The following is a 209,239-nucleotide window of genomic DNA, read 5'->3' as shown; positions in this document are numbered from 1 at the left end:
TGAAGTAACTTAAGTGGTTCTCTAGAAGGCCCAAACTGCTGGGGTAACTCAGCAGTTCAGGCAGCATTCTGGAGAACATGGATAGAAGACATTTTGGGTCAGGTCCCTTCTTCAGTGGTATTCTAGTTCCAAATCAAATTTGTGTTATAACCAATTAGGCCTGCATAAAACAAATAGTGTTCCCTAATTCACCGATCGCATTATATCTGATTCGGGTTGTGGAAACATACATTATAGCAGAACTACCTGTATCATAAATTATCAGTCAATATAAGCATATTCGACCAGGATAGTGTAAAAATCAAAGCAGTTGAACAACCAGAGTAGTGCAAAGTCTATTGATTCAGCAAAGTTGAGGTTGTGTGTTATGGTTGGGTAGTGGTTCAAGAACTTGATACTTGTTGGGAAGAAGCGTTATTGAACCTGGACGTCATGTTTCTCAGGCTGCTGCACCACCTCCCCAAAGGTAGCAGCGAGAAGAATGTGGCCAGAGTGGTGTGGGTCTTTCGATATTAGCTGCCTTCTTGAGGCAAACGTCAACCACTCTTCAGATTTCTTTGTTATTGAGCATTCAAATTTTTTAACCAGGCTGTGATGCAACCCAGTCAGTATGCCCTCCACCGTGCGCACCAGTAGAGGATTGATAGAGTATTTGACAACATGCCAAAGCGTGCCCAGGGTCTTAAAGCAGTTGACTCTCTCTGCTGCCCACCCATTGATGAAGACTGGTTCATGGTCCCTCGGCTTTCCCTTCCTCCTCGGCTCCTTGGTCTTGCTGATATTGAGAGTAAGATTATGATTGTGGCACTGTTTAATCAGATTACCGATCTCCATCCAGTACCCTGACTCATCATTACCCGTTATTTGTCAAATAGCAGTGGTATTGTCTGCAAATTTACGGATGGCTTTAGAGCTATATCTGGTTGCACGGCAATGTGTACAGAGAGTCGAGCAGGGAACTGAGCCCACAGCCCTGGGGTGCCCCTGATGATCAGCGAAGAGATGATGTGGTTGCCAATCTGTATTGATTGAGGTCTGCTGATAAGGAAGGAGAGGTTCAGTTGCGTGGAGAAAAGCAGAGACACAATTCCCTGAGTTTGATGGTGAGTTTAGAGGGGTTGCTGGTGTTGAATGCCAAGCTATAGTCAATGGGCAACAGTCTGACGTACGACTTCCTGCGGTTCACGTGATCCAGCACAGAGTGGTGAGTCAGTGAGATCACATCTGCTGTTGATCTGTTATGTTAGTAGTGAATTGAAGTGGGTCCAGGTCATTACTGAAGCAAGAATTGATTTGCGTTTTAACCAACCTCTCAAAGTACTTCATCACAGTGGACATCAGAGCCAGTGGTCAGGAATTGTTCAGGTGTGTCACTGCTCCTCTTGGGCATCGGTCTTATGGAAGTCTTCCTGTTCTGTGGTCTCAAAATGTAAGTTCTGAAATGCAGTATGTTTTATCAAGGAGAGAAGACGAGGAAAGTACCAATAATTTTGACTCGTTATTCTATGTGTGTAATAATTTTGTGTAACATTTTTAATCAAGCAAAGGTTTTGATTGACAGATGCCACATAGAAACAGCCCTTCGGCCCACTGACTTTATACTAACCATCGAAGGTATCACAAAATGCTGGAATAACTCAGCAGGTCAGGCAGCATCTAGGAGAGAGGGAATGGGTGACGTTTCAGGTCGAGACCCTTCAGGTCTGAAGAAGGGTCTCGACCCGAAACGTCACCCATTCCCCTCTCTCCTAGATGCTGCCTGACCTGCTGAGTTACTCCAGCATTTTGTGATACCTTCGATTTGTACCAGCATCTGCAGTTATTTTTCTATACTATTATACTAACCATCGATCATCTGTTCACACTCGTAGTATGTTATACCACTTTTGCATCCATTCCCTGCACACTTTTGCATCCACTCCCTGCACATTTTGTGATAATGTCCAGTGTCTTTTTTTTCTGCCTTGAAATTCTTAAGAAAAATATGATTACAGCAGGTGAGCAATGAGGCTGTTAAATATTGTTTAAATACCAGGAACGGCAGGTACTGGTTTGCAGAAAAAGGTGCAATGTGCTGGAGTCATTTCAGCAGGTCAAGCAACACTCTGGAGAATGTTTTGGGTTGGGACACCTTCTTCGATACAAAGATGCTGACTTGAAATGTTGTCAATCCATGGTCTCCACAGATGCTGCATTACTCCAGCACTTTGCGTCTTTTCCTGTAAAACATGTTACCAGACTCGCATTGTCTGAAATATGCTGCCAAACGTCACACCTGGAACATCGTCTGTCCATTCCCTCCACAGATCCTGCCTGATCTGCTGAATGTTTTGTGTTTTGCTCAAGATTCCAGCATCTGCAGTTCGTCTCTCTATACTTGTCCTTCTGCTTTAACAGAAGGTGGCGCTGCTGCTCCTCCAGACTCATGAAAATTTTATCCAATTATTTATATTTTCCTCTACACCCCATGTTTCCTCAAGATAAGTTCAGTCGATTTTTTCCCCCTAGTTTTCTAATTTTTATCACTTTCTCATCTATCCAATTTTTGTGTCCTTGTTTATTGTAACTTGGTATAGTATTTTACTGCTGAAAAGATATCAAAGATTTGATGCATGCTCATTAATAGTTGTGGATCTAAGTTTCCATAGTTTCAGCCACGACCACTGCGGTCTGAAAAATCCAGATCTCATCAGGTTGGCCTTGGCTGTTCCCAAATCTATTCAATGATTATTGAGATAACCCGGTAACAATCGGGTTAGTGTGACTGGAATCAGCTCAAAGTCAATGTTTTTTTAATCAAAACAGATCAGGAAATACCAGGTGCTTGTGGGACAATACATTCTGATTATGCTGTAACTTTAATGGTGTTGCAGTAAATCATAGCTGGAGCCACAGCTATTTAGTGGTCAATGAGACTGAAAATTAGAGTCGGGTTTTATTGCTGTGAAGTTAAAGCACTTTTACATTTAGAAGATGATTAATATAGGACATAGATTAGTACAGCACAGGAACAGGTCCTTCAGGTGACCCATTGTGCCAAAGTAAACTAATCCCATCTACCTGCACATGGTCAACATGGTGGGTCGGCACCATGGAGGCGTGAACTGGGGTGGCAGTAGCGGCGAAGCCTCGTGATGATGGGGCCTTGGCGGTGGTGTAGCCTCGCGACGACAGCGATGCCTCGCGGGTTGACCCGTGGCCGACGGTCGATGAGAGTGGAGGAATCGCTGTGAGGGGGGAGGGGAAGAACAATGGAGGACCTGGCATGGGGGAACCGCCTGGAGGGGAGGTGGTGGGGTGAGAACAATGGACAATAGTGGGGGGGGGGGGGAGGAAGGACAATGGGGACTGTTGGGGGTGGGGGGCACAAAAGGGGAGCCGGCGTGCCTTGCAACTCAGCGCCGTAGGTGGCCGCTATTTGTATACATTGTGTATGCAAGCAAACAATCTCAGTGCCTCGTCACATGTGACAAAGTATTCCTATTCCTATAGTCACGGCCTGCTAATTGTCTAAATGCCTCTTGAATATTGCTCCCATATCTGCACTCTCCAGGCATCTACCACACTCTGAGTAGGGAAAATTACATTTCTCACACCTCCTTTAAACTTTCATCTCTCACCTTAAACAAATGTCATCTAATACATTTATAGCCTAGAAAAAAGACACTATCCTATCTATGCCACCTATCATTTCATATTCTAGCATGAGGTTTTTATAACTTATTGCCTCCAATTTTCCAGAGAAAACAATCCAGGTTTGTCCAACCTCTCCTTAGAGCTAACACCCTCTAATCCTGTCAAAATCCTGTAAACCTCTTCTGCACCCTCTCCAAAACCTCCACATCTTTACAATTCTTTGGCAATCAGACCTGCACGCAACATTCCAAATATGGCTTAAATAAAGTTTTGTACAGCTGGAGCATGACTTCCTGACTTTTTGACTCAATGCCCTGATATTTGAAAGCAAGCATACCATAAATCTTCATTATTACCCTCTCTCCTTGTAATGCCACTTTCAGAATGCTATGGATGTTCACCCTAAAATCTCTCTCATCTCGATGGTGTTAAGCCCCCAAGAATCCTTGTCAAATGCTTTACCAAATATGTGGAGACAACATTCACAGCTTTACCCTCATCAATCATCAGGATATTGATGTACATTATCCCCCTTATATTTGACCTCCCAAAATGCAAAACCACACACCTATCAGGAATAAACGTGATCTGGATTTCTCTGACAAATTAAAATCGGATCAATATCCTGTCATTTGACCACCTTCCTCACTCTCCTCAGCTCCACCATTTTTTAACGTTGGCAAACTTCCCAAACACGCCACCTAGATTTATCCAAATCATTAACAACATGTCAGTGGAGGTCCCAGCATCAATCCTTGCACAACTGTTCTGGACTTAGTCTAACAATCAGAGAGACAACCCTTCACCAGTACCCTCGGTCCTCTTTGACCAAGCCAATTTTGGATCCAGTTCACCAAACTTCCCTGGATCCTATGTGAGTCAATCCACTAAGCCAGCTTACCACAAGAATCCTTGTCAAATGCTTTACCAAATATATGGAGACAACATTCACAGCTTTATCCCCATCAATCATCTTTGGATGAAGGGATTAAAAGTACCATTAGCAAATTTGCAGATGATACAAAGCTGGGTATCACCTCTTCCCACCCGGTTTCCTGCAAAAAAACGGATGCATGGCAGATGCAGTTTAATGTGGATAAGTGTGAGGTTATCCACTTTGGTGGTAAGAATAGGAAGGCAGATTATTATCTGAATGGTGTCAAGTTAGGAAAAGGGGACGTACAACGAGATCTGGGTGTCCTAGTGCATCAGTCACTGAAAGGAAGCATGCAGGTACAGCAGGCAGTGAAGAAAGCCAATGGAATGTTGGCCTTCATAACAAGAGGAGTTGAGTATAGGAGCAAAGAGGTCCTTCTGCAGTTGTACAGGGGCCTAGTGAGACTGCACCAGGAGTACTGTGTGCAGTTTTGGTCTCCAAATTTGAGGAAGGATATTCTTGCTATTGAGGGTGTGCAACGTAGGTTTACTAGGTTAATTCCCGGAATGGCGGGACTGTCATATGTTGAAAGACTGGAGCGACTAGGCTTGTATTCACTGGAATTTAGAAGTATGAGAGGGGATCTTTTCGAAACATATAAGATTATTAAAGGGTTGGACACGTTAGAGGCAGGAAACATGTTCCCAATGTTGGGGGAGTTCAGAACCAGGGGCCACAGTTTAAGAATAAGAGGTAGGCCATTTAGAACGGAGATGAGGAAACACTTTTTCAGTCAGAGAGTTGTAAATCTGTGGAATTCTCTGCCTCAGAAGGCAGTGGAGGCCAATTCTTTGAATGCATTCAAGAGAGAGCTCGATAGAGCTCTTAAGGATAGCGGAGTCAGGTGGTATGGGGAGAAGGCAGGAACGGGGTACTGATTGAGAATGATCAGCCATGATCACTTTGAATGGTGGTGCTGGCTCGAAGAGCCGAATGGCCTACTGCTGTACCTATTGTCTATTGGCACTTCCTCAAAGTCTATCAAATTTGAGAGCGGGCTTTCTACACAAAACCATGCCAAGTTTTGCAAATTAATTTTTTTCAAATGTAAGGTGGTCCTGTCCCGAAGAATTTCCTCCTATAATTTTCATACCACTGATTTAAGGTTCACTATCCTAAAATGTCCTTGTTTTTCCTGCACAAAGTAACAATATTAGCTATTCACCATTTGATGCTACCTCATTTGTTAAAGAGGATATAAAAGTGGTACAATGGTGAACCGGTAGAGCTGCTGCCTCGTGGCAGAGACGTTTAATACTAACCCCAGATGCTGTCTTTGTGGAGATTGCACATTCTCCCTGTGACCACATGAGTTTCGTCCCACATTCCAAAGGCATCAGGTTTGTAGGTTAATGGCCTCTCTAACTTTCCCTTGTAGAGGGAGTAGATGAGAAAATGGAATAACAGAACTAATGTAAAGAGATGATTATTGGTCGGCAGGGTCTTGCTGGGCCGAAGGGCCTGTTTCTGTGCTGCATCTCCAAAATCGATGTCTGTCAAAGCCCCAACAATCTTTTCCCTTGCCCCATTGAATCCTGGGATAGATTCCATAGATTGTAACATTTCTCAATACACATTATTCCTCCTCCTCAATATTGGCATACTCTAGAATATCAACAGACCCCTCCCTTATCTCACCTTCATCCATAAACTCCCTCACTTGTCCTTAAGAGGACCTACCCTTTCCCTACCTACCCCCTTGCACGTAATATTAAATGCTGTGGGTTCTCCTTAATTTGACTTGCCTGTTTTAGCCATCCCAATTCTTTGTTTAAGTTCTTTCCTGCTTCCTTTATATTCCTCAACTTCATAAACTTTGCAAATGCTTCTTTTTCTATTTGATTCAACTTGCAATATCTCTTGTCAAGCAAGGTTCTTGAACTTTGCCAGCCTTGTCTTTCATTCTCGCGGGAATATGCTGGGCCCGAACTCTTAATCAACTGGCCTTTAAAGGATTCGCACCAGTCAGTAATGAATTTGCACTCAATCAGCTGCACCTAATCTATTTACCCCAATTCTCATGTAATACTGTTAAACAGAGAATGTGGATCAGGACCCAAGGTAGACCTTAACTACTTCCTCTGGCAGCTTGTTCCATACACCCAACACCTAAACCAGCATCTGCAGTTCCTTCCTACACACACCATCTGAGTGAAATCTTTCTCCTCTCGCCTGAAACCTATGCCCTCTAGTTCTTCAGTTCTTCATACTCTTAACCTCTGAAAAAGAATCTGTTCATGCATCCTCTCCATTCTCCTCATCACTCCAAAGACGTACAGGTATGTAGGTTAATTGGCTGGGTAAATGTAAAAAAAAAATTGTCCCTAGTGGGTGTAGGATAGTGTTAATGTACGGGGATCACTGGGCGGCACGGACTTGGAGGGCCGAAAAGGCCTGTTTCCGGCTGTATATATATGATATGATATGATATGATTTTATATAGGTCCAAGAGTGCTGATTATTTCCTTGCATGGCTCACAAAGGGGGATTTCACAGCATGCAGAAACCACCCAACATGACGGAACATTGTTCTTGGCCCCTGCTGCATCTACTACCTAGCGTTTGTTAATTTAACATGTTCACGATTGGAATCTGCTGCAAATTCTGAAACTCCACATGAAATACATTTTAAATAGAATGTGACAAAGTAAACTAGACAGAACAGGGAACAAGGGGAAATCACCTGTCATGCTAATATTGCAACAAGTCCCTTTAAATCTGCACCTGGAAATGAAGGAAGAAACGACTGCTGATGTCGACTTATGGAAATTTTATCACTGACAGCTGCAGCAGGGGAATGTTTGGGGCAATTTCTCTGCTGCTAATATTTACAAATGCCCGATTATGTTTATTACCATCAGCCTTGTAATAATTTTCACCTTAAAAAAAAATGCTTCATTTGACTATCGCCTTGCATCATCAGTGCATGAAAATTCATATGTAATCATCAGTCTGAAAGAAGAATTAAAATGTGCGAGATTAGGAAATGTGCTAAATGTGCTATATCACCTTGTGTGAGAGAGAATGTTTATTTGTCATCCGTTCTGACAATAGAATAATGACATTCTTGCATGCAGCAGTTTTGTAGGCCTGTAAACATAATATACACATTTTTAAAAATCCAATAAATTAGTAACTAATGTGAGTGCGAAATCAACGTCTTTAGTTCAACCAAGGACCGTCCACAGAAGTTCATAGTTATTGAAGTTAGTATTATGTAGTGTTCAATAGCCTAATGGTTACTGGGAATAAGCTGTTCTTGAACCTGGAGGTCATGGTTTTCAGACTACTGTACCTTTTTCCTGATGGTGGTAATGAAATGAGAGCAAAGCCAGAGTGGTGTAGGTCTGTGATATAGGTTGCCTTTTTGCCTCCTTTCAATGGTGGAGTGGTCCGGACGTGATGGATGGGGCAGTCAACCATTGAGATGATAACGATGAGACTTAACATTTCATTTATACTATGGATTTTGTGATGCAAGTGCTTGCTTAGATTCGGAAGCAGCTTGTTGCTCAGACTTGATCTGAATAACGCTGAACTTTTTTCCTCAGTCTGAAGAAAGATCCCAACCTGAAAAGATACCTGTTCATTCCCTCCATCGATGCCACCTGATCCAGCACTTTATGTTTTGCTCAAGATTCCAGCATCTGCAGTTTCTTGTCTGTCTCAGCCTTTTGTACATTAGTTTGATAATAGGAGGAAGACACAAAATGCTGGAGTAACTCAGTGGGACAGGCAGTATCTCTGGAGAGAAGGAATGGGTGACGTTTTGGTCGAGACCCTTCTTCAGTTTAATAATAGGTTGTGTCTATTGCAATAATAACAATAGCAAATTATTAAATTAAAGGTGTTTGTGTGTTTTAAGCAACAGGATTCATAAGGTCTCTCATGAAGTTCCTTAATGTAGTGCCATGTATTGAATGGAGTCAATTGTAATACTTAATTTAGTTTTTAATGTATTTTGTGCTAATGCATAATTAGGATGTGATGGATATCCTTTGGCCATTGGTACAATAGAGTGAATTATATGTATTTAACACTGAGCACTGCAGATAAATTTATTCATTCAAACAATTTCATGTTTCCAGATTATCGTCTGGTGAGCCTTACACCGGTGGTGGGAAAGTTATTTGAAGTAATTCTGAGGATCAGCAGTTAGTTTTGTTATTTGTTTAGTTTAATTTATTATTGTCACATGTACTGAGGTACAATGACAAGCGTTGTTATGTACTATCCAGTCAGCAAAAAGACTGTACATGATTACAATAAAGCTGTCCACAGTGTACAGATACAGGATAAAGGGAATAATGTTTAGTGAAAAGAGTTGGGACCTAATGTTACCATTGTATTAAACATAAGTTAGGCCACATTGTATGCAGTTCTAGTTGCCTTACCACAGGAAAGATATGATAAACCGGAGAGAGTGCAGAAAAGATTCCCAAGGATGTTGCCTGGATTAAAGGGGTTGAGTATTCAGCAGAGTTTGGATAAGATCGGTCTGTTTTAGTCATAGAGTCAAACAGCACAGGACAAGGCCCTCCAACCCAATTGGTCCATGCTGACCAAGAAGCCCCATCTAAGCATTTGAATCATATCCCTTGTACCTGTCTAAGTGTCTTTTAAATGCTGCTAAACTATCAGCTCTATGGAATAATGGCGTTTGAGGGGTGGCATGATAGAAATGTATACAATTAAGAAAGATATTGAAAGGTTAGCTAGCCAAAGTCTGTTTCCCGTTGGGGTATATAAAACTAAAGGGCATAGATTTAGATGAGAGGAAGGGCGGTTATGAAGGATATCTGAGGGATAAATTATTCACATAAGGAACACTTAACAGAATAGAAAAGCACAGGAAAAGGCCTTTCGGCCCACAATGTCTGTGCCTGCACATAATCCATACCCTTCCCTGCATATCCACAAGCCTATTTAAAAGCCTCTTGGTATCTGGAAGTTGTTATCTGGTGTAAACTGTCAGAGGAGATGGCAAAGGCAGGAGCAGTACCAACATTTAAGAGGCATCTGGCTAGGTACTGAATGAGTAAGGCATGCATGGATATGGAATTAATACAGGCACATGGGATTAGAATAAATAGCATGATGCTTAGCATTTATGTGGTGGGGTAAAGGGCCTATTTCGATCCTGTAGAACTTTGACTCAATGACTAGCCTTGAGTGCATTGTTCTGAAGATATGATTGTATTTATTCAATTGTCTAAACCTGCTTTTTGTTGTTTTTATTTTATGGAAAAATATTGAATAAATGGGGAGATCATGGAATGCGATGCCTCATCAAAGGCAAGCTTCCAAACAAAGAAATACAATTTTCCCACAATCTCCTTCAAGTTCAAACAGAAGAAACCAGGGCCCAAACAAAGATGCAATTAGTTCAATGGCTGAACATGGGAAAAGTAACAGATAAAACTGAGCAATAAACTTCATTGTTATAAAATGCACAAATTTTATACTTGCATGTTTCAATACTACACCACTGACAGTTATTTTAGGCATGGTAGAGTGTAAACAGACAAAAGTGCTGTTGCCAGGAAGATGTGAGTATTCCCCAGCCTGCTGAGAGACTCATGGTCCCTGCATTTGGCTAAGATTTGAAGAAAATGAGCAGATGGTTGCTGCAAACTCAGAGGTCATGGGTGATGACCCCAACTAGAATCGCACACTGCAGCAGAAACAGAACCCACATTAAACCCAACTCATTATCCAGCATGCTAGAGAGATGGGAGAAGCAATAATTTTTGATTGTCTTGCAGGAAAGATGCTTGTTCCAAAATGGCTTAATGATCATTGCAAAATTTACCGTAAAAATGAGTGGAGGTAATGATGGAAAATGTACATCACATGGCGGGTCATAAAGTCATACAGCATGGAAACAGACCCTTCAGCCCAACTTGTCCATGCTGACCAAGATGCCCCATCTAGGTTTGTCCCACTTGCCTGTGTTTGACCAGTATCCCTCTATAACTTTCGTATCCATATACCTGCCCAAACGTCTCTTAAATGCTGTTACTGTGCCTGTCTCAATTATCTCCTTTGGCGGCTTGCTCCATATACCCATCACCCTCTGAGTGAAAAAGCTGCCCATCCTGTTCTGATCAAACCTTTCCCTTCTCACCTTAAAGATGACATACAAGAACAAAATTTTATGAAATCCTGCAAATGAACAACATGCTGAAAAATCCCAGCATATTAAGATCAATGTAGTTATTTTTCTGCCTGTTCCCAATGTCACCGATTAATATTTCCAAGATGCCACCAGGAAATGCTGGCATAGTTCAATCAAAAATAATTTACTACTGTTTACATAGCAAATTAGCTCTGGTCTCGCCATCTGTGCTCCCTCTTGGTGACTCCCATTGCTATCTGTAAAAACACTTTGTGGCCACAACTGTTTTCTAGTGTGGGAGGTGGTGGATAGTTGATGTGATTTTATAGAGTGGTCATAACCTTCAGTCGATGAGCCGGGGGAGGGGGGGAGGAGAGGAGGGGGGAGGAGAGGAGGGGGGAGGTGGAGGGGGGAGGGGGAGGGGGGAGGGAGGTGGAGGGGGGAGGGGGGAGGGGGAGGGGGGGGGGGAGGGGGGAGGGGCAACAAGAGGCGTTTCCTTCATCCGTTTTAATAATTCTTTGCACCATGGTGACTAATCCAAGTAGCATTTACCAGAATGGTGTGTGGATTAGAGGGTATTAACTATAAGGAGATGTTAACCAAACATGGATTGTTTTTTCTGATGTGTCGGAGGTTGAGGGGAGACTTGATAAAAGTATATAAAATTATGAGGAGCATAGATAGGTAAACGGTCAGATTCCTTTCCCCATGGTGGAATGGTCAAAGCCGTTAGGGCATAGCTTTAAGGTGAGAGGGGCAAAGTTTGAAGGAAATGTGCAGGTCAGGTGTTTCTTGCATGGAATGTGCTGGGTGCCTGGAACGCACTGGGTCATGGAGGCAGATAAGGTAGTGGGGTTTAATGAGTTTTTACCGAGGCACATGGACATGCAGGGATTAGAGGGGTATGGATCATGTGCAAGTAGAGGAGATCAGTTTGCCTTGGCATTATGATCGGCACAAATGTGGGCCAAAGAGCCTGTTCTTGTGCTGTACTTTTCTCTGTTCCATGTTTTTCCCAGGGTAGGGGAATCTAGAAGAGGGGATCAGTTTAAGGTGACAGGGGAAAGGTTTAAAAGTAACCTGAGGGGCAACTTTTTCCACACAGCGGGTGATGGGTGTATGGAACAAGCAGCCAGAGAGGTAGTTGAGGCAGGTACAATAACAAAATTTAAAAGACTTTTGGACAGTAAGTGGAATGGAAAGGTTTGGAAAGATATGGGACAAACACGGGCAAATAAGACTTGCCGAGAAGGGGCATCTTTGTCGGCATGGACGAGTTCGGCTGAAGGGGCTTTATGACTCCACTATATTGTAATTTGAAAAAAAAGTGAAGGGACGGAACAAGCAAACATTAAGGACCACCGGATCAGACCAGTTCACCTTCGCCACGCTATTCCACGCTCGTTTTATCCTCTTGCAGTTTTGCGTATGTGCAACCAGGCTCCAGGCTCCAGGCTCCGCCAAGCGTCTCTGATTGGAGATCCGAACTCAGACCACAGATCTTGAGAGCCCAACTCCTTGACGTTATAAACCTTTCTAATTGCTTCTAACGGTTTCTGATGCAATTACAGATGTAACATATTAAACAGAGAAAGAAGGAACTGCAAATGCCGGAATCTTGAATAAACCACAAAGTGCTGGAGTTTTATGTGATCAAAAGTCCATAAGTGAGAGGAGCAAAATGAGGCTATTCAGCCCATCAAGTCTCCTCCGCCATTCAATCATGGCTGATCTATCTCCCCCTTCTAACCCCATAACCTCTGACACCTGTATAATATATTTAACTTTAATATATATTTTTAACACATTTATTGTGTAAGTTACAACAAGCCTTTTTAAAATGCAAGCAAAATAAAGAAGGGAATGAAGTGGGAGAGCCCATGCGATTGAATGGGGCGTCTTGCATCTACCAGCCTTGATTAGCAGCTGCCAAACACACCTCCACCTGCTCCAGTCCCGCCACTCTGCGCGAGCGCTGGAGCGAGGAAGATGCTGACCGGCGGGGAGTTCTCCAGGCGACCAGTGGCGGGAAGGCATCAGCAAAGATAATAGAGGAGCAAGATAGACCACTCCTGGCCAAATCACGTATACTGACGTGTAGTACGCAACAGAGCAGAACATCCACCATTTTAGGAAGCAAAACCGGCCACTCGTTATGCCTCTCGCAGTGTAATCAGCGGTGTGGGGGAATAGTATGTGATGATACCATAAAAATGCAGAATATATCTCAGCTATCAATTCACAGTTTTTTGTTTAAAAAAAAAAAAGATTTCCCCCTGATTTTATTCTGATTTCCTTCTTACTGTTTCTACCCATTTCCCTCCCATCCTTCCTCCCCAGCCCCCTCTTTTGAGCAGTTTCCCTTGTATTGCTCTAACACACACTCTGCACAAATTATATATATATATATATATATGAATGTGTGTTTGTATGCCTGTGTGTGAGAGGCAAGATAGAGATAAATAGATCAAAGTTCCTTCTCATGGATCAGAAGCAACTTTGATTTAAAGCAGCTATTTCTGTCTTATCTTATTTTTCACATGATATGCATAAACTATAAAGGCGATTCGACCTTTATGATTTATGCTTATGGTTTAATTTTATATATATATATATACACACACACACACACACACCCCTCTCCCCCTCTCTCTCTCCCCCTCTCTCTCTCCCCCTCTCTCTCTCCCCCTCTCTCTCTCACCCTCTCTCTCTCACCCCCTTCTCTCCCTCCCCCCCCCCCCCCCCCACCTCTCTCCCCCTACACTGATACAGAAATGATAGCTTTAGACATGAATAATGTACATTGCTACCATAGTTTAGTTTTGAATTTAACATATAATTGAGGGGGTCAGTGCAATATAGTGCTAACCCTCACTTTTGTGAAAAATGAGTTACATGCATTAACACAATCCTTACCCACTACCCTACAACCTGTAAAAATGTCAACCGATAAGTTGGTCAAATAGTATAGGCACATTTTTTTTGTGATTTATGGATTTTTCAAATGTGAATATCTCATAAAGACACATTTGTGGGTTAGCAGTATATTGCACCAACACCCTCAATTTTAAATCATTCAAAATTGAACTTCATAAACAAGGATAACACTTTTTATTTCTGTCATTCATGGTAAGATTTACATCATTTTGTGTGCAAGATATACAGGGTTGCACAGTTTCGCATTTCAGCTAACCAATGAAAAGATCAGGTCCTGATTTATACCAGCTATTCACCTTCAGGTCTTGATTTATACCAGCTCTTCACAACCCCCTGTCACCCCCTGTCTGAAGAAGGGTCCCAACCTGAAACATCACCCATCTTTTTTCTCCTGAGATGCTGCCTGACCCGGTGATTTACTCCACCACTGTGTCTATTTGAATTGGATTCATGCTTCTGTACCATGTCAGGCAGCATTGGTCATTTTAGTGGCTGTCAAGGGTTTTTAACTCATCAATTCACCATTTCAAATTTTCTTGGCTCTAAGTATAAAGTTAAATGTCTTTTCAATTATATTGTGGAGTATTCTACAGTATTCTATTGTTTGCAAATGCCTTATCTCTGCTTCCATGACTTTTTTAAATGTAGGACAAACAGAAAGAGATACAGCTCATGGAGGAAAAATTAAAATTAACAGAGATAACAAAGAAGACAGGTAAAACAAAAAAGAACAGTTCATTAAATATGATGAAAGAACCAATATTGGAAGGATGTAACACTTGCTAAGGCAGTGGTGCAGCTTTGCATTTGCTTCTTGCGATTGGAGATGCAGGCGTCGATAAATCAATTGGCCTGATACAGACAAAGAAGATCTTTAGTGCAAATATTCAATCAGTAACATCCAAAGTTTAAAGATCAAGAAGCAGCAACTCTTCAAGAAATAGTTATAAATGTCAACTGTCAACTTATCCAGGAAGTTGAACAAAAATAATTGTTTGCAAACATTTTATCTACGAAGAAATCGCAGAGAGTTGTGAACACTGCCCAGTCACGCACACAGAATCTGCTCACTAAAATGGCGCTGAAATTTACCCATGTCCTACTACGGTTTTTAGGGTCGAGTGGTCTATCTTGCTTCTCTATTATCTTTGGGCATCAGCGACTAATGCGCCTGGAGACGATTATTTGGCATTTCTCGCTGGGCTCTGACTTGAAAGTAAGCATCTCTGTTTATGAATGGAAAACCCAAATAATGAATCCAGAGCCTGCAGAGACCCATCATTCCTTTCAATTACTTTTTTGACCTGGGTCTTCGGCCTGCGAATCTGAAGCTGCTCTTCTATGCTATTCCGAGCAGTGCAGGGAGAGCAAAATACCTGCGTAGCAATGAACTGCATATGCTGGTTTACACCGAAGATAGACACAAAATGCTGGAGTAACTCAGCGTTGTGATGTTTCGGGTCAAAGCCCTTCTTCACACCCAAAACATCACCCATTCCTTGTCTTCAGAGATGTTGCCTGTCCTGCCCAGTTACTCCAGCATTTTGTGTCTATCTTCGGAGGGATAATCCGTTCACTTCATCCTTCCCTCTGGGGAAATAACCCTCCTCCAGCTTTCTATAATCCATCTTGGCATCATTAAGTTTATTATTTCACGGGGTACAATTAAAAGCTTTGTTTTGCATGCTACCCAACCAAATCAGATATCACTGCACATGAATGCAATCAAGCCAAATTCATGTACAATAGGGAGAGCGAAGAGGAAAATACGTGAGTGCAGAATATGGTTCTCAGCATTGTAACGACCAGTTCCAGAGGAAAAGTCCCAAGTCCTCAATGAGGTAAGTAGGAGAATTGGGACTGTATACAAACTTATGGAACGATGCTTCAAAAGCCTGATTAAATTTAACAACTAAAATAAACATGGTGCAAAATGAAAAAAAATAATGATGAATTAAAGAGTAAGGGGAAATAATAAGGAGGAACAAACATTTGAGTTGTTATGAAAATTTTTGCAATTATTGTAACTCATATTTATGGCTTCTATCCCAGCCTATGTGGCCAGAGAGCAGTGCAATCTCTGCTGCTCTGAAGCTTCACTCAACTAGAGCAAACCATGTGATAGTTTCTCATTTCCCTGATTCATGTCTTGCTTCTATTTTAGTACTGCTTTGTATGATTGAAACCCTGCCCACAGATCAAAACCATTGGAAGCACAATCGTGCTTTTCTTCTCAGTTTTTAAAGCTCCATGAGATTAATTCACACTAAGTCTACATAGCTTCATCCAAAGATGAAGTGACATAATGCAACTAACTGAGGCTAACCAATAACTCTGGGTCATACCAGAAAGTGTTGGGGGATCTCATCAGGTCAGGCAGCATCTTGGAAGGAAATGGACAGTCTGAAGAAGGATTCTGACCCATAATTTCATCTGTCTATTCCCTCCACAAATGCTGCCTGATTTGCTGAGTTCCTCCAGCACTTTGTGTTTTTCTCAAGATTCTAGCATCTGTAGTTCCTTGTGACTCGAACTCTTGGACATGGAGGAATTTCATTGAGGACAGCATTATAAACTTTAGTTTAGTTTAAAGATACAACATGGAAAAAAAAATCTTTCAGCCCACGCCAATCATCGATCACCTGTTCACGCTTGTTCTATGTTATCCCACTTTCTCATCCACTTCCACCGCACCAGGAGCATTTTTTTTACAGAGACCATTTAACCTAGAAATCCACACATTTTTGGGATGTGGGAGGAAATTTGAGCACCTGGAGGAAACCCATGCAGTCACAGGGAGAAGGTACAAACTTCGCACAGACAGTTCCCAAGTACAAGATCAAACCCAGATCTTTGTCATGAGGTAACAACTCTACCAGCTGTGCTGCTGTGCTGCCCCTTGTTAAATAGCCAAAAGTCTCTCAGTGAGTATAATTCACGAAATTTAATTATTTGATTGGCATTGAGGAAAAAATTGCAAAGGAAACCTCACTGACAATTTGCACAGATGGTTTCCATGTGGAATGTGAATTATGATGATAACACATTGCAATATTATCAGTACTTGCAAACATTTGAAAAAACTTCCAAAAATGCATTAATTGTTCTTATTTGTGGTAATTGCATCAATTCTTGTCCTGCAGTCTGTTATTTCGTCCATGTTCAATGATGAGTAGCAGAGTGATTTGTGGTTGGCTGGGTGTTTGGTGTTGGCTGATGCTGTTACATTTTTCATCTGTTTTGGATTTTAAAGTTGCAAATGTACCATTACAGTCAGGTTACAAAGGGAAAAGCCTTTGAGTCTGGTTCCCTTATGGGTAATTGAAAAATGTTTCAAATTATTTCTTTAATTATTTTTTTAATCATTGAGAATTTTACATTATTTTGGTGGTTTAAAAGAGGGACTCCTGACAGTCATTCTTTTATACCATTAAAATAATGCTAGCCACAACTGAAATAAATAAAAAATGCTGGAAATAGTCAGCATATATCGTAGCGCCAGTAAAGAAATATAAAGTTAACATTTTAAATTCTGATGACCTTTCTGTAGATCAGCCATCTTGACATCAGTAATGGGAAAAGTAATCCTGACTGCAAACGAAAGTAAACATATAATAAATGAAAATAGATTTCACGTCTCTCGCTTGATCAATCTCATAAAATTCTTTGAAGAGGTAAAAGGGAGAGAGTCATTAAAAGTAATATAGTATATACAAGGTGTATGAATCTTGCGGAGAACACAAAGTGCTGGAGTAACTCTGCAGGTCAGGCCACATCTCTGGATGACAGGGATTTGTGATGTTTTGGGTCGGGACCCTTCTTCAGAGTAATATAGTAGATAGCTTTTCTGACCAGATTTCTGATGGGGCTTTGATTATATGTTGATTAAAGAGCATGTGGAGAGAGGGGATTAATCGTAGAATGGATTGCCATCTGGTTACAAAACAAATGCGGTCGGTAAATAAAGAGTTGCTTTTCAGGGTTTCAAAGGGAGGAAGCGTGATCTCATCAGAATTATTGCTGTGACCATGTTTTTCATAATTTAGATTTAGATTTTGCAGTCGAAAACAACTTTTCTATATCTGTGCATGGCACCGCATTCGGCGGGTGTCAATAGTGACGAGGTTTGCAACATCAGGCATATTATTGACAAATTCATTTCAATGCATTCAATTTTGATGAGAACTTGAAAGGAACCTAAAAGGATTTCTGACTATAAGGCCACAAATAACCAAACATTGTAACACTGTTCTTTTGCACCACAAAGGCAAAGCAAACACAAAATTATTTCCAGAGGGGAATAAACGTTTGCTGCACTGATATTGGAGTAATTAATTTGTACAGTCTGATTGCTGTAAGTGCAAGTTTATCCCTGTCATAACAAAAACACAAGGCATATTCTTCCAATTTTTTCTCCAATTGCTTTTTCTGGAGTGCCAGAGGCTGAGGTGAGATGTGCTGGAAGGTGACAAAACTATGAGAGGCAGTCGGGTCGACAGTCAGAACCTTTTTGCAGGGTGGAAATGTCAAAGACTGGAGGGCACAGCTTTAAGGTGAGAGGGGACAAAGTTTAAAACAGATGTGTGGAGCAAGTTTTTTTTACAAAATCTGGAAGATGCCTGGAACATACTGCAAGGGGTGTTGTGGAGGCAGATATGATAGTGGTAATTAAAAGGCTTTTAGATAGGCACATGTATATGCAGGGAATGAAGGAATATGGAACACATGCAGGCAGAGGAGATTAGTTTAATTTGGCATCATGTTCAGCACGGATATTGAGGGCCGAAGAGCCTGTTCATGTGCTGTACTGTTCCATGAATTAGTGTGGTTCAGCTGTCATCTGATGAGCATCTCTAGAACCCAAAGAAGTTTTGATAAAGAGGCCACAAAAAGTATTCTTCCAATTGTGGCAGAGGCCATCAATATAAGAAATCTAATCGGAGACTTTATTTTACTAAGATAGTGCTGGGAAGGTGGCATTGTACAAATGTATTTAAGATTAGCAGAATAGATATGTGAGTGCAAAAGGAATGAGTGGATATTATGCAGATAGAATAAAATGAGTCAAGAACTGAACAAACTCAAGCGGAGTATTAATATCTTCATGCAAGGTTGGGGTAAACAGCTGTGCCATTTATTCAATGTCATTCTAAGCAATTCTGCACATGAATGTAATCTCTAACCTAATGCTAAGTGTTACACAACAGTAACATTGTTCAAATGTGAAATGTAAGTTTTAATACTTTTACTATAAAAGAGTGACCAGTGTTTGGTGTGGACCCGGTGGGCCGACAGGCCTGTTTTCTGCTGCTAAAATAAAGCATGAATTGTACTACAGTTTAAATGGTTTAAATCTGTAGCTACTAATAATCCTGATTAGAATGAAACTTGCATAATGCGTAACACATAATAATATATAACATAAATGTATAATGGTCAAGAGTCGAGAGTGTTTAATTGTCATATGTACTGGCAACGGAACAGTGAAATTCTTTCTGCAACTTTACAGGCCTGTTAATGCAATTACGCAGATAATTATTTTTAAATGAATAATACAACAAATTAATGACAATTATACCATGAAAGACTGTCGTGCAACAAAAGACGTGGTCCATAGGAAATCATTGTTGCTGAGGTTAGTGTTGCGAAGTGTTCAAGAGCTGTTCTTGGGAAGAAGCGGTTCTTGAACCTGGATATGCGTAGGATACTCTATGATCTGTAGTCAAGAGTGTTTAATTGCCATATGTGCCGTAAATGATATTCTTAATTGCTGTAGATTTACAGGTACATTAATGCAATAATACATAGATAAATATATAATAAATAATGCAATAAATTAATAACCAATAATATTTGGTAATCAAATCCTTAAAGTGCAAAAACTAGGTCCATAGTGCAACCAAAGAGTCCATAGTAGGTTTGTTGCTGTCGTAGGGTTGTGGTTGGAGTTGTTCTACGTGATTTACGAACCTGATGGTTGCTGGGAAGATGCTGCTCTTGAACCTGGAGACTTCAAATACTAGAAAATAGAAGTTCATGGTTAATGAAATCCAATATATAAATAACTGTCTGAGTCGCCCTAAATTGAAAGAAAGCAATGGTTTAACACATTTAAACCCCATCCGAAACCACATCTGGTGATAGCACTCAATATAATCCAAGCATTATTGCGGATGATACGAAAATAGAAAATACGCTTATACGAAAATAGGCGGAGGGGCAGGTAGTGTAGAGAAAGCAGGGACTCTACAAGCCAACAAATACTTTAATAATTTACTACATCTCATTTGAGAAAATGAGAGCTACTTCAAAGGTTTACAACTACATGCAGAGTTGATTAGCAAGTGAACAAAATGTCCAGCTGATGTTCCTTCTTGAACTAAAGCAAAACTGGTGAAAAATTTCCTGGAGCAAGCAGTTTATTTAATCTGGAACGTGGCAGTTAAGGTCATTTGTATTTATTGGGTACCGTAACATAAGGAAATGTCCCTGTACACTTTATAAGTGCTATCAAGCACAATTTAACACACAAGATGATATTAAGACAGAATATTGGTTATGGAGTTTCTTGAAGTGAGACTGAAAGTTAAGGGAAATGGAAAGGTCATGTGAGAAAATTCGAGAGCTTTGGACCTTCCCAACAGAAGGCTCAGCTGCCAATGACAGAGAACTAAATGTGTGATGATCAGAAAGCTGGATGATCGAGGCACTGGATGATGACCAACAGGTTATTAAGGGCAGCAAAGTGGTGCAGCTGTCAGCGCCAGAGACCTGGTTTCAATATTGATATGGGTGCTGTCTGGTGTGGAGTTTGCATGTTCTCCCTATGACTACATGGGTTTTCCAATGATGGCTGGTGTCAAATAAGGCTGTGCATTCTTCCGTGCATCCTGCACTTTCTCAATCTTGGCAGGACATTGCATCTCACTTGCAACAAATTTTCCACAGGAGTGGGGCAAATGGCCAGAATTAATAGGAAGCCAGAACTAAGTTTAGCCCTAGCCTTTGCAGTTGTGAAAGAGTTTTAGAACTGCAGAGGAATGACTCAGGCAAGAAATATGTGGAAACAAGATAAAATGCTGTGATTAGCTGAAATTGCGATGTTGTGCATGACAAAAGATTCAAGATTCAAGATAGCTTTATTGTCATCCAAATTGGACGAAATTCAGTCACCCACAGTCCAACAACAAAAGCATCAAAATAGGCATTAAAATTACACAACCCCCAAAACACACAAAAGAAACGTCCATCAAGAAAACATCCATCACAGTGTCTCCTCCAGTCCTCTCCTCACTGTGATGGAAGGCCACAATGTATTTTCCCTTCTCCTGCCGTCCTCTCCCGCGGTCAGGTTGTTGTGGTTGCAGGGCGAGCCGGACGGTCCGCAGTGGGCCGAGCCTAAGGCGAGTCGCAGCCGCTCCTGCAGCCTCCGAAGACGGCCGGCTCCGCCGATTATAAGTCCGATCCGGGGCGGGCGAACACGCTGCTGCTGCCGCTGTTGCTGCACGTCGGGGCGGTCGTGGCTCCCGACATTGAAGCCCCCGCCCAGCAGAGAAATATCCCGCGGCCTATCTTAGGCCGTGCCGGACGGTGAAATGTCCGCGACCCAAGCCCCGCGATCCGGGGCGGGCGAACACGCTACCGCTGCCGGAGCTCCCGATGTCGGCATCCACGCGGCCCGAGCCTAAGGCGAGTCGCAGCCGCTCCCGCAGCCTCCGAAGACGGCCGGCTCCGCTGATGGTAAGTCCGATCCGCGGGCTCTGCGAACCAGAGCCCTGGAGGCCGACAGCTCCAGGAGTTGGGCCGATGGTTGGGCCACAGCAGGAACGGAGACAACACCCAGAAAACAAAAGTCGGGTCTCCGTTCGGAAGGGACACCTATTTACAATTTTACAATTCCCCCCCTCCCCCCCACATACACACATAGTACACAAACACAAAAACACGACATCACAACTACAATTAAGACAAAAAACAACAAAAACACAAAGACAAATGGACCGCAGGTAAGCCGCAGCTGCTATGGCAGCGCCGCCATTTTGGATCCAAGATGTGACAAAAAAAAGAGTGCCCGATTGTTAAGTAAAACCACACTGGAAGGCAAGCCTGACCCAGACAAGTACTGGTGCCAGAAAGGATTAAGAGTATAAGTGCAGAGGAGCATGTTCTAACACGAGGGGCTTTGTTTCAAGAGTGTTGATGATGAAAGAGGTATGTGACCTCCCGCCTTGTATAAATAAGCAGGGATTTGGATCGGACCTTTGTGTGGGACCATGAGGGACAGAGAGTATGTTGCCATACTCGAGATGCTCACCCACACCCGCATGCATGAATAAAAAGGCATTGTTTCATTCTTAAGGTGTCCAATGTGGTTTGTTGTCGGAAAGAGCAGATTGGATTTTAACTGTTGGGCTACAATATGCTGATGATGCTTGCATTTATGGGTATTTATTGGAAACATATCTCCTATGCTGTCTCTGCAATGCCTTTCAAATTCAATGAAAGGATAACCAAACTAATGTCAATTCCTTCTCCGAGACCAACATCCTTACTATTGAGGCTCAAGTTGCATTGAGTTAGCCTGGCTGGGTGGCCATATTATTTGCAATCCCCAATGAAGCAGGCATTCTACTCCGAGCTCTGTCATGTGAAATTCCAAGGTGGACAAAGGAAAAACAATCCAGGGCTGATCTCAAAGCCTTTTAAAACAAATACAATTATAACTCAAGCCCACATGGTAACACCCTGGTGAATCTTTTCTGCATGCTTTCCACCGTTGTGATTACATCTCCTGCAAAGGTTTGGGATAAAATTCCTTATTGGAAGATGGGGAGTATAATGATCAAACTCACCTAGCTGAGATTCTAGTCTATATTTTTGATTCATGTAGATTTGATGATTATGATGGTCTGGGAAATATGGCTCTTTAGGTTTCCTGGTGGGGCAGGACTATTAAGGGTGTTATTGAGAACCTCAAGAGCACATTGAGGCCGGGTGTGATAGGCAGAAGGAGTAGATCACCTCACAATCTGTTGGCTCGCCCTGTTGGCCAGGAATAGGCCCATCTGCCTCATGAGCAACAAAGAACCCACAGAATTCTCGTGGAAGTTTGCCATCCTTGCCACAAGGTTATGCTCAAGATGTAAGAAGGTGAATAAATGAAACTTGCTCCAAGTTAGGATAGAGATGTCAAAGTTTGAATGGTCTTGAGTGTATTATGTGCACAAGGCAGGATGCTGGACAAGAGAGAATTGTAATCATCAAATCTACATGAATCAAAGGTATGGACTAAAATCTCAGGAAAATTAGTTTGATCATTATACTCCCCTTCTTCTAATAAGGAATTTTATGACAAACCTTTACAGAAGAAGTGATTACACCGGTTGGAAAGGGTGTAGAAGAGATTCACCAGGATATTACCTGGGCTTGTGGGCTTGAGACTGGGAGCTTAAGAGGCTTAGTTGTGACCTTATTGAGCTGCAAAGATCAGGAGAGGTATAGAAAAAGTATTTTGCCCAGGATAGATGATCTAACACTAGAGGGCATAGGTTTAAGGTGAAAGGGGAGAGGTTTAAGAGGGACAGATTTTTCACAAAGAGGGGAATCCAAATCTGGAACTAGATGCCAGAGGAAGCTCTAGAAGCTTGACTTTGAAAATTATTACTTTGAAAAGACATTAACATAAATATATACATTTCATTTTAATGTTTAGAAACATCTAAGATTTTTTTTTAAAATCATTGATTTTTTTTGTAACAGGTTTGAATGTTTCTGACATGTAAAAGCATTCAAACTCTTCGTAGGTTTGACAGGTGACTAAGTCGTGGAACATGACTTTTGTGAGCTGCCAAAGTTTTGTTTTCTGCTGTTTCATTTGCATAGCGAGTTGTGAGCCTTGACGGCGCTGACAAAGTTACAAAGCATGCCGGCTCCCTCTTTTGTGTGTCCCCCCCCCCCCGAACAGATCTCCCACGCCGGGTTCCCATTGTCCTTTGTCCTCTCCCCCCACCCCCCAATGTCCATTGTTCTCCCCCTCCCCCCTCACAGTGGTCCTCCAGGCCGGGTCCATTGTTCTCCCCCTCCCCCTTCACGGTGGTCCTCCAGGCCGGGTCCTCCATTGTTCTCCCCCTCCCCCCTCACAGTGGTCCTCCAGGCCGGGTCCTCCATTGTTCTCCCCCTCCCCCCTCACGGTGATCCTCCAGGCTCTCATCGACCGTGGGTCGAGCCGTGAGGGATCACGCCGCCAAGGCCCCATCGTTGCGATACATAATACAGTATGAAGATGAATCGGTGTGAATAACCTGACTTTTAAAACGTGGGCGATCTAATAAATAATACCATCGACCTTTCATACTTTGAAGGTTGCCAAAAAGGATGATTTGTCCACATGTAATATACAAAATAGCACACATGGTTGCCGGCCAAGTTTAGATTGCGACAACAGACATGCTAGGAAAATGCAGCTGACTTCTCTTGTCCCTTATTTTCAATCATGATGTAACAGAGTGCGTTTTGGAAAGACTGTAAAGGACTGTGAAACTAAATCTTATATGTTTACAATATATATATATATATTAAAAAACATTGTCTTTCAATTAATCTCCTTTTTCCAGTAATTTGGCAACTTGATTTGGCTCAGGTCCACACTGCATTTACCTTCAGACTGGTTTTGAATTTCTTTTTGGCCATTAAGCTAAATTGAAGATGTGTCCTGAAGCAACCAACTCATTTTGCTCAGTCAGATGATGCCTTATGTTTTTTGTGATTGCTTTCACTCCGTAACACAATCAATCTGCTATTTTTATGTTGCTGCCAGCAGGTGAAGTTGTTGAAAGATATCTCCAGATTTTGAGATCTATGGAGATGGGAGCTAAAAAGTGTAGTTGACGTCTATTGTTTATTTTGAAACTGTCAAACATCATTGATTTTGGTGATGAATCGGGCTTAGGTTACCTAAAATACTTTAGAATATTCCTTTCCTGCCTGAAATGATTGCAAACATTATTGTTTCCCCTGAATGGATCACACACCATGGAAATTAGTGATGCTCTTCCCATGTAGTGAAACCCAGAACAAAATAGACTGTCTTTGAAATTAAAGTGGTGCAGCTGGTAGAGCTGCTGCCCCACAGAGTTCGATCCTGACTTCAGGAGCTGTCTATGTGGACTTTGCACCCTGTGACGGAGGGGTTTCCTCTGGGTGCTCCGGTTTCCTCCCACATCCCAAAGATGTGCTAAAAGATAAAATCGCTCCTGTGAAACGGACAAAGGAAACCGGATGAAGCCATGTATTTAATTTAGTTTAGTTAGTTCAAAAATGCAGCATGGAAACAGGCCTTTTGGCCCACTGAGTCCACAATGACCATCAAACACCTGTTCACTGTTCAATGTTATCCCACTTTTGCATTCACTCCCTTCACACTAGGCGCAATTCACAGAGGCCAATTAACCTCCGGTTTTCTCCCACATATTTGGGATGTGGGTGGAAACCAGAGCACCTGGAGGAAACTCCTTCCAGTCACAGGGTGAACGTGTAAACTCCACACAGACAGCACCCTTGGTCAGGATCGAACCTGGGTCTCTGGCGCTGTGCACCACTGTGCCATGAGTGGAGCTAAAAAAAACTTCTTGTGGGAGGACTAGCAGTTGAATGTGGAAATTGAATGATCAGGAATCGACCATCTAATCTGTTGAGTTTGTGTGAAAGGAACTTATCAACCCTCATTCCTTGATAAAGTAACATACGCCAGTGTACATTCTCCATAAACGAGGATCCAGTCTGATTCTCCTCGACCTCATTGCGGACAATGGACTTTGTCTCTGAAACTGTTACGCTACAATGCTAAGAACAATATTCTGCACTCTGTGTCTTTCGCTTCACTCTACCTATTGTACTTGAGTTTGCCTTGACTATTTATATACATTATCTGATTTGATTAGATAGGATGCAAACACAGCTTTTTATGGTACCTCGGCACATGTGACAATATTAAGCCTAACCCACAAGCCTAAACATTTTTTTCACCTTCAATTTTGCTGTTGTCATTTTTCTGCATTGTTCCAATATTCAACATGCAACTATGAATTGGATTCTTTTTAAATAGAACCAATCTTGATATTTGTAGACACAGGGAACTGCAGATGCTGGAGTAACAGCGGGCTAGGCAGCATCTCTGGAGAGCATGGATCGGTGATGTTTCAGGTCAGGACCCTGTTTCAGACTGATTATGGGGGGGGGGAGTGCAGAACAAAGCCTGGCAAGCAAGCAAGTGAGCGGGGGTTTTGATAGGCAGAGGGTCATACAAAGGCCGGAACTGAAGAGACAAACAGTATGAGATTAGAATGGAAGAGGTGAAAATTGTGACGCTAAAGGAAGGAATATAGGTGGAAGGAGACAGGGAGAGGGGAGGGGAGAAATGGGTGCAAATCCAGAAGGGGCACAGAAAAGTGAAGGGGGATTTGATATTTTATGGTTAAGCATACAATATGATGTATGCTGTGCACTTAATGTAAAGTGAGTATCACAGATACCATTCACAAGGTCCCTTGTGGCCAACGTGATCATGTTGCTGAGCACCCCTCTGATATCCAATACAATTGAAACAACTATCCTGGTATAGAAAAAAAACATGCAACATACTTCATTGTAGATTCAGTCGAGAGAGCGTCGAGTATTTAATTGTCATATGTGCCGACAATGGGACAATTAAATTCTTTCTTGCTGCAGCTTAACAGGCCTGTAAATGCAACAACACATGAATAAATATATAATAATCAGTAATGCAATAAATTAATAACAATAAGCACTTTGGCCTTCATCAGTAGGAGTAGAGTATAGAAGTTGGGAAGTCATATTGCAGTTGTATAAGATGTTGGTGAGAACGCATTTAGAACATTGTGTTCAGTTCTGGACACCATGTTATAGGAAAGATATTGTCAAGCTTGAAAGGTTTCAGAAAAGATTCACGAGGATGTTGCCAGGACTAGAGGGTGTGAGCTATAGGGAGAGGTTGAGCAGGCTGGGTCTCTATTCCATGGAGTGCAGGAGGACCCAAACCTCTCCTGCATTGGTGCAGCACCCTCTCATCCCCCTCCTTCAGCCCTCCCCCTCCCCCCTGCCAACACCTCCCCCTTCCCTCTTCCCCTCCCCCACTCAATCCCCCTCAACCCCCCCTTATCCTCCCTCCTCCCCCCTCCACCCCCTCCTTCCCTCCCGCCTCCCTCCCTGGGAGATAGATTTAAACTTTTAAATGTGGATAACTTTAAAAATATAACACCGATTTCAATGAAACTTCTTCCATTAGCACTAAAGGGGCGACAGTGAGTAAGGTGGGCCTAAAATTGTTGCGCTATCGTGTACCGTTTTGGCTGTAGTTCAGGAACAAACAAACAAAAGTTTTAGTATATAGATGTATTAAAATGAACCAATGAAATTCTTACTTGCAACAGCACAACAGGTTTGGAAACACAGTACTCAATAGATTATATAATAAACAAAGAAGAAAAAAAAAACATTAAAAAAACCCGATATAATGTAAAGCAAAGCCTTAAGTCCCCAATGCAACCAAGGCAGTTTAGTTGGATTTCGTGATGTTCAATAGCCTGATGGTTGTTGGGAGGAAGATGTTCCTGAACCTGGATGTTACAGTTTTCAGACTCCCAAACCTTCTTCCCGAGGGCAGGAGTGAAATGAGAGCCTGGCCAGGGTGGTGTGTGTCCTTGGTGATGTTGGCTGCCTTTTGAGATAACAGCTCATATAGATCCCTTTAATGGTGGGGGGAGGTCAGTACCCGAGATGGACCAGGCAGTGTTCACCTCTTTTCAATATAAAATCCCAATCGGAGATGTTGTGGGAAATTATTTTCCGTATGCTACGTAGTGGGAGTACATGGCACCTCATTGGACAAATCACTGTGACAATATTAATTAAATCGAGCAATGTGGAACATAAAGATTGCTGCTGCTTTTTACTTCCAGCATGAGCAGATGTCAGCAACACATTTGAGAAGCAATGTTAAACAATGCTGCTTCCCTGGCACATTATTACCCACCTGGCACTCGAGGATCCTGACATTCTGAAGTCCCGATAAAGTGAGAACTCTTGTTGTGGTTAGCTCACTGCACTTAGCCGTTTACATATTACACAGTTATCTCATGTAAATCTGCCAACTCAAAGGAGATTAACTGAGTTTCTCCTGATAGTTGGATTAACCTGATTTTGTTTGTTCACATTGCATCAAAATTAATTGATTGAAAAAGACAGCATGGAATCAGAAGCTTTGGCTCATTGATGCCATGCCAAGCACCGACCACCCATTCATACTAGTTCTATATGATGTTACTTTCGCATCCACTCCCTACATATTAGGGGCAATTTACAGAAACTAATTAGCCCACAAACCCGCATGTCCTTGGTGTGTGGGAGGAAACCAGAGCACCTGGAGAAAACCCACACAGTCATAGGGAGAACGTGCAGACTTCACACAAATAGTCCCCAAGATCGTGATTGAATCCACGTCTCTGCCTACTGTGACCCAAGATATTATTGTAAGTTAGCTCAATGTATATGAATAAACGGGTCCCCTTCTGTTGAGGGGTTGATAGGTTGATAGGAAACAGTATAGGTATCAATTCACTGTGTAATATCACATGTCAACAGTCTGCTGTCACAATTAGAACAACATGTACTAATTGGCAGGAAAACAACATTCTTGGATTCCAAAAAGAAAGAACAGCAAAGGAATTGTACGATAATGGTGTGTTTATCGGTTATGCAACATTCAATTCAGTATTTTTCAGATTCAAGAACGTCTAATTGTCATATGTACTGGCAACGGAACAGTAAAATTTCACTTGCTGCAGATTAACAGGCCCATAAATACAATAACTCATGGATAATATATAATATTCAATAATTCCAAACATTAATAACAGTAGAACTATGTAACTATAATAGTGCAAAGGTCAAAGCCCACAGTGCAATCATACATACAATCCATAGAAGGTCATAGTTTGCTGAGGTTAGTGTTGTGCAGTGTTCAAACGCCTGATAATTGCTGGCAAGAAGCTGTTCTTCAACGAGATGGTCATTATTTACAGGCCCATACACATTCCTGATGGTAGTAGTGAGATGAGAGTATGGCCATGGTGGTGTGGGTCTTTGACAATGTTAACTGCCTTTTTGGGGCAGTATCTCTTATTTCGATGGTGGGGAGGTCAGTCCCTGTGATGGACCCGGCAGTGTCTATCAAACTCTGACCTCACCATGTGATCTCTACTGGTAAAATCAAAAACAGATTGGGTGGCAGCTTTGTAAACCACCCTCACTGAGTCTACAAAGTTAATCCTAAGCTTCCAATTGCCTTTAATACTCTCATTCCAGCCTTCTTCTCTTTGGCTTCTTGCATCTTTCTAACAAAGTCTTGCATAAGCTTAAGTAACAGGTGATATATCCTAACTGTCACATTAGACTTCTTACGACAGAACAATTAATTTATTACTTTCAGGCAATCATCTTTTGTCTTTTAACTCTCCGCAAATATTTTCTGACCTGCTGAGTATTTCTAGTATTCTTTCATATACCAGATCTCTAGTAACGACTAGAATTTCTGGTATTTTGTGTCTTACAGGTCTAGCATTGCATTTATTTTCTCTCCTCTGCTCTCATTGATCCCAAGTTAATGTCTTATCTAAAATAGTTGAGTAGTGATTAATGATCCCTCAACTGCTCTCTCAACCAGCACAATTACTTCCATTACATTCATTTGCTTTATTCTCTGTCATTTTTTTTACATAAAACATTTGATTTCCAGATTGATATCCATTCTGAAAAAGGGGCCCAAACCCAAAATGTTGCCTCTCCATGGCCTCCAGAGACGCTGCCTGACCTACTGAATTACTCCAGCACTTAGTGGAGTAATTCCTAGTTCTGATGAAACATCATCCTTCTCACACCATTGTTCTCTTCACAGATGCTGCCTGACTGCCTGAGTATTTCCCATACTTTTCTGCTTTTATTTCAGTTTTCCAGTATCTGCAGAATTTTTAATTTTCAAATGTCCTCCTTTAAATCTCCAAGTAGCAAGTATTAGTGGACTGCAGGAATGGCAAGGGAGAGCAGATGCACGAATTTGTGACAATGTTCTTGCCATTGCATTCTATTGTGTATTGAAGGAGGAGAACTTCACTTGGTCTGGTGGATATATATAGATTCTTCACTTGCACTGGAGGGAAATGTTAGCACAGTTCTTAGATAAAGAAAAACTATGGGAATTTCGCAGAGGCGAGGATATTTTTCTTGTCTGCCTACTGTTGCAAAGTTGTAGGTAATCTAATATTGTTGCAAAAAACGATGCTAAATGAGAAACATATCCAATTTGGTGGCAGAAACAAGGAGGCAGATTATTATCTCAATGGAGTTAGGTTAGGTAAGGGGGAGGTGCAGCGAGACCTGGGTGTCCTTGTGCACCAGTCACTGAAAGTTGGCGTGCAGGTACAGCAGGCAGTGAAGAAAGCTAATGGAATGTTGGCCTTCATAGCAAGAGGATTTCAGTACAGGAGTAAGAGGTTCTTCTGCAGTTGTATAGGGCCCTGGTAAGACCACATCTGGAGTATTGTGTACAGTTTTGGTCTCCTAATTTGAGGAAGGACATCCTTGTAATTGAGGCAGTGCAGCGTAGGTTCACGAGATTGATCCCTGGGATGGGGGGACTGACATATGAGGAAAGATTGAAAAGACTAGGCTTGTATTCACGGGAGTTTAGAAGGATGAGAGGGGATCTTATAGAAACATATAAAATTATAAAAGGTCTGAACAAGCTAGATGCAGGAAAAATGTTCCCAATGTTGGGCGAGTCTAGAACCAGGGGCCACAGTCTTAGAATAAAGGGAGGCCATTTAAAACTGAGGTGAGAAAAAACTTTTTCACCTAGAGAATTGTGAATTTGTGGAATTCTCTGCCACAGAGGGCAGTGGAAGCCAAATCACTGGATGGATTTAAGAGAGAGTTAGATAGAGCTCTAAGGGCTAGTGGAATCAAGGGATATGGGGAGAAGGCAGGCACGGGGTATTGATTGGGGACGATCAGCCGTGATCACAATGAATGGCGGTGCTGGTTCAAAGGGCCGAATGGCCTCCTCTTGTACCTATTTTCTATGTTTCTATGCCTATGTTTTTATGTTAATACCCATAATGATTCTGACAGATCAGAAATGTGAAAATAGAATGGTAGATGACAAAAGAAAGTCTGAAGAAGGATCTCAATGCTAAATGTCACATTCGTTTTCTCCAGAGATGCTTTCTGACCCACTGAGTTACTTCAGCTTTTTGTGTCTACCTTCTGTTTAAACCACCATCTGCAGTTCCTTCCTACACAAATCCCTGGGGGACATGGATAGGTGACGTTTCAGGTCAGGACTCTTCTTCAGACTCGAATGAAGTTTTGTCGGATAGCACCGAGTCCTCTGTTGTTTACACTGTGTGTAAATAGTGTGCCAGAGAATGTTTCCGATGATATTGTGAAACCTAATGACTTGAAGCTCAGGTAATAAATGAGAGAGCAGCGTTTGCTAAAGACGATGACAGTGCAAAATATTGTGTTTTGTTGGAGATAGCAGATGTGACAACCATCTGGATTTTTCCTTTTCAGTGCATTTCTATTTCTCCCTTCAGGTAAATTTACCTATTTCAGCTAATTGTATTTTCAAGACATTGTACTCATTAACTATTTGGCATGGTGCCAAATGAATCAGGAAATGGGGTAATTTGGCCTAGGGAGTGCAGTTAGGCATCAGCACCAGGACAGGAGGAAGCTTGATGATTTGAGATTGGAGCCATTGATTGGAACAATGTTCATACAAGAAAGATAAATAGGACCGTATAAAGAATGAAATTAATAATTGCAAATTTATATTTTTCAGATTAAAGGAGGCATAAGAGCAGATTACAGATTACTAACAGTAATAGAACATGGAACAGTATCGCATAAGAAAAGGCCCTTCAGCCCACAATGTCTGTGCCTCACATGATGACAAGATAATCTAATCTCCTCTGCCAGCAAATGATCCATATTCCTCCCTGCCCTACACATCCAGGTGCCTATCTAAAAGCCCCTTAAATGCCACTCTCATACCTCCCTCCACCATCACCCCTGGCAGCATGTTCCAGGCACTCATCACTCTGCAAAAAAAACTTGCTCTATATTGAACTTTGCCTCTCATTTTAAAGCTATGCCCTCTAGTCTTTCACATTTCCATCCTGGGAAAAAAAGTTCTGACTGTCTCCTCTCTATGGTTTTCACAATGTTATGTACTTTGATGATCCAGGTGAAGGTATAGACAAGAAATAATAGTTGCAACTTGAAGTTAAACAGAGGAAGAAGGATGTCAGGACTGAGGGACAAATAAAACATGTATTGGTAGCACATAGTGAATGTAACAGTTTAATTTATTAATTAGAGGTTCAAATCCATTTTAGAGAAAGCAACATCGTACCCATTAGAGAGACGTAGCAGCAAGTATTGTAGATTATAAAGCCTTTTCAAAGGACAGAAAACTGGAGGAGTTCTGGATTCCTTGAGTAAAGATATTACCATAGTTTTTACACAGTTACGATGGAGAAATTTACAGTGTTTGCCATCATTACCCTGAAAAACTGACATCAACTTTGTGATCTTCAGTCATACATAAGCGAAGATGGAAGTCTGCGTATTGCTTGCAGCTAGGAGCCACTTGGCAGCAGGCTGTAACCTGACACAGGATTCCCTGTGGAGTCGGGGAGGGAAATGAGCATCGATCAAAATGCCCAATACTTCCGTCATAAACATAGAATTCCAAAGAAAACCTGTGAAATGCAAAGACTAGGAAAGCCTCAAGTAAACCTTGGGCAATTCCAAGGAACTTCTGGGGATGTCAATTATTATAGTCTCTTAAATATTCTGAAATAATTTCATAGAAGCCTCTGATACTTGGATAATGCATCCAGTAACTTTGAAAATCTGTCATCCAGTGACTCAGAAATCCTAACAATTCACCATCTGACTCACCAGATGAAGTATGCCAGACACTCTTCCCACTCTCTGAGGTTCCCATGTGCTCCCTTTAAATATAACTGCTTCACTGGGAAATTTATTGTAATATCGTGCAACATCTTTAAAAAAAAAGCAAATGTAATCTGCTGAAAAAAAGACACAAAGTTCAGAAGTAACTCGGCAGGTCAGGCAGCATCTTTGGAGAACATGAATAGATGATGTTTTGGGTCGGGACCCTTCTTCAGACAGACTCACCAAATTGTAGTCTGAAGAAAGGTCCTGACCTGAAACGTTACTTATTCATGTTCTCCAACGATGCTACCTGACCCGCTGAGTTACTCCAGCAGTTTGTGTCTTTTTTTGTAAACTAGCATCTGCAGTTCCTCGTGTCTCCAATGTAATTTGTTCATCCAGCAGAGCTAAAGTCCCACATGTTCAGGGGGGGGGGGGGGGGGGGGAGGGGGGAGGGGGGGAGGGGAGGGGAGGGGAGGGGGAGAGAGAGGGGGGGGAGTGTGTGTGCCTTGAGGGTACAAAGATCTGATGGGATGGGAAAGTGAAAATGAGTTACAGAAATTCCATTACATTTCCTACTACTAGAAAGTCTAGGAAAAGTTAAGATGAGCCTGAAAGGATGCTCTTACTATAATATAATATCCCCATCATTTTGCTGATGAACAAAGTTTAAAACTCAAAATTAATCTCACTTTAGTATAACTGGATACATTTTGCATATTTTAATCACTGGATCCTGCTGCCCCTGATGGAATTAATGCTGTGATTTAGTATTAATTTAATTAAATCTGGAAGGATTCCGGTTAAAACATTTTGTGCATTAAAATAATGACAGCTAAATGTATTTTAACTGCATTCTCTAGTTTCACATCTTTAAATAATTATTTAAATACATATTTGTATAATTTTAAAAAACGTTCTTAAGTGCTGTATATAATCTTACTGTATGAAATATCCGTTCTAATTCATTCTTTAAAGCAGACAGCATCTGGATAAGGTGATTTTATCATGTTGTTTTCACTAGTTATTGGGTCATGGAATCAAACAGTGTGGAAAGAAGCCCTTCGGCCAAACTCATCCATGCCGATCAAGATGCCTCATCTAAGCTGGCCCATTTGCCCAGCTAACCATGTTTCCACTGCAATTCTCGATAATCATCTTCACTGTTTACGATACTACCTATTTTAGTGTCAATCTGCAAAATTATCTGCAATCATTGCCTTGCACATTCACATTCAAGTTATTGATTTGGATGACAGACAGCAATGGGCCCAGCACTGATCCCAGAGGCACAGAATTATAACTTGGGGAAAGATTTCATAAGAACTTGGGGGGCAACTTTTTCACACAGAAGATGGTGGGTATATGCAATAAGCTGCCAGAGGAATGAATTCTAAATTATTTTTGATGCTTATAGTTTTATTAGCTTGCCCGTTTAGTTTTAGTTTTAGAGATACAACGCAGAAACAGGCCCTTCGGCCCACCAAGTCCACACCGATCAGCGATCCCCACACATTAACACTATCCTACACACACTAGGGACAATTTACACATACATCAAGCCAATTAACCTACATATCTGTATGTCTTTGGAGTGCAAGGAGGAAACCGAAGATCTCGGAGAAAACCCTCGCGGGGAGAACGTACAAACTCCGTACAAACAGCATCCGTATTCGGGATCGAACCCAGGTCTCTGGCGCTGCAAGCCAGCAACCCCACTGTTGTGCCACCGTGGAACGAAAAGTTGCTTTGATCCTCCTGGGTGATTGCACAGCCAATACTATGTCACTCCTTGGCTGATAATGATATCACAAAGCGTAATATTCATATGCATATCGAACAAGAGACTCAGTTCATCATTTATTTTGAAAGAATGTAGGTCTCTTGTTATAATCTATAATTATTGTCCTATCAGTCCAAAGAGGGATAACCCCACCCCCCATCTGCTGGAACAGAGCTGAGAATACAGCTATAGAGTCTTGCATGATACACACAAAGGATATAATATGGCTTATTTTTGGATTTTACTACTTGGACTTTAAAGCTTTCCAGTCTAAAACGTTATATTTAATAATTGTGGTGATATTCATTGATGAGTCTATTTCTCTGAAATTTCTTTTGCTCAATGATTTTCTTCATCATGTATGGTGGATATGCAGGGAATGGAGGGATATGAATTATGTGCAAACAGGTGAGAATTGGTCCTGGCATGATGTTCGGCATAGACTTTGTGGGCTGAAGGGCTTGTTCCTGTCCTATGCTGCGCTATGTTTTATGTATCTCTAACTATGTACAAACGTAGAAGAAATCGTGAAGCCGATATTTAGAGAAAACTAGACAAAGTGGACCCGTTGGAACCAAACCTCTCCTGCATTGGTGCAGCACCCCCCCCTCCCCTCTCTCCTCAACACCCCCTTCCCTCTCCCTTCTCCTCCACTCCCCCCTTCCCCCTCCCTCCTCTCCTCCCCCTCCCCTCCTTTTAAACTTAAAAATGTGAATAACTTAAAAAATATAACACCGATTTCAATTAAACTACTTACATTATCACTAAAGTGACAATGGTGAGTAAGGTGGACCTAAAATTGTTGTGCTATCATTTTGGCTGAAGTTCAGTCATAAACAAGATAACAAACGAGAGTTTTAGTATATAGATGACAAATGAGTGAGCATTTTCATTCTGTGATTGCACATGATGGAATTGAGTGTTGTCGTAAGTAAAAGCTGTTTTCAAATGTTGCCAATTGCCACGTCATGCATGAAGGAAGAGAGAGGGGGGCGAGGGGAGAATCTAGCAATCAAATTTAGCAACCAAGACCAATAGCCTGCAATCTTTGTCACAACCATCTGCATACAGCAGATGGAATGCGAGGTACACCAGGTTATGGAAAGTGTGCCTGTTACATCTACAGTGTAGTTGAATGTCTGAGGACCACATCTTGGGCTATTTTTGGACTGATAGCTTCTTTAACACTGTCACTTTTTTGCAGCTTTTGGCCAGCTTTCCTTTAGCCCAGATTTGCACGTACTTTCCCTTCTCCTTAAAGCTACCTTTCAATACTGCCAAAAAAAAGATTATTGGCATGACAGAGCAATTAAACAGATCTTAGGGCCTTACTCGGTCTTTGTGCACAGTAGGAAAATGTCAACATTGCTTATCTCCCTTTGGACTGAAATGTTGCTTTATTAAGACAATATTCTTATTGTAATGTTGTAAAGAATTATATATTTTGTTGCTGTAGTTATTTTAAGAAACTGACCTACTTTTGACATTGTAATCGTGTTGAAGGGGTTCTAGTGCCGTTACTTTCTGAGAAGTTTGAAGAGATTCAGTACCTCACCAGCCCGTCCCTCCATTGAAAGCATCTACATGAGGCACTACCTCAAGAAGGAATCATCTATCATCAAACATCCCCACCATCTGGGCCATGCCCTCATCTTGTTTCTGCCATTGGGCAGGAGGTACATAAGCCTGAAGTCCCACACCACCAGGTTCAGGAACAACTACACTCCTATCAGGTATTTGAACCAAGCTGCACATCCCTATCCCTATCTTAGCAAATGGACCGCCTCTTGCACCATCAATAATTGGGTTTTCGCACTAATATCTTAATTTTTTCTTTTTCTTTTCATTGTTATATATAATGTATGTATTTGTGTTATCTGAGTCGATGAAAGTTGTGGGTACCTGGAACGTGTTGCCAGGGGTGGTAATGGAGGCAGCTATGATGGTGGCATTTAAGAGACTTTCAAATAGGCATGTGGATCTGCAGGGAATGGAAGGATATGGATCATGTGCAGGCAGAGGAGATTAGTTCAACTTGGCAGCATGTTCAATACAAACATTGTGCACCAAAGGACCTGTTCCTGTGTTGCATTGTTCCATGTTCTATGTGCCTGTGATGTTGCTTCAGCAAGACTTTCTTGCCGAACTCGTGCAGCTGACGATAAATTTTATTTGACTCGATTTCTCATGGTCATTTGAGGGAGAATATCACTTTATTCTGGGTAATAGATAACTAAATATATATTGTAACAGAGACACAAAGAACTGCAGATGCTGGAATTTTATGAGGAACTCAAAGTGATACCTCCATGGATCTGGCAGCATCTCTGGGGAACACGGATTGGGGACTCTGAAGAGGGGTCACAATCCAAAACATTAGTTTCATCTCCATCTCCAGTACTTTGTATATTATAATATGGAGCAAGTTTAAATTTGATCATTAAACTCATACATATTGGAATGTTTGAGAGATGGTTTTCTAAACCAACATGTCGAGGAACCAACAAGAGAACAGGCCATTCTAGACTGGGTATTGAGTAATGAGGAAGGGTTAGTTAGCAGTCTTGTTGTGCGAGGCCCCTTGGGCAAGAGTGATCATAATATGGTAGAGTTCTTCATTAGGATGGAGAGTGACAAAGTCGATACAGAAACAAGTGTTCTGAACTTAAAGAAAGGTAACTTTGAGGGTATGAGGCGTGAATTGTCCAAGATAGACTGGCAATTGATGCTGAAAGGGTTGACGGTGGACATGCAATGGAAGGCATTTAAAGGTCGCATGGATGAACTACAACAAGTGTTCATCCCAGTTTGGCAAAAGAACAAACCAGGAAAGGTAGTGCATCCGTGGCTAACAAGGGAAATCAAGGATAGTATTAAAATAAAAGATGAAGCATACAGATTAGCCAGAAAAAGTAACATACCAGAGGACTGGGAGAAATTCAGAGTCCAGCAGAGGAGGACAAAGGGCTTAATTAGGAAAGGGAAAATAGATTATGAGGGAAAACTGGCAAGGAACATAAAAACAGACTGCAAAAGCTTTTATAGATATGTCAAGAGAAAAAGATTAATTAAGGCAAATGTAGGTCCCTTGCAGTCGGAAACAGGTGAATTGATCATAGGGAACAAGGAGATGGCAGACCAATTGAACAAATACTTTGGTTCTGTCTTCACTAAGGAAGACATAAACCGCCGGAAATAGCGGGGGACCGGTGGTCTAATGAGATGGAGGAAATCCAGGTTAGTCGGGAAGTGGTGTTAGGTAAATTAAATGGATTAAAGGCAGATAAATCCCCAGGGCCAGATAGGCTGCATCCCAGAGTGCTTAAGGAAGTAGCCTCAGAAATAGTGGATGCATTAGTGATAATTTTTCAAAACTCTTTAGATTCTGGAGTAGTTCCTGAGGACTGGAGGGTAGCTAATGTAACCCCACTTTTTAAAAAGGGAGGGAGAGAGAAAACGGGGAATTATAGACCAGTTAGCCTAACATCGGTAGTGGGGAAAATGCTAGAGTCAGTTATTAAAGATGCGATAGCATCACATTTGGAAAGTGGTGAAATCATCGGACAAAGTCAGCATGGATTTACTAAAGGCAAATCATGTCTGATGAATCTTATAGAATTTTTCGAGGATGTAACTAGTAGAGTGGATAAGGGAGAACCAGTCGATGTGTTATATCTGGACTTTCAGAAGGCCTCCGACAAGGTCCTACATAGGAGATTGGTGTACAAACTTAAAGCACACGGTATTGAGGGTTCAGTTTTGAGGTGGATAGAAAATTGGTTGGCGGACAGGAAGCAAAGAGTAGGAATAAACGGGTCCTTTTCGGAATGGCAGGCAGTGACTAGTGGAGTACCGCAAGGCTCAGTGCTGGGACCCCAGTTATTTACAGTGTATATTAATGATTTGGACGAGGGAATTGAATGCAACATCTCTAAGTTTGCGGATGACACGAAGCTGGGTGGCAGTGTTAGCTGCGAGGAGGATGCTAGGAGGCTGCAGAATGACTTGGATAGATTAGGCGAGTGGGCAAATGCATGGCAGATGCAATATAATGTGGATAAATGTGAGGTTATCCACTTTGGCGGCAAGAACAGGAAAGCAGAGTATTACCTGAATGGTGACCGATTGGGAGAAGGGGAGATGCAACGTGACCTTGGTGTCATGGTGCACCAGTCATTGAAAGCAAGCATGCAGGTGCAGTAGACAGTGAAGAAAGCGAATGGTATGTTGGCATTCATAGCAAGAGGATTTGAGTTTAGGAGCAGGGAGGTTCTGCTGCAGTTGTACAGGGCCTTGGTGAGACTGCACCTGGAGTATTGTGTTCAGTTTTGGTCTCCTAACCTGAGGAAAGACGTTCTTGCCTTAGAGGGAGTACAGAGAAGGTTCACCAGATTAATCCCTGGGATGGCGGGACTTGCATATGAGGAAAGACTGGATAGACTGGGCTTGTACTCGCTGGAATTTAGAAGACTGAGGGGGGATCTTATAGAAACATATAAAATTCTTCAGGGGTTGGAGAGGCTAGATGCGGGAAGATTGTTCCCGATGTTGGGGGAGTCCAGAACCAGGGGTCACAGCTTAAGGATAAGGGGGAAGTCTTTTAGGACCGAGATGAGAAAACATTTCTTCACACAGAGAGTGGTGAGTCTGTGGAATTCTCTGCCATAGAAGGTAGTTGAGGTCAGTTAATTGGCTATATTTAAGAAGGAGTTAGATGTGGCCCTTTTTGCTAAAGGGATCAGGGGGTATGGAGAGAAGGCAGGTACAGGCTACTGAGCTGGATGATCAGCCATGATCATATTGAATGGCGGTGCAGGCTCGAAGGGCCGAATGGCCTACTCCTGCACCTATTTTCTATGTTTCTATGTTTCTATATTTCCTGAATAAAATAATAAGTTGTAACATCTTGCAAAGTTTCCTAATATAAAGCTTGAAATACGAGCCGTACAATGATGTGAAGATTCATCAGTCAGAGGTCTCTATATCAATTGTCTTGAATGATTGGATGTACTGGAAAGAGTCTGTCTTATTGCTCCGGTATCTGAATGATTTGTCTTCACTTGGTCAGCCACGGTTCGATTTAGCAACCCACCTCCATTAACTTCACTGTGAAGATTGTACAAAGAGAATTAAAAAATGTTTTGCATAAATTGATAGAACTGTCTCTTAAAGATAACAGGCTGGTTTTCCAGAGCAAATCTCTAACCAAGCATAATGCCAAGTTGTCAGACTGCCAGATTCAATAGATTGATAACTGCAGGATACTTATTTAGACAAGCGTCTGGTAGGCTTGGCCATAATGGATTTGTAATTAAAAAGTATTAACATATTAAAGTCATCTGGAATCATTGCTGTAATCTGTAACCACTTCACCTCTGGGACCAGCTTTCTCAATATTGTGATTTCTAGACATGCTTAAGTAACGTTGATTCTACCGAATCCAGTCTCAATAAGCAGAAAGTCAAAACAGTTAGTCGAAACTGAAAATGCAACAGTTTAGACGTTGATATTAATAACTGTTTGCAACAACAGCTTATCTTTTAAAGGTTGATGTTAATGTATTAGGGGGTTTCCATGCTGTGGACAAATAGATTTGGAGATGAATGTATGTAAAGACAAAGGATTAGGACGAATGATCAGTAATGGCCAAGGGAAGGGATTTTAATGAAAGTACGAGGGAAAGGCAGAGGAGTATATGGAGGGGATTCCAGAATTTAACATCTAGACAACTGAAATTACCAATCTCAACAGAAGAATAAATGACGAAGGCTACAGCATAAAAGCAAAGAGTTAACAACTTTGACGTGCAGAGCATCTGGGAGTCCAGGACCACAGTTCCCTGAAAATGGCAATACTAGTAGATAGAGTGGTAAGAAGATGGTGTGTTTGCCTTCATCAGTAGGGGCATTGAGTACAAGAGTTAGGAAGTCATGATGTAGCTCCATAAGACTTTGGTTAGGCTTCATCTGGAATATTGCTTAAAGTTCAGGTCACTCCATTACAAAAGGATGTGGAGACTTTGGAGAGGGTGTAGAAGAGGTTTACCAGAATGCTGCCTGGATAAGGTGATATTAACTCTAAGGAGCATTCAGACAAACTTGGATTGTTTTCTGCCGTAGGTTGAGGAGAGACCCGATAAAAGTAAGTAAAATTATGAGAGGTATAGATAGGATAGACGGTAAGAACCTTTTTCCCAGGGTGGAAATGTCAAAGACTAGAGGGCATAGCTTTAAGGTGAGAGGGGCAAAGTTAAAGGGGGGCAAGATTTTTACAGAGAGTGGTCAGTGCCTGGACCGTGGTGTCAGGGATGGTGGTGGAGGCAGATACGATAATGGCATTTAAGAGGCTTTTAGATGGGCACATTGATGTGCTGGGAATGGAGGGATATGGATCATATGCAGGCAGAGGAGATTAGTTCAGTTTGGCACAGACTTTGTTGGGCTGAAAGGCCTGTTCGTGTGCTGTTCTATGTTAAAAGAGCAAAGATTCTAAACAGTTAGTAAGACAGTAGGAAACAATGTAGGATAGGCAAATGCAGAAATCGATTCAAACAAAGACTTCAAATTTGAGTTGGGAGTCAGTGTAAGCTGTGTGGAAGAGGAAGAAAGACAATGAATGACACCAAATCAGGAGCCTTGTTATAAAAACGCTGTGATGGAGGGTGATCAGGCACCGGGCAGACGGCTTTCACCCGGAATACATAAAAAACCAAGGTAAGAAGGCAACCGGCTGGCTGTGCTCCTTCCTCTCCACGTGTTTCCGCTACTTGAAGCTGCCAAAGATCTGGCGCCGTGCCAAGGTGATCGCTCTGCCGAAGCCAAACAAGCCCAGCGATGACCCCAAGGAATACCGACCCATCTCATTGCTGTGTGTCCCATATAAGCTCCTGGAACGTCTCCTTCACACACATCTCAACCCAGTGATCGATCCCCAGCTGCCCAGAGAACAGGCTAGTTTCCGAAGCGGTAGGTCAACGATGGACCAGGTGACCCTCCTGTGCCAAGACATAGAGGACAGCTTCCAGGCAGGGGAGAAGGCTGGCGCTGTCTTCTTGGACCTCACAGCTGTGTACGATACTGTCTGGCCGCGTGGACTACATATGAAGCTTCTGGAAACCATCACAGATAAGCACATGGTGAGCTTCATCATGGAGATGCTGAGCAACCGCAGCTTCCGGCTACACACCAGCAACGGCCAATGCAGCAGGGTGAGGAAACTCAAGAACGGTGTCCCACAGGGCTCTGTGCTGGCACCAATGCTGTTCAACATCTACATCCATGACCTGCCTGCAACCCAGTCAAAGAAGTATGGCTATGCTGATGACCTGGCCATTCTACTCAGTAAGCCATCCTGGGAAGCAGCAGAAGAGGGCCTCTCTGAAGACATGAACATCTTGTCTTCATATTTGAGGAACTGGCGACTTAAACTCAGCACGGGTAAGACAACATCCTCAATGTTCCATCTTAACAACAGGGAAGGGACTCGCGAGATGAATGTCATGGTGGATAACGCCCGGTTACAGTCCCAGCCCGCCCCCACATACCTCGGAGTGAAGCTCGACAGAACGCAGTCATTCAAACAACACCTGGAAGGTGCCACGGTAAAGATAAACGCCCGTGCCGCACTGATAGGCCGCCTAGCCGGCACCACATGGGGAGCCATGACGAAGACACTGCGCATGTCCACAGTGGCCCTGGTGTTCTCAGCTGCCGAGTACTGCGCCCCGGTCTGGTGCCGTAGCCCTCACGCTAAGAAGCTGGATGCTGCCCTCAACAGCACCCTACGGACTGTCTCCGGATGCCTACGAACTATCCCAGTAAACCAACTGCCCGTCCTTGCCGGCATCGCCCCGGCCAACATCAGACGAGAAGCAGCCACGCTGGCCCTTTCACGAAAGGCACAGACTAGTTTCCATTCGAATGTCTCTTTCCTTTTTTGCTAAACGGTTTCCATTAACCATATATTAAGCACTGTACTCTACCAAAATCATGTCACAACACGAAGAAATGAGAATGTACTAAAGCCCAACTCTCCTTAAAAGCCCTTTCCCAAATGACACAAAAGTTCTTCTGTTACTGTTCGAGCTTCCAAAATAAGTAGCAACAGCTTAAGCATTTTCAGAGCATATAAAAAACTTTCAAAAATGTTTACTTATAAACAGTATAAAGCATTCCTTCATTGCAAGACTGTTCACTAAATATAACGGTGTGATAACGGTGTTGCAGGGCACATAACGTTTATTTATTCCAGATGTGTTATGGAAAATTTCTTCATGGGAATGAATTGAGAATATTTTTATTATATTTGGAAGATTTCTGCATCATTTGCAGTTTGCAAATTTTCCAATTAGCCTCACCTATGAAACGGTAGGATATTTTATGTTGGTCCACCATAACACACAGTGCAATGTATTTTGAAACTCCGATTTTTTACATTTTGCCCCACATTTCCCTTGGTAAATTAATTAGTGAACTTCCACATGAGTATTAATGACATTCAGCAACATCTCTCCATCACATCCCTCGACACCACATTGCCTTTACCATGTCAGTCTTTCCCGTCCCTCCTGTCCTCTCTCCCTGATCTCCCTAGGTCTTTCTTGACAACCTGTCATTTCCTAAGTTGGTTTTCCAATCATCTATCCTCTTTGAACTTCGTGTTTTCAATGATTATTGTCACTGCTCTTTCTTCAATCCATTCTCTCCTGAAACCCTGAATACCACTGGACTCAACCCCTTCAGTGCTCAGCTTGCCAAACTTCATCACCCTCTTCCTCTTCTTCTGTCGTATGTCTTTTAGACCTGCAGCTCTGTTGAGGCGAGCCAGGCCAATGTGTCATCGTCCAGGTCAATCAGACCTCGTTCACCATTCGGTGGCCGGTATTTGGGGCAACTGGTGACTATGTGCTCCACTGTCTGTGTTGGGTCCCCACACTCGCAGAAGGCACTGTCCACGAGACCCCACCTCTTCATCGCTACTCCACAGCGTTCGACGCCTGTCCTCAAGCAGTTGAGGGTTATCCACTGCTTTCGGGGCAGGTCCTGGCCAGGGACGTCCATGGATTAACCGATGTAGCAGTGTAGCCTAGATGGTTCCGCTGACTTCCACTGGTCTCTCCATCTCGTCTTGACCCAGGTGGCCTTGGAAGTGTCAACTGGTGTTGTACAGAGCAGCTCGTGGGCTTGAGTGAAGTTTTGTGCTGCTCACAGAACGAAGACGCCTGTGCATGGGTTTGTTTAACGTGTACTTGATGAAGGCTGCAACAGATCTATCAGCTTCAATCGTCTTGGTTCACTTGCCATTGGAATTAGTTGATTGATTTGTGAAGGACCGTGTGCTTCTTGGAGTGCAACATCAAGTACACGTTAAACAAACCCACGCACAGGCGTCTTCATTCTGTGAGCAGCACAAAACTTCACTCAAGACTTTCGGCGATGGGGGAAGGGCGACGGGAGCAGGCTAAGTGATGGCTGGAAGCTCCTAGTCAAGAACCGGCATGGAAGGGTGAATACTTGATTCAATCGCTCAACTTTGGACTCATAAGCCACCTGAGAGTTTATAAAATCAACGGAATGTAGACCATCATCCTCGACCTCGAGGGATAGCCACGACGATATACATATATCTTTCTCTATATACACACACACATATATACATATATATATATATATACATTTGAGAGAGATATGTGTGTACAGTGCATTCAGAAAGTATTCAGACCTCTTCACTTTTTCCACATTTTGTTATGTTACAGCATTTTAAAATGGATTAAATTCATTTTTTTTATCATCAATCTACACACAATACCCCAAAATAAAAAAGTGAATAAAGGTGATTAGAGATTTTTGCAAAGTAATTAAAAAGAAATGACTGAAATATCACATTTACATAAGTATTCAGAACCTTTGCTATGACACTCAAAATTGAGCTTAGGTTAATCCTGTTTCCATTGATTATCCTTGAGATGTTTCTACAACTTGATTGGAGTCCACCAGTGGTAAATTAAATTGATTGGACATGATTTGGAAAGGCCCACACCTGTCTATATAAGGTCCCACAGTTGACAGTGCATGTCAGAGCCATCTCAAGCCATGAAGATAAAGGAATTGTCCGTAGACCTCCGAAACAGGATTGTGTCGAGACACAGATCTGGGGAAGGGTATAAAACAATTTCTGCAGCATTGCAGGTCCCGAAGAGCACAGTGGCCTCCATCATTCTTAAATGGAAGAACTTTAGAACCACCAGGACTCTTCATAAAGCTGGCCGCCTGGCCAAACTGAGCAATCGGCGGAGAAGGGCCTTGGTCAGGGAGGTGACCAAGAACCCAATGATCACTCTGACAGAGCTCCAGAGTTCCTCTGTGAAGATGGGAGAACCTTCCAGAAGGACAACTATATCTGCAGCACTCCACCAATCAGGCCTTTATGGTAGAGTGGCCAGACGAAGCCACTCCTCAGTAAAAGGCACATGACAGCCTGCTTGAAGTTTGCCAAAAGGCACCTAAAGGACTCTCAGACCATGAGAAACAAGATTCTCTAGTCTGATGAAACCAAGATTGAACCCTTTGGCCAGAATGTCAAGTGTCACGTCTGGAGGAAACCAGGCACCGGTCATCACCTGGCCAATACCATACCTACGTTGAAGCATGGTGGTGGCAGCATCATGCTGTGGGGATGTTTTTCTGTGGCAGGAATTGGGAGACTAGTCAGGATCGAGGGAAAGATGAACGGAGCAAAGTACAGAGAGATCCTTGATGAAAACCTGCTCCAGAGTGTTCTGGACCTCAGACTGGGGTGGAGGTTCACCTTCCAACAGGACAATAACCCTAAGCACACAGCCAAGAAAACGCAGGAGTGGCTTCGTGACAAGTCTGGGAATGTCCTTGAGTGGCCCAGCCAGAGCGTGGACTTGAACCCGATCAAACATCTCTGGACCTGAAAACAGCTGTGCTTCGACGCTCCCCATCCAACCTGACAGAGCTTGGGAGGACCTGCAGAGAAGAATGGGAGAAATTACCCAAATACATGTGTGCCAAGCTTGTGGTGTCATACCCAAGAAGACTTGAGGCTGTAATCACTGCCAAAGGTGCCTCAACAAAGTAATGAGTAAAGGGTCTGAATACTTATGTAAATGTGATATTTCGGTTATTTCATTTTAATTACTTTGCAAAAATTTCGAAACACCTTTTTTCACTTTTTTATTTTGGGGTATTGTGTGTAGATTGATGATTAAAATTTTTTTTAAATCCATTTTAAAATAAAGCTGTAACATAACAAAATGTGGAAAAAGTGAAGGGGTCTGAATACTTTCTGAATGCACTGTATATAGTGTACGAGACCAAATGGATCCATTGGGCCCATCCAAATCTCCCCTGCGGGCCTCTCCTGGGGCAACCCTCCCCCAACTGAAGATCCTGCGGACGCGGCAACCCTTTCCAACTAACGAAATTGCGGAGCATTTGGATCGCAGTAACAGGATCGTTCCGAGTCAGCATGGATTTACGAAGGGGAAATCATGCTTGACTAATCTACTGGAATTTTTTGAGGATGTAACTAGGAAAATTGACAGGGGAGAGCCGGTGGATGTGGTGTACCTCGACTTTCAGAAAGCCTTCGACAAGGTCCCACATAGGAGATTGGTGGGCAAAATTAGAGCACATGGTATTGGAGGTAGGGTACTGACATGGATAGAAAGTTGGTTGACAGACAGAAAGCAAAGAGTGGGGATAAATGGGTCCCTTTCAGAATGGCAGGCAGTGACTGGTGGGGTACCGCAAGGCTCGGTGTTGGGACCGCAGCTATTTACAATATACATCAATGACTTGGATGAAGGGATTAAAAGTACCATTAGCAAATTTGCCGATGATACAAAGCTAGGTGGCAGTGTGAACTGTGAGGAAGATGCTATGAGGTTGCAGGGTGACTTGGACAGGTTGTGTGAGTGGGCGGATGCATGGCAGATGCAGTTTAATGTAGATAAGTGTGAGGTTATCCACTTTGGTGGTAAGAATAGGAAGGCAGATTATTATCTGAATGGTGTCAAGTTAGGAAAAGGGGACGTACAACACGATCTGGGTGTCTTAGTGCATCAGTCACTGAAAGGCAGCATGCAGATACAGCAGGCAGTGAAGAAAGCCAATGGAATGTTGGCCTTCATAACAAGAGGAGTTGAGTATAGGAGCAAAGAGGTCCTTCTGCAGTTGTACAGGGCCCTAGTGAGACCGCACCTGGAGTACTGTGTGCAGTTTTGGTCTCCAAATTTGAGGAAGGATATTCTTGCTATTGAGGGCGTGCAGCGTAGGTTTACTAGGTTAATTCCCGGAATGGCGGGACTGTCATATGTTGAAAGACTGGAGCGACTAGGTTTGTATACACTGGAATTTAGAAGGATGAGAGGGGATCTTATCGAAACATATAAAATTATTAAGGGGTTGGACACGTTAGAGGCAGGAAACATGTTCCCAATGTTGGGGGAGTCCAGAACCAGGGGCCACAGTTTAAGAATAAGGGGTAGGCCATTTAGAACAGAGATGAGGAAAAACTTTTTTAGTCAGAGAGTTGTGAATCTGTGGAATTCTCTGCCTCAGAGGTGCAGTGGAGGCCAATTCTCTGAATACATTCAAGAGAGAGCTAGATAGAGCTCTTAAGGATAGCGGAGTCAGGGGGTATGGGGAGAAGGCAGGAACGGGGTACTGATTGAGAATGATCAGCCATGATCACATTGAATGGCGGTGCTGGCTCGAAGAGCCAAATGGCCTTCTCCTGCACCTATTTTCTATTGCCCACCCCATCTCCCCTCCCTTCCACCCCCACTTCCCCCTCCCAGCTCTACTCCCCCCTCCCCTCACCCCCCCCTACCCCCCACCCTGCCCCTCCCCTTCCCCCTCCACTCTCCCCTCCACCCCCACTCATCCCCCTCCCCCTCACACTCCCCCCTCCCACTCACCCACCCCATCCCCTCTCAAAATCAAGGGCACCAACTGTGGAGGCGTGGACCCATTGGGCTCGTGCCCATCAATCCTACCGATCCGTGCACCTTTTTGCGGGCGGGGTGCACAGCAACACTACCGATCTGTGGACCCGTTGGCAGCAAAAGCCACTTACCTGTGCCCCGGGCGTGCAGTGCTGATTGGCGGTGACGGCCATTTTGTTAGACCCTCTGGTGCCCTGTTGGAGGAAGGTCAGGCACGAGGCATGCTGGGATGGGTGGTGATCCTCCCTCTGGGGGGGGGGGGGAGAGCACATTTGTTAAAGTCAGCCCCCCCCCCTTTGGCCGCGACTCCCTGCCCCCCCTTCCTCATTGGCTGGCATCTGACTGGTTGCATCGCGGTGTAGTTTGATAACTAATGCCCAGGAGTGAAGGAGGCTGCTGAAAGTGGTAGTCATTGCCCAGTCCAACACCAACTGTGTTCCCCACCATCAAAGGGGTTTACAGTAGGCTCTACCTCAAAAAGGCAGCCAATATCATCAAAGACCACACCACCCTGGCAATGCTGTAACCATCAGGAAGAAAGTTCAGGAGCCTGAAAACTGTGACCACCAGGTTCAAGTACAGCTTCTTCCCAACAACTACAACACTAACCTCAGCAACTATGATAGAGCTCTTAAGGATAGCGGAGTCAGGGGGTATGGGAAGAAGGCAGGAACGGGTACTGATTGAGAATGATCAGCCATGATCACATTGAATGGCAGTGCTGGCTCGAAGGGCCGAATGGCGTCCTCCTGCACCTATTGTCTATGGCCTACTGTCGTTGTACCATGGACGAGATTTTGTGCTATTATTGTTACCTAATCTGTTATTAATTTATTGCATGTTTTGATTATTGCATATTATCTGCTTTTTTATCACGTTAGTGGGCCAGAAATCTGCAGGAAATAAGAATTTAATTGTTCCCCTGTCGGGACAAATAACAATTAAACACTCTTGACTTTATCGATAGAGTATATTCCGTGATGGCTGCGAGTTGCGTGTGTGATACGATACAAGACACTTCTCTTAAATAGTTTAAGTTTAGAGAAGATAGACACAAAGTGCTCGAGTAACTCAGCGGGTCAGGCAGCATCTCTGGTGAAAAAGGATGGGTGACGTTTCGGGTTGGGACCCTTCTTCAGACTGAAAGTAGAGGGAGGGGAGAGAACTTGAGGTAAAAGGCCAGAACAAAGAGCTAGGCCGGCCACAGATGACCAAGGGAGGGTGGAGCCCATTGTTGGCTGGGTAAGTGATAACGGAGCATGGGACCACCGTGTCCGCACAGAAAGACCCATTCACACTGGTTCTTTGGTATCGCACGTGTAAATAGTTGTGCAACAGCGGCCTTCTTTATTAAATGTCGTGTGTGTGTATTCTCTTTGTATCCACAGTGCGGACGCGGCCTCGATGTTTCTGTCAGGAAAACGCTAAATAATCCCTGGAACAAGAGTTTAAACCAAAGAGGCGAAGTTACAGCGGTCCTGGGTATCACGACAAGGATTCATTTGTCGCCAGTTGCGAGCCGCGGACCGACACCTCGCCGGCAGCAACTTTCCCTCCGCGGCACCAAATGCTTCAGCTGCCCGGCAGATAATGAAACGGGTTGTGTTTCCGCCCCAGAGCCTGAAGCCAGCGAGTCAGCCGTGGGTGGGAGGGAGGGAGGGAGGTCCTAATCAGTGGTGATCAGGCATCCTGGTGTGCAGTGGAGGGGAGTGGGAGGAGAGTAGGAGGGGAGTGGAGTAGAGGAGGAGGAGGAGAGGGGACTGCTCTGGCTGCTCCATCAGTTTCCAGTCGGGTTTAGTGCCGCCTATTCCACGATCGTCGCTGGCCAGAAGCTGCCAACTTCCCCACAGAGGGCCTCCCTCTCACCCAAAGGTTCGCCTTTGGTCTGCAGAACAGCGTAATTCAGCCCGACAGAACTTGCCCGAGCTCACTCACTCACCACGCCTCTCTGACTCTGTAAGTACAGACAGTTCCGAACACTCACTCACTGAGCTGAACTCCAATCAGATGATCAGTTCTTGTTTAAAAAAAAAAAAGAAACTTTGCTGTGTTTTTAGTTCCGTTGTTTTTGTCCGTGTGCCTTATCGCTCGTCTCCGTGGGACCAGGCACCACTTTAGCCTGGACCTGGTGGTGATGTTGTTGGCTTGTGTTGCTGCAGTGTTATCAAAGAATGCAATTTGCTCACAGCGGCGGCCCTGTAAAGAAGAGAAGTGCGGTCACGGTGGGAGAGGTTCCACGTTTATTTAATGTGGATTTGTAAACTAGCCCAACTGCGTCGCACCAGGAAATCAGAGGCCATTAAAGGCACGGTAAATATACCGGTATGTTGTTAACACAAGATTCGCACGGTTAGTTTGTGTGGATTTGTAAACTAACTCAACTGCGTCGCAGTAGGAAATCGGGGACTATTAAAGGAGCAAAATATACCGATATGTCGCAACGTTGTTTGCAAAGCAAGTCGCGACAATAACGGTATCACGGAAGGCAATAACCTTTTTTTTGTGAGCAGGGATCTAATATTGACACAATAATATTAGGTGTAAAAGTTGATTTAGTATTCCAACAAACACAGTAGATTGGTGGGGGGATGGGGGCGATGACGATGACGATTCCCGTAAGTTACTTTGTTTCCTCCACAGTATCGAAAGGAAGCTGCGCGTTTCCCTGCCTACGACCCACATTTCCTCTCTGTCCTTCCTGAGGTCTCGGCCTCGGGCGTGAGCCCGGTCTGGGGGAGTGTTCCCAAGGGATACCGCCACAGACTGCATGCATCACACCAGATGCAAGCTTCGTTTCGCCTCCCTTCTCTGTAACTGAACCTAATACATAGACACTAATTGTCTAATTTGTGCTCTGGCCGAAGTTACCTGTGCTCCCCGGTGGGAATTTCAAATAGTAAAAGTAATATTTTCTGTTACACATCCAGCCTTTAAAAAATTAATCCCGGGTTTCTTGCGCACAAGAGTCCATTCAGCCCACCAGGACCATGCCAGCCTCTGGCAGAGCAATCCTATGAGTTCTGCTTGTTTCGGTGGAACTTATTATTTGACCCCTTCTTCGTTTTTCTCGGCAACTGTAAATAACTCGATGTTATTTACAGTTGCCGATTAAGGTACCAACACATTCTGTGTAAAAAAATGCCCCCGCGTCCTTTGAGTCCACACCAAATAAAGCACCCACTTTATGCTAATCTCATGCGCCCAATAATTTAATACAACCCATATTGCCATGACCTCATTTTTTCCCCTTCATCTCTTCCCTTCACTTCCTGCCCCCAAGCTCAGATATGGTATAGAGCTGTGTCGCATGAAAAAAGCCTTTGAGTCCATCTTGTTCATGCTGACCTAGTTGGCACACACTGGTTCCATTTGTCTACATTTTTCCTAAATCTCTCTAAACCTTTCCTATCCATATGCTTTTAAATGCCTGACATTTGAAAAGATCCACACCTGTTAAATGTAGCAGTGAGCTTTAAAAATCTTAGATTTTTCTAAACTTTTAAATGAAATGTATCCCTATATCAGTCCAAGTGTCTTTGAAAGTCTTATTTGTATCCACTTCCGTAGCGAGGAAGCTCATTCTAGATACGGACTAGCTTGTGCGTGAAAGAGTTGCTCCTGAAGTCCCTCTTGATTCTCTCCATTCACTTTATGCCTATTCTAGTTTTAGAATCCCGTATCTTGGGTGAGATTCTACAATTTATCTGTACATTTGGTGCAATTCATAACAGCCAATTAACCTACCACCCCATTGGTAAGTGTCAGAAAGCCAGAGCACCCTGAGGATACACACTCATTCACAGTATCTCCATCTGGAGGTTAACATTGAACCCTGGCCACTGGAGCAAAGAGACAATATCTCTATATTGTGCCGCACATCTCTGGGATGTGGGGGGGAGATCGATGTACCCAGGATAACATACCTGGTCACGGGAATGTGCAAATACCACACAATAGCACCAGAAGCCAGGGTCCCACCCAGCACCCTGGAGCTGTGAGGCGCAGTGTTGCCCAACATAGATATGTTGAATGCACAAATCTTTTACCTAGGGTTGGGGAATCAAGAATTAGAGTGCATAGATTTAAGGTGAGCGAGGCAAGATTTAATAGGAACCCAAAGGGCAACATTTCCACAGAGGGTGAAGGGTATATGAAACAAGCTGCCAGAGGCGGTGGTCGAAGGCAGGTACAATAATCTATTTACTAAAACTCTTGTTTGTTTGTTCCTGAACTACAGCCAAAACGGTACACGATAGCACGACAGTTTTAGGCCCACCTTACTCACTGTGGTCCCATTGGTGCTAATGGAAGAAGTTTAATTGAAATCGGTGTTATATTTTAAAAGTTATTTACATTTAAAAGTTTAAATCTATCTCTTTGGGAGGGGGGAGGAGGGAGGTGGGGAGGGGTGGAGAGGGGAGAATGCTGCACCAATGCAGGAGAGATTTGGGCCCAACGGGTCCACTTGGTCTAGTAACACTTAAAAGTTATTTGGACATGTACATGGATGAGAGGTTTTGAGGGATATGGGCCAAATGTGACTAGCCTAGATGGGTCATCTTGTTCAGCATGGATGATTTGGGCCAAAGGGACTGTTTCGGTGTTGTATATGACTTGCATTGTTCACAATAAGGATTGTGCCTGAGATTATCAGCACATTGGGTTGACATCAATATTGACATGGCATTATTGCCAACTACCATTTTTTAGTTGTAACAGATGCATTTTTTAATAGATAATTTGTCGATGTACCAGTTTGGTGGGTACTTTTCTGGTCATTTACTGCTTAGATTTTACTTTGACCTCCACTCTCATTCTGTACTGCTCAGCATGACAGAATGAGCAGATAGTCGGCATGATGCCTCTGGCAATGTCACTTAGTAACTTGGTGTTAAGATGCTCAATGGATTGGTTCTTTTACACAGTTTTCATGTTAATGATTTTTTTGAAGTCGTGATGGTAACAGATCAGATGATACTCAAAAACATTTGGATTGTGAATTGCAGGAAGATGACTAGCCCAGCAGTAGCAGTTCATCAGTCTTCCACTCCATGAGTACATGCATACACAGGCTTTCAAGAGCAGAGCAGTTACATACCCAACTGAGAAGCATCCCACCAGAATACTTTTTATAGTGCATCAAGAGTTGAGAGTCAAAAGTATGTTATTGTCATATGTACCAAAAGGGTACAATGATATTTTTTCTTGCAGCAGCAGCACAACAGGTTTCTAAATACAGTATCCAATAGATAATGTAATAAATAAACAAAAAAAGTTCAATAAATTAGATTCAATATAGTGCAAAAACAAAGCAACGCCCAAAGTCCCGAGTGCAACCCAGGCAGTTCGTATTTCGGAGTTTAGTTGGAGTTCGTAGTGTTCAATAGCCTGATGGTTGTTGGGTGGAAGCTGTTCCTAAACTTGGATGTTACAGTTTTCAGATTCCTATGCCTTCTCCATAATGGTAAGAGTGAAATGGGACTGTGGCCAGGGTTGTGTGGGTCCTTGATGATGTTGGCTGCCTTTTTGAGACGGCATCTCTTTTTGATCCCTTGGAAGGTTTCTTTGTTGTCAGTTTCTTTGTTGAACTAAATTAAGGCACATGTTGCAATCAAAAGTGCTTGAACAATTGGTTGGGCAGAAAGACAAACTGTAAGAAAGAGGACTGCGCCTCCTTTTCAAGAGCAGCCTGCTCTTGAGCCAGAACCTGTGATGGACCGCCTGCTCTTGAGCCAGCACCTGTGATGGACCAGGCAGTCATCAACGCTTTTTGGAATCACCTTCATTCCTGGGGGTTCGAGTTGTCAAACCAGGTTGTGATGCAACCAATCAATATGCTCCTTACCATGCACCAGTAGAGGTTCAAGGGGATATTCATCGACATACTGAATCTCCTCCATCTTGTAAGAAAGTAGAGGTGTTGATGGGCTTTTGTTTGTGATTGCATCAATGTGCTCTATCCAGGACAGATCTTTTAGAGATATGCATGCCTAGGAACTTGAAATTGTTCCTTCACCATCGACCCTGTCGATTAAAAACAAGTTTGAGGATCCTCGGCCTTCCTCTTCTAAAGTCAACAAACAGTTCCGTGGTTTTACTGACGTTGAGAACAAGTTTTTTTTTCTGGCACCATTCAATCAAACAATCAATCTCCCTCCTATTCTCATCATTATCAGTGATTTGTCCAATAACATGTAAACATGCAGATGGAACTGTGTCTGGCTACACAGTGATGGGTATAGAGTGAGTTAGTCGAGCAGGGTATTGAGCACAGCTTTGATGTGTCCCTGTGCTAATGGTTATCGAGGAGGAAGTGTTGTTGCCGATTTGTACCGAATTGAGGAGAATTTTGTTGTAAAGGGATGCACAGAGATCTAGTTCCCTGAGCTTGGTAACAGGTTTGGAGGAGATGATGGTGTTGAATGTTGAGTTGTAGTCCATGAACAACAGCCTGACACGTGTGTTTTTAGAGGTCCAGTGTAGAGTGGCGAGCCAGCTTGATCGCATCTCCCATTGATATATATTTTGGCGATAGGCAAATTGTAGTTTGTCCAGGTTCTTGCTGAGGTAGGAGTTGATATGCACAATAGCCAACCTCTCAAACCACTCCATCACCATTGATGATAGTCGGATGGTAATCATTGAGGCACGTCATATACTCTTGGGCCTATTATTGATGCTCTTTTAAAGCAGGTGGGAACCTTGGTAATGAGAGGCTGAAGATGTCTGTAAAAACTCCAGCCAGTTGATCCGTGCAGGTTTTGACAATGCAATCAAGTTTCCCATCAGGTCCAGGCACTTTCCGAGGGTTTACCTATTGGCTCAGTGCAAAGTGGCAGAGCACAAGGATCAGACATGGCCTGCAGTGCCACAGAGCGACAGAGGAGAGATAAAGGACTTTGACATCATCGCCTGGTCAGGCCATCCTCTGAAACCTCAACCCAGTGTCACTGCCAGGACAATGAGCCTACTATGTTACTCTCTTGTACTTGTATGTGATTGTGCCTACGTACAGTAAGATTTTTACCAACCTGTATATACAAAAGGAATTTTGCAGTACCTAGGTACAAGTGACAATAAAATACCATTGAATGTAAATGCGGTGATGTTTTTTTCTTGATCAACGTGTCCGTCCATGTGAAGGGAGCAGGTTAGGTTGCTGAGAAACCTGAAACTGTTGACCATCTCTACAGCAGTTCTGTTGATGAGAATGCAGTTGTGTTCACCCTCTTGCTACATGGACCATAGAACAGTCCAGCACAGGAACTTCAGCCCACAATGTTTGTGCCAGTCCTGCCCAGCTGAACAAATCTATATCCCTCTATTCCCTGCACTTCCATGTGCCTATCCAAAAGCCTCTTAAACGCTGCCATCATATCTACCACAACCCCTAGCAATGCATTCCAGGCTCCCACCACCCTCTGTGTAAAATAAAAACCCAACTTGCCCTGCACGTCTCCTTTAAACATTTCTCCCACTCGCCTTATAGCTATGCCTCCAGTGTTGGACATTTTGACACTGGGGAAAAAGGTTCTGACTCTCTGCACCATCTATGCCTCTCATAATTTTATACACTTCTATCAAGTCTCTCCTCGACCTCTAAACAAGCCAAGTCTATCCATCCTTTTCCTGTAGCTGAAACATTCTAATCCAGGTAGCATTCTGGTAAATCTCCTCTGCACCCTCTCCAAAGCTTCCACATCTTTCCTGTCATGATACTACCAGAACTGGATGCAATGCTCCTAATGTGGCCTAAACATTTTCTTTCCTACTCGCTTTATATTCCTCAGAAGTTGTCTGATGCCACCTTCTTAAATCTGATATATGTTTCCTTTTTCTTTCTGACCAAGTTTACAACCAAGTTCCCAACAATGGAGGACTGTGTTCCAACAAAAATCTTCCAAGTGTTTCCTAACCAGAAGCCTTGGATGAATCAGGGGATCTGCATTCTTCTGAGGTCCAGATCCTGGGCATTCAGGTCTGGTGATGCAGAGGTTTATAAGTCCAGATTCTACCTTGACCAGGCCATCAAAAGGGACTTCTGCTCAAAGCTGGAAGATGGGGTGGATGTTCGGCAACTGTGGCAGGGTTTGAATGCCATCACCTCCTGCAGGGTGAGACCAGGGGGTAGCTTAAGCGACGAGCTCAATGCGTTCTACCCACTCTTTCTTAGGGAGGACATTGATGGGGTTTTTGCGGACATTTTCAACCTATCACTACTGAGGTCTGAGGTTCCCACCTTCTTTAAGAGGGCATCAATAATACCGGTGCCCATGAAGAGTAAGGTGACATGCCTCAACGACTGTCGACCAGTGGCACTAACGTCTGTGTTGATTAAATACTTTGAGAGGTTGGTTATGATGGATATCAACTCCTACCTCAACAAGAACCTCGACCCACTACAGTTTGCCTACCGTCACAACAGGTCAACGGAGGATGCGATCTCACTGGCTCTCCACTCTGCACTGGACCACTTGGACAATAAAAACACTGACATGTTTGTAGACTCCAGCTCGACATTCAATACCATCATCCCCTCTGGTGGAACTGGGTCTGTTCGAATTGGCATAAATACTTCCTCATTAACAATCTGTATGGAAGCACCTCAAGGCTGCGTGCTCAGCCACATGCTCTACTCACTCTATACTCATGACTTTGTAGCTTGACATAGTGCAAACTCCATCTGCAAGTTCATCGATGACACCACCATTGTTGGGCAAATTACAGATGGTGATGAGACAGGATAGAAGTGAGATCGACCGATTGACCAAATGGTGCCAGCACAACAACCTGGCTCTCAATATCAGTAAAACCAATGAACTGATTGTGGACTTTAGAAGAGGAAAGATGAGGACCCACAATCCTGTTTATATCAACGGGACGATAGTGGAGTCAAAACTTAATTCCTGGGCGTGCAAATTTCTGAAGATCTTTCCTGGACCCTACACACTGATGCAATTATAAATAAAGCACATCAACGCCTCTACTTCCTGAGACTATTAAGGAGATTCGGTATGACAAAGAGCATTCTCTTGAACTTCTACAGGTGAACAGTAGAGAGCATATTGACTGGTTGCATCATGGCCTGGTTCGGCAACTTGAACATCCAGGAGCGGAAAAAACAAAAAATTATGAACACTTCCCAGTCTATCACCGACTCTGACCTCCCCACCATCGAAGTGATTTATCGGAGTTGCTGCCTCAAAAAGGTAGAGAGACCTACACCATCCTGGCCACACAATCATTTCACCATTGCCAGCGGGAAGAAGGTACAGAAGCCTGAAAACTGTAACGTCCAGGTTCAGGAACAGCTTCTTCCCTACAGCCATCAGGCTATTAAACACTACAACCTCAAATAAGCTCTGAGCTACAATAGACTTATTATTATTATTGCTCTACTATTGTTTGTTTTTTGAGTATGTGTGTGTGTGTATATATATATATATATATGTACATGTATGTACATTTATATGTAAATGTATATATACACGTATATATGTGTTTATATGTATGCATATATCTATATGTATGCATATATATATATGTATGCATATATCTATATGTATGCATATATATATATGTATGCATATATATATATGTATGCATATATATGAGAGAAAAAAGTTCCATGTATATGTAAATATACACATGGAACTTTTTTATGTCGTTTATTATATTGTTTGCAGTGTGCTATGTTTACATATTCTGTTGTGCTGCAGCAAGTAAGAATTTCATTGTTCTATCTTGGACATATGACAATAAAACTCTCTTGACTTGAATTCTTTCTTATGGTGATGTTAAGGTTAATTTGTTGTCATGCCACCAAATTCTCAATCTCTTTTCTGTACTTTGTCTCACAGTTGTTGATCGTGGCACTCAAGCAAATGGAGCTGATATTATTTGGGTTTCAAACTCCTGTGGGCAGTGAGCATAAAACGACCTATGTTGAGAAAATTCTCTGCCTTTCAAATGTTAATCAGTTTGCTGATGAATGCTGGAAAGTTGCAAACCTGCGTGTGAGCAGGAAGTCACTTTGCTTCTGGACATTAGCCTTTCACAGCACAAGTGTGTGTTGCAGCAGTTACTGTCAGTTCCCTCGCTTAATGACAACAAATGCTGACAGCTTTGCTCTCAAAACAACGGCAGAATCCGGGTCAAAGTAACCCCTTGGGTGGTTCAATACGTCATTGTACCAACTTGGCTGCTCTTTTTTACCGACATGGTTTTCACATTTAAAACAAAACAGGTGCGTGCAAAGATAGTAACTATCCACTGGGTGCATGCATGCAACTCCTTTATTAAACTTTGGAGGTAAGCAGGGTCACGGTGTGACTTACTATAAGATAAACACATTGCTATGAAAACAACATGTAGCTGAGCTTGTTACAGTAAAAAACACCCGTCAAGGGATCTTGGGTGGAAAATATGAGACCATTCCAAAACCCTTTTTCTTTAGGTTTATTATTGCGTGTGCAGAGGTATAGTGAAAAACTTTTTTTAAGTGCTATCAAATCAAGTCAGATAAAGCTATAAGTGAATGCAATCAAGCCAAATTCAAGTACAATAGGTAGAGCAAAGAGGTAGCGACAGAGTGCAGCATAGAGTTTCTCAGCATTGAAACGTCATGGTTCCAGAGGAAAAGTCCAATGTCCACAATTGGGGAGGTTGGAGAATCGGGACTGTACCCTTATGGAAGGAACGTTCAGAAGCCTTAAAAAGCTGTTCCAGTGTCTGGTGGTGTGTGTTTTAAAAAGTCTGTATATTTGCCTGACAGGGGCAGAGAGAAGAAGGAATGATCAGAATGTCTGATTATGTTGGCTGCTTTTTTTGAGGGACTGTGGTGTAGATGGAGTCAATGGTCAAGTCTGGTCTGTGTCATTTGTTTACTTGTTTGGTGGAAATATGTTAAAAAGAAATCTTTCTCTATTGTGACGACATCATTAATAAGTTCATGTGCAGCGATGAGCTCAACTCAATCCATCGCAGACTTGTCATGTTCTTACCTTTCATATAGAGTCTGGTCTTGTAACTAAATTAATTTTCAACAGTCGTTTATTTATTTATCTGCTTCCATGCATTTTTGACTTGATCTATAAAAATATAGAAAATTGATGAAATATGATAAAGTAATTCATCAAGTTAAAATTGCCAATGAAATGAGGAAGAGGGTGCAACAAAAAATTCTTCACAATGGCACAGACGTGTAGAATCAAATTGCTTCTTTTATAGTAAGAACTGTTCGTGAATAAGAGAGGAAAGAAGTAATTTCATAGAAAAAAGCATCCTAACCAAATTTAATCCCATTGTGCTATAATCTCAAATTTAATGTTGATTTGCTGTACAAATGTCAAAAAGACAAATAGATATTGGACATTTTCATTGTTTGTTCTTATCTATCAGACATCATAAGATCTCTGTGGTATGTTTAGTTTGGAGATGCAGCGTTAAAAACAGGCCCCTCGGCCCACTGTCTACGCCATCCTACAATCACCCATTCACACTCGTTCTATGATATCCCACTTTCTCATCCATTCCCTACACACGACAGGCAATTTACAGAGGCCCATTAACCTACAAGCCAGCATGTCTTTGGGATTTTGGAGGAAACCGGAGCACCCAGAGGAAACCAATGTGGATATGGACAGTTAGTTTATCACACTTTGCAAAAGATTGGCACAACGTTTTTATTAATCATCAGCAAATCATGAATGCCCGAAACTAAATGTACAGCGACAGATTTTTCCGCAACATATCTTTAAAGACCAACGAATGAAAGTGGTTAAACATTCAACTTACTCAAATTTCTTTATAAAATGATTTCCTCCAGCCAGCAATATTCTTTAATTTTTTTTTATCTTGCTCATGAAATGACTCGAATCCAATAGGAACACATTATGCGTTATCTCCCAGGGCCTAATCTGTATCAAAAGCCGACATCTGTGCTCCCTGTGCGACTGAATTCTTCCTCACTCGTTAACCCCCTGCATTGTTTTCACATCCACCACCTACTCTGAATGCATTAATATATTCTTGTTTAAACATTAATGGATTAGTGGTTGAAGCAGAAACTCTTACTAACATTCAAGATTAAATTAGGTAATTGAGGAAGTCATAATAAGGGAAAGAGTAAAGTGAGAGAGTAAAGGGGATCTAGTAACAGGAGTGATAAATATGATCAGATTTGTTTGTTTTGTGCAATGTAAGTGGCATCATTAATTGATTGGGCTGGGCAGCACACTTTGCAATTTCTATTGACCAGGAACTGGATCACATTGAGCTGTTTTTCCCACTACTTAATTAAAACATAATTTAACGTGGGGTAGACCATATTTATAATCATTTCAATCACACAAATTGCATAATTCAATTTTGCCCTAGAGACCTGAATGTGATGCCATTTCTTATGAAATGCATCTTCTGGATCTCAGTTTTGATGCAGCGGGACTGAGAGCAAAATGTTGCATGTTTCACTGCATTGGTGGCAATCTCGCACAGCCTTCAGGGTACAATGGAATTTCTTGACATGTGTATTTCCACGACAGAAGAAATCATAGAATTTATAGAAAAATTACATCGGAGGAGGTGCCCAGTTGCTGATTCCATCGGGCAGAAGATACAGAAGCTAGAAAGCAAGCACCACCAGATTTGGGAGCAGCTTGTTCCTTTCTGTTATCAGGCTTCTGAACGGTCCCCCCACAAGCTAGGGTATAGTCTCAATCTTCCAACCAACCTCATTGAGACATTGTACATAACAGCTCCAGAGAGAAAGAACAATGTTGAAAAAGTATATGTTCAGCATGCTGATATTTTTCTCTTCGCTGTGCCTGGTGTACTTGTGTTTGGCTTGATTGGATTAATATACAGTATTATCTGATTTGACAGGAGAGCACACAAACAAAAGATTTTCACTGTCTCTTTTTGTGACAATAATACAGATGACAATATATACCAATACCAATCTTCAGGTCTATGGTGCTATAGGCCGCGGGTCTTTGGTGTACATCCAAATCCTGGTTGAATATGGTAAGGATTCCTGTCATTATCCCCATCTTAGCCAGAGTTCCAGATCCCAGCCACCCTCTGAATAAGAAAGATTCTTCCTCATTTCCCCTATAATCTTTCTGCCAATACTTTATGTCTATGCTACAGAGAGCTGTACAGCACGGAAACAGTCCCTTTGGCCCAACTTTTTCATGCTGACTATGTTGACATATTGGGCTAGTATGCCTGCATTTAATCTATATCCCTCTAAACCCATCCTATCCATATCTGTTCAAATGTCTTTTAAAAGTCAAAATTGTATCTGCTTCTACAGCTTCTTGCAGCTTATTCCAGATACAGATTACCTTCTGAGTGAAAATGTTATACCTGAGGTCCCTCTTAAATTTCTCCCCTCCTACTTTAAGCCTATGTCCTCTAGTTTTGGAATCCTCTATCCTGGGAAAAAGACAGTGAGTGTTCACTATATCCATGCCCCTCACGATCTTGTACACCTTAAACCTCCACTCCACCTATGCTCCAGGTGAAGAGTTCCAGCCCATCCAAACACTCCCTATAACTCGAGCCCCTGTAAAATCCTGGTGAATCTCTTACACACCCTATCTAACTTAATGACATCCTTCCTGTGGCTTGGCGACCAGAACTGCACACACTACTTCAACAATGGTCTCATCAATGATGTACACTGCATCATGTTGTGCCAACTTTTGTACTCCATACTCTTCGGCAAACATGCCAAATGCCTTCTTCACCATGTTATCTGCCCGACTTGCTACTTTTAGGAAACCATGTGCCTGTACTCCCAAATCACTCTGTTCTCCTTGTTGTCTAGTTTTTTGGTCCTTCTGCCAAGGAAATAGGTATTTTCTATTTGCTGCACATTGGCCTCTCATAATGCTATACAATTCAATTAAGTCTTCCCTTGGCAACCTTACCCTATACAATATTTCCTCACTGCTATATTCTTCCAGTCCAGTGCACCCTCTTCAGTACAATCACATTTTGCCAGTCACATAATGATCAGAATTCTGCGGTGTCGTCTGTTTAATCTTGTATATAGTTTTAGTAAGACCTCTTGTATTTCATGTCTTGACTCACTGTGCCAAAATACATTCTTATTAAACATATGACCATTTGCTTATATGACCTCCGTGGTTGCATATTACAAAACCTTTCTCGAATACTAACTTCTAAAGAGAGAGGCATATTTATTGCCCTCCCACGATATGCCGAGCCAGACGCATTCTCCTCTCAACAGATAACTTCAGGGAAATGAAATATTGACCAATGCATCTGGCAACTCTCTTCCATGCCCAGTACTGCCATGCTCTTTCCATTTAGTTCCATGTGCATCCCCATCTGAGCAAATGCCATAATTTTTTAAGCTACTATTCAGGGTTGATTGCAGGAAACCATTTCCACCTGTGGAGATTTCTAAAAACAAAGGGCACAGGTTTAGGATAAGGCCCATGGGGGAATCCTGGAAGGATTTTGTTTTCACTCAGAGGGTGGTTGGAATCTAAAATGCATTTCCCGAGGAAGTGATGGAGGCAAATTAGCAGAGGCAGCACATTGGCATAGCTGGTAGAGCTGCTACCTCACAGCACCAGAGATCCAGGTTTCGATGCTGATCTCGGATGCTGTCTGTGTGAAGTGTGCTCATTCTCCCTGTGACTGCCTGGGTTTCCTCCGAGTGTGCCAGTTTCAAAGGTCTTTTATTGTCATGTGTACCAATTAAGGTACAGTGATATGCGAAAAACCATACAGCCATACTAAAAAAGCAACAAGACACACGACTATATACAAGTTAACATAAACATCCACCACAGCAGATTCCCCACTGTGATGGAAGGCAATAAAGTCTAATCTTCCCTCTTTATTCTCCCGCGGTTGGGGCAGTCGAATCATCCGTCAGGGCAATCGAAGCTCCCACCTCGAGGTGGTCAAAGCTCCTATGGCTTGGAGTTTCCGAAGTCGGTCCCTGACCAGAGACCACGAGCTCTGCGATATTAAAGTCCGCAGGCTCCCATGGTGGGGCTCAGAGGTCAATCCCTGGCAAGGGGATTGCAAGCTCCGCGATGTTAATGTCCCGCAGGCTCCTGCACTGGAGCTCCCGAAGTCAGTCTCAAGCAAAGGCCGCCAACTCCTCAATGTTAGGCCGCAGTGCGGACGGAGATTTGATATGGAAAAAAAAATCGCATCTCCGTCGAGGTAAGAGATTGGAAAAAGTTTTCTCCAACCCCACCCCGCACATAAAACAAGCTAAAGAACACTAAAAAACATACATTTAACACATACTAAAAAAAGAAAAAAAAAAAAGGGACAGACAGACTTCCCACAATGCAAAGATGTGCAGGTTTGTGGATTAATTGGCCTCTGTAAATTACCCTTAATGTGTAGGGAATGATGAGAAAGTGGGATAACATAGAACTAATGTGAAAAGGAGATCGATGGTCATCATGGACCCGATGGACCAAAGGGTCTGTTTCCATGCTGCATCTTTCCTTTCATTTCAATTCAAATAATCTCACAACATTTAAGAAGTCTCCAGATGAGCGCCTGAATTGCCAAGGATAAAAGTTAGCGATCAAGCGTTGATAAATGGATTTACTGTACAGGGGTGTATGATTGTCGGAAAGGATATCGTGTGCTGAATGGCCTGATTCTGTGCTGCATGACAATGGCCAATGGCTAATGTCCTTCACATCTTTATCTCCCACTTGATGGTAGATCACAGATAGCAGTCAGCAGACTGTAACATGCAAATTTCTTGCCTACAAAAATTACGGCTTCACTGAAAGGTTGGATATGGATGCTGGATCTGAATCAGCAACTGAATCTGAAATGTTTCCATGCAACTTACAGATAAGAAAGAAAAGACAGGAAATATCAAACAGATGTCTGTAGATGATGTAACAAAAGTTTTTTTTACCATATGTCACAACGTACCAGTGTGCAGTACTGATACACCCATCATTTTCTTGTTGTAAAACTTGCATGGTGATATTTTGCATGATGAAAATCCTCTGTGTAAAAAATCTATGAGTGGTTGGTAAGTTTTTTGAGTGTAATATGAAATACAAGCTTCCCAGCATAAGGTTTAAGTGAGATCTATGCCCGGATTTCATAGTGGTTTATAAGGATTTGAACAGTCTGAAGAAGGGTCTCAACCCGAAACATCACTCATTCCTTCTCTCCAGAGATGCTGCCTGTCCCGCTGAGTTACTCCAGCTTTTTGTGATTATATCTTTGGTTTTTGTATAAACCAGGTTCTAGATTTATTTCCAGCAAACAGATTTTACATTGAGAAAGTGTATTCTCCAAATTAGGCAGTCTTTGGTGAGGCAAAGTCAATTGGGGTGTGAAAATCAACCATGACAGTGGATGGGTAAAACTAGCCAGTGTGTCACATGTTTTGTATCTGAGATGCTTACCTAAGATGTATCTAAGTGCTTATGTATGGTGATACTTGGACTGAATTGTATACAAAAATGAAATTCCCTGTATCTCCGGTAAATGTTACAATATTGTACCATTGGTTGTTGATTTATTGAATTTAAAAAATATTATATTATCTGGGAGCATTGTGTTTATGGGTCTGTTATGCTGCTGCAAGTAAGATTTTCGTTGTACCATTGTTGGTATTCAATGACTTGAGACTCTTGATTCTTCATGTAATGGCAGTTTCTATACCATCTCGAAATCCCACTTCGATAGCCATTATGAAATGTTGGTTATGAAATGTTGGGGATGAAATGTAGTTATAGCTTACGCACACGTCGCACCCTGATATGACAAAACAAATCTTCCAAACTTCTTTTCTTCATTAATTGGTTTTATTAAAATAGCACAAATCATAGAGTAATTCATCAGTTTCCGTACTTTATCAACTGTTTCTTCTTCAAACAATATCTAGAGTTCTTGCAGTTATTACCGTATGGTTCTTACAAATATAGATGATACAAGTGTGTGGTACGAGCGCGTGTGGTAAAGAACTGTATGCTCACCATCCTCCGAGTATAAACTGACCCACAATCTCTGTCGACACGCTAGCCTCCTCCCATCTAGACACTCCCCATTACGCATTAAGTCACACCCACAAGCAGGCAAAAAGACATAAACTAGAAACATTAAAACATAGCCATAACAATAATTCTGTCCACCATGTAAATTTGATTACTTTCCAAGCATCAAAGACTTTCTGGGGCTCTCTATTGTAGCTTAATTGCAGCTGTTTGTATGTTGAAAGTTGTAATGTAAAAAATAACTCTCACATATTTCACACAAAGATTAAGAAGTTATTATGTGTTGAATGAATGAATAAGTTTATTGGCCAAGTATGTACACATACAAGGAATGAGCCTTGGTGCTCTGCTCGCAAATAACAACACGAACATACAGCAAACAATTAAGAATAAAGCATGAAACATTAAAACATTAAGAATACAACATTACAGTTTAAACATGTGAGTGAAATAAACCCGAGCAAAAAGAGACTACAGACTTTTGGTTATTGAGTAGAGCTACTCCTCGCGGGGAAAAAAGCTATTTTTATGTCTGGCTGTGGTGGCTTTGACAGTCCGGAGTCGCCTTCCAGAGGGAAGTGCTTCAAAGAGTTTGTGGCCAGGGTGAGAGGGGTCAGAGATGATCTTGCCTGCTCGCTTCCTGGCCCTTGCAGTGTACAGTTCATCAATGGGGAGGGAAGGTTGCAGCCAACAACCTTTTATTTCATATTGTTAATTTGTGATTCTTTTTATTTCATGCACGGGGAAATAGGAACAAATGTTTCCCCATCAGAAATACCGCAGCCATGACTTTTACCACAAAGACTTAATTCCATGAAAATAATCCCTTTATAAATGTTTGACAAAAGTTGGCTTGTCCTCTTATCTTCTGACTCTTCCATTCAATTTAGACTTTGGAGATACAGCGTGGAAACAGGCCCTTAGGCCCTCCGAGTCCATGCTGACTAGCAATCACCCCATACACTAGCACTATCCTACATACAAGGGACAAATTACAATTTTACCAAAGCCTATTAACCTACAAACCTGTCTTTGTAGTGTGGGAGGAAACCGGACCACCCAGAAAAATCCCACATGGTCACATGGAGAAGGTACAAACTCTGTACAGACCGCACTCATGGTCAGGATTGAACCCGAGTCTCTGGCACCATAAGGCAGCAACTCTGTTACTACGCCACTGTACCTGTTGGTATTGTCTAAATGATAGTGGTGGTGCCCCAGAATTTCACTGCATGTCCCATTGGGTAGTTTCCACTGTTCTCTCAATGAGGATTTTTGTTATCATTTTATCAGGAATTTGAGACCTTTCTGCATAAAGTTTTGCAACTTATTGTGAACAGTTGTAAACTCATGAGATGCACTACAGCAACTGACCAAGGCTTGGAGTAGTACTGTGTTCAGTTTTGGTCACTCTGCTGTAGAAAAGATGCCATTAAGCTGGAATGGATGCAGAGAGGATTTATGAATATACTGCCAGGACTCGAAGGGCTGAGCTATGGGGAGAGAATGGGCAGACTAGGATTTTATTCCGTGGAGTGCGAGAGGCTGAGGGGTGATCGAATGGAGGTGCATAAAATCATGATGGATATAGATAGGGTGAACACAGTCTTTTACCCAGATTAGTAGAACCAGAGGACATCGGTTTAAGGTGAGAGAGGAAAGATTTGATAGGAACCTGTGGGACAACGTTTTCACACAGAGTATATGGAATGAGCTGCAAGAGGAAGTAGTTTGGGGAAGGTACTATAACAGTATTTTATAAAAAGTGTACGGGTATATGGGGAGGTACAGTTTTTGGATGTTTGGTCAAAAGTCAGGAAAATGGAACTTGCTTGGATGGGGCACCTCAAGAACAGTAGTAGTTCAAGAAAGCAGCTCAAAACCACCACCTCAGGGGGAAGTAGGGAGGGACAATTGAATGTTGGCTTAGCCTGTGAAGCCCATATTCCTTCTGTGAATGAGTATATAAAAAAGAAACATGCACAGAAAATTATGAAAAATTCTCTGGAGCAAAGCAGCAGGGAATGAACAAGAGGATTGAAGGGATTAAAGGACAAAAGGAATGATGGCGCAGGGAAGATGTTGACAACATAATATTGTGCATGTTGCTGCCTGCAGACAACATCACAGCCTAAAGGGCCTGTCCCACTTAGGCGGCTGCCGGCGACTAGGCTGTCGCCGACAGTTCGTCGGGGTGTCGTGGGCATAATCGTGAGGAGTCTTCCAAAGATTATATTGGATCGTAATGGATCTTGGCGTGTCGCCGAGAAATCAAACGGTTTGAAATCTCTCGGCGACAGCGGGCTTGTCGCCAGGCATCGTAGCTTATTGCGGGCGCTGTCGCATGCTGTCCCCAAGTTTGATAGATTCTCTTAAGATGCATTTAGAAGCACGTAATATTAAAATAAATAAAGTCATTTCAAAATACCATTAAATGCTTGTGTTTAACCAATTTATTTACCGTCAGGACATTTGACAGGTAGATTGGAGGTGACAGTTTGACGGTCAGGTAAGTGTGGGAATTTTGCGATGTTTTTGGCCTCAGCCATTACATTTAAAGTGGGCTCCAAACCCAGATATTCAACCCAGAAACCAGATATGCATCTCCCGTACATTTTTTTTAATACAGCTATTAGTAAACTGGAAGTAAATCCGGTTTATTCCTTGTTACTGTGAAGCTTGGTTTTTAAGTACCCGTACCAGGTGTTATAGTTCAAAACTCTCAAGTACTTACCGACTTGTCAGTGATTTCAGCGAAAATCAGGACTCCGGAGAAGCATTGACAGCGTGGGGATTTTCGCGATGTTTCAGAAGACGGTGTAATCTCGACCTGACTCGGCATTGTCGTGGTCATTGTCATCGGGTAAAAGAAAGGTTCGGCGAACTGCTACGACTTTGACAGTCGTCGGCAGTCGCCAAAAAAATCGCCTAAAGTGGGACAGGCCCTTAAGGCACAGAAGGCTTGCGGTATCTCAGATGACTGAATTCCGCAACCCAAGATTTGATTAATCGATCTAACTTTGCAAGTGCATAACATAACATAACATAACATAACAACACTTTATTGTCACTCGGCACAACACCGAGCGAAATTTCAGCAGTCACACAAAATACAGCAAAAAGAAAAGAACACAGGACACCCGACCCCAACACAAACATCCATCACAGTGACTCCAAACACCCCCTCACTGTGATGGAGGCAACAAAACTTCCCCTCTCTTCCCCCCGCACCCACGGACAGGCAGCTCGACCCCTACCGAGGCAAACGACACGCACAGCCCCCGCAAGGGGATGGAAGGCCCCCCGGCCGAGCCGCCCCGGGCACCGAAACGTCCCGCGGCCACACCGGGCGATGTTAAGTCCAACGGCCGAGCCGCACCGGGCACTGAAACGTCCCGCGGCCGAACAGCGCTGACGATGTTAAGTCCAGCGGCCAAGCCGCACCGGGCACTGAAACGTCCTGCGGCCACACCGGGCGATGTTAAGTCCAGCGGCCGAGCCGCACCGGGCACTGAAACGTCCCGCGGCCACACCGGGCACTGAAACGTCCCGCGGCCACACCGGGCGATGTTAAGTCCAGTGGCCGAGCCGCACCGGGCACTGAAACGTCCCGCGGCCGCACCGGGCGATGTTAAGTCCAGCGGCTGAGCCGCACCGGGCACTGAAACGTCCCGCGGCCAATGTATCGTGATTGGATAGTTCAGAAGCTGCGTGGTTGTTGTAGGCTATTTTCACTTCAAACTATCGAGCTATTTCCTGTCATGGACTTAGATGACCACCTGGAGACTTTGAGTCCTTTTGTTCTGATTGTTCACACGGATTTCCTATTTGGTCAGGATCATTTCCCATTGTTTTCATATCTCACTTGCGCACGTGTTCATCGTGATGTTTGGATATCCTCTGGAGGTTTGTTGCAGCAGGTGGTGGAACTGCTTCCTCACAGCACCAGAGACCCGAGTTCATCCTGACCTTGGGTGCTGTCTGTGTGGACTTTGCACATTCCCCCAGGTACTGTAGTTTCCCCCCACATCCCAAAGGCATGCGGGTTTGTAGGTTAATTGGTCTTAATAAATTTCCTCCAGTGTGTGGGGGATTGGATGTGAAAGTGGGACAACATAGAACTCGTGACGCACAAAGTTCTGGAGTAATTCAGTGGGTCAGGCAGCATCTCTGCCCAAGATAGACACAAAATGCTGGAGTGATTCAGCAGGTCAGGCAGCATCTCTGGAGAAATTAGAAAGGTGATGTTTCAGGACGGGGCCCTTTTTCATATTCCAGACCTGAAACATCACATCCATTTTCTCCAGAGATGCTGCCTGATCTGTGGACTTACTCCAACATTTTGTGTCTATCTTTGGTATAAACTAGCATCTACAGTTCCTTTTTAATAGCACCTCTGCCTGACCTGCTATGTTAGTCCAGCACTTCGTCCTTTTCTGTAAACCAGCAATTACCGTTCCTGTGTCTATAGAACTAGTGTGACTGAGTGTCCAATGGTGGGCTGAAGGTCTGTTTTCATGCTCTATCTTAAAACTAAACATCCTGCTGCTGTTCTTTCCTCCATTAGCTTCCTACATATCAGATATACCATACATAGAATCAATTGGTTCAAACTCAAGTACGATAAAACAAAAGGGAAGGTGCAGAATATGGTTCTCAGGATTCTAGCACATCAGTTCTTTAGACAAAGTCTATTGTCCACAATGGGGTAGAGGTGAATTGAACAGTACACCAGTTTATGGAAGGAGTGAAGGTCTATCTGATCGATGGCCTTATTGGATTAGAAAGAAATCACCTGATAAAATATGGACAGCAGCATAGAGATGGGGTGAAAGCAGTTGTAAACTAACAGGCAGTGGGATAGGGGTGGTGTGTAGCATGGAAAAACGACAAACAGTCGGTACTATGCCCAGGATGAAAGCATTATAAAACTAGGGTGAGCCCATGGATGTGGATGGTTTTAATATGGATCTCAGCACTGTAGCACATCAGTTCCATAGACAAAGTCCATAAGGTGAATCAGATGGTATCCTCGTTTGTGGAATGACTATTCAGAAGCCTGATAACAGAGGGGAATAAGCTGTTACTGAGTCTGGTGGTGCAAGCTTTCAAGCTTCTGTTCCTTCTGCCGTACGGGAACAGGGAAAGGAATAATGGAGTAGGACAAGTCTTTGATATATAGGCTGATTTTCTGAGGCAGTGTGGTGTAGATGGGGGTCAATCACCATTCTCCTGTCTCTGTACCTCTGTTCAGAATATCCCTCTAATCTCCTTGGTGGGATATTGCCAACAGCAGGCTGGCCTGTCATCAGTGAATAGAAATGCAAACTTTTGTCTGACGTGCTGAGGGACACTCTGAAGCTCGGTGCAGGCAACACGAGACCTTTGTGGAGGAGGACCACAGTATAGTGTCCTTTAGCTGCTAGACATTGAGGGCAATGGTGGTTTGTGTAAAGAAAAAGGAAGGTGCTAACACCACTGGGTATAACACTAGCAATATTGAATGTAAAGAGACACTAAGAACCTATTGAAAGTTTTTTATACTTCTTTTGTCATGTGGCACAGAAACAGGCCCTTTGGCCCACCAAGTCTGCGCCATTCATCAACCAGCTGTCTGCACTAATCCTACATTGATATTCTCCCCACGTCCTCAACAACTCCCCTCAGATTCTTCCCCTTACCCACTCGCTGGGGACAATTTTACAGAGGCTCATTAACCTAAAAAAACCTGCACGTCCATGGGATGTGGGAGGAAACCCAAGTGGTCACAGGGAAAATATGCAAACTCCACACAACTAGTGGTTGAGGTCAGGATAGAACCCGGGTGTCTGGCACTGTGAGTCAGCAGCTGAGCTACTGTGCCATTTTAAATATATGTTTTATTACAAATACAATTTATTTGGGGGAAAAAAAATATTGTACCTGTGAGAGGGCACCAGTGCACCAACTGCATTATCTGGTCTTGAATGTTCTGAATTAACAGGTAAACGTGAGGAACTAGGGATGCCAGTTTACAAAAAAAGGTGCAATGTCCTGGAGTAATTCAGCGGGTCAGGCAGCATCTCTGGAGGACATGGATAGGCGACGTTTCGGGTTGCAACCTTTCTTCAGATTGATTGTAGTAGTGGGGAGAAAGCTGGAAAAGAGGTGGGGGGAGAGCACAAAGCCTGCCAACTGAGGTATATGAGTGGAATTTTGATTGATACAAGATTGGACAAAGACCAGAGATGAAAAGACAAAAAGGGTTAGAGAAGGATAGAAGATGCACAAAATGTGAAACTAGAGGAAGTAATAAAGGTGAAAGGGGACAAGGAGAAGGGGAGAAATAAGTGTGCATCCTGGTGGGGCACAGGGAAGAGTGGGGGAATAAAAGAGGCAGTGGAAAGGAGGGGTTGTTGCTTTTTAGAATGGGGAGGAGTTGAGAAATGTCCTTTTCTGCCAACTCAAATTCCAGCTGCTAGATATCTTGTGCCTTGGCTAATGACTAAGTCGTTAAACTAATTTATTTTTCCTGGTTTTGAGGCAGTTGTAGGTCGGTGCAAATAATTTATAGTTCATTGATTTATTGCTATTGTTGATGTAAGTCACTGGGTAACAGAATATTCTCTCCCTCTCCCCTTTCCCCTCCCCTCCCCCTCTGCGTTTCCAGCTCACAGAACCTCAGAGAGGATATCCCTGTGGCACTTTGTGCTTCCCTTTTTGTTCCAGCCATTCACTGGACCTGACTGAATGAGACCAGCTATTCAATTTGCGCTTTGTGGATAGTTATTGCATTAGGGGCGTGCCCTCTGGGAAATCAGTGGAGAGTTCACGAAGGGCCTTTGCGACCAACACAGATGCAAGACTTTGAGCCTATTGGCCTGATTTAGCACCAGAGCAGGTCAAATGGGTGAAAGGGCTAAGTCATTAAGTCATTCCTCATCCTGAAGGAGCTTTATTTAACAGCAAAACAAAACATTCTCGATGAAAGTGTAGAGTTGTGATTACACCGCTGTCTGGAAACCTTAACTCCACCAATGCTTTATGTTTAGCTTTATTATTGTCACGTGTACCCAGATAATTCGAGTTTGCGTGCGATTCAGTCAAATCATACAATACTATCCAAGTTGTATTTGATAATGGGACAATTGAGGTTATTTTACTCGGAAGTGATTTTTGTTGTTGTCTGGTTCCTTTGTGCTGTCAGGTTAATGAGTACAATGAAGCCAAATGCAAGTACAACACGTAGAGCAAAGAGAAAAATACCAGAATGTAGAATATAATGCTCAGCATTTTAGCATTACAGTTATAGAGGAAAATATCCAATGTCTGCAATGAGGTAGATTGGAAAAGTATCGGGAATGTTTTAGAGAAAGGAGCTGGAATTGTGTTGAGAAATGCACATTAAATGCAGGAGAGATTATTTCTTGAATAGGGACCAAGCTGTATTAGATAATGTCACAATGGATGTTATTTAACTGAGAAGTGATTTTTTTTTGTCGGTTCCTTTGTGCTGACAGGTTAACCAGCTGATATCATGTTACACTGTATTGACCTTTCTGGGTGGCAGCAGGGAAACATATGGTAGTGGAAAGGATCACTTAAGTGACAGTGATGTGAAAGTGGAGAAAGCAAAGATTGCCTCTGTTCTCACTTAAGTCTGTGATTGATTCTATATCTTACTGAGCAAAGGGAAATCCAATAACTAGTCCAATAGAACTATGTGGCTGAGAGACATGAGAGACATGAAAAAGCATGCGCATGTACACTTGCAAACAGTTTGAGCCCTCCAAATAATTTATGGTACAGTGAGGATTTTTTTTTACAAGGTTAGATGCGTGTTGTGTTCTTTCCTGTGAACACAAGGAAAAAAAGTTTTGCATATATTTCTAGCATGAACACTACCTCATCCTTCTTTGTAAATGCTTTGGTGAATTATAAAGTGCTTATAGAACAGAAATGAACCATTGGAACCATTAGGGGCTATGCTACACCTGTGCAACTTTATCCTACTTTGTCTCAGATTGTCGATACATATGTTATTTACACTAACCATTCCATGGAACAGCAATTTCCACATTCAAACCAACTGCCTTGAGTGCAAAACTTTCTTTTGAATTACTTTTGGTCTTCGAGTGACTTGTATTTATAGCTCCTAGTTTCGACTTTCTGTGCTTATATTTTTCCCTATAATCAGTCTTACCATATTTTTAAAGATCTCTGCCGGATCTTCAGTACATTTAGCCTTTCCTGACAGCAATACCTTGTTTGTTGTGTTACCTCCCTTACAAATCCTTTTTGTATGTTCGCTGATGGTTTTTTAACAATATGGAAACCAGAAAAAGTAATCAGTACTTTAAGTGTCGTGCAAGTAATTTCTGAAGATTCTTGACTGCACATGATTCTATATCATCTTTTGTACATTTGTAGTTTTCCAAAGCAGATGAGAAAAAAATCAACACAATTTAACTATCACCGACTCCCACTACTTCTGCTCTTTTCTCCTCTTCCGTACTCGCATCTCGCAACTCTCACATCCCGGAGTCCCCGATTTCCCTTTTACCCCTCTTTTTCTTTCCACCTCGCCCCTTTCATCCATATCCCTCCCTATAGCTTTACACTTCATTCCTTATCTGACACCCTTGAATCTCCTTTTCACCTCTAACCTTTGTCACTTTCGCATCTGTTAATCGCTGCACCCCCTCCCCCATTCCTCACCTGTGTCCATCTATCACTTGCCTGGCCTTTCCCCACCCACTTCCCTTTTCCAGCTTTCCCCTTCCCACTCAATCAATCTGAAGGAGGGACCTGATTCAAGGCGTTGTCAGTCCATTCACTCCATAGATGCTGCCCTGGGTTTCTCCAGCAGTTTTTGCTCAAGCTTCCAGCATCTGCAGTCTCTTGTGTCCCTGTTTTAATTTTTAACGTACTGAAATCTATTATAAAGACGTCTGTTAAATCGAGGGTATACTGTACCTATGGCTGTAAGGCATTTTAGAACATTCTTAAAGCATGGGTGCTATATAAATGCAAAACTTCCTTTCTTTAAACTGCTTGTGTACTGAAGCACTGTATCACAGATACTTCGACCATAAATATTTCTCTTCATTGCCTCGAATGTCTCGTATTTGTTTTATTCACTTCTATTATTGTTCCCGACTCCCTTTCTTTGATAAAAGCGCTTACACCCAAAACTGTTCCTCCTGCGGGAATTAAGAGGTTCATGAGGGCAGAGCACAAGATGATCCTTATGTTCTTTTCCCACCTCCCCCTGAATGATTCGTAGCTGGAACTGAGCACACAATGCAGTCAGCTGTTCGGTTGAGTCTGCTTTTTTTCACCAAATTGTTAACCTCATTTTGTTGCTGAATATAAACAACGAATGAGAAGATGCATTGAAATTGAGGAATGTTTGGATAGATGTATCAACGGTTATTGTTAAGGCAGTACTTGACAAAATGGGCTGGAAATGGACACAGGAGAGAGATTAAGTTTGCACTGGAGTCATAGTTCCATATCGCAGCCATAACTGAGAGAACCAGCAAATAGAAGTCATGGATTACTTTGCCACCAAAAAGGCAAACAAGGTTCAAGGATAAATAATCATAAGCTGCCCTTGCATACAACACTGCACTTCATAAACTGACTGGCAAGATTATATAATATCCCAAGCTGGAGAGAGGGAAATAAATGGGTTAAAGATAGGTTACAAAAATTGAAATGCAAAAGCTAGACCTCTAATAACGCAATGTAGTGACATGAGAAACTCTATATATACAGTGTCTTCTATAATGTTTGGGACAAAGACCCATCATTTATTTATTGCCTCTGTACTCCACAATTTGAGATTTGTAATAGAAAAAAGTCACGTGGTTAAAGTGCACATTGTCAGATTTTAATAAAGGCAATTTTTACACATTTTGGTTTCACCATGTAGAAATTACAGCAATGTTTATACGTAGTGCCCCCATTTCAGGGCACCATAATGTTTGGGACACTGCAATGTCATGTAAATGAAAGTAGTCATGTTTAGTATTTTGTTGCATATCCTTTGCATGCAATGACTGCTTGAAGTCTGCGATTCATGGAATCACCAGTTGCTGGGTGTCTTCTCTGGTGATGTTCTGCCAGGCCTGAATCGTAGTCATCTTTAGACCTATGCTTGTTTTGGGGGCTAGTCCCCTTTAGTTTTCTCTTCAGCACCTAAAAGGCATGCTCAATTGGGTTCAGATCGGGTGATTGACTTGGCCACTTAAGAATTGACCATTTTTTAGGTTTGAAAAACTCCTTTGTTGCTTTAGCAGTATGTTTGGGATCATTGTCTTGCTGTAGAATGAACCGCCGGCCAATGAGTTTTGAGGCATTTGAACTTTAGATAGGATGTGTCAATACACTTCAGAATTCATTATGCTGCTACCATCAGCAGTTGTATCATCAATGACGATAAGTAAGCCAGTACCTTCAGCAGTCATACATGCCCAGGCCATAATACCTCCACCACCGTGTTTCACAGATGAGGTGGTATGCTTTGGATCTTGGGCAGTTCCTTCTCTCCTCCATACTTTGCTCGTCCCATCACTCTGATATGTTAATCTTCGTCTCATTTTATTCTTGTTTCTCAATCTCATAATGGCTTCTTTGACTTTCATTGGCACAGCGTTCGTCCTCATGTTGATAAACAGCAATAAAAGTTTCCAAAGGTGATTGAAAGGCTGGAGGAACGACTAGGTGCCGAGAGCTCTCTCATACCTGCATTAACGAGGCATTTAAACACACCTGAACAATTACAAACACCTGTGAAGCCATGTGTCCCAAACATTATGGTGCCCTGAAATGGGGGGACTATGTATAAACACAACTGTAATTTCTACATTGTGAAACCAAAATGTATAAAAATGGCCTGACAATGTGCACTTTAACCACATGTGATTTTTTCTATTACAAATCTCAAATTGTGGAGTACAGAAGCAAATAAATAAATGATGGATCTTTGTCCCAAACATTATGGAGGGCACTGTATTTCATGCATTAATATTTCATCAATACTGGGGGTAACTGTCTGTGTCCAAATCTGTAAATGTATTTAGAATCAGAACCTCAAGTGTGTGTGTTAGACTCCCACTGCGGAAGCATACAATAATTGGGTCCACTGAACACTAGAATAGTTATATATGTGTTGTATATATATGTGTGTGTGTGTGTATATATATATATATATATATATATATATATATATATATAAATAAAACATTTCTGCTAAAACATGGATCAGTTAATGCTGCTTTACAAAATCTTAACATTTGCGTTTAAAAAGATAGTTCACATGTATAAAATGGCTCCTGTGTTTGCCTTTTACATTTGTCCAGTGATACTTTTCTAATGAAGTTGCTAACATTGGCACAATTCCCGTATACATCAGTAATCGATTTTTAGAAAAATCAGCGACTCGTATATTGGGATGCTCAAACGGACAAATTCCTACTGTTCCTTCTTGAATTAGGAGAAATCCTTAACAGTTTCAGATCAGTCCTTAAAAGCTGTATCTTGATGGTTATTTTCACAAAGCTGGTAGGAATATAAGAAAATAACTGCAGATGCTGGTACAAATCGAAGGTATTTATTCACAAAATGCTGGAGTAACTCAGCAGGTCAGGCAGCATCTCGGGAGAGAAGGAATGGGTGACGTTTCGGGTCGAGACCCTTCTTCAGACTGATGTCAGGGGGGCGGGACCAAGGAAGGATCTAGGTGGTGACAGGAAGATAGAGGGAGATCTGTGAAGGAGGAGGGGAAGAGAGGGACAGAGGAACTACCTAAAGTTGGTGAAGTCGATGTTCATAGTACTGGGCTGCAAGCTGCCCAGGCGAAATATGAGATGCTGTTCCTCCAATTTCCGGTGGGCCTCACTATGGCACTGGAGGAGGCCCATGACAGAAAGGTCAGACTGGGAATGGGAGGGGGAATTAAAGTGCTCGGCCACCGGGAGATCAGTTTGGTAGTAAGCTGGTAGGAATATGTCAATATTACATGCAAGCGTCTTTGTTGTTCTTTTGTTATGTTGTATTAGTATATCTATTAACAATTGAATATATTGCATCACATAATGAAATGTAACTAAGTATTCCTATATTTGAAAGATGTTGCGTATCAATGAAAATATGAGCCCAATTAATTTCTAATGAAAATCTGCACGTGTTCACTTTCTGGTGGCTTCCTCTTTTGACTCTACTTAATTTAACTAATGTGTAGTAATTTAGTGTAATTTTTGTCCACATTTAAAAAAAATATAGCTCTAAACTTCCAGTGTGGAGTGGAGTCAAGTTGCAATAATTTCACTGTGGGAAGTTGAGAGGTGGTTTTGAAAATGCTGGGAATTTGACGCAAATCACAATAAAAAGATCTTTTGGTTAGATCAGAATAGCTTTTCTGTATCACTGCATCAGCTTTGGATCTGTCGTACAAACGTTTCACAGTGTAAAAGCCACACTTGGCAGTCTTGTACTTGATTGAACTCTTTCCTTTTTCATGTAAACATTTGGCAAGGATTGCTTACTTTCAGATGTGCAATATTAAAGTATTGTAGGTTGATCATACCATGTCACATTGTTGATGTTCCAAACTCAATGTACTTTGGTCACAAATCTCATTCTTGTTTTGATCATTTTGTGGGGAATTGGAATAAAAGATATACTTGCAGTTCTGCAGCTTAAAGAGTCAACCTAAAGTAACCAAAGGAGCCTTCCATGGAGACACAAGAGACTGAGGATGTTCGATGAACTCAGCGGGTCAGTCAGCGTCTGTGGAGGGAATAGACAGTTGACGTTTTGGGTTGGGATCTTTCCTCAGACTGAATCGAGTAGGGTGGAGAAAGCTGGAAAAGAGGTGGGGGCATGACAAAGCCTGGCAAGTGATGGATGGGTATGGATGAGATGGGATTGACTGGCAGCTGAGTGGCAAATGGATGGGATATTGCTGGCTCTCTATTAGGTTGGACCTCTTGAACAATAAAAACACATACGTCATGACTAAAGCTCGGATTCAACACCTTCATCCCCTCCAAACTTGTTACTAAGCTTGGGGATTTGGGTCTCTATGCATCCCTTTGTAACTGGATCTTCGATTTCCTCATCAACAGACCACAATCTGTAGAATTGGCAACAACACCTCCTCCTTGAGGATGCAATGAAGGAGTTTCCATCATCACAAGGGGGCATCTCAAAGCTGTGTGCTCAGTCCCCTGCTCCATTCACTCTATACCTCTGTGTGTCATGGACACTGGACACAGTTCCAACTCTACCTTTAAATTCGATGACTATACCACCATTGTGGTTGAATTACGGGTAATGATGAGTCAGAGTATAGGAGGGAGACCGATTGTCTGATCGAACGGTGCCAAAACAAACACCTCATCAAGGATTGTTGACTTGGTCCAAGGATCAATGAACCTGTCATCATCCTGTCGTCGTCACCGTCTCCATCCAGCTGAGTTTCTTTAACACTTTTGTTTTGCTCTGCTTTTTAGTTTCTTGAATCTCCAATGCAGTCAGGCACAGGTTCCTTTCGATAAACACCATATAAAGCTTCCTCTTCCCTCCCTCCGCCCCCTACACCCGAATAATAGTCATGCATTCCTGGATAGAGGATGGCAGAGATGTCCCTATAAAGACATGAGTGCAGTCCATGAATGGTTGCAATGCAGCCGAATGCCCAAGTTCTATCTGCCTGATCCTGTGGGCTGAATATAAGACGGACTAAGTCTTCTGAGAATGGACTGGGTGACCTGCTGAATGCAGCAGAGAACAGTAAATTGGCAACAAATCCCAAGGCGAGAGACCTGAGAGTGACTGTGACGCAGACCTCCATGGGCATAGTAGGCAAGACACAGGGGTTATGGGGAGAAGGCAGGAGAATGGGGTTGAGAGGGAAAGATAGATCAGCCATGGTTGAACAGCAGAGTAGACTTGAAGGGCCGAATGGCCTAATTCTGCTCCTATACCTTATGAACGTATCCACCTACCATTTGTCCCACCCCCACCTCTCTTTTCTATTTTTCTCCCCCCTGCTGCAATTAGTTTGAAGAAGGGTCCTGATCCGAATAGTTTCCAGTCCATTCCCTCCCCAGATGCTGCCTGACCCGCTGAGTTAATCCAAATTTTTTGAGTTTGCTCACTCAGTTTTTGGTTGTCAGAAACTTTGTGGTTCTGTAGATACACTGTATTTGGTTAATGTCAGTGAAGATTTATTTATCAAATCAAGCTATTGGGTGCCATTAAAATGATATTGTTAATAACCCTTGAAAATACATGTATTTTTATTCACAGTGGCACTGTAGCACTGCTGATAGAATTGCTGCCACACAGATCCAGCGACCCTGGTTCGATACTGACCTCTGCTGATGGATGGCTGCACAGAGCTTCTCCCTGTGACTGTCCTGAGGACGTGGGTTTGTGGGTTCATTGCCCTCTGTAAATTGCTCTTAGTGAGCAAAGAGTAGATGAGTAAGTGGGATAGCATAGAACAAGTGTGAATGGATGATCGATGGTTGATGTGGCCTCAGTAGGCCAAAGGGCCTGTTTCCATGCTGTTTCTCTCTAAATCACTAACAAGATTTCTGCAGTGACATTTAGACTCTGTGAGTTGCCCACTTTCATCACAGAGCCTCTGTTGACAACTCCGTGTCAGTCAACATTTTGGATGCAGTTCGGGTATAAGCCTTGGCTTGTAGTAAAGAGTTGATTGTATGGCGAACAGCAACAATTTGCACAAGAAAAGTCTATTTAGTAATCAGAGCGAACAGCACTTCTCCCAACTCAAGCCAAGTATTTTTGTGAGAAATTCAGTGGGTGGAGGGTAGATGCATATGAATTATGGACTTCAGTGCAAATGCAGTCACTTTTGTTTAGAGATACAATGTGGAAACAGGCTCAGTCCACTGAGTCCACATTGATCAGCGATCCCCGCACATTAATACTACACACACTAGGGACAATTTACATTTATACCAAGCCAATTAACCTAGAAACTTACCCAATAAAATTAACCTGTATGTCTTTGGAGTGTGGAGGAAAGCAAAGATCTCGAAGAACTCACACAGGTCACGGGGAGAACGTCCAAACTCCATACAGACAAGCACCCGAAGTCAGGATCGAACCCGGGTCTCTGGCACTGTAAGGTAGTAGCTCTACTGCTGCGATAACAATCTACCTCAATATGTTTTGTTCTGACTCAAGAACATGCTCATCAATTCTAATTGGAATAGGAAATGCATAGTTTTAAAAAAATCAACTTCCTCAATGTACAACTTGTGCTACGTTATTTAAACAATCATGTAAATGGCTGGTACCAGGCCTTTAATGGAGCAGAGTGGCACAGCTGGTAGAGCTGCTGCCTCATAGCTTCAGAAACCCAGCTGTGATCCTGACCTCGGGTGCTATCTGTGTGGTGATGATTCGTTCTCTCTGTAACCGTGTGGGTTTCGTACTGGTGCTCTGGGTTCCCCCCACATCGCAAAGACGTGTGGATTTGTAGATTAGTTGGCCTTTGAGGTTGCCCCTAGTGAATAGCGAGTGGATGTGAAAGTGGGATAATCTAGAATAGTGTCAATGGTTGGCATGGCCTCAGTGGGTTGAAGGACCTGCTTCCGTGCTGTACCTTTCAGTCAATCAATTCAATACCATTAAATATTACCTATGTTAACTGTCAAATTCCCTGAGGAATATTCTTCACGTGTTATTTCCAGCATTCTTTGAGAATAAAATGTAATTTTTGCTCATTTTCGCAGTTGAACATCAGAGAAGACAAATGTAGGTAATTTAAACCAGGGAAATGCCTGAGAGTCCATTTGCTTTGAACACATGGTTATCATTACAATCAAAGGCTTTTAACTGTCTTCGGTGATTATTTCTTACGTTGTCCATACTTGGTGGAGACTGAAAAAACAATGGCGTGTGATCAGTTTGAAAATAGATCAATCACACTGACCCCTGTAGTCCCTTCCCCCTAGAATTGCCTTCTTTTATTTACTAAGTCATGAACTTTTGCTCACCCGGTAATTTCAGTTGAGAAAAGAGATCAGTTTTCATTTTGGAGAAACTAAATTTCCCTTTTATTGATCCCTTTGGGTTTTTGGATTCTTGAATCAAAGTAGAACTTTGTAGTTCACATTTTTGTTATCTTGATAAATTGTGGTTGCAGATGTTTGAAAACATACCACTGTGAATATAAAGTTCACACAGTGCTTCTCTCGTAATATACAGGCCTTTGCAATCTGACGTGATGCCTCTGCAATCCAATAGTTAACCTCTTCTTTGTCAAATGCAATTAAATGATAAACAAGAATGGGTTTCTGATTTGAAATTGCCAAAAGTAAACCCAAATGTTGCAGCATGTTGATGGATCTCCTTATGGGGAGTGTGTTTGCCATCAATGTTTGCCTCTTTCATCTTCTCTTGCATTTACTATGCAAATCCTTGTTAATTCCTTTTTTCTCTGTTTCACAATATACTTGGGTTGTCATGCCTGTTCTGAGGTCAGTCCGGACACAGTTACACAATGGACGTGTTCTCCAAAATAAAATTTGAGGAGGAAGTCTGCACTTGGATATGACTGATTAACACAGACATTATTAGGCCCCTCAGGCAACTTTTTCCCACGGAGGGTGGTGTATATATGGAATCAGCTGCCAGAAGAAGTAGTTGAGGCAGGTTCTATAAGAAGATTTTAAAGACATTTGGACAAGCAGATTGATAGGAATGATTTTGAGGGATATGGGCCAAACATGGGCAAATGTAACTGTTAGTTGGGTCAAAAGGCCTGGACTGTGCTGTATGTCTCTATCGATACCCCTGTTCAAAGGATAGGAAATGGCAAGAGTCCTGATCAAAGCTGGATTAGGGCAAGACTGCCAATTTTCCTTTAGTTTAATTTAGAGATACAATGCTGAAACAGGCCCTTCGGCCCACCGCGTCCGCGCTGACCAGCGATCCCCACATATTAACACTATCCTACGCGCACTAGGGACAATTTTTACATCTGTAAGGCAGCAACTCTCCCGCTGCACCACCGTGCTGTGCTGTCCATGTTTCTCCCGCCTTGTTTACGTGTAATATAAAGTCTCTTGTTGAATCCATCAGGAAAGATGTCGGTGTAAGAGAGGAGGCACTAGGGCCATTGTATTTTACTCAAAAGCAGTGACTGCTGGTTGAGGAGAGTCTGTGACCATTTCAAACTGGCCTCGGGGTTGGAGTTAACAGCAAAAAAAGCTTTAAAAAAATGTTTTCTTTGTCACTTCCCATCTCCTTTTATCTGTGATTAAGAAAAAACTGTTACAAGGTTGAAATCGGTGGGGCTAAGAAAGGATTGCTCATGATGGTGCAATGTGCATGATCATTTATGGTCAGTCGTACAGCATGGAAACAGGCCCTTTCACCCAATTTGACCAAATTGTCTACCTGACTTGGTCCCATTTGCCTGCATTTGGCCCATACATCTCTAAACATTTCCAATCCATATACCTGTCCAAATATCTTTTAAATGCTGTCATTGGATCCACCTCTTGTGGTTTTATTCAATGGAGAATTCCACTGTCGAAGTACTCGTTTGCTTAAATTATATAGCTCTATTATTACAACCTCCATTTTTCTAAAAGAGAAATTCTATTTCTCCAAAGCAAATACTGAGAGTCAGAAATTGCTGTCCTAGCTCTCCTCTATGTCCCTAATACACAATTATACTGCCACCTTTCTCTGATACAGTTTTACTCATCAAAATAATTATGCACTTTTTATTTTAAACTTTGTTTATTCACAAAGCAGCTCATTGGTTTCTAAATGAAAAACGATTGACCAAAGCTTCATAATGCTGCTCTTTGGTACAACAATGTGACTAAGGTTCCACAGAGATGAACATGAATGAACAAGTGGCTTGTGTGTATACAGTCTGCATAATGCCCATTATCTTGCCTTTATGAACATGCAATTTAATCAATAGCTGCATTTTGGTTGATTTAAATTGTGCAGTCAATCAGAACCACAGGTCAAAAGTTCCATTTAAGTACGGCCTCAGTTTATGGGAGCTTTATCGTTGGGGTTTTTTGGGTAGCATAACAGGATGCAGCTGTGATAGTCATGACAAATCTGTCACCCCATGATAGTCAATTAAGACAGAATAAAGTTTCTGCAGATTAGCTAATTCCGATCACGTTGTTCTTGTGTTCCCACTATTTTGAAAGCTTGTTCTTTTCCTCAAAATGATCCTCTTTAATTTTAACCAATTTTTGAACTATTCAAATTCCTGCAAAGAACATAAATATCCTTTTCAATACAAGAATTATGAATTTATCATAAATATTGATTTTTATTTAATCCACTGATCATATCTCTAAACTAAACTAAACAAAATGTCTGGTTATAGATCAAATTCCAAAGTACCCCATTCAAGTCGATATTTAAATTGTATTGGATTGGAGCAACTCTACTAGAGTCATTGAGTCATAGAGTGATACAGTGTGGAAACAGGCCCTTCGGCCCAACTTGCCCACACTGGCCAATAATGTCCCAGCTACACTAATCCCACTTGCCTGCACTTGGTCCACATCCCTCCAAACCTGTCTTATCCATGTACCTGTCTAATTGTTTCTTAAACAATGGGATAGTCCCAGCCTCAACTACTTCCTCTGGCAGCTTGTTCCATGCACCCACCATCCTTTGTGTGAAAATGTTACCCCCTCGGATTCCTATTAAATCTTTTCCCCTTCACCCTCCCCTTCCCTACTCTTCTCAATAGTTTAATTATACAACCCGGTGGTGTCTTGTACATGCATTCACCAGCACCTTCCAGCACCCACCATTTTCTGTGTAAAAACATGTGTCTCACGCACCTTTAAACCTTGCCCCTCTCGCTTAAAGCTATTTGATACATTTGTTTTAGGTTATGGATTTGGTTAAAAATATAGGCCAGGGTTTGTTCAGTTCTCAAACTCTCAAACCAAGTGCAATTCGTTGAAACCTATCAGGCACCTCCAATGTTTGGTAAAATTGAGCTGCAGAACATGCAGAGGCAACCACATTTTTTGTTCCAGGAAGACCAATTTTTGCAAGTCCATTAAATATTGCATCAGTAAACCATACAGATCAAGATCCATTCTGCAATATCCCCAGTTTAAATTGGTTAACCCAAACAAGATGTGGGGTTTTGACTGTGAAATATGATTCTGTTTGTGGAGTACCGAGTGATCTTATTTCAACAGGTTTAATTCACATTGTTCCATCTGTCAGACATCAAAGTTCAGCATGCTGCACAGGAACGTGTAAAACTGCTCCAAAACATTCTGTGATCCTACATTACCCCATTACCGGCGAGTTGGAATTTCTTCTCTAAATCACTCCTGTCTCTCCTGCCTTCTTTCTTAAACGCTTTGACAAGTTTTTAGTAGCTTGACAATCCTCGTGCTTTGGCTCGGTCTAATTTTGACCAAGTGTATTTTGCTGTAGACTCTTGATACGTTGTTCTACACTGAAGGGACTACACTAATGTGAGTTCCTTGCTGATGTTTATGGTACGTTTTTTTTACACAGAGAGTGGTGAGTGCCTGGAATGTGCTGCTGGGGGTGGTGGTGGAGGTAGATATGATAGTGGCATTTAAGAGTCTTTTGGATTGACATATGGATATAGAGAATATGAATTATGTGCATGCAGATAAGAGTTGATCTTGGCACCATGTGTGGCACAGAAATTGTGGGCCGAGGGGCTTGTTCTTGTGATTTATTGTATGTTCTAAAATCAGGAATGGAAGAATGGTCTTTCTTAATCAGTAACTGAAGAGAATTTCCTGCGAACCTCTAAAAATAATGATTCAATAGATTGAAGAAGTTTGGGTGCAACTGATGGGTTTTTTTTTAAACCAATTTCTAAGTTTGGTTTGAATAATCTAGCATTGAAACCCCTCACCATAAATGAATATTGTGTCTGCAACTGTTACAAGAGTAGATTCATGTTGATTCTTAATGGGTGTAAATTTCCTTGTCTGCTGTGTGGTAATTTTTTTCAAGAACATAGAACACATGTCTGTGATATACTTAGAGACACAAGGAACTGCAGATGCTGGAATCTGGAGCAAAATACAAAGTGTTGGAGGAACTCAAATGGGTCAGGCAGCATCCGGGAGAGAATTGACAGATGATGTTTTGGGTCAGGTCCTTCTTCAGACTGATAGGACTTCCAACATATTTTAAATGTATCTGCATGGCATCAGTGTAAGAAAATAACTGCAGATGCTGGTACAAATCGAAGGTATTTATTCACAAAATGCTGGAGTAACTCAGCAGGTCAGGCAGCATCTCAGGAGAGAAGGAATGGGTGACGTTTCGAGTCGAGACCCTTCTTCAGACTGATGTCAGGGGGGCGGGACAAAGGAAGGATATAGGTGGAGACAGGAAGATAGAGGGAGAACTGGGAAGGGGGAGGGGAAGAGAGGGACAGAGGAACTATCTAAAGTTGGAGAAGTCAATGTTCATACCGCTGGGCTGCAAGCTGCCCAAGCGAAATATGAGGCGCTGTTCCTCCAATTTCCGGTGGGCCTCACTATGGCACTGGAGGAGGCCCATGACAGAAAGGTCAGACTGGGAGGGGGAGTTGAAGTGCTCAGCCACCGGGAGATCAGGTTGGTTAAGGCGGACTGAGCGAAGGTGTTGAGCGAAACGATCGCCGAGCCTGCGTTTGGTTTCGCCGATGTAAAGAAGTTGACATCTAGAGCAGCGGATACAATAGATGAGGTTGGAGGAGGTGCAGGTGAACCTCTGTTTCACCTGGAAAGACTGTTTGGGTCCTCCGATGGAGTTGAGGGGGGAGGTAAAGGGACAGGGGTTGCATCTCCTGCGGTTGCTGGGGAAAGTGCCTGGGATGGGGTGGTTTGGGTAGGAAGGGACGAGTGGACCAGGGAGTTACGGAGGGAACGGTCTCTGCGGAACGCAGAAAGGGGAGGGGATGGGAAGATGTGGCCAGTAGTGGGGTCCCGTTGTAGGTGACGGAAATGTTGGAGGATGATTTGTTGGATACGCTGGCTGATGGGATGGAAGGTGAGAACGAGGGGGATTCTGTCCTTGTTACGAATGGGGGGAAGGGGGAGCAAGAGCGGAGCTGCGGGATATAGAGGAGGCCCTAGTGAGAGCCTCATCTATAATGGAAGAGGTGAAGCCCCGTTTCCTGAAGAATGAGGACATCTCTGATGCCCTAGTGTGAAACACCTCATCCCGGGCGCAGATGCGGTATAGACGGAGGAATTGGGAGTAGGGAATAGACATTTTGCAGGAGACACGGTGGGAAGAAGTGTAGTCCAGATAGCTGTGGGAGTCAGTGGGTTTATAGTAGATGTCAGTCACTAGTCTGTCTCCTGTGATGGAGGTCCAGAAACGGGAGATGTCGGAGATAGTCCAAGTATATTTAAGGGCAGGATGGAAATTGGAAGTGAAGTGTATGAAGTCAGTGAGTTCTGCATGGGAACAAGAGATAGCACCAATGCAGTCGTCGATGTAGCGGAGGTAGAGTTTGGGGATAGGGCCAGTGTACGTCCGGAACAGGGATTGTTCGACGTACCCGACAAAAAGGCAGGCATAGCTGGGGCCCATGCGAGTGCCCATAGCTACGCCTCTGGTTTGGAGGAAGTCGGAGGAGTCAAAGTAGAGGTTGTTAAGGGTAAGAACCAGCTCTGCTAGGCGGAGGAGAGTGTTAGTAGATGGGGATTGGCTGGTTCTACGGTCGAGGAAGAAATGGAGGGCTTCAAGACCATCCTTGTGGGGGATGGAAGTGTAGAGTGACTGGACATCCATGGTAAAGATGAGGGAGTGGGGGCCTGGAAACCGGAAATTATCGAGGAGATGGAGAGCATGTGAGGTGTCTTGGACGTAGGTGGGGAGGGATTTGACCAGGAGGGGTAGGATGGAGTCGAGGTAGTTGGAAATAAGTTCGGTGGGACATGAGCAGGCAGAGACAATGGGTCTGCCGGGACAGTTCTGTTTATGGATTTTAGGTAGGGGGTAAAATCGAGCTGTGCGGGGTTGGGGAACGATAAGTTTGGATGCATTAGAGGCATCGGAATGATTTGCAATAAATATTTAAAAACTTGCATATTTGCAATATCTAAAACAGACATTGTTCAACAAAGTATGTGATAATGGATCACAGCCTAATTCGTCTCCCCCTGTTTTTATTTATATCAGTTTCAATGGAAATAAAAGTCTGAAGAGAGTTACATTGTCAATTTGCATCACTCATTTTTCCAGATTATTTTACAAAGTCTCAACGTACCCTATTGTATTGGAATAGCACAATTAATAGTTTCAATGTTGAAACAAGCATTAACAGGCCTTCAACACTTTCAGAACTGCAGATGCTGGTTTAAATTGAAGGTAGACACAAAATGCTGGAGTAACTCAGTGGGACAGGCAGCATCTCTGGAGAGAAGGGAATGGGTGATGTTTCGGGTCGAGACGAGTCTGAAGAAGGGTCTCGACCAAAACGTCACCCATTCCTTCTCTCCAGAGATGCTGCCTGACCTGCTGAGTTCCTCCAGCATTTTATGTCTACCTTCAGCACTTTGATTGTACTGTTATTTTACATTGATTTCCATTTCCTTAGCATGCAATATACAAACTATTTTAACCACAGTGTCCAAAATAGGCTATATGCAAATCTTCCAGGTGTGTTCGGCTTTTAATATTTAAAATGCTTCCGGTAGGCTAGTAAAATCAGGAGTACACCTCTAGTTCCCCCAAAGGTGTCTTGGACCTCCCCTCCATGAAGCTTTCATCTGTCACAATTATACACTTTCCTGCAATCTGTTCCTGATTGACTTGTTGGGGGCATTTTCCAGGGGGATTAATAGCAGTTTTGTTTAGTTTTGTAGATACAGAATGGAAACGGGCTCTTCGGCCCACCGAGTACTCGCCAACTATTGATCACCTGTTCACACGTTCTATGTTCTCCTACTTTTGCATCCAATTCCTACACACTAGGGGAAATGTGAGTGGATACGAAAGTAGGATTTTATCTACAAACTAGGAAAAATTTATTGAGGACAACTGTCTTTGGGATATGCTAGGAAACTCTAGCACCTGGAGGAAACCCATGTGGTCACAGAGAGAACATGTTAACTCAACACTGACTGCAGCTGAGGTCAGAATCAAACATGTGACTCTGGCGCCGTGAGGCAGTCGCTCTACCAGCTGCGTCACTGTGCCTCCCCTTGCTCCACTCCACAAATTTCTGTTGGTCTCAACAGTGGGTATAAATGAGAATTAGGAAACAAAATCGGGAAGGGATGGGACAGCCGGATAACTCTTGCGACTTCCTGTACCATCAATTCCCATGGAGATTTAAAAGCAGGATATCAGGATGTTAGTATTTGTGGAATCTAACAAAACATGACTTGTTTCCATCTCCGCTTTTACATTCATGTTCATTCAATTAGACATTGCGGGATTATACACAGGGTACACTTGATGATCACAAAGGATTATCCATAAATTTTTAATGCTGAATCTTGCATCAGTGAAAACAAGTTCTACGTTCTGCATTTATATTGGACAGTCACTTTTTATTTAGCCTGGTGTAATTAGTCATGAGTGCGGCCCACACTTTCTAACTTAGTGATTGAAAAATATCAATGGAAGAATACTATGCCTTTATACCCACTCTCCCCCCCCCCCCAATCACCCACAAAATCCTTAACTCTTAAAATTAGTATGCTTCCTTTCTAACCTTGCACTTACATGTTAAAAGGGCTCTCTGAGTTTTTCGTCATGGCAGTGAGAATAGAGTAGCACTTTTCATTGTAATGGTGAAAAACTGTTAGAGGCATTCTTGTACATGAAACCTAGAAAATTAACATCAGGTACAGCAAACAATTAGAAGGTGAATTTGATGTGTCCTCATGACAATGAGGTTGGAATACAGAAGTAAGTCTTAATGCAATTACAAAAAGTCTCAGTGAGATACACAGGAGACTGCATGCATTTTTGATCTTCAAATGCAATTGTGGACATCAATTACATCCAAGATGAATTTGGCTTAGACCTTGACTTTCCTTCCACTTCGATACCTAGTATTATTCACTCTGTCTTAATCAGGTTTACTTTTGGGAAGTAGTTTGTAAAAATAATTAATATGTTAATTGAACCACTGTTTACTCGTAAGAACATAATTGTCTATTATTTTTTAATTTATTACAATTGCAAGCCAATCCAATGCAAGCTGTTCAGAGGCATCTGACCACACTTAGTTAATGATATGATTATGAGTGAGGATTGTGATTAGTTTTCTCTTCCCGAGTCTCCCAACTGTCCCTCAGCAGAGATCAGATAAATTAAGGCCAACTTGCAGCTTTGCTTATTCTGTGAAGTTACTTTCTGTCTTCATTTACTGGGATTGGACGCCGGTGGAGTATCAAAAGCTTCAAATTACTGAGCGTGTATATCTCTGAAGATCTGTCTTGGGCCCAGCGCATTGATGCAATCATAAAGAAAGCTTGTCAGTGCCTCTACTTCCTCATAAGGTCAAGGAGATTTAGTATGCTGCCGAATATTCTATTGAACTTCTACATGAGTTGAGAGCATCCATATGGTTGCATCATGTCCTAGTTTGTTATCTTGAACCCCCAGAAATGAAGGAGGTAGCAGAAAGAGGTAGACACTGCCCGGTGTCTACAGATACAGACTCCCCACCATTGAAGGGATCTACAGGAAACTGCCTCAAAAAGGCAGGAGACCCATACCACCCAGGCCATGCTATCATATTGCTGCTGCTGCTGAGATACAGGTTCCTGAGAACTATGACTTGTAGGTTCAAGAACAGCTTCTTCCCAGCAATCATCAGGCTCTGAAGCCACACTGCGCAATGTTAACCACAACGCTATCTCGACAACTATGATCGTCTATGGACTTTGTTTTGGTTGAACTATTATGGTCTGATTACTTAGTATTATGAATGATTAGTTTATTGTATTTTTGATTATTGCATATTTATTGTTTGTGTTCTTGTAATAATGGGCCTGTAAAGCTGTAAGAATTTCATTATTCTGTTCCCATTATGTATGGCAATTAACCACTTTTGGTTCTCTCTTGGTTTCATGTACAGGAGCACTTAAATGGACATTTGAAGCTTGTTTCATTTCAAACTAATATTGAGGCAGTAAGTAGTACAAAAAATGTCTGAGCTCAATTTTTAATGTACAGTTACCATTATAGTAATAGTAACTGAATAGCATTACAAATGTGTTTTGGTGATTGATATATTATAGTTTATAAGTGAGCCATAATTTTAAATAAAACATTGCGAGGGTTTCCCTGGATCTGTTGGTTCTGTAAGATGGGAAACAACTTATTTTCCGTGAAGAATAATGTCAAGAATATTTCTTGTCTTTACAGAGATGTACATTAAATTGTAAGATAAAACCAGGTGCCACTTTAGGCCAGATTCGCCAGATGAATATTCTAGTGGCTACCTAGAGTATCTTATTGAAAGATAAGATTAATGCTTTTTAGCTTCTATTGAATAATGACATGGAGATTCTAGGTCAGATTTTAAAACAAATGTGCATTCCATCTTTTAAGCCAAAAAAATCCAATATCACTAATCATGGAACTAAGAGGAATTAATAAATTGAATTATAATGACTGCAGAGAGAATGTGTGATATGCTCTACAGACTGGTTTCATTCCAGCACCTGGCTGCAGTCTGAGGAGTATTGTTTTGTAGCATGAATGTAAGAAAGCTTGACATGACAGGATCAGAAAAAGCTTTGTATATTCAGACACGTCCAATGGTGAACTAATGAGGTTTGTGTTCACTGCCCAAGCCTGGTGGCTGGCTCTGCTTGCTACCATCTGCATTTGAATTCAGTGTTAATGATTGTTCTGCCTGGAATGAATGGTACAAGATTGAACAGAGCCACGGAGATAGTTCAATACTGTAATGTATCGCCTTGATGGGGTGTTTACAGAAACTATAAGATGTTTAATTTAAAGTCCAAAGCTCACATTGTGAAAATGGAAATGACAGAAACACATGTGGCCCTAACGTGGTGAGAGACCACTGTTTAAGTAGAATGCTTTTAATAAAAAACATCGTGGTGGAGAAAACAATTGGCACTTATTCAACCGTGCAAATCCAAAGATCTTGTGTTAAATAGAAATGCAGGTTAAAACTGAAGATAGTTGGACCTATATGATACCTAACATACTTATATGTTATCATCAGGTGAATGTTATCATCAGGTGATATGTTATCATCAGGTGAATAATTGCTTTTGCAGTTTTGTCTAAGTGGGGCAGTTAAAATTAACTTCCTGTTATTCACAGAAGTGTGACAAACTCAAAAAATATTTTGAAAACCTTTATAATGCTTTACGATAAAGACACTTCAATCTTGAAAGTGTTACCACTGTTGCACCTTATGCAAACTTTTACTTCAATTCTATTGTTCATGTTGAAAGTTGTCCTTTTAACTACCAAACCACACTTTGTATCCACCTCTACATACAATGCAAGTTTTGTAGATAAGAAGGTGGCAGTGGCATATCATTTCTTGCTGTTGGTGTCTTTGGCTGATCATCGGCTGATCAACATATAATATGTTGTACCAGCGCTTACGGTCGCAAATAAAACACTGTCTAATTGTATTTTTGTGCTTTAAAGTTGCACTTCTAGCTCCTTAACATCTAGCGCAGAGAACATCCTTTGTCTCCATAAACCTAGTTCTCTGTTTGCCAAGCTGAATCAAATTGTCTATTTAATAATATTATTCTCTGTCCTGATGGGTGGTGAATCTGGATCAGAGAAATATTTAGAACCTAGAACAGTACAGCACTGGCCCACAATGTCTGTGTTGAACATGCTACCAAGTTAAACTAATCTCCTCTGCTTACACATGATGTGTAATTCCTCCATTCCTTGCATATCCATGTACCTATCTAAAAGCCTTTTAAATGCCATAGCGTAACTGCCTCCACCACCATTCCTGGTAGTGCATCCCAGGCCCCACCACTTTCTGTGTGTAAAAAAAAACTTCTGTGAATAACAGGAAGTTAATTTTAACTGCCCCACTTAGACAAAACTGCAAAAGCAATTATTCACCTGATGATAACATACAGAGGCAAATAAATAAATGATGGGTCTATGTCCCAAACATTATGGAGGGCACTGTATATTGTACACGCCACACAATGTTCCTAAAAAGCACACAATATTTGTTTGATTGTTCATTTTACATCCTCCATGATTTTTATTCAAACAGGGAATCAGGCCAATTTTCAAAATTGATCTGATAACGCTATTTTTATGACCATGACAAAGTGTCCAGAGTGCAGAATATAGTTTCTCAGCATTGTAGCGTGACAGTTCCAGAGAAAGAGACCACGGTCTGTAACGAGGTAGGTTGGAGAATCGGGATAGTATCCTAGCCACACAGGAGCCAAAATTGGTGAAAAGTATGTTTTAACTTTAAAAATTGAAAGGGATTACGTAAGGAGCTTATCAGAATCCCAGTTGGAAACTGGAACAAATTTTGTGCCCCAAACCTTATATCCAATGTTAGAGTCTGGAATCACCTGGGTTGTCCCCCTTAATGGGAAGAAATATAAAAGTAAATGTGATAAATCTTTAAATTTGTGAAGGGCTTAGATAAATTAAGAAAAGAAGAAATGTTTCTTATCGCTGATATATTGGTAAACAATAGGTATACATTTGGAGTGACAATGAGGATAAATGTTTGAGTGCAACAAATCCTTAAGATTTGCAGTGCAAGTCCTTGAGGTAATGGATACAAGTTTACTTCTAGTCTTGAAAGGGGAATTGAATGAATACAGTACTTGATTATTCAAACTATCAAATTGCAGGATTTCAGGTTGCATGAATGAGATGATCCTACTGCAGTTGATGGAGGGGAGATGGGAATTCAAAACAGAATCCAGAAGTCTTTCTTTTTTTTCCCCTGTTGGAAATCTCAGTTGGAGGGAGGGAGCATAATTACTGCCAAGCTGACCGCTCCTACAGCCTAGCGACAGCTCAATGATGTTTAAATAATAATCCGAGACCTCACCAGGAAATTGATGCAAAACATTGCCGTCTCCCATCAGGCTCTGTGAGAACTCTGCTTTCGTAGCACCATGATTCCCAAAGTGGACAAGAAACAAAGGTCACAGAACCTGGCACACCCCGTTTCTATGGAACCATTTGTTTGTGTACATTTGTCACTTTAATTGGTGAAGAATTGTGGCTCACTTGCCGGAAAGATATGTGCACTGCATTGCCTTTTTTGTTTGGAGGTACAGCATGGAAGCAGGCCCTTCAGCCCATCAAATCCACACCAGCCGTCGATCACCCGTTCACACTACAGTCAATAGTCAATTTATTTGTCACATACACGTAAATGTGCAGTGAAATGAAAAATTACCCGCAGTTCAACAATAAGACCAATAAAAATAAGCAATAAAAATATGCAATAACACATACAATCATAAACCAACACCAAACAAAAGAAACATCCATCACAGTGAGTCTCCTCCAGTCACCTTCTCACTGTGATGGAAGGCCAGAATGTATTTTTCTCTTCCCCTGCCGTCTTCTCCCGCGGTCAGGCTGTTGGAGTTGCGGGGCGGTCGGGGCTCCCGACATTGAAGCGCCCCGCCGGACGGTGAAAGGTCCGCGGTGGGCCGACCCAAGCCCCGCGATTCGGGGCGGGCAAAGACGCTGTCGCTGCCGCTGCTGGAGCTCCCGATGTCGGCCCCCACCCAGGGCCCGCGCCGAAGCCTCCGGAGATGAGTCGCAGCCGCTCCCGCAGCATCCGAAGGCAGCCAGCGCCGCAGGTGGTGAGTCTGGGCCGCGGGCTCTGCGAACCAGAGCCCAGGTGGTCCCAGCCGGAGGCCGCCAGCTCCAGGTGCATGGCCGATGGTAGGCCACAGCGGGAACGGAGACACGACCCAGAAAACAAAGGTCGCGTCTCCGTTCGGGAGAGACACTTCTACAGTTCCCCCCCCCCCCGCATAACACACAACCACAAACACTACATCATATCTAAACTACAATTAAGACAAAAACAACAAAAAACACAAAAGACAAACGGACTGCAGGCAAGCTGCATCTGCAAGGGCAGCGCTGGCTTCTATGTTATGATAGAACCACTAGTTCTATGTTATTCTACTTTCTCATCGACTCCTTAAACAGTAGAGACAATTTATGGAGGCCAATTAACCTAGAAACCCACACATCTTTTGGATGTGGGAGGAAACCGGAGCATCCAGGGGAAACCCATGCAGTCACAGGGACAATGTACAAACTGCACATGCACACAGCACCTGAGGTCAGGATTGAACAAGGGTCCCTGTGCTGTGAGGCAGCAACTCTGCCAGTTGATGGTAACTCTGGGCAGACAGGGTGCCACTACCGTCTCGGGTGCTGTTCAGGATGATCCCAATGAGTCATGCCCTCAGTCCAGGAACAAGCAAATGTTTAACATTACAGAACTTTGTTTCATTTTATGATTTTAAAACATAATAAGTATGAAACAAAAATAATTTTTAAGAATGTAGACACAAGGAACTCCAGATGCTGGTTTAAATAAAAAGACACAAGTGTGGTCGTGACTCAGAGGGACAGGCAGCATCTCTGGATAACATGGATAGGCAACGTTTTGGGTTGTGATCCTTATTTGTGTTTTCCATTTGCTGACTACTCCTGTTCCCTTGACCCTCCACCCACAAAGCTGACCCAAAACATTGCCTATCCATGTATTTTTCTCAATTTGAACCACTCTGATTAACGTGGAACAGCATTGCAGTATGTTGCATGAATTGACGCGAGTTCCTGGTTCTTAGGCAATGAAAAGTAAGAAATAAACATAATGACTTTTATTGTTGTGACTATTTAATACCCGCTTTATTCAGCACAAAGGAGTGTAGTAGAATCGTTAATTAATTTTATTCTTTTAGCACGTTATGAGGTGCATGAAATTCACATGACGTGAAATGTGTTTAATGTACATTACCTGTCCGTCAGTGACAGCTGACAACCAGTGCCTGGAAACAGTGGATTAGTGGCAGATTTGCTTTGTGTCAGCTTTGCTGCAACAGCTGTGGCTCCCACAAACGCCAGTGAATGTGTGTCGGGGTTCTTTTGGTCAGCTGCCAGAGCTTCTTCATAATAGCCACGGAAATCTGTGCTTAAAAATGACATAAATGGTGCTTGTGTTCCCTTGCTGGTATTTCCATGACTTGTTCCTCCTAGTTTTAGCCGATGAGGTGAGAAATCTTGTGTACACTTTCTCTCTATAATGTACAGTCCTGCTAACATGCAAAACACACACACACAAACACACACACACACACTCTCTCTCTCTCTTTCAAAGGACACATATACACTGGCATAAGAGCTAGAAGCAGGCTATGTGGTTCCCCTTCTGCCTGCAGTGCCATTTAGTAAGATCATGACTGATTATTTATCATATCATATCATATATATACAGCGCGGAAACAGGCCTTTTCGGCCCACCAAGTCTGCGCCGCCCAGTGTCCTCAGCATAATTTTTTTGTGCTAACCCCTTATCCTTAAATTCCCTTAATAACTATTCTTCCCCTCTGTTATCAGGCTTCTAATGGTCTTTCCATAAGCTAAGGGTGTATCCGATTCACGTCCACCCTATTGTGGACATTGGACTTTGTCAATGGAATTGGTGCGCTACAATGTTGAAAACTAATTTTCTGCAAATTGCATCTTCCCCGTTGCTCTACGTCTTGTACTTGAGTTTAACATGATTGTATTTCGTGTTATCTAATCTGACCAGAGGACATAGGTTTAAGGTAAGAAGGGAAAGATTTAATAGGAATCTGAGGGGCAACTTGTTACACAGAGGGTGGTGGTCATATGGAATGAGGTGCCAGAGGAGGCACTTTCCCAAGTGCCCAGCCCCTTACTTGGAGACTGTCTGGTTCTCGAAACCTCAGCTCGTGAAAAGATCAACTCCACATCTATTCTGTTTAGCCTCACCTGAATTTTTCATGTTTCAAAGACCCCATCTCCCGTCTCCAACATGCCTCTTCCCCATGGACTCCCCTTCCTGGTCTTCTACCCTCTCTGGACCTTCTTATTTCCAACTGCTGGCGTGATATCAACCGTCTTAATCTCCACTCCCCTACCAATTCCAATCTCACCCCCTTCTGAACACACTGCCCTCCACTCACTCAGTATTAATCAAACATTGTTATCAAACCCACTGACAGGGGAGGTGCGTTCATAGTCTGGCAGGCTAACATCTAATCAAGGGTTAGCTCCCCCATCTGCCACTGGATCCTCAAATTTCTGATCTCAATCACTGAGGATAGGTGACAATATCTCCTCCACAATACCTTTCAACACCGGTGCCCCACAAGCATGCGCTCTCAGTCCCCTACTGTACACTTACTACACTTACGGCTCTAATTTCATCCCCAAGTTTGCAGATGAAACCACTGTGGGGGGCCGATTCACAAACAGTGATGAAATGGAGTAGAGGAGGGAGACAGAGCATATGCTGGGACAATAATTTCTCCCTGAATGGCATCAAGATGAAGGAGCTAGTTATGACTTCAAAAAGCATGGTGGAGTACCTGCCCCAATCAGCATCAATTGTGCAGATGTGGAAATGGTTGAGAGCTTGCGTTAATATTACCAATGATCTGTCGTGGACCAACCACATTGATGTCACAGCCAAGAAGGAAAATCAATGCCTCAACCTCCTGAGGGGACTGAGGAAACTCAGTATGTCTCCAGTGACTCTAACAAACTTTGACATATGCACCATAGAAAGCATACTGTTGGGTTGCATCGCAGCTTGCTCTGCCCCAAGACTGCAAGAAATTTCCGAGAGTTGTCGATGTAGCCCAGTACACCACACTAACCAGACTTCCCACCATTGACTCCATCTACACTTCATGCTTCCTTGGAAAAGTAGCTAACATAATTTCTTGATTTAAAAAAATTATTTTTTACATTCTCATTGCAAAGACATCTTCTCCCCCCAACACACCCACCAACATAATTGCTCTCTTACACATAAATTCTGTGCACAAATACATATTCGTATGAGGAACTTAAATACACATATAAATCGAGAGTTAAGAGAGTTTGATTGTCAGGTATAGGAAAAAACTGCAGATGCTGGTTTAAATCGAATGTAGGCACAAAATGCTGGAGGAATGGGCTTCTCTCCAGAGAAGCTGCCTGTCCCGCTGAGTTACTCCAGCATTTTGTGTCTACCTTCGAGTTTGATTGTCATATGTATTGCCAACAGAATAATGAAATTATTAATTGCTGCAATTTAGCAGGCCCATTAACACAATACAAGCTTCCATATGAATATATTCATGCAATTTCACAAATGTTCTCTGGATTTCTGCAACTTTTCATTAAATTATTTAATTCAGGAATTTTATCAAAAATGTTCTGCAATCCCATGAACTGTACATCAGCAAATTATATTACCTATTTTCACTAACATCAAAAAATCATCAATGCTTTCTTGATCAGAGGAATCCTAGTGACATTCATTCTGAGTATTAGTGTTTTTATATTTCTATTTAGGTAACTTTTTACTTTGTTGCTTCATTTCATGAATGGTTTGGAAAGCTAAATTCAACATAAATAATCCGTGCAGTAAAGCTGCCTAATGGCAATCCGTTATCCGATTATTCAGAAATCCCAACAGTTTGGCATCTGCTCACTCTGTGCTATTTCCCACTCTCCCTTTTGACTCTTGTGGTTCCGTTTCCAGGCTGCTTTAAACACTGAGGCCATGTTTCCCATACTTGCTTCAATCTGACCAGGTCCTGTTTCTCATGCTCTATTAAAACTCCCTGGGGCTCTGTTTCCTGTAGTTAGTTTAGTTTAGTTTATTATTAGTTCATTATCGTGTGTATGGAGGTACAGTGAAAAGCTTTTGTTTGCATGCTATCCAGTCAGAGAAAAGACTATACATGAATACAATCAAGCCTTTCACAGTGCACAGATAAAGGATGAAGGGTAGAACATGTAATGCAAGATAAAGTCCGATTAAATATAGTTCAAAGGTTTCCAATGAGGTAGATGGGAAGTCAGGACTGCACTCTAGCTGATGAGAGGACTGTTCAGTTGCCTGATAACAGCAGAGGAGACATTCCCAGAATCTGGAGGTATAGGCTTTCAGACTTCTGTACCTCTTGCTTCCTTGATTGGAATAATATCCAGTAGTGTAGAAAACCTGTCTGGGCACCGAGGGAGCAGAATTAACAATGTTTTGAAATGTTTCACTGCCATTCTTAACTCTTCTCTAAAGAGGCATGGCTCTGTGATCCCAGCCTAAAATGCCAAAACTGTCCTAAAGCACTTCATTGTGCTGTTCAGGGTCTGTGTAGTAGACACTGTATCCATCGTAGGTGTCCGGATCAATGGAGAAAGTGCGAGTGAATACAGAAAATATCATACACATTTCTTACACTATACAGCTCTATGACTCTGCTGCAAGAGTGTAGTATAGCAATGGATGTGTTCCCGGTGGTTTTCTCCTACATAGATGCCTGGGTTTGCAGGTTAATTGGCCTCTGTAAATTGCCCTTAGTGTGTTGGGAGTGGATGAGACTAGGATAACATAGAACGAGTGTGAACGGTTGCCCTTGTTCTCTGTGGGCCAAAGAGCCTGCTTCCATGCTGTATCATTCATTCAATCTATTTGATCAATCTTATGGACAAAGAATCACAAAATCAGTTTAGTTTAGTTTAGAGATACAGCGCGGAAACAGGCCCTTCAGCCAACCGGGTCTGCACTGACCAACAATCCCTGCACATTAACACTATCCTACACACACTAGGGACAATTTACAATTATACCAAGCCAATTAACCAACCAACCTGTACATCTTTGAAGTGTGGGAGGAAACCGGAGAAAACCCACGCAGGTTACGGGGAGAACGTAAAAACTCCATACAGACAGCACCCTTAGTCGGGATCGAACCGGGGTCTCTGGCGCTGTAAGGCAGCAACTCTGCCATTGCGCCACCGTGCCACCCAATTGGTTTGCAATTGGTTTTGAAGTTTAAGGGTTTGGGGACATACAGATTAATGGATGTTCAATTGTGGAGGAATGGTACTGTTTCAATTTGATTGTTCATGTGCTGCAGTGTAATCCTAGAGGCGATGGCTATGGGGAATCAGCAGTGCTGGATTTCAAATTAGTCATGTCATTGCCAGATATAATGATGGATGATGAGACCACATTTTGCAGTTCTTGTTGCGAATGAATAAAATTAAGGCACATATTTGAAATGTCAACCATCGTTCTGCCTCCCACAGATGCTGCCTGACCCGCTGAGTATTTGAGTTTGACAACAGACTTGCTATTGTAACCAGAAGAAAGATGTAGAAATTTGAGAATGAATTGATGAAAGAACAGTTAAAGAAATACTTTCTTTATGAAACTATGGATGTCTGTTGTGTGCAACGGAAACAAACATTTGTTTTGTTTTATTTATTGTCTAGAGATTTGGGAGATATTGGTGATAAATAAGTCTTCATCCAAGAAAACACATCAGTCCAAGCACTGATCCTTATCGAACACCACTAGTTGTAGACCTTCAGTCGTAGAAACTGTCCTCCACCACTACCCTCTGTTATCTATGACCAATCCAATTTTGTATCCAATCCACCAACTCACCATGGATACCATCTAACTAAATCTTCTGGACCAGCTTATCATATCATATCATATCATATCATATCATATCATATATATACAGCCGGAAACAGGCCTTTTCGGCCCTCCAAGTCCGTGCCGCCCAGTGGTCCCCGTACATTAACACTATCCTACACCCACTAGGGACAATTTTTACATTTACCCAGCCAATTAACCTACATACCTGTACGTCTTTGGAGTGTGGGAGGAAACCGAAGATCTCGGAGAAAACCCACGCAGGTCACGGGGAGAACGTACAAACTCCTTACAGTGCAGCACCCGTAGTCAGGATCGAACCTGAGTCTCCGGCGCTGCATTCGCTGTAAAGCAGCAACTCTACCGCTGCGCTACCGTGCCGCCCTTATCATGAGTGATCTTGTAAAATCTTTATTAAAGACCATGTAGATCCCATCTATTGCCCTACCCCCATCAATCACCTTCATCCCTTCCTCAAAAACCAATTAAATGACAGGACTTCTCCGGCATAACCTAACAGATTAGGGAGAAATTCCCTAACAAGTTCACGCTTTTCCAAATATGTGTAAATGCTGTCCGAAGAATCTACTTCAATAACTTTCCCTGATGTACGGCTTATTGACTTATAATTAGCTGGGGTGTCCCTGTTGCTCCTCTTAAACAAAAGAACAACACTGGCTTTTCTCCAGTCAACTGGGACTTTGCCTATAGCTAAAAAGAATACAAAAATCTCTGTCACGACCATAGCAATCTCCTCATTTGCCTCCCTCGGGATTCTGGGATAGATTCCAAACAAACCCAGGACTAACTGGTTTTCATTTCATAGGTATTTATTCACAAAATGCTGGAGTAACTCAGCAGGTCAGGCAGCATCTCAGGAGAGAAGGAATGGGTGACGTTTCAGGTCGAGACCCTTCTTCAGACTGATGTCGTTGTCGTTTCATGGACTAACGTGTGCAAAACTGGCTGCCTCGGTAATAATGTAAAGTATTTAATTGTTTATGAAGTACTTTGGAACACTTCTTAGAATTAGAATATGTCACCGTAAACATGTCAATGTTACTTTGTATATGTTAATTACTTTTTCTTGTTTTGATCATCTTTAGTCCTGGGTTATATTCCCTTTGAAGAGTCAAATCAAGAGTGTTTAATTGTCATATAAACCGACAAATGAAATTTGTAAAATGAAATTTGTAAAATGAAATTCTTCCTGCACCTTTACAGGCCGATAAACCGAATAACACAGATAACATATAATACACAAAAATACAATAAATTAATAACCGTAATGGTTATTAATAACCGTAATGGTTATTTGGTAACCATTAAAGTGCAAAAACCAAAATCCATAGTGCAACCAAAGACACGGTCCATAGAAATCAGTTGCTGAGGTTATGTAGTGTTATGTAGTGTTCAAGAGCCTGATGGTTGTGAAATGGTTCCTGTTTAAGTAGGCTACACTCTCTGTTTTTGTCACAGTGTTGCAGCTGGTAGAGCTGTTGCCTTACCGCACCAGAGTCCTGGGATCAACCCGACCTTGGGTGCCGTGTGTTTGCATGTTTGGACATGCAACGATCTCCTTGTGACGATGTGGTTTTCCTCTAGATCCTCCAGTTTCCTCCCACATCCCAAAGACGTGTTGGTTTGAAGGTTAATTGCCTCAAGTGTGTAGGGTGTGGATGCGAAGGTGGGATAGCATAGAACTAGTGTAATCAGGTGATCGATGGTCGGCATGGACTTAGTGGACCAAATGGCCTATTTTCTATGCTGTATCATTCAATCAATTAAATAATCAACTGGTACTTTTTAAACTCTAAAGCTATGATTGTCTTCTTTTCACATATCCAGTTGTGTGGTTTTACACAAATATCTGCACGGAGTGTATGAAATGTCTTTGAATAACTTGTATTCTCACATGAATTTACAAAAAGAGCCTTGTTTTGGAGCTTTTGAATACTAATTGTATGGGGTGAACTCTTTGGAAGAGGTAGTATTAACAATCCTATAGCAGTTTAACCATTCGATTCAGATTGCAATACCATTACAATAGTCTTTAGGTTGCTGAGGTTGTGGCAGCAGAAATCCCCCTCAGAAAAGAACTTACAGCTTTTCGTGTAGGAAAGAAAACTGCAGATGCTGGTTTAAATCGAAGGTCGACACAAAATGCTGGAGTAACTCAGCAGGTCAGGCAGCATCTCTGGAGAGAAGGAATGGGTGAAATGTGCATTTCACTGCACAATTATGTGTATGTGACAAATAAACTTGACTATTGACTGTTTCGGGTCGAGACCCTTCTTCAGACTGATGTCAGGGGATGGGGCGGGACAAGCCTTTCATCTGCCTGCTGAACTTGAAAATGTGGCAATAATTTGTCCAAAGTCTTCAGATGGACATTAATGTTTAGTTTTAGTTTAGTTCAGAGATACAGCGCGGAAACAGGCCTTTCGGCCCACTGAAAGAAGGGTCTCGACCCGAAACGTCACCCATTCCTTCTCTCCAGAGATGCTGCCTGCCTCGCTGAGTTACTCCAGCCTTTTGTGTCTACCATCAATTTAAAGCAGCATTTCGGCCCATCGAGTCCGCGCTGACCAGCGATCCCCATACACTAGCATTATCCAAAACACACTGTGGACAATAAACAACTTTACCAAGGCCTGCAAACCTGTACATTTTTGGACTGTGGGAGCACCCGGAGAAAACCTACGCAGGTCACAGGGAGAACGCACAAACTCCATACAGACAGCGCCCGTAGTCAGGATAGAGTCTGGATCTCTGGCGTTGTAAGGCAGCAACTCTACGCTGTGCCATTGCGCCATAGTGCCGCCCAATGTCACAGAAGCCAACGATTATAATACTCTCTTTTAAATTGGCTCTTGCTATATGATTCCCTGGGTTATTAGTAAATTGTTACCCGTCTCCCCTGCTACTACTTTATAGTATTTTCTGACCTCATTCCATTGTACAAAGGGAGCAGAAAAGATTTACGACAAAGTTACCAGGACTCAAGTGGCTGAGCTATAGGCAGAGGTTGCTCAGGCTTGGTCTTTATTGCTTGGGGTGATTTTATAGAGATTTATAAAATCATGAGGGGAATAGATAGGATGGATGCACTGTCTTTGTAGGATTCATTTATGTTTAGGCTAGCTACTGTTGGCATATTATATTATTTTATCAAGATATATCTTGCCGTATTATTTTGGACACTGGTATGTTCATCTCTTTGTTTGTACAACTACTTCAATAAACAACTAATTAAACTGGAAAAAAAAACGACTGGAAGATCTGTTCTGTTGGGTTTGAGTAAGTTCACTCCAACTCCCTGTGTAGTAATGGCAATTAGAAAATAATTTATTGGAAAAGTCTGGAAGTTGCCATTACATTTTAAGTAAGAACTGCTCTATGAGTGATACTGGAGCTTGCGAATCAACTGGACGGAACAAGGATTGTTTTATTTCACAAGCCTGATGCCGAATCTCACAGACTGGAGAAGGTTGCTACCTGTGCTAATCTGACTAACGGAGATTGTAAACTGAAAGCCAACGCGCACGGAAAGTGAGTACGTACAGCATTAAGCTTTATTGGAGAAGCTACGTGATAAGCTGTATTGGAAAATGGCTGCTGTAATGGGGAATTGAGAACAAAGAATTGACCTTGAGAATCGCATGATATCAGTTGTTTTGAATACTTGTGCTGCTACGACTTTACGTCAAGGGATAGTGTACAAGTATGTCTGTGGTTAGATCTGATACTCAGTCTCAAGGTGGCGATATCAGAAAGGATTATGTAAAGGAAAAAAATTTCATCATGTACAGCTTCAACACTCTCTACTCATTAAAGCTCAGGCAGATAAGGCAGCTCTCATGAAATGGGCTGCCACCCTGAAAGGCAAGCATGAGATTGAGACACAAGAAGAACAATTGGAAATAGAGGAAGAACAGAAGAGAAGACAATTGGAAACAGAGGAAGAACAGAAGAGACAAAAAGAACAGCTGAGAAGAAAGAACGACCAACTGGAACTAGATGCTAAACTGGCAGCAACCAATGCAAGAATCAATGTGCTTGAGGCCATGGGATCAAGAAGCATCTCTAGAGTATCTGATGGGATGAACTCTTATTTGAGAAAAAGAACGGCTCAAAAACATGGACATCGAGCTAGATTTTCTGACCTGGTGACTTTGTAGAGAAACAAGTGCAGATTCTATCAGATCCACTTTTTGGAAACATTCCAGGATGCTAAGTCAGTTGCAACTGTCAAAAGCTTTACTTTTGCTAAGACAAAAGGCAGCAACTAAGAGGAAACAGTTTTTGCAACAACTGTAATACCTGTAGAAACACAGGTGCAAGAAAATCTGACAACAAATGGAATGAAAAGAAATGTATCTACCACCAAGCCACAAGGTTCTTGTTTGTTCTGTAACAAAACTGGTCACGCACAGATTAAGAAGAAGGGGCACAAAGAAAAGATAGACTTCTTAAAGGAGAACGGAGTCTGTTTTGGATGTTTGAAAATAGGTCACATGAGCCAAGACTGCAAGAGTCGTTTGACTTGTGATGTGTGCAACCAAAATCATCCTGAAATACTTCACATTGAACAAAGGGACAAAGAAAAGAAGCCAGAGCATACAGAACACAATGAGAAACCAATTGCGAGTAATGCTGTTCTCTCACCTCACATGTGTGGACATATTGGGGCCGGTGATGAAACCTGCATCTTCTCCATTGTACCAGTACAAGAGCCAGAAGGGGAGCACAGTGTTGCAAACATATGCATATTTGGATCATGGAAGTTCATCTACCTTTCGCACAGAAAGCTTGATGAGAAGGCTGAACATTACAGGATGATAAGACCAAAATGAACCAAGTGAAGCCTGTGATCAGTCGTCATATCTCAGGTTTGGAAATATCTAGTCTGGACAAAGATGATTTTATTCAACTATCTGATGTGTTCACACATAAGACCTTGCCTGTTTCTCAACTAAACATTCCCAGACAAGAAGACCTGACACAATGGCCTTTCTTGAAGGATATCAAGATTCCTGAAATAGACTCTGGCATTGACCTATTCATCGGGCAAATGCTTCAAATGTATTGGAAACTTGGGAGCTGGTCAACAGCCATGGGGATGGACCATATGCTGTGAAAACCCTACAGGGGTAGGTCATCTATGGTCCCCTGAGAAGAGACTACGACAGCAGGGATATAAATGGTTGCCCAGCTGCTGCAATCAATCAAATATCCATTGCAAACCAAGAGGAGCTACTGGTCAAACAATACAATCACGACTTCAGTGAGGGAACCAGCAAGGAAACAGAAGAAATGTCCAGAGAAGATGTAAAGTGCTTGGATATTGTGAATCGCTCAGCGGGGATGACAGATGGACACTATTCTCTAGACTTCTCTTTCAAACAAGAAAATGCCAGCATGCCAAATAACCGTTGCATTGCTGAGCAGCACATCCAGAGCCTGAAATGCAAGTTTGGCAAGAATGAGAAGTTTCACGATGAATATACATCTTTCCTCACAGAAATGATTGACAATGGTTATGCTGAAAGGGTGCAAGTAGACCAGCTGAATCGAAGTGATGGAGAACTCTGGTACATCCCTCACCACGGGGTGCATCATTCAAAGAAAGGAACTTTAAGGGTGGTCTTTGACTGGTGCAGTCTTCAAAGGAACATCACTTAACTGCCAATTGCTGCAGGGTAGGACTTTACCAACTCACTCATTGGAGTTCTCATCAGATTTAGACAAGAACCGGTTGCTTTGATGGCTGACATCAAAGCAATGTTTCATCAGGTCAAGGTATCAGAAAAGCATATTGACTATCTGCAATTTCTGTGGTGGCCCGATGGTGATGTGCAGCAAGATCTTGTTGAATACTGGATGAAGGTACATCTTTTTGTAGCCGTGTCATCACCAAGTTGTGCAAACTTTGCATTAAGGAAAACTGCTGAGGACAACAAAGCTCACTGTCCAGCAGAGGTGACAAACACAGTAAAGAACAACTTCTACATAGATGATTGTTTAAAATCCATGCCTTCGGAACAGGAAGCAGTTCAGATGGTAAAAGACCTGACTGGCATCTGCCAAATGGGAAGATTCATGATGTCAAAATGGATCAGCAACAGCCGTGCTGTATTGGCATCCATTCCACAGAAAACAGAACCAAGGAGATCAAGGAGTTGGACATGGATAAAGACAATCTGCCAATGGAAAGAGTACTGGGATTGCGCTGGTGCGTTGAAACAGATGTGTTCATGTTCAGAATTGCTAGACGTGGCATCTTGCCCTTGGTCGACTCGATGTACAACTCTTTAGGATTTCTAGCACCATTTACTCTGCCAGCCAAGCTGATTATGCAGGGGCTCTGCAAGGAAAAGCCTGGATGGGATGATAATATAACCCAAACCTTCTCTCAGCGATGGACAGGATGGCTAGCAGATCTCAACAAGATTGCAGAGTTTAAAGTGGACCAGTGCATGAAGCCCACAAGCTTTGGTCAAGTCAGTTATGCACAGCTGCACCACTTTTCAGACGCCAGCGAAAGTGGCTACGGTACTGTTTCATAGATAAGACTGGAAAACAATACCAAAGAAGTGCATGTTGCATTCATAATGGGGAAAATCCAGAGTGGCACCATTAAAACAAATGACGATTCCCAGAATGGAGCTTACAGCTGCAGTCCTAGCTGTCAGAGTTGACACAATGCTGCGAAAAGAATTACTGCTTCAACTGGACAAATCCATCTTCTGGACCGATAGCACAACAGTGCTTAAGTACATCAACAACGAAACCAAACGCTTTTAAACATTTGTAGCAAACAGGATCTCTTTTGTAAGGGATGCTACTGATGTATCACAATGGAGATATGTTAGTACAAAGGAAAATCCTGCAGATGAAGCATCCGGAGGACTGATAGCAGACCACTTCTTAAACTGTAAAAGATGGATCAAAGGACCAGAGTTTCTCTGTGAGCCAGACAGAATGGCCAAAACCTCACCAGGAATCTGCAATCTCTGCTAATGATCCAGAAATCAAGCAAGACATCACAATGAACGTCATTGTCAAAAATCCATTGAACCCCACAAGCTCTTTGATCACCTATTTCTCATCATTGGAGGATTCTGAAGACTGCTTTAGCTTGGCTTCTTAAAGTAAAGACAACACTCTTGCAGTTGACTGGAAGGAGAAAGGAAATTCAGACTGCTGTGAGTAGCTTTGAAAAAGATCCTGGCAAATTAAAGGAAAAGGTTGAAAAGGAGATGCAAGTCTTTAAAGCAACACTCCACGGACAATGTTTATGTCTTGAAGATCTTTTCCAAGCAGAAAGCACAATCATCTCTTTCAGTCACAGACAAAGATTCAAAGAAGAATTATCAGTACAAGAAGCTGGTAGAAATGATGTCAAAAGAAGCAGTCATTTGAACAAACTGGATCCGATGCTAGATGATGAATGTCTGAGAGTAGGTGGTCACCGGAATAGACTAGCAATGCCTGAAGAGGCCAAACATCCTATTATTCTCTCGAAGTACCTCAACACTATTGTTACGCCATATCCATGTACAGCTCGGACATGGAGGAAGAAATCATATGCTGTCTCGCCACCGTAAAATATACTGGATTATCAAGGCTAACTCCGCTGCAAGAAAAATCATACCAGACTGTGTTGTGTGTAAATTACAACGGGGGGAAGATTGAAGAATCCCTAAAATAGATTAGATGCCAACACATAGTACATACCTTTTTTTTGATTATGTATAAAGTTTTTATAGCTCCTTTGAATGTTTATTGGTAACTGGTTCGTTATATACATAGAACAATTAGGGGCTGGTGTGTCGGGGCCATTTATGTTTAGGCTAGCTACTGTTATATTATATTATTTTGTCTAGATATATCTTGCTGTATTATTTTGGACACTTGGGGGCGGTCGTTAGATGAACAGGGTGGTATAGATATATATAAGTTGCAATTTTAATAAATATTTGGTACACATTCTTGATTTCTCTTCACATTCTTTACATGCATTCTCTTTATTACTTATCACTTGGGAACAAGATAAGTTACCTGTTATTGGTTAATTCCAAGATACAAGTACATGCTGGAAAAATTCATTTAATTTTCCTTCTTTCAAAAAAGTCGTTGAAATATTTTCTGGCCTACATATGAAGATTGCTTGAGATGAAGTGAATAATATTATTCTACATCATCAAACACTGGTGTTATTGCAAATATATCACATTGATGCAATCACAAAGAAAGCTCATCACTGCCTCCTAACTTCCTTCGAAGATTGAGGAAATTTGGAATGTTGCTGAATACCATGATGAATTTCTACAGACATATGGCAGCAAGCATACTGACTAGTTACAGCAGGGCCTGGTTTGGTAATTTGAATGCCCAGGAATGAGGAAGGCTATAGAGTGTGCTAGAAATTGTCTGGTCAATCACAAGTACTTACCTCAACTGTCGACGTGTTCTACAGGAGACGTTGCCACAAAAAGGTAGCTAATATCATCAAAGACCCACGCCATCCTGGTCACACTCTCATCTCACAACTATCACCGGGAAGATTTATTATTCTCTGGTCACCTAACGTTACTAATTATTAATTTATTATATTACTGATCATTGTGTATTTATTTGTGTGTTGCGTGAATAGGCCTGTTAGGCTGTCAGCATGTAATGATTTCATTATTCAGTTCCCGGTACATGTGATAATTAAACACTCTTGACTTGACTCTTGAGTATTCTATATGTGCTGCTGGTAATGTCTTTATGTGGAATAAAGAAGCAGGAGTAGCATACTGATCCTAGTGTCATTCGATTAATTTAGAGAAAAAAAGCAGCTTATTTCCACTTACCTGCCTGGTCCTGTTTCTATTGCTAATCTCACCAAAAAAATGTAAGGTGACTTTGAATCATCATCTCTCAGACCTGTATCAGTGGAAAACATCTAGGATACAGCACCTGTCAGTAACAACACCAGAGAAATTAGAATAGAAAATGCTGTGCGTACCCTCTCAATGTAGCATTTTAAATAAACTTCAAAAAACAGAGGAGAACATAAACAACTTTACTTTCTAATTCAAAAAGTTGAAACATCACAGAATGCCAAGTTTATCGTTTATTGAAGAAGCTGATTTTTTGGCATGTTTTGGAAATGGAAAAGCCAGGAAATCGTACCTGGACTTCTTGTGTAGAGATGGAAAAGGGATATCAAATGACTGTCAATGATGAGGCCGGCGAGAAAGTAAATCAAAGCAAGACTTCCATAAATTAATGGATTCCATTGCCCCAGGTCATCTCATGAGCAGTGTGTTAATGAACTCCCGGACAGGCAGGGAACGTGAAAGTCATTTACTTTTAGGAGGGTGAATAATGTTGATGTTTTTTACAAAATGTTCCCCAATGCTGTTTTTGTTTAAGATATATTTCTTTGACAGGGTGGTGATATGTGACTTTTCTTGAAACTTGTTCTCTGGAACTCTCCACTAGAAAGGAAGGTAGAGCAGATCAACTTGACATCCAATATCTTTTAGATGCAAGGAACTGTGAAGCTGCTTTACATTAAAAGGACACAAAGTGCTGGCTTGAAATGCAGAATCTCCTGAAGGCTAGAGCATTTAGGACCGGTGATCCAGACCCACACAGGAAGTCCAGGTATGATTTCCTGAGGGCCATCCTGAACGCGAAGAGACTATTCTGGACTAAGGTGGAGCCACAAATGGATGCTCGACAGCTGTGGCAGGGTTTGCACGCTATCACCTCCTGCAAGGCAAACTGAGTAGAGTAAGGGCAGTGACGCATCACTTAAGATGAGCTCAATGCCTTTAATGCACGCTAGGAAAAGGAGAACAATTACACACCTACATGAACCCCGGCAGCCTTTGACAACCCTGTGATCTCAGTCTCTGAAGTTGACGTCAGAACATCATTCAAGAAGGTGAATCCATGTGAAGTGTCAACCCAGATGGTGTGATGAGTCGGTGTACAGGAGATAGTACGGCTGGTTGAGTGGTACCGCAACAACAACCTCTTGCTCAATGTCAACAACACCAAGGAACTAATCATTGAATTCAGAACGGGGAAGTCAGAAGACCACTTGCCAGTTTTCATTGTGCATTGGCAGTGGGGAGAGTTAATATCTTCAAATTCCTGGTGTTAATATCTTGGATGATCTGTTGTGGACCCGGCATATAGATGTAGTCACAATAGGTACACTGTGTGCCGCTACTCTCTTAGAAGTATAAAAGAATATGGCAATGACACACCTACAAGACCTCTACAGCCTCCAACAAACTGCAGACGCACTGTGGAAAGTACCGTGACTGGTTGTATCATACTCGTGTTTGGTAATTCCAATGCACAGTAATGCAAGAGGCTGCAGAGAGTAATGGACTCAGCCAGTTCATCACAGCCCTCCCCACCGTCAAAAAACATCTCTATGAGGTGCTGTCTCAAGAAGATGGCATCTGTTATCAAAGTTCTCCACCACCAAACTGGGCCCTCTTCTCACTGCCATCGGGCAGAAGCCTGAAGTCACACACAACTAAGTTCAGGAACAGCTCCTTTCCTACAACCATCAGGGTCTTGAACTGACCTGAGCAAACCTAATCCAGCCTCTGCAACGGAACACTATGAAACATCTCTTTGTACAAATGTCTTATTTTAACGTCTTTTTCTTTACATTGTCTTGTATAATTTATGTTTTGTGTGTTGTCTGAGTCCATGCGAACAGTGATGCTACTGCAACCAAGATTTTCATTGTACCTAGACCTAGGGTTGTTTTTGTAGACAATAAGGTCCTGCTACGCTCCTTTAATAAACATATGTAACATGTGGCCAGAAAACAAAATAATGTCATTTTACTTTTTACAGTAATGCCATACCAGTGCGTACCATCACTAAAAACGCACTCTCCGTATCTTAACAGGACAGACAAAGTTTCAGGTCAGGACTCTTCTTCACACTGATTGTTGTAGTTGGGAGAAAGCTGGAAAAGATTTAGGGGGTGGTAGGGAAGGACAAATCCTGCTATCAGTCTGAACAAGGTTCCCCACTCGAAACAGCACCTTCCCTCCAGTACTTTGTGTTTTGCTCAAGATTCCAGCATCTGCATTTACCTGTGTCTCTATTGTACTGCCTGTACATAATTGTACTTATGCATATGGCAATAAACTTGACTTGCTGTGACTTGACCCAATTATGTAAACATTTTAGAGGAATCAGTGGGCCATGGAAACAGACCCTTTGGTGTATGGCGTGCATGCTGACAATTGATCACCTGTTCACACTAGTTTTATGTTACCCCCACTTTCAAATCCACTCCCTACACATGAAGGGGAATTTATAGAGGCCAAATAACATGGAAACATGCACATCTTTGTGAATTGGGAAGGAACCGGAGCACCCGGAGCTCCCTGCACCGTCACAGGGAGAACGTGAAAACTCCAACGGTGTGTCAGTGGAAGTTTGTGAGTCATTGGAGACTTGCCGAATTTCCTCAGTTGCATAAGGAAGCAGAGGCATTGATGAGCCTTCATGGCTGTTGCATCAATATGCTTGGTTCACGGCAGATTGTTGGTAATATTAATGCCAAGAAACTTGAAGCTCTGAGGGAATTACTTATAAAAAGAGGTTGGACAAATTAGCATTGTTTTTTTCTGGAGCTTCGGAGGCTGAGAGAAGACCTGAATGAAGTATGTAAAATTATGAGAGGCATAATTAGGGTAGACCGTCAGAACCTTTTTCCCAGGGAAGAAATGTCAAGGATCAGAGGGCATAACTAAGGTGAGAGGAACAAAGTTTAAAGGAGTTGCGCAGGGCAAGTTTTTTTTTAACCTGGAAAGTGTTATCAGGGGTTAAGGTAGAGGATACAATTGTAGCATTTAAGAGGCTTTTAGACAGGCACATGGATGTGGAGGGATATAGATCATGTGCAGGAAGAGGAGATTAGTTTAACTTGGCATCATATTCTACATGAATATTGTGGGCCGTAGGGGATATTCCTTTGTTGTACTGTTCTAAATTCCATGAAACATTCACTGCGCATTTCAGCTTCCAGCGAAAGAGAAGTTTTAATAATTATTTCTTTTCTAACACATTCAAAATGAAGTTAAAAAAATTATTTGCCCAGAATTATGATTTCTGTTTCATTCCTACTGTATTATGGATGAATACAGAAATTTCCATCCAGTTACAATTTCATCCATTGAGTCACGGCTTGTACTTCAGATCTTGTTACAGTCTTATAAGAAAATAACTGCAGATGCTGGTACAAATCGATTTATTCACAAAATGCTGGAGTAACTCAGCAGGTCAGGCAGCATCTCGGGAGAGAAGGAATGGGTGACGTTTCGGGTCGAGACCCTTCTTCAGACTTACAGTCTTGTTTGCCTTGTTCACACTTTAAGACTAGCCTTTTTAATTATGAAATTATATTAGTTTGAAAGCAAAAAAGAAAAAAAATCAAAACTGAGATTTTTGGTTTTTGGATTAACTATCTCATTGCAAACATCAAGTAATATATAATGGTAGGACAGCAATAATCCTGTCCAGTAAAGTTCTTCTGACTTCACTTTTCATATTTAATTTGATGAAGGCATTTAAAATCCTATAATGAGCTCCAAAATAAAAGTCTCTGCTTACAAAGCCTTAATATTGCCTAATGTTTGCTTAGTCGCAAAGCACATAAAACTTAATGGAGTATGTAGAAAAATTATCACCTTTGTGAAACGCTGAACCAACAGTTAAGAAGCATGTGTGCTTTTCTTTGGAAAAGGGGTCATTAATTTCACCATTTTACGTTCTGTGTAAGTGGAAGGCCATTTAACAAGGTTTGGTTTTGTTTGTACAGCTGATTGCAATTAAGTCATCAATTTTATTTTTGGTGAGAAACATTAGCTGTTAAGTGAATTTGAGGAAGGATAAAGTATTATGGGGGAAATGTTTTGCTGCATTGTTTGCACTTTATCTAATAAATAGAATGCTATAGGATTATTTTTAGACTTACTGAAACATTTGTTCAGTTATAAGGCTTTTGTTCATCATCTGGCAAGATCCATTGAAATAATTGGTAACGTTTATTCTATTCTTGGTTAGCGCAATATTTACGCGTTAGCGCAATGGTAAACCAGGCTCTGAAAGAGAATCCTGTTATAAGCAGACAGGGGCTGACTTAATCGAAGGTAGACCCAAAATGCTGGAGTAACTCAGCGGGTCAGGCAGCATCTCGAGAGCGAAGGAATGGGTGACGTTTCGGGTCGAGATCCTTCTACAGACTGACAATATATGAACGTGATCCACAGATTATTGTATTCGCATTACTAGGGGAGACACATAATGCTCGTTGCCTGATATAGCACAGAGGTTAAATCATTTGTGACTGCCTCCATTAATTCTGCAATATAAAGCTAACTTGTGTTTTTTTTTCTAAACACAGAAAGTGCTGAGGGGACTCAGCCCTGGCAGGCAGCATCTGTGGAGAGTATGGACAACCCTCTTCTACAGCTATGAGATTTGGGGACCTACTGAAATGTCAGCAATAGCTCTTTTCAAGGTTAATGTGGCAGGGAATGGGCAGAGACACAGTTGGCTACTCTTGCTTTATTTCCAAAGTTCTAATTTGAAATGTCAATGAACTCACAGAGGATAATGTTTTTGTGCTGACGGCCTGATTACCCTGTATCATTTGAGGTGGAGCTGTTGCTGTGTGTCGCTGTGTAAACACTGGACTTGCTACTGGAGAAAGGAAAGAAGGAAGACAATGAAGATGGCATTGTTACAGAAAGAGGAGAGTTTTCCTTCATGTCTTGAGGTCAATATTTATCCATTTAATCAAGGCACAGTTGAGCTGTCTGGAGGTTGTGTGGTGAGTTTTTTTACCGTGATATTGGAAACCTATTTGATATTGGTTGCTCAGCTTTCTACTGATGTAACTGCATTTATTCAAAAAAAACCTCATGCACAGTAAAGTGCTTTTGGTATGTTCGGTTACTAGGAGGCGTGTGTATATATATATATATATATATATACTCAGCCGGTCAGGCAGCATCTCTGGAGAAAAGGATTAGGTGACATTTTGGGTCGAGATCCTTCCTCAGACCTTGGTAGAAGGAATAAGGAACCAAATTAGTATGCAGTTATTCACTTAACATGTACTTTTCAGGAATGACACAATGCAACCCATGATACCAATCCACTACTAGGAGTCGGTAGCTCAGAATGAAGCGCTCTGTTGATAAGGAAAAATGTTTTGCCCCCGTTAAGAGTAACACCATGAAAGAAAGGGTGAGCAATTAATGCCTTCTGTCATGTCTGCCAATGTGGATTAAGAATTGGAAGCAGTCCCACGGCTGCTGCTGATCGTACCAAATGGCATGGAGTTCCTCTTCCACCCCCTGCAGCACCTCTACTTCAGCAGACATGGAACTGAGCTGGTTGCAGGGTTGCTTTACCTTCCTATATTGATTGAAAGATACAGCATGGAAACAGGTCTTTTGGTCCATTGAGTCCACGATGATCATTGATCATCAATTCATACAAGCTCTCTGTTATGCCACTGTCTTTATTCATTTCCTACATACTAGTGCCAATTACACAGGCCAATTAACCTAAATAACCAGCACATCTCTGGAATGTGGGAGGAAACTGGAACACCCAGAGGAAACCCACACGGTCGCAGGGACAATGTGTAAACTCCATGCAGACAGCACCCGAGGTCAAGATCAAAACCGGGTCTCTGGCAATAATTATTCTAGAAAACAGGCAATGCCAAAACCCTTAATTTCCTTCGATCTTTCCTCCCTCCTTTGAAATCCAATAGCTTTTAATGTCACTTAATCCCCAATACTAAATTTCCTTGAGCACAAAACAAACTTCCTCTTTTACTCATTTCAATGTTGGTATCACAGTTTAAAAGAAAGTCTGCATTTGGCAGAAATTACAAGATCGTGTATTTAATATCTGACATTACGTCTTTGTAGTGTGACGAATTTCTTTGAAATTCGCCCTCAAAATGCTTTGCGTTAAAAGGATCATTTAATGATTGGCAGCGGAGCACTTAAAGGTCTAGCGTTGGACTCACTTAACTGATGTAGTGAGCAGATTTGCGTGTGTGTGGTTTGGACCTTGGAATATAAAGTGTGTACACTGTTTAACGTCAATGGGGCTTCTTTTAGTCGCTGTTATATTTCAATGCATGGTTAACGTTGGTATATTACGAGTCCTTTTGAAATGATGAGCCCTGAAAAGATTTATTGTATTATCTGTGCAATTGTTCCAAAGCTATTAATCTGCATTGTGTGTGCAGGATGCTTTTAACTAATCCCAAATCCCCCTAATGTTAAAATTAAATAAGGGTGAATGGAGTTTCGGTGCCACAGCTGGTTTCTCTGGCTTCACTGATATGCCTTGTTGGGGGAGTACAGACTTGCAAACAGCCCATCCCTTGTTCTCTCTGGGTCTTGCAGTGTCAACATTGCTCCGGGGCCCTACTGCCATCGTCTTCACCAAGAACTTATAAATCTCTGCTCCTTTTAACCCCCGGCGACAGCAGCGGGCGGTGTGAGGAAGGCGCCGACAGCTGCCGCCGCTTTTGTGCTCGGAGTCCCCGAAGGCCCTCGGCCTCCCGCTGACCAGCGCCCGGGCTCCCGCTGAACAGCGCCCGGGCCCCCGGCCTCCCGCTGACCAGCGCCCGCGTCCGCGACCTCCCGCTGACCAGCGCCCGGGATCGCATGAGCACGTGAGGCCGGCGCTATTGTCTCTCCCTGCCGCTGGCTCACCAATCGCGGCCCGCTACAGCCAAGCGCTCTCCCTTCACGCTGCGGGCCCGTCTGTTGTGTTTACATAACATCCATAGACTGGGACCCGGGAACGGGGGGGGGGGGGGGGGGTGGGGAACAGAGACAGAATAGATCGCACGCTCTTCATTTTTTCCCTGCTCTTCAGAATTAGTTCCGACAAAGCTGGTCGTATGAAACCGATTTAGGTGGATTTTCTTTAGCTAAACGGCAATGTGGGAGACTATTTGTGTGTCCGGACACTGCAGAAGTTGGTTGGGTTTGGCCCGCCCCCTCCTTACCTCAACTCTGCCCTTCCCCCAACTCCGCCCTTCCCCTCGCAACCCCGCCCCTCCTGTGCTCAGCCCCCCACCCACCGCGCGCCCCTCCTGTGCCCCGCCCCCACGCGCGCTCCTCCCCTCGTGTGCTCCGCCCCGCGCGCTCCTCCTGTGCTCCGCGCCCCTCCTCTCCTGTGCTCCGCCCCCCCACCACCCGCGCGCCCTCCTCCTGTGCTCTGCCCCCCCCACCACCCGCGCGCCCTCCTCCTCTTCTCCGCCCCGCCCCCCCAGCTGGCCGGCCTGACGGTTGACGATTTGTTTCCTCCTCGATGCAGGAGGCGCTCGGCCGCCAGGCACCGACGATCTGCGTGTGGATCCCGCGCCTGCCTGCCTCTCTCCTTCCCTCGCAGAAAGCGTGGAGAAGTCGTGCGAGTACAACACCAACTACAAAAAAACTCCACTGCGAAGCAGCCGACGGACACCAAACTCATGGTGCAGACGGCGGCGGGTGGCGGGAAGCAGTGAGCCCGGGCCGGGTCAACAGCGTCGAGCGCCACTCATGTTCTCCTCAAGCCCGGAGGATCAGAGCGCTCCCACCAAGGATCCCGTCAAGTACGGAGAACTCGTCGTGCTGGGGTGAGCGATGGCTCTGACCTCCCCCTCCCCCCCCCCTGCACTCATCCAGTGGTGACTGTTCATGCCCCCCCCCTTCATCACTCTCCCCACTGCTCACCCCCCTCCACCCGCTCACCCCCCTCCACCCGCTCACCTCCCTCCCCTCCGCTCACCTCCCTCCCCTCCGCTCACCTCCCTCCCCTCCGCTCACCTCCCTCCCCTCCGCTCACCCCCCTCCCCTCCGCTCGCCCCCTGCCCTCCTCGCCCCCTGCCCTCCTCGCCCCCTGCCCTCCTCGCCCCCTGCCCTCCTCGCCCCCTGCCCTCCTCGCCCCCTGCCCTCCCCACCACTCGCCCCCTCCCCGTCCCTCGCCCCCCTTCCCCCAGCTCATCCCCCCAATTCGCCCCCAACTCCGCTCGCCCCCTTCTCTTCCCCCCCAACTCAGCCCCTCCCCTCCGCTCAGGCTCCCCCAGCTCACGCCCCCCACCCGTCCCCTCAGCTCATCCCCTCCGATCTCCCTTCTGCCCAACCCCCTCCTCACTGCTGCTGCCCTCCCCTCTGCTCATCCCCTCCTCCCCTCGCCCTCCCTCACGCCCCCTCCCCCCAGCTCCCCCTTCTGCTCATCCCCTCAACCCCTCTCTCCCTTGAAATTGAAGATATATTAGCTTTGGAGATTTCTTTGTTCTCATCCAGAATAAACTTGCTTTTGAGGTTCAAATTATGATAATTATCTTTTCTAATTAGCATACCATCATATTCCTTTAATGTCATTTTATTCACAGTACAGAGGGGTTACTATTGACAGTTTAATGGAAGAAAATTTGTGCCGTTGATTATGCACTAATAAGTTTTGATGATTTAAAAAAATATTTTGAAGAAGGCCACAGTTAAAAGCTAGTGAAATTAATTTGATCCCCTCAATGTGATTTTAGATTTTCTTTAAAGTAAAATGATCTACAGTGCAATTGCTGCAAAATTCCTGTAAGGCAAAATAATTACTGTTAGTTGTATTGTGTGCATAAACATACATGCTATGAAACTTGGTTCTTCAATTACAACTTTTTTTCCAGACTAAAATATTTTTATGTTCAAACCCTAGTGATTAGCATTCTATGATGTGGAGATTACTAAATGTCATAAATTGTGTATATTAGTTATGAGCTTGTTAAAGCTTTTGTTTGTCGTTTACAATATTGCTGTAGTGAATTATCACATTAATGCTGAGATAGAACAGTGCGACACAAGAATAGACCCTTCAGCCTGCAATGTTTGTGGTGAACATGATGCCAATTTAAACTAATTCCTTCTCCCTTCACATGATTCATAAACACTCCATTGCAAATTCATGTACCTATCTAAAAGCTGCTTAAATGCTACTATCACGCCTGCTTTCACCACTACCCTTTGTGCGAGTGTGTTCTTGTCCTACACATCTCCTTTAAAAACTTCCCCCTCTCACGTACTATGGCCTCTAGTATTTGACATTTTCACCGTGGAAAAAAGATTCTGACTGTCTATCTATTTCTTTTTGATGATTTATAAACTCCTGCCAGGTCTTACCTCAGCCTCCGATGCTCCAGAGAAAACATCCAAGTTTATGCAACTTCTCCTGATAGCTGTTAGCGTCTAATCTCGGCAGCATCCTAATAAACCTCTTCTGGACTCTCCAAAGCCTCCACATCTTTCCTGCAATGGGGCGACCAAAAATGCACACGATACTCTAAATGCTGCCTAACCAAAGTTTTATAAAGCTGAGCCATGCCTTCTTGACTCTTATACTCAATGTCTCGGCTAAGGAAGGCGAGCATATTGTACATTTTCTTTGCCCTCTGCACTGTATCTACTTATGTTGTTACTTTCAGGGAACTATGTACTTGGACCCCAAGATGCTCTGTAGGTCAATGCTGTTATAGAGTATTACTGCCATTAACTGTTTTAATACCTTGCATACCCATTGTCACGCAGCACAAAAACAGGCCCTTTGGCCCGCTAAGTCCATCATTACCATTGTACCCATCTAATCAAATCCCATTTACACCCATTAGGTCCGTGACCTTCTATAGCTTTGCCATTCAATTGCTAGATTCTTCTTAAATGTTGTGAGAGTATCTGCTCCACCATCTCCCCTGACAGCGCATTTGGATTTCAACGATTTCACTGTGATTAAATTCCCTATCAGATCACCTCTAAATCTGCTATTTTCACTTTAAAAACTGATACACTTATCTTGGACACCCTCATAATAGGAAAGGGATTCTTAACATTTACCGTAATAATTCTGTGCATTTTTCTCAGCCCCACCAATTGTTTCTTAAACTGAAATCCTATAATCTAGGCAATGTCTTGGTGAATCTTCTTTGTGCCCTCCCCAGCGTAATCACATCCTTACTGCAGTGTGACATCCAGCACTGCACACAGTACTCCAAATGTGACCTAATCAATGTTTTATAAAGTTGTAACATGACAGTTCAGCTATTATTTTCTCTGCCACAGTTGATGAAGGTAAACATCTCGTATGCCTTCTTCACCACTCCCCATCTGTCTTGCCAATTTCAGGGATTTATGACGTATCTCAGGGTGTTTCCATTCATCAAAACCCCTTGGGGCCCTTTCATTCATTGTGTATGTCTTACCCGTCCAAAATATATCCCCTTGGTCTTTTTAGGATTAAATTCTATCTAGTCTTGCTTTACCCAACTTTTCAACTGGCCAATATCATACTGTAGAGTAAGGCAAGCATACTCGCTCTCTATGACACCAATAATTTTAGTCATCTGCAAATTTACTAATTATATTTCTTACATTTGCATCGAAGTTGTTAATGTACATCACAAATATCAAGAGTCCCAGGACTGACCATTGTGGTACACAACTGGTCACAAACTTCTAACAAGAAAAATGTTTACACCACTACCCTTTGCCTCCTTTTGCTAAGCCAACTTTGCCACCTTGTCCCAGATCCCAAGGGTTCTAACCTTCTAGATCAGCCTATGATGCAGGGTGTTGAGGTTTAATCATATTAGTGAGACAAAATTTCCCATGAACAAAACCAAGTGGACTATCTCCAATCTGCTTGGGCACAGCAGTGGAGTTGCGGCCTTACAGCGCCAGAGACCCGGTTTGATCCTGACTATGGGTGCTTTCTTTGCAGAGTTTGTACTTTCTCCCGGTGACCTTGTGGATTTCCCACAAATGCTCAGGTTTCCTCCCACACTCTAAAGACGTACAAATTTGTAGGTTGCTTGGCTTTGGTAAAAATAAAAATTGTAAATTGTCCCTGGTGTGTAGGATAGTGCTAGTGTATGGGGATTGCTGGTCGGTGTGAACGTGGTGGCTGAAGGGCCTGTTTCTGCTCTGTATCTCTAAACTAAGCTAAACTAAACGATAATCTATCTCTGCCTTTCCAAACACTGATAAATCCTGTCCCTTTGAAGTTTTTTTCCATACCACTGTTGAAAGACTTGCTAGTTTCTATTACCTGGTTTATCCCTGGTGTTCTTCTAGAACAAAGGTTCAATATTTGCTATATTCCCATCATCAGGCACGTTACCTGTGGCGAACAGAGATTCAAAAACTCTCTAGATAGACACAAAATGCTGCGGTAACTCAGCGGGTCAGGCAATATCTCTGGAGAAAAGGAATAGGTGATGTGTTGGGTTGAACCCCTTCTTCAGACTGCGAGTCAGGCAGGAGGGAAACTAGAGGTAGAAAAGGTTCAGGACAAATCAGAGACAAATCATCATCACTGTTGACCAAGGAAAGGTAGATCCCACTATGGTCCATTATTAGCTGTGGAAAAGGTGATAAAGAACGGATATATGGATGCGAAAAGTGGAACTGGCAGGGCGACAAGATTGGGGGAGAGGTGGAGAGCGAGGGAATGCAGGGCATATTGATTTCTCTAATTTCAAGTAACCCCTGAATTTTTTTTACCATGATTTACAACTAAGGACATTTGTTTCCTGCTACGATATATTCAATAAAATGACAACCTTTCAATGCAATATTCATGATAAATAATCATTGGGGAAATTATAAAAGAATGTATTTATCTGTAAAACAGATTTTAAGTTTTCAATATGGCTGTAACTTTCTGCATCAACATGTGCAAAATTAAACGAACAAATCCAAAATGTTGCATTGCTATGAGATGTTCCCAAAGGTGTGATCTTATTACATGATTCAGCATCTCTGAACTTATAGCATCAAACAGACAGAATTTGTCAAAAAAGTTAAGTTTTTGTATCTATTCAACAGTGCAGTATACAGTGCCCTCCATAATGTTTGGGACAAAGACCCATTTATTTATTTGCCTCTGTACTCCACAATTTGAGATTTGTAATCGAAAAAAATCACATGTGGTTAAAGTGCACATTGTCGGATTTTATTAAAGGCCATTTTTATACATTTTGGTTTCACCATGTAGAAATTACAGCTGTGTTTATACATAGTCCTCCCACTTCAGGGCACCATAATGTTTGGGACATGGTGTTCATAATTGCTCAGGTATTACAAATCTCAAATTGTGGAGTACAAAGGCAAATAAATAAATGATGGATTGTATTAAGAAAGTTACTAATATACAGTGCCCTCCATAAATTATGGAGGGCACTGTATATTAGTAACTTTCTTAATACATCCTGTTTGGCACTAAAAAATAATTTCTACAAATGTAGAGTTTTATTCCTTTTAGTTGATTTAGTTATTGTTATACATGTTTCCTTTCTGTCACTTTATTATTCTTGAGTTTTCTTTCTCTAGTTTTTTTCTGTACCTGATTTGAATTGAATTTTGTGTTCTAACCGCACTTCCTATTTCACAATCTGCATTGCTATTTAATGATTGTTCAATTTGATAGGTGCAGGAAATGTGCAGTTCATTGCTAGTTGGCACTGTCCTATTGAGAATGGGGAGGATTGGGATGATTCTTTGACAGGAACACATTGTGCAAAACTCCATAGAAAGTGCAGGTCTGCTAGGATCCTTGATGTTTGTGGTTCAGAACAAAGTCCAGAAAATTGCAACTCTTAAAGACAAATTAAATTGGTAAATGACAAAACTTTTGAGTTCTCTGATAGTATTGGCAAATTATCCATTGAATAAAGTTAAAAATCCATTAATCAATTGATATATAATAGACAATAGGTGCAGGAGTAGGCCATTCGCCCCTTTGAGCCAGCACCGCCATTCAATGTGATCATGGCTGATCATTTACAATCAGTACCCCGTTCCTGCCTTCTCCCCATACCCTCTGACTCTGCTATCTTTAAGAGCTATATCTAGCTCTCTCTTGAAAGCATCTAGAGAATTGGCCTTCACTGCCTTCTGAGGCAGAGAATTCGACAGATTTACAACTCTCTGACTGAAAAAGTTTTTCCTCATCTCCATTCTAAATGGCCTAATTCTTAAACTGTGCCCTGGTTCTGGACTCACCCAACATTAGGAACATGTTTCCTGCCTCTAATGTGTCCAATCCCTTAATAATCTTATATGTTTCAATAAGATCCCCTCTCATCCTTCTAAATTCCAGCATAGATGGGTGGTCAGGACTGCTCTCTGGTTCTGGTAGGATGGTTCAGTTGCCTGATAATGGCTGGAAAGAAACTGTTCCAGAATCTTTGACTGGAGTTGTGTTGATATACTATTGCTATCTCATCATTGCTTGGTTGCTGCGTTAATGTTCCTTTAATAAATTTTTGTGCCTTCAACTATTCTATGTAATATTTATTTTCAATAAATTGGGAGCTTAGTTTTATAGTAATTTCATTTTCTCCACCTTTGATTACTTCACCAACCTCTTTCTTCTCTTCTAAAGTCAGCATTGCACTATCTCACATCTTTGGGGAACCAGGTTTAATCCTGACCTTGGTGTGTTGTCTTTGTGGAGTTTGCAGGTTCTCTCTCTCATCATGCAAATTCCTCCAGGTGCTTTGGTTTTCTTCCACACCCAAAAGTTAAGCATACAACGTACTCCCACAGTACTCTTGGGTTGACAGTTCCAGGGTTTAGACACGGACATTAGCTGTATGGCAATACATTGTCTTCCACATTGACACGAAGGGGATCCTGGACTACTGCCTGTCCTTTCAGGTAGATAACCCATTTTTATGAAGCCTTGTTAGGGTAATCTGGGCAAGTATCTACAGCTAAGTGAAAATACAAAATAAAAATACAGATGTTGGAGATCTGAAATAAAATAGAAAATACTGGAAATACTCAGCAGGTCAAGCTGCATCTGTGGGAAGAGAAACGGAGCTATCATTTCAGGTTGACCCTTCATTCAGACTGCAGTTAATCTTGTAGATTCTAAAGAACAAATTAGTTAGGAGCAGTGAATCAGAATCTTGAATTTGATCTGCCATTCAAAAAAGATCAAAGCTAATTTGATTGTAATTTAAAATCCTACCTACTTTCACCCCGTTGTTATCGTATAGCTTGGAGACTTTATCTTAACTTTTATGGAAATATAAATTGGTTGTCAAGGTTGGTTATAATTTGATTGGATAGATGTTACCTATTGGAGTTGTCATCAGTGAATTGTAGGTAAATGATTTTTAACATTTCCTCATCTGCTCATTCACAGAACATTGGGGATTTCTTTTTTTTGCCACTCAGGAGACACTTATTTTTGAGGTTCAGATTATGAAAATGTTTCATCCTCTCCCATTCATTAGAATTTGGACACCGTTGGTTGGGGGCAGGAGTTTTGTTGGGGAGCCCTGGAGATGCACCGGGCTTGGCATGGCGGATTTTCAGATATCTAGGGGTTTCGCATTGACGTTGATAACATTTATTGTGATCTACAATATAATGAAAGAATTGGAAAAGTTATGAAATATCAGAAACATTCTCGAGCATAGAACTGCTTCACTGGTTGGAGATACATCTCAGAGTGGCAGTGGAACAAGCTGTCAACGTGTGCAAAGAACGCACATTTGCCGTGAAGATTCAAAAGGGAGCTTAAAGAAATACAGAAAGTTGTCAACAAAACTGAATATTGAAGGTGAATAGTTCATTTATTTAGCGCACAGACATAAAATAAATCGGCATTTCTTCCAGACTATACTTCCAGACTGGGGGGGGGGGGGGGGGAAGAGAAAGTGGAAAATAGATGGGGCAGAACAAAGCCTGGCAAGTAATAGGTTGATATAGGTGAAGAAGGTTTGGACAAAGGCCAGAGAGGAAAAGACTGAAGATGTGGGACATATGATTGAAGAGTTACGATTTGTGAAACTAGAGGAAGGAAGGGAGGGGAGAAATAGGTGCGATTCCAGGTGGGGCACAGCTGAGAAAGGGGAGGGAAAGAAACAGGGAGACGTTGATAGATATCTTCAATTGGAGAATTCAGTGGTCATACCGTTGGGTTGTAAACTGTCCAAGTGGTATATGAAGTGCTGTTCCTCCAGTTTGCATGTGCCCTCACTCGGGTACTTTCCCCTGCAATCACATGAGAAGTAACTTTCCGCCATCACCTCCATCAGGGGCCTAGCACTCTTTCCAGATGAGACAGAGGTTCACGTGCACCTTCTCTAACGTCATCTACTGCAACAGGTGTTCCCAATGTGGCATGCTGTGCATTGGTGAGACTAAGCGTAACCGAGTTGAACACTTGCGCTCCGTCCACCAAGGCCACCTGGAACTTCCGGTTGTTAAACATCTAAATTCCTCTTTCCATTCGCAAACTGACCTTCTTGTCCAGGGCTTTCCCTATTGCAAGGAATGGAACAATGCCTCATATTCCGCTTGGGTGGTTTGCCTCCAAGAATGAACATTGAATTCTTTAAATTTAGGTAACTGCCAAACCCCCACCCCACTTCTCCCGCTATCTTTTCTTTTTCCCCTCTTTCTCCCCTGTGCCCCACCTAAACTAACATTTATCTTTCTCATTGCTTCCTCTAGCATCACAATTCACAGCTCCGCCAATCTTTTTGTCTCCCACCTTCTGTCATTTCACCTCTGGCTTTTGTCCAACCATCTACCTATCAAAACCCCCCTCAACCGTATCCACCTTTTACTTGCCAGTCTTTTTCCTGCCCTGCATCTCTTCTAGCACTCTTCAATCCCACACCGCACCACAATCAGTCTGAAGAAGGGTCCCTGACCCAAATATCACCTGTCCATATTCTCCAAAGATGCTGCCTGACACGCTGAGTCACTCCGGCACTTTATTTCTTTTCTCATCTATCCTTACTGTCAAAGTAAATAAATTTATTAATCTATTTACTTTTTCTTAGATTATATGCCAGTTGCAGCTGCCTTGATCATTCACTTAACTTGATTTATTTTCCTTTGCCTCCTCGCCTTCCTACTTAGCTATTATTGTCAGAAAACATAGATTATGTACAGCTGTGAGCCTGATCCTCTGAGCATTCCATTCAGAACAGCCTAGCAGTCTCAAAAAGCCTATTTATTCCCATTTTTAATGCTCTTTAGACAATCTTCTCTACATGCTGATATGTCTACAAGTCAGTCTGTTTGGTTTTAGAAGCATACCTGTTGTCTACAACCCTTTCCTCACATTTTGCACTGGACAGCTGCTAATGAAGATTTTCAGTGACTTCCTGGGTGCCTCTCCAAAATATTGTGTGGTTATATACCAAGTGTTAGGGAAGAATTTTCAAAGAACTAATAGAACTAATCTCTGCATCAGTTATGTTGTCATATTGATTGGGTTATCTGAGGTAGGTGTAAACCATATGAAGAAGTGTTCAATATGGATTGAATATACATTGATGCAAGAGTAACCTACTGATCCAAACAATTGGACTTTATTGAACCGTCTACACTACAGCAAAGAGTAAGCTTACAGATTACGGAGTTCTTTATGAACCAAAAAATCGTATTCAACAAGTTCTGATACAATTTTTATGGCAGAATATAATGAGCAGGGTTAAATTAGGCATATTTTCAATCCACATTCAGGCCACTGATAGGAGCTAAAAAATAAATAGTATGGAGCTAAAAAATAAAAACAACATAAGGGCGGCACGGTGGCGCAGCGGTAGAGTTGCTGCCTTACAGCGAATGCAGCGCCGGAGACTCTGGTTCGATCCTGACTATGGGCGCCGTCTATGGAGTTTGTACGTTCTCCCCGTGACCTGCGTGGGTTTTCTCCGAGGTCTTCGGTTTCCTCCCACACTCCAAAGACGTGCAGGTTTGTAGGTTAATTGACTGGGTAAATGTAAAAATTGTCCCTGGTGTGTGTAGGATAGTGTTAATGTGCGGGGATCACTGGGCGGCGCGGACTTGGTGGGCCGAAAGGGCCTGTTTCCGCGCTGTAGAATCTAAATCTAAAAAAAACAACATATTTTCACCATTATATTCATCTCTATAGCCAATTAAGTATATATTTCAATTGCAGTCAGCATAATATTGTGAGATATTGGGAGACCCTACAGGTAAATACCAGTTTGTCATTTTTTAGGTGGACTGACTAAAGTGAAGTTTGCAGAATTTGTTCATGTGATTTCCTGTTCCAATACTGGTCTTGGCCTGAATGTGAAATACTTTTGGATAGAAGAACAGCCTGTCTTTTGTGGTCATCGACATGGCAAGAATGCTTACTGCAGATTTCATTTTAAAAACTGGACACTTATCTCCAGTGAGTTTCTGTGAATGAACTAGACAGTCATCGGGAGACAACGTGCTGGATAAAGATAACAGCAAGGTATTTGACATTGTAGATCATGGACCATTACAAGTAGGTTTATGTAGGACGGTCAATGCCAACCCCATTCTCAAAATTTCCAAAAAAACCCCAGTAATCGAACAACCTTTAAACCCACCAACCAGCTCCATACACCGATGAGTCAAAACATTATGACCACTGATAGGTGAAGTGAATAACATTGAGTATCCTGTTACAATGGCACCTGTCAAGGGGTGGGATATATTAGGCAGCATGTGAACAGTCAGTTCTTGAAGTTGATGTGTGGGATGCAGGAGAAATGGGCAGGAGTAAAGACCTGAGCGACTTTGACAAGGGCCACATTTTTATGGCCAGATAACTGGGTAAGACGATCTCTGAAATGGCAAGGCTTGTGGGGTGCTCCCAGTCAGCCGTGGTGAGTAACTACCGACAGTGGTCCGAGGAGGGACAAACCACAAACGGGACAGAGTGTTGGGCGCCCAAGGCTCATCGATGCGCGAGGGCAGTGATGGCACCAGGATGCACTGGGAAGACGACAAGCCGGTGGAGGGAGTGTGATGCTCTGGGCAATGTTCTGCTGGGAAACCTTGGGTCCGGCCATTCATGTGGACGTCAATTTGACACGTGTCTCCTACCTAAACATCGTTGCAGACCAGGTACACCCCTTCATGGCAATGCTATTCCCTGATAGCAGTGGCTTCTTTCAGCAGGATAATGTGCCCTGCCACACTGCACACATTGTTCTGGAATGGTTTGAGGAACATGATGAAGTGTTCATGGTGTTGCCCTAGCCTCCAAATTCTCCAGATCTCAATCCGATTGAGCATCTGTGGGATGTGCTGGATCGACAAGTCCGATCCACGGCGGCTCCATCTTGCAACTTACAGGACTTAAAGGATCTGTTGCTAGTGTTTTGGTGCCAGATACCACAGGACACCTTCAGGGGTCTTGTAGAGTCCATGCCTCGCTGGGTCGGCACTGTTTTGGCGGCACACGGAGAACCAACAGCATATTAGGCAGGTGGTCATAATGTTTTGGCTGATCGGTGTACATGCACATGTTCTACTTCTGGGAGTTGATGTTTAACCACATATAGTTTTTTTGTCAGTTATATGGTGATTTGATTGCTAGTTCGAGTAATCTTGCTGTTATTAGAAACACAAAATCCAGATAAATGTTCCAACTGACCTGCTTAAAGTTTAAGCTTTTAGAAACATTAAGGAGATTGAAAATTCTAATATTAAAGATGTTAAAATTGGGAGGAATAAAATGTTTATTATAATATAATTTAAATGATGGAGGCAGAAGGCTTTGGATGAGAACAGATCTTTGAAGGTGGCAGGGCAAATTAATGAGGTGGTTAGTTAAGTGCTTGGAATATTAGCCTTGCAAAGAGTCTCATTAAATAAAAAAAGTATCGGGCTAAATTTTTATAAATTGCTGTTTACACCTCAGTTGGAGCATTGATCTGGATTTTATGTTTGTAATAACAGCAAAACTATTAGGACTAACATTCAAATCACCATTCATTAAAACTGATATTGGCAATCCCCTTTATTTCTTCCATTTATTAGACATGAATATGAGATCAGAGAAACTGTGCCAAAGAAGTTTACAACACCAGTTATATCGCCAACAGCTTCAATATTGTGTCAATTTCTGGTCATCTTTGTGTAGGGGAAATGTGAGATGATGTAGAAGTACTTCTTAGCAAACTGTAACCTGGTCATCCTATTTTTGCGGCTAACCAGTGGTTTGCATCTTGCATTGTAACCTCTGTATTTCTGTTCATGAAGTCTTCTGTGGCTAGTGGTCATTGACAAATCCACACCTGACTCCTGAAGAGTGTTTCTGATCTGTTGGACAGGTGTTTGGGGATTTTTCTTTATTATAGAGAGAATTCTTCTGTCATCAGCTGTGGAGGACTTCCTTGGCCTGCCAGATCCTTTGCAAGCTCACCAGTGCTCTCTTTCTTCTTAATGATGTTCCAAACAGTTGATTTAAGGTTAAGCTTAAGGTTTGGCTGATGTCTCTAACAGTTTTATTCTTGTTTCTCAGTCTCATAATGGCTTCTTTGACTTTCATTGGCACAACTTTGGTCCTCGTGTTGATAAACAGCAATAAATGTTTCCAACGGTACTAGAAAGACTGGAGGAAAGACTAGGTGCTGAGAGCTCTGAGACCTGCATTAAGGAGGCAATTAAACACACCTGAGCAATTACAAACACCTGTGAAGCCGTGTGTCCCGAACATTATGGTGCCCTGACATGGGGGGGACTATGTATAAACACAGCTGTAATTTCTACATGGTGAAACCAAAATGTATAAAAATGGCCTTTAATAAAATCTGACAATGTGCCCTTTAACCACATGTGATTTCTTCTATTACAAATCTAAAATTGCGGAGTACAGAGGCAAATAAATAAATGATGAGTCTTTGTCCCAAACATTATGGAGGGCACTGTAGATCAGCTGTGATTGAATGGCGGAGTAGGCTTGATGGGCCAAATGGTCTAATTCTGCTCGTTGAACTTATGACTTCACTGCATTGTCATTGGAAATTTGTTTTCCCTTATCTAGACCCAAACTTAGGTGACATAATCATTAACTTCTGAGAAAATGTGGTCTGGCCTTGTCTTGATATCAGGAACACAAACTGTTACTTTGAGTTCTAAGACCATATATGGAAGCTTACGAGAAACATTGATTCATCATTCTTCCATTCCTTGTAGATTATAATTTCCTCTCGGAGTACAATATCTTGACGATTATTAAAACATCATGGAGTTAATATGTTTGTGTCGTGACTACCTGGTTCTGTGTAACTATTGGCTTACTAATTAACTCATAACAATCAACATGCTAATCATCCAAAACTCTGACCTGAACGCCTTAATGTTTGTTTGAAAAGTCTGTTGTATAAGATTGCCATTAAACTGAATGCGGATAGGACCACTGGAAGTTGGAAAGAGAGTATGGTGGAGGAAGGCAATGTCAAATTTCATTGGTCCCATTATCCTCCCGGCTTGTGTCTTATAGATGGTGAAGGGCCCTTGGGGTGTTAGGAGGTGAGGTCACTTGTTGCAGGGTACCAAGTTTTTGTCCTCTTGTATTCACGTGTTTGGTTCAGTTAAGTTTGTGGTCAAAGGTAATCTCCAGGATATTAATGAAGGGGGATCTGTGATGATGATCCATTTAATGTCAAAAGTGGATCGTTAGACTCTTGGTGGAGATGGTCATTGTCTTACAAACAAGAATAGGTCATTCGGTCCTTTGAGCCAGCACTGCCATTCAATATGATCATGGCTGATCATCCAGAATCAGTACCCTTTCCTGCTTTCTCCCCATATCCCTTGATTCCGTTAGCCCTAAGAGCTCCATCCAACTCGCTCTCTTGAATGCACCCAGTGAATTGTCCTCCATTTCCTTCTGTGGCAGAGAATTCCACAGATTCACAACTCTCTGAATGAAAATGTTTTTCATCATCTCAGTCCTAAATGGCCTACCCCTTATTCTTTAACTGTGACCCATGGTTCTGGACTCCCCCAACATCGGGAACATTTTTCCTGCATCTAGCCTGTCCAATCCCTTAAGAACGTTATATGTTTCTATAAGATCCCCTCTCATCTTTCGAAATTGCAGTGATCCATTCTTACATCATATGTCAGTCCTGCCATCCTGAAAATTAACCTGGTGAACCTACACTGCACTCGCTCAATAGCAAGAATGTCCTTCCTCAAACTAGGAGACCAAAACTGCACACAATACTAGGTGCAGTTTCATCAGTAGGACCTCCTTGCTCCTATACTCAAATCCTCTCGCAATGAAGCCCAACATGCCATTTGCTTTCATCACTGCCTGCTGTACCTGCATGCTTACCTTCAGTGACTGATGTACAAGGACACCCAGGTCTCGTTGCACCTTCACTTTTCCTAATCTGACACCATTCAGATTATAATCTGCCTTCTTATTCGTGCCACCAAAGTGGATAACCTCACATTTATCCACATTATACTACATCTGCCCACTCACCCAACCCATCCAAGTCACCCTGCAGCCTCACAACATCCACCTCGCACCTCATACTGCCACCCAGCTTTGTGTCATCCGCACAATTGGAGATGTTACATTTAATTTCTTTGTCCCAGTGGGGTCCCAGCACTGAGCCTTGTGGCACCCCACCAGTCACTGCCTGCCATTCTGAAAAGGACCTGTTAATTCCTACTCTTAGCTTCCTGTCTGCCGATCAGTTCTCTGTCCATGTCAATACCCTACCCCCAATACCATGTACACCCCCAATATTGCACACTAATCTCTAGGGTGGAACCTTGTCAAAGGCTTTTTGAAAGTTCAGATACACCACATCCACTGGCTCTCCCTTATCCATTCTACTTGTTACATCCTCATAAATTCTACAAGATTAGTCAAGCATGATTTCCCCTTCATAAATCCAAGTTGACTGATCGATCCTGGAACTGCCTTCCAAATGCACTGCTATTACATCTTTAAAATCGACTCAAGCATCTTCCCCACTACCGATGTCAGGCTAACTGGTCTATAATTCCCTGTTTTCTCTTTCCCTCCTTTCTTAAAGAGTGGAGTTACATTAACAACCCTCCAGTCCACAGGAACTGATCCAGAGTCTATAGAACATTGGAAAATGATCACCAATGCATCCCCGATTTCTGAGTACTCTTGGATGCAGACCATCAGGACCTGGGGATATATCTGCCTTCAGTTCCAACAGTTTACGCAACACCATTTCCTGACTAATGTGAATTTCCTTCAGTTCCTTCCTCATGCTAGATCCATAGTCCTCTAGTATTTCTGGGAGATTGTGTCTTCCTTAGTGAAGACAAAAACAAAGTACTTGCCATTTCTGGTCTGCCATTTCCTTGTTTTATAAATTCACCTTTTTCTGACTTGCACTGTTGTGGTAAGATTGTTACTTCCCATTTATCACCCCATGCCCAACATTCGCTACAGTGCATTCAGAAAATATTTAGACCCCTTCACTTTTTCCACATTTTGTTACGTTACAGCCTTATTTTAAAATGGATTAAATTATTTTTTTTATCATCAATCTACACACAATACCCCAGAATGAAGAAGGAAGAACAGGTGTTTAGAAATTTTTGCAAATGAATTTAAAAGAAATAACTGAAATATCACATTTACATAAGTATTCAGACCCTTTGCTATGACAATCAAAATTGAGCTTGGGTTCATCCTGTTTCCATTGATTATCCTTGAGATGTTTTTACAACTTGATTGGAGTCCACCAGTGGGAAATTAAATTGATTGGACAGGATTTGGAAAGGCACACACCTGTCTATATAAGGACCCACAGTTGACAGTGCATGTCAGAGCAAAAACTGAGCCATAAAGTCGAAGGAATTGTCCATAGACCTCCGAGACAGGATTGTGTCGAGACACAGATCTGGGGAAGGGTATAAAGCAATTTCTGCAGCATTGCTGGTCCCGAAGAGCACAGTGGCCTCCGAAATTCTTGAATGGAAGAACTTTGGAACCACCAGGACTCTTCATAGAGCTGAGGCCAAACTGAGCAATCGGGGGAGAAGGGCCTTGGTCAGGGAGGTGACCGAGAACCCGATGGTCACTCTGAGAGCTCCAGAGTTCCTCTGAAGATGGGAGAACTGTGGCGGTCCCTGGGGATCAGGCCACTCCTTGGGTCAGCCCCCTCGTCACTTGACGGACAGGCGTAAGGGGTTAAAAGCCAGCCTGTGGGGAGGCGTGGCTCATCCCTAGGTGGACTACGCTGTGAGCAGGAGCTCACAGCCTAATAAAGACCTTTATCTAAAACTGCCTGGCGTCCTGCCTTTTCTCTGGCCTCCGCCAGGCCACTACACTGGTGACCTCGACATTCATCACGCGTCGTGATGTCTCGCAGTAATGCGCAACCCGGTCCTGCCGACCTCGATGCCGTCTCCCTCAAACTCCCGACCCTGTGGACCGAAGAGCCTGAGGTCTGGTTCCAGCAGGCAGAGGCACAGTTTGCTGTGCGAGGCGTGACCGTGGTCGATCGCTTCACGCGGTGGCCGGAGGCCATTCCGCTGGCGGACACCTCGACGGCCACCTGCGCTCGGGGTGCCACTGGACATTACATCCGACCGGGGGCCGCAGTTCACTTCGGAACTGTGGTCGGCCATGGCACGCCTCTTGGGTGTCCGCCTACACCACACTACGGCGTACCATCCACAGTCGAACGGGTTGGTGGAACGCTTTCACCGCCAGCTGAAGGCTGCCCTGAAGGCTCGGCTCACGGACCCAGACTGGGTGGGCGCCCTGCAGTGGGTTTTGTTTGGGGTCCGCACCGCACCCAAAGAGGACTTGGCCTCCTCCTCCGACCAAGTTGGTGTACGGGGCCCCCTTGACGGTTCCCGGGGAGTTCATCCCACCGGCACAGGGTCGAGTGGAGCAGCCTTCGGACGCCCTGCAACGTCTTCAGCAGACGGTGGGCAGGCTGGCACCTGTGCCCACGTCGCGTCATGGCACCTTCCATCCACACGTCCCTGCCGCTCTGGAGGACTGCCAGTTTGTGTTCCTGCGCAGGGAAGCTCACCGATCACTTCTCCAGCGGCCGTACGAGGGCCCCTTCCGGGTCCTGCAACACGGCTCAGCCACATTCGTTCTGGACATGGGGGGTCGCAGCGAGACTGTTTCGGTCGCACGGCTGAAGCCGGCACACGTGGACATTGATCGGCCAGTGTCGGTTGCGCGGTCGCCCCCCCGTCCACGTTACCCCCGCCAGTGTCTGCTACGACCCCTCCACCTGTCGGTCGGTCACCGGTCCCTGCGCCGGTCGTGGTGCGCACCCGGGCTGGTCGCCTCGTGCGCCCTCCTGTCCGTTTTGTACCTCCGGTTCTTGGGGGGGGGGGGGGGGGGTCCTGTGGCGGTCCCTGGGGATCAGGCCACTCCTTGGGTTAGCCCCCTCGTCACTTGACGGATAGGCGTAAGGGGTTAAAAGCCAGCCCGTGGGGAGGCGTGGCTCATCCCTAGGTGGACTACGCTGTGAAAGTAAAAGGCACATGACAGCCCGCTTGGGGTTTGCCAAAAGGCACCTAAAGGACTCTCAGACCATGAGAAACAAGATTCTCTGGTCTGATGAAACCAAGTTTGAACTCTTTGGCCTGAATGCCAAGCGTCACTGCTCATTACCTGGCGAATACCATACCTACGGTGACGCATGGTAGTGGCAGCATCATGCTGTGGGGATATTTTTCAGCGGCAGGAACTGGGAGACTAATCAGGATCGAGCGAAAGATGAACGGAGCAAAGTACAGAGAGATCCTTGATGAAAAACTGCTCCAGAGCATTCTGGACCTCAGTCTAGGGCGGAGGTTCACCTTCCAACAGAACAACGACCCTAAGCACACAGCCAAGACAATGCAGGAGTGGTTTCGTGACAAGTCTGAATGACCTTGAGTGGCCCAGCCAGAGCCCGGACTTGAACGCGATCAAACATCTCTGGAGGCACCTGAAAACAGCTGTGCATCGACTCTCCCCATCCAACCTGAGCTTGAGAGGATCTGCAGAGAAGAATGGGAGAAATTACACAAATACAGGTGTGCCAAGCATGTAGCGTCATACCCAAGAAGACTTGAGGCTGTAATTGCTGCCAAAGGTGCCTCAACAAAGTACTGTAAAGGGTCTGAATACTTATGTAAATGTGATATTTCAGTTATTTCTTTTTAATTACTTTGCAAAAATTTCTAAACACCTGTTCTCACTTTTTTATTGTGTAGTATTGTGTGTAGATTGATGATAAAAAAAAGAATTTAATCCATTTAAAAATAAGGCTGGAACGTAACAAAATGTGGAAAAAGTGAAGGGGTCTGAATACTTTCTGAATGCACTGTAGGTCTTGCTGCACTTGTGTATGGACTGATCACGTGTTGAGGGATTGTGAATAGAACTTAACGTCAGTGAGCACTCGCTCTTCTTTCTTCAAGTCGACTATTGTCATATGAGGTACAGGTACAATGAAAACCTTGTTTGCATCAGCATCATTGTAACAGGTACTCAGACAATAGACAAAACCATAAATTATAGGATTGATTTTGTTTTTATCAGTCATTTAAAAGATAGATTGTTAGTGTACTTGAGCTTGTGGAGGATTGTAGGTCGTACTTTCTTTGCTATTAGATTTTTGTGAGCCCCTCACAATCTGATATAAAAGAAGGAATCTATGGGAGTAAGTAACCAAATTTTGATCTTTTATCGGAGAAGAATTATTATGATTTAATGTGATCATGGGGAGAAATCAGCTCCTCTACCCTCCTTCAATAATAATCTCTCATCTGATAATAGATCTGTCTTTATGGTAGATCTTGATTGTTCTGATGGGATTTAAAATATTCATTACTTTTTTTGTTTTTGCTATAATTTTGACTGGTCTTTTTCTATTTGCAAATAGGTATGTTTACAGTTTTAAAATTCCTTTTGTAAATTATTTTAATGTTATTAGTAATAAAATAATTGGTCACATCTGCTGTCAGGTACCACTAAAGAAAAGTTACAAAGATCTGCCTGAATGCTTCCATCTTTTGCCTAATGTCTAGTTGCTCATTATGTAGAGGTGATAGCTATTAAGGCCTGCCCAAAAATCAACTTATTGTTCAAGATGATGGTAAGCTGTCCCCTTTTGGAGGTTGTGAACCAAAGTTATTTTTGGATGTCAAGTCACATAGTTTGAAAGCAACAAACATGTCAAACCATTGGCAATCCCATACTTCATAAGTGTGCCACCCCATAGCAAAATTGTTTCCTGGAAAAGGAAGTAGAATGTATTGATGCTAAAGTTTTTGCTTCATCCCTGAGCTTTCACTCAATGAAACAGTCATCTATCTAAGAGGTGCTGGACTGGAGCTGTTCGTAGCTGGTTGAAAGTGAATCAAGACTTTGGGAGAAGTCTACTGGTATTGAACTATTGCAGGTGCCTCTATCCAGAACTGCATTGGCTGGTGTAACCACTGCACAACTCTTGTGTTGGTTGTTTTGTCTTCACACTGAGGACACCCCACATCTTTTCACATTATCTTATATGCTGCTAAATGAGATAGATTGCGATGTAACCCAGCATCTTAAATCTGGACCTATATGAGGTGTAACAAGCTATCAGCAGTGACGCGAATGTATTTCATTGCAATTCATTGTCCAGTATATCACACATTCAACCACAAAAGAGCAACCTATGCTGGATTGGTAAAACAACCATGTGTGAAACACACTTGATGTCCTTGAAAATCAGTTACCATCCTGGTAAAGCACAGGAATTTATGCATACTAAACCTGTGAAAGCAGCACGGTGTATACAGAGCCAATGATTCATTGGATTAGATTAAAGTTTTGCAGACCAGGCATGAAGACTGATGGTAACTGAACAGCCAAATCGAAGAAGTGGTTTCATGTATATATTATTAATGATATGAATAAGTGTCTGTACCATCTTCAGGCAATAGATAATTCGTTTCATTCTCTCATTGAAGCTAATTAATCAGAACTGCAAGTCTTCAGCCAATTTATTCACTTAATGAGATCACAAGAAACAGCATTTTTTAAGTAAATTTGAAATTAAGATGTTTTACAATACTCTGAAAATACGTACAAAATAATACCATTTCATGCTGCCAATGTGAAGAGGTTATTCTTTAGCAATATTCTATTATATTTCTGTGGCAGAAATTGTATCTGGCCCATTGTAGCAAACTTATTAGACACAAGTCTTTACAAGTGGATAAGTTTTGGCAAATACTGTATAACAAATAGTTTATTTGTAATACCTTTTTCCTTTGCAGATATAATGGTTCTCTTCCAAATGGAGACAGGGGACGCAGGAAAAGCAGATTTGCGCTTTTCAAACGATCCAAACCTAATGGAGTCAAGCCCAGTACAGTGCATGTTATTTCCACTCCCCAAGCTTCCAAGGTATGTGGTCAGGTAGATTGGTTGGAATATAGTCACGTAAAACTATTGGTAGCAGGCTACATTTTGATTATCAACCAAATTTCTTCTCCCTTAATTGTATTTTCTTCTGCTATCTTAAACATTTCTCAGACATTTTAAGTTATTGGCCTAGAAATTGATTTGTGATGCATCATGAATACTTAATCATTTAATTTTTGATGTTTTGAAATGTTAGTCATGGAAACATGATTATTCTGTGTGCTTTGGAAACAGTAACCAGGAATCTTTTAAGAAGATGAGTTAATGTTTTCAGATCCTGTCATCCAAGAATATGCAGGATGCCACGTTCTTACCTCTAGTTCTTTGACAGTCTGGTTATAGAAACATGTTGCAAATGTAAAAATACCAATAAAGATCTCAGTCTTGGGAATATTAACCCTGAATATCTGGTTAAATGTTCAATGAGATTTAAGGATAGAAAAATAAATTGATGAATGATAGAGCAGAAGATAGAGCGAAGTACTTAAATTACTTAAATGAGGGGATGTAAAAGTGGATATCTCTTCGCTATAGATATCTGGGTCTGTTACACTAGTAACAGAGCAAGTAAGCTAACTGTTAGCACAGATTTTGTGCTATTAAATGGTGCCTGCTGGTGGTGAAATAATTCTGTATTACTTGCTTGCCTTTTTAAAATAATTAAAGTCACATAAATTGTGACTTGGCTTTTGTTCATCATCAAAAAAGTATTGATGTGTATTGTAGGTTGGATTGGATAATACGACAGTACTAAACATTTAAATTCCAGAGCTTCTCGGTATAAATCTGTGGCAAACAAATTGATTCTCCCTTGCTCATTGATTGTATTTCTAAATTTAGAAGTAGGGATATGTCCATACAATCTTAAACTATTCTGACATCATGGCTAATCAGTATCCCTCCTGCGTTGACTCCACAGCCTTTGATACCTTTGGCTAGCAAAAATGCTTTGACTTGCCTCTGATTTTAAGATTATCTTTCCATATCCCAGTTTCTCCTACCAGTAGAAAAAGCTCTTCTCTTTTCTGCCTTATTTATTTAAGGATTCTGAAAGTTTCAATCAAGTTACCCCTTTATCGAAGATAGACACAAAAAGCTGGAGTAACTCAGCGGGACAGGTAGCATCTCTGGAGAGAAGGAATGGGTGACGTTTCGGGTCGAGACCCTTCTTCAGACCCTTCTCCGTTATTGACTTGATTGTATAACTAGTTTATTTAGTCATTCTTCATAATTTAATCCTTGGAGCCTTGGTAAATTTCTGGCAAATCTGCATTGCACCTCCTCTTGGGCATTGTTCTTGGAGTTTTACTAAATCATGTCATATGATATGAAATAGGAGCAGGAGTAGGTTATTCACGTCCCCGAACCTGGTCTACAATTTAATGTAAGTATGGCTGCTTTGATCATAACCTCAAACCCCTGTTTCTTTTTTAACCGTAGCAACTTTTTACGTCCTTGTTAAAATGTGTCCATCTACCATACAATTATGCAAAGACTTTTTGGGGAAGTTTCAAAATCTCATGACACTGAGAAATTTATTTTGCCTGAAATGAGTGATCCATTTAAATAGACCAACCTTGCCCCCTCCAGTTCTCGATTCTGCCACAAGAGGAAACAGTCCCTCCACACACACCTTCTCAAGACTCTCTGGAATCTTCAATAGTCAAATTATTTGTCACATACACATAAATGCGCAGTGAAATGAAAAATTACCCACAGTCCAACAATAAGACCAATAAAAATAACCAATAAAAATAAGCAATAACACACACAATCACAACCAACATAAAACAAAAATAAAGAAACATCCATCACAGTGAGTCACTGTGATGGAAGGCCAGAATGTCTTTTCTTTTCCCCTGCCGTCTTCTCCCGCGGCCAGGCTGTTGAACTTGCCACGTCGGGGCGGTCGTGGCTCCCGACATTGAAGCCCCCGCTGGGCAAAGAAAATCCCGCGGCCTATTTCAGGCTGTGCCGGACGGTGAAAGGTTCAATACATTCCAATCAAGTTCTATCTCTTTTAAATGTCTGCAGATGGATGTCTAATTTGTCCAATGCAAGACAACTATCGAATTATGGATATTAGCATAGTAAACTTTTCTATAAACATTTTCAAACATATTTCCATCCTTGCTTAAATAAGGAGAGCAATACTGTGCAAATTTCTTCATTGTGGTAGCACCAATATTCAAAATAACTGAAGTGCAACCCAATTTTGTGTTCAATTCGGCTAGCCAAATGGTAAACGGTAGTGTTGGTATAACTCGGGGTCTGAAGAATGGTCCTGACCAGAAATTTCACATTCTCCAGAGATGCTACCTGACCTGCTGAGTCACTCCAGCACTTTGTGTCGTTTGTGAACCAGCCTCTGAAATTCCTTGTTTCTAGCAAAATGGTAACAGGGTCTTATCTTTCCTAATTACTCTCTACATGTGTATTTTGTGAACCATACACTAGGGCACCCAGATCCCATTGTATTTAAAAGAGTTCTGCAGCTTTTCAACATTTAAATAATAAGCTTTTTATTTTTCCTGACAAAATGGACAAATTCACATTTTTCACATCTTACCAAATTTGCCAGATCTTATTTTAATCAAACCATGAATGTGTGGTTTCATGAAAGGCAAATCTGACATTTTGGCTTGAGTCCTTTGAGGATGTAACAAGTAGAGTAGATGGAGGGGAATCTGTAGATGTGGTATATTTCCAAAAGGTGATTTGACAAGGTGCCACATAAAAGGCTGCCGCACATGTTAAGAGATCATGGTATTAAATCAATTGTATTAGCATTGATTGAAAATTGGTATCAAAGAAAACACCGAGTGTCAGAATTAATAGGGTTTTTTTCAAGTTGGGAGAATGTAACTAGTCGAGTACCCCAGGGATCAGTTCTTGGTCTTCTGTTATTTGCTATTTATTTTAATAACCAGGAGGAGGGGGCAGAAGGGAAGGTATTCAAGTTTGCTGATGGCACAAAAATAGGTGGAAGATCAAGTTGTAATGAGGATATTGTGACTCTGCAAAAGAATATAGATAAATTGAGTGGGTGGATGAAAACCTGGCAAATGGAGTTTAATGTGGGAAAGTTCTGACGACAGTTCTGTATTTCTATAATGCAGTCTCTTTCAAAAAATCCAAGTTGTTCCCAAATTATGGCAGGGTTCTCCTATGAACTGCTTGTAACCCAAACAGTTTGGAAGTCGGAAATGCTGTTGCAAACCAAATTCCCACATGACAAGTTCACCATCATGACTACCACCAATTCCAAGCCATTGATTTTATTGAAGGATCCATTTAAAAAAAAGACTAGATATTCCATCTTAGTAAATTAGTCCAATTGTATCTCTGTAGTCATATGTAGTAACTTGCACAATAGGCATCTATTACAGCTGCTTTTCTCAAGTAATGAGCTGGGATGTCAGCTACACTTTTTTTTGTACTGCAAACTTTCTGTAAATTTGCATTATTGGTCAATTTACTGTCAACATTGGCTTGTTAAAACACATGCTCCTTAATTTATTACTTCAGAGTTATGTTCAAAGCATTTTCAGCTCATTTGCATGATTTCTAAAATGCTTCAGGGAAAGAACATTTTTTTCTGAGTATTGTTTGAACAAGTAAAGAACAGAATCTTTTTTTAAAAATTTACCATGTTATTATTGTTGTAAGATGTACAGATTTAATCTATGTGGATTATAGGGCACTTTGTTGAAATTTTGGATTTAATGGAATTTATATATTAGGTTTGCAATGCTAAGTATATGTAGTTATTTTCCAATTGCTTTGGAATTGATAATTGATTTTTAAAAATGTTAAAGCTATCAAAATATTAATTTTCATAAATATATCAGTAAGACTTCTGTCGCTGTTCCAGAAAGAACGTATACATTTAAGTGCATTAAAACTATTTTACAAAAGTAAAATATGCCCAGATAGTAATGAAGCTTTAATCTAAAAAAAGCCATGTAGATCAGAGTTATGACATTTTGTTTTCAAATATTTAGCAGCTGTGCAGAATCGTGTACGATTAGCTTGGGAAAAGAGTACCTGTTATTAAACTAGGACTGGTGTATTGATGCTAGCCGTTGCTGTTTCCCTTAGGGACATTCAGCAAGCTTTGTTTTGAGGTGGGTATTTAAATACAAAACAGGCACGTTTCATGCTCATAAAGGACTCTCGGCGAATGATTTAAAATAGAAGAAAATTTGAACTAGTTTGGAAGTTTATTATGCACTACATTCTTATCCCGGTGACAAATTTGACAACAAATTACCTAGATCTGTAGCTGCAAACTGATTTTGCAGGATTACATGTGATTATGTTGGATTGTTAAAAAGTATTAGATATTAAAAATATAGTTGCTGTAGTGCATTTTAAGGGGCTGATTATTTCACATTTCTGGCTGGTGTTAAAAAAGGATGAGATCTGAAACAAGTTTCAGTTGTAGTTTTCGGCAGCTTAGCTTCAAATATTTCTCCGCAGTTTTATTTTTCTCCTCAATTATTCTTCACTGATTTAACTCTTCTAAGGAAAATTAAAATATTATTGTATTTAGATTTCTGTTTCATCACTGAGCATTACTATACAATCAAGGCAATCCAATTTTAGCAAAGGGGTAACAGTCATGCCATTGGAAAGAGTGGTTTTGGTTCATCTATCCAACATCAATCCACCTCTTGTTGAAAGAAGCAGCCTCCTTAGTGGCCAGATAGCTTAATGGCTGAAGGAGCTAATTAACTCTCTTTTTCTGGTTCTATCTCATGCAAATGCTTTAAACTGTTGGGAACAGACTTAAGACTTACAAAAATCAACATTAAATCAAAAGGAGAAAAACATTTCCAATGTTGGCCTGTTCCTGAAAAATGACACAAAAAATGAAGCCCTACACTGTGCGTAGCTTCAACAACTTTGAAGTTCAATGCCATCAAGTGGTGTGTAAGTTACAGTATGGTGCTTTTGCACTGGAGGTTGTAGTCAATCCTGCCTTTACAAAATGATAGACCTATTCCATTGAACAAAAAAAAGTGATTTGGCTTAAAAAATGTTATGGCTGTGGCTTTTTTCAAGCTTGCCTGCATGATAGCTTTAAAGCACAGTGGACGGCATCATTTCAGGTCACCACGCATCAAGAATATGGTAGCAGTGGAGAGAATGCACCAGAATGTTGCCTGGAATGGAGGTTTCAGTTATAAGAGATTGGACAGACTGTGTTTATTCACACAGGAATGTAACAGGCTGAGAGTGATCTAATAGAGGGTTTTTTAAATGATGAGGGCCATAGATTTAACTATCCGAGGCAAGGAGTCTGAAACTACAGGGTGCAGGTTTAAGGTGAGAGGGAAGAAATTTAAAGGAGATCTGAGGGGCAGGTTTTTCACAGTTGGATGACGATATCTGAAATAAGCTACCAGAGGAGGTAAAGGAGGCAGATACAGTTATTTTGTTTAAAAGGGCTTTAGACAGGTAGGAAAGACAAAGATATGGGCCTAATGGAGTTACCATGGATAGGCATTGGAGTCAGCAAGGATGAGTTGGACAGGAAAGGCCTGTTTCGACGTTGTAACTTTCCATGATTCTATCAATATGTTGGGGTTGTTGCAGGAGATTGAACAGGCTCTGGACTCTTATTTGGAAAAATGGTCTAGTTCTAACAAGAATAAAGACTGTTGGTTAAAATATTTCAAACGCAGGAATTTTAAGATATGGGTACAGACCTCGCCAACATCAAAGGTTTCCAAAGGAGGCACTTCCTCAAAAAGGCAGCCAGCATTATCTCGTCATACACAAATTTCACTCCTGCCATCGGGAAGAAGATATAGGAGTCTAAAAAACTGTGACCTCCAGGTTCAGGAACAGCTTCTTCCCAACAATCATCAGGCTATTGAATACTACAAATTCCAATTAAACTTCGAACTATGAACTGTCTTGGTTGCACGAGGTTATTTTGGGTTTTTGTTTTGTTTTGCACTAATCTTTGTTTATCATGTTATCTATTGAGCACTGTATTTACAGACATGTCATGCTGCTACAAGTAAGAATTTCATTGTTCCATTTCAGTACATATGACAATTAAACACTTGACTCTTGTGCTATATTTTCCTCTCACATCTCAAAGACATGCAATATGTCAGGTTAACTGCCATCATAAATTACCCCTGGTGAGTAGCAACATCGAGGGAAAGCTGAGGGGAATGCGGGGTGAATATGTTACAAGGAAAATTAGTGGGGAATAGGATTGCTTAACTTGGTTCTTGGGTTCTCAAGATGAACTTCTGGTGCCTTAACTGATATAGGAGATTCCTGCAGTACTTTCTGAAAGTCATTGTCTACTTTGTACAGCATGCAGCGGATGACAACAACCTTGCTATTTGATTATCCTGCTGAATGAGTTTCAACATAGGAACTGAAATTCGGGCTGATTCTGACCTCTCTTTTGTTATGATTTAACTAAATATAGAGAAAGATTGGCATGAAAAATAATCTAGACTCAAATCTGCAGAAAATTAATGAATCTTTTGAAAAATTAAAAAAAAACCTTTCAAACTCAAAAGGTCATGACATTGCAATAGCAGAGATAAATTCCTGGGATAAAACCACCATCTAAATTTCTCCCAACAGTGAAAGCTAACTCTTTTAAATTGTCGAGGAAATCTCTGAAGGATCTTTGATCTACTCTGAAAGGAGCATGACCACTAAATATACAAATATAGTAAGGAGTTTCATATCATGTGACCTTGATCAAGTTGTAGACCATATACCATATAATACTGTGGCCTTCAACTGGAGGAGGAACCAACAAAAAAAGAGCATCTTCAGACACTGAAGGGCCTCTCTGGGCATGCTACCAGGACTCTAGGCGTCGAAGTTTGTGTGCATATGCACAAAATCCTGACACTGCGAATAACTCCCAGATATCCAGGCCACAAATCGGTGAAACTTCAAACTGTACACTTAATTGCCAAATTTAAATTTTATAATGCATTTTGAAATAATATTTCAATACAGAAACACATTTATACATGAATCAATATGCAAAAATTTCAGACACTTGCAAACATCATAATTAATGGATTTGCATTTTTTAAATGGTAAATACGACATTGTAATTTTTAAGAAACCACTCAAAAATCCCATGTACCAAAAAACATCCCAATATTTACATTTTGATTCCAGTCTGTTCTATTAACATTTTGTTTCCTTGCATCTTTTAGAACTGAGTAGAACAATTCAACTATGACCCTAGCAAGGTTCGGTACCTGTTTGACATAACTATGCTTTCAGGTCCACCCTTGTAGGTTTAAGCCACAATCTTTTTATTGTTTTCTTTAATGACATTAATCTGAGGCTAATTTTAGTGATTCGTGTAATTGTATCTTTAGATCTATTTTGCTTCTCATGGGCTACTCATTCGCTCATCCTTTCAAAAATATTATTTTCATTTTCTCCTTGCCTTTTTTGCTACATTTGCTTTTCTCAGTTACTACTGATTTGTACCTTTCCAGTTCCATCTTGGTAATCCCCTTGTTCTGATAACAGTAACACTAACAAAGGGAAATAAATCCTATTCAGTACATTAGAATTAGACCAGGATCCTTGTTTCTAAAGGGAATTGAATATTTGAAAAGAAAACATTTGCAAGTCTTGGGGAAAGAGTGGGGAAATAGCAGCCAATTGAGTTGTTTTTCACAGAGCTGACACAGACAGACTGGATTGAATGGCTTTTGTTGCTGCATGATTCAGTTTCATGTTGAGTGAGATACATTGTGATGTGGCAATTGTTCACAAATTTTTATTCTTCCATTCTAATCTATTTTGGTATTATCTTTAGATAGTCTTTTCTAAACTTAAGACTTTCAAATTGATTCAAAAGTTAGTAATAGTAGTGTATTTTAATGTGAAGTATATTTGCCATAAAATGTACATAACTTTGTATGTAACCAAATCTTAACCACTGCTATGGATCTCATTTTAACAGTTGTCTCCTTGCATATCTTTGATTATATATACTCCTTTTTAACAGGAAAGCTATATATTCACAGCATGCATGAAATTGAAGTGTCCTGGCTCAGTGCCTTCTAGTGATTTTTTTTGTTTGCCATATTATACTGAAAAAAGAATATTGAAGATCTCAGGACAGTTTAGAATCTAGAAGGTGGTGCTTGTGGGATTTTTCTTAAGAGAATAACTTTTTATGCACCTGCAGTTTTTTGATGATATTTGAAATGTTGATTGGGAATATTGCTCCTTTAGTATCAAGCATACTTACTGAATGCTTCTGAAGAAGGGTCCCAAACCAAAACGCCCTTTTTCTTTTCTCCAGAGATGCTGTCTGACCCGCTGAGTTATTCCGACATTTGTGTCTATATTTACTGCTCTCTCTGACCCAGGACCTCTTAATGTTTGTTGCTGGTGCGTTGACACTAGCCAAAGAGGCAACACATGCAAATTCACTGATGTTGATGCTAGAGTGTACGTGAATAATCTCAGTGGACTATTTTACTGATTTAAAATTAAATTGATCTGTCATATTAAATTGATAATATCCGAAGAGTGCAAACTGTTGTGTGAATTCCCACCTCATTAGAATTCTCGTGTTGCTTGCCAGTGGATAATTTACTTGACTGGAGTCCCTTGCTGGTTGAGGGAAATGATTTGCTGCTTTATTATGCATGCAGCTATTGTAACATTTGAAACAGATGTGTATCTCCCCTACTCCACAACTCCCCAGGTAGGAAGGAAATTTGTAGTAAAACTCTTCATTGATCCTTCTTATACTTCTCAAATAAAATGACTGCAGAGGTTGTTATCAATCATACTGCAAAACAATGTTATAAATCTTTTGGGTTGTACCTACCTGTTACGTACCAAAATTTCAAATGTACGAGCACTGGGTAAATCAAGTCTTTAACAAGATGTAATTAAAACTAATACGTGTATCAGTCCCCAATGTGACTCCTGGACAATTTGGATAAATTGAAATAATTGTGTTTGAAATTCACAGAAGCAGATGCAACTCAGTACTTTGACTTTAAAGTTACATCCCTTTTTACTGCTAGTTGCTCAGACTGTACTCATTAATGTGAGGCTTTGTAGGCTTCCCTGAACCTGAGTACATCAGTTGCATGTCATGCTGATACCAAGCGGATGCACATTTTTCTATAGGGCATCAATTCTTCAAGGCCTCATTTATGCTATGCAGAGGTTCTCCACTGCCGTGACCGTAGCACTTTCCTAACACACAACAACTTTCCTAACAATTGTGGGGAGAAAGAATAGAACAAAGATAGAGGCAATATAGTTGATTGTCAGAGATTTGAAACTATCTGATACTTATATAAGAGCGACCCAAGACACTTGTGGGTTATCAGAGCTGAGGGGTGGGCAGGGATGTATATATGTTGAAGTGGAACTTTTTGGAATCTTATCTCATAGAATCTAATGGGTGTGACTGCCTCCATGAACATAGAATCCAGGTAAATCTCACCGTACCCGATATGCCACAGTGTCTGAAGCTAAGATTCCAGGTCATCAATTTTGAGTCTGGATTTTTTGAGCATCCAGTACTGGCTGCAGATGTGGTCACGGGGAACCACAATGGGGTCCACCAGCTCCCACCTTGTGCAGCTACAGCACATCACGTGATTTTGCATCGTTAGTTTTTATAGATATAGCGCCCTTCGGCCCACCAGGCCCGCGCGGACCAGCGATCCCTACAAGTTAACACTATCCTACACGCACTAGGGACAATTTTTACATTTACCAAGCCAATTAACCTGCAAACCTGTACATCTTTGGAGGAAACCGAAGATCTTGGGGAGAAAAACCCACGCAGGTCACGAGGAGAACGTACAAACACCATACAGACAGCACCCGTGGTCGGGATCGAACCTGGGTCTCCAGTGATGCAAGCGCTGTAAAGCAGCAACTCTACCACTGCGCCACCGCGCCGCCCTCTATTTATTCCCAACAACTTTCTAAACTCCTCGCTGCTGATTTTGCTCCACCTCCTGGGCTTGAAACTAGCTCAGCCCTCCTTTTTTCTGCCCTTCTCGCCAGTCTTTTGAGACAAAGCCTCAGTTTTGCACTTGGCCTTAACAAAGCATTTATCCTCAACACAACCTCTCTACCAACACAGTCACTCCCAACAAGCCGTTCCGTGAAATCTTCCTTTCCTTTTCGTGGCTGCTGGGTCCCTGCCTCAGCCAATCAAATGCTTATTTCTTTAACTGTCCCGCCTATTCAATCCAAATGGCTGCTCACCCTCTCTCTGCTCAACCTTTAAACAAAAGAAACGAGTAAAACCAAGTAAAGCTTTTGTGTAAAGTGAATGTAATGGAAAAATACAGTGCAGTTTAGGGATTTTAGATCTGTATAGGTTTAAAAACTCTATCCTCCTTGGCCAGCAGTATTTGAACATATAAATGGCTTTCGAAAAATTATGGGAGTTTTTTTAATACATTTGCAGCACATTTTAGTAAACATGCTTTGCCCTATTTATTTTGCAACTCATGCCATATAAATGTGTTTAGCTTTTGATCATGATATGGATTTACAAATATAATGTTTATGGAAGTTTACTGCTGTTACAACACCCACCCTACTGTAAGTCAGTGGTAAGTTCAATGAACATTATTTTTGTTATTTACGTACTATTTTACAGGTAGTCAACTGTAAAGGGCAACATAGCATCTCATATACATTATCCAGAAATCAGACTGTGGTGGTAGAGTATACCCATGACAAAGATACGGACATGTTCCAGGTGAGTTTTATTACATAATGTTGTAAAATAATCTAAAAGCTTACTAGATTCGGAAAAACAAAATCGATGCAGATTTTATGTTGCAATCCAACAGTGAGCAAGTCCTTCTTAGTCTATTTTGGTGAATTCCTCTGGACTTCTGCTGATGTGCAAGAGATTCCTTTGTAGAAGCACTCAATTTCATGCATCTTTCAAATGCGCAAGTTAGTCTTTCAACTCCTCTATCAAATAAAGTATGAAAAATAGCAATTTTTCATACTTTATCAATTGTAAATCTGGTATGATGAAACTGCCCCACATTGGCCCAATTGGCATCACTACAGCACGTCTGCTTATGCGGATAGTATGTTTCAGGAGTAGTCTCTCCGGTTAAGCTTCTGACTGAAAGGCTGACCACTAGGTAAACCAGGAGGACCAACCAGGTAATGAAGGAGTTCAGAATGTATTACATTTTCTAGTGATTGTTCACTTCTCACTATTAGAGAAGGTAATGATTCAAAGAAGCCCTTGGCAGCTTGGATGTCAAACGTTTAATTGGATGTAGATTGGGGGGGAAAAATCTTCAGGGTAAGGCGATTCAATATAAATTCAATATAATTCGATATATAGGAGTCCACACCTGGAACAGCGGATACAGTAGATGAAGTTGGAGGAGGTGCAAGCGATCCTGTGCCGCAGGATTGCAACCACTTGCGATGCAACATCTGTCCCTATACCTCCTCCCTAGACTCTGTCCAAGGACCCTGACAGTCCATTCAGGTGAGGCAGATGTTCACTTGCACCTCCTCCAACCTCATCTACTGTATCCACTGTTCCAGGTGCAGACTCCTATATATCGGCGATACCAAGCGAAGGCTTGGTGATCGTTTCGCTGAACACCTCTGCTCTGCCTGCCTAGACCGACGTGATCTCCTGGTTGCTAAACACTTTAACTCCCCCTCCCATTCCCATACTGACCTTTGTGTTCTGGGCCTCCTCCACTCTCAGAGTGAGGCCCAAATCAAATTGGAGGAACAACACCTCATATTTTGTTTGGCTGTTTGCAATCCAGCGGTATGAATATTAACTTCAGGTAACCCTTGCTTTCCCTCTCTCCATCCCCACTCCGCCATCCCAGTTCTGCGATTGACTGTCCTCCGATGCCCCGTTGTCACCCTCCCCCTCAGCTAATAATGATCTGTTCTACTTTTTCCCTTTAACTTTGTCCCCTTTGATCTTTCATTTTCACACCCTACTCTTCCATATCTCCACGTCTCCCTCTACCCTACTCTCAGTCTGTAGAAGGGTCTGGACTCGAAACATCACCCATTCCTTCCATCCAGAAATACTGCCTGTCCTGCTGAGTTACTCCAGTGTTTTCTGTCTAAAAACCACTGGAGGTTGTGATCTATATCAGTGACAATAACATTGGTAGATGAAAAGATTGAAAACCTACAAACAGATTAAAGAAGTAATATTAAAAAGGAGGATGTTAAGTTACTTGCTGTTGGTGCCAAACGTTGGTAGTACAGAAATATGAAGTGATGGTATAAACATAGAAGGCATTACGATTGTTTTCTATGGAATGAGTGCTGAGAGGAGATTTCATTGAGGTATATGGAATCATTAAGACTAGATGGTGAGCATGAAGGACCTGTTTTCCTTAGCCAAGAGGTTCTGCATTTGGATATATAGAATAAAGTTCATTGTTGAAAGAATTAGATGAAAGTTGGTGAAAAGTGCTTTCGTCCTAGAATAGTGGGAATCTGGAAACAACGGACTGAAAGGAGGCGGGAGAGTTTTGTCACCTTAGAATGGAACTGGATGAGTCTTTGAAGAGTTGTAACTTGCCGGGATGTAGGAATAACTTGAATAATTTAATTTTGGCTATCATGGGCATGATGGACTGAAAGACCTCATGTTTTATAAATGTTTGTGATTTAAGGATAACCATCAATAATCAAAATAAATTACAATTATTGTAATGAGAAATTGTTGGATATCATTTATATAACGTTTGAGAAAATGTGACAACTTAACAGCCAATATTAATTGAAGAAAATTACAGAGCAAAAATTTACTCAAGTTTTTAATTATAACCTTGTAGATCTGAGATGCCATCTAGATAAGAGATTTTAAACTGTAAATTTTAATGATCTGTTTAATGTTACCTGACTGGTATTTATAAATATTTTTTCAATTCTAATAAATACTAATTTTAAATTGAAAACAATTATTTATATTTTGAAAATAGTTGTGCATTTGTAGCACTGGTCTACTCTGCTATGATTTGCAATGCCATAATTATGTTATGTGTATTTGTTTTTTTCATAGATTGGAAGGTCTACAGAGAACCCCATTGACTTTGTGGTTACAGATACTGTTTCTGGTAGCCAGAGTAATGATGAGACACAAATCACTCAAAGCACCATCTCCAGATTTGCATGTAGAATAGTTTGTGATAGAAACGCACCATATACTGCGAGGATTTATGCTGCAGGGTTCGATTCATCGAAAAACATATTTCTTGGCGTAAGTACATATCGTGCAGGATTTGATAAATCTAAAAGCAGGTTTTTTTTAGCATGTTCAGTGTGGGTAAATAGTTTGGTAGTGTAAATATTATTTTATCTTGTTAACTAGTTAAAAACAAAATGGCCCTATTTTCTTCAGTGGAACTCTCCACTCAGGTTTGCTGCTCACTATTCTGCCAAACCTGCCATCCTCTGATTTTAAAATTGAACTCGCTTACTCAAGTTGTCCTGGAGATGAGTGATGAATCTTGGATTGGAACAAATTAATCAGATGGTGTGGGTGGGCCAAAGCAGCTCTGCCAGCATTCTCTGGAAGCCTTTGAAAGACATAACAGTACACTGGTTAGGCAGATATAAAACCAATAAATAAAATTCAAATCTGAGAAGTGTGAGGCAAAGCTTTGTTGAGGGCAAGCAAGGTGAAGGACTGCATGATAAATAACCGGATATTGAATAGTGAAGAATCTTGGAATATGCACCTACATATCCTTGAAGGTAGTGGATCAGGTCATTGACATTAAGGTACATTCAAAATCAATTAATAAACACTTTAAGCAACACAGTTTTAAAAATTACCATCCTTCAATCAACTAAAATCTCTGGAGCGCTGTTAAATAATTACAAATTTCAAAACAAAGAAACATTAATTAATATGAATTTAGCTTTCCCTATTGTTTCCATTTTCGTTCATCCCTACAACTAAGCTGTATAATCTGATGCATTTAATAATTTAAGAAGGGTCCTGACCCTGACCCCAAATATCATATGTCCATTCCCTTCACATAAGCTGTTTGATCTGCTAAGGATTTCACACCTAGCACAGGATCTGAGAGTAGATCAACTAGTGTAAGTGTTGAGGAAACTCGGCAAGTTACTGTTCTACCATTGTCGTCCGGTAGCAGAGTATTCGTGAAAAACTGTTCATGACAGGTTTTCGACATCTATTCTCCTCTGTGACTTCCAAAACTTATTGGCTCTGAATGTTAAGAATTGTTAAGTTTTGAAAAGAATTGTAAGTTTTGAAAATGTCCTTAGGTTTCAGTTTTATTTTCATGTGCATCACAATGAAGTAAACTTTTCCATTAAATACCTGAAAACCTATCCAAACAGCGAGTATTATTTAATTTCCTTTAAATGCTTCTTATGTGTAAATTGGCAGTTTTTATAAGCATTATTATTTTCCATCATAGTCCTACTTTGTGGTAGTACACATTCTATGGTGTTAACATGTTATGCAACCTAAATTATATGTAAAATTCTGAAGTTCTTTTGGTAAACATGTAACCATGTTTCAACAATTTTGATTATTAAATGTATTCTGTAGATCCAAAGATTAGACACCCTATTTTGCTTTTATAATTCTTTTATTTCAAATTTAGGCTCGATGTAGGTTGTGTAAGCAAATGTGGTCCTATCTTTACAAATTAAATATTTTCTAACTGCAGACAAATTTATCCTCTTGCTGAGTTATATTAAAATGTACATATTATTCATCTCTATTCTTTGGATTTGTTTTCAATAGGAAAAAGCTGCAAAATGGAAAAATCCTGATGGTCATATGGATGGGTTAACAACCAATGGTGTATTGGTAATGCATCCTTTGGGAGGGTTTACAGAAGAATCTAGGCCTGGAGTGTGGCGAGAAATTTCCGTTTGTGGGGATGTCTACACGCTAAGGGAAACAAGATCAGCACAGCAAAGAGGAAATCTGGTAGGTAAACATGGCCTTTCAATTTTAGAACGCATGTTGATTTACTAGTATGGAGTATTTAGAGACTCCTGAGAAACAGAAACAGTATTCAAGTTATGAACTTTACATATACAGTTAAAATATTTGGCATACTGAAATAAAAGCGAGTTCTTTTTTAGAATCCTACATGCAGTTGTGTCAAGCATGGCTTTGTGCTCTGGGAAGCCACGACCAGAGTTGAAAACCCTTTCTTAAGAATTACTTTAAACCATTCTATCATAAGTATATGGGAAATCTCAAGAAGACTTTGTGTTTGACGTAAAAGAATAATAATTTTGTTTTCATTGGTGCAGATGGCATTACCGTTGAACCTAATAATCGATCTTGTTCTCGGAAAATACATGTTTGGTTAATGGCTTTTAATATCAAATGCTGTTGAGCATGGGAAAGGTGTGAAATGCCGTCTAGTGTATTGGTCACCCCATCATGTTAAGAGTTTCTTGGAGTTCTCAATCAGCATCTTATGTGATTATCCCCAGAAATTTTTTCTTCAAAGCGTGAGGGGCCTCACATGTTTGAGGTTGCATTTGATTAGGTTTCTGAAATTGCAGTAGCAAACTCATCAAAATTCTAAATCAGCCTCCTCAAACTCTTTTAAAAGAATGAGTATGTTTAGGTTATTGACATAAGGATAGTAATTATTTTCTAGGTTCTGACACCATGTGAGTATTTAGGCTAGGAAGTGTGTGGTGTTTTTTCCAATTAGTTTGGTGGCTCAGATTTCTTCCTTTACAAAGGCATCCCTCTTTATGCACTGGCTTAATCACCATACAGAATCAAGGGACATGATTTTGCGGATTGAGTTTTCACCCTATGGAGATAAAGATGCATTGAATATGAAAAAAATAATTGAATTCCATTAAATTTATAGATGAAACTTAAAAGAATTTTGTTATTAACTATTATTATTCCTGCACAATGAAAACACATACTGAGCTAAATGGAAAGAAAGTTGTCAAATCTTTATGTCAGCAATGGGAAATATTTAAATAGAAGCCTTGGCCTTCGCTCTTCATTGAATTCAGCGATCCTGAATTCTTCCCCAAACTGACCCTTGGCACACAACACAACAGGGTTTTTATAACAAGGGCCAGTAACTACCATCTAGCCCAATCTTTTGGATCCACGAGTATTTCTAAGCCTTTTGTTACCTTGTTCAGTGAATGGTGAAGCATGTTATTCCAAAAGACCTTTCAGTCCTCTTGTTTTGCAGTAAATCTTATGCTAGCAATTAATGTCAACCTACTTTGAACCTAAAGTAGTTGCTGCTTAACTATGTGCCTAACGCTGTAATTAAGTTAGAAAGCATGATGTCTTTATGCTAGAAATAATGTAGAGTAAATTTACAAATATGGTGTTGGGCCTGGAGGGGCTGAGCTAGATGGAGGGGTTGGATAGGCTTTCTTCCTTGGAGCACAGTGTTGTGTGTATATGGCTTGAGCTGCTAGAGAAGATAGTTGAGGCAGGTAGAATAATAGCATTTAAAAAAACATTTGGACAAGTATATGGTACAAATAGGCAAATTGGACTAACTTAGATGGGGCATTTTGGTTGGCATTGATGAGTTGGGCCTGTTTCTGTGCTGTATGACTCTTAGCTGCAGTTTTAAGACTCCTGGATTTGAACCTTGGTCTTAATCAAATTTCCAGTTTTCCTTCAGTAGCAGTACTGGTCTGCAGTTGACCATGGCAATGGAGAAGGTCAAAGACAGCACAGCAAATGCCATGCAAAATGGTCGCGGTCCAGCCAATGTAAAGGAGGGTACATTGCGATCTTCTGGTTGCATGTCATTTCAACTCCCCTTTCCATTTTCATATAAGCCTGTCCATCCTTCTCCGCTGCCATACGAAGGCCAAACACACACAGGAAGAATAGCACATCATATTCCACATCAATCCCAAATTCATGTTTGCATCCCAAAGGGATGATCATTGAATTTTCCAATTTCAGGTATTCCATTAATCGCTGTGTTCCCTTCCCACTTCCATCAGCTCACCAGGGTCCCTCTTTTTTTTTCACCTTTTCCATCCCCTCTGCACACCCCCTCATTACCTAGACTCATCATCCCAGTTAGTGTTATCACCAGAACTTGATAGCCTGACCCAAGCATTGACATCTTCTGACATTCATAAATGCTTTCTGCAGGATGTCACTTCATAGTAATAAGGAATAACATATTTCCTGATTTTTGTTGTTGTTGAAGTGCTGAAGTCAATAATAAACATTCCTGTCACACATACTTATGGAGGTAGTCGGCTTCAGTGCCACCTAGCCATTCTTGAACCTTCTTGGTCGATTTACTTGAGTTCGACACTTGTCATCCTACATTTGACATGGGAAAGGGATAAAACAAGACCATGCATTTATTTTTCTCCACTGCTCATTGGGTGAATATAAGATATTTACATGAAATAATAATGGAAAGAATTTCTTACATATACTGCATTTTCATAATTTTCTCAGGTGGAAACTGAAACAAATATTCTTCAAGATGGCTCACTTGTTGATCTTTGCGGAGCCACTCTTCTGTGGAGAACAGCAGATGGCTTATTCCTTACGCCTACTCAAAAACACATTGAGGCTCTTCGACAGGAGATAAATGCTGCCAGACCTCAGTGCCCAGTTGGTCTTAACACCTTAGCATTTCCCAGCATTAATCGCAAGGACATTGTGGAAGAGAAACAGCCATGGGCTTACCTCAGCTGTGGGCACGTCCATGGTTACCACAATTGGGGACATCGCAGTGATACGGAAGCCAATGAGCGAGAATGTCCCATGTGCAGAACTGTGGGTCCATATGTACCTCTTTGGCTGGGTTGTGAAGCAGGATTTTATGTGGACGCAGGCCCTCCAACACATACATTTAGCCCATGTGGACATGTGTGTTCTGAAAAAACAGCAAAATACTGGTCACAAATTCCATTACCACATGGTACTCATGCATTCCATGCAGCGTGCCCTTTCTGTGCAATCCAACTAAATGGAGAACAAGGCATCATTAAACTAATTTTCCAGGGACCAATTGACTGATGAAGAGTTGAAAGACGACGATCGAACCGTTTTGAGAAATACTGTGAAAATAATCCATTGCCACTGTATCTCCGCTATTCCTGGTTAATCTTTTGTAAAAGTTTTGGGGAAAGGTGGGGAGACAATGAGTAGATTGGTGTGGGATGCGTGTTTCAGTGAATGCACATGATTACTAAGTGTTTTTTGGGCGAGAGGGTTTAGAGGTGCCATTCATAAAAGCCACAACTAAAAATGAGAGTTATCCTATTGTTCTAACCTATTTTGCTACAATGTGTCCTTTGTATAGTTTTATAATTTATATGGTTTTAATATATTATGTTATATGCTTGAACGGCCTGTCAGGATAAAGCTGTAAATCATTTTATGGCTATAGTGTAACCTTAGCAGTAAATTATTTACTTACTTAGAGATGCTTTCTTTTAGTAAGAACATTTAGTAATGATCATTCACTGCAGTTTGGTTTTAAATTCTCAGGAGTGTAGGTAAATATTGAGAAGCTAAATTCTTCACAGAGATCAAAGGCAAGATGAATTAGTATTTTCTATCTACTGAAGTATTCTGTACAAGCTTTAAAAATATTTTGCAAAAGTGTTGCTGAAAGTCTTAGCAATATTATACTATGATTACTCTTATTTTTGAATAAAGGGATCATCTGTGAAATCCTACCCCATCTTCAGGTACACAGGGAAATATTGTGACAATTTAATTGAAACTGCATTATGAATTTTGTTTTTACTGTTGTGTACCAGTTATATTTTTACCATTTGCAGTTTTATCTTCAGTGTGACTTTGATACTATTTATAGTCCCAATGATTGCTGCTCTTTATGTTACTTAAATTGCCCATCTTCTGTTTTAGGTCCATATTAAATATAGCAAACTGCAAATACCTGCATAAATATCTTTAACAATTCAAGGATGGAAGTTATAATTGATAGCACAGTTGAGTAGCATGAATATTAAAAGGAATTGAGCTGTGATCCTAAATTAATGACAGGTTGTAATCATCCAGAATCTTTGCAACTTCCTAAATGGAAAGATTATCCTGAATTTTAAATCGTTTAACAGCCGAATCATAATTAAAATATTTATTTATAATGCAGATGTAGCTTTTGAAATGTATGCTAATAATTTCCCAGGGTTATTTTGAAATTCTTTTGGGGGAAAACATGTTTAGAATGTGTGAAAGTGGAGATGTAACTTGGTAAATATAGTATTTACCAAGGTAAAAGAAAACTGATTCAGGATTCAAATGCATTTATGCTCTTATTGCATTGAGGTGCTTTTGGTAAAGATACTATTATTTTCATAAACAAGTTTCTTGAAAAACCATAAGAATCTCTCACATGGCAGAATGAAAATCTATCTGAATTTATAAAACTTCTGTCTGTGTAATGCTTGCAATTACTTCATTGAGGTTAAGCAGATTTGCATATCTGACTGTTATTGATTCCCTTGCAATGGAAATGAATTGTTCTTTATTTGCTTATTATGTACAGAACAATTTGGAGACTTGAGTAGGACATGTTTCTGAAGGTGGCATTATCCATATTTTTACAATTTCCAAATTTTCAGTGTGGATCAAAAGTCAAGTGACCAGATATTACCCTTTAGGATCTTGTACGTTAATTTCAATTACCACTGATATTTTCCATTACAAGTGGAAATATGCTCATGGAAATTTGGTAAAGATTAATATATTTACTCTCCTTTTTATATTTTATAACATTGTTGATTGTCCATAATTGAGCATTACAATATGTTAAAAAATATACCGGGATTATTGGACTTGACCTTTGCTTAATTCCACTGTGGATAATTCCAGGTGTCTGACACTGGTAACAAACGTGTTCTGTTTTTACAGAGTCGGTTAGTTGATTTTGTCAGTAAGTTGTAAAATATTCAAAATGGTAACCATACTGTTTTGTACTGAATGGCATCAAAAGAACATAAGATTGATAAGAAAGAATGATTACTAAAAGTGGAGAGAGGAAACTAGTTCTGCCATTCATAGGAATGATTGGTTGTCCATATGATGGACTTTGCAATTGAATATTATGGAAGCTCATTCACATGTAAGGGTGTTCATAATCTGGGGTCGGCCTGTATAGAAAGATTAACTATTGAAGGACTAACTAAGTATTGTATTGGTGTTGAGCACTCAGCAACATAATGATAAATCTTGTTGGAAAAATCCAGTATTACAAAATAGTCAAAGTTCTTGCAGAGTTATTCAAAAGGTCCATGTTGATTTTGTCAATATTCTGCACAAATGTTAACCTTGTCACTTGATCTGCAGGAAACTCCATTTGTTATAACAACAGTGGAGGTTTAAAATTGCAATTGTCAGTGCAGAGATGGCCTTTCTTGATTTTTTTTTTCCCGATTGTCACAGCGATGCTAATTTCTGACAAGCTTACTGATTAAATTTTGGGGTTATTGCCTCTTAAGGTGCACACCATTGAAATTTCCTCAGTTAAAATATAAATAACATTTGGTTTGGTAAAAAATCTTGCCTATGATGCTAATTGATTTCTTGTGATGTATCACATGCTAATAAAGGCATTTGCAAAAATAATTACGTATCGCATATATTTTAGTTTGTATTCGAATTATGCTTTGCATTGCATTTATACTTAGCAATAAATAAGAAGCATGTTAGAATAATGAGGTTTTTAAAAATGTGGAGTTTCATGTTATTCACAGCTGTAGGAAATACATTAATCCCAAGGCAGCAAAAAGGAATAACTTGTTATCTCTGAAAAAATTACTTCTACAAACCTTCCCCTATCTTTGACCATCTAAGGTAAAATGTGACGGTAGTTTTAACTTTCAATCATTGCTAAAATAAAACAATAATTGAGCGGCCATTCATTATTTATCTTACTTCAATTTTCTTCAGGGAAAATAATTGTTGGTGATTGTTCTGATTATCACCCATTTTATAGTTACAAAAAAATATAATTTTGCTCTCTCGAAGATCTCAACTTTGGATTATGCATATTACATCCTTAAGAATGAAAATTAATCCCTGGTTACCTTGGGTCAAAATACTACTTATTCCGGTTGATTTGAATCAAAAGTGAACTGCATTCTCTTTCCCATGGAGTCTTTTCACTTGTTACTAATCTTAGAATATTCACACTCAATTCAATATTTTTTATTTTTGTCAGGAGACCTCATCCGTCTTTCTCTTCTGTTTACGAAGACTCTCATCTTGTTTAAATTTAAGTTGTTGGCAAGTTGCAAAATATAGTTTGATACGTTTGAAAACATTTTCGTTGCTTAAATTTTTTTATGTCCTACTCCTGCTGATAATTGTGCTGAACACCAGGAACAATGATCCTTGAAAGTGGTGAAAAATAGATATATTCTATAAATGTTTTTAGATTCAGGGAACATTTTTAGTTAAGACCAATGTAAGTTCCTTACAAACAGAAACGGGAGAATTTATATAGAATGTAGAACAGTGCAGCACAGGAGCAGGTCCTCCAGAGGGATCTTGGGACCAAGTCCATAACTCCTAGAAAATGTCTGTCCCGAACATAATGCCAAGTCCAACTCTTATTTGCCTGGACATAATCCATATCCCCACATTCCCTGCAGAGCCATGTGTCTATCCAGAAGCCTCTTAAATGTCGCTATCATATCAGCAGTGCATTCCAGGCACTCACCGCTGTTTGTGTAAAAAGACTTGCTCCACGCATCTCCTTTAAACTTTGCCCCTCTCACCTTAAAGCTATGCCCTCTAGTATTTAATATTTCCTTCCTGGGAAAAAGGATCTGAATGTCTAACCTATCTGCGCCTCGTAATTTTACATACTATCAGATTTCTCGTCAACTTCCAGGATTCCGGAGAAAACAAAGTCTGTCCAACCTCTCACTGTCGCTAACACCCCTAATCCAGGCATCATTTTGGTAAACCACCTCTGCCCCCTTCCTAAAGCCTCCACATCGTTCCTGTAGTGGGGCGACCTACCTAACATAACATAACATAACATAACATAACAACACTTTATTGTCACTCGGCACAACACCGAGCGAAATTTCAGCAGTCACACAAAATACAGCAAAAAGAAAAGAACACAGGACACCCGACCCCAACACAAACATCCATCACAGTGACTCCAAACACCCCCTCACTGTGATGGAGGCAACAAAACTTCCCCTCTCTTCCCCCCGCACCCACGGACAGGCAGCTCGACCCCTACCGAGGCAAACGACACGCACAGCCCCCGCAAGGGGATGGAAGGCCCCCCGGCCGAGCCGCCCCGGGCACCGAAACGTCCCGCGGCCACACCGGGCGATGTTAAGTCCAACGGCCGAGCCGCACCGGGCACTGAAACGTCCCGCGGCCGAACAGCGCTGACGATGTTAAGTCCAGCGGCCAAGCCGCACCGGGCACTGAAACGTCCCGCGGCCACACCGGGCGATGTTAAGTCCAGCGGCCGAGCCGCACCGGGCACTGAAACGTCCCGCGGCCACACCGGGCACTGAAACGTCCCGCGGCCACACCGGGCGATGTTAAGTCCAGCGGCCGAGCCGCACCGGGCACTGAAACGTCCCGCGGCCGCACCGGGCGATGTTAAGTCCAGCGGCCGAGCCGCACCGGGCACTGAAACGTCCCGCGGCCGAGCTGCGCCGGCAATGTTAAGGCCCGCAGCCGAGCCGCACCGGGCACTGAAACGTCCCGCAGCCGAGCTGCGCCGGCAATGTTAAGGCCCGCAGCCGAGCCGCACCGGGCACTGAAACGTCCCGCAGCCGAGCTGCGCCGGCAATGTTAAGGCCCGCAGCCGAGCCGCGCCCCGGGGAAGAGACCTAATAAAATAAAGGTTTCCCCCCGCCCCACCCCCCCACCCCACCCCACACCCCCACCACACACCCCCACCACACATACACAGCCAAAAACAGAAACAAAAACCATCCCAACACCGACACAAACAAAAAAAAAGAAAAAAAGACAACAGACTGCCAGAGAGCCGCAGCCGTTAGGCGCAGCCAACTCCTCCCTGCACACAATACGACCAAATGCAACCTAACCAAAGTCCTATAAAGCTGCACCGTGATTTCTTGATCCTTGTACTCAAAGCCCTGACTGATGAAGGCAAACATACTATATGCCTTCTTTATCACTCTACCAACTTGTGTTGCCACTTTCATGGAGTTATGGACATGGACCCTAAGATTCCTCTTTCCATCAATGCTATTAAGGGAGATCATTCATGACATGTCCACAGGAACACTTTGCGAATCTAACTGGCCAAGGTAGAATCCACCAATTGAGGTGGATGTGGCATATTTGAATTAACAAAATGCTTTTGATAAGGTCCCACAGAAGAGATTAGATTGCAAAATTAAATGGAAGTAGGGATAACTTGCTGTTGGGAATACAATACTGGTTGGTTAATAGGATTGCATAGAGTAGGAATAAAAAAGAGATTCCAGACACCATTTGATGGAATCTTGAGCAAAAAGCAAACTGCTGCAGGAACCCAGCAAGGCAGGTAGCAGATGCGGAAGGAAATGTTTGTTAATTTTCCTCTATAGATGCAGCTTCACTTGCAAGTTTCTCCAGTATATTTTTTTATGTAGGAATAAACAAGTTTTTCTTTGAATGGCAGGTAATGGGAGTGGGGTACCTATGAGATTCGTTTTGGGATCCCAGCAAATCCATGATATATATTAATTATTTGGATTAGGGAATAATGTTCAAGTTTGCAGGTGACACAAAATTGAGTGGGAAGGTGAGCCTTGAGGATCTGGATTGATTTGGACAAGTTGAGGGAGTGGGCAAATACATGGTAGATGCAGAATAAGGTGGGCAAAAACGGTTATTCACTTTGTTGGTAAACACAGGGAGGCAGAATCTTATCTGAATGGTGATAGATTGTGAAAGGGGGAGGTGCAATGAAATGAGGCTAGATTGTACTCTAATTTTTAGGCTTCTATCCACTGAAGTGGATAACAAACTTTTCCTCATTGTACAATATTTATGGTCTACTCACTTTTGTATCTTCTGCCTGACGGAAGAGAGAATGACCGGGGTGCGAATTGCCACATTTCTTCCTGTTACAGCATGCAAGCCTTTCCACAATTGGCGGGTGTCTGTGTGCTTGGTCAGCGGGTTCGAGCTTGGTGAGGAATTGTCTCTTGATGTTACTGGTGGGGTTGTAAAGGTCGTACCTAGATTTCCAGCACAGGTTGAGGTCACCTGATTTGAACGCCTCAGACTTGGTCTTTACTAGCAAGTAGATATCATGGTTCATTCGTGGTTTCTGGTTGGGGAACATTTGGATTGACTGGTTTGGCATGCCGTCCTCTACATACTTCACCTCGGTGGTCATGAAATGCTTCGAGAGGCTGATCAAGAACCACACCTGTGCCTTCCTCCCTCGCAATATGGCCCCGCTACAGTTCGAATACCGTCCGAACAGATCCACAGATGATGCGGTCTCCCAGGTTCTGCACACTGCTCTCTCTCATCTTGACAGCCAGAAGGGGGGCTATGTGAGGATGCTGTTCATTGATTTTAGTTCAGCTTTCAATACAATAGTTCCCACCAGACTTGCTGAGAAGCTGCTGAAACTGGGGCTTAACACTCCCCTGTGTGCCTGGGTCCTGGACTTTCTCACCACCAGGCCCCAAGTAGTCAAGATGGGGAGACATACATCTAACCCCCTCACCCTGCACACAGGATCCCCCCAGGGTTGCGTCCTTAGCCCCCGACTGTACTCCCTGTACACACATGACTGTGGCCAGGTTCAGCTCCAACTCCATCATCAAGTTTGCTGATGACACTGTGGTGTTGGGCCTGATCTCCAATTACGATGAGAAGGCCTACGATGAGGTGGCTGATCTGGCACTCTGGTGTCAGGACAGCAGCCGCCTCTTGAATGTCACAAAAACGAAGGAGCTGATTGTGGACTTTAGAAGGGCTCAACATCCGAGGACGTACACGCCACTGGAGATAAATGGGATTACTGTGGACAGGGGGAGCAGCTTTATATACTTGGGAGTCCACATCGCAGAGGATCTGACATGGACAACACACATTGCCGCACTGGTGAGTAAGGCAAGGCAGCGCCTTTGCCACCTCAGACAGCTGAAGAAATTCAGTCTCTCTGAGGATCCTTCAGTGCTACTACTCTGGGGCTGTAGAAAGCATCTTGTCTGGCAACATCTCAATCTGGTTTGGGAACAGCTCTGCCCAGGACAGGAAGGCTCTGCGGAGAGTAGTGCGTTCGGCTGAATGCACTATGGAAACTACACTCACCTGCAGGACCTATACATCAGGAGGTGCAGATCCAGAGCCAGCAACATTATAGGGGACCCCTACCACCCCAGCAACGGACTGTTCCAGCTGCTGCGGTCAGGCAAATGCCTCCGCTGTCACACTGTGAAAACAGAGAGGATGAGACGGAGTTTCTTCCCACACGCCATCAGGCCTGTTAACTCTTTTATCACCAGGGGCTGTATTAATACTGTATTAATTTATTTTTTGTGTTGTGTCTTTTTTTTAAATTTTAATTTCTATTCTTTGTAGTTTTAGCACAATCCGCAGGCATTGCCACTTTCATTTCACTGCACATCTTGTATGTGCATGTGACAAATAAAGTAGACTTGACTTGATACTGTGTCAGAAGTGGGGTATTCACTCAGGTCGGCCGCTCAGTCCTTGAATTTAGATCAGTCTATTGACTCAAAGTGGTCAGATTAGTTGGACCGGAACTTTGGATCTGTCTTCACTAAGGAAGATACAAGCAGTCTCCCAGATGTTCTAGTGGCCAGAGATCCTAAGGTGACGGAGGAACTGAAGGAAATCTACATTAGGCAGGAAATGGTGTTGGGTAGACTGATGGGACTGAAGGCTGATAAATCCCCAGGGCCTGATGGCCTGCATCCCAGAGTACTTAAGGAGGTGGTGCTAGAAATTGTGGACGCATTGGTGATCATTTTCCAATGTTCTATAGATTCAGGATCAGTTCCTGTGGATTGGAGGGTAGCTAATGTTGTCCCACATTTTAAGAAAGGAGGGAGAGAGAAAACGGGAAATTATAGACCAGTTAGTCTGACATCAGTTGTGGGGAAGATGCTGGAGTCAATTATAAAAGACGAAATTGCGGAGCATTTGGATAGCAGTAACAGGATCATTCCGAGTCAGCATGGATTTACGAAGGGGAAATCATGCTTGACAAATCTACTGGAATGTTTTGAGGATGTAACTAGGAAAATTGACAGGGGAGAGTCAGTGGATGTGGTGTACCTCGACTTTTAGAAAGCCTTCGACAAGGTCCCACATAGGAGATTAGTGGGCAAAATTAGAGCACATGGTATTGGGGGTAGGGTACTGACATGGATAGAAAATTGGTTGACAGACAGAAAGCAAAGAGTGGGGATAAATGGGTCCCTTTCGGAATGCCAGGCAGTGACCAGTGGGGTACCGCAAGGTTCGGTGCTGGGACCGCAGCTATTTACAATATACATTAATGACTTGGATGAAGGGATTAAAAGTACCATTAGCAAATTTGCAGATGATACAAAGCTGGGTGGTAGTGTGAACTGTGAGGAGGATGCTGTGAGGTTGCAGGGTGACTTGGACAGGTTGTGTGAGTGTGCGGATGCATGGCAGATGCAGTTTAATGTGGATAAGTGTGAGGTTATCCACTTTGGTGGTAAGAATAGGAAGGCAGAGTATTATCTGAATGGTGTCAAGTTAGGAACAGGGGACGTACAACGAGATCTGGGTGTCCTAGTGCATCAGTCACTGAAAGGAAGCATGCAGGTACAGCAGGCAGTGAAGAAAGCCAATGGAATGTTGGCCTTCATAACAAGAGGAGTTGAGTATAGGAGCAAAGAGGTCCTTCTGCAGTTGTACAGGGCCCTAGTGAGACCGAACCTGGAGTACTGTGTGCAGTTTTGGTCTCCAAATTTGAGGAAGGATATTCTTGCTATTGAGGGCGTGCAGCGTAGGTTTACTAGGTTAATTCCCGGAATGGCGGGACTATCATACGTTGAAAGACTGGAGCGACTAGGCTTGTATGCACTGGAATTTAGAAGGATGAGAGGAGATCTTATCGAAACGTATAAGATTATTAAGGGGTTGGACACGTTAGAGGCAGGAAACATGTTCCCAATGTTGGGGGAGTCCAGAACAAGGGGCCACAGTATAAGAATAAGGGGTAGGCCATTTAGAACTGAGATGAGGAAAAACTTTTTCAGTCAGAGAGTTGTGAATCTGTGGAATTCTCTGCCTCAGAAGGCAGTGGAGGCCAATTCTCTGAATGCATTCAAGAGAGAGCTAGATAGAACTCTTAAGGATAGCGGAGTCAGGGGGTATGGGGAGAAGGCAGGAACGGGGTACTGATTGAGAATGATCAGCCATGATCACATTGAATGCCGGTGCTGGCTCGAAGGGCCGAATGGCCTCCTCCTGCACCTATTGTCTATTGTCATGGAGGAACTTGTCATCCGTTTTTTCAGACCGGCACCGTTCTGCTTCAGTCTCTCCTTGTAAGCAGGGAGTAGGAGCATAGCCTGATGGTCAGATTGAGCATCAGTCCTATGGTACACCTAAGGTAGTTAAGGTAGTACACCTATGGTACACCTAAGGAAAAACCTTTTCAGTCAGAGAGTTGTAAATCTGTGGAATTCTCTGCCTCAGAAGGCAGTGGAGGCCAATTCTCTGAATGCATTCAAGAGAGAGCTAGATAGAGCTCTTAAGGATAGCGGAGTCAGGGGGTATGGGGAGAAGGCAGGAACGGGGTACTGATTGAGAATGATCAGCCATGATCACATTGAATGGTGGTGCTGGCTCGAAGGGCCGAATGGCCTACTCCTGCACCTATTGTCTATTGTGGTTGAGGTTGGTACTTATAACAGTATTTAAAAGACACTTGGGCAGGTACATGGATAGGAACTGTTTAGAGTCATATGGGCTTAGCTTAGGCATCTTGGTTGGCATAAGTGTGTTGGGCTGATGGCTTGTTTCCATGTTGTATAACTGACACTCCCACTCTGACCTCTGACATAGCCTCCGACATCATTCCAACTACGTTAATTTTTAGGAATAGTCTCTCATCTAACATCTGGTTATGTTGAAGCCTTTGGGACTAAATACTAATTTTAACAATCTGGTATCTATTTCATTTGTTCTACTCTCTTTCCACAGATGTTTCAATCCAATTTTGAATTGTTTCATTTTTCTTTGTCTCCAAATGTGAATTTAATGGAATTACTATCTTGATAAATTTGCTCTATCCACTTATGTTTACTCCACCGCTCCTCCTCTGCAACTTAGCACACTTGTTTCCTCACCTTTCTCATTTTGAGTCCTTCACCTAAAACTTTGATTCAATTTTTCTTCCCTTGGCCTGCTGAGTCCCTCCAACATTGTCCATTTTTATTTCAGACTGACAGCATCTGCAATTTTTTGCTTCAATTATTTTGTTAATAATTGAAAAGAGGGTTGCCACCTTGTCATGGTGGAGAAGCTTGCGTGTGCCTAAGACCATGAGAGCTAAACCATCTGTGGCCATGCTCCTGGCAGAGTCACCTATGGCAGGCAGATCAAGGGGGAGGTTCCTGATAACGCACGACCAGGAAGATGATCTTAATTGTGAAACCAGCAGAGGATAGTGGCTGGCTAACCAGTGGAGCACCACAATGGCTGAGAAGGCAGAAGAAGACTGCACCTGGGAGAGACTCCCAAATGTTGTGGAGTCCATGATGTTGGAGCCTGTTATGTCAATGTCAAGGACCGTGTGGTGGCTGTCCTTGCATCAACCCCCCCCCCCCCCCCCCAATGTTAAAAGATGTCACGGACAGGCATCCACCAGGAGGGACATAAGGTCTGTGGCACCAGGATCAGCCTCTTCAGCCCTTCCAAGACTTATGGATAGGATTCACCAGGTGGACAATCATACTCGACTGAGTGATTGGCATTGATGAAGGCAATTACCTGCATTGTGAGGACAGGTAACCTGAGAAGAAAAAAATCCACACCGTTACTTTCTGCAGTTCTACCAGAACAGCTTGGCTGCTGGTGTGACTTGTTACAGACCACATATCTTCAATACTGCAGCTGTGAAGTTGTGTGGCCATTAGGCATTTCCTGCATCCAATCCTCAGTCATTTCTTGACATCATGTAAAGTGAATTGTAGTGTCTGAACACTTGTTTGTTGGAACCTTTGGAGCAGCCGGAAACGAATCATTAATTTGCCACTTTTGACCGAAGATGCTTGCAAACGTAAAGTGACTATTACACATTTGGTTGGCTTCCCCCATCATTCAGGGTGAGTGTCTTATGAAGTCTCCTTTTCTAATTGTTGAGTTGTACCCATAATGGGCCTACAAAGGTGCAGGAGATAAAAATGTAATTGTCTTGATTCCCAGTGCTTATGACAATTATGCAATCTTGACATGACTCTTAACTCATTACCTGTTTAATTGTGTAGGAAGGAAATGCAGATGCTGGTTTAAACTGAAGATAGACACAAAAATCTGGAGTAACTCAACGGGACAGGCAGCATCTCTGGAGAGAAGGAATGGGTGACGTTTCGGATCAAGACCTTCATATTTTATGTGTATATTTTTTCGCATGCTGCTTTTTCTCTGTAACAGGCATATTATTCTGTGACGTCAGAAGGATGCCGCCTCATTTTATATATGCCTGAAGCTTGGTTCTCGCCAAGATGGTAATGGTAGAATGAATGAATGAATGATCCCAGGAGGTGAGGTTATGGATTGTGGTGGAATACAGTTTTGTTGATGACTTTGATGTCCTCGTGGGTGTCTGGTTTTATGCTGTTTGGTACAGTTAGAGTCTATTGCACTTTGCATGCTGGGAGTGCCACACAACCTCAGTTGTGGATGGGTATGAGAATGATGCACTGGCTAGTTCTACCTATTGTCATGGATAGATGCACTCTGAAACACGCAATTTGGCAAAGTTTAGGTCCGATCACCATCTCTCTCACCTTTACTGTATACCCAGTCGCTATGACCTGGTAACTATGTCCTGTGGGACTCAGAGTAGTGTCATTCTTGGCAATGGCAATTCAGGGTTCTTTAATGTCCCTAAGTTCTGCAATTATCCTAAATAAATGAACTGCAGTTTCCTACTGTGTGTGGAAACAGGTCTTTCAGCCCAACTTGCCCACACTGACCAACACGCCCCTACTACACGAGTCCCACCTGCCAGCATTTGGCCCACGTCCCTCCAAACCTATCCTATCCATGTATCTGTCCAAATGTTTTTTAAAATTGTGATAGTACTTGCCTCAGCTACCTCCTCTGGCAGCTTGTTCCATATATCTACCCCACTGTGTGAAAAAGTTGTCCCTGAGTTTCCTATTAAATCTTTTCCCCCTCTCTTTAAACCTATGTCCTCTGGTTCTGGAATCCCCTACTCTGGGTTAAAGACTCTGTGCATTTACCCTATCTAATCCTCTCATGAGCTTGTACACCTCTATAAGATCACCTTCCACTGGCCACATCTTCCCATCTCCTCCCCTTTCTGCGTTCCGCAGAGACCGTTCCCTCCGTAACTCCCTGGTCCACTCGTCCCTTCCTACCCAAACCACCCCCTCCCCGGGCACTTTCCCCTGCAACCACAGGAGATGCAACGCCTGTCCCTTTACCTCCCCCCTCAACTCCATCCAAGGACCCAAACAGTCTTTCCAGGTGAGACAGAGGTTCACCTGCACCTCCTCCAACGTCATTTATTGTATCCACTGCTCTAGATGTCAACTTCTCTACATCGGCAAGACCAAACGCAGGCTCGGCGATCGTTTCGCTCAACACCTTCGCTCAGTCCGCCTTAACCAACCTGGTCTCCCGGTGGCTGAGCACTTCAACTCCCCCTCCCACTCCCAGTCTGACCTTTCTGTCATGGTCCAGTGCCATAGTGAGGCCCACCGGAAATTGGAGGAACAGCACCTCAGTTTCGCTTGGGCAGCTTGTTGCCCAGCGGTATGAACATTGACTTCTCCAACTTTAGATAGTTCCTGTGTCCCTCTCTTCCCCTCCCCCTTCCCAATTCTCCCACTGTCTTCCTGTCTCCACCTATATCCTTTTTGTCCCGCCCCCTGACATCAGTCTGAAGAAGGGTCTCGACCCAAAACGTTACTCATTCTCTCCTAGATGCTGCCTGACCTGCTGAGTTACTCCAGCATTTTGTGATACCTTCTATAAGATCCCTCATTCTCCTGCGCTCCAAGGAATAAAGTCCTAGCCTGCTCAACCCCTCCTTATAGCTCAGACCCTCGAGTCCTGACAACAACCTCGTAAATCTTCTCTGCACCATTAGCAGCTTAAAATATTTCCCATAACAGGTGATCAAAACTGAAACACAATTCTCTAAATGTGGCCTTACCAATGTCCAGCACAACTAACATGACCACCCAACTTCCATATTCAATACACTGACTGATGAAGGGCATCATGAAGGCCATTGAGGAGTATTCCCAATGCGTATAGTAGATGCTCCATGAGACAATGCTTAGTCGTATAAAATAGTGAACCTATTCTTTGAGGCACAAGGGATACAGTTTCTATAGTAACCGACAAAGTGATGAACTGTTGCCTCTTTCTCGTGAGAATATCTTGCGTTTCTTTATTTTTTTGTAATATGAACACAATAATGATTCTTACTGGAGGCTTCTGGGATTCCAGTGTGGGAGAATACAGTATATTGAAGTTTACAATCAAGAAGTGTTACTTTCAAATTATAACTTTATCCTGATTTCCTTTAGCTTTGTATTTTCTTTGCACATTACATTGTGGGGTGATGCATTCGATGTATGCCTAGATTCTGCTATCTATCTAATGGATTAATCACAGATGGTCTAAGTCGTCTCATCATTCAATATTTGCAACATTTATTTGATTGGAACATAGAAGAGTACGGTGTAGGAATAGGCCCTTCAGGCCTTAATGTCAAGTTAATCTCCTCTGCCTGCACATGTTGCATATCCCTCCATTTCCTGCAAAACCATGTGCCTATCTAAAAGCCTCTTAAATGCCAATATCGCATCAGCTTCCACAACCATCGATTAATGCATTCCACACTGCATTAAAAAAGTTTGCCCTGAATAGCTCTTTTAAATTTGCGCTTAATTGTTAATATTAATCAACATTTCTGGGCAAGATGTGTAGGAAAATAACTGCAAATGCTGAAGAAGGGTCAGTCTGAAAAAGGGTCTTGACCCGAAACGTTACCAATTCCTTCTCTCCTGAGATGCTGCCTGACCCGCTGAGTTACTCCAGCATTTTGTGTCAACATTTTTGGGCAGATATGAGATTTATTTGCAAAAATACTCTGAAGAACTCCTTTTCCCAACATGACCTGTGACAGCAGAACAGAAAAGGTTACCACTCTCGTTAAGGTAAGAGTACTTGTATGTCAAGAGAAAATTGTTATACCTGGACTGTGCCCGATTGTAGATACTGCTGTTCTTTTCTTTCGAACCGCTTTCATTCTCATTTCATGTGTGATCCGTGTAACTTCTGCAAAATACGTGGCATCGAGAAAATAAATTTACGAGTAAAGAATATTGTCCCTTCACAATCTAATTATGAATGAAGGTAAAAATATGGTTTTACCCGAAGGTAGACACAAAATGCTGGAGTAACTCAGCGGGTCAGGCAGCATCTCTGGAGAGAAGGAATGGGTGACGTTTCGGGTCGAGACCCTTCTCCAGACTGATTTTACCGTTTGTTTTTCTGCTGCTATCTCTTTCATGATTCCATGTCTCTTTCCAAATCTCCCATTTGTTTTCTCTATATGATTTATTTTTTGGAGTTTTTTACTTGGTGAGAATTCTTGTACTTGTTTGGGAATCTTTACTCTTGCTTAGCCACTTCATGACAGCAAGCCTCTATTCTAAAACTCGTGAACATTCTGTGATTCAGCATTCGTCTTGGTGAATCTGAGCATTGTTCCTTTTGAGCTGGCTGCACAATTTGGGCCATTACTGTACTTGAGAATGTTTCTCCTTTCATTGAATAGTCATTTAAGCAAATTAATTTATACTCCTTTAAATTGGGAGTATTACAAATTCAATTGATAGATGGCATGAAATTGCTTCCCCACCATATTTTTTACGTAGTTGTTGTGTGCTGATTGCCCAGACTTTATTTCTGTAGATATCACAAAAATAAAGGAAGGACATTCAACTATCTGCCACTCTACTCATAAGAAAAAATACTGCAGATGCTGGTTTAAATCGAAGGTAGACACAAAATGCTGGAGTAACTCAGCGGGTCAGGCAGCATCTCTGGAGAGAAGGAATGGGTGACCCTTCTTCAGACTGATGTCAGGGGAGGGGGCGGGACAATGATAGGATGTAGTCGGAGACAGGAAGACAAGTGGTAGAACTGGGAAGGGGAGGGGATAGAGAGGGAAAGCAGGGACTATCTGAAGTTAGAGAAGTCGATGTTCATACCGCTGGAGTGTAAACTACTCCAGCGAAATATGAGGTGCTGTTCCTCCAACTTGCGCTGGGCCTCACTCTGACAATGGAGGAGGCCCAGGATAGAAAGGTCAGATTGGGACTGGGAGGGGTAGTTGAAGTGCTGAGCCACCGGGAGATCAGGTTGGTTAAGGCGGACTGAGCGAAGGTGTTGAGCGAAACGATCGCCGAGCCTGCGCTTGGTCTTGCCGATGTAGAGAAGTTGACACCTGGAACAGCGGATACAATAGATGAGGTTGGAGGAGGTGCAGGTGAACCTCTGTCTCACCTGGAAAGACTGTTTGGGTCCTTGGATGGAGTTGAGAAGGGAGGTAACGGGACAGGTGTTGCATCTCCTGCGGTTGCAGGGGGAAATATCTGGGAAGGGGGTGGTTTGGGTGGGAAGCGACGAGTGGACCAGGGAGTTTCGGAGGGAACAGTCTCTGCGGAAAGCAGAAAGGGGTGGAGATGGGAAGATGTGGCCAGTAGTGGGATCCCATTGGAGACGGCGGAAATGTTGGAGGATAATTTGTTGTATGCGACAGCTGATGGGGTTGAAGGTGAGGGCAATGGGGACTTTATCCTTGATATGAATAGGGGGAGCAGGAGCAGAGCTGTGTGATATAGAGGAGGCCCTAGTGAGAGCCTCATCTATAATAGAAGTGGGGAACCCCGTTTCCTAAAGAATGAGGACATCTCCGATGCCCTCGTATGGAACACCTCATCCTGGGCGCAGATGCGGCGTAGATGGTGGAATTTGGAGTAGGGGATAGAGTTTTTACAGGAAACAGGGTGGGAAGAAGTGTAGTCAAGATAGCTATGGGAGTCAGTAGGTTTGTAGTAGATGTCGGTCACTTATCTGTCTCCTGTGATGGAGATGGTGAGATCCAGAAACGGTAGGGACATGTCTGAGATGGTCCAAGTATATTTAAGAGCAGGATGGAAGTTAGTGGTGAAATTGATGAAGTAAATACTAGGGCATCGGTGATGTCCGTACTAGTCCATACTAGGGCATGGGAGACGTCCTCATACTTTCCCCTGCAACCGCAGGAGATGCAACACCTGTCCCTTTACCTCCCCCCTCGACTCCATCCAAGGACCCAAACAGTCTTTCCAGGCGAGGCAGAGGTTCACCTGCACCTCCTCCAATCTCATCTATTGTATCCGCTGTTCCAGATGTCAACTTCTCTACATCGGCGAGACCAAGCGAAGGCTCGGCGATCGTTTCACTCAACACCTCCGCTCAGTCCGTCTTAACTGATCTCCCAGTGGCTCAGCACTTCAACTCCCCCTCCCATTCCCTATCTGACCTTTCTGTCCTGGGCCTCCTCCATTGTCAGAGTGAGGCCCAGCGCAAATTGGAAGAACAGCACCTCATATTTCGCTTGGGTAGTTTACACCCCAGCGGTATGAACATTGACTTCTCTAACTTTAGGTAGTCCCTGCTTTCCCTCTCTATCCCCTCCCTCTTCCCAGTTCTCCCACTTGTCTTCCTGTCTCCAACTACATCTTATCTTTGTCCCGCCCCCTCCCCTGACATAAGTCTGAAGGAGGGTCTTGACCCGAAACGTCACCCATTCCTTCTCTCCAGAGATGCTGCCTGACCCGCTGTTACTCCAGCATTTTGTGTCTACTTACTCATGTGTAATATCTGACTATTGTAAATTCAGTTGCATTTTATGAAATTTCATTTTATTTCACTTGGCAACAAGAGACCAGATATTTCAGAGACCAGAAGTAAAGAAGAGGGGAAAGACCTGTATTGTTCAGCATTTGTTCACAGTTAATGTGCAAGCTGCTTGCATATAAAGAAAGCACAATGAGATGCCAATAAGTGCTTGAGGCTGAAATCAGCACAGTTGCAAAGAGGAACTGTCATTAAGTTAATGATTTTTGGCTGTCCCAAAATGCTTGTTGTCAATAAAATATTTGGAAGCATTACCACTGCTAAAGTGTGAAAAATCTTTTCTTAATGTAACACAGGTGTGCAAGCAATGAAATGTATGTTTTTTTGTAGTGTTGTTTGAGAGAGAACTGTTGGTCATGACAGAGTTTTCAGTGTTGTTGGCGACATAATTTTGTCACTTGTAAGTCTTTACAGACATGAGTGTTTCATTTTTTGAGAACCTGGCTATTAGAGGAATTATTTTTCCTGCAGAGTTTGGTTGCTTCAAGCATAACTAAGCAATCTACATAATGAGGTTTTACAGTATGTTTCTTGAATTGTTAAGGGAATCCCTTGGGCCCTGATATACAAATCCATTGTCTGATTGTTAACTTGAAATGCAATTGAACATAGTACAGGAACAGACCCTTTGGCCCGCAATATCTGTGCCGAACATTACCTCAAGATGAACTAATCCCTGCTTGCAAGTGATCCATATCCCACCATATCCATGTGTCTATCTAAAAGCCTCTTAAATGCCACTATCATATCCAATTCCATCACCACCCCTAACAGCCTTCCAGGCACCCATTAACTCTGTGTAGAACCAGCTTGCCCCACGCATCTTTAAACTTTGCCTCTGTCACCTTAAAATTATGCCCTCTAGCTTTTGACATTTCCACCCTGGGATTAAATTCTAATTTATCTCGGCCTTGCATAATTTTATATCTACCATCAGGTCTCCCCTCAACTGCTGGCATGGGAAAACCAGAGAAAACATACAAGTTTGTCCAACCTCTCCTTATAGCTAATACCCTCTAATCCAGGGAGCATTCTGGTAACCTCCTTCTGCACCCTCTCCAATGCGTCCACATCCTTCTTGTAATGGGCTGACCAGAACTGTACACAGTACTGCAAGTATGGTCTAACCGGAGCCTTGTACATCTGCCAGGATAATCTGGACCTCTTGCACATATGCACATGCTTGCTCGATGCCAAAATCACAGAAAGATTAACCCTGCGTTCAAATGTTTAATTCTTCATGGAGTCCAGCAGCAGAGTACCAACATCCTGCAACTCCTCAGTGATAATGAACCTGCACCATGTTACACCTGATATAGGATTCAATGGAGAGGGAGGACTACAGGCAAGAGAAGTAATAATAATTTGAATTAAATTAAAATTGTTATTAAATTGTTTGTGACTGTTTTGATTAACAGACATTATTCACATGCGTGCACATTAATTGACAGTTTTGGCAGCTGGTTAATGTTATGTGCACAGCGTAACTTGTGAAGGTATGCATCAACTGCCAGTACTCCAACCCATTACTACCCTGCACGCTGTTTAAGATGATTAACCACTGTGGTAAACGGAGCTTGGAATCATGCTGGTGCAGTAAGATTGGAGCTATCTTGAACTGTGCTGAAATGTTTTGGCTCACCGAGACTCCAGCAGCTTGTTCCATGTACAGGCCAAAAATAAGAAAACAAAAAGAAATGGGAAATAGTTGAGGCAGGTACAATAAGAACATTTAAAAGACATTTGGACAGGTATGTAGATAGGAAAGCTTTAGAGGTGTCTGGGCCAAATACAGGCAAATGGGACTTGCTTAAATGGGGCCTATTTCCGTGTTTAATGATTGTATGATTGTGGAATGGTGGGAGGACTCTGTCTCTGGCTGCGTGAAACACTATGTGGAACAGAGTGTGATTCAGTCTGAAACTGAGAGTGGTGGGGACAATTAAATAGAGGAAGAAGCTGGGCTAAAAATACTTTTCACAACCCCCTCCTTTCCCCCAAGTGATTGACATGCAATCCTTTGAAGTTTCGCAGGTGTTTCCATTTTTGCAGTGGGCGGTTGGGCCTATCTAAAAAGGTCAGAGGTTCATGTCAGCCAGCCACCACACGATCTTCAGCACATGCTGATCACCAGGTCAAGACATCTTCTTCCCTCAACCATCAAGCTCTTGAACACTGCACAATACCATAATCTTCTATGGGCTGTGTCCTTGGTTGCAACATGCACTTTGGTTTTACACGATAATGGTCACCTAGTTATTAATTTATGGTCACCTGATTATTCATTTATGGTATTATTGATTATTATATTTTTATCTGTTATTACATTTACTGGCCCGTTTGGCTGCAGTAAGAATTGAATTGTTCGTTGATGGTACACATGTCATTTAAGCATACTTGGCAAAGTCTATGAGGGCCAAGATTCAGCAGGTTCTTAACCAAAACTCAAATGACTGCTGAATTGCATTGGGACTTTGGCAAGGACAGTGAGAAGTGACGGTTGCAGCCATATCCATGCAGAAATAGCCGGCCAGCGTCTGGTTGCATGAACTGGCTGTTGAATATGATTGGAAAGATAATAGCAACTTTCTAACCACCACAGTTCATTCTTGAATAATACTTTGAACAACAATAATTCTGGATGGATATTTACATGTGGAAAGAACTCTTTCCTGTGAGTTAGTATAAGATTCTGTCATTTGAACCTGTCTTTTTTCATGTTCTGGTGCACTAGCTATCTTCCTATCAGTCCCACATTTTTGTTTCAAAAAGTGTTCTGTTCATAAATCTTCATCATAGATTCCAGCAGTCTCCCTACCACTAATTTCTCGTCTGTGGATTGTGCAGTGTGCAGAAGTGGGGCAGGGGTTTACACTTGGGATTCTACTCTGGGACGCTGGACGAGATTAGAATTGGCACATGATCAGTGAGCCCATTCATTTGAATAATAATTTGACAGCTTTGAGGAGTAGAAAGAATAAGGTAAGTTTTTAAGTTATTTGTTTGCAGTAACATTTTTACTTAGTAGAATTTATAAGTTATATTTTAAGATTGATTTAATTTATGACATTCAGAAGTATTGGAAAATCCCGACAACTATGACAGATAATAAAGTGAGAAGTGTGACTTTTCAGTGCTTTTGTGGAGTTTTTTCAAGTCTGTTGACATAACCTGATGTATTGTGCAAGGCTGCAGGCTTCACTGCTTGGCTCCAGGATGATCTTGGGCAGGAAGATTACTTCTCCAGGTGCAAACAAGGTAAGCAGCTGATATGTGCAGTTCATTAGTGAATAAGGGCACCAGTCTTTGATCTGCCTATCTGGACAATTCTCTCCTTGTCTAAAAATCACAATACGTCTCAGTTAGGTCTCTCCCGGCACACTGAAGGCAATGGTGCTTCACATTATCGAGTTATGCACGAACCATTAAATTGTGGAAAGATGCAAGAGCAACAGGGTAGTTGAAGTGGATTACTTTAATTTCTTCAGTATTGACTGGTAACTCCCTAAATGCCAGATGCTTAGATGCGGCTGAACTTGTTTGGTGCATCCATGAGTATATAGATAATCCAACAAAAGAAGAAGCCATACTAGAACTTGTGCTGGAAAATAAGTCTGGTTTCAGAGTTTCAGTGGGGGAGTATTTTGGGAACAGTGATCCAAACTCTCCCAAGTTTTCAAATGGTCATGGATGAGGATCAAATCTCCAGGGGGAAGTGTTGGATTGGAATAGTATTAGGCAAGAGCTGGGGGAATCAGATTGAGGACACAAGAAACTGCAGATGCTGGAACCTGGAGCAAAACCAAAACTGCTGGAGTAACTCAGGAGGTCAGACAGCACCTGTGCAGGATGGACAATGATTTGGGTGGAATCTTTTTGGGTGGGGTGGGGGTGGTGACAATGTTTGGCAGTTAGTTGGATACAAGTAGTGAGGGGAGTTTGATTGACAGATGGGTGGAGTAAGTGACAAAGACTCGAGGTGTCGAGCCTTCCATCAGTCTAAAGAAGGAAGTAGATTGGATGTGGCTTTTATTGGGTAGGTTCACATCTGACATGTGGGAAGATCAACACAAAATGCTGGAGTAACCCAGCGAGTCAGGCAGCATCTCGGGAGAAAAGGAATGGGTGACGTTTCAGGAAAGAACCCATCTTCAGAATGAAATATAGAGAAGGCCAGAAAAATGGCTGGCAACAGATGAGCTCTGGAAGGATGATCTATAATGGCCTAATGTTGGCTGGGGAAGATTTGCAAAGAATAAGGTTGTGCAAGGTGCAAGGATGCAAACAGTGGAACTCGCAGTTCGACTGGGGTGTGTGGTGGGAGGGGGTGGGGGGGGGTGGTATGAAATGCAGGCGTTACTTGAAATTAGAGAAATCAATGTTCTTACCGCTGGACAGCACTTGACAGCACTGGGCCTGTACTCGCTGGAGTTCAGAAGGTTGAGGGGGGACCTCGTTGAAACTTACAGAATAATGAAAGGCATAGATAGAATGGATGTGGTGGGAGAGTCTTGGACCAGATGTCATGGCCTCAAAGTTAAAGGGTGCTCTTTTAGAAAGGAGGCGAGGAAGAACTTCTTTAGTCAGGGGGTAATTAATCTGTGAAACTCATTGCCACAGAGGGCTGTGGAGGCCAAGTCAGTGGATATTTTTAAGGCAGAGATAGACAAATTCTTGATTAGAACGGGTGTCAAGGGTTATGGGGAGAAGGCAAGAAATTGGGATTAGGAGGTAGAGATCAGCCTTCTAGTTCTGGTTGATTACTGCGCAAACACCTCATAAGTGCCTTGATTCAATGGCGGAGTAGACTCGATGGGCCTAATGGCCTAATTCTACTCCTATAACTTGTGAACTTGGTTTGTAAGTTGTCCAGCGAAATATGAGGTGCTGTTCCTCCACTTTGCATGTGGCCTCACAATGACTGTGGAGGAGCCCCAGGACAGAAAGGTCAGTATGGGAATGGGACAGTGAGTTAAAATGTTTGGCAACCGGGAGATCGCATAGGCCAAGGCGGACTGAGCATAAGAGTTCAGCGAAACCATCAGCAAGTCGACACTTGGTCTCGTCAATATATAGCAGCCCACACAGCAGATGAAGTTGGAGGAGGTGCAAATAAACCTCTACCTCGCCTGAAAGGAATGTCGGGGTCCTGGATGAAGTCGAGGGAGAAGGTATGTGGACAGGTGTTGCATCTCCTACCGTTGCAGGGGAAAGTTCCTGGGGAGGGGGTGGTTTGAGTGGGAAGGGATGATTGAACCAGTGAATTGCGGAGGAAACAGTCTCTGTGGAAGGCAGAAAGGGATGGAGATGAGAAGATGTTACTAGTGGTGGGATCCCATTGTGGGTAACATATGGAAGCTGTTTCAAGGGTAGCTGGTCAGTGCTGAGGACCAACATGTTATTTCAGAAAAGCAAAAAAGGAGACTGTCAGAGAACTTTGTAAACTCTTTTTGGAGCAGGCGAGAAGGATAAACTAGGAAACTATAAACCAGTGGTTGGGGAATTATTGGATAAGATTCTTGGGGATATGACCTCCTCGCAACTGGAAAATTGTGGACATTAGATATTGATCATGGTTTTGTGCTGGGGAGGTCATGTGTTACAAACTTGATTGAGTGTTTTGAGTTGATGAAGATGATTAATGAGGGTAGGGCTGGAGATGTTGTTTACAGGGGCTGTGGTCAGGTTTTTGACAAGATCCCTCATGGTAGCCTGATCCAGAAGATTAAGGCACGTAGGATCTATGAAGACTTGGTTGATTGGATTCATAATTGGCTCAGCTATAGGAAACAAAGGGTAGTGATAGAGGGATATTTTTCAGATGTATATGAAAGTAAATGTATATGAAAGTATACAGTAAATGGCAGGATCCTTTGGAATATAGATGGAGAGAAGAATCTTATGGTGCCAATCCATAGCTCCCTGGAACTGATAATGCAGCTAGGTTGCGTTAGGTTGGCATAAAGGCATAAGGCATACTTGCCTTCATTGGTCGGGGGTTTAGTGTAAAAATTGGGAAGTCATGTTGCAGTTGAATAAAGTTTTGGCTAGGCCACATATGACACAGTTCTGATCTCTGCATTCCAGGAAGGATATGGAGCCTTTGGAGAGGGTGCAGGAGAAGTTTACCAGAATAGATCCTGGATTAGAAGGTATTAGCTATAAGGAAAGGTAGTACATATGTGGATTATTTTCTCTGGGGTGCCAGAGACTGGGGGGAGACCTGACAGAAATATATACCATTATGAGAGACATCAGCAGCGTAGACATTTTGTTTGTCATCTACATCAATGATTTGGATGAGAAGATACATGGCACGATTAGCAAATTTGCAGATGATACAAAAGTGGGTGGTTTTGCAGATAGTAAAGATGGTTGTGAAAAAATGCAGCAGGATCTTGATCGATTGGCCAGGTGGGCAGAGGAATGGTTAATGGAATTTAATACAGAGAAATGTGAGGTGTTGCATTTTGGGAAGCCTAACACGGGCAGGACTCACACAGTGAATGGTAGGGCTCTGGGGAGTGTTGTAGAGCAGAGGGATCTAGGGTTCCAGGAGCATGGTTCCTTGAAGGTCGAGTCACAGGTAGATAAGCTGTTCAAAAAGGCTTTTGGTACCTTGGCCTTCATCAGTCAAGAGTATTGAGTACTGTATAGAAGTTGGGAGGTCATGTTGCAGTTGTATAAGACGTTGGTGAGACCTCTTTTAGAGTATTGTGTTCAGTTCTGGGCCACCATGTTATAGGAAAGATGTTGTCAAGCTGGAAAGGGTACAGGGAAGATTTACGAGGATATTGCCAGGACTAGAGCATCTGAGCTACAGGCAGAGGCTAGGACTCTATTCCCTGGAGCGCAGGAGAATGAGGGGGTGATCTTATAGAAGTGTATAAAATCATGAGAGGAATAGATCAGGTAGATACACAGTCGCTTGGCCAGAATAGGTGAATCGAGGACCAGAGGACATCGGTTTAAGGTGAAGGGGAAAAGATTTAATCTGAGGGGTAACCTTTTCACACAAAGGGTGGTGGGTGTATGGAACAAGCTTCCAGAAGAGGAAGTTGAGGCCCGGACCACCCCAACTTTTTAGAAACAGACAGGTACATGGATAGGACGGGTTAGGAGTGATATGGACCAAATGTTGGCAGGTGGGACTAGTGTAGCTGGGACATGTTGGCTGGTGTGGGCAAGTGGGCTGAAGGGCCTGTTTCCACAATGTATCACTCTGTGACTCTATGACATTCAGCATCTTTTTCCCTGGGTGGAAATGTCAAATACTTGAGAGCATAGGGAGAGAGAGGGAAAGTTTAAATGAGATTTACGAGGCAAGTTGCTTTGAACATGCTGCCCGAGGAAGTGGGGGAATCAGATGCAATAGCAATGTTTAAGAGGCACATGGACATACACGTGACCAGGCAAGGAATTGAATGATATAGAAAAGGCTGCTGTGCAGTTTAAATTGGCATTGTGGCCAGCGCAGAACATGGGCCAAAGGACCTGTTCCTGTACTGAACTGATCTATGTGGGAGGGCAGTGTGGAACAGTGGCAGCGAGATATGAGAGAGCCTTTGTCTTTTGGGTGTTGAATGTGAGACCGTTCTCCTGTCCGCTTCCATAAATGATTTGACTTGACTCTGAGCTCACTTTGAAACATGCACAAGGATTAGCATCATATGCATACCTGCAGCTCAGCTACTGAGGTGTGGGTGATGTTTGGTTCTGCAATGTAGTAATAGTGGGCTAAACATTTCTTTATTAGTTCTGAAGTCTCTTGGAGTTGATGTGCAGCAACATTGTGAGAAAGGTTTAACAATTGTTGAGACAATGACACAGTCATGTTTGTCACCGAGACTGCCTATGTAGTAGAAAGTTTGTTTAGGATCATGACTTGCATATCTTCATGAAGCACACATGAGACGGAGATAAATTTTATTTGGCAGCTGAATATGATGAGCCTGAGGCGACAGTCAAGACAGGCTCTATTAGAGAGGTTAATTAGGCAGTCTGCTTGATGGAAGGAATATAGGGATTGAAGCTAAACTCAGGGTCAATTAGGATGCTATGTTTGCTAACAGCCATGTCTAACCATGGCAAGTGGCTGGGAAGAAGATGAATGAGCCAAAGAAAATATCTAGGGATATTTCAGCTTATGTCAGACAAGCAGCATGATAAATCAATTCAGTTCATGGGGCATCTCTTCTACAACATGCATTACATGAAGTCAATCCAATAATTGTGGTCTTGTCTGTTCCTCTGAAGATTACCATATAAAGAGAATTTTGCCATCGATTACATCCTGATGAAAAAAAGATGTTACTTGAGAGACAAGTATTCAAACAAAGTAAGATAAATGATGGAACAAAAAAAATAATTGGTATATTTAATCAGCCATAGGCATGTAGCTTTTCCTGTGCATCCCTTTTTGATAGGTATAAATGTTTATGGGTCTGGAAAACTCAATCTGTTGATCTACCTTGGTTCAGTACTCACTGACAGCTATCACTCACCCCGGTGAAACTCATGTAACCTGACAATAGTTTATTTCAGAAAGCTTGGGTAGATGCGATGTTAGTTTTATCTTCTGTGACCAAAGCTATATCACGGTAATTTTTCAGATCAAAACATCAGCATTGCCAAGAGAACAACATTCTATTTTACATGTCTAGCATAACAGCATTTCAAAAATAAAATGCTCATCATTTTGAAGAACTAGTTGAGACAACGTCTGTATGACAGCTAAAAAGAAATTGTGCCTCTGCCAGGATTTTTCCTGCAGTTTTTTTGCCACAACACTTGATAAAGCGCACCTTACTGTTGAAATTGCTCAGAGATTCTAAGGTGATCAATAAAACCCCCAATGCGACTGTCTCACGGAATGGTTTGTGGGTCATATAAAGAGATTAACCCTTAACAAGTATAATACAATTTCCACACGGCAAAATTTATTTATAGCAACATTAGCAATTTCAGAGTTTGGCAAGCTCCACATACCATTAAGATCCTTTAAGCAGATTTATTTTTGTCCATAGCAATCTATTTCTCGGTGCCATATTGCAAATTGATCAAACTTAATTGTTCTACGTATTGCTTCATGACATATTGCAATTATTATATCCAACCTACATTTACTTTTTGCTTATTTTGTTATAACAGACACTTACCTGATAATGGGCCATAGAAAGGTCAAAACGTATTGAAATGTGATGTCAGATTTCAATAAACCCTGTCAATATCCAGGACTGTTCTATCCTTTAAGTTATCTGAAATAAAATGACAACCATTGCTTTTAGACAAAGTATTCCATTCCATTTTGTTAGCACATTAGCTGAGCTCAGCCGGTGATAATAATCCACTGTTCCCATCAAGTTTTGGCGATTTGGACATGTAGAGAACATTTGTTATAGACAGATGGAAAACTTTAATAGCCAAGTATGTATACATATAAGGAATTTGCCTTGGTGATTTGTTCACAAGGATAAAAACACGATATACAGTAGACAATTAAAAATAAAACATTATAATCTAAACATGTGAAAATAAAGTACCAGAGTAAAAAAAGGCTACAGGCTTTTGGTTGTTGAGTAGTTATAAAATATTTGCAGCTTAAGGCTCTAAAAATGGCAATGTGTTTTAAATCTTATTTTACTGCTCAATTTTAAACGAGCGTATCAAATTATTTTACATTTGTATACAATTATTCAGAAATGATATCATAAAAGTATTTTAAACATTAAGAATCTAGAAGTACAACACAGGAACAGCTCAATGTCTGTGCTGAACATGATACCAAGTCAAACTAATCTCTCTGCCTGCATGTGAGCCATATTGCTCCATTCCCTGCACATCCATGTGCCTATCTAAAAAGCTCTTGTATCTGCCTCCACCAGCACCTCTGGCAGCACATTCCAGGCACCCACCAAGGTTCAGCAAATGACATAAAATGCCAGCAAATAGATTATACAATACAGTACGTCGAACAATCCCTGTTCCGGGCGTACACCGGCCCCATCCCCGAACTCGACCTCTGCTACATCGACGACTGCATTGGTGCTACCTCTTGTACCCGTGCAGAACTCACTGACTTCATACACTTCACTTCCAATTTCCATCCTGCCCTTAAATATACCTGGACTATCTCTGACATCTCCCTCCCGTTTCTGGACCTCACCATCTCTATCACAGGAGACAGACTAGTGACGGACATTTACTATAAACCCACTGACTCGCACAGCTATCTGGACTATACTTCTTCCCACCCGGTCCCCTGCAAAAAGTCTATCCCCTACTCCCAATTCTTCCGTCTACGCCGCATCTGCGCCCGAGATGAGGTGTTTCACACTAAGGCGTCAGAGATGTCCTCAATCTTCAGAAAACGGGGCTTCCCCTCCTCCAATATAGATGAGGCTCTCACTAGGGTCTCTTCTACATCCCGCAGCTCCGCTCTTGCTCCCCCTCCCCCCACTCGGAACAAGGACAGAATCCCCCTCGTTCTCACCTTCCACCCCACCAGCCAGCGGATCCAACAAATCATCCGCCAACATTTCCGTCACCTACAACGGGACCCCACCACTGGCCATATCTTCCAATCCCCTCCCCTCTCTGCGTTCCGCAGAGACCGTTCCCTCCTTAACTCCCTGGTCCACTCGTCCCTTCCTACCCAAACCACCCCATCCCCGGGCACTTTCCCCTGCAACCGCACGAGATGCAACACCTGTCCCTTTACCTCCCCCCTCAACTCCATCCAAGGACCCAAACAGTCTTTTCAGGTGAGACAAAGGTTCACCTGCACCTCCTCCAACCTCATCTATTGCATCCGCTGCTCTAGATGTCAACTTATTTACATCGGCGAAACCAAGTGCAGGCTCGGCGATCGCTTCGCTCAACACCTGCGCTCGGTCCCCATTGACCAAACTGATCTCCCGGTGGCCGAGCACTTCAACTCCCCCTCCAATTCCCAGTCTGACCTTTCTGTCATGGACCTCCTCCAGTGCCATAGTGAGGCCCACCAGAAATTGGAGGAACAGTACCTCATATTTCGCCTGGGCAGCCTGCAGCCCAGTGGTATGAACATCGACTTCTCCAACTTTAGATAGTTCCTCTGTCCCTCTCTTCCTCTCCTCCTTCCCAGATCTCCCTCTATCTTCCTGTTTCCACCTATATCCTTCCTTTGTCCCGCCCCCCTGACATCAGTCTGAAGAAGGGTCTCGACCCGTAACGTCACCCATTCCTTCTCTCCAGAGATGCTGCCTGACCTGCTGAGTTACTCCAGCATTTTGTGAATAAATACCTTCGATTTGTACCAGCATCTGCAGTTATTTTCTTATACAATTGTGAAGTACACTTGCTCCAACAATATTTTAAATATATCACACTGCAGGCTTTAATTTTGACATAAATAAATGTCAGAAATATCAGAGCTCAAATGAACTATGTGCATTTTCAAAGGCTGTTGTACCTTTTAAAACCTGTACCTGATGAAATTTTACCATTGGTACATTTGAGGGTGGCACAGCGGCGCAGCAGTAGAGCTGCTGCCTTACGGCGACAGAGACACGGATTTTGATCGTGACTACGGGTGCTGTATATGGAGTTTGTATGTTCTCCCTGTGACCACGTGGATTTTCTCCAGGTGCTCCGGTTTTCTCCAACATTCCTAAGACATACAGGTTAGTAGGTTAATTGGCTTCAATAAAATTGTAAATTGTTCCTAGTGTACAAGATAGTGTTAGTGTTCGAGGTGATCGCTGGTCGGCACGGACTTGGTGGGCTGAAGGGCCTGTTGCTGTGCTGTATCTCTAAAGTCTCAGGTCAGTGCAGGACTTGGCCCAATCCACACTGAGGATCTAAAGTACACATCGATTTTAACATTTGCCACCGTTGAAAGGAAAGACAAAAAGCCTGTTTTGCTTGAAACTTAAACTGAGTTTTCCAAAGAATGCAATGGAATAACTTAAATCATTTTGTTGATCTTCCTTGAAATTAATTATCTGTCCAGTGGTCGAATCAATCCCCATTTGCTAGATTAACATGTGGCCAACTGGCACACATCTGCCAGTGATGCTAAAAGTACCCAATGCGATCAAGTTCCTTCGTCATCAGAGCTGCTGGCGTTATCATGTTTTCTTTCCCCGATGGTCTTTTCGGAACTTTGAGAGTGAGCCATTTCAGTCTATGATTCTAAGTTACTGTGTTTGAAATGCTAAACTAGTGCGCAGAACCTTTACTCTATTATATATATTCTTTTGATGTTATATAGGGCGGCACGGTGGCGCAGCGGTAGAGTTGCTGCCTTACAGCGAATGCAGCGCCGGAGACTCAGGTTCGATCCTGACTACGGGTGCTGTCTGTACGGAGTTTGTACGTTCTCCCCGTGGCCTGCGTGGGTTTTCTCCGAGATCTTCGGTTTCCTCCCACACTCCAAAGACATACAGGTTTGTAGGTTAATTGACTGGGTCAATGTAAAAATTGGCCCTAGTGTGTGTAGGATAGTGTTAATGTGCGGGGATCGCTGGGCGGCGCGGACCCGGTGGGCCGAAGGGCCTGTTTCCACGCTGTATCTCTAAATCTAAAAAAAAAAAATTAAATCTATTCTGTTACAGGTCTGTTACAGTTGTGGGATTTCCTAGAGAGCTCCTTGGATGGTCGAGAAATGCGAGAGAAGGGAGGTTGAAATACTCTTTTCAACGATCTAGACCACGTACACATTGGCTATGGGCAGGTTAGAGCTCAGGGGCAATGCTTTCATCAATTAACCAGCTTTTCAGTAGTCTTTATGAGGTATGAAAGATGAGCAAATGGGTAATATGAAGGGTTATGATATTTCGGTTATTTGAGTGAATGAGTGAATGTGGGAATAATAAAGCTGATAAAGGAGAGGTGGAGTGGACGGGGAAAAGCCTGGCAAATGATCGGCTTTACCTCTGTTTTCCGGCTTTCTTTCCCAACTCCATCAGTCTGAACAACGGTCCCAACCCAAAACATTCCCTATACATTTCCGACGGAGATGCTGCATGACCCGCTGAGTTCTTCCTGCACTTTGTGTTTTCAACATCTTCCGCTCCTTATGTCTCCACTGATCTTTCATCTGTTGTGACTTCAGTTACTTCAGCGTAAGCTCTGAATCCGCTCTATAAAACTGCCTCCACACCACACACCTTCCCCCAGGATGTTGCCTGGAATTACAAGGCCAATATGGATAGGCTGTGTTTATTCTCACTGGAATGTAAGACTTTGAAGGGAGAATTATTTGAGGCAAATATAGGTAGATAGTCTTTTCCCTTGGGCAGTGGAATCTAGAACTGGAGAGCACATGTTTAAATCTCTGGAACTATCGTGTTACAATGCTACGAATTCTATTGTGCACTGTGTACCTTTCCCTACATTCTACCTATTTACTTGAATTTGGCTTGATTGTATTTATGTATAGTATGTACAAGGCATAATTAGTAAATTTGCAAATGATACTAAAGTGGGTAGTATCGTAGATAACAAAGATAGTTATCAAAAATAATAGCAGGATTTTGATCAGTTGGGCAAGTGGGCTGAGGAATGGTTAATGGAGTTTAGTGCAGATAAGTGTGAAATGTTGCATTTTGGGAAGTCAAACCAGGGCAGGACCTTCGCAATGAATGGCAGGGCTCTGGAGAGTGTTGTAGAAGTTGGGATGTTATATTACAGTTGTACAGGACATTGGTGAGACCGCATTTGGAGTACTGTGTTCAGTTTTGGTCACCCTGCAATAGGAAGGTTGTCGTTAAGCTGGAAAGAGTGCAGAGAGGATTTACGAGGATGTTGCCAGGACCTGAGGGTCTGAACTTGTAGAGGTTAGGCAGCTAGGACTTTATTCCTTGGAGCGCAGGAGGCTGAGAGGTGATCTAATAGAGGTGTATAAAATCATGAGTGGAATAGCGAGGGCAAATGCAGTCTTTTACCACGAGTAGGGAATCAAAAACAAGGTGAGGGGGAGCTTTTTCACACAGAGGGTCGTTGGTATATAGAATGAGCTACAGAGGAGGTATTTGAGGCAGGTACTATAACAACATTTTGCAAGACATTTGCACAAATACGTGGATAGGAAAGGTTTTGAGAGATATGGACCACATGCGGGCAGATGGGACTTGGTCAGCATGGGCAAGTTGGCCAAAGGGCCAGCTTCCATGCCATATGGCTCTAAAAATAAAGTTGAAACCTTGGAAAAGGTGTTTAAAAATGTTTTTTAAAATGTCAATTATTCTGAATTAATGACCCAACACCATAAAATCTTCCTGTACTGCTTTGGATCAAATGTTTTTTTTCTATCCTGTGGTTTCCTCATTATCATGGAAAGCAAAAGAATCCTTCCTGTTGTAAAGGTCTAACTATGCTGCCAGAGAGCAGAAAGATGATTGCCTTCATGGAGCGATTGTACAAATTGAGCAGAGTTTACCCAGACTGCTCATCAGTCTGTAAATCCTACCACTGCTTCACACTATTCCCCAAGGGAAGAATGTAACATTAGAAAACTACAGCAGTAGTTTTCTACATCGTCAATTCCAGGTGTCAGCTGCGGTTGTGTAGGAGAAGCACTACTGCTCGGTAGCTGCACAACAGTGAAACCCAGCCCTGGTATTTCATCCTGCATCCAGTGCTGTCACAGCAAAACTGACAGATGTCAGTCAGCCAGCAATATTTGTGAGAGTATAATGACGATGTCTAAAACAGAAGCCTGATAGAAGTATATACTGTCATGAGTCACTGATGGGTAGACAGCCAGATCCCTTTTCCCAGGGTGGAGATGTTAAAGACTAGAGGCCATGGGTTTAAGGTGAGAGGGACAAAATATAAAGGAGCAAGTTTTTATTTTACAGAGGGTGGTGGGTGCCTGGAACATGCTGTCAGGGGTGGTGGAAGCAGATTTGACAGTGGCGTTTGAGACTTTTTGCTTAGCACATGGATATGCGGAGAATGGAAGGATTTGGATCATGTGCAGGCAGAGAAAATTAGTTTAACCTGGCATCATATATCATATCATATATATACAGCCGGAAACAGGCCTTTTCGGCCCTCCAAGTCTGTGCCGCCCAGCAATCCCCGTACATTAACACTATCCTACACCCACTAGGGACAATTTTTACATTTACCCAGCCAATTAACCTACATACCTGTACGTCATGTTTGACATGGACATTGTTGGCCGAAGGGCCTGTTCCTGTGCTGTGCTGCTTTACGTTCAAGGAAGGAATGATCCAATCAAAATGGAATGGGTAGAGACGAAATAAGAATAATTATTCATGAGATTGGTGGGGAGCTTCAAAAGCTGAGCATTGGAAAAATAACTGAAATTCTTTATTTCTGGAATAAAAGACCTAATTTACCTTACATTATTTCCTCCTTGGCATCAGTTCAAGTGACCTTTGAGACTGAGTACCAACCTATTGCATTCTTCAATACAAATACAACATTATGCTTCAGAGGAAAGAATTTTCCTTGAGTATAAGAAATAGCGAGCACAAAGGGAATTATTTCATACTTCATCAATCTTTACTGTAACAGGCAAAAAGTCAACCACTTAAAAATTGAAAATACTTGCGAAAGAAGTTGTGGAAAGGACATAAATGGCCCTAATTATACTATCCAGGCATTACAACAAGAGGCTGTGATTATTTACAATTCAAGTTGTATATAACCTATCAATGATTATATGAAAACATTACTTTTAACATCATTCATAATACAAACTAGTACACATTATATGAATGAAACTCTCCAAGGTTGCAATCACACAATAGATTCACTGTTGGCATGAGTTAATTAACGTATAAGAATGCAAATAAATGAACTCACACTAACAATCTATGTGTGCATAGTCTGTGGTGTGGGGCAGAGTACTTTTGGGGAGCTGCAATCCATTTTGCTTGGTGTTCGCTAGGCCAACTTTGTTGGTATTAGGAACTTGCTAACGTTGATTGGAGTAGGATGTTTGCGGGCAATAGCATGTCCAGAATGTGAGATGTTTTTCAAAGTATGATGAGACGAGTTCAGGGGAGTAAGATAGTTGAAGTGTATTATTACAGTTGGACAAGCTTTGGTAAGGCCGCATTTTATGTATTACTAGACCAAGTGGACCCATTGGGCCCAAACCTCTCCTACATTGGTGCAGCACCCTCTCCTCCCCCCCTTCTCCCCCCCCCCCCCCACTCCCATCCTCCCCCTGGTGGGTATAAGGAACGAGCTGCTAGAATAGTTGTGGCAGGTACTATAACAAAATTTAAAAGACATTTGGACAGGTATATGGATAGAAAAGGTTTATAAAGATATTAGACCAAGTGGACCCGTTGGGCCCAAATCTCTCCTGGGGCAAACCTCCTCCAACTGACAATCCTGCGGGCCCGGCAACCCTCTCCAACTGACAAAGCCCATTGCCGGGCGGGAAGTGTCTCCTGGGGCCATGGGCGGGCGAAGGGGAGAAAGTGCCATTCACCTGGGTCCCGTGCAGCCAGCGCTGCAGCCAGAATGAGCCGTGGACCCAAAGCCTCTCCTATATTTGTCTAGCACCCTCCCCCCCCCCCCCACTCCCCCCTCCCCCCTCCCACAACTCCCCCCTACCCCCACCCCCATTCCCCCCCTCCCCTCCCCACACTCTCATTCCCCCCTCCCCCCACCCCCATGTGGGGAAAGGCGGAGAGCTGGTCTGTGGGGTGGAGCTGGTGACGAAAGCCTACCGATCCGCAGACCCTTTTGCGGAGAGCGGGTCCGTGGGCAGGAGCTGGTGGTGGGTGGGCTGTGGGCGAAGCGCAGGAAGAACGGTTGTGGTGCGCCTTCTCCCCCCCCCCGGTGGGACGCGGATCTATCGGGCGTCGCTCTTGATGGTATCCCTTTATTTTTAAATGGCCGGTGCTCCCCCCACGTGGGACCCGGACCAATGGGGCGTTGAGTTTGATGGAAAAAATGAGCGGCGCTTCCCCCACGTGATACGTCACTCTGGCGGGTCCCGCCCCCGGACGTCATCGTGAGCTCCCCCCCACGCCTCCCTCATTGGTCGACACTCGTGCAGGTCCCATTGGGACGTCACATGCTGAAAATGGTAAGAAATTGGTTTGAAGGGAAAATTTTAAACTTTAAAATGTCTCTAACTTTAAAAATATAAGACCAATTTGAATGAAACTTGGATGAAAGGGTTCCCACGACAAAGGCGAGTAAGGTGGTCCTAAAATTATTAGCGCTATCATGTGACGGGGCACAAAAACATTGCTGATTTCAAACATCCTAAAAATATATACATCGACCCTCATAACCAATAACAAACAAACAGAGTTTTAGTAAGGTATAGGAAAATAACTTCAAATGCTGGTTCACATTGAAGGTAGACACAAAATGTTAGAGTAACTCAGCAGGTCAGGCAGCATCTCAGGAGAGAAGGAATATGTGACGATTCGGGTCGAGACCCTTCAGACTGATCAGGAGTCAAAGGAAAAGTTTTCAGGGTAAGAACCAGCTCTGCTAGGCAGAGGAGAGTATTGGTAGATGGAGATTGGCTGGTTCTGCAGTTGAGGAAGAAACGGAGGGCTTCAGGACCATCCTTGTGGGGGATGGAGGTGTACAGTGACTGGACATCCATGGTAGCAACGAGATCTGGGTGTCCTCGTGCATCAGTCACTGAAAAGAAGCATGCAGGTACAGCAGGCAGTGAAGAAAGCCAATGGAATGTTGGCCTTCATAACAAGAGGAGTTGAGTATAGGAGCAAAGAGGTCCTTCTGCAGTTGTACAGGGCCCTAGTGAGACCGCACCTGGAGTACTGTGTGCAGTTTTGGTCTCCAAATTTGAGAAAGGATATTCTTGCTATTGAGGGCGTGCAGCGTAGGTTTACTAGGTTAATTCCCGGAATGGCAGGACTGTCATATGTTGAAAGACTAGAGCGACTAGACTTGTATACACTGGAATTTAGAAGGATGAGAGGAGATCTTATCGAAACGTATAAGATTATTAAGGGGTTGGACACGTTAGAGGCAGGAAACATGTTCCCAATGTTGGGGAAGTCCAGAACAAGGGGCCACAGTTTAAGAATAAGGGGGTAGGCCATTTAGAACTGAGATGAGGAAAATCTTTTTCAGTCAGAGAGTTGTGAATCTGTGGAATTCTCTGCCTCAGAAGGCAGTGGAGGCCAATTCTCTGAATGCATTCAAAAGAGAGCTAGATAGAGCTCTTAAGGATAGTGGAGTCAGGTGGTATGGAGAGAAGGCAGGAATGGGATACTGATTGAGAATGATCAGCCATGATCATATTGAATGGCGGTGCTGGCTCGAAGGGCCGAATGGCCTCCTCCTGCACCTATTGCCTATTGTCTATTGTAAAGATGAGGGAGTGGGGTCCTGGAAACCGGAAGTTATTGAGGAGACGGAGAGCATGTGAGGTGTCTTGGACATAGGTAGGGAGGGATTTGACCATAGGATGGAGTCGAGGTAGGTGGAAATTAATTTGGTGGGACATGAACAGGCAGAAACAATGGGCTGCCAGGACAGTTCTGTTTGTGGATTTTTGGGAGAAGGTAAAATCGGGCCATGCGGGGTGGGGAACGATAAGGTTGGAGGATTTAGAGGGCAGAGTGCCGGAATTGGTGAGATCAGTGATAGTGTTGGTGATTAAGGTCTGGTGCTCGTCAGTGGGGTCATGAAGAAGGGTCAGTCTGAAGAAGGGTCTCGACCCGAAACATCACTCCTTCTCTCCTGAGATGCTGCCTGACCCGCTGTTACTCCAGCGTTTTGTGTCTACCTGAGAGTTTTAGTTTTTTAATATATATATATATATGGGTCAAATGTGGGCAGGTGGGACCAAAGATACTGGTGGGACAAGATAGACCACTCTACCCTAAAAACACGTCATGGTGCCATTTTATTAGTCAGTAACTTCCAGAAACATTTTAAAGAAAAATAACAAAAATCTGTCAATTGATTGGAGATATATTCTGCATTTTAGTGGTATCATCACACATACTGTTCCCCCAAAACACTGATTACACTGCGAGAGGCATAACGAACAGTGGGTTTTGCCCACTAAAATTGCTCCTTTGCGTACTACACCTCAGTATAGTCGATTTCAAAGTTTGTTCTGTCTTGTTCCTCTAGTATCTTTGGGTGGGACTATTGTAAATTGGTTGTCATGGGCAACTTGGGCACAAGGGCTTGTTTCCGTGTTGTATGACTCTAAATCAATCATTGTTACCATAAGGTTTAGGTTTATTATTGTAATGTGTATTAAGGTGCAGTGAAATGCTTTGTTTGTGCATGCCATCCAATCAGATCAAATAATACTATGCATGAATCCAATTATGTCAAACTCAATTACGATAGATAGAACAAAGGGGAAGACACACGTGCACAATATAGTTCATGAAGTTTTTGGATAAATATAAGCATTAAAGATTACATGGAGACAACATGAAAACAGAATTATAATTGAAAGCTGACAATAGGAAAAGTATGTAATTGATTGACTGTGAAAGACAGTGTAATTAATGCCTTTGTTGTAGTTTCTGTGATTTTAATGAAAAGTGGAAAGACGACAGGTTGGGGCATTCAGCGTATTGATTAGCAGCTGATTTGGGTTAAATCCATTAGTTGCTAGTGATCTCAGAGACTATTAGTCATGCCAATTGTTAGTGAAAGGGGAGAAAAATGTCACTGACAGTTGCCATGGTGTCTTCCTTTGGTCACCAAAATCAAATTACACTCCTTAATTTACAGGCAGCTCTGTGAATGGCAGATTGCTCATACAAAATGCACTTTCTATGCAGCCCAGAAGGGAATCAATGCAATTTCCCATCCCAACAGATGTAGAAGGTCCTGGAACATTCATTGACATTATAAAGACCTTTGACATCGTTTTCAGAGGACAATAGAAGCTGCTGAGTAAGTCTCTATCAGTAAGGTAATTAACATAATCGGTGAAAACATGTCCTGTTGGACTTGAAACCAGCTGATTGTAATGAATTTAATGTGTTCCCTACAACAAATGGTGTGATTAAAGTCTGCATGTTTGCCCTGAATCGTTTCAAGTTGTTGGCACGGCTATTTAGGGTGATGGCATGGTGTACTTATAAAGGGAGACTATTGACAAATCATTGATCGATGGGTTTGCTTGCATTATTTATGACCAAAGTTATGATGATGTTACTTACCTAGCTTCTGAAACCACCTCGGATTGTGAATTCACATCAAATTAATAGCAAATTACATCAGATTGGAAGAGTATCCCTCAACCACTTGGGGCGATCAAATATTTCTTGTACATAAGGCACATTGGTGCAGCTGGTAGAAGTGCTGCCTTACAGCATCAGAGACATGGGTTCGATCCTAACATTAGGTACTGTAGAGTTTGCAGATTCTTCCTGTCTGCACGTGGGTTTCTTCTAGGTGCCCCAGTTTCCTGGGGGTTTGTAGATCCATCCATCCACCCATCCATCTCTAAAACTCTCATAGAAACATAGAAAATAGGTGCAGGAGGAGGCCATTCAGCCCTTCGAGCCAGCACCGCCATTCATTGTGATCATGGCTGATCGCCCCCAATCAATAACCCGTGCCTGCCTTCTCCCCATATCCACTAACCCTTAGAGCTCTATCTAACTCTCTCTTAAATCCATCCAGTGATTTGGCTTCCATTGCCCTCTGTGGCAGATAATTCCATAAATTCACAACTCTCTGGGTGAAAACGTTTTTCCTCACCTCAGTTTTAAATGGCCTCCCCTTTATTCTAAGACTGTGGCCCCTGGTTCTGAACTCGCCCAACATTGGGAAATTTTTTCCTGCATCTAGCTTGTCCAGTCCTTTTATAGTCCTCTCATCTTGTTTGTTCCCCACTTCCTGTATGTTTGTTCCCGCGTTTATTTGATAGTCCCGTGTTTCTTTGCTGTTTTCATCTGGAAAAAAACGGTACACGATAGTGCACCAATTTTAGGCCCACGCTACTCACCATTCCCTTGCGGTCTAAATAAATTGATTTTTGTTACTTTTTAAAAACAATTTACCCTATAAACTTTAATAAATGCGCTCCTCCCCCCCGGGAGGACCGGCACCTGTCCCGGCGTGCCACGTGCGTTACCTTCCTCCTGAGGTGCAGCGCGGCAGCAGAGGCAGTGGCAGAGTGTCCAACAAGATGGCTGCCGCCGCCGAGCTGCAGGAGAGACTTCGGCTGCACAGCTCGCTCTGCCTGCAGTGCTGGATGCACAGAGCCAAGGTCAGTGGCTTTTCCCTGTCCCCCCTCGCCCGCCCATGGCCCCGGGGGACACTAGCTGCCCGGCAACAGGTCACGAGTTGCCGGGCCCGCAGGATCGTCAGTTGCGGGACGGCTGCCCGGCTCGCAGGAGAGGTCCGCAGGAGAAACGGGGCCGAGGTCAGTGCCTTTTCCCTGCCCCCCCCTCACCCACCCACGGCCTCGGGGGACACTCCCCACCCGGCAACGGGTTCACGGATCGGTAGGGTTGCTGGGCCCGCAGGAGGGGTTTACACCCAATGGGGGTTGCAGTGCCCGCAGGACCGCCCGCACCATAGATTTGCACCCAACGGGTGTATACCCGTCTAGTTATTAGTCTCTATAAATTGTGCCTCGTATGTAGGGAGCGGATGCAAATGTGGGATAACATAGAATGGATGGATGATGGTTGGTGTGGACTCAGTGGGCCGATGAGCTTGTTTCCATGTTGTATCTTTCAATCAATAATGAGTGCAAATTATGGAGACATAGGAGACTGCAGATGCTGGAATCTTAGGCAGAACACAGTGTTGGACGAACCCAGCAGGTCAGGCAACATCAATGAAGCGAATGGATGGGCAGCATTTAGAGTAGGGACCCTTTTTCAGACTGAAGTACAATTATGTTCACTTCTGTTAAATAGACAGTGGTTGTGATTGTTGGATGTCAAGCATTGCAGCCCACACACCACTGCAGGAAGTGCTCTGGACAGTGTCCCAGGCTCGCCCATCTTCAGTTGCTTCTATGTCCTTCCTCTGCCATCAGGTTAGAAGTAAAGATGTTCGCTGAGGATTACACAATGCTTAATCCCTTTTGACACTGCTCAACAAATGAGTCCATACCTGCAAGCAGCAAGATCTCAACAACATTTGAGCATGGGCTGATAGGTTACAGGTAACATTTGCACCACTAAAATGCCCAGCAGTAACAGGTCCCATGTCCTGTGGCTGGAATGATTGACTTCCAATCCACGCATCTTCCTTTGTTGTGATATATGAATCTTGATGCTTGGATGCCCACCCACTTCACCTTTACCACATTTCTTGTATCATTTCCTTCATTGGACTGTTTAGCATTACGTTTAGTTGCTTCTGAAGAATATCTAGCAAAACAGTTAGTGAGACTTGAACAAGTTTTGTCTTTGGAGATCTGGGAAAAATGGTATAGAATCCTGAGATGGGAAGTGGAGATTGGTGTTAAGAGTCTGTGGGGTTATAATGGATATTTGTTGATCGCCTATCTCCTGACATAGAGATAGACAATGTGAAAGTGAAGCAGGATGAAACTCACTGGCAAAAACATTTTTGAGGTTTGCATGAATGCAGGAAGCAGCACTAATAGAGTTGTTGATGTATTGGAAAAAGATGTAAGGAGAGAGCCCAAATAGAACTAAAACAAAAACTGTTCAAGGTATTCCACAAAAAAGACAGGTGTTGCTAGGGCACATCTGAATTCCCATAGTTATACCAAGAAGTATGGGTTGCACGTAAACTGGAGGGGCACCAATATCATTGTACAGAGAGGTTTGCTCGTGCTAGTTTACAAAGAGTGGTGTGTGCTCAGAATACTCTACTGGGGAGATGGTAGAAGCATATATGATGGTTTAAGAGGAAGATAGACAGGCAGGGAATAATGAACAGGCAGGGAATAATGGGGTACAGATCATGTGCCAAAAGATGGGATTAGCTTAGATTGGCATCTCGGTCGCTGCAAACATTGTGGGTTCAAGGGCCTGATCCTGTACAGTACTATTCTATGTTATTTGTTCGATGCGAGAATTAATTTTGTCAAGAGATTGAATGTTTGGATGGAATGGAATTGATTTGTCCTCTGTTCAATTAAGAATAAAAAATCTCTCAAACCATAGTGTGATGGAGGTGTAGATAAACTTTACAGCCATGATAAATGTTAGGACCAGTAAATGTTAGAACCAGACTACCAAAATGAAGGAGGACATCAGAAGTGGCACAGGTGCTTGTGCAGATTCCATAGTTTACTGCAATCCCCAAGAGTGTCTTGAGGAAAGCCAGGCTCGTTATCTTGCATTGGAGCAAGACTTCATCCCTGTTAAATTCTATTTCTGCATATGAGATCTCTATAGCTTCTTCAGCAACAATGCACACTGCCAGGTTGAAGAAGTTGCATGCAGATTGAACTTTACTGCTGCACCCTATGATTTCCATGTGTGAGCATGCCACATGCACCAAGCACTGCAGCAGAATTCCCTCTTGCATTTAGTGACAGGAATTACAACACAGTGAAACCCACATTCAATAGGGGATTCAACAGAAAAAGCACACACAATCCATTTACTGTGACATTAATGACGGCATTAAATGGTGAAGAAAGTAGCATTGAAAGACAATTGGATACAGCCATCTATTTTTAATAAGATTATATATTGCCAACTGGTTTATTTTACATCTTCCTTCATCCAATGCTACAATTTCAGGTGGAGAAGAACCTTTGAAAATAGTGAAATTATTCCACATATGTCAGCTTTTCAATTAAAAACAAAACTTCTGTAGTCCATGTGGGAGATTTTGATATAAACAAGACGAGAGATTTTGTGCTCTTCCATATTCACACAAGTAATTCATTTGCCCCTTAATTCAGGATAAAGGCATCTTTATTCATGAATGTATGACTCTACACTGATGGGCCAAAATATTATATTATGGCGAGTCCGAAAACTTGTTGGTTGTAAAGGAAGTTTATTGCAGCCGCAATATTCGAATACAGAGTTAAACAACAAGGTAAAGGACAACCATCAAAAACTTACTGTCTTCTTCGAAGACTTCGCCGAATTGGCTATTTCGGGCGCCAAACGCGCACATGACATCGCTGGCCAATCAGCGATGTCGCTCCCTGGACCAATCCCCATGGTCGCGTTCACACGTGACCTCGCTGGCCAATCCGAGGGTTCGACGACCTGGACCATTCTCTATGGTCGCTACATGACCCCCCCCCAGAACCCGAGGTGCGGAACCTAGCAGGGAGCCGGATTTCGCGTCCATAACGAGTACGGAGAGGGACAGCCTGAACCACAGGAGCCGGGGGTTCCGGACTTGGCGGAACAGCCGGAACGGGAGGTCCTGGAGGAACTGTCGGAACGGGGGGTCCTGGAGGAACTGTCGGAACGGGGGGTCCTGGACTGAGCGGAACTAACGGAGGTCGTCCTCTCCTAGGGGTTTGACCGACCAGGACTGGTTGATCCGGATCCAAATGTGCAGGTTTGAGCCGGGACACCGAGACGAGCTCACTCTTGCCGCACATGTCTAAGGTGAAGGTAGCCGTTCCCTTACGCAAAACCCGGAACGGCCCTTGATAGACCCTCTGCAACGGGGCGCGATGGGCATCTTTACGCAGAAAAACAAACTCACAGTCCTTCAGGGAAGGCGGTTCATGTACCATGGGACACCCATGACGTGAAGTTGGAACTGGGGCCAGGGAGCCCACCCGTTCCCGGAGAGATGCTAACACTGATGGGACTGTAGGCAGCTGGTCTGAAAGGTCCGGAAACAAATCTCCGGGTACTCGAAGTGTCGAGCCATATACTAGCTCTGCGGACGACGCACCGAGATCTAGCTTAGGAGCAGTCCGGATGCCCAAAATAACCCAAGGGAGCTGGTCTACCCAGTCCGGGCCTTCAAGCCTTGCACTGAGGGATGCCTTAAGTTGACGGTGGAACCTTTCTACGAGTCCATTTGCCTGGGGGTGATATGCAGTAGTGGGTTGTAACTTGGAACCGTACAGTTCTGCGAGCGCGGCCCAGAGGGACGAAGTGAACTGTGGCCCTCTGTCAGTGGTAATAACTGCCGGGACCCCGAAACGAGCTAGCCAATGAAGGGCCAAAGTCCTAGCACAAGACGCTGACGAAATATCAGACAATGGGAAAGCCTCTGGCCACCGGGTGAACCGATCCACCACCGTGAGGAGGTGGGTGTAGCCCCGGGAGGAAGGCAAAGGCCCGACCAAATCCACGTGGATGTGGAAAAAACGAACTGCTGGGACCTCGAAATCCTGTACGGGGGGCTGGACGTGGCGCTGGACTTTAGCGGTCTGACAGGGAACGCAGGAACGTGCCCAACCCGCTACCTGTTTCCGTAGGCCATGCCAGACAAACCGAGCTGCTACCAAGGCAGAGGTGGAGCGGATGGACGGGTGCGCCAGCCCATGAATGGCATCGAAAACCCGGCGCTGAAGGGAGGGCGGTACTACCGGCCTGGGACGGGGAAGAGAAACATCGCACCAGACCTTTGTGCCTTCCGACCCACAAGCTACCTGGGCCAACTTCAATCCCGAAGTGGTGGACCGGTATGCCGTGCCTTCGCAAGCTCCTGGGGATCCACTTCGCAGTCCACCGCCGAAATAGGGGGAAAAGCGGGTCTAGACAGGGCGTCAGCAACGGCATTAAGCTTACCCGCGACATGACGGACATCGGTGGTAAATTCGGAGATAGCAGTCAGGTGCCGCTGCTGGCGGGCCGACCATGGGTCAGACAATTTCAAAAAACCAAATGTTAATGGTTTGTGGTCCGTAAAGGCCACAAATGGGCGGCCCTCGAGGAAGTACCTGAAATGACGAACAGCTAAATAGAGAGCCAGAAGCTCTCGGTCAAATGCGCTATACTTCAGCTCGGCCGAATTTAGTTGCCGGCTGAAAAACGCTAAAGGCTGCCAACGGCCACCGACCTGCTGCTCCAGAACCCCGCCCACCGCCACGTCAGAGGCGTCAACCGTCAGGGCCGTGGGGGCGGAGGGGCTCGGATGGACCAACATGGTGGCGTCTGCCAAGGCTGCCTTAGCTGCTGTAAAAGCCGCCTCTGCGGTTGGGGACCATATCAACTCTACCGGATTCCCTGTAAGGCATTGGAAAAGCGGGCGCGTGACTCGCGCAGCTGCCGGAATGAACCTATGGTAGAAATTAACCATGCCTACGAACTCCTGTAGCCCTTTTACTGTGGTGGGCCTGGGAAATGCCCGGATAGCCTCCACCTTCTCGGGCAAAGGGGAGGCGCCGGCAGGGGTAATTCTGTGCCCTAGAAAATCAAGAGCAGGAAGGCCGAATTGACATTTGGAGGGTTGGATAATGAGCCCGTGGTCTTGGAGCCGCTGGAACACGGTCCGCAAGTGGGCCTGGTGTTCCTGCACTGAGGGGCTGGCGACCAGGATGTCGTCTAAATAAATAAACAAAAAGGGTAAACCCCGGCCCACGCGGTCCATCAGTCGTTGGAAAGCCTGTGCCGCGTTCTTTAAACCGAAAGGCATACGCAACCATTCAAACAACCCGAACGGAGTAATCGTTGCAGTTTTCTGTATGTCCTCCGGTCGCACCGGGATCTGGTGGTAGCCTCGCACCAAATCGATTTTGGAAAACACCACCGCTCCTTCCAGCCCAGATGAAAAGTCCTGTAGGTGCGGTATGGGGTAGCGATCAGCCGTGGTGACAGCATTGAGACGCCGATAATCGCCACATGGTCTCCACCCCCCAGATGCCTTGGAGACCATATGTAACGGCGAGGCCCACGGGCTGTCAGACTGACGGACAATTCCCATTTCCTCCATCTTCCTGAACTCCGCCCGTGCCACCACCAGTTTGTCTGGCGGTAGTCTCCTGGCCCGAGCGAAAACGGGAGGGCCTTCGGTGCGGATGTGATGGACCACGCCGTGCTTGGCCGAAGGCGTGTCAAAACGTTGAATGAGCAGCTCTGGAAACTCTGCCAGAATCTCAGCGTACGAGTCGGGGGCCGCGACGACGGCCTGGACAGTAGGGCTGGGCGAGGAGGCGATTGTCGGAGCGACGTGCTCATCTTCGGCGGAGGGTCGGAGGTCGTTACCGCGGACATCAGGGACCAGTGAAAAAGCCCAGAGAAAATCTGCGCCCAGGATCGCTTGTTTGACGTCGGCTATGATGAATGGCCATTCGTACGTGCGGAGGCCTAACACAAGGGACATCTTCCGTATACCGAAAGTGCGAATTGGGCTGCCATTAACCGCGATGAGGGTGGGACCTGTCTTACCCGATCTGGTTTCGAGGTCGGTCGGCGGCACTATACTGACGATGGCTCCCGTGTCCACCAAAAATTCTGTGTCCGTGAATCGATCATGGACATAGAGGCGCCGGTTCTGGCCAATCGTAACTGCCCCTATGTACGATCGGCCGAGGTATTTCCCGCGAAGGTACAAGGCAAACGGCAGTTGCGGGATTCGCTACCCCATCGTAGGTGATAATAGCACCAGCCGCGCTTGTGCGGATCTTTTTGGCGGGCTTTCGGAGAATTGGCGGGAGACGTGGCGCCATCTTGCCGTCGCTGTGGCGTGGTCACTGATGTCGAGACCTTGTTGATCGAACCGCTTGCCTTGTTTTTTGCCGCTATGAGCGCGTCCGCAATCGCTGCATATGCTTCGGGGTCCTTAAAAGAACAATCCATGAGCAGCAGTCGGACATCCTCAGGAAGTCTCTCGCGGAATGCCTGTTCGAACATAGGGCAATCCGTATGCTCACCGGCTAGCATCATCATTTCGGACATGAGGACGGAAGGCAGTTGGTCTCCAAGATCCGGTAGGTGCAGAAGTCTTGCCGCACCACCATGCTTATTAAACCCGAAGATTCGCAGTAATACTTTCTTCATGGCCTCGTACTTGCTTTCCGCAGGTGGATTCACGATGAACCGCATCACGCGCTTGGTCGTGTCCGGCGATAGAGCGCTGACGAGGTAGTAGTACATCGTGGATTCGTCCGATATCTTCTTTATGTGAAATTGAGCTTCGGTGTGGATAAACCAAGCTTGCGGTGCGTGCGTCCAAAACAACGGAAGGTGAATGCTTTCCGCGCTTAACTCCGGTGTGCCCGGCGCGGTCATCGTCAACGAGGCGTCGGGTTCCTGCTTAGTCGGTGATCGTCCAGATCACGTCGGGGTCACCAATATGGCGAGTCCGAAAACTTGTTGGTTGTAAAGGAAGTTTATTGCAGCCGCAATATTCGAACACAGAGTTAAACAACAAGGTAAAGGACAACCATCAAAAACTTACTGTCTTCTTCGAAGACTTCGCCGAACTGGCTATTTCAGGCGCCAAACGCGCACATGACATCGCTGGCCAATCAGCGATGTCGCTCCCTGGACCAATCCCCATGGTCGCGTTCACACGTGACCTCGCTGGCCAATCCGAGGGTTCGACGACCTGGACCATTCTCTATGGTCGCTACATGATCATCATGGGCACTCTGACCGGTCTGCGGCTACACAGCCCCATACGCAGCAGGATGCGATGCACTGTGTATTGTGACACATTCCTCCCGTGACCACCATTAACATTTTCTGTGACTTGTACCACAGTAGACCTTCTGTTGGTTCGGACCAGATGGGATAGCCTTCGTTGCCCTTGCGCATTGAAGAGCCTTGGACGCCCGACGCCCAACACCCTGTCGCCAGTTTGTGATTTGTCCCTCCTCGAACCACTGTCGGTAGGTACTCACCACTGCTGACCGGGAGCACCCCACAAGCCTTGCCGTTTCAGAGATGCTCTGACCCAGTCTGGCGATAACAATTTGGCCCTTGTCAAAGTCGCTCAGGTCTTTACTCCTGCCCATTTCTCCTGCATCCAACACATCAACTTCAAGAACTGACTGTTGATTTGTTGCCTAATATATCCCACCCCTTGACAGGTGCCGTTGTAACAAGATAATCAATGTTATTCACTTCACCTGTCAGTGGTCATAATGTTTTGGCGCATCGGTGTATTTCTTCATTTTAAAAGGATCAGAACTGAATGTTGAGGTCCCCTATTTCATGCTCAATTTATTGTAACTTCAACACAAAGTGCATTTAGATTCAGACTTAAAACAGTGTTGAATAGAAATTGATTAAAAGATACGGTATGGAAATGTAACCTTCAAACCCGTGCGCCTTTAGGATATGGGCGAAAACTGAAGCACCCGGAGGAAACCGACATGTGCAAACTCAGCACAGATAACATCCCAGGTCAGGATTGAACTGGGTCTCTGGCATTGTGAGACACCAGCTCTACCAGCTGTGTTTATTAGGGTAATTTACACTTCGAAAAAAGGAGAGAAATTAAGCGTCGGCAACTTGCATTGCTAATCAAAGTTCTTCCGAGTTATCCATTTGTCAGCATGAAAATTTTCAAACGCCAGATATTGAATGTTTTAAAGTCAAGCTTTCGTTTCTACGGCATTTTGGCCAATTAGAGTCATAGCGAGCTGTACGGCACAGAAACAGGTCACTTGACCCACCCTGTCCTTGCCAACCAAGTTGGCATACTGGGCTGGTCCCATTTGCTGGCGCTTGGCCCATAGCTGTCTAAACCCTTCCATTCCTTATATCTGTCCAAATGTCTTTTAAATGTTGGAATTCTATCAGCTTTTATAGCTTCCTCAGGCAGCTCATTTCCAAATATGGACTAACCCCCTGAATGAAAACAATTGTCCCTGAGGCCCTCATAAATCTTTCCACTCTCATCTGTACCCTGTAGTTTTAGTTTAAGTTACATGACAAAAGCAGAAACTGGCCAAATCTGACATAATTTCCCATGTTAGCCATTCGCAAGTCTTTCTAATTGATATCTCCAATTAATGCTGAATAATACCTCAGTTTAGCGAATATGCTTTGTCATTAAAAATAAGATAGATATTAACCTATTAAACTTTATTTAGCACAGCTATCATCAGAATAAATGGGAATTTTTCACATGAAGTCAGTAGGTTAGAAAGGAGAGGATTACTCATTGGAAGCCGGGCTCTGTCTCAGCCTTGCTGAAGAGGTAATAAATGATGAATTCCAGAAGCCCAAAAGTGATGCAACTGTTTGCAAAAGATGTGGGAATGCAGGCTCAGGACAATTGACTGTGACAATAAACGTTGAATTCAAAAAACTAAACTATTGATGTGAAATTGGAACACATAATATGTGCATAGTGATGTGTGATGTATTGCCACCTTGGAATACCTTGCCTAGGTCAAGGTTGACATAACTTTCTTGCAAGAGTCTGGGCTGCCGCACTTAGTGGAGGTGGTCACATTTAAGTCCCCAGGGTTGTCAGGATGGTTAGAGGGCAACAACTGTCGTACTTCTCAGCTGGATATCCTGCTGTGAGAAGGCAATTTCTTGAAGTCAACGATGTGGTTGGCAGTGTCTTCTTGCAGTAGACATAACATCTGGTAACTGGTTAGACTAATCAATGTGTACACGCAACCCTGTAGAGCAAGTGACTGGCTGCCCTCCAGCAGCTCCCACTGCTGCTGACGACGTCCCGTCTGGTAGCTCTGGCTGGGGATTTCAACAGTATTAATACGGCTGGACGATCCGGCAGTGTCTACAGCAGACTGGTCAGCATCTCTACACACCAGATAGAAACTGCTAGAGACGCCAAGCTGTGTAATGCCTTCAGCCACCCTGCAGAGGGAGGACAGCAGAAATTCACCTGGTTGAGACTGAACAGTTTAGCCTGGTCCCAGAAAGACTTACTCTGTGGCAAAAACATGTATATCCAGGTCCTGTAGATGCATATAATATTGGCTATGGAAATGGTCTGCGCACTTCATAAGTTTCTGATACCAGCAGCAACAGTCCTCCAAAGACAGCTCGTAGCATGTAGACTTTGCTGTTTAGCATAAGAAAATAACTGCAGATGCTGGTACAAATCGAAGGTATTTATTCACAAAATGCTGGAGTAACTCAGCAGGTCAGGCAGATCAGCAGGTTTCGGGTCGAAACCCTTCTTCAGACTGAGGAAGGGGTTCGACCCAAAACGTCACCCATTCCTTCTCTCCCGAGATACTGCCTGACCTGCTGAGTTACTCCAGCATTTTGTGAATAAATTGCTGTTTAGCATGTATTCTTTCAAGCCAAGCATTAATAGGAGCTGCCAAAATATTGCTGCACTTTCTTACGTTTGTCCTAATTCAGGTCCAGTACTGGGACACTGCCCATCCTTGTGGCTAGGAAATCAGGAAAACAATATCCCCTTGCTCCTGCACTCTTGCTCTACTGCCGTGTGCTTTGTTTTACAGAGACAGTGCTCACTCCTGTTTAACCCGACTGTGCCATACAACCTGAGGGTTTCTCATTTCACCAAAGGACTCCAAGATGTCCTCAGACAAGGTTATGGGTGGAGGTGTCTGCTCCCTAATTAATTCCTCATGGTGCATAAATGTGGCAGTTCTGGCATGCTCCCGCTCCCCAGATCTGGAATATCTAAAGGTCTAGTGCTATCCCAACTACTTGTCACAAGAATTCACTGCAACTCTCCTGTCTACAGTCTACAACCCACCCCATGCTGATGTGAAGCTACCACCACTACCAATAGCCTTGAAGCCTCCAAGGGCTTGTTCATAATAGCTGAGAACTTCAGCCAGGCCAACCTCAAGGGTGTGCTACGAAAGTACTCCCATCTCCGCTCCTGTCCCACCAGAGGTCTAACACCCTTGACCACTGCTACCACAACCACAACCTACTGCCCCATGCCGACTGCAATTCAGAACATTGGACCACCAGATTGTGCTTCTTCGCCCTGATTACATGCAGACACAGAAGCATGAGTATCCAGTTCAAAATAGTATAGTGCCAGTCCAAAGAAACAGATGGGTTTTCTGTTCCAATGTGTACCAAAGAAGACAATAAGTGTTCCCCAACTGAAACCATGTATAGACCTGCAGCAATGAAATCAAGCAATTCAGACAGGTGCCTGACCCGCTGAGTTACTCCAGCATTTTGTGATACAGACAGGTGTAAGAAATTAATGTACAACCTACCAAAGATGCTAAGAGGGAATTCCAGACCACGCTAGGGTCGCAAGATAACCACAGGGCCACTCATTTTGTTGTGGCAAGGCTTGCACTTTACAATGGGCTACAGAGTGAAATTGGGCAATATCTCTGGCAACAAAATGTCTCTTCCCACAAGCTAAATGCATTCAATGCTCACTTTCAACAGAAGGTCGGTGGAGTAACATCATCCGCCCCCAAATCGTAGGGTGTGCCTGCACCCTCCAACAGCCTATGGTGTGCCTGCCTCCAGTCACCATATCAGATATAAAAGCTGCCTTGCTGAGAGCAAATCTGTGGAAAGCAACTGGCCCTGATGGAGTCCCCGACCATGTTCTCACGATTTGCATGGACCAGCTGGCCTGAGTATTTGCAGACATCTTTAAATTCTCTACACTTCATTATGACGACCACTATCATCCTGGTGCCAAGTAAAATAAAGGTAGCGGGTCTTAATGACTACCGTCCAGGTACTCTGACATCTACCATCATGAAATGCATCAAGAACCTGGTCATGTCGCCCAGTAACTCCAGCCTCCCAGACAGCCCCGATCCACAATAGATTGCCTACCTTCACCACAGTCCATCTATCTGGCATCTCCCAGATTCATCACTGGAACTTCGACATAACAAGTACCCCCACAGCAGTTTCCTGTTTATTGACTATAGTTCTGCATTCAGCACCATAATACCAACCAAATTCAAGGAGCTAGGAATCAGCACCCCCCTCTGGCACTGGATCCTTGATTTTCTGCCCCATGGACCAAAATCAATGAACATAGGTGACAAAACATCCTCCACACTAATTTTAAAACCAGTGCCCCGCACGGATGCTTTCTCAGCCCTCTACGGTACTTCCTATGAACTCACAACTGTGTGGCCAAATTCTGCCGTAACTCCATTTTACTAATTTATAGATGACACCAACCTAGTGGGCGGTTCTTGAATAATGATGAGACGAAGTGCAGGAAGGACATAGAGAACAGTAAAATGGACAGTAAAGAGCAACGTCTTTCTCAATGTCAGCAAGGTGAAGGAGCTAGTGACTTAAGTGGGGGTGGTGTACATGTCCCATTCTTCATCAACGGTGCAGAGTTGGAAATGGTGACATTTACTCCTAGCAACTTAAAAGCTTTTGACCAAGAATTTGCCCTGGGCCAATCGCAATGATGGTCAAATAAGCACAGCAAAGCCTCTACTTCTTCGGGAGACTAAGGAAATTCAACATGTGTACAATTACTCTTACCAGCTTCAACATATGCATCATAGGAAGGAGCCTATCTGGATGCATCACAGCTAGATGTGGGAACTGCTCTGCCCATGACTGCATGAAATTGCAGAGTGTGGATGTAGCCCAGACCTTCATGCAAACCAGGCTTCCTCCACCAAAATACCATGCTGCCTTGGGAACCCAGTCAACATGATCATGGACTTTTTTCACCCTAGTCATCCCTTCTTTTCCAACCAGGCAAAAGATATAAAAACTTAAAAGCATGCACCGTTGGCTTCTTCCCTGCTGTTATCACACTACTGAACAGCACTTTCATATGCTGGGTGTCATCCCGATCTTCCATGGACCTTGCATATTTTCTCAAACTGTAATGCTGCAATGTTGTTACATTTCATTCTGCACTCTGGTATTTTTCTCTTTGCTCTCCTTGTTGCACTTGTGTATATGGTTGGATTGTACACATGTGCAGTATCATTTGATTGGATAGCACGCAAACAAATGCTTTTCACTGTTTCTCGGTACATGTGACACTAATAAACTAATACTAATCCCACTGTCACCAGTGAAGGCAGAAAATCTGATTGTCATGGCAGTGGCAAAATACCATATTAGTATCTGGAACTAATGAGGCGCAGGAGCTCTTTGAAGCTGTTTACTGTGGCCATTCAAATTCCCACGACCACTGTTACGCAACCAAAGACACCCAAGGCCATCTCCCAATTGCATTTAGATAAATTGGACCACCTGCTTGAGCTTCTACTCCCTGTTTACAAGCAGAAATTGAAGCAAGAGGATTTGGTATAGTAGAAACAAGGAACTACAGGTGCAGGTTTGCAAAGAAATAAGACAAAGTGCTGGAGTAACTCAGCAAGTCAGGCAGCATTCCGAGAAAACATTGGTAGATGACGTTTTGGGTCAAAACCTTACTGCAGACTGATTGCAGAGGGTGGGGGAAGAAGAAAGCTAGAAGAGAGGAAAGGCAGGACAAAGTGTGGCAGGTGATAGGTAAACACAGGCGAGGAGATGGCAATGGCCAGAGATGGGAAAGATGGTGTGAGACAAAAAGGATTAAAGAATTAAGAGTTGTTCAAAAACAGAGGAAGGAATTTCTCACTTTGTACTTGTTTTAAGCATTAAGCCCAACTTAATGTGGTGATCATAGCAAATTTAGTACAGCAGGCATGATGTTAATTCCATATCATTGGGCATTGGAACATGTATATTGTGTTTGACTATAAGTAAATATAAAAACGATAAAAAAGAAATTATGTTTTATTTTTGTAACATATTCATCCCTTTCTCCTCCTGGGCTCCTTTGAATGTTTTGACATGAGAAAATATGAGGCTATACTAGCTCATCAATCAGCACACTGCATAAAGAGCAGGCCAATGAAACCATAAAATTATAACCCAAATAACTTGTGTAACAGTGCTTGGTTATTTTGGAAGGGTTTCTCATTGTAGTCCAGAGAAGCCAAGAAACAGAAAATAAGCTGCAAATAAAATATGGTCCCATCATTTGCTGAATCTTATCTCACTGCTTGATAAAGGAATTTCAAAATTACTGCAATCCAAAGCATTCCAATGGCAACATAAAATTGCTGTATTCTGAGACAGGTGATAAAAAGGTTAGTGGTCTAGTATTGGTAAAATGACTGATCAGTGCAGTGAACGGTTGTAGATATTTGTATGCCTGTCAGTTTTCAATACGGACAAAAGTATATTTTTTCATCTGCGGTCTGACAATGGATTGCTTTTGATTTGCTAATATTTATAAATACTAAACAATTAATTATTTTTGATCTGGTTAACCTAAGATGTCAAATGTATCAAAAAGGTAATTTTCATAATGGATGAATTCCAGTTATATTTTGCAATTGAATATTAAACTTGTTTTGTCAAAATTGTTCACTGATCCTTAATGCCTAAGGGGAAAGTTATGTGATTTCATATGACAATGCTATCTCATGGAAGTGTGATTTGGTTTTATTTTATACATGATACCCTTATGTTTGGACAGCTTAGTCATGAAAGATGACTGATAAATTCTCCACCTTGTTTCTCAGATGCAATAGATTCCATTTCAGCCAAAATTTGATCAGATTTCTACCACTTGAAATCAACTATCCCATATTAAAAATGAAAAGGAAAAACTCTGCCCTAATTAGTTTCAGATGTAAGCAATTACGTGATTGGGTCCTATCTGGGGTTTATTATGACAGGAGCAATGGGACACCAAAAACATCACCTCAAGATGATAAATTAATTACGTTTGCAAATTTATCACACCATGAATAGTTTATGATTGGTAAACAAAAACCAGCTGTGAAAGCTTGTCACAAGAGGAATGACGTACAAGAGTACAGCAACAACGCTATTAGAACCAAAGGTAGACACAAAATGCTGGAGTAACTCAGCGGGACAGGCAGCATCTCTGGAGAGAAGGAAAAGGTGACGTTTTGCGTCAAGACCCTTCTTCAGATTGATGTCAGGGGAGTGGGTGGGACAAAGATAGAATGTAGTCGGAGACAGTAAAACTGGTGGGAGAACTGGGAAGGAGGAGGGGATAGTGAGGGAAAGCAATGGCTACTTGAAGTTAGAGAAGTCAATGTTCATACCGCTGGGGTGTAAACTACCCAAGCGAAATATGAGGTGCTGTTCCTCCAATTTGTGCTGGGCTTCACTTTGACAATGGAGGAGGCCCAGGGCAGAAAGGTCAGATTGGGAATGGGGTGCTGAGCAACTGGGAGAACAGGTAAGTTAAGATGGACTGATCGAAGGTTTTCAGCAAAACAATCTCCGAGCCTGTGCTTGGTCTCGCCAATGTAGAGAAGTTGACACCTGGAACACCAGATGCAGGAGAGAGGCATGTGAGTGAGGTAAAGAAAAGAGACAATTTTAAAAACACGGAAATCCGTGGAAACGCAGAAAATTCACATGCCTGAGGAGATGAGGTTGGAGGAGGTGCAAGTGAACCTCTGCCTCACCTGGAAAGACTGTTTGGGTCCTTGGATGGAGTTGATGGGGCAGGTAAAGGGACAGGTGTTGCATCTCCTGAAGTTGCAGGGGAAAGTACCTGGGGAGGGGGTGGTTTGGGCGAGAAAGGACGAGCTGACAAGGGAGTTTCGGAGGGATCGGTCTCTGCGTAAAGCAGGAAGGGTGGAGATGGGAAGATGTGGCCGGTAGTGGGATCACGTTGGAGGTGGCGAAAATGTTGGAAGATTATATGGTGTATAATATTAGAACCAAAGTACGGAAGCAGCAATTACATCTTAGATGGCTTTGGATTTTTTAAAAAAGTGAGGAGCTATTTAATGGAAATCACAAAATGAAGCTTGTGAAATTTACACATTTTTGCACGTGTCAGCGCTGATTAATGGTGTATGTATTTGCAGCATGTTTTCCTATTTTTAGCATCGGATTTACATATACTTGTAAATTGTTTGCATGATACGATGCCAAATAAATCAACAACAAAATCTATTTTAAGTCAAACACTAATTTCATTCAGGGTGAACAAATCTGCACAATACTGTTACTTATCAGGCCTAGTTTAGTTTAAAGTTTAGGTTAGAGATACAGCGCGGAAACAGGCACTTCAGCCCACTGAATTCACGCCGACCAACAATCACCTGTACCCTATCCTACACACTCGGGCAATTTACAGAAGCCAATTAATCTACAAACCTGCACATCATTGAAATGTGAGAGGAAATCGGAGATCGAAAGGAAACCCAAGCGGTCACATGGAGAATGTATAAACTCCGTAGACAGCTCCTGTTGTCAGGCTCGAACACAGGTTTCTGGGGCTGTAAGGCAGCAACTTTACTGCTGCGCCAAAGTGTTGCCTATGGGTTTGCTACCTACTTCCCTATATTTGCAAGCACAAGGAATTGCAGATGCTGGAATGTTGAGCAAAACGCTAAGTGCTGGAAGAACTAAGTGGGTCAGGCAGCATCTGTTGAAGGAATGGACAGGTGATGTTTCAGGTCCCTTCAGTCTGAAGAAGTGTCCCAACCTGAAATGCCACCTGTCCATGTCCTCCATAGATGCTGCCTGACCCACTGAGTTACTCCAGCACTTTGTGTTTTGCTCCCCATCTTTGCCACTTGCCTCTCAGAACATCTAAGAACATCATCCATTGTACCAGTCATTAAGTTGTCTATTGTCAGATATAGAAGCCAGTAGAGATTGGTTCTCTATATATTCATGCTTGGTCAACATTAAACATGACATTATTGAGACAGGTTACTTGAGAAAGGAGAACTGGAAGCACAAAGACACATTCTATCATTCTAAATATCTCTGCCTTATTTTTGCATGTCACGATCCTCATGCATTGCATGTGATCTGCGAGAGGGGTTTACAAATCAAATAAATTTGAAAAAAAAAGAAGAAATTCAACTCCTAAGCATGAGACTTGATAAATTCAAAGGATGTATTGTCAGTGGAGCATTCCTGTGAGAGTCAGCATTTTTCACATTAACAATGTCACAATCAGTGATTTATGATGTTGTGCTGATCAAAACAAGTTGATTCTTCCAGGCATGCATCTGTGTCATTATTCATAGGTGTTTATTCTAAACCGAAATGTTAGGCATATAATTTTGTTTTTGTTTGTGTCTGTGAATTCAATTGCAATTGTGGATCTCAACACTGATAAACTGATATCTTTGTTTTGATGATACAATGACAAAAATATGAAAAGAAAAATCTAAGATTCTACTATCACAAACGTAAGAAGTGCTGATTCCATTGACGAACTGTACACTGCAAGGGCCAGGAAGCGAGCGGGCAAGATCATCTCTGACCCCTCTCACCCTGGCCACAAAATCTTTGAAGCACTTCCCTCTGGAAGGCAACTCCGGACTGTCAAAGCCGGACATAAAAACAGCTTTTTTTTCCACGAGCCTGACCTTCAGTGTATGTGCAGCGATTTCTGTATTACAATGAAACCAATCTCAGTGAAAACTAGTGTCAAGCATGGATGCAATATTGGCCCAATACTTTTCTCAATCTTTTCCACTGCATCATTGTATCTCATTATCCTCTTAAATTCCCCCTTTCATATCTGCCCCCACCACTACCCCTGGCAATACATTCCAGGCCTCCACTACTCTCTGTATAAAAAAAATTGCCCTGCACATCTCTGTTAAACTTTTCACCTCTCACCTTATAGTTATTGCCTCTAGTGTCGGAAAGTTTGACACTTGGAAAAATGTTCTGACTGTCTACCCTATCTATGCCTCTCATTATTTTATACACTTCTATCAGGTCTCCCCTCAACCTCCGATGCTTCAGAGAAAACAATCCAAGTCCATCCAACCTCCCTGCAGTTGAACCCTCTAATCCTGGCAGCATTCTGGTGAACCTCATCTGTACCCTCTCCAAAGCCTCCACATC

At 42.7% G+C, this 209,239-nt stretch overlaps 1 protein-coding gene across 6 annotated transcripts; it reads left to right on the top strand.

The window, feature by feature from the left end:
• The first annotated feature begins 48,615 nt into the window (after positions 1–48,615).
• On the top strand, positions 48,616–155,999 carry LOC144597361 (E3 ubiquitin-protein ligase pellino homolog 2). Of its 6 annotated transcripts, XM_078406641.1 has the most exons (9): positions 49,220–49,378; positions 99,951–100,106; positions 114,595–114,866; positions 115,517–115,817; positions 135,262–135,391; positions 146,070–146,171; positions 148,485–148,682; positions 150,207–150,395; positions 152,898–155,999. In XM_078406641.1, exons 4-9 carry the CDS (start codon positions 115,741–115,743, stop codon positions 153,462–153,464), a joined length of 1,263 nt encoding a protein of 420 aa, XP_078262767.1. In that variant the 5' UTR covers positions 49,220–49,378; positions 99,951–100,106; positions 114,595–114,866; positions 115,517–115,740; the 3' UTR covers positions 153,465–155,999. The 6 variants fall into 6 exon arrangements, with proteins under 6 accessions (XP_078262773.1, XP_078262767.1, XP_078262768.1 ...); XM_078406646.1 differs by lacking the exons at positions 49,220–49,378; positions 114,595–114,866 and adding an exon at positions 49,725–49,744 and having other exon boundaries at positions 99,951–100,098; XM_078406645.1 differs by lacking the exons at positions 49,220–49,378; positions 114,595–114,866 and adding an exon at positions 49,725–49,744.
• The last annotated feature ends 53,240 nt before the right edge of the window (positions 156,000–209,239 follow it).

The sequence above is a fragment of the Rhinoraja longicauda genome, chromosome 10 (genome assembly GCF_053455715.1).
Source record: "Rhinoraja longicauda isolate Sanriku21f chromosome 10, sRhiLon1.1, whole genome shotgun sequence".
In the NCBI taxonomy this organism is placed as follows: Eukaryota; Metazoa; Chordata; class Chondrichthyes; order Rajiformes; family Arhynchobatidae; genus Rhinoraja; species Rhinoraja longicauda.
Note: the sequence above shows the minus strand (reverse complement) of the source record. Positions and strands in the feature narration are given on the sequence as shown.

What these genes read in the sequence shown, in the direction of transcription:
- LOC144597361 (XM_078406647.1), top strand. Translation starts at nt 115,741, where the DNA reads ATGTTCTCCTCAAGCCCGGAGGATCAGAGCGCTCCCACCAAGGATCCC. An exon ending in CCACTCCCCAAGCTTCCAAG is followed by an intron (nt 135,392 to 146,069) that starts GTATGTGGTCAG and finishes ACTATTTTACAG; the next exon opens with GTAGTCAACTGTAAAGGGCA. An exon ending in CACAGCAAAGAGGAAATCTG is followed by an intron (nt 150,396 to 152,897) that starts GTAGGTAAACAT and finishes TAATTTTCTCAG; the next exon opens with GTGGAAACTGAAACAAATAT.